Here is a 288,358-nt window from a genome sequence, read left to right as displayed (position 1 = left end):
AACAGGCCCTGATCTCCAGGATCTTATAATGAGGGACAGAAAACATTCCCAAGTAGACACTGAGTTCCTGGAGGACAGGGAACCATCCCCTAATTGTCATTGAGTAAATTAAACCCACAGCTTTCTCTTCCTATAATGATCAGTTAACAAACATTGCCTGAGCTCCTTGCCCTGTGAGCAAGGCTGTGCTGGATACTGGTAATACAGCAATAAATCAGTCACATGCCCATCCCTCAGGTGGACCTTCTGGTAGGGGAAAAATCAATGGAGCAGACACTCACTAGACCTGAGGGCACTGCACTCAGCTGAGAAGCGCTAGAAGCAAAGGATTGCAGAGGAAGTGAGTTCCAAATGGGGTGACATTTAAGACAGAATCACCCTGCTTTGGGAAATATATCACTTCAACAACAACAAAAAGCACTGTTACCAACTATGAAATGAAAGGAGATGCCCTTTTGTTTTGTTTCACTGAAGTGAGATTTTTTATTATACTTTTATATGTAAAAAAATTTCTTCATGGAACCTGTGACAAAACCAGAACAAATAGCCCCAGACTAAATTTAAATTCATTGGGATGGCAGTGGCTCCCAGGGTTTCTATGTTCTGTGTGTTTAATTTTTTTTTGATTGTCATAAAAAATACATAACATAAAATTTGTCATCTTAACCAAAGAGAGTGGTAGGAAACTGATTTTGTGATGCATATCCAAACACACACCTGGAAGATATTAATGTATTGAGACTGAAGGAGCCCGAGAGAGCAATTTTTTTGTAGGAAAAATTGGTGTTCTATGCAACTTCTTATACTACTAAAATGGAGAAAGAGAGAAGGTGCTATCATTCACCTTAGGCCAAGTATGAAAGGGTGCTTTAATAAAACCGCTAAGAGAGCTTGGTATGTGAACCTGGAGTTTGTGGGGGATGCATACATTCTGGTAAGAGAAACTGGTTGTGTTGATCTAGAGTGGAAGATTAGAGAGAGGAAAAGCTACATATGGAGTAAATTCCTTCTCACTGACAAGAGGGCAAGAATGTGTATTGTCTGTGACCAAATTTGAAACACGTGTGAAGGTGACTGCTTGGCGCCATTTTGAATTTTGCCCAAGCATAATTGAACTTACTGGGTTCATGGTAGGTCCCAGTGTAGAGTCTGTGGGCTGGACTAGTCCAATGCCCAGGAACTGAGGGTAGAAACTGTAAGTTGACAGCCAGAGAAAATGCATCATGCAAAAACAAGTTGAAAGGCCTCAGCAGTTATCTCTGAGGAACCTGTGTATTTCCCCATGAGATGAAGAATTCATCACATCCATAATGCACCAAGATCAGCTATCATGTTTTACCAGTTGTGATGGTTAATTTTATGTGTCAATTTGACTGGGCCCATACATTTGGGCATACATTATTCTAGATGTGTCTGTGAGAGTGTTTTGGATGAGATTAATATTGGAATCCCTAGATGGAATAAAACAGATGGCCTTCCCTAATGTGGGTGAGTCCCATCCAATCAGTTGAACACCTGAATAAAATAAAAATACTAACCCTCCTGTGAGTAAGAGGGAATTCGTCCTGCCTGATTGCCTTTAAATGGGGACATTAATTTTTTCCTATCTTCAGACTTGAACTGAAACATCAGCTTTTCCTTGTCTTGGGCCTACTGGCCTTCAGACTGGAAATACATCATCCACTCTCCTGGGTCTTCTGCAGATCTTGAGACTTGTCATCCTCCATGATTAGGTGAGTCAATTCCTTATAACAAGTATATTGGATATATAATATTATATGTACATATTATAATATATATGTAATATATGTACATAATAGAAAAAATATATATCCTACTGGTTTTGTTTCTCCGGAGAACCCTAATACACCAGTCTAGTAAGACTTATCTTGTTCATTCCCTGTTCTTCTTCTCTTGGCTGTAATCTGGGTGAGCCATTGGCAACCTAGTGGAGAGTAAAGCGGGAGGAGGAGAAAAAAATTCCATGTGGGGAAATAGAAAAGAAATGGCTCTGTCTCTCACCATGACTACTAAGAGACATGATCTTATCCACCAGAAGATAGTTCTGGATTAGAAGACAAAATCTCTCAGTTCTGGCTCCAGTTATGTTAGATATTAACTGAGTAATATTTAGCAACGTGACTCAACTTTCCTAGAACCTGTGTTTTCTAATCAGTGAAATAGGGCTTAACAAAACCTGCCTCGCCTGCCTGATGAATTGTTAAAATGATCAAGAGAGCTAAGATACTTGAAAAAAATTAAGGTGCTAAAGCTATACACATATAAGGCATTTATATGATATGATTTCAGAGGAAGAAGAAGGGCCCTTGGCCCTCCTTGAACTTCCCTCATCTATAGGTTAATAACAAAACTTGGATTTTTTTTGAATAGCAGAAAAATGAATATTTAACACCAGCTGTATGAAAGGTTCTGGGCTGGACATTTTAACAGAACAAACTCAGTTAATCTTCACAACATCTCTGTTTTCCTATGAATTATTATCTCCATTTTATAGATGAGTAGCCTGAATCTCCAAGTGATAACTTTCCCAAGATCACACACCTAGCAAGTGATGGAGGTAAGGTAATTCATATCTGTCTGACTCTTAAATTAATCTCCTTAATTGTCAAGTCATTCTTCTCCCTAAAGTTGATACATGCTAAATTATAATTTTCCCTCGGAGGAATACCTGAATCTCAGTCATTCAGTGTCAGACAGCTGAGTATGAATGAGTTTGTCAACTCATTTCAGAGCATGTTTTGACTGGGGTTAAAGAATGGAAGCAGAAGGCACTGGATACCACTCAAGGATGGGATGGCATTAAAAAAGTAAGATATAGTGGAAAGAACAAGGGCATTGTGAATCAGTCAAGACTGGCTTTAGATTCCTGTTCTTTTATACAGCTATGTGATTTTGGGAAAATTATTTAGCTTACTTGAATTAAATGAGAATAAGTTAAAGAATTTTAAGGACTGAGGTGATGTTTGTAAAGTTGAAATCTGATGTTTTGGTATGTCCAGCCCTCTGTGTCCTTTGAGGGACTGTCCCTTCCCTCGTTCCATGTGATCCTAGTGGGGTTGTTAATTATGATGCCCCTCAACCTTGGCTATAGTGATAATCATATAATCTAGAATGGGCCTTTTATAATATCTATCCCTTGGCAACAGTGATTGGTCCAGGGGTTGGCACCAGATCTAAGCATGGCCAATAAGGTGCCTTCTCTGGATTGACTTTTGGATGCTGGGGAGAATATAAGCTGTTTTTCTGTTTGGCTTTCTAAACTGGAAGCATGTAAACCTGAAGGTATGGGCAGTTATCTTCCCTTGCACATGGAAAGAATCTGTCTACAGAATGAACCCAATACACAGAAGGGAGTTGAGGGGAGAGAAGTATGCTCTTGAATCCTCCTGTATCTAAAGCAGGTTACCTGTTGCACTTTCCAATTTATGAGTCCCTAACCCCACTTTTGTTTTTGCGTAAATAGTTTGAGTTGGGTTTCTCTCAAGTGCTTTTGAAATAATTCTGACTTTTACAGTGTTATAGTATATATAAAACTCATATACATAAAAATAAAAATGCTTATAGCATGACTAGTACTGAATAAATGATAATACATGTAATATAAGAAATTATTTGAAAAAACATAAATGTGATTTTCCATTTGCGTTTTGGGGTACATTTTTTTCTTAGCTTAAGACATCCATTTACTTCTAAGGAAATCAGATGGAGAATAAGAAATGAAAGAAAACACTTTGGGAGGCTGAGGTGGGCAGATCACTTGAGGTCAGGAGCTTGAGACCAGCCTTGCCAACACAGCGAAATCCCATTTCTACTAAAAATAGAAAAACAAATAGCCAGGTATGGTGGCACATGCCTGTAATACAAGCTACTCAAGAGGCTGAGGCATGAGAATCTCTTGAACCTGGGAGGTGGAGGTTGCAGTGAGCTGAGATTGTGCCACTGCACTCCAACTTGGGTGACAGAGCCCAAGTCTGTCTCTAAAAAAAACAACAACAGCAAAAGAAAACATTAACTTTTAGCTTTTGACATTTAAAATAGAATTCTATACCAGGAAAATATTTTGAAAGCTACACATTATTAGAGGAAGATTTTTCTAAATTCCCAAATCTTCTTTTTTAGCATATCAGAATCCAGGCTTGGAGAGACAAAAGTGTAAGGGGAAAAGCTCTTCCCTCTGAGGTCTGCACTGTGAGAAAAATTCAGAGAGGTAGAAGAGGCCATAACATGTCCCAGTTTCTCCTCTTTACTGTGTAGTGGGTTCTGAGCCAATATGGAATGACTCAGCATACTTAAGTGGGTGGAAAATGTAGCAAGACAGAGAGATCTACTTCTTTGGTTTCCTGTGGTGTAAACAGTAGGTTTAGAGCTACTACACCTGCAATGGGGCCCTTTGTAATGGGGCTGGGGGAAGCTTGCAACATACTGCATGGACCAAGAGCTGAAAGAAGGACATGAGAGATAATTCAGAAGAGTCCCAGCTCAACAGGAGCTATGGGAAGCATTATTTATGCTACATGTGTCAGAGACTCTTGCTTGTAGAGCATAAAAATTTGATGCTGTGATTTTGGTCACAACCTAGGTTGGCTCTCCAGTGAGCTGATAGAATATGCTAGAGGAAGCAAAGAGTAAAACCACTGACACTGTCAGACAGGCACAAAAAAAGTTAAAATTCTATTTTTGAAGGGATTCGTGAGTGTACAGAATTAAAGTCAAGATGATCACAGTTGATGGGGTAATACATCAAATTGTCCACAAGTGTTTCTTCTGCATCCCTCTTGAGCATCCTCAGTTTACGGGGTCTGAACTATGGACTTAATTGGAGGCTTAGATGATTTGAGGAGTTCCTTTCCTCCAGTGTCCTATGATCCTATGATATGAAGTATTGGGGAAACCCGCCCCCAGTATTTCAGTGTAGGTTCTTTCTATTTTCCATAAGTGTCGACCAGTTTGAGAAATAAAGAGAAAGAGCACAAAGAGAGGAATTTTACAGCTGGGCCACTGGGGGTGACGTCACATATCGGTAGGACTGTGATGCCCACCTGAGCTGCAAAACCAGCAAGTTTTGTTAAGGGTTTCAAAAGGGGAGGGGGTACAAGAACAGGGAGTAGGTCACAAGATCACATGCTTCAAAGGGCAAAAAGGAGAACAAAGATCACATGGCTTCTGAGGAAACGGGACAAAAGGCAAAACAGAACTTCTGATAAGGGTCTATGTTCAGCTGTGCATGTGTTGTCTTGATAAACATCTTAAATGACAGAAAACAGGGTTCGAGAGCAGAGAACCAGTCTGACCTAAAATTTACCAGGGTGGGGTTTTCTCCCCACCCTAATAAGCCTGAGGGTACTGCAGGAGACCAGGGCGTATTTCAGTCCTTATCTCAACCACATAGGACAGACACTCCCAGAGCAGCTGTTTATAGACCTCCCCTGAGGAATGCAATTATTTTCCTAGGGTCTTAATATTAATATTCCTTGCTAGGAAAAGAATTTAGCAAAATCCCTCCTACTTGCACGTCCGTTTATAGGCTCTCTGCAAGAAGAAAAATATGGCTCTTTTTGCCCAACCCCGCAGGCAGTCAGACCTTATGGTTGTCTTCCCTTGTTCCCTAAAATTGCTGTTATTCTGTTCTTTTTCAAGATGCACTGATTTCATATTTTTCAAACACACATGTTTTATAATCAATTTGTACAGTTAACACAATCATCACAGTAGTCCTTAGGTGACGTACATCCTCAGCTTACAAAGAAAACAGGATTAAGAGATTAAAGTAAGACAGGCATAAGAAATTATAAGCGTATTATTAGGAAAGTGATAAAAGTCCATGAAATCTTCACAATTCCTCTGCTGTGACTCCAGCTGGTCCCTCCATTCGGGGTCCCTGACTTCCCGCAACAATGAAGTTTCTAAGAAAAAAAAAAAAGAAGTTTTATTTGTAGGATGCTGACTCTTCTGCTTAGAGATGGGTTGCTCTTCATCTAATGGGTCAAAAAAGTCAGAGGCTTCACAGCCAGATGGTTGAGGGGTCTGGTGTCTAGTGGAAGCATGCTGGTTCAAGGTCCTGACGCCCAGACTCTGGGAGTGTACTGAGTCCTATGGGAGGGGTAACATTGTAAACAGAATCTTCTGCTGAGAAGATTCATCTTGCCCTACTTTGTTCCCACTCCATTTTTAGACAGCTGCACAGATTTGAAAGTTATTTCTTTTACTTTCTTTCTTTCTTTTTTTTTTAGTTCTCAACCATGCCAATTGTTCCATCTTTGTTCTCTGGAACCAAGCAGATTAAGTAATTTATTACAAATAATAACACTCCCACATTATGCTGAGTGAAATAAGCCAGATGCAGAAAGACAACCACTACATGATCTTACTTATTATGTGGAATCTTTTTTTAAAAAGTCAAATTCATAGTAACAGAGAGAAGTGTAGTTACCAGTGGAGTTGGGGAAAAGGGGAGATACCGGTTAAAGAGTACAAACTCACAGTTCTAAGAAGAAGTTCTGGAGACCTAATGTACAGCATAGTGACTATAGATAATAAGGTATTATATACTTGAAATTTGTTAAGGGAGTGGATTTTAAGTGTTCTCATCACACACAAGAAATGGTAACTATGTGAGGTGATAAATATGCTAATTAGTTTGATTGTAGTAATTATTTCATAATGTATATGTATGTCAAAATACGTTGTACATCTTAAATTTATACAAATTTTATTTGCCAATAATACCTCAAAACCTGAAAAAAAGGAAAAATAGCCTTCTGAAGATTTGAAAACAGTACTAATGTTTTCCCACTAAGTCTTCTCCTGGCTAACCATGCTTAGGTTTCTCAACTAGTCCTCAAAGGCCAAAACTCCAAGTCCTCTAATCATATCGGTTGCTCCTTTCTGGACACACTACTATTTTTAAGGTTACTTGTTACATATCGTGCTCACAACTGCATACAGATACTTTGGGTGTGGGCTGTCTGGTGCAATGTGATCATCATCTCCCTTGATCTCAACTAGTCTTCTGCTAAGGTAGTTCACAAGGCAAGTACAAACTATTTCTTCCCAAGCCAGTAACAAGTGGCAATGACTTTTTAGTCAACCTTAGGACATTGCAACCCTAGAAGGTGGGGGATGATGAATGGGGTTGAGAGACACACTTAACTTTATTCCATATTTGGCTTTAATGTTTCAGTACACACCTAGTTTTGAAAATAGTTATATTTTCTCATCCTGTGGCGCAAATGGATTTGCATACAAAATCAGAAACTCACAAGCAGATTTTCTATTTGTTCAACATTTGCTCTTGACTTTCTGGGCCAGATTTAATGAAAACCAACTAGAAAATCTATTTAAATCCAATGAACTTTCTTGCTTGGGGATTATTATCCTTATCTAGATTCCCCACAGATGCAAGAAGGTCTATCTATACTTTGTGTTCTGTTTTAGTACTTTTGATAGTGGTTACATTTCCCTTTCACTTGTTCCTACATTTCAGCTGCTACGCAAACTGAAAAGGACCAAAGGTATTCTTAGACAAAGTAAGGAGTGTTATTTACAGCACTTTTGAATCTGGGAGAAAGTGAAGTACAGACAGATTAGTAAACAAAGAACTGTGAATCCTTAGATGGCTCCACCAACTAATCAATTTGAGTCGATTATTGCCTTTAAACTCCCAGTTCTGAATTAGGATGCTTGCTTGCAGTGTGACTTATTTAGTCAGCATTATTTTATGACTCTACAATTTTCTGTCTTTATCTGCAATGATCCAGCCTAAGACTCCCTGAAAATGCCGGGCATCAAGTATATCACAATGGTAATTCTTTTGACTGAAGCCTTATTTGATTCAGTAGAAAATGACTTTGGTGTATTGGATTTACAGTTCATTTAATGAGTGTTGTAGAGGTCAATACATTAGTGTAAACTTGCTTCAGGTAGTAATCTGGTTTCTAATGAGGTTCCCAAGCAGCATCCTACTATGAAAAGTAGGATAGTGCTCAGTGGGCATAGAATATAACTGTCTAGTCAGACATAAGAAATGCGCCAGTTGTATACTACAATAATGCTATGATTGCTTGACTTCTTTAGGACTCAATTTCCATTTCTGTAAGATGAGCAGGTTAGACAAAGGCCCTTGAAGCTCTGAACTGTTTTGTATTTTCTCGGTCATCTTAAGAAATGTCCCATCTTTAGGACATGTGCTTTGTAATGGAGATGGATTTGCATGAGCCATTTGTGCTGTGATATGCACTCCATACCAAAACCATGGCTCCACAAAACCTTGTCTGACAATTGAGTTGTGTTTCTGAATGTCTTACAAGCAAGACAATGACCGCTCGTTTTTCTGGACTATTTTCTTTAGGATGTTTATATAGGGAAAAGCTTGGCAATATAGAGATGGTGTCTATGGAACAAAGGGAAGGCATACTTATTGCCTATTATAAATGATTCTATAAGCTCAAGTTCTCTAAGTTCAGGGTGCCTTTCCTGTAATGCAATCCACTTCATGTGCAGATGACATTTGATCCTCTTCACATTGCCCTGTTGGAATTTGCACTCCAAAACCAATGCAAAAATGATGATGTTCTGGCCACTGCTATTGCTGTGAGTGATAAATTTTCTTTCATCTCTAATCTAGGAGTCTTGTATTTTCTACTGGTATCCATGAAACTGTAGTAGGCCAACTTGCTAGTTTGAAAGTAGAGTAAAATCTCACACCCTTCAAGGTTCTTAACAACCCTAGTCCACAGTCACTTCCCTCTTTTCTTACCACTATAGCACCTAGCCTCTGAACAATCCAACTCAAAACACATTAGTCTTTTGTTGAATTGTTTTACATGTTAATTTTATCTCCCAACTAGATCATAAGCATGCAAGAGAGGCACCATGCCAATATTTTTTCTTTCTACCCTGTAGCAGCTGGCACAAGCATGGGTACATAGTATGGGCTCAATATATATTTTTGATTTACTTTGGTTATATGCATACCAGCTGAGCTAAAATACTGCATGCTTTTTATCATTAAACTTGCCTTGGATGTCTTCTTATAGATGAAAACAATAGACTTACTCTCCTAGAAATAGGAAAGCTCTAATGAGAGAGGAAGAAACTGTTTTTCAGGCTTCTAGAATGCAAAGCATATACATTCCTTAATCTGTTGGACATCATTAAATAAGGGGCCAATTACAAAGCTATTCTGAGTCCCACATTTCCCAAGATATCAGGGCAGTTTGTTGTGCTGGGCTGCTAATAATTATCATGTTTTGGCGGCTGAAGAACTAGAATATAGTCTCTGTTTTTGTAGAAATCAATAGCCCCAGGAGGTTATCTACACCAGCCTACTGCCTACAGCATCAGTGGGAGCTTATTTGGCATTTGATACCAATTCCAGAAGAGGATATGAATCCCTGAGTGCATTTCCCAATGGCACACGCTTGCTTCTTGTTTTCTTGTAAGTATCCTATTGTTAATGGCCCATTATACCAGAAACAAAAATGTCTATATATGCATTTTCATTTGGTCTATCATTGTTTCCAATGGTCTGGATTATTTGATTAGTCTCAATCCAGTTTTCTTTGAGGGAATGTGGAGACACAAGGGTTGTCTGTTTTTAGTGCTAAAACATTAAAACTTAGGGCTCTTTCTTATGGCTATAGCCTTGAAGATGCACTCCTTAGCTCCATAACATTTTTCGTGTCCTTTTTTTTTTCTTTTCCCTTTCCTTTTCCTTTTTCCTTTTCCCTTTCCTTTTCCTTTTTCCTTTTCCCTTTCCTTTTCCCTTTTCCTTTCCTTTCCTTTCCTTTCTTGTTGTCAGGACTGCAACACACTCTCAATTCAGTCTTCCTGAGTGCAACTGATACTATTTTACAGATGTGGCATGGTTATCATTTTCTAACTTTAGCTTTGCTAATCTGGCATTTTCTAACTTTAGTTTTGTTAATTCAGGCTGTTCCTTCTCACTTAAAAATATTTCCTCTTATTTGAATTTGAGTATGCTGCCACCAAGTGGTTGCCAGTTCTTTGATTAACATGGTCTCATAATTCGAACTGCAGGCTGCACTGTTTCTATTGCTGTTGTTGGTGTATGTGTCAGGATTGGGATAGTGAATGCCTATGAATAGTTGAAGGTATCAGGTATTAGAGGGAGTTAGGGTCAATCTTCATGAAACAGCAGGGAGATATTGAAAAATAAAAATGGCCTGTAACTTGAGGAGGGGAGAGGAAGGACAGTATCTGTCCAAAGAATGAGATCAGGTGACCCAGAGTTAAGAGAACTTGATCACTGAAACAGTTTTCATCTTTTGTTGCTGTAGTTTTCTATGGTTCTTGTACTTACTGGGGACTACAAATAGCAAGATAGATGTATTATCTTGAGCAGGATTCTGTCCTGTATATCTTTGTATCCCTCACAGTGTCTAATGTAGTGCTGGGCACATAGTTGGTTCTTAATAAAGGTCTGAATGAATGACCCAAACCTGCAAGAGTTGAGACAATATATAATGGAGGCAAGGGGTGCTGGCTTGAGGCACAGGAGCAGCCCCTAATGAGCAAGGCTTGACAGTGTCTTGCCTCTATCAAGGTGATGCCTTGCACAACTTTAGCTGGCTCCTATGATCAATCTTCCAAATTAGAACCTTCTCCAAATCTTCTCAGGAAGGTACTTACATGCCTCCTCCTTCCTCCTCCACTACCTTCTCCACTCCTTTCTCTTCTCCCTCCTCCTCTCCTTCCTCTGCTCCCTCCTTTTCTTCCTCCTGTTCCTCTTTCTCCCCTTCCAAGGCTCTTGATGTCTTCATACCTCTGAACAAGTCTGGGTGGTTGGAAAAAGATGACCTCTGGAAGCTTTTGATTGGAGGATGAGAGATCTATGGTTCTTTCAATTCATAAGATGTATAGGGCTTTCAAAAAATGCATATGAAAATTGGGGGTTGTTCTATGTAAGATGTTTGCTGAAATTAATACCCTAGACACAGTCTCCAGAAAGGGGTTTACTCCTGCATTGTAACATGCATGCTATGTTATCTTTGGCCTTGGCTAGTATATGTTCACATAACTAGTTTTTCAAGATACACACTCCTGGATCTCAATCTTTACCCAGATATTATAATTAATGAATATCTGGTGGAAGTGTCCTGTGTGCACTTCCCCTAATGCAGAAATGAAATCCTTGAAGACGATAGTCTTAGTAAGCAAGTATGACCTTAGTCACTTGTTTACTTGCTTTAGTAAGACCTATTTGGCACCATAAACATCCATATATCTAACACAGAATTTCCCAGTCAGGGTTCCACGTGCAGCAGTATAGCACAGTGGATAAGTGTGAGGGCTTGGGACTACTGACTGCTCAAATTTTACGTCTGTTGTTTGATGTTGGGAAAGTCACTCAATCTCTCTCTGTGCTTCGGTTTACTAACTTGTAAAAAAGGGCAATATAAATTACTTTACATTGATGTTATGAAGGTTAGGTTAAATGACAAAACACTTGTAGTGTGCTGAAACACAGTGCTTAGCATATAATAACTATACAATTATTGGTAGTTATTACATAAATTTCTTCCTAGAACATAAACTTTGGCAAGTGATGGCCCTGGATAGTGTCTCTCTTACTATCATGTCCTTGCCCTCAGCTTCTGAGGCTTATGAAGATTCCCTGGGCACAGAGACTCAGGCTGTCTCCTGGCCCACAGAGTGTGGAACACGTGGGAGCTTGTAAGCTAAGTAGGATGTCATTTTGAGTCACCACTGCTCTAATTTCTTTAGACATTTCTGAAGAACAATTGGATTCCCTTCAGTTTTAATTTCCCTACCTTCTCAGATAAATTTTCCAAATGTCCACTTCCCATTTCTTCGATCAAAGCCAGAGTTGAAGGAAGCTGGCCTTCAATCTCCAACCAGGCTGAGAGCACCATTTGAGCTCAAGAGCAAATTGTATTGGAAAAGAAGCAGAACCACTGACTGAAATGAATTGTCATTAAATGAGGCTTTAAATGAAACTACAAGGCAGAGCCTTGTCCTAATTGGCAGTGGAGTTAATCGGGTAAGAGGCCAATTCCAGATGTCCCATTGCAGAACTTTTAAAACTCGCTCCCTGCTTCTCTTACTTCTTGCCCAAAACTTGCTCCCTGCTTCTCTTACTTCCTGCCCCTAATGCCTTTGAAAGATGATGATCATTGGGCAAAGATAGCACTGAGCTATTTAACATCTTTTAAAAATCTATAATCTATAAATTGAGTGCAGGAATAGAAAATGTCAGAACCATGATACAATTCAAAATGTTTCACGTGAGGGGGCGGAGCAAGATGGCCGAATAGGAACAGCTCCAGTCTCCAACTCCCAGCGCGAGTGACACAGAAGACCGGTGATTTCTGCATTTTCAACTGAGGTACTGGGTTCATCTCACTGGGGAGTGCCGGACGATCGGTGCTGGTCAGCTGCTGCAGCCCGACCAGCGAGAGCTGAAGCAGGGAGAGGCATCGCCTCACCTGGGAAGCGCAAGGGGGAAGGGAATCCCTTTTCCTAGCCAGGGGAACTGAGACACACAACACCTGGAAAATCGGGTAACTCCCACCCCAATACTGCGCTTTAAGCAATCAGGCACACCAGGAGATCATATCCCACACCTGGCCGGGAGGGTCCCACGCCCACGGAGCCTCCCTCATTGCTAGCACAGCAGTCTGCAATATCGCGGCAAGGCAGCAACGAGGCTGGGGGAGGGGCGCCCGCCATTGCTGAGGCTTAAGTAGGTAAACAAAGCTGCTGGGAAGCTCGAACTGGGTGGAGCTCACAGCAGCTCAAGGAAACCTGCCTGTCTCTGTAGACTCCACCTCTGGGGACAGGGCACAGTAAAAATAACAAAAACAGCAGAAACCTCTGCAGACGCAAACGACTCTGTCTGACAGCTTTGAAGAGAGCAGTGGATCTCCCAACACGGAGGTTGAGATCTGAGAAGGGACAGACTCCCTGCCCAAGTGGGTCCCTGACCCCTGAGTAGCCTAACTGGGAGACATCCCCCACTAGGGGCAGTCTGACACCCCACACCTCACAGGGTGGAGTACACCCCTGAGAGGAAGCTTCCAAAGCAAGAATCAGACAGGTACACTCGCTGTTCAGAAATATTCTATCTTCTGCAGCCTCTGCTTCTGATACCCAGGCAAACAGGGTCTGGAGTGGACCTCAAGCAATCTCCAACAGACCTACAGCTGAGGGTCCTGACTGTTAGAAGGAAAACTATCAAACAGGAAGGACACCTACACCAAAACCCCATCAGTACATCACCATCATCAAAGACCAGAGGCAGATAAAACCACAAAGATGGGGAAAAAGCAGGGCAGAAAAGCTGGAAATTCCAAAAATAAGAGCGCATCTCCCCCGGCAAAGGAGCGCAGCTCATCGCCAGCAACGGATCAAAGCTGGACGGAGAATGACTTTGACGAGATGAGAGAAGAAGGCTTCAGTCCATCAAACTTCTCAGAGCTAAAGGAGGAATTATGTACCCAGCGCAAAGAAACTAAAAATCTTGAAAAAAAAGTGGAAGAATTGATGGCTAGAGTAATTAATGCAGAGAAGGTCATAAACGAAATGAAAGAGATGAAAACTATGACACGAGAAATACGTGACAAATGCACAAGCTTCAGTAACCGACTCGATCAACTGGAAGAAAGAGTATCAGCGATTGAGGATCAAATGAATGAAATGAAGCGAGAAGAGAAACCAAAAGAAAAAAGAAGAAAAAGAAATGAACAAAGCCTGCAAGAAGTATGGGATTATGTAAAAAGACCAAATCTACGTCTGATTGGGGTGCCTGAAAGTGAGGGGGACGATGGAACCAAGTTGGAAAACACTCTTCAGGATATCATCCAGGAGAACTTCCCCAACCTAGTAGGCCAGGCCAACATTCAAATCCAGGAAATACAGAGAACGCCACAAAGATACTCCTCGAGAAGAGCGACTCCAAGACACATAATTGCCAGATTCACCAAAGTTGAAATGAAGGAAAAAATCTTAAGGGCAGCCAGAGAGAAAGGTCGGGTTACCCACAAAGGGAAGCCCATCAGACTAACAGCAGATCTCTCAGCAGAAACTCTACAAGCCAGAAGAGAGTGGGGGCCAATATTCAACATTCTTAAAGAAAAGAATTTTAAACCCAGAATTTCATATCCAGCCAAACTAAGTTTCGTAAGTGAAGGAGAAATAAAATCCTTTACAGATAAGCAAATGCTTAGAGATTTTGTCACCACTAGGCCTGCCTTACAAGAGACCCTGAAGGAAGCACTAAACATGGAAAGGAACAACCGGTACCAGCCATTGCAAAAACATGCCAAAATGTAAAGACCATCGAGGCTAGGAAGAAACTGCATCAACTAACAAGCAAAATAACCAGTTAATATCATAATGGCAGGATCAAGTTCACACATAACAATATTAACCTTAAATGTAAATGGACGAAATGCTCCAATTAAAAGACATAGACTGGCAAACTGGATAAAGAGTCAAGACCCATCAGTCTGCTGTATTCAGGAGACCCATCTCACACGCAGAGACATACATAGGCTCAAAATAAAGGGATGGAGGAAGATTTACCAAGCAAATGGAGAACAAAAAAAAGCAGGGGTTGCAATACTAGTCTCTGATAAAACAGACTTAAAACCATCAAAGATCAAAAGAGACAAAGAAGGCCTTTACATAATGGTAAAGGGATCAATTCAACAGGAAGAGCTAACTATCCTAAATATATATGCACCCAATACAGGAGCACCCAGATTCATAAAGCAAGTCCTTAGAGACTTACAAAGAGGCTTAGACTCCCATACAATAATAATGGGAGACTTCAACACTCCACTGTTAACATTAGACAGATCAACGACACAGAAAGTTAACAAGGATATCCAGGAATTGAACTCATCTCTGCAGCAAGCAGACCTAATAGACATCTATAGAACTCTCCACCCCAAATCAACAGAATATACATTCTTCTCAGCACCACATCATACTTACTCCAAAATTGACCATGTAATTGGGAGTAAAGCACTCCTCAGCAAATGTACAAGAACAGAAATTATAACAAACTGTCTCTCAGACCACAGTGCAATCAAACTAGAACTCAGGACTAAGAAACTCAATCAAAACCACTCAACTACATGGAAACTGAACAACCTGCTCCTGAATGACTACTGGGTACATCACGAAATGAAGGCAGAAATAAAGATGTTCTTTGAAACCAATGAGAACAAAGATACAACATACCAGAATCTCTGGGACACATTTAAAGCAGTGTGTAGAGGGAAATTTATAGCACTAAATGCCCACAAGAGAAAGCAGGAAAGATCTAAAATTGACGCTCTAACATCGCAATTAAAAGAACTAGAGAAGCAAGAGCAAACACATTCGAAAGCTAGCAGAAGGCAAGAAATAACTAAGATCAGAGCAGAACTGAAGGAGATAGAGACACAAAAAACCCTCCAAAAAATCAATGAATCCAGGAGTTGGTTTTTTGAAAAGATCAACAAAATTGACAGACCACTAGCAAGACTAATAAAGAAGAAAAGAGAGAAGAATCAAATCGACGCAATTAAAAATGATAAAGGGGATATCACCACCGACCCCACAGAAATACAAACTACCATCAGACAATACTATAAACACCTCTACGCAAATAAACTGGAAAATCTAGAAGAAATGGATAATTTCCTGGACACTTACACTCTTCCAAGACTAAACCAGGAAGAAGTTGAATCCCTGAATAGACCAATAGCAGGCTCTGAAATTGAGGCAATAATTAATAGCCTACCAACCAAAAAAAGTCCAGGACCAGATGGATTCACAGCTGAATTCTACCAGAGGTACAAGGAGGAGTTGGTACCATTCCTTCTGAAACTATTCCAATCAATAGAGAAAGAGGGAATCCTCCCTAACTCATTTTATGAGGCCAACATCATCCTGATACCAAAGCCTGGCAGAGACACAACAAAAAAAGAGAATTTTAGACCAATATCCCTGATGAACATCGATGCAAAAATCCTCAATAAAATACTGGCAAACCGGATTCAGCAACACATCAAAAACTTATCCACCATGATCAAGTGGGCTTCATCCCTGGAATGCAAGGCTGGTTCAACATTCGCAAATCAATAAACATAATCCAGCATATAAACAGAACCAAAGACAAGAACCACATGATTATCTCAATAGATGCAGAAAAGGCTTTTGACAAAATTCAACAGCCCTTCATGCTAAAAACGCTCAATAAATTCGGTATTGATGGAACGTACCTCAAAATAATAAGAGCTATTTATGACAAATCCACAGCCAATATGATACTGAATGGGCAAAAACTGGAAAAATTCCCTTTGAAAACTGGCACAAGACAGGGATGCCCTCTCTCACCACTCCTATTCAACATAGTGTTGGAAGTTCTGGCTAGGGCAATCAGGCAAGAGAAAGAAATCAAGGGTATTCAGTTAGGAAAAGAAGAAGTCAAATTGTCCCTGTTTGCAGATGACATGATTGTATATTTAGAAAACCCCATTGTCTCAGCCCAAAATCTCCTTAAGCTGATAAGCAACTTCAGCAAAGTCTCAGGATACAAAATTAATGTGCAAAAATCACAAGCATTCTTATACACCAGTAACAGACAAACAGAGAGCCAAATCAGGAATGAACTTCCATTCACAATTGCTTCAAAGAGAATAAAATACCTAGGAATCCAACTTACAAGGGATGTAAAGGACCTCTTCAAGGAGAACTACAAACCACTGCTCAGTGAAATAAAAGAGGACACAAACAAATGGAAGAACATACCATGCTCATGGATAGGAAGAATCAATATCGTGAAAATGGCCATACTGCCCAAGGTAATTTATAGATTCAATGCCATCCCCATCAAGCTACCAATGAGTTTCTTCACAGAATTGGAAAAAACTGCTTTAAAGTTCATATGGAACCAAAAAAGAGCCCGCATCTCCAAGACAATCCTAAGTCAAAAGAACAAAGCTGGAGGCATCAGGCTACCTGACTTCAAACTATACTACAAGGCTACAGTAACCAAAACAGCATGGTACTGGTACCAAAACAGAGATATAGACCAATGGAACAGAACAGAGTCCTCAGAAATAATACCACACATCTACAGCCATCTGATCTTTGACAAATCTGAGAGAAACAAGAAATGGGGAAAGGATTCCCTATTTAATAAATGGTGCTGGGAAAATTGGCTAGCCATAAGTAGAAAGCTAAAACTGGATCCTTTCCTTACTCCTTATACGAAAATTAATTCAAGATGGATTAGAGACTTAACTGTTAGACCTAATACCATAAAAATCCTAAAGGAAAACCTAGGTAGTACCATTCAGGACATAGGCATGGGCAAAGACTTCATGTCTAAAACACCAAAAGCAACGGCAGCAAAAGCCAAAATTGACAAATGGGATCTCATTAAACTAAAGAGCTTCTGCACAGCAAAAGAAACTACCATCAGAGTGAACAGGCAACCTACAGAATGGGAGAAAATTTTTGCAATCTACTCATCTGACAAAGGGCTAATATCCAGAACCTACAAAGAACTCAAACAAATTGACAAGAAAAAAACAAACAACCCCATCAAAAAGTGGGCAAAGGATATGAACAGACATTTCTCAAAAGAAGACATTCATACAGCCAACAGACACATGAAAAAATGCTCATCATCACTGGCCATCAGAGAAATGCAAATCAAAACCACAATGAGATACCATCTCACACCATTTAGAATGGTGATCATTAAAAAGTCAGGAAACAACAGGTGCTGGAGAGGATGTGGAGAAATAGGAACACTTTTACACTGTTGGTGGGATTGTAAACTAGTTCAACCATTATGGAAAACAGTATGGCGATTCCTCAAGGATCTAGAACTAGAAGTACCATATGACCCAGCCATCCCATTACTGGGTATATACCCAAAGGATTATAAATCATGCTGCTATAAAGACACATGCACACGTATGTTTATTGCGGCACTATTCACAATAGCAAAGACTTGGAATCAACCCAAATGTCCATCAGTGACAGATTGGATTAAGAAAATGTGGCACATATACACCATGGAATACTATGCAGCCATCAAAAAGGATGAGTTTGTGTCCTTTGTAGGGACATGGATGCAGCTGGAAACCATCATTCTTAGCAAACTATCACAAGAACAGAAAACCAAACACCGCATGTTCTCACTCATAGGTGGGAACTGAACAATGAGATCACTTGGACTCGGGAAGGGGAACATCACACACCGGGGCCTATCATGGGGAGGGGGGAGGGGGGAGGGATTGCATTGGGAGTTATACCTGATGTAAATGACGAGTTGATGGGTGCTGACGAGTTGATGGGTGCTGACGAGTTGATGGGTGCAGCACACCAACATGGCACAAGTATACATATGTAACAAACCTGCACGTTATGCACATGTACCCTAGAACTTAAAGTATAATAATAATAATAAATTTAAAAAAAATGTTTCACGTGGTAGGATGGATAATGGTATCCCAAATATGTACATGTTCTAATCCGTGGACTGTGAATATGTTACTTTACATGCAAAATAAACTTTGCCTATGCAAATAAGGTAAGAATCTTGATACAGAAGGATTATCCCAGATTATCCAGGTAGGCTCGATGTAATCACAAGGGTCCTAATGAGAGAGATGAGGAAAGAGTCAGAGGCAGAGGAGCAGATATGATGACAGAAGCAGAGATTAGAGTGATGATGTGGAAGGTGGAGGAAGGGGCCAAAAGCCAAGGAATACAGGCAGCCACTGGAAGCTGAAAGAGACAAGTAAATGGATTTTCCCTTCTGAGCCTCTAGAAGGAACTAGCCCTGCCTGCACCACAACTTTAACCCAGTGAGACCCATTTCAGTCTACTGACCTCCAGAACCATAAGAGAATAAATTTGTGTTGTTTTAAGCCAACTCTCTCCCAAATACTCCCAGATATGCTGTAGAGCCAGAAATGTCCCAAATTAGAAGTATTGCTTTGGATGATATCAATGAAGGACACAATTGTTTTTAACAATTGTGGAAGCTTTTTAAGCTTCCACTGAAATGCAAAGGGAAATGTGTTAGGCAACATTCAGCCTGTTATGCCTTTTTCTGACTGGCTAGCAGAGAGCACGGAAGAGGACCCAAGATGCAGGGATTTCTGGGTCTTGGGGCATGAAATTGATGGGTGGGATCTGTGTGGCTGCATCCAGCAAGTGATGCCTGGGATGAGAGGATGCCACAAGGGAGAGAGCCTGAAAACAAAATCCCATTTATCACACTTCTTGAGTTTTCATCCAGTGAAAAACTCAGTGCTTCGGATGTGAGCATCACCTATGTCACTAATCCAGCTTCAAGCCTGTTCCATAAAGCTCCTGGTGAGCTTAAAGAAAGAACTTTTTGCACTTGTCTAGGCTTACAAACTCTCTGACTTGAGACTGACTTCTCTTTGGTCTACCCTTGTAGTATTTGGTCTCCTTTTGGTATTCCAATATCCACCAACTTCTACTGTCTATTTTGGACTCCTGGTCTCCTCTAACTTCAGCTCTTTGGGCTGCCTGCCAGGCACATTTCTCTTCTTTCTTACAGCCTTGAGTTTCCTCCTTCCAAGAATTCTTTGCCCTAATCTGTAAACCATTGCCACCCAGCCCCTGGCACCAAAGCCACCATTAGACCCTGATTAGGAGACCTCTCAGATTCTTTATGAGATGACCCTGAGAGACAATTATCCTCCACACTGCACACTTTCCAGGGTATTTTGGCCTTCATAATAAGAAAGAGCAGATTTACAGATGAAGGATCTTCAATCCCGAAACCTGCTCTCTGTGTCTGCAATGAATATACTCCATCACTTGCTTTTCCATACCTCTGATCTCACTCCCAGAGCACTGCAACAAAAGTCCAGAAAAGTGAGGGTCTTTGAACCCATTAGCAGCTCCACAAGCCCCATATCCACTTGTAGTTTGATGAAAATGAGAAGCATGGATCTGATCAGTTGGGCCTTTATAGATGCATGTCAGATCTACATGAGTAATATGATCTTCGAGCAACCCAGAAAGGAGAGATTTTCTGTTTCTTAAGTCCCTTGCCTCAGAGTCAATACAGTCAATACAGTCAATACCATCCAAGAAAGGATCTGTAGCCTAGGATATATAACAGATTCACTTATTATGATATCAGGATGCCTGAGGCAAATCCATCCAAATGTGAGTGCTGGCTTCTTAGGAACTGGACAAGTGAGCTCAGGTACTGTAAAGGAGCACCTATGACTTGTTTACCAGGTCTAAGTTGCACAATCACAAGAGCCTAAGAATGTCAAATAATCCACATCAAATTCTCAAATAGCAAGACATGATATGTTCTCAATTCCCAGGCCATGTTTGTTATTAAATGATGTTCTAGCCCTTTGACAATACCTGCTATTAGAACCAGGGCTTGGGTGGTGGTGGAACAGGCCACAGTGGAATAGACAAGACCTGGGAATTCAGGAAGTTTTCCTTGGTCAGGAGAAGCCTGTGGCTGGGACAAGTATGATGTGGTTTGGATGTTTGTCACCTCGAAATCTCATTTTGAAATGTAATTTCCAGTGTTGGAGGTGGGGCCTGATGGGAGGTGATTGAATCATGGGGGAAGCTCCCTCATGAACAGCTTAGCACCATCCACTTGGTGATAAGTGAGTTCTTGCTCAGTTAGTTTGCATGAGATCTGATTGTTTAGAAGAGTCTGGGACTTCCCCCCTCTCTCTCTTTCTCCTGCTCTCACCATGTGACATACCTTGCCTGCTCCTGCTTTACTTTCCACCATGATTGTAAGCTTCCTGAGGCCCTCACCAGAAGCCAAGCAGATGTTGATGCCATGCTTGTACAGCCCACAGAACTGTGAGCCAATTAAACTTCTTTTTTTTTTTATAAATTACCCAGTCTCAGGTATTCCTTTATAGTAACATAAAAATGGACTAACACAAAGATTTAATTCCAAGGTTTAATGATTTGGTTATTACAGGGTTGAGTACATGGTGGTTTGACTCCAAAAGTAGGTTCAGAATCATTCAGACCTAAGAGGGATAAGAGCAGGTAAAATGTGAGAATAAGTATCCCCGGTGACAAACTGAACCAAGAACCTGGCTATTGGCCAAGCAGGAGTGAGGCAGTTGACCAATGGCCATCTAAGTAGTTGGCAATTGCCAGAGTTCATTCAGATTAGCAGCTGGTGAATTATCAAGGAATGATGGAAGTGGGTATTAGGGATTCAGTTCCAGATTCAGGCTAGGAAACAGATTTTTTTTTGTGTAGGAAATCTAGTTCCAGTACTAGGATACCAGGCAAGGAATTAGACACTGGGGACGAAAGACATGGAAGGGCTCCAATTATGAAGGTATATATTTTCTGTGTCAGTAGAAAAATATGACTCAGTGCTGTGTTGCTGAATTATTTTCTTCAAACTTCCTGATTAGTGGCCTCTTCCAGTCTATTATTCACAATATAGCCAGAGTGAGCTTTTCAACACTCTAAGCTGATCGCATTGTTTTAATTGCTCTTAGGATAAAGACCAGATGTGTTATCAATCTCTAGAAGGTTCTGCATGGTTTGGCTCTTGCCTGCCTTTTTAGCCTCATCTCCCACCATTTCTCCTTTCACTCTTGGCACTCTAGCTGCACTGGTTTTCTGTGAAATCCTCAGGTCTCTACTGTGTCTCAGAGCTGTTGCACATTATAATTCCTTCTGCTCAGAGTGTATGTTACCCCTTTTTTCATTCTTCCAGTCTCAATTTAAATGTCACAACATCAGGAAGGTCTTCTCTGATTTGTCTAAAGAAATGACCCCTTATTCTTTATAATGCTTCTACTGACCATCATCATTTACACTTACAAGTCACACCCACTAACCTTGTCTACCGTGACCAGCGAGCTCACCACCTCCTGTGCACCACTTTCATCGGCGTTACCTCTCCAATATCCTGATCATTTCATCACTATTCCCCACCGTCATGCATATCACCACACCCTCTAGCTCCATCCATCACCACCAACCTCATCCACCCCTTCTATAACCCATGCTCCCCTTTGGCCCATCTTTCTACCAGTGCCGATTAGCCACACTCAAAAGCCCCACACATTACCATCAGCCACGCCATCCTTTGCCCATCAAACAGTTCCAATCACTAGCAGCCCTACCTCACCACCCCTCCTAATGAGCACGGGCCCTCCTGCTTATGGTTCAGACATCAGCCAGCTTCAGTAATGTCTTCTTTGACCATTCAGTCTGGATAAGGTCTCCTTGTTTTCACTTCTCATAGCCCCCTCCCTGCCCTTCTTCTTCACAGTTCTGATCACAATGCTAATCATGCAGTACTTTAGGTGGTTGTGCTTAGTGGTTGTCACCCTCACAGGTTTATGTCTATTTGTTCATTGCTATTTTCCTTGTACCTAGACACACAGTATATCTAAAAAAACTTTGCTGAATCTTGTTGTATCAAGTTACAGATTAAAAAGCCCAAAGCTCTAATCAGCTAAATAATGTACTCAGGGTTGCATGTCTAATAAGTGCCAGAGGTGGGATTCAAACCCAGGTCTGGCTGACTATAAATCCTGTGGGTTCTTAACCATTATATCAATGGTTTTTGCCAGTCCAGCAGCATCAGTTCATTTGGGAACTCATTAGAAATGCAAATTCTCAGGTACTGCCTCAGACTTACTGAATCAGAAACCCTGCAGGTGAGGCCCAGCACTTTGTGTTTTAACAGGTCCTCCAGGTGATTCTGAGGCCCAATCAAGTGTGAGAACCACTGCTGTACATGACATTTCCCATTATATGGTTTCCACTTGGTAAAAGATCCATGTTGTTCTCGGTCTATGTAAATAGCCCTAATGCTACCTAGTATGGGGCTCAGTATATGATAGGTCTTTAATAAGTATGTGTTGAATAAGTGAATTGAACTCTTGGGTACATTAGGTTTTGAAAGACATGAGTAGGGTTTCTTTTTTTTTTAATCAAAACCACAGAGGGACAGTGAAAATACCATAGAAAGCCTAATATAAGGGACATGACACTTGCCTGGAGAAAAGTTTTCAAAATGAAATTATTTATTACCTTCTTTCAAACTCCTCCTTTCAGGTCAATCTTTTCTATGAAAAGATTGTCTCTGACCCCTATGGTTCATATTGATAGCCCTCTTATTTGGCTTCTTTGCAGCATTTAGTGTATCACTTAAGCTATGCTTGGATTATATGTGATGATGCATTTTTTTGAGTGTCTCAGATATATAAATCATAGTCTCCATAATGAAACTATATTATCTTTAGCACATGGACTGTGTCTTTTCTTTTGCCTCTTCTAGTTTCTACCATGGCTTTAATATATAGTAAGATGTTGGGATAATATTTTAATAAATTATCCTGTGTGTGTTTGTGTGTCTGTGTGTGTGCTTATACCTAGCCCTTTCAATAGTCAGCAAACACATTCATCACCTAAGAGAAAGGCTGTTATAATAGAAAAGCAGAAGACAAAAAAAAAGTAAATTCGTAGCCTTTGAGTTTTAAAAGCCTATTTCGAATTTCAGGAACTGGAGCTTTCGAGCTTCAAAGGCCCAAGTCCTAAAGAACCCAGAAGATGCACTTCATGATATACACACTAGATTTGAAAGGATACAGGATAAGTTAAAGCCTGTTTTCCTCTTCCCCAAACTAGATGAAGATTCTATCAGATATGAGAAAAGTGAGAATTAGAACAAAAGAGTGAGTCCTTAGTGAGTCCTTTAACAGAGGTGCTGTTACATGATGTTGTGGACCAAGACCCAAATTGAAAAAATATTAATAATACAACCCTCAATGGGGCATGTGAGTAGAGAAATCTGAGAGCAGATAAGACTGTTCCTTGCCTCTCCCCCACATAGAGGTTTCTGAGCAGTTCCCCTGAACCTAGCCTGACACCAGAGCAGTAGTGTCGACTGCACGTATTATATGTCAGAAGACAGGCCTTGAGACCACCTCACAATTCCCTAGACTCTGGGGAGGTATTGGAAAAACCGAGTGTTTTCTAAATACCCACAAGGACATCTTGAGACCTGAGAGAACTTAATCTCAAGGTTAAGAAAGCACAGCAGTGATCTGAGCATCTGTAACTGATGCCTGGGTGGAATTTGAATATCCCTAGAACACATGCAAAGAGAAAACCAAGGCCACACATGACAATCCACCTCTCAGTGGATTCCAGGGTGAACAACAGCAGGCAACTGAAGATCAAACACTTTCCGCTTGTCTTAGCCACAGTCCCAGAGATTGTGGGGAGTGCTTGACTGGAGTTAAGGTTTATACTATTTGGAGGAATGGGGGCTCAAAATAGATTGAGATATTAGAAAAAACATTCTTGTGTATCTGAATTTGTGAGTTGACATTTCTTTCTTCTTCTTCTTCTTTTTTTTTTTTTTTTTAGATGGAGTCTTGCTCTGTTACCCAGGCTGAAGTGCAATGGCGTGATCTCGGCTCACTGCAACCTCTGCTCCTGGTTCAAGCGATTCTCCTGCCTCAGCCCCCTGAGTAGCTGGGATTACAGGTGCATGCCACCATGTCCGGCTAATTTTTATATTTTTAGTAGAGACTGGGTTTTACCATGTTGGTCAGGCTGGTTTCGAACTCCTGACCTCGTGATCCACCTGCCTTGGCCTCCCAAAGTGCTGGGATTACAGGTGTGAGCCACTGTGCCTGGCCGACATTTCTATCAATTCTACCAAGGCACACTATATTTGGTCAATTGGATTGAATTGATGAACAAGATCCTTTTTCCTGAGGACAACATTGAGGAGAAAAGTGAATCAGAAAACAAAGCTGATCAGGTGTGGTGGCTTCCGCCCGTAATCCCACCACTTTGAGAGGCCAAGGCAAGAAGATCACTTGAGCATAAGAGTTTGAGACCAGCCTTGGCAGCACAGTGAGACCTTGTCTCTACAAAAAATAAACAAAATTAGCTGGGTGTGGTGGCACACACTCGTAGTCCCAGCTATTCGGGAGTCTGAGGTGGGAGAGGATCTCTTGAGCCCGGGAGGTTGAGGGGCAATGAGCTGAGATCATACCACTACCACTACCACTGCACTCCAGCCTGGGCAACAGAGCAAGGCCCTGTCTCAAAAACAAACAAACAAAAAGCTCCTGCTGGGGAATTGGGTAAATCATTGAAGTGCTCCTGAGCTGTCTTCGCCTCAGTATGCTTTTAACCCAACACTTCTCAACTTTTCTAGTGCTTGGTAGTGACAGTGGTGTTCCAAATACTGTTATATACCTAGTTAGGCAAAGTAGAGTCTAGCTATAGCCACTCAACTACTTACCAAGGTGGGAGAGTTAACTCAGGCATTTCAGAGTCTTCATACATACTCAGAGATCAAAACAAGAAGAAGTTTTAAAATAACTGTCAGACTCCCAACTGTACACGTATTTACAAATGTATGACTTGATCATTGATTTTTAGCAGATAAACAGAACCAGACAAGTTTATATTTTTAACTAAGTTATAGCGTGAGTATTGCATTTGGAAGGACCATGTTATTTATTAAACTGTGTGAGGCTGCTGTGATTATGCTATAGATAGGCAGAGGTCTCCAGAGTCAATTGGGGTTGTTGAATCACATTCAACGAATGTCCTTGCATCTCAATTGAAGAAGCTTGTTATTGAGGGACTCCCCTGGAGTAATCAATTAAAAGCAGTAGCATTAAGCAGCTAATGGTGCTGGGAAATCAATACTGGTATGGGGAAGAAACAATTCCCTGCAATGATTTCTATGCAAATTCTGATTCTTGTACCTAATGACATTAGGATTCACTAATGACACATAACTCAAGGAATTGCTTCTTTCTCAGTTAAGCATGAAGCACATTTTTGCCCCTACAACCTTGGTGGCCACTTGGGCAGCTTACTTCTGTTTCTGGGAAGCAATAGATTAAGGTAAGACAGCCAAACTTTCTATGGGTCCCTCTTGTGGGAGAGGAGGTCTGATAGAAATACTGACTTTCTGAAGATTGGAATGGGTTCTTGAAAGTGCGAGGACCATTCATTCTTTCATTCAGTGAGCATTTGTCTGCCCTGGCCCTGTACCTTTAACTGCTCCATCCCCACTCATGACAAAGGTAGTCCTATCAAAGATACCTATAGCTCAGCCCAAACTGCTTTGAGACTCTACTTTCTCCCAGAGTAGACTCTACTACTTTCTCCCAATATTAAATCTTGTAGTTGGCATGCATTTTACCCCAAAATATGGAGTGAAATAAATATTTCTTTTATTCTCTAAATATCAATCTGCTCAGAGACCATACCCTCCACCCAGATTTCATAGAACATTTAATCTCAGTCATTGTTGAGGCCTCCATGTCCATGTTAAGTACTAAGCATCTTGGACCATCACAGGGAATCCTCAGGTCCTCAGTTTTCACACTGGTCATCACTGACATACTCATTGTCCAAGCCTGTATGATCTCTTCAAGGCTAGCAGCTCTGCTGCTTCTGGACCAAACTGAGGCACAGGGGATTCTGTCCCGGCTGGGAGTCTTGAACTGGTTTGGGTCTAGTCTTGGATATCACGTTGCCATTTTTCTCCGATGTCCTGTCATCTCCCTGGGCACTGTCAAGGAACAGGGTGTCTATATACTCTACTTGTAGAATCTGTAAAACTCCAGTCTGTTTTGAGAATACTGTCTTGAAGCTCTAGGTACTTCAATATCTCTGTTTTCCAAACCTCAGAGTCACTTCCATTGTAGAACAGTAATATAGCTTTGTTTCCTCTTGCCTTCGCTTTAGAACTCAGCATCCTCTTAACTTTGATCTGGAGCAGTCGAATCTTTGGGTCATATTGTACCAGGTAGGCTGTGTGCATGTATGCATGTATATGTGTGTGTTATGGGGAGGGGTGCTCATTCTTTCTGAATTTTCCCTTTCTCATCCTCCCTTCTCCTCCACACCCTATACCTAGCAAACTTATAACTATACTTCAAGTCTCAGCTTATATGTAGTTCTTTCAGATTAGTTTTGCTTGCTTCTCTACTCTAAATAGTCCCTTTTATACACATGTATAGCACCCTGTAGCTATTCTATGTAGCGCTTGCCATAGTGGTAATGAGTTATTAGGGTGATTGTTAATGTTTGTTTTTTTCCCATGGGTTTGTAAACTCCATGAGAATAAGGACTATTCTTTTCTGTTCATTGTTATGTCCCTATCCCTTCATAAAATATCTGACATTTAGATGTTGTAAACAAATGTTGAATAAATGAAGTGATATCTTTCCATATTTGAGAAGTAACAACAGAGAAATGATTTTCTAATTTTTCATTCTTTAAATTTATATGGTGTTGATAGCTTGTACAATGAAAATAGATAGTGCATGCACTATCATAGCAAAAGAGTTGGCATAAAGTTGTTTATATTATCTTCCTCTTATCTTTTTAACACATAATATCTGTAGTGATGCCTCCTTTTTAATTCCTGATATTTCATTCCTCACGTTGGTAATTTGAGCCCTCTCTTGGTCTTTATTGAAATACAGTAATTATATTAATCTAAAACTTCATTAAGATAAAAGGCAAATTAGAGTGGGAGAAAATATTTATAATATACATAACTTGCAAAGGACTTGTGTCCAGAATATATATAAATAACTCCCATGGATAAATAAAAAATGACAGATAACCTAATTAAAAATTAAGGACTTGATCAGGTATTTCACCAAATAGTATACTGACTTGTTTAGCAAGCATCATTAGTCATTGGGGAAATGCAAATTAAAACCACAATGAGTTACCACTACACGTTTATCAGGATAGTTATCATTAAAAAGACCAACAACAGCAAGTATTGTCAAAGAGTGGAGCTAGTGGAACTCTCATATGCTATTGACTGGAGTGTAAATTGGTACAACGACTTTGGAAAACTGGCAGTATCAATTAAAGTTGAATATATGTGTACCCAATGACCTAATAAATCCATTACTATGCATATACCCAACAGAAATGCACACATTTGCACCAAAAGACATGTGCAAAATGTTCACAGCAGTATTATTTGTAATGGCACAAAACTAAAAATAATCTAAATGTTCATCAACATTAGAATGGATAAATTGTGGTATATTCATACAATGGAATATCACACAGCAATTAATAAGAAAAAAATACTACAACACCAAGCACAATGGGTGAATCTCACACATACAAGATTGAATAAGAAGCCAGAAATAAAAGAGAATACATTTATATCAAGTTCAAGCACAGGGAAAATTAATCTATGGTAATAAAAATTAGAATAATGGTAGAAGACCAAGAGAAACATGAGAGAGACTTTTGGGATGCTGATAATGCTCTGAGTCTTGATCTAGGTGATGGTAATGGGGGTGTGCTTACTTTATAAAAATTACTCTGTATAATTAAGATTTATATTTTTTGTATATTTCAATAAAAGCTTATAACAATAGATAGAATAAATACATTAAAAGAGAGAGTGACACTGGATGAATTTTAATGTTCCTTCTAGCTCTAACATGCTATGAATTTGTGTTTGAAAATGTTTTGAAAATAATAAAATCCTTGACAAGTATAAGGTCTTTTATGATTATCAGTGGTGGTTGACCCTGAATTCCTCATGATTTCCTGATCAAATTGTGAAAAATAATTTTGCTTAAAGTTTTATATATTTGTTTCCCATATGAAAATGTAAGTTACCTACCTTTCTGGCTCTTGTTCACTTCCTAGTTTCTTTGGAATTTTTTGGTGAAGACATTCAATGAACCACCAGAGGCAAATACCATGGAGAGTAATCCTGACTACTTGTATGGTTTGAGTTGGCAAGAATGATGGCAAAGCCTCTGAATGCAAAATGCAAGGTTTAAGGAGAATGCTTCATGGTTCCTTTGAGTCATCTGTGGCTTTGGGTTCCCCAGACTGTGTTTTCTACTTCAATGCATAATGCAGCAGTGGAAATAATAATGATTTTCCTGATCACTTGACCTCCGTTAGGAGTCAATTTTAATGTTAGGGCAAAATAATGCAATAAAAGACAAATAAAATGCATTTAGCATTCATTTCCAAATGTAGTCATTCAAATAGCATCACCTTTATCATTGCCATCACTTTGTTTTTTCCTTAGCCTTACCAGTAAAACTCCATTAATGAATCTATACAGTTGAAAAAGTGGTAGACTTCCTCTGAGAGATGAGGCTTTGGCTTTACTGAAGCCATTGAACTTGCTTAGAACACACTATTCATTTTTTTTCTTGGAAGCTTTTCTCTCTTTCAGATATTCATTAAGAACTCAACTTTCCTAGTGTCTAAATCAAAGTATCGTTTAAAGGTATATCGCCTCCCTAAATTCTTAGCCTGGGAAAAAATGTCAGAAAATTATTTAAATTCATTTAGTGAAGTATTTTAAATGCACATCTTACACTTTTGAGTGAAGTGTAATTTACATTTCATAAAAGTAGAAGCCGAGCAGCAAGCTGTAAGTAATTATCATATAATTAAATGTCTACTATGAAGAGAATGAAAACGTGGGCTCCTTTGTGCCTTTCGTGACTGGGTTATGCAATAGCAAATTAAATTACAGCTCTTTATCTCAGGAAGGCTCCAAGGGACCTACTCAGGGTTTTAAAAAGATACCCCTGAGTTGCCAATATAGTTTCAGCTGAAACCTGAAGCAATCACTTCACTGTCCAAGCAGACCACATGGAAATGGATTCTGTAGCTTTGGTTTTAGAATGGAAACCAAAGTGTCTACTCCTCTCAGTAACTTAGAAAACCCTTTTATCCCTAGGTTAATATTTGTGAATGGGAAACACTAACATGATAATTGGTAATTAATTATTACTGTGGATGAGCTTTATTTATTTAAATTCACAAAGCAGTTGGCTTTAGGGATAATAATCAAATACTAAATGCATTTTTAATTAGTTGAAATACTCATAATCTGATCTTATTTAATAGTCACTTAAAATATGCATTGCGTACTTGCTAAATTCCAGATGCTATGGGGGCATCAAAGGGTCAAAAAAGACATGTTGTCTGCTCTGAAGGTGATTACAGTCAGGAAGGGGATAGAAGCTATGCATACAAAAAATACAATATAAGGCAAAATTAGATAGTTATCAGAGAATCTAAGGTGGAGGAGCTCAGAGGAAGGAGCAATCATTTCTATTTTTGGCTAAGTAGAGCAGGTAAGGTTTCAAGAAAATAGTATTTAATTTGGTGGATAAGGAATAGATTTATTATAGGAGGAGGGATTGAGGAGCCCATGATCAATTATACAGGTAGGAAACCAGCACAGGGTCTTCAGGGAATGAAGTAGAGTAGTTTGTTCCCTTATTCAACAGTCACTGGCAATTTATTTAAATCTGTGCATACAATCGTTAAGTTTTGCAGACTTTCTTCTCAGTCAAAAGCTATAATATGATATTCTTGCTATTTGGAGCATTAGATTCATGTAGGGGTCTAGTGAGAGATATGGATGATGTATTGTTTAATTCCTGCATTGCCATGAAAATACCTGAGATGGGGTAATTTATAAAGAAAAGAGGTTTAATTGGCTCACAGTTCTGCAGGCTGTGCAGGAAGCATGGCAGCATTTGCTCGACTTCTGGAAAGATCAGGAAACTTACAATAATGGCAGAAGGTGAAGGGGGAAGCAGGCACTTTTTATGTAGCAAGAGCAAGAGGAAGAGAGCAAGAAGGGGGAGATGTCACACACTTTTAAACAACCAGATCTCATGAGAACTCCATCATGAGAACAGCACTAGGGAGATAGTGTGAAACGGGTAGCAACTGCTCCCATGATTCAATCACCTCCCACCAGACCCCACCTCCAGCACTGGGGATCACATTTCGACACAAGATTTGGGTGGGGACACAGATGCACACCGTATCAGATGACAGTGGAAGTTGCAGCTGGATTGCAAGGATTGCAAAGACAATTGGGCACCAGTCCAATGAAGATAGACTTTACTTAGAGAATCATTTATTTAAAAATTATTGATGGACTATTGTGTACCCAGCATGTGAAATACAGTCATGAGCATCTTTCCTGCCCATAGGGAAATGAGTTTAGTGCAGGAGATGGTTGAGAGGTGTGAGGGCCCCTCTCTTACAGGATGTGAGGTATTAGGAAAGGCACACCTTCTAGAGATGGAAATGTCTGAGTTGAAACATAAAGGACAGCATAGGCTTTTCTGAGATGAAGATGATAAGAAGGTGTTTCAAGCAGAGAGAACATGTCAAATCACTGAGGTGCAGAGAACCAGAGAGTTCCTGGTCTTGCTGGGCTTGAACCTAGGGTGTGAACTGAGTTGTAGAGAGTCAATGCTATAGGGGTCAAAAAGGGAGAGGCTATTGCAATGATTCAGGTAGAAATGACAAGATCTTGAGTGAAAAATATAGTAGTAGGGAAGAAGGCATACATTTGAGAGATATTTAGGGGGTAGAATTTACACAATTTGGTAATCAGTTGCGTGTAAGTGATGAGGTGGTTAATGGAGAGTGAGTGTGAATCTCAGGATTGAATTTTGGTGTCAGGAAGTGCCATTCATTGAGAGGGGAAACACAGAAGGATAAGACTTGATGGGGAAGTCCTGAGCTCAGTTTTACCTATGTTGAGTGTGAGGTGCCTGTCAGATATCCAAATGAAGATTGGATATATTATTTGGGGTGCAGGAATGTACTTTGTGCTACTGGTATAGTCTTGGAAGTCATCAGTATTAGGAGTTAAAAATCTGAATGTCTACAGGATCCAGACAGGTGACATAAATGAATAATTTTTGGGGGGCTGATACGGGCCTAAGACAAAAGGAAGAGATGAGCACAAGCCCTCCCCACAGACATTCAAGTTAGAAATAAATGTTGGAGGTAGCACCAGGGAAAAGAAAAAAAAATCTTGTAAGCCAGCCAAACAAAACCCAGCTGCAGGCCATATGAATCTTCAAGCAGCCAGTTTTCCATACTTGAGACGTATGTATGCATATAGAGTAGATGTAGCTTTTATGCAGGGGGAATATATAGAGTACAGAAAAAGGGCAAGGACAAAGGTCCCTAGGAGTAACACAAAAAACAAGCAGATACTCCGCTCCGGGTTGGGGAGGGAGAAGAATGAGAGAAGGGAGATAGAGAAGAAAAAGGAGAGGGAGATGGAAAGAAAAACAGAGTATGGTGTCCAGGAAGCAAGAGGAGAAGAAAACTTTCAGGCAGGGAATGGTTAACTGTGTTGAATGCTACAGACTTAGATTAAGATTGTGAACTTTCTATAGGAATTTGTACCATGGAGAGATTGCTAGCTTGAAATGAAACCATTTCAATGGTGTAGTGGGGGGCTAAAGCCAAACTGTAGTGGGCTGAGGATTTAATGGAGGAGAAGAAGTGGAGACTGTGAGTATAGAAAAGTCTTTCAAGAAATTTGGTTGTGAATGTGAGGTGAGCAGTTGGGTGGCAGCTGGCTATTTATCTATGCGTATACACTGAGAGAGACATGAGCATACTTGTATTCTAAAGAGAAAGGATGAAGTTGAAGATGTAAGAATGAGAAGGATCTGTTCAAGAGTTGAGGTCCCTGGAAAGGTGGAAATAGAAGAGATCCAGAGAATAGGTGGAAGGATTAGCCTTGAGATAGAAGAAATGGCACCTTTTCTATGGAAATTGAAGATAATTTCATTTAACAAGGGTTTATGGAGCCTCTGTACCCTGCCAGATACTGTTCTAGGTACTGAAGATGTAGCGGTTTGAGAAACCAGGACAAAAATCCCTGCCTGGATGGAACTTACATTCCAGAAAGAATGAAGTATGTACAAGAGCAAATACATAAAAGCAGGGATGAAACATTGGAAATGTAGTTGAAACATTCTTATTTGATGACCTCAATTTTCTCTGTGACTGAAGGAAGAGATCTTATGGTACTGGACATAAAATATACTGAGTTGGGGTTTGTGTGAAAGAGGGGCCTAGGAACAGAAAAAGAAACTTCTGAGCAGCAACTAGACTCCTACTTGTCTTGCAGTAGAGAAGGGATGCACAAACTTTTTCTGTAAAGGACCGGATAGAATAATATTGTCTATATCTACAAAAGTCTTGCTGGGATGTTGATAGAAATTACATTAAATCTGTTTATCAACTTGGGGAGAATTCGCATCCTTACTGTGCTGAGTTCCCAATCCAGAACATGTTATGTATCTCCATTTATTTAGATTATTTTTTATTTCTTTCATTAGCATTATATAGTTTTCAATGTATAAGTTCCACATGTGTTTTGTTAGATTTGCACTTAAGTATTGGATTTTAAAAGGAATTTAAATGGTACTGTATTTTGAACTTCAGTGCCCACATTTCATTACTGTTACATAGAAATACAATTAATTTTTTTATTATTATCTTCTGTCCTCCAACCTTGCTGAATTCATTTACTAGTTTTGGAGGTTTTTATAGATTCCTTTGGATATTCTATGTAGGCATCTTCAAACCTGGGTAGTTTTATTTATTCTCCATCTGTATGCCTTTTATGTTCTTTACTTTATTGAACTGGCTAGATCTTCTAACATTATGTTGAGTAAGAGTGGTGAAATGGACATCCTTGCTTTGTTCTTAATCTTAGGGGGAAACTATCCAATCTTTCATCATGAAGTATGATGTTAACTTTAGGCTTTATGTAGATGTTCTATATCAAGTTGAGAAAGTTCCTCTCTATATTTTTCTGAGAATGTTTATAGTGAATTGGTATTAATTTTTTCAAACACTTTTCCTGCATTGATCAATATGTTCATACAATATTTCTTCTTTAATCTTTTAATATGGTAAATTACATTAATTGATTTTTGTAATATTGTACCGGCTTTGCATCTGTCTTTATCCATTGTTTGTTGCTATAATAGAATACTATCGGCTAGGTAATTTACAAAGAAAAGAGATTTATTTCACTCATGGTTCTGGAGGCTGGCAAGTCCAAGAGCATGGTGTTGGCATCTGGTGAGGGTAATCTCATGGTGGAAGATATCACATGATGAGGAAGCACACAGGAAAGACAGAGAGAAAAGATGGGGGATAAATTTATTTTTTTAACCAGGAGCCTGTTCCTATGATAACTAACCCACTCCTGTGATAACAGCATTAATCCATGACCTTTTAAAGACCCCACCTCTTAATGTTGTTACAGTGGCAATTAAGTTTCCAATACATGAACTTATGGGGGACACATTGAAACCATAGTATTCTCTCCTGGCCCTCCAAATTCATATTCTTCTCACAAGTAAAGTACATTCATTTTATCCCAATAGTTCCAAAAGTCTTAACTTTTTTTCAGCATCAACTCAAATGTCCTGATATATAATAATGTTTTGTTATCCTAAATGTCTCAGAATAGAGTTGCTTACAAAAAGTGACTCAGCCCACAGTGAAATTGCTAACCCCTCAAAGTGATAAACATATATATATAATGAACTGAAGTGATAAGGCTTACTGTGACCAGGTGCACTCCAGACCTGACAAGAAAGTGAGGCTGAGATAATGACCATGGATACTCCTGTGGAGGGCCATAAAAACAAAGAAACTGACCATGACTAAGATGCCTAAAGAAACTCTGCCCATGAGAACTCCAAGTCCTCTTGGTAATGACTGCTGAAAACTCTGCCTTAGAAGAGCAGAGACTTCCCCCACTGGTCAGCATTTTGAAGGAAATCCAGAGCTGCCCAGTTGGTCTGTCAGTGTGCTGGTCTTCTGAATTACTCGCCATGGTTTGTTCTCTTTCTTAGTACTGCCTTTATGTGTGAAATATATTTGCATGATTATTGGTGTGTGAAAGCCTCACAATAAACCATAAATTTGAAAGCATTTAATTGGCCACTAAGCCTATTTGAAACCTTTCCCCATTTTTGGATTTAGCACAGCTAGGCTGATTCAAACCTGACACAAAAAATCAAAAGTCCAAAGTCTTATCTGAATCAGATATGGGTGAGACTCAAGGTATGATTCATCCTGAGGCAAATTCCTTCCAGCTATGAACCTGTGAAATCAGAACAAGTTGTCTACTTCCAGAAGACAATGTGGGACAGGTATAGGATAGACATTTTGATTCCAAAAGGGAGAAATAGGCAAAAAAAAAAAAAAAAAAAAAAAAAAAAAAAAAAAAAAGAAGAAGTAGTAAGCCCTAAGTAAGTCCAAAACCCAACAGGGAAACATTAAGTCTTAAACCTGGATAATGACCTGCTTTGACTCCATGTATCACTTCCTGGATATACTGAGGTGGGAGTTGGGCCCCAAAGGCCTCAGGCAATATACAGCCCCTATGGCTTTTCAGGACTCAGTCTCTCCAGCAGCTCTCATTGGTAGAAGTTTCATGTCTGCAGTTTTCCCAGGCTGGCATTGCATGTTTGGACCTCTATAGTGCTGAAGTCTTAAGGGAAGCCTTACCCCTGCAGCTCCACTAAGCATTGCCTTAGTGGGGAAGTTCTCTATGGTGGCTCTGCCTTTGTAGTCAGTTTCTGCCTGGGCTTTCAGGCATTTTGTGGCATCCTTTGTAATCTAGGTGGAGGAAGCCATTCTTCCACAGCTCTTGCATTCTGTGTATCTGTAGAATTAACACCATGTGGTTAATTAACACCATGTGGTCATAAGCTGCCAAGGCTTATGACTTAGACCTTTTGGAGCAGCAGGTCAAGCCATACCTGGACCCATTGAATCATGAGTGCAGCAGCTGAGGAGTGCTGCACCAGAATGCAGGGAGCAGAGTCCTGAGGAGGCTCTGGGCAGTGAGCCCATGGAAGACATCCAGGACCTGTCCCCTGAAATCATTCTGTCTTCCTATAGCTCTGGGCCTGTGATGGGAGGGGCAGCCTCAAAAACCTTTAAAATTCCTTTGGGGTCTTTTTCTCCCATTGTTTTCATGAATAGCACCTGGCTCTGTTCTATCACTACTAATCTCTTTAGTAAATGATTGCTTGGTCCCAATCTTAGTATTATATTCTTAGCACTATTTTTTTTTTTTTTTTTTTAAGACAGGGTCTTGCTCTGTCACACAGGCTGGAGTGCAGTGGTGCAATCTTGGCTCACTGCAACCTCTGCCTCTCAGGCTTAAGCAATCCTCCCACCTCAGCCTCCTGAGTAGCTGGGACCACAGGTGCAGGCCACTATGCCTGGCGAATTTTTTGTGGAGACAGGGTTTTACTGTGTTGCCCATGCTGGTCTCATACTCCTGAGCTCAAGAAATCCACCTGCTTTAGCCTCCCAAAGTGCTGGGATAACAGGTGTGGGCCACTGCACCTGGCCTATTCTTCATATTCCAGAGTATGCTTTTTCAGTCTTTACATGGCCAGCCTGTGAGTTTTCCTTATCTTTCTGTTTGGCTTATCTTTTTAAGTATAAATTTCATCTTTAAGTCATTCTTTGGCTTTCGCATCTCACTGTATGTGGCTAAAAGTAGCCATGCAACAGTCTGAATACATTGCTGCTTAGATATTTCTTCCATTAGATATCCTAGTTCATTGCTCTTAAGTTCTGCATTTCATGAAGTCCTAGGACACAGACGCAATTCAGCCACGGTCTTTGCTACTTTATAACAAGGAAGGCCTTTTCTTCAGCTTCCAATATTTTGTTTCTCAAATCAGTCTGTGACCTCATCAGAATGGCCTTTGTTGTCCATATTTCTATCAGCATTCTAGTCATGACCACTTAAATAATGTCTAAGACGATTTAGACTTCCTCTGTAGCTCTCCCCTTAGGAGCCCTCACCAGAAACTTAGTGCTCTGTTCATGCCAATTTAGACTTTTTCTAGCCTGCTGCTCCAAATTCTTCTAGCCTCTAACCATTATTCAGTTCCAAAGCTGCTTCCACATTTTCAGGCATTTTTAATAGCAATAGCTCCATTACTTGGTACCAGTTTTCTGTCTTAATTTATTTTCTGCTGCTATAAAAGAATACTTTAGACTGAGTAATTTATAAAAAAGAAAAAGAAATTTATTTGGCTTACAATTCTGGAGGTTGAGAAGAACATGGTGTGCCATCCGGTGAGGGTCAGTCCATGGTGGAAGAGTGGAAGGCAGAATTGAGCATGCAAGACAGAGAGAAAATAGGAGCTAAACTTGTTCATTTATTATGAGCTTACTTCTATATAACTATCTCATTGTCATAATGACATTAATGCATTCATGAGAGTGAAGCCCTCATGACTTACTCACCTCTTTTGTGCCTCACCTCCCAATACCATCACAGTGGCAATTAAATTTCAACATGAATTTTGATGGGGACATTCAAACTGCATCAGCATCCATGGTATGAACCCTACTTGAGCATGTTGTTTAATTACTTTTATGTGTTGCTGAATTGTTTTTTTCTAGTACTTTGTTAGGGATTTTTGCATCTATATTCATGAGGGATATTGTTTGGTACATTTCTGTACTGTCTTTGTCTGATTTTCTTATCAGGATAATATTAGCTTTAAAAAAGGAATTGAGAAGTGTTCACTCCTATTGTCTGGAAGATATTGCGTGGACTTAGAGTTAATTCTTCTTTAAATATTTGGTATAATTCTCCCGTGAAACAATCTGGACCTGAAGATTTCTTTTTGTGAAGCTTTAGAATTATGAATTTAATTTTGTTATAATGCCATTGAAATGATATATTTTATATTGGGTGAGATTGTGGTAGTATTTTTTTTGAGAAATTGGTTCGTATCATGTATGTTGTCAAATTTATGTATGTAGAGATGTTTGGACTATTCCCTTTTTACCCTTTTGATGTCTGCGGGGTCCATAGCAATAATCTCATTTTATTCCTTATATTGATAATTCGTCTTTTTTTTTTTTTTTTTTTTTTGAGACAAGGTCTCACTTCAACGCCCAGGCTGGAGTGCAGTGATGCAATCGTGGCTCACTGCAGTCTCAACTTCCCAGGCTCAAGCAATCCTCCCACGTCAGCCTCCCATGTTGCTGGGGATACAGGTGTGTGCCACCATACCTGGTTAATTATTTTTTGTACTTACTGTGGAGACAGGGTTTTGCCATGTTCAAGTGGCTGTCAAACTCCTGGGCTCAAGTGATCCACCTGCCCAGGCCTCCCAAAATGCTCAGATTACTGGCATGAGCCACTGTGCCTGTTAGATAATTTGTGTCTTTTTTTTTACCTTGTCAGTTTTTCTAGAGGTGTGTCAACTCTATTGATCTTTTAAAAGAACTAAGTCTTTGTGTCAATGACTTTATTGTTTCTCTGTTTTCAACTTCATTGACTTCTCTTTTTAAAATTTTTTAAAATGTTGTGGGTATGTTTATGTAGTAGGTGTATATATTTATGGGTTACATGAGATATTTGATATAGGCATGCAATGTGTAATAATTACAACAGAATAAATGGGGTATTCATTCCCTCAAGCACTTATCATTTTTGTTACAAACAATTTAATTATACTTTTAGTTATTTAAAATGTGCAGTTAAGTTACTTTGACTATAGTCACCCTGTTCTGCTAGCAAATACTAGGTCTTATTCATTCTATTTTTTTGCACCACTAACCATCTCCACTTCTGCCCCACATCCCCGTTACCCTTCCTAGCCTTTGGTAGCCATCCTTTTACTCTCTATCTTGACGACTTCAATTGTTTTAATTTTCAATCCCACAAATAAGTGAGAACATGTGATATTTGTCTTTCTCTGCCTGGCTTATTTCACTTAACATAATAACTCTAGTTTCATCCATGTTGTTGAAAATGACAGGATCTCATTCTTTTTTATGGCTGAATAGTACTCCATTGTGTATATGTACCATATTTTCCTTATTTCTCTGTTGATGGACACTTAAGTTGCTTCGAAATCTTGGCTATTGAGAATAGTGCTGCAATAAACATGAGAGTACAGATATCTCTTTGATATACTAATTTCCTCTCTTTTGGGTATATACCCAGCAGTGGGATTGCTGGCTCATATGGTAGCTCTATTTTTAGTTTTCTGAGGAACCTCCATACTGTTCTTCATGGTGGTTGTACTAATTTATATTCCCACTAGCAGTGTACGGGTGTTCCCTTTTCTCCGCATTCTCACCAGCATTTGTTATTGCCTGTCTTTTGGATAAAAGCCATTTTAATGTGGGTGAGATGATATCTCCTTGGAGTTTTTTTTTTATTATTATTATACTTCTAAGGTACATGCGCACAACATGCAGGTTTGTTACATATGTATACATTGCCATGTTGGTGTGCTGCACCCATTAACTTGTCATTTACATTAGATATATCTCCTAATGCTATCCCTCGTCCCTCCCTTCACCTCATGACAGGTCCTGGTGTGTGATATTCCCCTTCCTGTGTCCAGGTGTTCTCATTGTTCAATTCCCACCTATGAGTGAGAACATGTGGTGTCTGGTTTTTTGTCCTTGCTGAGAATTTTGTTTGCTGAGAATGATGGTTTCCAGCTTTATCCATGTTCCTACAAAGGACATGAACCCATCCTTTTTTATGACTGCATAGTATTCCATGGTGTATATGTGCCACATTTTTTTAATCCAGTCTATCATTGAGGGACATTTGGGTTGATTCCAAGTCTTTGCTATTGTGGATAGTGCTGCAATAAACATACATGTGCATGTGTCTTTATAGCAGCATGATTTATAATCCTTTGGGTATATACCCAGTAATGGGATGACGGGGTCAAATGGTATTTCTAGTTCTAGATCCTTGAGGAATGACCACACTGTCTTCCACAATGGTTGAACTAGCTTACAGTCCCACCAACAGTGTAAAAGCGTTCCTATTTCTCCACATCCTCTCCAGCACCTGTTGTTTCCTGACTTTTTAATGATCGCCATTCTAACTGGTGTGAGATGGTATCTCATTGTGGTTTTGATTTGCATTTCTCTGATGACCAGTGATGATGAGCATTTTTTCATGTGCCTGTTGGCTGTATGAATGTCTTCTTTTGAAAAGTATCTGTTCATATCCTTTGCCCACTTTTTGATGGGGTTGTTTGATTTTTTCTTGTAAATTTGTTTAAGCTCTTTGTAGATTCTGGATATTAGTCCTTTGTCAGATGGGTAGATTGCAAAAACTTTCTCCCACTGTGTAGGTTGCCTGTTCACTCCGATGGTAGTTTCCTTTGCTGTGCAGAAACTCTTTAGTTTAATTAGATCCCATTTGTCAATTTTCGTTTTTGTTGCCATTGCTTTTGGTGTTTTAGTCATGAAGTCCTTGCCCGTGCCTATGTCCTGAAGGGTATTGCCTACGTTTTTTTTTAGGGATTTTATGGTTTTAGGTCTAACATTTAAGTCTTTAATCCATCTTGAATTAATTTTTGTATAAGGTGTAAGGAAGGGATCCAGTTTCAGCTTTCTACATATGGCTAGCCAGTTTTCCCAACATCATTTATTAAATAGGGAATCCCTTCCCCGTGTCATGTTTCTGTCAGGTTTGTCAAAGATCAGATGATTGTAGATGTGTGGTATTATTTCCGGGGGCTCTATTCTGTTCCATTGGTCTATATCTGTGTTTTGGTACCAGTACCATGCTGTTTTGGTTACTGTAGCCTTGTAGTATAGTTTGAAGTCAGGTAGCGTGATGCCTCCAGCTTTGTTCTTTTGGCTTAGGATTGTCTTGGGAATGCAGGTTCTTTTTTGGTTCCATATGAACTTGAAAGTAGTTTTTTCCAATTCTGTGAAGAAAGTCATTGGTAGCTTGATGGGGATGGCATTGAATCTATAAATTACCTTGGGCAGTATGGCCATTTTCACAATATTGCTTCTCCCTATCCATGAGCATAGAATGTTTTTCTATTTGTTTGTGTCCTTTCTTATTTTCTTGAGCAGTGGTTTGTAGTTCTCCTTGAAGAGGTCCTTTACATCCCTTGTAAGTTGGATTCCTAGTATTTTATTCTCTTTGAAGCAATTGCGAATGGGAGTTCACTCATTACTTGGCTCTCTGTTTGTCTGTTATTGTTGTATAGAAATGCTTGTGATTTTTGCACCTTGATTTTGTATCCTGAGACTTTGCTGAAGTTGCTTATCAGGAGATTTTGGGCTTAGACGATAGAGTTTTCTAAATATACAATCATGTCATCTGCAAACAGGGACAATTTGACTTCCTCTTTTCCTAATTGAATACCCTTGATTTCTTTCTCTTGCCTGATTGCCCTAGCCAGAACTTCCAACACTATGTTGAATAGGAGTGGTGAGAGAGGGCATCCCTGTCTTGTGCCAGTTTTCAAAGGGAATGCTTCCAGTTTTTGCCCATTCAGTATGATATTGGCTGTGGGTTTGTCATAAATAGCTCTTCCTATTTTGAGATACAGCCCATCAATACCTAGTTTATTGAGAGTTTTTAGCATGAAGGGCTGTTGAATTTTGTCAAAGGCCTTTTCTGCATCTATTGAGATAATCATGTGGTTTTTGTCTTTGGTTCTGTTTATATGCTGGATTACATTTATTGATTTGTGTATGTTGAACCAGCCTTGCATTCCAGGGATGAAGCCAACTTGATCGTGGTGGATAAGCTTTTGATGTGCTGCTGGATTCAATTTGCCAGTATTTTACTGAGGATTTTTGCATCGATGTTCATTAGGGATATTAGTCTAAAATTCCCTTTTTTTGTTGTGTGTCTGCCAGGGTTTGGTATCAGGATGATGTTGGCCTCATAAAATGAAATAGGGATGATTTCCTCTTTTTCTAATGATTGGAATAGTTTCAGAAAGAAGGGTACCAGCTCCTCCTTGTACCTCTGGTAGAATTCGGCTGTGAATTCGTCTGGTCCTGGACTTTTTTTGGTTGGTAGACTATTAATTATTGCCTCAATTTCAGAGCCAGTTATCGGTCTATTCAGGGATTCAACTTCTTCCTGGTTTAGTCTTGGGAGGGTGTATATGTCCAGGAATTTATCCATTTCTTCTAGATTTTCTAGTTTATTTGTATAGAGGTGTTTATAGTATTGTCTGATGGTAGTTTGTATTTCTGTGGTATCAGTGGTGATATCCCCTTTATCATTTTTTATTTTGTGTATTTGATTCTTCTGTCTTTTCTTCTTTATTAGTCTTGCTAGCGGTCTGTCAATTTTGTTGATCTTTTCAAAAAACCAGCTCCTGGATTCATTGATTTTTTGGAGAGTTTTTTGAGTCTCTATCTCCTTCAGTTCTGCTGTTATCTTAGTTATTTCTTGCCTTCTGCTAGCTTTCGAATGTGTTTGCTCTTGCTTCTCTAGTTCTTTTAATTGTGGTGTTAGAGTGTCAATTTTAGATCTTTCCTGCTTTCTCTTGTGGGCATTTAGTGCTATAAATTTCCCTCTACACACTGCTTTAAATGTGTCCCAGAGATTCTGGTATGTTGTATCTTTGTTCTCATTGGTTTCAAAGAACATCTTTATTTCTGCCTTCATTTTGTTATGTACCCAGTAGTCATTCAGGAGCAGGTTGTTCAGTTTCCATGTAGTTGAGTGGTTTTGAGTGAGTTTCTTAATCCTGAGTTCTAGTTTGATTGCCCTGTGATCTGAGAGACAGTTTGTTATAATTTCTGTTCTTGTACATTTGCTGAGGAGTGCTTTACTTCCAATTATGTGGTCAATTTTGGAATAAGTGCGATGTGGTGCTGAGAAGAATGTATATTCTGTTGATTTGGGGTGGAGAGTTCTGTAGATGTCCATTTGGTGCAGAGCTGAGTTCAATTCCTGGATATCCTTGTTAACTTTCTGTCTCGTTGATCTGTCTAATGTTGACAGTGGGGTGTTAAAGTCTCCCATTATTATTGTGAGGGAGTCTAAGTCTCTTTGTAGGTCTCTAAGGACTTGCTTTGTGAATCTGGGTGCTCTCATATTGGGTACATATATATTTGGGATAGTTAGCTCTTCTTATTGAATTCATCTCTTTACCATGATGTAGTGGCCTTCTTTGTCTGTTTTGGTCTTTGTTGGTTTAAAGTGTGTTTTATCAGAGACTAGGATTGCAACCCCTGCTTTTTTTTGTTTTCCATTTGCTTGGTAGATCTTCCTCCGTCCCTTTATTTTGAGCGCACGTGTGTGTATGCACAGTTTGTGTAGGATTGATATTAGTTCTTCTTTAAATGTTTGGTAGAATTCAGCAGTGAAGCTATTGAATCCCGAGCTTTTCTTTACTGGGAAAACATTTTTTGACTTCAATTTTGTTACTTGGTATTCATTTTTTCAGGTTTTATATTTCTTCCTGAGTCAATATTGGTAGGTTGTGTCTAGCAATTTGTCCATTTCTTCTAAATTTTTCAATTTGTTGGCTTATAGTTGTTTATACTAGCCACTAATGATCCTTTGAATTTCTGCAGTATCAGTTGTAATTCCTCTTTTTTTCATCTTTAATTTTATTTATTTGGATCTTCTCTCTTTTTTTCTTAATCTGCCTAAACGTTTGTTTGTGTAACTTTTCAGAAAACCAACTTTTTGTTTCATTGATATTTTACTGTTTTCTTCATTCAGTTGCATTTGTTTCTGCTCTTATATTTATTATTTCTTTCCTCCTACCATTTTGAGCTTAGTTTTCTCTCGCTTTTCTATTTCTTTAAGATGCATTGTTAGGTTGCTTATTTAGAGTTTTTTGTCTTTTTCAATGTAGGCACTTATAGCTGCAAACTTCTCTCTTAGTACTGCTTTGTTGTATGTAATAGGTTTTGGCATGTTGTGTTTCCATTATCATTTGTTTCAAGAATTTTTTCAGTTTTCTTCATAATTTCTTCAGTGATCCAGTGGTCATTCAGGAACATATTGTTTATCTTCTATGTATTTATGTTTTCACAATTCCTCCTGTTATTGATTTCTAGTTTTATTCTATTTTGGTCAGAGAAGACACCTGACAATATTTCAGTTTTTTAAATGCTTTAAGACTTGTTCTTTGAAAATGATCCATGTGCTGAGGAAAACAATGTGTCTTCTGCAGCTATTGGATAAGATGTTCTTTACATATCTGTTAGGTCCATTTAATCAATAGTACAGATTAAGCCTGATGTTTCTTTGTGGATTTTCTGTCTGGAAGATCTGGTCAACCTGAAAATGGGATGTTGATGTCTCCAGCTATTATTATATTGGGGTCTCTATCTCTCTCTAGCTCTAATAATATTTCCTTTTCATATCTGGGTGCCCCAGTGTTGGGTGCATATTATTTACAATTGCTATATCTTCTTGCTGAATTGACACTTTTGTCATTGTGTAATGACTTTCTTTGTCTCTTCGTCTAGTTTTTGTCTTGAAACCTGTTTTGTCTGATGTAAGTATTGCTACTCCTGCTATTTTTTTTGATTTCCATTGACATGGAATATCTTTTTCTATCTCTTTATTTTCAGTATATGTGTATCTTTATAAGTGAAGTGTGTTTCTTGTAGGCAAGAGGTCAGTGGGTCCTGGATCTTCATTTATTCAGCTACTCTATGTCTTTTGATTAGAGTGTTTAGTCCATTTACATTCAGTGTTATTATTGATAAGTAAGGACTTACTCCTTCCATTTTATTATTTGTTTCCTGGTTGTTTTTGTTACTTCCTTCTTTCCTATCTTCCTGTCTTTCTTTTGGTGAAGGTGATTTTCTCCAGTGGTATGATTTGATTTCTTGCTCTTTATTTTTTTGTGTTCATTGTATGTGTTTTGATGTTTGGTTATCAGATATTCTAAGTGCTATTTTGTAACTCATTATGGTAAGCTGATAACAACTTAGCACTGTTTGCATAAAAAACAAACAAGCAAAAGAAGACTAATAAAAATTCTAGATCTTTAACTTCTTTCCCTGCTTTTAAACTTTCTGTGGTCTCTCTTTATTTATTATACTGAATATGTCTGAGTATTTATTATACTGAATATACTGAGTATTTATTATACTGAATATGTCTTGAAATTTGAGTTATTATTTTTTATTTGTTCATCTTTTAGTCTTCCTGCTTATTATAAGAATAGCTTATAGCCACATACCTACTGATATAGTTTGAATATATGTCCCCACTCAAATCTCATGTTAAATTTTAATATCCAATGTTGGAGTTGGGGTATGGTAGCAGGTGTATGGGTCATGGGATTTAATTCCTCATGGCTTGGTGCTGCTTTTGCAATACTGAGTGAGTTTTCATGAGCTCTCGTTGTTTGTGTCTAGCGTCTACCCCCTAACCCCTGCCCCCACACTTTTGCTCTCTTGTTCCTGCTTTCACCATGTGAAATACCTGTTCCCACTTTGCCTTCTGCCATGAGTAAAAGCTCCTTGGGGCCTTCCCAGAAGCCAAGCAGATGCCAGTGCCATGCTTCCCATACAGCCTCCAGGACCATGAGCCGATTAAACCTCTTTTTATAAATTGCCCAGTCTCAAGTTGTTGTTGTTGTTTTTTTTTTAAATAACAATGCAACAGTGGCCTAATATACCTACCTAGTTATCTATTGAAATTAAGCAAACGTAGCAGAATGCTAGCAATTGGTGAATCTAGGTGGATGATAGATATATTGATATTCCTTTTGCTAGTCTTTCAACTATTCTGTGAGTTTAAAATTTTCAAAACAAAAAGTTTGGAAGAAAAAAGTCCCATGTCATTTTGATTCTTATTTTCTTTTTAGTGTAATACCCCTCCTCTTCCTTTATGGAAGTTTTTGGAATCTTCCCTCTTTTAAAAAAGATGTTCTGATATTTCAGTGCTGTCCCTTGGTATAGGGCCTTTTATCCTTCATTATGTTGGACCCTTTTTGAGCACTGTTAATCTGTAGATTCATGTTAGACTCATGTCATTCAAATCTGGGTAATTCTCTTATTGTATTTATTTATAATTTTGTCTCCTTCACTTTTTCTTCTATTTCAGAAGCTGTAATTAATTAATTGATTATTAGACCTCCTGGATGGATTCTATTTGACTAATATTCTTTTTTCTGTTTTTTCTCTGCTTATAATTATTATTCTACTTTTTGAGAATTTTCTTTTGCTTTATTTTCTCACTTTCTATTTAATATTTTAAAGTTATATTTATTATTTTAATTTTATATAATAAAATGAGTTATATTACATTGCATTAATTTCTAATTTCCAAGGTTTTTTTTTAACTTTTTCCTGCTTTTAAAAATAACATTTAATGTCTATTTTATGGATGCAGTGCTTTCCTATATTTTGCCACTTTTTTTTTCCCACTCCCTGAATTGTTTTCTTCTTTCTCTTTAGTTTCTTTTTCTTCTATATTAAGAGCTTTCCTTAGTGATCTGGTCATTATTGGTTAGGTGTCCATATGTATATTTGATGCATAAAATGCTGAGATTGGGAGCTTTCTGGGCATGCACATGGTATGCAACCTGGAGAAGTTCACTACTGAGTGTTTAGATGATTCACTGGGGACCCAAAATGTCACTCTTGGAGGCTTTTTTTTTTTTTTCAAGCTATTTTTTTCCAGAAAAGGCTATTTCAGTTTTTTGCCCTGGGATAGTAATCAAATTATAAGGCTTTCTCCCCATGGTGCAGAGGAGAGATGTGCATGGGTTTCTGACTGTTCCACATGCAGAATTTCAATAGATCATCTTATGTTCTGCTTTGCAATTCACCTTCACCTGTCATCTTGCTTGCTGTTGCTGATTTTGAAGACTCCCAGTTTAGCTTCTCCAGCCAATAAATACCCAGTGGCTTCTGGCTTATGAGGTAGTTTCTGGCTGATAATCTTCTGTCAGTATGGGGAGTAGTATCTGTGTATATGGTAATTAAATCTGATTATTTCATGTAAAAATATTTAATAAATCCCCCATTTTTCTTACCCCAAGACTCCATCCCTACTCTCTGCCAAAAAGACTTAACCTGCCTCCTAAACATAACAAGAAGGACAAATGAAAGAAATAAAGACAAAGAATAAGATACTGTAGACTATTGCTAGTCAGTGTGTTTCTTGTCTGGAAGCTTGTTAATAAATGCAGAATCTCAGATCCCACCTAGAACAACTGAATCAGAACCTTCACTTTAACAAGATTTGCTGGTGATCTTTGTGCACATTAAAGTTTGAGAAGTACTATTCTATAAATACATTAGAATAAAAAAATGGGATGCAACCATAAAAGAGAATGAGTTCATGTCCTTTGCAGGGATATGGACAAAGCTGGAAACCATCATTCTCAGCAAACTAATACAAGAACAGAAAACCAAACACCGTATGTTCTCACTCATAAGTGGGAGTTGAATAATGAGAACATGTCCTGGGTTTTGTGGACTGGTTTTGCTTTTCAGGCATCTTTTAATTATAATCTCCCTTTGTTCACACTTTAGGTCTTGAGCTTCTTCACTTTGTTAAATCAGTGACTATTCCTTCATCTACTTTCTGACTTCTAAAAAAATTTCTTGAATTCATTTATCAGCTGATGTCTCTTCTGTTCTAATTACCATTTTTGATTCCTTCAATTCTGATGAGGAAATAAGTATACTTAAAAATTCTCTATTCCCATTTTTTAAACAATTTTACTTTAAATTCTGGGATACATGTGCAGAACGTGGATGTTTGTTACATAGGTATACATGTGCCATGGTGGTTTGCTTCACTCTGTCAACCCATCATGTACGATCTCAGCTCACTGCAACCTCCACCTCCTGGGTTCAAGTGATTCCCCTGCCTCAGCTTCCCTAGTAGCTGGGACTACAGGTACGTGCCACCACACCCAGTTAATTTTTGTATTTTTAGTAGAGATAGGGTATCACCATGTTGGCCAGGATGGTCTCAATCTCTTGACCTCGTGATCCACCCACCTCGGCCTCCCAAAGTTGTGGGATTACAGGCGTGAGCCACTGCGCCCGGCTCCATCATCTAGGTTTTAAGCCCTGCATGCATTATGTATTTGTCCTAATGCTATCCCTCCCCCTGCCCCCCACCTCCCGTCAGGCCCCAGTGTGTGATGTTCCCCTCCCTGTGTCCATGTGTTCTCATTATTCAACTCCCACTTATGAGTGAGAACATACGGTGTTTAGTTTTCTGTTCTTGTATTAGTTTGCTGAGAATGATGGTTTCCAGCTTTGTCCATATCCCTGCAAAGGACATGAACTCATTCTTTTTTATGGCTGCATCTCCTTTTTTTATTCTAATGTATTTATAGAATAGTACTTCTCAAACTTATAATGTGCACAAAGATCACCAGCAAATCTTGTTAAAGTGAAGGTTCTGATTCAGTTGTTCTAGGTGGGATCTGAGATTCTGCATTTATTAACAAGCTTTCAGACAAGAAACACACTGACTAGCAATAGTCTACAGTGTCTTATTTTTTGTCTTTATTTCTTTCATTTGTCCTTCTTGTTATGTTTAGGAGACAGGTTAATTCTGGCTACTGTGGGATGTGCATGTGAGAGACTGAACTTGAAAGACCATAAAAAACAGACTCGTAACCAAAGGTACTTCTATTAGGAACTATGGCTTCCAGGATCTGCAATGTTCTCATATTGACCATTGTTTTTCAAATAAACTATCTATCTATGGAAGGAATTTTAAAATAAAGGTAAAATAGAGGAAGCAGACTGCTTCTGCAGGACCCGGGAGACCCCCCGCCAAAACTGTGAGTGCCCCAACCACAGAAGTGGGAAAGGGAGACCCTCCTCTTCTGAATACACACTCTCACTGGAATAGCTGAAGGTCTGTTTGTGGGAGAAGTTTCTGACTTTACCTGGAACTGAGTCAATTTAGAGAGCTGAGTGAAATACAGGGGTAGAGGGAGCAGCAGAAAGGCCCTGGGAGCTCGCTGGGTTCCCTAGCAGGCCATTCCTCCCTGGCACTACAGGGACCCAACGGGAGAGGAGCAGGGGTTAAAACTACACAAGGAGAAGCAAATCTCTAGCTGAACTTTGTAACAATTTGAACGGGGTGAGAAGGGGGCTGTTGGTGGCAGGGGGAAGGGGGACACAGTGGGAGTGAGACTGGCCTTTTGGTTTGCATGGGAGCTGGGTGAGGTCTGTGACTGCTGGTTTTCCCCCACTTCTGCAACAATCTGCATGACTCAGCAGAGGCAGCCATAATCCTCCTAGGTACACAAATCCAGTCACCTGGGAATCTCACCTCCATCACCAACAGCAGCCCCAGCAAGACACATGCAAGGAGAGTCTGGGCTCAAACCTGCCTAGCCCCGCCCCTACATGATGGTCCTTCTTTACCCACCCTGGTGGTAGAAGATAAAGGGGCGTATAATCTTGGGAGTTCTAGGGCCCCACACACTGCCAGTTCCTTCGCATTCTACCATAGCTAATGCTCTCTGGAATGCACCACCTCCCAGCAGGAGGCCAACCCGCACAAAAATAGAGCATTAAACTACCAAAGCTAAGAGCCCTCAGGGAGTCCATTTCACTCCCCTCCCCCACACCTCCCCCTACCCCCACCGGCCACCTCCACCAGAACAGGCACTGGTATCCACGGCTGAGAGACCCATAGATGGTTTGTGTTAAAGGACTCTGTGCAGACAATCCCCAGTACCAGCCAAGAGCTGGGTAGACTGGCTGAGTGACTAGATGCAGAGAGAGACAACAATCACTGCAGTTCAGGTCAAAGGAAGCCACATCCATAGGAAAAGGGGGAGAGTACAACATCAAGGGAACACCACATGGGACAAAAGAATCTGCAAAAGCAAAAGCAGTAAAGTACACAGTACACAGGCAACAAAGAGTACGATGAATGCAACAGTACCTCACATTTCAATGCTAACATTGAATGTAAATGGCCTAAATGCTCCACTTAAAAGATATAGAACTGCAGAATGGATAAGAACTCACCAGCCAACCATCTGCTGCCTTCAGGATACTCACCTAACACATAAGGATGCACATAAACTTAAAGTAAAGAGGTAGAAAAAGCATATCATGAAAATGGACAGCAAAAGTGAGCCGGGGTAGCTATTCTTACATCAGATAAAACAAACTTTAAAGCAACAGCAGTTAAAAGAGACAAAGAGGGACATTATATAATGGTAAAAGGCCTTGTCCGACAGGAAAATATCACAATTCTAAACATATATGCACCTAACACTGGAGCTCCCAAATTTATAAAACAATTACTAATAGACCTAAGAAACGAGATAGGCAGCAACACAGTAATACTGGGGGACTTCAGTACTCCATTGACAGGACTAGACAGGTCATCAAGACAGAAAGTCAACAAAGAAAAAATGGATTTAAACTATACCTTGGAACAAATGGACTTAACAGATATATACAGAACATTTCATCCAGCAACCACAGAGTACACATTCTATTCAACAGCGCATGGAACTTTCTCCAATTTAGGCCATAAAATGAGCATCAATAAATTTAAGAAAATTGAAATTATATAAAGCACTCTCTCAGACCACAGTGGAATAAACCTGGAAATCAACTCAAAAAGTCACCTTCAAAACCATGCAAATACATGGAAATTAAATAACCCACTCCTGAATGAGCATTGGGGTTAAAAATAGAATCAAGATGCAAATTTAAAAATTGTTTGAACTGAATGACAATAATGACACAATCTATCAAAACCTCTGGGATACAGCAAACGTATCCCAGAGGAAAGTTCATAGCCCTAAGAGGAAAAGTTCATAGCCCTAAGAGGAAAGTTCATAGCCCTGAACACCTACATCAAAAAGACTGAAAGAGTACAAACTGACACTCGAAGGTCACATCTCAACGAACTAGAGAAACAAGAACAAACCAAACCGAAACCCAGCAGAAGAAAGGAAATAACCAAGATCAGAGCAGAACTAAATGAAATTGAAACACACACACACACATTCACAAAATACAAAAGATAAATGATTTTTTTAAAAAGCTGGTTCTTTGAAAAGATAAAATTCATAGATCATTGGCAAGATTAACCAAGAAAAGAAGAGAGAAAATCCAAATAACCTAAGAAATGAAACGGGAGATACTACGACTGACACACTGAAATGCAAACTATCATTCAAGGCTACTATGAACACCTTTACACACATAAACTAGAAAAACCCGGAGAGATGGATAAATTCCTGGAAAAATACAACCCTCATAGCTTACATCAGGAAGAATTTGATACCCTGAACAGACCAATAACAAGCAGCAAGATTGAAGTGGTAATTTAAAAATTACCAACAAAGAAAAAGTTCAGGAGCAAATGGATTCACAGCAGAATTCTACGAGACATTCTAAGAATTGTTACCAATCCTTTTGACACTATTCCACAAGATAGAGAAAGAAGGAACCCTCCCTAATTCATTCTGTGAAGCCACCATCACCTTAATACCAAAACCAGGAAAGGACATAACCAAAAGAGAAAACTATAGACCAATATCTTTGATGAACATAGACACTAAAATCCTTAACAAAATACTTAGCTACCTGAATCCAATAACATATCAAAAAGATAATCCACCATGATCAAGTGGGTTTCATACCAAGGATGCAGGGATGGTTTAACATATGCAAGTCAGTAATGTGATACACCACATAAATAGAATTAAAAACCAAAATCATGTGATCATTTCAATAGATTCAGAAAAAGCATTCGACAAAATCCAGCATCCCTTGATGATTAAAACTCCCAGCAAAATCGGCCTACAAGGAGCATTCCTTAATGTAATAAAAGCCATCTATAACAAACCCACAGCCAACATGATACTGAATGAGGAAAAGTCAAAAGCATTTGCTCTGAGAACTGGAATGACACAAAGATGCCAACTCTCACCACTTCTCTTCAACAGTGTATTGGAAGTCCTAGCCAGAGCAATCAGACAAGAGAAAGAAATAAAGCGCATCCAAATCAATAAAGAGGAAGTCAAACTGTCACTGTTTCCTGACAATATGATAGTTTACCTTGAAAACCCTAAGGACTCCTCCAGAAAGCTCCTAGAAATGATAAAAGAATTCAGCAAAGTCTCCGGATACAAGATTAATGTACACAAATCAGTAGCTCTTCTATATACCAACAGCAACCAAGCAGAGAATCAAATCAAGAACTCAACCCCTTTTACAATAGCTGCAAAAATTAAAATATTTAGGAATATACCTAAACAAAAAGTCAAAAGACCTGTACAAGGAAAACTAAAACACTGCTGAAGGAAATCATAGACAACAGAAACAAATGGAAACACATCCCATGCTCATGGATGAGTAGAATCAATATTGTGAAAATGTTCATACTGCCAAAAGCAGTCTACAAATTCAATGCAATCCCTATCAAAATACCACCATCATTGTTCACAGAATTAGAGAAAACAATTCTAAAATTTATATGTAACAATAAAAGAGCCCACATAGCCAAAGCAAAGCTAAGCAAAAAGAACAAATCTGGAGGCATCACACTACCTGATTTCAAACTATAATATAAGGCCATAGTCACCAAAACAGTATGGTACTGGTACAAAAATAAGCATATAGACCAATGGATCAGCATAGAAAACCCAGAAATAAACCCAAATACTCACAGCCAACTGATCTTCAACAAAGCAAACAGAAACATAAAGTGGAGAAAGGACACCCTTTTCTTTCTTTCTTTTTTTTTTTTTTATTATACTTTAAGTTCTAGGGTACATGTGCACAATGTGCAGGTTTGTTATATATGTATACATGTGCCATGGTGGTGTGCTGCACCCATTAACTCATCATTTACATTAGGTATATCTCCTAATGCTATCCCTCCCCCCTTCCCCCTCCTCACAATAGGCCCTGGTGTGTGATGTTCCCCTTCCTGAAAAGGACACCCTTTTCAACAAATCATGCTAGGATAATTGGCTAGCTGCTTGTAGGAGAATGAAACTGGGTCCTCATCTCTAATCTTATACAAAAATCAACTCAAGATGGATTAAGGACTTAAATCTAAGACCTGAAACTACAAAAATTCTAGAAAATAACATTGGAAAAACCCTTCTAGACATTGGCTTAGGCAACGATTTCATGACCAAGAACCCAAAAGCAAATGCATTAAAAACAAAGATAAATTGCTGGGACCTAATTAAACTAAAGAGTTTTTGCATTTAAGTCTCTACCATAAAAACCCTAGAGGAAAACCTAGGTAGTACCATTCAGGACATAGGCATGGGCAAAGACTTCATGTCTAAAACACCAAAAGCAACAGCAGCAAAAGCCAAAATTGACAAATGGGATCTCATTAAACTAAAGAGCTTCTGCACAGCAAAAGAAACTACCATCAGAGTGAACAGGCAACCTACAGAATGGGAGAAAATTTTTGCAATCTACTCATCTGACAAAGGGCTAATATCCAGAACCTACAAAGAACTCAAACAAATTGACAAGAAAAAAACAAACAACCCCATCAAAAAGTGGGCAAAGGATATGAACAGACATTTCTCAAAAGAAGACATTCATACAGCCAACAGACACATGAAAAAATGCTCATCATCACTGGCCATCAGAGAAATGCAAATCAAAACCACAATGAGATACCATCTCACACCAGTTAGAATGGCGATCATTAAAAAGTCAGGAAACAACAGGTGCTGGAGAGGATGTGGAGAAATAGGAACACTTTTACACTGTTGGTGGGATTGTAAACTAGTTCAACCATTATGGAAAACAGTATGGCGATTCCTCAAGGATCTAGAACTAGAAGTACCATATGACCCAGCCATCCCATTACTGGGTATATACCCAAAGGATTATAAATCATGCTGCTATAAAGACACATGCATGCGTATGTTTATTGTGGCACTATTCACAATAGCAAAGACTTGGAATCAACCCAAATGTCCATCAGTGACAGACTGGATTAAGAAAATGTGGCACATATACACCATGGAATACTATGCAGCCATCAAAAAGGATGAGTTTGTGTCCTTTGTAGGGACATGGATGCAGCTGGAAACCATCATTCTTAGCAAACTATCACAAGAACAGAAAACCAAACACCGCATGTTCTCACTCATAGGTGGGAACTGAACAATGAGATCACTTGGACTTGGGAAGGGGAACATCACACACCAGGGTCTATCATGGGGAGGGGGGAGAGAGGAGGGATTTCATTGGGAGTTATACCTGATGTAAATGACGAGTTGATGGGTGCTGACGAGTTGATGAGTGCAGCACACCAACATGGCACAAGTATACATATGTAACAAACCTGCACGTTATGCACATGTACCCTAGAACTTAAAGTATAATAATAATAATAAGTAAATTAAAACAAAAAAAGAGTTTTTGCATGGCAAAAAGAACAGTCAGCAGAGTAAACGGACAATCCACAGAGTGGGAGAATATCTCCACAATCTATACATCTGACAAAGGACTAATATCCAGAATCTACAATGAACTCAAACAAATCAGTGAGAAAAAAACAATCCCATCAAAAAGTGGGCTAAGGACAAGAATAGACAATTCTCAAAAGAAGATCTACAAATGGCCAGCAAACATATGAAAAAATTCTCAACATCACTAATGATCAGGGAAATGCAGATCAAAACCACAATGAGATACCACCTCACTCCTGCAACAATGGCCATAATAAAAAAATAAAAAATCAGTAAATGTTGATGTGGATGTGATGAACAGGTAGCACTTCTACACTGCTGGTGGAATGTAAACTAGTACGGCCACTTTAGAAAACAGTGTAGAGATTCCTTAAAGAGCTAAAAGTAGAACTACCATTTGATCCAGCAATCCCACTACTGGATATCTACCCAGTGGAAAATAGTCATTATTCGAAAAAGACAGTTGCACATGCATGTTTATAGCAGCACAATTCACAATTGCAAAATCATGGAACCAATCCAAATGCCCATCAATCAAAGAGTGGATAAAGAAACTGTGGTATATATACAAAGGACTACTATGCAGCCATAAAACAATGAATTAATGGTATTTGCAGGACCTGGATGAGATTGGAGACTATTATTCAAAGTGAAGTGACTTGGGAATGGAAAAGCAAACATCTTATGTTCTCACTGATTATTTTTTTCTGATAGTTCTATACTTATTGAGCACTTTTTATATTCCAGAAACTCATATATTATCTCATCAGTTCCTCACAATAGCTCTCTGTGGTAGATACCATTATCACCCTCATTTTATAAATGTAGAAACAAAGCTAAGAGAGATAGATAATGTGTCTTAGGCCATATAACTCATATATTTTAGAGCTGAGATGCAAGCTGAGGTCTGTCTGATACATAGACCTAATTCTTTTTTCTGGACTACATTAGCTCTTCTAATGACTCCACCGTGGTCAAGTCCAGCTTGTCATCTTCCAGGTACTGAAATGTGAGCTTCCTGAATGTTAGACTTACTATTCCAGACAGCTACCCCAATGGCTCCTATCAGTATGACTAAAACTGCTTGCTCAGTCTTACCCTCTGTTCTAATAACTTCAAAACTCTCCAAACTTATTTTAATTTCTGCTGAGATTTATTTTATTTCTCAAATTCTTCCTGTATCTTATTTCCCTATAAAGTAGATGTCAAGAATTTTCACAACTTACAGAATTTTGCTACTAACATATATCCTGTTGGCTTCTGGAATTGTAACTCTTCACTTTGTCTATTCCAGCTTTTCTGGCTTTCTGTGCAAATTGCCAGCATGATTTTATCTGAGAACTGTGTAACTGGCCACATATCAACCATTTCCTCTTCATTTTTACACTCTGCTTCTCCTAAGCATGATATCAGTGTCCATAAGGAGGCATCGCAGACCACATATAAGGGTAGTCTTTCATTGCTCCACTATCACTTCAATTTCTTTCCTTACCCACCCACTGCTATGTGTTATCTTCTTCAATTTCATCAGTATATCTGGCATTTTATTTCTCTGCAAGATTTTGAGAAGAAAATCATATACCAAAGCTTGATCTAGACACATTTCACAGCCTTTGACATTTAAAGAATTTTAGAGAAATCCTAGTACTTGTCAATCAAGTAATGCCTATCCCTTTATTGCTGGTTGTCGCACCTTGTGGAGTATGCAGTTTGCCAGCCTCAGCAGTTTCTGCAGTTAGATTCCATGTGTTACCCTTGATGACCATTTCTCTTTTCTTTCAGGTGCCACTGAAAACAGCAGCCTTCAGAGCTTTGCTGAAGGTGCTGTCATCCAGAGTCTGTTGAACTCAACACTGAGGCTAGCAGGGCTGGGAGCACTTCTCTTCTTCAACAACTGCATCTTGATGCTCACTTCTGGAGCTGTCACGTCAGCTCCTCTATCAGCTGTATCTTTTTCCTTTGATTGGTACCTGAACATAAGACCATGGCCTCTCTTTTTTCTCTGTTCCTAAAACAATTCTAGAAAGAGTACCACAATCCAAATTTCTTCTTTTGCACTGTCAGTCTGTTCAATTTGACTACAAAGGACACCACTAACAAACATTCTCTCTTACCCATTCTCAGATGTTAGTAAGTCCTGACTTAATTTTGCCTTAGCATGCTGTTTTTCACTTATCTCCTTGACTGTCTGTTTATACTTTCCTTTTATTCATTCTTTGATTTTTGCTACTTTGCTTTTTTTCTTTTTCTCTCTGTTCTCCATTAAACATATCTGTTTTTGGGAATTTGTGTTTGGCTTTATGAAGCCGTTGGTTTAGCTCTGTCCCTAAAGAGGTTTCCTTGAAGCCTTTCTTAAAGGCTTTTTTCAGGTCACTCTTGTCACATCCCAAGAGTGGCACAGACCTTCTGAGAATTTATTCTGTGTCAATAGTAACACCCATGCATGAAAAAGTATGTAAGTATGTATGTACAAGGTTTTCAGCACAATACCATTTACATTGTAAAAAAATAGGCACAACAAAAATTTCTATCAATAAGAGATTGAATAAATTTTAGTACAGCCTTATAATGGAACAGTAAAGTGCATTTAAAATGGTAATGTAAAGTTGCATTTACTGACATCAAAAGATTCTAAAATATTTATTGAGTGAAAAAGCAGGTTAAAAAGTATAAATACACTAATACATATATAAAATTATGTGTGTGTGTGTGTGTATGTATATATATATATATATAACTTGTTCAACAGCACTGACTCTAGAGTCAAGCAAATTTGAGTATGACTCTTAGCTCCACTATTTACTAACTGTCTGACTTCAGGCAATTTATTAACTTCTCTGTGTATTGCCATGCACATTTGTATAATGGGGATAATAGTGCCTACCTCATGCAATTTTAATGAGGATTAAATTATGTAATTCATGTTAAGTGTTCAGGAGAATGACTGCCCATTATATCTAATATTTGAAACTTAAATAAAAATGTATGTGTAAGTGCTTCAAAGAGTGAAAAGTGACTGAGAGGTAATTGATAAATACTGAAACGTATTATGGCCTCATACTGATACTATTGAGTATGAGAGAAAGATCTCTTAACTCTGAGATGTTTCATACACAAGACATGTCACATAAAGGGGAGGGTTCCCCCTATAAGGAGAGGGTAGAGCAAAGGGCATTGATGCCAATGGGAACTTACAAGAGTGTCCCCGAAACTCCCAGTGCTATAGCATATCTAGCCTTTGACAAAAAATGTGGTTTAAGTAGTTTCTTCTGGGCTGTTTCCCATAATCTCCCCCCTGCCCTCCTCTTTGGCAGTATCAAATCAGAAACCCAGGGCCTTCAGTATCATCATAGGACAAAGTAAGTAATGGTGGGGATTCCATAAATCCATGAATTTATGGTCAATTGATTCCTGATAAAGATGCCAGGAATACACAATAGGGAAAGGATGGTCTCTTCAATAAGTAGTGCTGGGAAAACTGGATATTCACATGCAGAAGAGTAAAATTATACTCTTATCTCTCACCATATACAAAAATCAACTAAAAATGGATTAAAGATTTCAATGTAAGACGTGAAATTGTTAAACTACTAGAAGAAAACATAAAAAGGTGCATAACATTATCTGGGTGATGATATTTTGGATATGAACCCCAAAATATAGGCAACAAAAGTGAAAAAGACAAATGGGATTACATCAACCCAAAAAGCTTCTGCACAACAAAGGAAATAAGAGTGATAGATACCCAATATTTGCAAATCATAAATCTAATAAGAGACTAATATCCATAATACATAAGGAAGTCAACTCAACAACAATAAAAACACCAAATAACCTCATTTAAAAGTGGGCAAAGGATGGCTAGGTGTGGTGGCTCATGCCTGTAATCCCAGCACTTTGGGAGGCTGAGGTGGACGGATCACAAGGTCAGGAGATCGAGACCAGCCTGACCAATTTGGTGAAACTCCATCTCTACTAAAAATACAAAAATTATCTGGGCATGGTGGCACGCACCTGTATTCCCAGCTACTCAGGAGGCTGAGGCAGGAGAATCGCTTGAACTTGGGAGGCAGAGGTTGCAGTGAGCCAAGATTGCATCATTGCATTCCAGCCTGGGCAACAGAGCGAGACTTGGTCTCAAAGAAAAAAAAAAAAGTGGGCAAAGGACCTGAATAGACATTTCTCAAAAGAAAGGATACAAATAGCAAATGGGTAAATTTAAAAATGCTCAACAATTCTAATAATCTGGGAAATAAATGCAAATTAAAACCACAATGAAGCAATCAGGGGAGAAGATGGAGCAAGATGGCCAACCAGAAGCCTCTAGTGGTCATTTCCCCTGTAGGAACACCAAATTGAACAACTATCCACACAAGAAACACTTTCATAAGAACAAAAACATCAGGTGAGTGAGCACAGTACTTGATTTTAACATCACATCAAGTAAAGAGGCACGGAAGAGGGTAGGAAAAACAGTTTGAATTGCTGACACCACCCTTCCCATATCCTCCAGCAGTGGCTATGTGGCACTGATAGCGAATCTGTGTGCTTGAGAAAGGGAGAGCACAGCGATTGTGGGACTTTATGTTGGACCTCAGTGTTGCTCTATCACAGCAGACAGCAATACGGAGAAGAATTCAGCCAGTACCAATGAAGAGAGCATTTAGTCCAGCCCTAGCCAGAGGGGAATCACCCATCCCAGCAACTGGAATTTGAGTTCTGGCTAGCCCCACCACTGAGGCCTAAAGTACTCTGGGGTCCTAAATAAACTTGAAAGGCAGTCTAGGCTACAAGGACTGCAATTCTTGAGCAAGTTCTTGTGCTGTGCTGGGCTTGGAGTCAGTGGACTTGGGGTGCACATGACACAGTGAGACACCTGCCAGGGTGGCCAAGGGAGTGCTTGCATCACTACTCCCCCAATCCCAGGCAGTGAAGCTCCTAGCTCTAGGAGGGAATCCTTCTTTTGGCTTGAGGAGAGGAGAGGGAAGAGTAAAGAGTATGTTGTCTTATAACTTGGATATCAACTCAGCCATAGTAGAATAGGGTACCAGGCAGAGTTCTTAGGCCCCCATTCCAGGCCCTAGCTCCTGGATGACATTGATAGACACACCCTGGGCCAGAAGGAAACTCATTTCCTTGAAGAGAAGGACCCAGTCCTGACAGGATTAATCATTTACTGACCAAACAGTCTTTATGCCTTGAGTAAACATCAGCGGTACCCAGGAAATACTTGCCATGGACTTCAGGCCTTGGGTGAAACCCAGGGCCTTGCTCACTTCAGATGTGACCCAGTGCATTCCCAGATATGGTGGGCATGGGGAGAAACTCTTTCTACTTGAGAAAATGAGAGGGAAGAGTAAAAGAGACTTTGTCTCACAACTTAGGTACCAGCTTGGCCACAGAGGCTTAGAGCACCAAGCAGGCTGTTGTGGTCCCTGATTCCAGGCCTTGACACTTGGATTCCATTTCTGGAACTTCCCTGGGCCAGAGGAAGGCCTGCTGCCCTGAATGTAGAGACCCAGGTCTGGCAGCATCCACTACAAGCTTACTGAAATTTCAGCCCTTGGGCTTTGGGCAAGACTCAGTGCTGTGCTGGCTTCAAGTCTGACCCAGTGCAGTCCCAGTTGTGGTGGCCACAGGGGTGCTTTAGTCCTCTCTTCCCAGCTACAGGCAGCTCAGCATGGAGTGAGGAGCTCCATTTTTTGAGGGAAAGTAAGGGAAAGGAGCAAGGGTCTCTGCCTGGTAATCCAGGGAATTCTTCTAGGTCTTACTTAAGACCACCAAGGTGGTACCTCTGAGTCTGCAAGAGTAACCACATTAATGGGCTTGGTGTGCTCCCTAATGCAGATATGGCTGCAGTGACCAAAGATTTAGGTCATAACACTCAATTCCTTTTGAATACTTGGAAAGTCTTCCCAAGAAGAATGGGTACAAACAAGCCCAGACTGCAAGGACTACAATAAGTATACATCTCTTTAATGCCCAGACATTGATGAACATCCACAAGTATTGCAATCATCCAGGAGAACATGACCTTGCCAAACAAACTAAATTAGGCACCAGTGACCAATCATGCAGTGACAGAAATATGTGACATTTCAGAAAGATAATTCAGAATAGCTGCATTGCTCAACAAAATGCAGGGTAACACAGAGAAGAAATTCAGAATTCTATCAGATAAATTTAACAAAGTGATTGAAATAATTAGAAAGAATCAAGCAGAAATTCTGAAGATGAAAAATTTAATTGACATACTGAAGATGCATCAGAGTTTTTAAATAGCAGTTGATCAAGCAGAAGAAAAAATTAGCTTGAAGACAGACTAGTTGAAAATACACAGAGGAGACAAAAGAAAGAAGAAAGAAAGAAGTATGTCTACAAGATGTACAGAATGGACTCAAAAAGGCAAATTTAAGAGTTATGGGACTTAAAGAGGGGGTAGAAAAATGGATAAGGTTAGAAAGTTGTTTGAAAGGATAATATCAGAGAACTTCCCAAGTCTAGAAAAATATGTCAGTATGTAAGTACAAGATGGTTATAGAACACCACGCAGATTTAACCCAAAGAAGACTACCTGAAACTCCCACAAATCAAGGATAAAGGATCCTAAAAGCAGTAAGAGAAAAGAAACAAATAACATACAAAGGAGCTCCATTACATCTGACAGCAGACTTCTCAGTGGAAAACTTACAGGCCAGGAAAGAGTGACATGACATATTTAAAGTGCTCAAGGAAAAAAAAATTATCCTAGAATAGTATATTCAGTGATGATATCCTTCAAACATGAAGGAGAAGTAAAGACATTTCCACACAAACAAAAACTGAGGGATTTAATCAACACCAAAACTATCCTACAAGAAATACTAAAGGGAACTTTTCAATCTGAAAGAAGAGGACATTAACAAGCAATAGGAAATCATCTAAAGGTACAAAACTCACCGGTAATAGTAAGCACACATACAAACAAAGACTATTATAATGTTGTAAGTGTGGTGTGTAAACTACTCATGTCTTGAGTAGAAAGAATAAATAGTTAACATATAAAAATAATAAATACAACTTTTCAAGACATAGAGAGTATAATAAGACATAAAGAGAAACAACAAAAGGTTAAGAAGCATTGGGGGGATGGACTGAAAGTACAGAGTTTTTATTACTTTTTGTTTGTTAGTTTGCTTTCACAATACACACTAGGTTTCATCAGTTTAAAACAAAGATGTTATTTGCAAGCCTCATGGTAATCTTGCATCAAAAAATCCAACAGATTTACAAAAAATGAAAAGCAAGAAACGAAATCATATCACCAGAAAAAGTCACCTTCACAAAAAGGAAAATGGGAAGGTAAAAAGGAAAAAAGAGAAGACTACAAAAACAAAAAATAACAAAATGGGAGGAGTAAGTCCTTACTTATCAATAATGTTGAATATAAATGGACTAAACTCTTCAATCAAAAGACATAGTGTGGCTGAATGGATGAAAAAACAAGACCCAGTGGTCTGTTGCCTACAAGAAACACACTTCACCAATAAAGACACATACTGGGCCGGGCGCGGTGGCTCATGCTGTAATCCCAGCACTTTGGGAGGCTGAGGTGGGTGGATCACGAGGTCAGAAGATCAAGACCATCCTGGCTAACACGGTGAAACCCCATCTCTACTAAAAATACAAAAGAAAAAATTAGCCAGGTGTGGTGGTGGGCGCCTGTAGTCCCAGCTACTCGGGAGGCTGAGATAGGAGAATGGCATGAACCCAGGAGGCGGAGCCTGCAGTGAGCCAAGATTGCACCCCTGCACTCCAACCTAGGTGACAGAGCAAGACTCCATCTCAAAAAAAAAAAAAAGACACGTTGACTGAAAATAAAGAGTAGAAAAAGATATTTCATGCAAATGGAAAATTAAAAAGCAATATTTGTATGAGACAAAATAGATTTCAAGACAAAAAACTATGAAAAGAAACAAGGAAAGTCATTATACAGTGATAAAGGGATCGCTTCAGCAGGAGGTATAACAATTGTAAATATATATGCACCCAACACTGGCGCACCCAGATATATAAAGGAAATATTATTAGCGCTAAAGAGGTAGGCCAAATACAATAATAGCTGCAGACTTCAACACCTCACTTTTAGCATTGGACAGACCTTTTAGACAGAAAATCCATAAAGAAACATTGAAGTTAATCTGCACTATAGACCAAATGGACTTAATAGATATTTACAGAATATTTCATCCAGTGGCTGCAGGATACACATTGTTTTCCTCAGCACATGGACCATTCTCAAGGAAAGACCATGTTGGCCCATAAAATGAGTCTCAAAAAATTCAAAAAATTGAAAACATATCAAGTATCTTCTCTAACCACAATTGAATAAAAGTAGAAATGAATAACAACAATAAATTTGGAAATGATAAAAACACAGATAAATTAAACCATATGCTCCTGAATGATCAATGGGTCAATAAATAAATTATGAAGAAAATTGAAAAAATTCTTGAGACAAATGAAAGTGGAAACACAAAATAACAAAACCTGTGTAATATAGCAAAAGCAGTACTAAGTGGGACATTTATAGCTATAAATGCGTACATCAAAACAGTAGAAAAACTTCAAATTCACAATCTAATAATGCATCTTAAAGAAGCAGAGGAAAGCAAGAGCAAACAAAGTTGTAGTTAATAGAAGAAAGGAAATAATTTTAAAAATGGAGTGGAAGTCAGTGAAGTTGGAACAAGGAAAACATTACAAAAGATCCATGAAACAAAATGTTGGTTATTTGCAAAGATAAACAAAATACACAAACCTTTAGTCAGATTAAGAAGAAAAAAGAGAAGACCCAAGTAAAATCAGAGATGAAAACGGAGACATTACAAATGATACTGCAGAAATTCAAAGTATCATTAGTGGCTATTACAAGCAACCATATGCCAATAAATTTGAAAACCTAGAAGAAATGGATAAATTCCCAGACATATGTAACCTACCAAGATTGAACCATGAAGAAATACATGACTGGAATAGGCCAATAACAAGTAATGAGATTGAAGCCATAATAAAAAGCCCCCCAGCAATGAAAAGCCCAGGACCCAGTGGCTTCACTGCTGAATTTTACCAAACAAGGAAGAACTAATACCAAACTATTCCAAAAAATAGAGAAAGAATTAATACTTCCAGGCTCATTATCTGAGGCTAGTATTACTCCACTACCAAAACCAGACAGACACATCACAAAAGAAAACTACAGGCCAATATCCTTGATGAACATCAATGCAAAAATCCTCAGCAAAGTACTAGCAAACCAAATTCAACAATATATTAGAAAGATCATTCATCATGAGCAAGTAGGATTTATCTCATGGATACAAGAATGTTTTAATATATGCAGATCAATCAGTGTGATATAGCATACCAAGAGAATGAAGGACAAAACCATATAATCATTTCAATTGATGCTGAAATACCATTTGATAAAATTCAACATCCCTTCATGATAAATTCCCTCAAAAAACAGTATAGAAGGAACATACCTCAACACAATGAGAGCCATAACACAATGTTAACATACCTTAACACAATGAGTTAAGTTGCAGGATACAAAATCAACATACAAAAATCAGTAGCATTTCTCTATGCCAACAACAACTAATCTAAAAAAAATTTAAAAAGTGGTACCAATGTCCTGGAGAGTTTCATCAAAGTTTTCTTTAGTAGTTTCATAGTTGGGGTCTCAGGTTGATGTATTTAATCCACTTTTATTGGATTTTTTTGTTTGTGGCAAGAGATAGTGATCTAGTTTCATTCTTCTGCATATGGATATTCAGTTTCCCCAGCACCATTTATTGAAGAGACTGTTCTTTCCCCAATGTATGTCCTTGGGACCTTTGTCAAAAATGAGTTCATGTTAGATGTATAGATTTTATTTCTGGGTTCTCTATTCTGTTCCATTGGTCTATCTGTATGTTTTTATGCCAGAATAATGATGTTTTTGTTATATAGCTCTGTAGTATAATTTGAAGTCAGGTAATGTGATTCCTCCATTTTTGTTATTTTGGCTATTCTGGGTCTTTTGTGGCTGCATATACATTTTGATTTTTTTTTTCTATTTCTATAAAGAATGTCATTGGTATGAGATAGAGATTACAGTGAATCTGTAGATTGTTTTGGATAGTATGGACATTTTAGCAAGATTGATTCTTCCAATCCATGAATGTGGAACATCTTTCCATTTTTTTGTGATTTATTATACATTTAAAAAAACTAAAAGAGTATAATTGGAATGTTTACAAAACAAGGAAAGAATAAATGCTTGAGGTGATGGATACCCCATTTTCCCTGATGTGATTATTACTCATGTCTGCTGGTATCAAAATATCTTATGTATCCCATAAATATATCACATCTATATGCCCATAAAAATAAGAAAATTTTAAAAACACAATGAGATACTCCCTCATGCCTGTTAGAATGGCTATTATCAAAAATACAAAAGATTATAAGTGCTGGTAAGGATGTGGGAAAAAGGAGACCTTTGTCCACCATTGGTGAGAATGTAAGTAAGTACAGCCATTATGGAAAATGGTATGGAGGTTCCTAAAACTTTTTTCTCCATGTTTTCCCCCTTTTCTTTTTACTTACCACTGCCCATATAATTACCAAACCACACACACACAAAAATAGAACTACCATATGATCCAGTAATCCCACTGCTGGGTATATATCCAAAGGAAATGAAATCAGTATGTTGAAGAGATATCTATACTCCCATGTTCATTACAGCATTATTCACAATAGTCAAGATTTGGAAGCAATCCAAGTGTTCATGAACAGATGAATGGATAAAGAAAATGTGGTACATATACACAATGGAGTACTATTCAGCCATTAAAAAAAAAAGATATTCTGTCATTTGCAACAACATGGGTGGAACTGGAGGACATTATGTTAAGTGAAATAATCTGGGCACAGAAAGACAACTATCACATGCTCTCATTCTTATGTGGAATCTATAAAAGTTAACCTCATAGAAGCAGAGAGCATAATGGTGTTTACCAGGGACTGGGGGTGGGAGTGTTGGGGAGATATTTGTCAGGGATACAAAGTTTCAGTTAGATAGGAGGGAAAAGTTCAACAGATATATTTCCAACATGGTGACTACAGTTAATAACAATTTATTACATTCTTGAAAATCACTGGGAATAAATTTTAAGGTTCTCACCACAAAAAAATGATAACTGCATGAGGAAATTCATATGCTAATTTACTTTATTTAGCCATTGTTTCCAAACATCATGTTGCACTAGATAAATTATACAATCTTTGTCAATTGAAAAAGAAATCAAATAATGGTAGAGATTTCTGAGAGTCTGTGCAAGACAAACTGGCAGGTGGGACAGAGAACTTTATATAAGGGAACCTTTGGGCTGTGCCCTTCATCTTACTTCCCCTATGTGGGTAGGAAGGGGTAGTCAACCTTACTATTTTGACATTTAAAGATATTATAATAGCTAAAGAGGTTTGTCACATGAGATGTTTACAGAACACCCAGGCCGTCTTCTTGAGCAGGCCCTGATGCCCGTTTTTCATAGGTAGGGGAATGACTTTTCCTTGTTTTCTCAGCATTCTTGATTTGGTCAATCCTCTCATTAAATTTCCTAGATTTTAACTGTTCGTAGACTTTACAGTTATAGTTCTTATATTTTAACTGTTCAGACATATTAATTTTTAAGGAACAAGTCATTTAATTTTAAAATAATTATTTTAAAAATTAAAATCTAGACCATCCTGGCTGACATGTGAAACCCTGTCTCTACTAAAAAAAAAATACAAACAAAAAAAAAACTAGCCGGGCGAGGTGGCGGGCACCTGTAGTCCCAGCTACTCGGGAGGCTGAGGCAGGAGAATGGCGTGAACCCGGGAGGTGGAGCTTGCACTCCAGCCTGGGTGGCAGAGCAAGACTCCGTCTCAAAAATAAAACTTTAGGAATTTCCAAAGGAATAAGGCATGCCCAGTTAGTGCTCAGAGTGGGTATTTGCTGATTTTTAAAATATTTTTTGAGAATATAGTCAAATGTGAATTAGTTGAAGATACATACATTAACACATGGTTAAACTTTTGTGTCACATGTAAGTAAGGATTTATTCAATAAGTATTATAATGTGTTACAATGTAAAACGCACTGTGCTGGACACAGTGAGCTGGACACGTAGCTGAAAAAAAAATACTGTCCCTGTATTACAGCCTGGCAGAAGATATAAGACATGTGTCCATAAGGTAGAATATGATCAGTATCACAAGAGCCAAAGAAAGTTATCATCCTGGGAATGTCAGAAAAGAAAGTAAACTATTCGGATTAAAAGATTAAAGGAGAGGATGACATTTGAGCAATATCTTGAAGGATAGATAGGCAGAGGCATTTCTCATGGCATGAGCAAAGACATAGATGCCAGAAAGAAGAAGGTTTTTTCAGGCAACTGTGCAGAGTGCAGTTGGATAGGAAGGGGCAAATGACCAGAAATATTGAATTATAGAATGTCTGGCCTTGAAGGGGGCATTTAAGATAAATTAATCCACTCGTGTTATAGGTGAAGAAACAGGTGACTCATCCAAAGCAAGCTATCTGGTTTGTAGTAGTTTGGGGCCAGATTATATAGAGCTTTAGATATTAGGTAAAATAATTCTCATAAATAGTAGAGCTGAGATTTGAACCCAATAGTATGGCTCCACAGTCCAAACCCTGAATGACTATACTAAACTACCATCGAAGTGATGCATTACAAAGTGGCAGTTGAGCAGAGGATGAACCAAAATAGGAAGAAGAATAAGTACAGAAAGACCAGTTAGGAGATCATTGTAATGATATAGGCAAGAGGTGATTAGGGCTCAAGTTGTGGATGAGAGTTATTAGAATGGAAGAAAGTGATAGACCCAAGAAATATTTTAAAGGAAGACCTGGTACAGTGGATGCAGTAATGAGGAGGAGGAATAAAAGAGGGTAGGAAGCCCAATGAGTCAAAAGTAGGAGATGATATCCAAAGAAAGGGAATGTAGACTTATAAACCAATAGACTTTTTTTTTCTATTTCTATCAATGGAACTTTTTTCTAGAGAAATGAAAATTAAAGCTTTGCCTTAATCAACTCTGATCAAGCCAAACTTAAAACATTCAGTTCTGCAACTTGAAGAGAGAGATTAATAAAGCAAAACATGTTTAGAAAATGACAAGTAGGATGTTAAAGAGATTTTGTGGCTAACAGTCATAGGAACAGAGCCTGATTAGCTGGGAGAACAGAAAATGCAGGAAAGGGCATAACTGTCCTCAGATATTTGAAAGGCTGTCATATGGAAGAAATAAAAAAGAAAGAAAAAGATACCTTTTTTTTGTAAGGTATCATGAAGCAGACCAGGGCCAATGGGTGGAAGGAACCAGGAGAGAGGTTTGGGGCACAAGATAAGGAAGAAATCTATATAAATGAGAACTGTGCTGTGCATAGTGCACTTCATCCTTGCACTCCACAGATGTTGGTGGAATGAATGCCTTGGGGAATAGTGGTTAGCCTGGCTCTGGAATTGCCCCAAAATTGCTAAATAACAACTTGTTGAGGGTACTGTAAAGGAGATTCAAGCAATATGTGGGTGGCTAGACTAGGCAAATTTTGAGACGGAGTTTTGCTCTGTCGCCCAGGCTGGAGTGCAGTGGCATGATCTCAGCTCACTGCAAGCTCCACCTCCCGGGTTCATGCCATTCTCCTGCCTCAGCCTCCTGAGTAGCTGGGACTACAGGCGCCTACCACCATGCCCAGCTAATTTTTTTTTGTATTTTTAGTAGAGACGGTGTTTCACCGTGCTAGCCAGGATGGTCTTGATCTCCTGACCTCGTGATCTGCCCACCTCAACCTCCCAAAGTTCTGGGATTACAGGCGTGAGCCACCGCACCCGGCCTGGACTAGGCAAATTTTAAGGGTCACTCCAACACTGAGATTCTTTGGAGCTGTGGTTGGAAAAATTTTGAGTGATTAGAACTAGGGTAGCGCCCTGTTCTCAAGTGTGGTGGACTTAAAGCTTTTGGTAGGATTGTGGACCAAGTCTCTAGAAAGCCAGTAAATCTAGTAAGTATGTGTGGTCCTGAAATTGAAAAGAGACAACCCAGGAATATGCTCTCCAGAGAATTAAAGGCATACCTGGAAAAAATGATTCCACTCTAGATAGACTCAATTTCTACTGTAAGTCAGTCATTTCTAGGAAATGGTAAAATAAGTTGATTTTTTTGGACTTTGATTTTGGGGGTGTCTCAGTAGCTGCTCATAGTAAGAAGGAGAGTAAAATTATTCATTCACTCAGGCAGCAAAAGGTAGAAAGAAGTGCAAATATATCTATCTAATTGACATAAAACCTTGTTATTTCAAGCAGTATGTAAAGTTAAGACTAGAGCAAGTGGCCTGACAGTAACACTCCTGTCTTTCCCCATCTCTCCTCAGGCTGCCTGTGCCAACTCTTCACCTTTGAGTCAGGGGAGCGCTTGTAAAATTTTGATTTGCCTTGAGTCCTACCCTTAAGTTGATTGTTCCCTACCTTCCTCTGACCTCAAAAATGGTCAGAATCATAAGTCTTATTTCCAGAAGTAATCTGCTGCTTGGTTCATGCACCTCTGTAGCAAAGATGATAAATACGTTTAATCTTTTGGGCCAATTCTGATTGAATAGTAGTGGCCACATAGGGCAATGTGGTGAGAAGTCATTTGGAGCCTCATCTGAACACAGCAGGAAAGAATGCCATGGCTGATTAACGATGTCTGCTGTATAGGTAGGGGGTAAGAGACTGACAGCATGCATGCCCCCAAAATGTACTATTCTTGGAATACAGTAAAAAGTTAAAAACTTCTGCCAAAAACTTTTATTATCTGAAACTTGCCTAGGTTAAGTGGTTAGAACACAGGGCTTCTAATCCCTAATCCTCCTGTATGTTTTAGCCATCAGAATCGGATATTAAGTTGAACCTTGATTCCGGCCACAAAATCATTTCCTAACTGTAGTCAAGGCTGAGTCCTGGCCCTGGTCACAGATTAAGCCCCAATCTGGCCACAGATGGTACCCTAACTCCAGGCAGCTAATACACAAATGATCATTATCAGATGGATTAAATCAAATGCATTCTCACCTCTGGCGACACAGTTCAAGGCCTGCGCTTTACTAGAGGTGGGTCAGTAGCTGTGCCTTTTGTCTGTGAAGGACAGTGCATTATTGATATAGCAATATGCTTGTCAGTGTTTCTTCTTCAATTGTCTGGCTGCAGAGAGCACAGATACTTTATTGCCATGGTAGACAGTCTTTTCCTGAAGAAGATAAAAATAAAATGGCAAGAAAGAAATGAAACTTGAGTGAAAGAAGTAATTTCCTGTGACTGTGAAAACATGAAGCAAATGCCTGAACATGATTTTAAATGGATCTGTGAATGTGGCTGATGGAAGGAAGCTTTCTTGGAAAGGACGTAACTGTGAGTGCTGCTAGGTATAGAGCACATTAGGGGGCAAGGAAGCCAGGAATCATGGGCTGGAAGTCAGTTTCTGTTAAATGAATAGACTTCAAACAGCTACTAAATCCGGTCTAGATAAATGGGTTTTTAGAATAATAATTTTTAAAAAATCATGAAGTGACTTGATAAGGTAGTAATGAAACTGTCAAAGTCTCCACTTTGACTGAAGCTGAGGTGTAATAGGGGATTTATTTCAATATCTAAATCTTTTCAGAATGTCAGGAGGGGGGAAGCTGAGATATTAGAACTACATTTGAATTCTTGTACTGGGAGTGGGGGCTTTGGAATGTACTGGAACAGTTTGGTCCAATAGAACCTTCTATGATTATGGAAATATTCTATATCTGCTCTGTCCAGTACAACGGCCACTAGCTATATGTGGCTATTGAGCACTTGAAATGTGGCTAGTGTGACGGAGGAACACACTTTTCAATTTTATTTAATTGTAATGGATTTAAAATTAAATAGCCATAAGTGGCTAGTGGCTACCATACTGGACAGCATAGCACTAGAATTTAGGTAAGTCTCCATATCTAAAAGCAACAGAAAAACCCAAGGAGAAAATAAAACAACCAGCAAATCCATATGCCTGTGCTCAATTTTTACCTCTATTGAGAAGAATAGCCTTTTAGCTTTAGATAGACTTGGCACCCTGATTTTAAATGAGAGCATGCCAGCATTGGTGGAGTGTGTGTCCCCGTGGTCAATCTAAGAACATGGAAAGTTCAAGCACATTATTCTTTACTAATGGGCATTAATAACTTTAATGAAAGTAATCCACCTTATTTTAAGCAGAGAAAAGAATATTTTACAAAAGAAATGTAATTAGGATTTTTATTAGAGAATTTGCTACGGTTTTTTTTTTTTTCCTGCTCTGGATATAATAACCAGAGTTCTGTCTTTATATGGGACATATATAATTCAGTCAAAGCCAAGAAACTTAATATCTATTTCAATATCACACTATTGGTGACTTGGACTATAGAATAAAACAAGAAAATAATGATATACGGTTGAGTCTCCATATCCATGGGTTCTGCATTTGTGGATTAAACCAACCACAGATTTAAAATATTTTTTTAAAAAACAATAAAAACCAAAACCAATACAGCAATTTAAAATAATACAGATAAAAAGCCAATGCAGCGTAGCAACGATTTATGTAGCATTTAATTTGTATAAGTAATATAGAGATGATTTAAAGTATAAAGGAGGATTATGCAGGTTGTATGCAAATACCACACTATTTTATATCAGGGACTTGAGAATCCTTGGATTTTGGTATCTGTGGGGGTACTTGGAACCAGTTTCCTGTAGATATGGAGGGATAACTGTGCCGTAAACCAAATGAATTTCTTTGGAAAGAGTTTGGGTGTGATGAAGCAGATCTTATACTTGATTGGCTTTATCCCCTTGTTCTTTTAATGATTGTAATTTTGACGTCTAGCTCTTTAATTTGCAACTGTTTTCTTATGTACTACCTTTATGCTTCTTAACTTTTCCCACTTTATCATCTTTCATTCACTCAAAAAACTTAAAGAAGTCTCATGTATCTAGTGCATTGGGTATAATGAGGTATGGTAAAAGATAATACTGGGGCAAGATCATGAAGGACTTTGAAGCCATGTTGAAGCATTTAGACTATTCCAGGAGCAGTGGGATTTACATGAGATTTTCGGAAAGCTCATTGGCTGCAGCATGGGGTATGAATTGAAAAGCAGGGAAAGTGAGACCTTTTAAATTAGTTAGGAGGTAAGGTGATGGTAGCAGTAGAGACATAAAGAAGTAGATAGAATCAAGAAATATTTAAGTGGTAGCATTGCTAGAACTTGGTGACTGATTAAATCAAGAAGGAACAGAGTGTATCCTCCTTGAAACTCCTTGAATAGCCTCTGCGCCTGCCCTATGCCTTTCCTGAGACAAAATACAGAACTCTGTCATTCGTCCCCCAAATAAATCCACTTCCCAAAGCATTGAAGGGAAATGTGCATTTTACTGAATATTTCATGGGGAAATGGAAGACTGGGTTACATTGTGCGTAACAGAGGGAAATTTAATCTGATTCTCTTATTGGACATATCTCACCCAAAGTCTTTTTCCTATCTGATTTTCCCCTGGTTTTTCTCTTCCTCCTTCCTCTAATATTCCTGTCTCTTCAGCTTCTCTGCCCTCCTGCCCTCTGCTAGATTCGATTCTGCCTCTACCCCCTTTCTTATAGAGAACAATTTTACTTTTCTCTGGGCTTGTACAATTTACATTCTCATGTGGCAACCTAGTTTTACCTTTTGCTTGGGATCCATCATCTTTAGAAGTCAGGAGGCACCATAGATAATAATCAATTTTCCTATTTTTTTCTTTTGCCTCAGACTCTAATATGGCTAGACACTACATTGTTACTATTGTTATTTAAAATTTTTATATTTTGTTCACTATGTATTTTTACATTAATTTTGATTTTTAAAAATATTACTTTAAAATGCTTGTCATCTTAATTCTGAGTCTTTTGCTGCCCCTGATATTTTGTGTCCAAGGGGAGTGCCTTGCTTGTCATACTATTGTGCCAGCCTGGCCTTTGATAACCTGGAGGAATTTTAGAAATACGTTTTATGCACTTTACATGCCTGTAATTCTTCTGAAATACAGGCTTTCTTAGGCCACCTACTCTAACTTTTTGTATATTAATGCTTATTTCTACCCATCTGAGGTGTATTTCATTGGAAAAATTTATTTTTACTCATTCAACATTCTTTAAGCTCCTATTGTATACCAGGCACTGTGTGCTGGTCTAGGCTTATAATTGTAAAGAGGTCTTTTCAGTGCATGAGATAGAGAGGAAATAAATAAATATGCCAAAAATTGCTTAAAACAAATTGTTTTTTGGCAAATCGTTATTGAGTACCTACTATGCTAAGTTCTGCGGATACAAGATTTCTGGCCCTATGGAGCTCATATCCTTACAGGGGAATAAAGTCACAACTTGGATTGGTGGCAAGAAAAAGGGCCTGGGGAATAAAGACAAGGAAAATTGTGTTTAGTAGGTGGTAGAGGAAAAAAAACTAGGAAGTGACTTTTCCCCAGCATACATAAGGCAAATAGTTGGTCATGCAAGCCAGCTTGTGCCCAAAGTCGTGAATATATGAAATGGTGTTAGAAATGTTAGAAGGCAGCAGGATGGGCCAGGCAAGAGAGATCAGGAACTGGAAATTAAGCCAGCATGTTGGGATGATCCCAACTCAGCAACAGACTCAACTCCATGTCCAGCAAGAGCTAGTGCATGAAGCAGTTCGGATAAATGGCCAGCCTCAGGGATATCCGTCAAGGGCACAATTATCCTGGAAGGGTGGAGGAGAATAGCACTGTATAATTTAGAAGGAGGAAATATGCATACATGGACATAAGAAGCTATTTGGTGAGGTGGAAGCCTGGTAACTGACAACTGGGTTGTGTGGTTTTGAAACTTAAAGGAAGAAGGGGAAACAAACGTTACGGATGATTAGAAATTTTTGTCAAACAAGGTTGGAGCCAGCAAGATCATCAGCTGGACCCTTGGAACTAATATTCCTTCAATTCCTTCCTTGATGAGGAACAAGTTGGTCTCAGAGCTTGTGGCTCACTCTGCAGATGGCTTTGGCTGTCAGGAGTAGCACACTGGAAGAAGAGAGGAACCAGTCAAGACCATTTGAGCTAGTAATGGGATAATATAGATAATGCCTTATCTATGCTTTTCATGACTAGAAACAGAAACTTTTAAACACAATTCTTTGTTGTTAATGATGATGATGTTAAGGTGATTTAAATGTGAAATGTGATAAGGTGATTACATTGTGAAAAGTATCTGGAATTCTGCTTTGCTTTTATCACTTGAAAAATGGTTTTCTTCCAAAGCTTAACTCAATTAATGTTTTACCTCCCCCAATATGCCAGAACCACAAATTCTGCAGGGCGTTAGTTATGCATTAAATTCACCTTCTCATATTCGCGACAGCTAAATCATTTTTACTTTTATATTGCCTTCTTACTGATATTTTGCCAAATTCACATATGCACAGGAAGAAAGTTGATATTTTCTCTCTGTTAGCATGAGGTGCTTTATTGCTGAACTCAATGGCAGCACATTAATTCAAAGGGAGAGAGGCCAATGAGACTGGAAATCAAGCCCTTCAATTCTGAATTTCCACATTTATTGCATTTGAGGATGCCAAGGCATAATGATAAAGCATTCCAGCAAGCGGAACTCATGGTTTTAAACCTATTTACTCTGCTGTAGTTGAATGTCGCTGCATATGACAAATGTTGTGAATAAGTATGTTTCAAGGCCAAAGAGTTCTATGAGAAATCCCATCATTCTAAAGATCACAAAGTCATTTCAGAAACTGAACAATATTATAGCGGCTTAATAGCAAATTTGAATCTTATGTCTCCAACATGTCAAGAGTTCTTTAAAGCACCCTGTGGGTGGTTTGTGCACAACAGTCAGTACTCCTCTGTTTTAGACCTGGCAGGGACCAAAACTGAAATTCTCCCCAAAAGGCAATGAACTCACTACTTGGTTACGAACTAAATGTTCAAGGTTCTTATCATGGAAGAACTCAAAAAGTCAGGCTTTGTTAGTGCAAAAGAATCATTTCAATGGATTGACTGATCCATCATACAGTTTGAAATTAGAAAATTCACTTTTGGCTTTTAAAACTTGAACCTTCATGTAAACCTGTTATAATTATTACCTTACAAGCAGCATTTGTCCCTTTCCCAAAAAGGCTTAAAAATATAACCAAAGTCTGATAAAATAAGTGCCAAGAAATCCCTGTTTTTTTGTATGTTTATATCAGCCCTGTGTTCTGAATTTTCTGGGATGAGATCTTTTTAAAAACTGTCTTCTTAGACCCATAAACTATTGATATTTCCAAATCATTTCAACATTTTCTTATACGGATCACGTCTCCCTGAAAACTTTTTACATCTTAGGTAGCACAAAACTCCTTTGTAAGACAGCATGATTCAAAATTGGTATTGGCCTTTTTTAACCATAAATGACATTTTCAGTTTCAGAAAGTATAAGGTAATTCTTGCTTTGGAGCCTCTCTGTGAGAGGGATTCAGCAGAAGGCAATCCAAAATTTACCTGGCCTGCTTAAACTTGGCTGTGACCAAAGGAACTCACATTTGAGTCCAGTTTTAGGAAGGGGGTAAAATAAAAAGGAAAAATAAAGACACTTGGGAAAATATATGGCCTTCTCTGTATGCTTTAATGAAGAAATGTTGTGCATAGTCCTCACATGACTTGTTTAAACCCAATTCCAAATCTACTGGTCTGCAAAGTGCTCTTTGGATTTGCAGTCCTGATTTTTAAATCTAAAGATAACAAAGTCTCCCCTGGGCCTCATCAGATCTTAATTGTTGAAGTATCTCAGTGTGGCTGGTGTGGTTTGTACAACCCTTAACTGAACTGTGAGCATACCCTGAAATCTCAGCAGGATTAATTTTTTCACAGTTTGAATGATTTTTATCAGATTAATTACCACCTCCTGCAGTCCAATCCCTCACTCTCTGCCAACCCACCCCAAGAATGTATATCTATTTCTGGAGCTGTGAGAAATCCAACTGTCACGATGCATTTAGCTAAATTCAATTTTTTTTTTTTTTGACAAAACTAGGTTCCTGGAACAATCCTTGCTGAGCTAGTGGTTGAAAATTGAGATGCTACATGTAAATAGGTACAGTGCTTTCAAGCAAACAACAAAGTGATTTTGTTTGGATTTTGGGTTTGTTACCACAAATAACTGCATTTAATGGGCATTATGTCTGATTTAACACACCGCCAGGATTTTCTATAGGTTTACTAGCTTTTTTTCCCTTTACCTCTGGATACTCATGCTTTCTTTATCTCTTACAAAAGCTAAAGCCTTTTGCATACGTTTGAAACCTCTGAAGGCACCTGTCATAATATTTTAGCTAGTCCCTATTGTGAATGACACAGGCAGGTATAGGAACCATTAAAGTGTACACCAATAATAAATAGATAAACAAACAAATGAGAAGGAGGGGCTCTTTTTATGGTAGAATGCTGACTGATATCTGTGGAAGGAATAGTAGAGCTGAAAATCACCATTTTGCTGCCATCATAGTACAGAGGGTTGAGGCAAGAATCATCAATAAAACCTAACTATAGCAGGGGAGATTTTGATGAGTAAATAGATATATGCGTAGTTTCAGTGTTTCTTCATAGATTGCATTTTAGTTATGAATTGAAAGAGAGTATATAGTGAAAAAACTGGACAATGTCTTGACTGGGTGATCAAAATCAATGTCACAGGTAGATATTGTGTCCTCTAAATATGATGCTCTGAATAGAACATGTCATTTATGTAGTTTTCTGGCTGGGAATGCATAGCCTCAATCCAATCATAAGGAGACATCAGACAAACCAAAATTGAGGAATGATCTATAAAATAACAGGCCTATAGTCTTCAAAGATGTCAGTGTTATAAAAGACAAAGGAATGCCATAGAACCATTTGAGATTAAAGGAAACTAAAGGGGCATGATAATTAAATTTAATGCATGATGGTAGGTTGGTTTTTGTACTGGAGGAACCAAAATGTGACAGCTGAAAAGACACAATATGATCATAGCAGATGGGAGGCAGGACTAGATCTCAGCCCTGACTCAGATGTAGAGAGCAGCGTGAGGAGGCTCACATCATGAATTGTAGCTCCAGATCAACTGCAAGAAAAAACCAGCAATCCTGAGAGGACCCACAGACCCGCTGAAGGAAGGGGACTGCTCTTGTAGGACCTGGGAGATACCCCAAATACTCAGCTGCAGCAAGACCTGCCCAAAGAGAGTTTGAGCTCAGACATACCTAGGCCTGCCCCCCACCTGATGGGCCTTCCCTGTACATCCTGGTAGCTGAAGACAAAGGGCATATAATCTTGGGAGTTCTAGGGCCCTGCCCACTGCCAGTTCCTCTCCATACTACCACAGCTGATGCTCTCTGGAAAGCAGCCCCTCCCGGCAGGATGCCAACCAGCACAAAAATAGAGCATTAAACCACCAAAGCTAAGAATCTTCACAGTCCATTTCACCCCCCCTACCCCGCCACCTCCACTGGAACAGGCATTGGTATCCACGGCTGAGAGACCCATAGAGAGTTCACATCACAGGACTCTGTGCAGACAATCCCCAGTACAAGCCCAGAGCAGGGTGGACTAACTGGGTGGCTAGACCCAGAAGAGAGACAACAATCACTATAGCTTGGCTCACAGGAAGCCACAACCATAGGAAAAGGGGGAGAGTACTGCATCAAGGGAACACCTCATGGGACAAAAGAATCTGAACAACAGCCGTCAGCCCTAGACCTTCCCTCTGACAGAGCCTACCCGGATGAGAAGGAATCAGAAAACCAACTCTGAGAACATGACAAAACAAGGCTCTTTAACACCCCCCAAAAATCACACTAGTTCACCAGCAATGGACCCAAAGCAAGAAGGAATCCCTGATTTACCAGAAAAAGAATTCAGGAGGTTAGTTATTAAGCTAATAAGGGAGGCACCAGAGAAAGGTGAAGCCAAATGTAAAGAAATCCAAAAAATGATACAAGAAGTGAAGGGAGAAATATTCAAGGAAATAGATAGCATAAATAAAAGACAATCAAAACTTCAGGAAACAATGGACACACTCATAGAAATGCAAAATTCTCTGGAAAGTCTCATCAATAGAATTGGACAAGTAGAAGAAAGGGATTCAGAGCTCAAAGACAAGGTATGCCAATTAAGCCAATCCAATAGAGACAAAGAAAAAAGAATAAGAAAATATGAACAAAGCCTCCAAGGAATCTGGAATTATGTTAAGCAACCAAACCTAAGAATAATCAATGTTCCTGAGGAAGAAGAGAAATCTAAAAGTTTGGAAAACATATTTGGGGAAATAATCAAGAAAAACTTCCCCAGCCTTGCTGGAGACCTGGACATTCAAATACAAGAAGCACAAAGAATACTTGGAAAATTCATCTCAAGCAGATCATTGCCTAGGCACATTGTCATCGAGTTATCTAAAGTTAAGACGAAGGAAAGAGGCCGGGCGCGGTGGCTCAAGCCTGTAATCCCAGCACTTTGGGAGGCCGAGACGGGCGGATCACGAGGTCAGGAGATCGAGACCATCCTGGCTAACACGGTGAAACCCCGTCTCTACTAAAATACAAAAAAAAAAAAAAAACTAGCCGGGCGAGGTGGCGGGCGCCTGTAGTCCCAGCTACTCGGGAGGCTGAGCCAGGAGAATGGCATGAACCCGGGAGGCGGAGCTTGCAGTGAGCTGAGATCCGGCCACTGCACTCCAGCCTGGGCGACAGAGCCAGACTCCGTCTCAAAAAAAAAAAAAAAAGACGAAGGAAAGAATCTTAGGAACTGTGAGACAGAAGCATCAGGTAACCTATAAAGGAAAACCTATCAGATTAACAGCAGATTTCTTAGCAGAAACCCTACCAGATAGAATGGATTGGGGCCCTATCTTCAACCTCCTCAAGCAAAACAATCATCAGCCAAGAATTTTGTATCCAATGAAACTAAGCATCATATTTGAAGAAAAGATACAGTCTTTTTCAGACAAACAAATGCAGAGAGAATTCACTGCTACCAAGCCACCACTACAAGAACTGCTAAAAGGAGCTCTAAATCTTGAAACAAATCCTGGAAACACATCAAAACAGAACCTCTTTAAAGCATAAATCACACAGGATATGTAAAACAAAAATACAACTTAAAAAGCAAAAACAAAAAACAAGGTACACAGGCAACAAATAGCATGATGAATGAAATGGTACTTCATATCTCAATACTAACATTGAATGTAAATGGCCTAAATGCTCCACTTAAAAGATTCGGAACTGCAGAATGGATAAAAACTCACTAACTAACTATCTACTGCCTTCAGGAGACTCACTTAACACATAAGGATTCACATAAATTTAAAGTAAAGGGGTGGAAAAAGGCATTAATGCAAATGGACACCAAAAGCGAGTAGGGGTAGCTTTTCTTATATCAGATAAAACTACTTTAAAGCAACAACAGTTAAAAGAGACAAAGAGGGACATTATATAATGGTAAAAGGACTTGTCCAACAGTAAAATATCACAATCCTAAACATATATGCACCTAACACTGGAGCTCCCGATTTACAAAACAAATACTAACAGACCTAAGAAATGAGCTAGACAGCAAGACAATAATAGTGGGGGACTTCAATACTCCACTGACAGCACTAGACAGGTCATCAAGACACAAGAAAATCAAGAAAGAAACAATGGATATAACTCTGCCTGGGAACAAATGGACTTAACAGATATGTACAGAACATTCCACCCAACAACTGCAAAATACACATTCTATACAACAGCACATGAAACTTTCTCCAAGATAGACCATATGATAGACCATGAAATGAGCCTCAATAAATTTAAGAAAATTAAAATTATATCAAGCACTCTCTCAGACTAAAGTGGAATCAAACTGGAAATCAACTCCAAAAAAACCCTTCAAAACCATGCAAATACATGGAAATTAAATAACCTACTCCTGAACGAACATTGGGTCAAAAGTGAAATTAAGATGAAAATTAAAAAATTGTTTGAACTGAACAACAATAATGACACAACCTGTCAAAACCTCGGGGATACAGCTAAGAGGAAAGTTCATAGCCCCAAAGCCTACATCAAAAAGACTGAAAGAGCACAAACTGACATTCTAAGGTGACATCTCAAGGAACCAGAGAAACAAGAACAAACCAGCTGAAACCCAGCAGAAGAAAATAAATTACCAAGATCAGATTAGAACTAAATGAAATTGAAACAAAAAAAATATATACAAAAAATAAATGAAACCAAAAGCTGGTTCTTTGAAATATAAATAAAATTGATAGGTCATTAGCAAGATTAACCAATAAAAGAAGAGAGAAAATCCAAATAACCTCAGTAAGAAATGAAACAGGAGATAGTGCAGCTGACACCACTGAAATGCAAATGAGCCCTAAAGGCTACTATGAACACCTTTATGCACATAAACTAGAAAACCTAGAAGAGATGAATAAATTCCTGGAAAAATACAATCTTCCTAACTTAAATTATGAAGAATTAGATACCCTGAACAGACCAATAACAAGCAGCTAGATTGAATTGGTAATTAAAAAATTACCAGCAAAAAAGTCCAGGACCAGAAGGATTAACAGCAGAATTCTACCAGACATTCAAAGAAGAATTGGTACCACTATTCCACAAGAGAGAGAGAGAAGGGACCCTCCCTAATTCATTCTATACAGCCAGCATCACCCTAATACCAAAACCAGGAAAGGACATAACCAGAAAAGAAAACTACAGATTGGTATCCTTGATGAACTTAGATGCTAAAATCCTTAAGAAAATACTAACTAACTGAATCCAACAACATATCAAAAAGATAATCCACCATGATCAAGTGGGTTTCATACTAGGGATGCAGTGATGATTTAATATACACAAGTCAATAAATGAGATACACAACATAAACAGAATTAAAAACAAAAATCACATGATCATCTCAATAGATGCAGTAAAAGCATTCGACAAAATCCAGCATCCCTTGCTGACTAAAACTCTCAGCAAAATCGGCATACAAGGGACATTCCTTAATGTAATAAAAGCCATCAATGACAAACCTGCAGCCAACATAATACCGAATGGGGAAAGGTTGAAAGCATTCCCTCTGAGAACTGAAACAAGACAAGGATGCCCACTCTCACCACTCCTCTTCAACATAGTACTGAAAGTCCTAGAGCAATCAGACAAGAGAAAGAAATAAATGCATCCAAATCACTAAAGAGGAAGTCAAACTGTCACTGTTTGCTGATGATATGATTGTATACCTAGAAAACCCTAAAAGACTCCTCCAAAAAGCTTCTAGAACTGATGAAAGAATTCAGCAAAATTTCCAGGTACAAAATTAATGTACAGAAATCAGTAGCTCTCCTATACACCAACAGCGACTAAGCTGAGAATCAAATCAAGAACTCAACCCTTTTTACAATAGCTGCAAAAAAATAAAATTCTTAGGAATATACCTAACCAATGAGGCAAAAGACCTCTGCAAGGAAATCTGCAAAACACTCCTGAAAGAAACCATAGACGACACAAGCAAATGGAAGCACATCCCGTGCTCATGGATGGGTAGAATCAATATTGTGAATATGACGATACTGACAAAAGCAATCTACAAATTCAATGCAGTCCCCATCAAATACCACTGTCATTCTTCACAGAATTAGAAAAACAATTCTAAAATTCATATGGAACAAAAAAGAGCCCACATAGCCAAAGCAAGACTAAGCAAAAAGAACAAATCTGGAGGTATCACACTACCTGATTTCAAACTATACTATAAGGCCATAGTCACCGAAACAGCATCGTACCGTTATAAAAATAGGCACATAGACCAGTGGAACAGAATAGAGCACCCAGAAATAAACCCAAATACAGCCAGCTGATCTTTGATAAAGCAAACAAAAGCATAAAGTGGGGAAAGGACACCCTTTACAACAAATGGTGCTGCGATAATTGGCTAGCCACATGTGGGAGAATGAAACTAGATCCTTATCTCTCACCTTATACAAAAATCATCTCAAGATGGATTAAGGACTTAAACCTAAGACCTGAAACTATAAAAATTCTAGAAGATAACATTAGAAAAACCCTTCTAGACATTGGTTTAAGCAAGGATTTCATGACCAAGGACCCAAAAGCAAATGCAATAAAAACAAAGATAAATAGTTGGGACTTAATTAAACTAAAAAGCTTTTGCACAGCAAAAGGAACAGTTGGCAGAATAAACAGACAACCCACAGAATGGGAGAAGATCTTCACAATCTATACATCTGACAAACAACTAATATTCAGAATCTACAATGAACTCAAACACATCAGTAAGAAACAAACATTCCCATCAAAAAGTGGGCTAAGGACATGAATAGACAATTCTCAAAAGAAGATATACAAATAGCCAACAAACATATGAAATAATACTCAACATCACTAGTGATCAGGGAAATGCAAATCAAAACCACAATGTGATATCACTTTACTCCTGCAACAATGGCCATAGTAACAAAAAAAAAAAAAAACAAACAAAAAAACAGTAGATGTTGGTATGGATGCAGTGATCAGGGAACACTTCTACCCTGCAGGTGGAAATGTAAACTAATACATCCACTATAGAAAACAGTGTGGAGATTCATTAAAGAACTAAAAATAGGACTTCTATTTGATCATGCAATCCCACTACTGGGTATCTACCCAGAGGAAAAGAAGTCATTATTCAAAAAAGATATGTGAACATGCATGTTTATAGCAGCACAATTCACAATTGCAAAATTGTGGAACCAACCCAGATGCCCATCAGTCAACGAGTGGATAAAGAAACTGTCATATATATATGATGGAATACTACTCAGCCATAAAAAGGAATTAATTAACAGCATTCACAGTGACCTGGATGAGATTGGAGACTGTTCTTCTAAGTGAAGTAACTCAGGAATGGAAAACCAAACACTGTATGTTCTCACTGATATGTGGCAGCTAAGCTATAAGGTTGCAAAGGCATAAGAATGATACAATGGACTTTGAGGACTTGGGGGGAAGAGTGGGAGAGAGCGAGGGATAAAAGACTATAATTAGGGTGCAGTGTATACTGCTTGGTGTATATTGCAGTGTATACTGCACCAAAATCTCACAAATCACTACTAAAGAACTTACTTATGTAACCAAATACCACCTGTACCCCAATAACTTATGGGAAAAAAAGAATGCTAAAACAATGCGGTAACTGACATTATTGGGAAAAAAATTAGAGTATAGACTGTAGATAAGATAAAATTAACAATGTTAAATTTCCTGAATTTAATAACTGTATTGTGGTTATCTAAAATAATATTTTTGTTCTTAGGAGATACAAACTGAAGTATTAAGGGGTAAAGGGAATTGATGTGTGTGATCTACCTTTAACAGGTTCATAAAAATAAATCATATAAATATATCAAACATGATATATAAATTTCTATGTCATATATGCCAATTAATTATATATAATAAATTCTATATGTGACATATATATGTTTGTGTATATATATTTAAATATATATAGTCAGTACATTTAGCTACCATGCTATTTGTATCCCCAAACAATGCTGATTAACGTGTGTGTGTGTGTGTGTGTGTGTGTGTGTGTGTGTGTGTGTGTGTAACAGAGAAGAGAGACAGGCAGAGAGAAAGCAAATGAGGCAAAATGTTAAAAATTGCTGAACCTGGATAAAGGGTTTACAGTAGTTCTCTGTACTATTCATACAACATTTAAGTTTGAAATTAATTTTTTAAAATATTGTCACTGACTTCTTTCTAACACCTCGTGGATTCCCATATTTACACCTTCACTGACATCACTTTTGCCACAACTCCCCTCAACCTGGCAAGTCAACTTCTTCAAATCCTGCCTGAATCTCTAGGTCCAGCTCAGATTTAGCTTCCTCCTTCTCTGCATTCCTCTAGCACTACTAGTCTCCGTATCATTTGGCACTAAGCCTGATCCCATTGATCAGCTTTGTTTTGGGATGTAAACACTGTAGCGGCTAAATGCACAGACTGTGGAATCAGACTGCCTGGATTCAAATCTCGGTTCTGCCACAAGCTGTGTGACCTTGAGCAAGTTCTTTACCTTCTCTAAGTCTCAGTTCCTTGAATTGGAAGCCTCATTTCATTAGGGGAAAAAGAGCACCCACTGAGAGTCCAGAGGATTAATTCTAGGTCTAGAATTGCCACGCAGTGTATGACCTTGGATAAAGCATTTCTTCTCTGTGGGTCTCAGATCTCTAACCTGTAACATTAGGGAGTTGGATGAGTAAGTGGTTCTCCACTTTGACTGCATATCAGAATTGCCTGGGGAGCTCTAAAAATACATCAATGTCCAGAGACCCCTTCCCCCCCCCAAATTTTAATTTGATTAATCGGAGTTGAATCCCAGGCATAGTAGTTTTTAAAACCTCCCTGGTGATTTCAATGTGTAGTTCAAGCTGAGAAACACGCAGGCAGCTGATTCCCGAGGCTGCTTCTAGTCTGACAATCCTGATTATATGCAAAAGTGCTGCTGTGAATTTTTTGTTATTGGTATTAAGCCCCTTTCTGTTGCCCCTACAATGTGTGGCTTAGGGCTTGATGACATGGTGGGGACACAAACTACTGATATGCTAACTAAATAATAATTAGCTAAGATTTTCTCCCTTTTTTCTGCTAGAAAGACATCTTGGACAATTTTAGCATCTTGACAGAATGATTATTGCCTCCTAGAATCCCCTACTAGCCATAGCAAATTAGCTGTAGCAGTGTATACTCTTAATGGGAATCTGGCATGTCAATGGGTTATTTCTGTCATTGTGGTTTAGTCTGATATTCCAATATGCCCCTGCTGCTTTTCATGATACTTAGCAAGGAAAAAAATAAGGCAATGGTTCCCCCTTGGTTCGTGTTTGACCTATTGCTGTGCTTGAGGCAATCACAAAACACCATAGGTGTTGAAGTGATTAGGGACAATTAAGATAGTACAGCCTCCGAGGAAGAAGCCACTATCAAGCCTTCGGTCTTCCAAATGCACAGGTTGTGTGTTCCTGCAACAGTAATTACCTAAAAATATCTAGTACTTAATTACTTCCAAGGTGTCAGTCTTCATAACTGGGTATTAGAATGTTCTAATTGATAGCCCAGCTGCAGCTTTGCTGCTTGACACTGGCATATGGCTTGCAATATTCTTAAACGTTGATCAGTTTTCTTTCTTCATAAATCTCAGATCACAGATTGTAGGCGTGATCTAGCTGGGCTTGGAATTACTGTACCTTTTTTTTTTTTTTTTTTTTTTTTGCAATTTACCATTTCCAGCCTTGAGTGAGAGGGGAAAACAGAAAAACAGAAAAATATTTTAAATAAAGAAAAGAAAAAGAAAAGGAAAAATACAGTCCAGAGGCCTATGGCAACCAAATTGGATTGGAAAACTTCCTAGCTCCTGTTGCTTTTGCATTTCACTTTAGGAAAGTCCTATACATATGTAATCCAGAAGTCAACTAAGATTACCCTCATCATCCTTAAAACCTAGATAAGATTAGCTGGAACCTCCATCCCAGAGATTATAGGCAGTCCAAAGCTCTTTTCAACCTGTGAGTTTCCTGGGTGCTAATGTTAATGACATTACCTCTAGCTCTGAGCTCTTGACATTGCTGAGTCTGTTTTATTTCAAGATCTCACTGTGGTGTATGTGCTGTTTCTGTTCTATACTATGTTGACTCAAACAAACAGCATGTTTTTACTGAAGCATGGGAGATATGGAGGGATCTTTACTACAGGCATGCAAACAACTTCAAATAAAGTGGTAGCCACCTCTGTCCTTCAAAGTCCCTCAGCCATTTCTGCAACCCAAGCTCTAGTCTCCTATCATGTGGCTTAGTTTCCTTTTTCTCTCTTGGTGGCTTTTTTCCCTTTTCTTTTCCTTTTGCTCCCGTCCTCCCGGGAGACATATAAATGTATTATGCAATTATGAATATTCTTATACAGAGTAATTCAGCTCTCTCTAGCAGCAACTCCAAAACGTAGTCTGTGTGTCGCTTTGTATATCTACAGCTTTACGTTTATTGCTTAAAAGAGCCCTTCGGTTTGGATTTGTTTTCTAGTATGAACAGAGACACATACGTACACACACACACACATACATTTCCAAATTTATAAAACTTATAAGATGTATCAATTACAACTTATTCTTTTATTTGGCATAGAATTTCCTATAATACAGCCTTCTAACTTGTGGGCAGGGCTCTGGGTTCTTTCTAGTTCTAATTGATTTCCACACAGATGTCAAATGAATCTCCCAGAAACTTTTTCATCATGTTATTTTTCTGTATACAATTTTTAATTATTATGATGATCTAATGAATATTTAGATGATAGTGATTGATAATAGATAAATGTATTACCCCCAGATAACTTATAATGTTTTAATTACCCCCAGGGACTTATAATGTCTTAAATTAGAGGAGTTAATAATTTGTGTGACATGCTTGGAATAGATCCTGCAATATAATTAATGCTCAGTAAAGGTTAGTGACTAATATTGTTATTCTTGTTTTTTTGTTATTGGGATTTCAGGGTGTACTAGTGGCTGGGTCCATGCAAAGAGGTTTCAACAAGTCATGAGGCCTTGCTGGTGTGCCTCAAATTCCTATAGCTTAATATTTTATTGTACCTATGGGTAATGACAGAGCTAGGATTGACAAATAGCTCCTTCTTTGTCATATTAACCACTGCCCACCAACTTCTCCTGTCCAAGTTAGAAATGGCTCTTAAATGAATGTCCAAACTTCTCAGCCTTTTGTGAGACATCTTGCATGGTTGGACTCCTCTTTTCCCCTGCACCCACACACAACTTTCTGTTCCAGTTATGCTTATCTTATAAACCTATAACTTAACATGTTATATTAGCTGATGTAACATTAAATGGGAATTCTCATTTGGAACTGAGGGAGTAAAAGGGATCTACCTAAGGGGGTGGTGGCAGTTGAGGAGTGGGAGATCCAGGAGTGAAATAAAGCACTGTTAAAGTCCTCCATCATTATGCGTTTCCTATTTTCTAAATAGAGTCACATGGTGATTATCTGAATTTCCCTTTACTTTTCATCAAGCATGATGTTTCCCAAACTTAAAGACTAAAATTGTTTTCTGAACCCCACTGATGTCTTGCTTTCTCATAGAGCAGGGTTCTTTTCCTTTATTTTTTTAACCCTCTTTGTGGTTAGACCAGATAAGGTCAGGGAGGGTACATCTTCTCCAGGGTGAAGCAGGGTTCTTCAGGGACCAGAGCCAAGCACCAACTCTGTTAGTAGAACCAACAGAGACAAGACCCTCTGGGAAGACCTCCTAGCACTGACAGATGGGAGGTGGAAGACTTGGGCATGCTTCAACAGGTTCAGTCTCTACCTGAAGTTTTATCCAAGGACAGTTATATACTGCAGAAGTCTGGCTCATTTGTTGTTCTACACTTTAATGAATGCTATCAATCAAAAAGCATGCTGCTTGCTCATAACTGAGTTTATTGTTGTCTTCCTGAAATGATTTCTTTGGCCGTTCAGTCCCCAAACAGAAATCCATATTGGAGACCATATTGAAAACATTGTTTTTTTTTTTTTTAATTTTTTGTAAGAGGGCAAAATTGGCCCATCTGTTTTTCTCCCTGCTCACTTGTAGACATGGAAATAGTCAGACATACTACTCACCACAGTTTGGGCTTGTTCCAATGCATTATGCTAGTCAGAGAATCTTACCTCACTTATTTCTGAAGATGGTTTCCTTTTACAAGGAAACTGCTTTGGGAAAAGGTCACATTCCAGTAACAGGGGTTTCTCTGATAGACCCAGCTGAATGAAAAGGTATAGAGTATGGAAGTCCAACCCTATATGAGGAAAAGAAAGAGGGCTGGGGCACAGGGCCTAGAGAGGGCTGGTGCACAAAATCAGTATCAGTGCCCGAATATCTTAAAGAGATTGGAGGGGAAATGCATGAAACCTGAATTTCTTAGCTCATACTGCTTACCTCTCTCTGTGTGCTAAAGGGTGAGTTGGCAAAGGCATTTCTCTCCACTTGTGTGTGCCTTATCCTGACCCAAAGTATAAAGCAGTTTCCTCATCTGTATTAATATCTTGACCTGCGAACTCCACAGAGTTCTTGAAAGGATCAAAAGTGGTAATAATTGTGAAAGTCTTTGCAACTGGAAAAAAGCTGTACAAATATAGGGACTTGGCTAGAAAACCATAGAATCTTAAGATTTGATGAGAGTTTAAAGGTTAGCTAGTCCAATCTTTTCTCTTATGCTTAAAAAATCTTCCATTGTTGTTTTATTTACTTAAAGATTTACAATCATAAATAAGCATTAACTTGGGGGCAATTGAGTCATTCAAGGTATTCAGTCATTTATTGAAAACCTTGCTATTTTTTCAGATGCTGTTCTAGGTACTATAAATACAACAGTGAATGAAACAGACAAGGTGTCTGCCCTCATAGAGCTTAAATTCCAGTAGAAAGAGACCCATATTAGGTAAGCAAAATAATAGAGATAATTTCTTATTGGGATACATGGTATGCAGAGAATTTAAGTAGGGTTATATGACAGAACAACCTTAGATTAGGTGATTAGGGAAGATTTCTCTAAGGAAGTGACACTTCAATTTAGTTTTGAATAACAAGAAGGAGACTTGCTGAAAGACTAAGGAGAAGAACATTCCAGGGAGAGGAGATAGCTTGTGAAAAGGCCCTGAGGGAGGAGCAACTCCAGCCTCGAGCTCCCAGTGTGAGCAACACAGAAGATGGGTGATTTCTGCATTTTCAACTGAGGTACCGGGTTCATCTCACTGGGGCATGTCAGACAGTTGGCGCTGGTCCATGGTTGCAGCCCGACCAGCAAGAGCTGAAGCAGGGCTAGGCATCACCTCACCTGGGAAGCGCAAGGAGGAAGGGAGTTCCTTTTCCTAGCCAAAGGAAATTGAGACACACAACACCTTGAAAATCGGGTAACTCCCACCCTAATACTGCACTTTACCAAGGGTCTTAGCAAACGGCACACCAGGAGATTATCTACCACACCTGGCCCAGAGGGTCCCATGCCCACGGAGCCTCCCTCATTGCTAGCACAGCAGTCTGAGATCTAACTGCAAGGTGGCAGCAAGGCTGAGGGAGGGGCGCCCACCATTGATGAGGCTTAAGTAGGTAAACAAAGCTGCCGGGAAGCTCGAAGGAGGCCAGCTAAAGGAGGCCAGCCTGCCTCTGTAGACTCCTCCTCTGGGGACAGGGCATAGCTAAACAAAAAGCAGCAGAAACCTTGGCAGAGGTAAATGCCCCTGTCTGACAGCTTTGAAGAGAGCAGTGGATCTCCCAGCATGGAGGTTGAGATCTGAGAACGGACAGACTGCCTGCTCAAGTGGGTCCCTGACCCCTGAGTAGCCTAACTGAGAGATATCCCCCACTAGGTGCAGACCGACACCTCACACCTCACACAGCGGGGTACACCCCTGAGCAAGAATCAGACAGCAACACTCGCTGTTCAGCAATATTCTATCTCCTGCAGCCCCGCTGCTGATACCCAGGCAAACAGGGTCTGGAGTGGACCTCAAGCAAACTCCAACAGACCTACAGCTGAGGGTCCTGACTGTTAGAAGGAAAACTAACAAACAGAAAGGACACCCACACCAAAACCCCATCAGTACGTCACCATCATCAAAGACCAAAGGCAGATAAAACCACAAAGATGGGGAAAAAGCAGTGCAGAAAAGCTAGAAATTCAAAAAATCAAAGTGCATCACCCCCTCCAAAGGAACACAGCTCATCGCCAGCAACGGAACAAAGCTGGATGGAGAATGACTTTGATGAGTCGAGAGAAGAAGGCTTCAGTCGATCAAACTTCTCAGAGCTAAAGGAGGAACTATGTAACCAGTGCAAAGAAACTAAAAACCTTGAAAAAAGATTTTACGAATGGCTAACTAGAATAACCAATGTAGAGAAGTCCTTAAAAGAACTGATAGAGGTGAAAACCATGACACGAGAACTACGTGACAAATGCACAAGCTTCGGTAACTGACTCGATCAACTGGAAGAAAGAGTATCAGTGATTGAAGATCAAATGAATGCAATGAAGCGAGAAGAGAAGTGCAAAGAAAAAAGAGTAAAAAGAAATGAACAAAGCCTCCAAGAAATATGGGACTATGTGAAAAGACCAAACCTACATCTGATTGGTGTGCCTAAAAGTGATGGGGAAAATGGAACCAAGTTGGAAAACACTCTTCAGGATATCATCCAGGAGAACTTCCCCAACCTAGTAAGGCAGGCCAACATTCAAATTCAGGAAATACAGAGAACGCCTCAAAGATACTCCTCAACAAGAGCAACTCCAAGACACATAATTATCAGATTCACCAAAGTTGAAATGAAGGAAAAAAATGTTAAGGGCAGCCAGAGAGAAAGGTCAGGTTACACGCAAAGGGAAGCCCATCAGACTAACAGCAGATGTCTCGGCAGAAACTCTCCAAGTCAGAAGAGAGTGGGGGCCAATATTCAACATTCTTAAAGAAAAGAATTTTCAACCCAGAATTTCATATCCAGCCAAACTAAGTTTCATAAGTGAAGGAGAAATAAAATCCTTTACAGACAAGCAAATGCTTAGAGCTTTTGTCACCACCAGGCCTGCCCTACAAGAGATCCTGAAGGAAGCACTAAACATGGCAAGGAATGACAGGTACCAGCCATTGCAAAAACATGTCAAAATGTAAAGTCCATTGATGCTAGGAAGAAACTGCATCAACTAGCGAGCAAAATAACCAGCTAATATCATAATGACAGGATCAAGTTCACACATAACAATATTAACCTTAAATGTAAATGGGCTAAATGGTCCAATTAAAAGACACAGACTGGCAAATGGGATAAAGAGTCAAGACCCATCAATTTGCTGTATTGAGGAGACCCATCTCACATGCAGAGACACACATAGGCTCAAAATAAGGGGATGGAGGAAGATCTACCAAGCAAATGGAAAACAAAAAAAAGCAGGGGTTGCAATACTAGTCTCTGATAAAACAGACTTTAAACCATCAAAGAACAAAAGAGACAAAGAAGGCCATTACATAATGGTAAAGGGATCAATTCATCAGGAAGAGCTAACAATCCTAAATATATATGCATCCAATACAGGAGCACCCAGATTCATAAAGCAAGTCCTTAGAGACTTACAAAGAGACTTAGACTCCCATACAATAATAATGGGAGACTTTAACACGCCACTATCAGCATTAGACAGATTAAGAAGACAGAAAGTTAACAAGGATATCCAGGAATTGAACTCAACTCTGCACCAAGTGGACCTAATAGACATCTACAGAACTCTCCACCCCAAATCAACAGAATAAACATTCTTCGCAGCACCACATTGCACTTATTCCAAAATTGACCACATAGTTGGAAGTAAAGCACTCCTCAGCAAATGTAAAAGAACAGAAATTATGGCAAACTGTCTCTCAGACCACAGTGCAATCAAACTAGAACTCAGGACTAAGAAACTCACTCAAAACCACTCAACTACATGGAAACTGAACAACCTGCTCCTGAATGACTACTGGGTACATAATGAAATGAAGGCAGAAATAAAGATGTAAAAGAACTAGAGAAGCAAGAGCAAACACATTCAAAAGTGAGCAGAAGGCAAGAAATAACTAAGATCAGAGCAGAACTGAAGGAGATAGAGACACAAAAATCCCTGCAAAAAATCAATGAATCCAGGAGCTGGTTTTTTGAGAAGATCGACAAAATTGATAGACCGCTAGCAAGACTAATAAAGAAGAAAAGAGAGAAGAATCAAATAGTCACAATAAAAAATGATAAAGGGGATGTTACCACTAATACCACAGATATACAAACTACCATCAGACAATACTATAAACACCTCTATGCAAATAAACTAGAAAACCTAGAAGAAATGGATAATTTCCTGGACACTTACACTCTCCCAAGACTAAACCAGGAAGAAGTTGAATCCCTGAATAGACCAATAGCAGGCTCTGCAATTGAGGTAATAATTAATAGCCTACCAACCAAAAAAAGTCCAAGACCAGATGGATTCACAGCCAAATTCTACCAGAGGTACAAGGAGGAGTTGGTACCGTTCCTTCTGAAACTATTCCAATCAATAGAAAAAGAGGGAATCCTCCCTAACTCATTTTATGAGGCCAACATCATCCTAATACCAAAGCCTGACAGAGATACAACAAAAAAAGAGAATTTTAGATTAATATCCCTGATGAACATCGATGCAAAAATTCTCAATAAAATACTGGCAAACTGAATCCAGCAGCACATCAAAAAGCTTATCCACCATGATCAAGTGGGCTTCATCCCTGGGATGCAAGGCTGGTTCAACATATGCAAATCAATAAACGTAATCCAGCATATACACAGAACCAAAGACAAAAACTACATGATTATCTCAATAGATGCAGAAAAGTCCTTTGACAAAATTCAACAGCCCTTCATGCTAAAAACTCTCAATAAACTCGATATTGATGGAACATATCTCAAAATAATAAGAGCTATTTATGACACACCCACAGCCAATATCATACTGAATGGGCAAAAACTGGAAGCATTCCTTTTGAAAACTGGCACAAGACAGGGATGCCCTCTCTCACCACTCCTATTCAACATAGTGTTGTAAGTTCTGGCTAGGGCAATCAGGCAAGAGAAAGAAATCAAGGGTATTCAGTTAGGAAAAGAAGAAGTCAAATTGTCCCTGTTTGCAGATGACATGATTGTATATTTAGAAAACCCCATTGTCTCAGCCCAAAATCTCCTTAAGCTGATAATCAACTTCAGCAAAGTCTCAGGATGTAAAATCAAGGTGCAAAAATCACAAGCATTCTTATACACCAGTAACAGACAAACAGAGAGCCAAATCATGAATGAACTCCCATTCACAATAGCTTCAAAGAGAATAAAATACCTAGGAATTCAACTTACAAGGGATGTAAAGGACCTCTTCAAGGAGAGCTACAAACCACTGCTCAGTGAAATCAAAGAGGACACAAACAAATGGAAGAACATACCATGCTCATGGATAGGAAGAATCAATATCATGAAAATGGCCATACTGCCCAAGGTAATTTATAGATTCAATGCCATCCCCATTAAGCTACCAGTGACTTTCTTCACAGAATTGGAAAAAACTACTTTCAAGTTCATATGGAACCAAAAACGACCCCTCATTGCCAAGACAATCCTAAGCCAAAAGAACAAAGCTGGAGGCATCACGCTACCTGACTTCAAACTATACTACAAGGCTACAGTAACCAAAACAGCATGATACTGGTACCAAAACAGAGATATAGACCAATGGAACAGATCAGAGCCCTCAGAAATAATACCACACATCTACAGCCATCTGATCTTTGACAAACCTGACAGAAACAAGAAATGGGGAAAGGATTACCTATTTAATAAATGATGCTGGGAAAACTGGCTAGCCATAAGTAGAAAGCTGAAACTGGATCCTTTCCTTACTCCTTATACGTAAATTAATTCAAGATGGATTAGAGACTTAAATGTTAGACCTAAAACCGTAAAAACCCTAGAAGAAAACCTAGGTAATACCATTCAGTACATAGGCATGGGCAAGGACTTCATGTCTAAGACACCAAAAGCAATGGCAGCAAAAGCCAAAATTGACAAATGGGATCTCATTAAACTAAAGAGCTTCTGCACAGCAAAAGAAACTACCATCAGAGTGAACAGGCAACCTACAGAATGGGAGAAAATTTTTGCAATCTACTCATCTGACACAGGGCTAATATCCAGAACCTATAAAGAACTCAATCAAATTTACAAGAAAAAAACAGCCCCATCAAAAAGTGGGCAAAGGATATGAACACACACTTCTCAAAAGAAGACATTCATACAGCCAACAGACACATGAAAAAATGCTCATCATCACTGGCCATCAGAGAAATGCAAATCAAAACCACAATGAGATACCATCTCACACCAGTTAGAATGGCAATCATTAAAAAATCAGGAAACAACAGGTGCTTGAGAGGATGTGGAGAAATAGGAACACTTTTACACTGTTGGTGGGACTGTAAACTAGTTCAACCATTGTGGAAAACAGTGTGGCGATTCCTCAAGGATCTAGAACTAGAAATACCATTTGACCCAGCCATCCCATTACTGGGGATATACCCAAAGGATTATAAGTCATGCTGCTACAAAGACACATGCACACGTATGTTTATTGCGGCACTATTCACAATAGCAAAGACTTGGAATCAACCCAAATGTCCATCAGTGACAGACTGGATTAAGAAAATGTGGCACATATACACCATGGAATACTATGCAGCCATCAAAAAGGATGAGTTTGTGTCCTTTGTAGGGACATGGATGCAGCTGGAAACCATCATTCTCAGCAAACTATCGCAAGAACAGAAAACCAAATACTGCATGTTCTCACTCATAGGTGGGAATTGAACAATGAGATCACTTGGACACAGGAAGGGGAACATCACACACCAGGTCCTATTGTGGGGTAGGGGGAGGGGGGAGGGATAGCATTAGGAGATATACCTAATGTAAATGATGAGTTAATGGGTGCAGCACAGCAACATGGCACAAGTATACATATGTAACAAACCTGCACGTTGTGCACATGTACCCTAGAACTTAAAGTATAATAAAAAAAGAAAAAAACAAAAGGCCTTGAGGGACAAGGTATGTTTCAGAATGGATGTGAGTAGAATGGATTTTGGGAAAAGGAAACTATAGATGTAGCCAGGGATCAGATCATGAGGGAAATTTTAAACATACAAAAAGTATTTATATTTCATTCCAAATGTGATGGGAGGTTTTAAACAAGGGAGTTACATGATCAGTTATCAATTTTAATAAGAATTCTGATATAGTTTGTATATTTGTTCCCGCCTAAATCTCATGTTGAATTGTAATCCCCAATGCCTGGTGGGAGGTGTTTGGGTCATGGGGGCAGATCCCTCATGGCTTGGGACTGTCTTTTCAATAAGGAATTCTCATGAGATCTGTTTATTGTAAAGTGTGACACCTCCCTCCCCACACCCCCACTCTCTTTCTCTTGCTCCTGCTCTGGCTATGTGATGTGCCTGCCCCGGTTTCACCTCCCACCATGAGTAAAAGCTTCCTAAGGCCTCCCCAGAAGCAGATGCCAGTGCTGTGCTTCCTGTACACCCTATAGAACCATGAGCCAATTAAACTTCTTTTCTTACAAATTACCCAGTCTTAGGTATTTCTTTATAACAATGCAAGAATGGACTAATACAAATCATCTGGCTGCTGTGTTGATAAAAGAATAAAAAGAACAAGGGTAGAAACTGTGATAGTGGTAATTGCATATTTGTTCAAAATTATTTGTTTCTCCCTTGCCAAGATAATCTGTAGGCTGAGTATATTGTCTTTCTCCACTAAGTTTGTGCTTGACCATGTGACTTAATTTGGCCTATAACATGTGAGAAGTTGTAACCTATATCCTTTCTAAGCAGAGCTTCAAATTCACTTGTAGTGGTTTGGCTCTGCCAACCCTGAGTTTCTGCTTTCCACCATAAGAATAGCATAGCTTTCAGCCTAGGTCCTTAGTAGACATGTGGAGCTAAGTTGTCCCAGGATAGTCCAGCAGAGTTCAGTTGAGCTGCAACCTTCATGGAACTTGAGCAAGAAATAAACATTTATTTCTAGGAAACCCAGAGATTCTGTGTTTGTTCGAGCCTACCAATAACTGGTAGCAGTGGAAGTGGTGAGAAGTAGTTAGAGTTTATATATACATATTCAAGACAGAATTAACAAGACACTGATATTTGCAAGCTGTGGGATCAAAGAGAAGTAAAAGAGTCAAGGATGGCTTTGGAGCAACTGGGTGAATGGGGCATCCTTTACTGCAATGGGGAAGACCTGGGGAAGAGGAAGTATAGGTGGAACCAGGAATTCATCTTTGACCATCTTTTTTGTTTTTTGAGATGGAGTTTCATTCTTATTGCCCAGGCTGGAATGCGGTGGTGCAATCTCAGCTCACTGCAACCTCTGCCTTCTGGTTTCAAGCGATTTTCCTGCCTCAGCCTCCCAAGTATCTGAGATTACAGGCATGTGCCACCACGCCTGGCTAATTTTTTTTGGTGGGGGGTTGTTTTTAGTAGAGACAGGGGTTTCACCATGTTGGCCAGGCTGGTCTCGAACTCCTGACCTCGTGATCTGCCCATCTCAGCATTCCAAAGTGCTGGGATTACAGGCATGAGTCACTGCACCTGGCCCATCTTTGGCCATCTTAAGTTTGGGGTGATTATGGGAGATTCATATATAGATCTACTTGTGCTTCCCAATAAATCTTTATTTTATTTGTTGTTTTATTTTACTTTATCTACAAAAAGAATATTTGGTAGCTTACACTGAAAGTATTGGTAAAAACATTAGTATGAGAGGATGCAGAGGGAAAATTGTATTGAGAAATTTTGGCAGAGGAAAACTGCAATTCAGTATAATTAGTTTTGAGCTTCTTAGTAACCAAAATGAAGAAGCAAAAGCAGTGAGTTATAAAACTCTCATTTTCTGGGGCAGTGGTTCTCAATTTTGGCAACAGAGTATAATAGTATAATTTGGCCAAGCACATTGTGAATGGTGACCCCTGGAACTGCAACTCGATGGTCCTGCCCAGTGCCCACTCCTAGAAATTTGAATTTAAATGGTCTGGGATGGAGCTGGGATGCAAATAAATGTATTTACTATTAGGTGATTCTAATATGCAGCCAGAATTGAGAATTACTAGTTTTGCAGAAAAAAGTGTACCCATTGACATGGAAAGATAAACTTGTTCCTGAGCTCTAATTAAATTTGTCTCTGGCATTTTTATGTAAGAGGTATTGAGGTGTGTAATGGATAATGATACAGACAGCAATTTCACAAGAGATACAGAAGACTTCCTTCTTTGCAGTTTATTATATGTACCTTAAGTGAAAACTGTTGTGATGTTAACACTATAGTTGCGTAAAATTAGCCCTCCAGAAGAAGACAGAGCAATGGAATCCAGCTATATAGCTTTCTGGCAATTTGGCTTAGCACAGTATTAAGCTTAGGGAATCATGAAGAAGAAAGGGTTAATGTAATCCTTATGAACATCAATAGTTTCAGCAAGACTTTGTTAAGCTTGGCCAGCAAGTCACTCTGGAAGATTCCTTAAGGGGCTGAGCCTTTTGGCTGACTCTTTCCCCCTTCACTGAGGCCTCCTTGTGGTTGGACAGGGAATGTTTTGTGTTCTCCTTCCCTTTTCGTTTTTTCACTCTTATAATTTCCCATGCCAAGCAGGTTTTTCCTTTGGGGGAATACACTTAGGCAGAGAATGAAATTAAGAAATAATGTAATGATGATGGTGGCAATTCTTTGCACAGCCTAAGAGCAGTTGGCTGCTAATTGTAGAACGGTAATAAGGGGGGCCCTGGGCCATAAGGTTTGCATTTGGAACACCTGTAGTTTTCATTTAACATCATGGATCATTAAACAGATGCTCAGAATGGCCTTATTAAAACAAATACGGTTGCACTGTTTTATGCATGTGTTACATTGCAGTGAGCAGATCAGATGCAAACAGAAGGATTCTGTTAAAAAAAAAAAAGACACCTTAAGCATATTCTAAAGGTACTATCTCACAAAGACAAATGAAGCTGAGTATTTTTCTGCCTTTATGAAACTGAAAGTGATTGAACTTGTTGGATTTTGCTTTAAGACTTCTTGCTGTGGCTGAGGGGCATGGAAAGTGTGCAGTGAGCATCTTCTATGGGGGCTCATTGAAGTCACTGACATGCTGTAAAACTGGCCTATCAGTTGTGTTCCTCTCACCGAAAAAAAGCAAAATGTGCTATCCACTGTAATGTGAATATGACCTTCTGGGATGGCGGAGAGCTTTCCAGGGATTTTTCATCACTGGGGATGTGTTTGTTCTATGTTATCCACACTGACACTAATATCCTCTTATAAGTTTTGTTACACACTTGTAAGATGACTAATTAAAATTAGATACTGAGTTTGTGCCCAGGGTCAGGGTACAAGCAAAAGTTGGGATGTAGAGGTTTTTTTTTTTTTTTTTTTTTTTTTTTAAGAGACAAGGTCTCACTCTGTTGTCTAGGCTGTAGTATAGTGGTGTGATCATAGTTCACTGTAGCCTTGAGCTCCTGGGTTCAAGCGATCCTCCTGCCTCTGCCTCATGAGTAGCTAAGACTACAGGCATACACCACGACTCTTAGCTAATATTTTTAAATTTTATAGAGATTAGGTCTTGCTATGTTGCCCAGGCTTGTCTTGAGCTTCTGGGCTCAAACAATCCTCCCACCTCAGCCTCCCAAAGCTCTGGGATTATAAGCATGAGGCACTGTGCCCAGCCCTAGAGTTTTTCTTGATTTTAAAATAATTGGCCTTTGGTGGAGATAATTTTCTAATTATTTTTCAAAAGATGTTTTGGATGCTTCTAGATGCAAGATGAGGTTTGGATAGGCACATGGTGTTTTTAGGTATATTTAAGAGAATGACAGAGAGAGATGTATGGTGTGTGTGTGCATGTGCACACGTGAGAGAGAGAGCAAGAGAGATATCCATCAACATCACACTCCAAATACGGATTAATCCTAGAGAGAGTATGATCCATCAACATCAAGCTCCAAGTGTGAATTAATCTCTTCTACAATGGCACAAATTTATGACCATAAGTGACACTTTACATCTTATAGTAATTCTATGCAGTAATCTTTTAATAGATATTATTTGTGGCCTTGATTTCATTAAAGGGCAAGCACCATACCCCATGTGCCTTCCTGCAGTCCCAAGTGGTCTTCAGACTAGAAAAGAGATCTTGGCAAGGGCAGTTTCTTGGTGGTCTGAATTACAGTTACTGTAAAGAAAATTAGGGGCAACCACATAAATTTTGAGCAGATGAACTTAGCTTGCAGTATCCTCCATGTGCTTTCCTGTCTTATCTCCTCTGTAGATAACCCTTCCTTGCTCAGGTGCCTTGCTGCCCCAACCTATTTCCTGGCTCTGCACTCTATTGTCAAATCAATCATTGGCAAAATTGTTAAATCTAACAATTTGTTCTTGGTGTTCTTTACTCCTGCTGGCAGGCTTCATTCATTTCTTTCCCTTGGTGGGCCAGCCTTTCCTCCTTTTCCCATTCCCTTACATTCCCAGAGAGGTTCCCAAACCTCTTCAATTTTCTTCCATTCCACCCCTGTCAAATCCTGCTTTTGGAAATGATGGGGAACTGCTGCAACATGAGGGGGAAGTGACTGATGCAGCTAACAGGTGCACTGCAGCAGGAAATCTGACTTTTAGCTAATGAGATGAAGTATTACCATCAGACATTGAGGCATATGCTAGCTGGAGGTGAGGTCAGGGGTAGGGGTGGGATGGAACAGTTTAGTTACTTCCTGTTATATTCTGAGATCAAATCACAATAAGTGGGTGGTTCTTTTGTGTTCTTCTCTTACTGGACTCCACTTTGTACCTCCCAGGCAAGAGTCTAGACCAATGGTAGGCTCTCAATAAATATTTTTGAATAACTGAATGAAGGAATGGGCAGGAGGGTCTTTTGCAGATACCTTCACAGTGGTAGCTCTGTCTACGTTAGAAGCTAGACCCTGAACATAAAGACAAGCACCTCCAAGTAGAGAAATATTATACTGCCCAGAGCATTGTCCAGGCCTCCAGCTTGTGGTCAGAGTTCACTGAAAGACACTTCTTTGCTAAGCATTATGTCCCACAAGAAGCATCTGATTTCTATTCCATCATAGTTGAAGAAGAATGGGTAGAAGCAAGCTTTTCCTTCCTTTTAGAAGAAGCAGCAGCTTCTTAAACCCACTTTCAGATTGCCTTCATCCAGCCTTGTTACCAGTTTCAAAAGACCTGCTGGGATTCCAGAAATAATGGAAGGAAAAAATCATGTTAGTTTTAGTTCTGATTTTTATTTGCATGGAGACTAACTACTTTAAGGTTTTGCCTGTTTCTTTCAGGTCTTGAGTCTTTGGCTTCAAGCTAATTTGCATAATCAAAAATTCAAAGTACACACACACACACACGCACACGCGCACACATACCCCACACCTTTCAGGCAAGCCAGGCCAGGTCCGTGATTCTACTCCAGGTTTCTAATCTGCAAGGCGTGACTTGACTGCAAGGACAAATATACAGACTCAAACCACTGGTGTTCCCTTCCCGGTATGTTTCATCACTTCTGCCTTAAAAGTTCTAGGGCATTTGGGAAATGCAAGATTGACCACTGAGAAAAATCCTGCTTCTGGGAGTTACTGATGAAAATAAGGTGTGTTTGTCCATAAGGAGCTTCTTTGATCCTTAAAGTATTATAGGCAAGATTGTATTTAGACAATGTTCTATAAGGAAAATTAGTTATTAGCTTATTCATTTTTTCACTCTTTTACTCACTCCTACCAGACTCTTGATTGAGCACTTATGTTACAAGGGAGAACCATGTAAACACAAGGTATACCCTCTGCCTCTGGAAGTCCTCTTCATTCTCTTCTGCCTTGGCAGAAAGGTTTGAAAAGCAATGCCATCAGACACATGAATTTCCTCTAAACAAGTGTGGTGGCTTCAAGTTATTCCTTTAAGGAAATAAATGGCTGGGGGAGAAAAATTCAGATGTAATACCCCATTCTTATTTGGGATAATTAAAATAGAAGACAGTTGCCACTGGTGACAAGCCTGATTTAGCGTATAATTTTTAGAGAACTAAGTTTTTTTTTCTTTCAGGTGTATATAATGAATTAACTGTTAAAAGAATATGGGTAGGTAGATGTCTTGGCATATCTGTGATGAATAGGTAATTATTTTATTAAGATATTTTTATAATTATAAAAATAATGTATGCTCTATATAGAAAGTATTGAAAATACGAAACAGTTTAAAGAAATGAAGTGTGGCTGGGCAGTGTCTCATGCCTATAATCCCAGTGCTTTGGGAAGCTGAGGTAGGAAGATCACTTGAGCCTAGGAGTTCAAGATCAGCCTGGGCAACATGGTAAGACCCCATTTCTGTAACAATAACAAAAAAAGAAATGAAGTGTATGATTCCAGCCCTCAAAAAAACTGCTTTTAACATAGGTCCATATCCCTTATCTGGTCCTTGGAGCCAGTTGTGTTTTGGAATTCAGAATTTTTCAGATTTTAGTGAAGTAATCCAATACGTATACTGTAGATCTTATCCTCAGTGGCACGTGGGGCAGTGCTTCATAATAATATTTTTGCAGTAAAATGTATAAATGTTCACTCTAAGCCAGATAAATAAAGACTATAAATAACCTCACAATTTTTCATTATCAAATTTTGATACCAAATGAGTTATAAAAATCTTTCCATTTCAGATCCCTTTGTATTTTGGAATTGCATATAAAGGATTATGGACTTGTATTTTAGCATAACATTTAGACAATTTCTAAGCATTCATGCGGGTTGGGGCATCAGGGCCCTTGAGCAAGGGGTACCCACAGGGCAGAGGAGGCAAAGGCAAAGTACATACAGGATACTGTAAGCCAACTTCATCTGCTCAAAATTTGTGTTGGTTGCTCCTACTTTTCATTATTGTAACTGTGATTCAAACCACCAAGAAACTGTCCTTGCGAGGCATAAGAGGAGTTTAATGTACATAGAGATTTGTGCTTTTCATACTGATAGAAGTATATTTAAGGGATTGGGGTCCTGTGCCTTCAAAAGATGCCTGATAACAAGGAAATGTTGCTCAAAAGGATTTGCCTGTATACACTCTTGTTTTCAGGCCTTTGATAGCTTTGGCCTCAGTTTTGCCCATAGATGTTGACTCTCACATTTGTCCACTTGGATCTGTCATCTCCTGCTGGGGGGTGACCCAACATTTGATCCTACCTCTGCTCCCAATTCTCTTTAGCTCAAAGGCCAGATTGTGACAGCCTGCTCATGCTCTCCAAGGAAACAAATCCCATCCTATCTCTGGTTTTGCTTTTGCAAATCTATTTTGGCACTGACATTTCACAGAGACCCTGCCCTGCTCTAGTTGGTCAAGTTAAGACAAGCATGACCTGAAAAATGATTGAGAAAAAAATAGAGGTGAAGGTTAAGTGCATGCAGCATCCGTTCAAATCGAAGAGATGGCTTGAGAGGCAAGTGTCAGAAATTAAGCAAGTAAATAACAGAACACTGTGAGTCATTGGTTTGTAACATGACAGCTGCCTGTCTGTGCCTCTTACTGTGTCTGTGCTGTAGATTTCAACATTCTACCAGATAATGAACATTTTGCAGAAGCAAATGTCAGAACTCTCCTATGCAAGCAAAGACAGGAAATTTGGTGAAATGATAACTAATGGATGAAAAGGTATTGAAAACCTATAATTACCTGTGATAAACAATATGTTATGCTTTCTTTTCTCTGTTCTAAATCTGCCACTGCAGTTTTTCTTGTCTAATGCAGTATTTCAGGCAGGCATTGCTTTTCAATTATATATCTCAAGCTGAAGTTCCTGCTGACAGGGAGAACGAAAGCACATTTTTGTTATTATGTTTTTCCTTCCCTTCCTCATAGACTCCAAGTGCCTATATGCTAATAGAAACCCAAATGACAGGAAGTCCAAATGGAAATGTTATTAGAAAGCTATGGGCATGTAGTTAATGAAATATGTATGATTACAATAATGCAGGACATGTGTAATATTGATGGGAACTCAACTGATCTCAATATTTAATAAAGGCTTAATTTAAAATATGGATATTTGGGGGAGTGGGTTGTTTTATTCTTTTTGCGAACATGGCATATGTTAATTTCTTGCTGAGAATTTGTCTGGTGGATTCAATTTCCTTCTGTAATTTCTTGTTTTGAATATTCCTTGTTTTTAAAAAAGCACACTTCCATACTAGACTCTGTTATTCCTGAATGTCCTTGGATGAGAGAAGGACTAATAATATGTTTCGAGGCAGTCTGGAGCAGCTAAATGAACCACTAATGATTCCCTATCGTCTACTATAATTGGCATTTGAACCTACTCTTTGAAAATTTGGGCCAAGAACTTAGCCTTAGACACTGTTCTTGAAGAAGCCTAAGGGTTTTGTTGTTGTTGTTGTTGTTGTGGTTTGAGACAGGGTCTGGCTCTGTGGTCCTGGCTGGGGTGCAGCGGTGCCGTCTCGGCTCACTGCAAACCTCCACCTCCCAGGGTCAAGCCATTCTCTCACCTCAGCCTCCCCTGTAGCTGGGACTACAGCTATGCACCACTGTGCCCTGATAATTTTTGTACTTTTGTAGAGATGGGGTTTTGCCATGTTGCCCAGGCTGTCCTCCAACTCCCAAAGTGCTGGGATTACAGGCATGAACCACCTCGGCCAGCCAGAAGCCTGAGTTTCTAGTTTAGGCATTCGTTAAAATAGTGGATCCTAGGAAATGAATTTATACCGGCTGAAATTGCCTGTGTAGTTACTGGATAATGTACTTGCAGATTGGTTGAGCTCTGGTCTTTTTCGAATGCCAAGAAAATTACAGGCTATAGAGATTATTCATATTGAACAGCAAAGGGAACTAGATAGACAATTGGAAACTGTAATCCACCAAAATTACTGTCTTCCTGGATTTATGAAATTATTTTAGTGTCATGTCTTTTTCAACTCTTTGCCCTTCTGAGAATTTACACAATTTAAATCAAAATGTTAATATATTATTTTGCATCTTTTTTGCCCAACATTTTTACATATATGCTAATTTTTTTCTTACTAAATCCCTTGTGAAGAGAGATCTGTGTATCCATTTTAGAGCTGAGAAAACTGAGTCACAGAAAGGTGAAGTAACTTGCCCAAGGTCACCTATGGAGCTAGAAATGGTAGGGCTGGGATTATAAGTTAGTTCTGTCTGTATGAAACAGAAAATGAAAAATGATTAGATACTCAGGTATGCAATATAAAATGATATGAAGCAAGATAAATAGAATTGGTTAAAATTTGTCTTCGAGACTTATTTATCCTTTATGGCCTACTTCTTTGTGAGACCAAGCCTTGGACTAGAGTAGAGAATGTGGATGACTTGGTAACAGCCATCTCTATGCTAAAGAACCAACTTAAAATGAATGTCCTACTAATACTCAGTCATGGGGATCATATCCAGCTGTGGGACATAGCACTTTTTTTAACCTATGAGCCAGACTAAGTACCTTACACTGGTGCTGGAAAAATGATTATGCTGCCCATTCATTTGCTTAGGGTGAAGGAGCATGTATTTCCAATCAAATAATCTACTTATTTGCCCACTGAGAGAGTGGGATGGAAGGAAGAATGATTATGCTTCCCATTTATTTGCTTAGGGTGAAGGCGCATGCATTTCCAATCAAACGATCTACTTATTTCCCCATTGAGACAGTGGGATGGAAAACAAGTTCATGAACAGATGCATTTTGTGTAGCCTATTTTCTGTGTTGTATAAGGATTACCTATCAGGGTGTAGGCTGTGGTGAAATACCACTCTGGGAGACTCTGGGAAGCCAGAGGTGGGATGGCAGCTTTAAGTGTGTATGAAAGCACTCAAAGTTAAGAGCTTTATGATATCAGGTTTCCTGAGTTGGAATACCAGCTTTACGATTCAATACGTAAAATTCCTGAATATAAATTTGTTCAAGTGCAAAATGCAGATAAGAAGTTCTTTCCTAGTAGAGATTTGGGGAGGACTGAATATGTTATTACATGTAAATACTTAGAATGGTATCTGGCTCATAGTAAACCCTTAATACATGTTAAATGTTGGCCATTATTCCTTTTAGCTCCTGTAGGCTGATCTGGACTCTGGTATTCCTGAAGTATGGCTCAAAGTGGAATACAGTTGTCTCTTTATATCCTGGGGGATTGGTTCCATGACCTTCTGTGAAGACCAAAATCTGTGGATGCTTAAGTCTTTGACATAAAATGACATAGTATTTGCATACAACCTATGCACATCCTCCCATATGCTTTAAGTTATCTCTAGATCGCTTATATTACCTAATAGAATATAAATGTTATGCAAATAGTTGTTGTAATGTATTGTCTAGGAAATAATGACAAGAAAGAAAAGTTTGTACATGTTTAGTACAGATGCAATTCTTTTTCTCAAATATTTTCTACCTGTAGTTGTTTGAATCCAGGGATGTGGAACCATAGATGTGGAAAGCTGACTATATATGGCTCTTTAGAAAAAATGGCATTGATCTAATTACATCAAAAGCATTTTGGGGAGTGTTTTCTGTCTCTAAGAACCCAGCCGATGAGTTGACTGACATCTCCTATGACATCTAGTTGGGTTCTGTATTTATCCCATTTTTTGTGTTCCTTTTCCTTGGGTTTGTATGTGGTTTTAGGACCCGTAATTGCAATATGTCATTTCTGTCTTGGAATTGATAATGAACATGTTCACTAAATATGCCCAAGTGGAAGCAAATTTTCTAGAAGTGCAGTAACATGCATTGAGAAGGAAATTGATTAGCCAAAGACTTTAATTGACTTGTCTATGTGAGTTTGTCATTTTAATTATTAGGTTTTTTTTTAATACTAGCAAGTCAGTTAATAGTACCAACAGAGGCCGGGCGCGGTGGCTCAAGCCTGTAATCCCAGCACTTTGGGAGGCCGAGACGGGCGGATCACGAGGTCGGGAGATCAAGACCATCCTGGCTAACACGGTGAAACCCCGTCTCTACTAAAAATACAAAAAAACTAGCCGGGCGAGGTGGCAGGCGCCTGTAGTCCCAGCTACTCGGGAGGCTGAGGCAGGAGAATGGCATAAACCTGGGAGACGGAGCTTGCAGTGAGCTGAGATCCGGCCACTGTACTCCAGCCTGGGTGACAGAACGAGACTCCATCTCAAAAAAAAAAAAAAAAAAAAAAAAATAGTACCAACAGAACAACTGCTATTGTCAGGGAGTAAATAATGGTAGTATAGTCACTCTAGTGTGAAGGTTATTTTTGTATCATGTTTCATTGTGCTAGCCTGTCTGATTTATGACTGTAACTAGCTGACCCTGGCTCTGGCCCTATCTGCTCACACAGTGAATTTAAGCATATCTTTCTCAAAAAGACCCTGCCAAAGTATTTATGGGAGTCCCCAGGGGTTATCTTATATGAGCTATGAATTAGTCCGACCACCATCACTGCTGCTGCTACTATGCCCCAGACTTTCAGTGCTGCTGCCTTACCAGCCTGCTGTGCCCTGCTGATTGTTCTGGATATTGATGCTCTCAATCCTTATGGAGCAGTGAGACCTTGATAGTCAACTGCAAGGTCAGAAGGGGCATCAGTTCCTCCTTCCTGCATTGTGCTTCCTTAAGGAAGTGTCATAGCATGGCCATTTGGGTCCTGGGGTGTTACAAAGTTTAGTCAGCACATTTGCCTTTTACTCACAGTCTTTATATCCCAGAGCATACATTTGCCCAGGCAGAGGAGTTGGGCTGAGATGTCCGAGAGTTTTTTGAAGGACAATTTTGTTGAATACAGAATTCTAGATGGTGTTTTGTTTTTCTTTTAACACTTTAAATATTTCCCTCCATGCTTTTCTTGCTTGCATGGTTTCTGATGAGAAGTCCAATGTGATTCCTATCTTTGGTCCTCTATAACTAGGTAAGTTGAGTTTTCTCCTCTGATTTCTTTCAAAAAATTTACTTTGTCTTTGGTTTTCTTCAGTTGGAATGTGATATGCTAAGTTGTAAATTTTATGTTTATCCTGCTTGACATTTTCTGAATTTCTTGGATCTGTGGTTTGGTGCCTGCCATTAATTTTGGAAAAGTCTCAGCCACTATTATGTCAACTATTTCTTCTGTTCCTTTCTATTATAGTTATCCAGATATTTACAATTACTTTGCTCTTCCTTTATTCCTGAGGTTCCAAGTTTCTTTTTGGTATTATTTACCTTTTTTTCTGAAGAAATTCCTTTAACAATTAAGAACAAGTAAGATGTTTATGAATGTATTCTCCCTTGAGATTCCTTTTTAAACTTTACCTTCATTCCTGAAGGATATTTTCACTGGACACAGAATCTGGGATGACAATTATTTTCTTTCAGCAATTTAAAAGTGCCATGCTACTTGCTTCTAGTCTCCATCGTTTCTAATGAGAAATCTACAGTTCTTCGTAACACTGTTCCCCTATAGGTAATGCATTGTTTTTCTCTGTTTTCGAGATTTTTTTTTCTTCATATTTAGTTTTTAGAAGTTGAATATGTTGTCTCTAGGCATGCATTTCATTGGATTTATCCAAACTGGCTTTTCTTCCTTCTTGAATCTATAGGTTTATGTCTTTTGCCAAACTTGAAAAGTTTTCACACATTATTTCTTCACAATTTTTTTTTTTTTTTGAGACGGAGTCTTGCTGTCTTGCCCAGGCTGGAGTGTAGTGGCCGAATCTCAGCTCACTGCAAGCTCCGCCTCCCGGGTTTACGCCATTCTCCTGCCTCAGCCTCCGGAGTAGCTGGGACTACAGACGCCCGCCACCTCGCCCGGCTAGTTTTTTGTATTTTTTAGTAGAGACGAGATTTCACCTTGTTAGCCAGGATGGTCTCAATCTCCTGACCTCGTGATCTGCCCGTCTCGGCCTCCCAAAGTGCTGGGATTACAGGCTTGACACAAATGTTTTTTATCACTCCACTATTTTTCTTGTTAAATCTTTTGTTGCTGTCCCACAGGTCTCTGGAACTCTATTCATTTTAATAAGCCTTTCTTTAGTCTCTGCATTTCAGAGTAGATATTTCTTTAGAACTATCTTCAAGTTCACAGAATCTTTCCTCCTTTTTCTTCATTCTGTTTTTGAGTTTATCTAGTGAAGTTTTATTTGTTATCGTATTTTTAGTTCTAAAGTTTCCATTTGGTTCTTTTTAAAATATATTTTATTTCTTTGCAGTTATCTTTGTATTTTTTGTTTTTTTTCAAGTATTCATAATGGCTCATTTGATCATTCTTATGATAGCTACTTCAAAATCTGTATCAAATAATTTCAAAATCCGTGTCTTCATCTCATTACTGACCTCTTGATTGTCTTTTCCTATGGGTCAAGATTCATGTGGTCCTTCATATGCCTAGTAATTTTGAATTGTATCATGGGCATTTTGTATATTACCTTATGAGACTATGGGTCTTATTTAAATCATATGAAGCATTCTGATATTTTTGTTTTATCAGGTAATTAATGTGGTTCAGTTCAAACCAAAGTTCAAGTTCCAACACATCTGTATGCTGAGGTTTCTATATCAGTTTAATTTCAAAACTTTTGCAGTGCTACTTGAATCTGTCCTGCATGTGTGCTACCCACTGGCCAGACTGGCATCTGGGTAGTGGTATATCTGTTAGTTTAGTTCTCAAAGTCATTAGTATGCTCATTTGGATCAGAGCCATACATACACAGTTTGGGGGTGAACCTGGGTGTTCATAAGCAACTTTTTAGGGTTGCTTTCCTGAGTTCCTCCTTCTCTTCAGTCTCCTCAGTACTTTAGGGTTTCCTGGGGCTCTCTTTTTTTGTCTTCTGGCCAGAAAACATCTACTTTCATGATTGTACTATTGCCAGAGCCAAGCAGCAAGAAGGCAGAGAGAGAATACAAAGTAATGGGACTTGGCCCTACTCTCTTGGAGCTGCAGCTTAACCAAATGGAGAGAAAAGTTCCCCTCTTTTCGAGTTTGGCCCCAGCAGTTTTTCAATACCTGCTGCTGCCACTGTCATTGTTACAGATGCAGGATTGCCTAGAGGCTGAGATACAATAATAATAAGAAAGAAGGCTAGTTTTCTTCCACCTTACGAGTGTTAGGAGTTTCCTTTCCTGTTCTTGAGCCAGTATTAGAGAGCTGCTTCTGGGGCTTTCTCTATCTGCACCACAATACTCACTTTTGGGTTTCTGGCTGGCTTGATTTCTGACCAGAGGATACAGGAGGGGAAGTGTGGTAAACTCAACACAGAGTTGGTGATATATTAAATTCTAGTGTTCTTCCTTGTGATCCCTGCAGTTATTTACTTTTCAGAGTCCTTAAGTAGATGCTTCATGCATTCTGTCCAGGTTTTATGGTTAATTTCAGTGAGAGAAAAAAGTCTAGCATGTGCTTATTCCAAATTACCTGGGTCCAAAACTAAATTCTGCTCTTTAGAGTAATTTTAGTTGTCATAGGAAATGATTCATTTTTGTTTTGGAAGAAAGAAAAAAGTAAAAACTTAATTAACTGGAACTCTTCAGTGCATAAAAATGTTGTTTCTTCTTGGCTACAGCAAGTTTAAGATTTTTGGGGGGGTGATGCCTTAAGTTCGGCAAACATTCTGCATAATTTGAGTATCTCCTCACACATCATTCCCAAGTTTGGCACATAAAAGATGGTGATTGGGCATATAAAGCCAGTACACTAACTAGAAATACTGGGATTTGAACTCAGATATGACTAATGTCATAGCCTAAGCTTTTTTACCACCATATTGTGCTGCCTTCTTAATGTAAATACATGCTGCCCCAAACACACATTTTTTACTGACTGCTACATTATTATTCATTCCCTTGACCCTTCCCCTCAACCTCTGTGGGAGGAGTATACTTTCCTACCCCATTGATGATGGAGTTGACCATGTGATTTGCTTTGACCTAGTGGTGGCTGGAGTGTGGTCCCCCACTTTGGGTTTAACCATGTGACTAGGTGGAACTGGCAAAAGCAGAGGCTGGGAATATGCTTTTGTGGTTGGCCTTGCCTGCTCTCTTGCCCTTCTTCCATCAACATGAGAAAAACATGCCCAGGGATCCTGCCATTTCAAAGAGGGTAAAATAAATATGTGGCATATCTGGATCCAACCAACAGCTTGCAGCCAAGCCCAGCTGCAGCCAACCTAGATAAGTGACATGTGACTAACAAAGTGATGTTTCAAGCTTCTGAGTTGAGAGGTGGTTTGCTATGCAGAATTATTATGGCAACTGATAGACTAATTATGACCATGTAAGTAATCGAGGACTTCTCATGTTTCCATATTAAATTTAAATGAACACAAAATTTTGATTTAAATATCAATACCTAGGAATAGATACATTTCTAATCTCTTCTCTTTTGACTTCTTATTCTATTTTCACCTAAAAGAGAGTTCTTACTAAGGAATGAGCTCCCCACCACCTTCCCCCTCCCTTTAACTCCATCTCTGGTGGTTCTTCCAAATTCCACCAAGTTTATTTGGGGCTTCAGAACATAAGTAATGACTTAATGAGTGAGAGACCAAAGTTTATACTTCCTTAAACTGGGCTTGTTCCCCTCAGTCCCCTTTATAAATGCAGCATCAGCATCCCCATAGGGCTCTCTGCATGGTTTATGGTGATAAGAAACTGCAGATCACAGGTCTGTGTGCTGGTATACTTCTCATGACTCTGTCTCTTCCCAAGTGGTGTAATGAAATCTAGGATTTAGACTGAATTAGGCTTGAATACTACTTCTATGCTTTAATGTTTGTGGGACTGAGGGTAAGCTACATACCATCTCAAGTCTTAGATTACTCAAATGTGAAATGGGTGATAATCTCTGTCTGGCCTCCCTCATGGCACTGTTGTAAGTTCCAGGAGCTCAATATAGGTTAAGGAGATCTTATGATTTTTGTTATCTACCTTGGGTATGTTCAGCTATTAGCTCACAGCAGTCACCATGAGTATTTTCTTATTTGTCTTCCTTAGGAGAGGGAGTTTTCAGCAAGCTGGAGCTTGGCAGTTCCATCTCACCACCTCTGGCTCTGACAGAGTCTGGGCTAGGCAGTCTCACTCTCCCTCTGCACCCTTCTTCTACTACCTGAGTAGGAGGATCCCAACCACACTCTCCATATGTCTAGCATCCAGAGAATTCTGTTTCCTTGACAACAGGAATGCAGGTGTCAAAGCAAGTCAGCTTTGAAGAGTCACAACAGTAGCAGGGATGCTGCCCTTGTCTCTACATTGCTTTTGGCTTCTTTTGTTTGTTCCCACTAGTTGTTCAAATGCACAGTGCATATCTGACCGATCGACTAAGGAAAAAAAGCAAAAAACAAAAACTATATAGCCTAGTTGCTTTCTTCCAGTGGCAAAGGCCCTAATGTTGTTTTACAAAAATAAAGAAGTTCTTCTACCTCACTCCTGATGGTCTTTTTAGAATCAGCCAACCTTTGGATCCTGGTTATAACTACTATAATTATGATTGCATTTACCCTTTGGTTCACAGACTTAATTGGTAGGTCTTTACAGTGGAAGGGAGCTCTCTTGTTATTGAATATTTACCAAGTGTCAGGTGCTTTACATTCTTTATATCATTTATTCTGATTTAGTCCTCACATCAGTCCTTTTATATCCATTTTACAGATCAGTGATCAACACATTCAGAAGTTACACCTACATTTTTCTGAATCCAACATTTTTACCTTTTATGACATTACACAGTCACTATTTGCATATTGCTTGTTTTTGGTCATTTTAGGAGTATGGTAATATATACTCTATCATCATTTTTATGAACAGTGGTCAGAGCCAGGATGTGGAAGCAGACAGCCCTGGCTTTGAGTTTTGGCTCTATCATTTATTATCTGTGTGACTTAGAAAACTCATTTCATCTCTCCAAGTCTCAGTTTCCTTATGGGAATAGTAGTTTTTTGGGGGGATTAAATGAGATGATACATGTGAAGGAACTTGTGTAGCACCTGACATAGTGTCTGACCCATAGAAAACACTCAATACATATTGACTAAAAAGTCATCTGTCTCAAAGCAGAAGTACCATTGGAGCAAAAAATCTCTTCTGTTTGTTTTTACAGGACATTAGCAGGTTCTTCAGAACTTAGTTACAGGAGTTTAGAACTAGAAGGGATCTAGGGTTGGTTAGTCCATACTTCTCGTTTTTCATGTAGTGAAACTGAGGTTCAGAGTACGAGAGTAACTTGGATTTGTGTTGTTCTCCACTACTTCCAATTGCAACACACAAGGTCTCATGATAAAGTCACTGACTTTGGGTAAAGAATTTCATCTTTCCTGGCCTTGCTTTATCCACATGATAACTGGCAATAATCTCTATCTTTCTACGTATCAGGCCTGGGATTTATAAGGAGAAAATGAGATTTTAGGTATTTGTGATTAGAAAAACATACATTTCCTCTAGTCTGCTCCCTTTTCCCACACTCCACATACCCTCGTGCTTCCCAGGCCAGGCCTGCAATTCAAGGAGAGTCTTCTTTCTCTGGAAATCTCTTTACCCTCTTTGCAATCATTACTGTCAAAACTTCCTTGCCCTTTGTTCCATTCCTGTTGGGACCTGTTGTCTGTCAAACTCACTTGATAAAGTAAAATATAGATTGATGTCTGTAAGGTGTTAATGGTCTAATGTAGTAACTTTTCCCACATATAATATGCATATTAACAGAAACCTTCCCTATAGGAATGATATTCAGAGGGATTTCATGCATAAAGATGTAGGCTTATAGAAAAGAGCAATTTGAGTAGGTGAACTCTCTTCTCACACCACCTGGATGAGTCACTTGGAAAATATCTATCTTTTGGAGCCTCCTTAGAAAAAAATGGAACGTCTTCTTAGGGCTACAGTGAAGTTTGGCCTTGCCTTGGTAGCCTTTTGTAGAAGTGAGTGGCAGAAGTAGAATGTGTCTCAGGTCTTAGTGATGGGGCCTATCCTGCTTGGGTTCTGGGACTGGAGGTTGGTATTTGAAACATTTTAAAGAGTATTTAAAGGGATGGGTATTGAGATGTGTCTCAATCTGGATAAAATCATCAAGAGTAATCCTGTATCAAGGACAAGGGCATCTCTGGCCATTCCTTTGAAGGCAACAGAATCCAGTGGTCACAAAGTAGCTGGTGCTCATTTTCATCATTCCCTCCATTCTTATCAGTAGAGAAACCAGCATACTGCCTGATCACAAAGGATGGGCCAGTCATAGTAATTGGCATGGGAACCAATTCTTTTCAACCAGTATTTACAGTGAGGCATTGAGACAAGAACTCTTCCTGCCTTGCCATTGGTGCTGTGTCTTTTCCTAGTATTAGTCTCAGCATATAAGAGCAAGTGTTTGTAGGCATCTTCTAGTTCACTGCCCGTGGGGGTGACTTGCCCAAGGTTGCAGAGTGAGTTCATGGCTTAATGAGGGCTATAGCCCAGAGCTCCTGATGCCCTACTTTGTGTTCTTTCTAGTGTACCACACTGTCTGCCTTGTATAGGTTAATACAGCATGGGTAGGTGGTATGGTTTCCAGAAGCCCCCTGTTTTATATGTCTGCATATATGTATATGGGTATACATGTACACACATGATGTGTGTGTGTGTGTGTGTGTATGTAGTGCTTAGGACAGTGACTGGCACTCCTACTGTTGAGTTGTCCCGTGAACATTTTAGCTATCATTATTATTACTGATAGTATTTTCTACACATACACAGCAAATATGAAGGCCTTGAGATTCTGTAGCCCACTCTTCTTAGTTCATTGATGAAAGCTTTTGGAAATCTCTCACATATCTTAAATCATCATAACAATCTCATGGAGTTAGCATTTGTATTGCTATTATTGTTGTTGTGGTTACTGTTATTATCTCCATTTGGCTCAGAAAAGTTGAATAGCTGGATTAACAGATACAGAAAATCAGTGATGGAGCTGAGTTGACCAAGGCCAGTGATTATGCTCCTACACCGGAGCCTCCTTTTTAAGAGCTGTAGAGTGAACCTGGATAGCTCAGCTGATAGGCCCTTTGACTTGTAATCTGAGGGCCGAGTTGTAGAATAGGTATCACAGCAGGCTGAAGTCCTGAACACCAAGCAGGTCAGCACTAGATCTGCAAGAGCAGGTCCAGGGATGAAGGGGAGCTGTTGTGTGTAAGGAGCAGATGCCTGAGAGTAGGAGCTGAGGGGCAGTGGCACCTAAGATAGACTTCACTTATCAACCAATTCTGTTAAGACCAACTGTACTCATGAGAGTACCTCTCCTCATCGCAACTCCCCTTTACCTCTCCTCATCTCAACTTCCTTTTCCAAGTATTCTCAAGAAATGTCACCTCATTGGGATTCATCTGACAAAAATAGTGGACTAGGATCAATTTAAAAGGCCCAGCTCCACTATAAGAATATAATATGGCAATATATTTGAGAAACCGAAGGTGGAGGAAAAGAAAGAGAGAGAACGTGAGAGAGGGATAGAGACATGAAAGCATTTCACAGGCAAAGTCTAAACATATAAAATATAGAGGTAAAAAGCAAGCAGCTGTGTGAGAACAAAAGAATATTCTGCTGCTCCTTATGCTGCGTGCTGCCCAGACTCTTCAATTGCAGCTTCTACTAAATAATAATGTAGGCTCTCTCTTTGCTCCAGCTCAAAGAGAATAGTAAAGCAGCAAAACACTCAAAGTTACAGTGGGGCCACAGATAAAAGTTGATGACATGGATTCCCTCCTCCTACTCCCACTTTGGCAACACCTACTAGAGAAGCACAATGATAGAGAATATATTGAACAAAGAAGGAAAAGACGTTTGAGCCCATGTGGGGGAAGAGAGCCTTTCTTTGCTTCCCTAATGGGATATTTTGATGATTGCTAATGGCTATAGTGCTCAATTTTGTGGAAGAAAGTGGGAGTGGAAGGAGAGGCTAGTTATTCCGGTGTCTCAGTTCTCAATAGGACACACCTATCTTACATGTGAAACTAACATGTCAGATACAATCATAAACATTAATCTAGATTCTTCTGCAGATTCAAAAAGTCAAAGAAGTTGGACTCTGAATTTTACCCATTTACAGGAAGACATGAAATGGTAGAATGATATTCCAGGTTTTAGAAAGGAAGTAATGATGGACTGCATGAACCATAGACTGGCAAGCTTGATGTCAATCTTAGGCAATGATTCTAGAAATTGCTATTAAAGGATGGCTCATAATCCAAAGAAGAGTTGCTAGCAATAAGTGGGAGTTTACATGGGTTTACTGAGAAGAAGTCATGTAATACAAACATCATTCACTTATTTAATAGGGTTAGTTGAGTGATAGCCCCGGGGAATGTAGCATACACTATGTATGTCACTACTATTCTGTCGTTTCACCAGATTTTTTATGACATCTTTGTGGAATGTATGAAGATCTGTGGCCTCACACAATTATGTCAAGTAGTAGTTTGTTGAAGTAACACACCCAAAAGGTATGGGGACAAATCTGGACAGTGTTGCTGTGACAGTTTCTACTCATAACTCACAGGGTTCTATCTTCAAGCCTGTCCTGTAAACATTTTTATTAATCACTTGGTTGAAGTTATTTAAAAAACAGGCTCATTAGATTTATAGAGGGATAGTAAACAGAATAGAAACCAGAATTAGAATTCTATAGATTTTGACATGTTCGGTGAATGGGCTGAATCTGCAAGATAAAATTTAATAGATATAGGAATAAAATACTATCAGGGGTAGAAATAATCAAGAAACATTAACAAAATACAGAGTATGGATAAGCAGGGCTTGTGTAAGAAAGGTTTAAGGGTTTCAGTGCACAATGAGCTCAAATGTAAGTTAGCTATGAGATGTGGCTATGCAATTTTAAGATACATTAATATAGTGGTTCACACACTTGGTTACCCAAGCTTTAACCCTGAAACTCTCAGGCTGAGGCCCAGGAATCAGTATTTTTAAAGCTCATCAGGTATCCAATAAGAAACCAAGATTGAGAACCACTGTGATAATAGAATCTGAGGAAATTGATAATCCTATTGTAATGTTTATTGATTGAACTATCCCTGGAATATTTCAATTAATCTTACATAACACCTTCTACAAACTGGAGCCCATTTAGAGCAGAGTGACCAGAATGGTGAGGGGACTTGAAGTCATGCAAACCATGCCATGTGAGAAATGTTAAATGCTTAATCTCAGGGAAGACATAAAAGCTGCCCTCAAATGAGTGTGCCAAAGAGATTACCCTTATCCTTTCCGGCTCCAGAGATGAGAACTGCAACCAAGGAAAGGAAGTGATATGGACATTCATTTTAAATCAATTACAAAAAATCATTCTATTGGGGCTGTTAATGATATAGTGGGCAGCCTCAGAAATAAATGATTACCCTTATAATTTTGGGACTCCAAGCCATTTGACTGGTTGACCAGTTGGTGAGGAGAATGTGGAGAAGGCTTATGTTATTCAAGACTCTTTTGGTGGCACATGAAAGAAACCTAATTGAAATAGCTTAAAAACGGAGTTGATTGTCTCATATAACAGGGAAGTCACTTCAGGAAGGGCTCATTCAGGGGATCAATTTACATCATTAGACTCTGTCTCTCCATTTTTGGGGCCCTGTTTGCCTTTGCTTTATTCTGCATGCAGGCCCTCTCCATGTGGTGTCCTAACAACCCCAACAGAGAGAGAACTTTTGTTCTGACACTTCCCAAAAATGTTCTGGGAGAAACACTGATTAGCATAATTTTAAATGGGTCAATGTGGTCAGAGAGACAGAGTATGTATTTTGGGAGAAGGGCGAGGGAACTAGATGTACAAAGCAATAGAGGCCTCAGGCATTGGATTGGATAGGATTGAGTAAGTGAAAATGTCTGCCATCTCTGGAATTTTAATATTATTTGATAATGTGGCCAGGATACAGCAATAAGTGTTGAGTACAATGCCTTCCTTGGCTCATCAAATGTATTCTTTTCTCTAGAGAGGCCCATCTGTTCTTTGTGTCCTTCCCTATCTTCACACCTTTGCTTGTACTGCTTAATCTTTCCAAAAAGACCTCCAATTACTACACCAAAACCCACAGTTCGAAACTTATCTCAAGCCCTGCCTCTTTCTCTGTTGCAACTGTGCTCGTCTACACTAATCTGCACCTCCTTTGAATTGCTACAGTACTCTGCACAGTTATTAAATATTTCCTTATATCATGTCTTGAATTTTATTCTATTGCTCAGTGATATGGTTTGGCTCTGTGTCCCCACCCAGATCTCATCTTGAATTGTAATCCCCATAATCCCCATGTGTCAAGGGCAGGACCAGGTGGAGGTATCTGGATCGTAAGAGTGATTTCCCCCATGATGTTCTCGTGACAGTGAGTGAGTCACAGGAGATCTGATAATTTTATAAGTGTCTGGCATTTCCCCTGCTTGCCTTTCTCCTTTCTGCTGCCCTGTGAAGAAGGTGTCTTTCTTCCCCTTCGCCTTCTGCCATGATTGTAAGTTTCCTGAAGCCTTTCCAGCCATGCAGAACTGCGAGTCAATTAAACCTCTTTTCTTTATAAATTACCCAGTCTTGGGTATTCTTCATAGCAGCGTGAGAATGAATTAATACACTCACTATAAGTGAGTCTTATAAATTGTAAGTGTATTGTAGCTGTGTGTTCCTTGAGAATAGGGGCAATGCAGCATCCTTTTCTGTTCTCCTCTGTGCCTAGCATAAAGGACATTGCATGAGCTTGTTGATTAAAATGTTTTGATTGATGGTAATTTTTATATATACCTCTCCTTTTATTACTATGTCTGAAGTCTCTGTTATGCAACTAATAATGGATTAAATTGCAAAGATTGGGCCATTGCCATCAAAGGGCCTTTGTGGAAGAAAGTGACTCTATTAAAGAGGACATTGAAACACTTTCCCACTGGTATAAGTTCTGTTCCAGTCATGCTGTATAACTCTTACTGCCATGTTGGTTTCCTTGATTTTGGTCTCTATGAATGGGTAGGTTTCCCTGGTTAGTCTTTCATTCATTCACTCATTGCAGAATAATTTACTAATTACCAATGTTATTCCAAGTTCTGTTCTACGTGTCAGGGATACACAAAATCCCTGTTCTCAAGGAGCTCCCAGTAGAAAATAAAAAAGCAAAATTAGATAATTTTAATATAACATCAACCATGGGGTTCCAGTTATGGATTAGATGGAGTCAGCACATCCTACCCTGTCTCCCTGCTGTATATAGCTATAAAACCTGATCAGAATGAATGGAGCATGGATGATGAAATGAAAAGCAAATGTTAGCATATTGAGAAAGAACCAGAATTCAAAAGTGTCAGTGAACTGGCGGCGAGTATGCCATGTTTGACCCTCTGGTATACCCTGGCCTGAACTCAGTGCACCAGCAACTTGGGAGTGGGCACCAGGGATTAGACAGAGAGAACTATAGGAGAAGCAATGCAATTCTGGCTCAAGGAATGGAAAAGTGAACTCCCAACACTTAGTGTGGGAATCTCTCATTTTTTCTTCCTCCTTTTCTATGACTCCTTGTACTCTATCTCCTGAGAAATCCTATGCAATGGTGGCAGCTGATGAAAGTTGGAGCTTGCAGGAGCTAATACTCTGAGGGTGGGGAATTTTCTTCTCTTTTCGGTGGATCTCTGATTCAAAGAGGGTTGGACCAAATCCCATTGCTTTTTTTCTTGTCTCTGTCTCCCACCACTTGGCACTAAACAAGGACACAGTTGTAAAATTGTGTAGCAAAGCAGGATAATTAAAGCCCACTTTTCAGGCCTGAGGACTAAAAAGAAGATCTCAGGGAACCAGAAGGTACTAAAGAGATCACAGAAATTGATAAGTTTGTAAAAGTGACCTCATATAAATTGTTTATGAACTCCTGAGCTCACTCCTGAGTAAATATTACGGATTAGACTCTATATAGCATACTGAAGACTTTGAGAATTGAACAAACAGAACACTGAGGTCCCAGACCATCTAATGAGTGGTGGGCATGTGGGGCATAGCTGGATAGTGCTGTAAAGGTCTTGAAAATGGAATGGCCTTTGGAACTACAACCCACAGAAGGTGGATTGGAACTTGTGACTGCTAAAACAAAACATCAACATTCTCTATAGGATTTAAACAGTTTTCGAGATCCATACGGTACTAGTCAAAGCATCCAGGATACAATCCAAAATTATTAGGCACTTGAAGAATCAGGAAAATCTCAATTTGCATGAGAAAAGACAGTAAACAGATGCCAATCCGACATAACAGATGTTGGACTTATCTGAACAGATTTTAAATCAGCTATTATAAAAAATATGCCAGCAAGTAAGAACACAACCCTGGAAAGGAAGGGAAAAGTAGAAAGCCTCAGCAAAGAAGTAAAAAAAAATAAAGAAAAACCAAATGGAAGTTTAAGAACTGAAAACTTACAATAACCAAAATTAAAGAACAAAAGTCACTACATGGGCTCAGTAGCAGAACATGGTCAGGATGATTTCATGGACTAGGTTACATTTCAGGGGCTTGTTTAAGAACAAATAGAAGGGAATCTAGTGGGAGAAGAGTTGTATTAGTGACCTATTGCTGCATAACATACGACCTCAAAATGTGTCAGGATAAAACAACAAATGTTTATTATCTCATGCAGGCAGTATCTGAGGGTCAAGAATCAAAAAGTGGCTTAACAGAGTTGATCTGGCTTAGGGTGTCTCATGAGATTGTAGTCAAATCTGTCAGAGGGAGTGTAGTCATTTCAAGGCCCAGCTGGGATTGGAGACTTCTTCCAAGCTCACTCATGGTTGTCTGCAGACCTCAGCTCCTTGACATGTGAGCCTCTCCCTGGGGCACCTTGCAGCGTGGCAGCTGGCTTCCCTCAGAGCGGATGATCCAAGTGAGAGAGAGAGAAAACCAAACTGGAAGCCACAGTCTTTTTCATAACCTAATATTGGAAGTAATAGCTCAGTGAGTTGCTAAGTCCAGGCCAAGGGGAGGGGAATTAGACTCCACCTCTTGATGTGGAGGAATATCCAAGAATTTGTGGTTGTATTTTTAAAACCACCACAGTGGGGAGAGATTGTCCTAGGTGGAGGGAATCAGGTATGCAAAAGTACAAAATCAAGGGAAAGCATTAAAAATGGACATTTGAGGCTGTTTCTGTCTATCCAGTTCTGTTGGGTTACTCTTTAAGCACTGGTTGATGGGAAGTTTCTCTAAGTGTCAAATGGCCATCGGAGCCTCCTCCTTTATTTGTCCTGTCTGAGGAATGCAGCAGGTCCTGGACAGTACTCTCACAGTAGGGGATGAAAATGACCTATAGCCCCCACAGTATTTTGTTTTAGAATCTTGGAACAAAAAGGAAAATATAAAAAAAATAATTTTTATTAGTTGTAGGTGTTTGCCTTCACAGTAGCATGGGAAGGTGGCCTGGAGATTTCATTAGAGGCTGATCATCCTTGATAATCCTCCATTCTGCTGCTGTCTTCCATCTTCTTACTGGCTAAAGCACTGTAAGTCAGTTCTGCTATAATGTCTATTTTGAAAATGTGAATTTGTTCCAATGCGATTGATGTATTAGGGAACAATTTGAGCATGACATGAATTTCGTGTTTGCTTGAGCATGATTCTATCAGCGAGAAACACTAGGTGAATGCAGAAAATTACACCTAGTTCAACCGAGCTGTGTGGTAATACATAAAACACACGCCTCAAACATCTATCAACCACACCCATCCACATTTAGTGTTACAACTTTCAATCTGATTTCAGACAACCCTCTTTCCGTCACTTCACAATAACCCACGAACTGCAACGCCCATGTCCACAAACAAACTTTAGGTCTTTCCAAGGCAAAGTGCCATATTTATTGTATAGTTTATGTATTTCTTAACCATTAACACATGTAAAACTGTCCTGCCATTACTGTCTGGTTTTAAACGTGTCACTGATGTTTTTACTGTTATTCCCCTAACCCAATTTTCCTCATAAGCCATGCACTTTTTAATGTATAATTTTCCAAATTAGAGTAATTTTTAAAGAATATGTCATGTTATAGGAAAACTGACTATTTGTTTTTCTTACCTAGCATAGTAAACTTTGGTGGATTTGGCAACCAATGAAAATAAAGTCATCAAAGATTCTGTATTGCAGAATCAAAAAGAATAAGGAAGAGAAACCTACAAGTACTCAATACTCAGTGGAGATGCTTCTCTTTGGTGGAGGACCATTCAGAGCTTCTATCTAAAGACTAACCTTGGATGGATTTTCTCACTAATAGTTTATTATTCTGGCTTCTGGGTCTCCTGCTCTTCTGAACCTGAGCATCTTCTTCCTCAGCAAGTGGTTTTGTTTCTTTGGCACATAGGGCTGTGAATGGGTAGTGTGATACAGTTAAAGAATTTGGAATTTATTCTTGTGTGTCTCTGACCTTGAACAAGGCTATTAGTTCTTACTGACTTCATATCCCCTCTGGGAACACAACTTTATGACCCACCAGTGGCACTTGACCTTGGGTCTGTGGCACCTGGTGCTGAGGGGTCAGAATCAAGTTCCAAAGTGGTTTGGGACATTTCCAATAGGGAACATCTTTCTCATGCCACTAGGACCACATTAGACTTAACTGGGAGAGGCAGGAGACAAGCTTAATCACTTATTTCCCTTTCTCTTCCTCATAATTCTTTCTCTTCTTTAACTTCATTGAAGCAGTGCTGTGTAGTCGTTGAGGATTTGGGCTCTGGGTCCACCACTAAATGGTGTGTGATCTTGGGCCACTTACTTAACCTCTCCACATCTCAGTTTCCTCATCTTTAAAACTGAGATTGTAACAGCCCCTACCTCAGAGCCTTGTTATAAAGAATGAATAATTCTTGAAAAGCACTTAGAACTGGGATAGTTGCTTTATACACAAAATATTGATCAATACCTAAAGTATGAGGAGCTTGTATCTATTTAGAATCAGATAGAGATGAAAATAAAATGATTCTGAACTATTAAAATCTGTCAGTAGAGAAATGTGCATGCATTTATCCATATTTCCTTAACACGTGGCTATTGCATCAAAAAGCTACAATTGTGATTTCTTTTCTATTTATGAAGCTTATAAACATTGACCCATTTTTTTCTTTACTCTTAGGGCCAATATGATTAAGGTACAGATGCTTCTATATGTTGTTCGGTGAAGATTGAATACTTAAGTTATACAACTCTAACAACAAAAACATATTAAGCTGCCTGACCAGTATATTAAATGAAATGTTAAGTGAGACTGTAATCTCACCAAGGGCAGAGATCTTGTCTTTTTCTCTTGTATTACCTTAACATCTAATATGGTGGCTCTCAACCAGGAGGAATTTTTGTCTTCTCCCTTCACCACCCCACCCCCTGTGGGGGACATTTGGCAATGTCTGAAGTCATTTTTGTTGTCATCATGATGTCATGACTTGGAGGGATGCTATTGGTATGGATATTAACCTCTCCATACCTCAGTCCTCTCATCTTTAAAGCTGAGATTATAACAGCTCCTACTCAGAGGCTTGTTATGATGAGTGAATGGCATATTCCTTGAAAAGCACTTAGAACTGGGCTAGTTGCTTTATACACAGAATATTAATCAATACCTAAAGTATTAAGAGCCTGTATCTATTTAGAATTAGATAGAGATTAAAATAAAATAATTCTGAGCTATTAAATTCCTTCAGTGGGGAAATGTGCATGCATGAAGGACATGAAGGACACAAATAGACACTTCTCAAAAGAAGACATACAAGCAGCCAGCAACCACGTGAAAAAATGCTCATCAGAGTAATGGACTCAGGCTTATGGCAGACAGGAGGCAGAACTAGGTTGCAGCTCCGACTCTGGCAGACAGAGCAGCATGTAGAGGCTTGCATCGTGAATTTTTGCTCCAGAATGACTGCAGGAATAAATCAGGAAACCTGAGAGGACCCACAGACCCTCTGAAGAAAGCAGATTGTTCCTGCAGGACCCAGGAGATATCCCAAATACTGTGAGTGCCCAAATTGTGGAAGTGGGAAAAAGACCATCTGCCCCCGAACACACACCCCCACTGGGAAAACTGAAGGTCTAGATTACCGAAGATTCTGACCTTACCTGGAGCTGAGTCAATTTAGAGAACTGAGTGAAATACAGGGGTAAAGGAAGAAGCGGAAAAAGCCCTGTGAGCTCACTGGACTCCCTAACAAGCCATCTCTGCCTGGCCTCACAGGGTTCCTTCAGGAAGGCTGCCAGAGGCACTGGGAAAAGACCACAGGGAGAAGGATATCTTCAGCTGAATTTTGTAATGATTTGAACTGATCAAGAAATCTGGTCAGAACTTAGGGGAGGGCATGAATCCAGTGAGCGGAGTCCACAGGTGGGGCAAGAAGGAAAGCCATACTTGCTTTCACAGCTGGGAGGCAGGTATGCTGGGGCAAGTTCTCAGCCCTGCTCGCCCACTGCCTAGAAAGACTCGGTGCTGTTGGAGGGGCACAGTGGGAGTGAGACCGGCCCTTTGGATTGTGTGGGAGCTGGATGATGCCTATGACTGCTGACTTTCCCCCACTTCCTTGACAGCCTGCATGACACAGCAGAGACAGCCATAATCCTCCTAGGAATATAACTCCATTGACCTGGGAATCATCCCCATCTTCCACAGCAGCCACAGCAAGACCTGCCCAAGGAAAGTCTGAGCTCAGACATGCCTATCCCCACCCTGACCCAATAGTCCTTTCCTACCCACCCTGGTAACTGAAGAAAAAGGGCATATATTCTGGGGAGTTCTAGGGCCACACTCACCACCTGTTCCCATACTACCACAGCTGATGCTCTCTGGAAAGTCCCACTTCCCAGCAGGAGGCCAACCGGCACAAAAATAGTACATTAAACCATCAAAGCTAAGAACCCTCACAGAATCCATTTCATCCCCCTGACACCTCTACCAGAACAGGTGCTGGTATCCATGGCTGAGAGAACCATAGACGGTGCACGTCACAGGACTCTGTGTAGAAAACCCTCAGTACCAGCCCAGAGCCTGGTAGACTTGCTAGGTGGGTGGATCCAGAAGAAAGATAACAACCACTACAGCTTGGCTCTCAAGAAGTCACATGCATAGAAAGAAGGGGAGAGTGCTATGTCAAGAGAACACCCCATGGGACATAAGAATCTGAACAACAGCCTTCAGCCCTAGACCTTCCCTCTGACAGAGCCTACCCAAATGAGAAGGAACCAGAAAACCAACTCTGGTAATATGACGAAACAAGGTTATTTAACAACCTCCAAAATCACACTAGCTTACCAGCAATGGATCCAAACCAAGAAGGAATCCCTGACTTACCTGAAAAAGAATTCAGAAGGTGAGTTATTAAGCTAATGTGGGAGGCACCAGAGAAAGGTGAAGCCAAATGTAAGGAAATTAAAAAAAAAAAAAAAAAAAAAAAAAGAATACAAGAATTGAAAGGAGAAATATTCAAGGAAATAGATAGCATAAATAAAAAACAATAAAAACTTCAGGAAACAATGGACACACTTACAGAAATGCAAAATGCTTGGGAAAGTGTCAGCAATAGAATCAAACGAGTAGAAGAAAGAGATTCAGAGCTCAATGTCAAGGTCTTTGAGCTAACCCAATCCAATAAAGACAAAGAAAAAAGTATGAGAAAATATGAACAAAACTTCCAAGAAGTCTGGAATTATGTTAAACAACCAAACTTAAGAATAATCGGCATTCCTGAGGAAGAAGAGAAATCTAAAAGTTTGGAAAACATATTTTGGGGAGTAATCGAGAAAAACTTCCCTGGCCTTACTAGAGACCTAGATATCCAAATACAAGAAGCACAAAGAACACTTCGGAAATTCATTGCAAAAAGGTCATCACCTAGGCACGTTGTTATCAGGTTATCTAAAGTTAAGACGAAGGAAAGAACCTTAAGAGCTGTGAGACAAAAGCACCAGGTAACCTATAAAGGAAAACCTATCAGATTAACAGCAGATTTCTCAGCAGAAACCCTACAAGCTGGAAGGGATTGGGGCCCTATCTTCAGCCTCCTCAAAACAATTATCAGCCAAGAATTTTGTATCAACAAAACTAAGCATAATATATGAAAGAAAGATAGTCTTTTTCAGACAAACAAATGCAGAGAGATTTGCCAGTACCAAGCCACCACTACAAGAACTGCTAAAAGGAGCTCCATATCTTGAAACAAATCCTAGAAATACATCAAAACAGAACCTCTTTAAAGCATAAATCACACAGGATATATAAAACAAAAATACAAGTTAAAAAGCAAAAACAAAAACCAACAACAACAAAAAACAAGGTATACAGGCAACAAATAGTGTGATGAATGCAATGGTACCTCACATCTCAATACTAACATTGAAGGTAAATGGCCTAAATGCTCCACTTGCAGAATGGATAAGAATTCACTAACCAAATATCTGCTGCCTTCAAGAGACTCACCTAACACATAAGCACTCACATAAACTTAAGGTGAAGGGGTGGGAAAAGACATTTCATGCAAATGGACATCAAAAGTGAGCAGGAGTAGCTATTCTTATATCAGACAAACCAAAATTTAAAGCAACAGCAATTAAAAAAGACAAAGAGGGACATCATATAATGATAAAAGGTCTTGTCTAACAAGAAAATATCACAATTCTAAACATGTATGCATTTAACACTGGAGCTCTCAAATGTATAAAACAATTACTAATAGACCTAAGAAATGAGATGGATAGCAACACAATAACAGTGGGGCACTTCAATACTCCACTGATAGTACTAGACAGGTCATCAAGTCAAAAAGTCAACAAAGAAACAATGGATTTAAACTATACCCTGGAACAAATGGACTGAACAGATATATTCAGAACATTCCATGAAACGACCACAGAATATATATTCTATTCAATAATGCATGGAACTTTCTCCAAGATAGATATATGGTAGGCCAAAAAATGAGCCTCAACAAATTTTAAAAAATATATCAAGCCCTCTCTCAGAGCACAGTGGAATAAAACTGGAAATCAACTCCAAAAGGAACCTTCAAAACTGTGCAAATACATGGAAACTAAATAACCTGCTCCTTAATGATCATAAGGTCAAAAATGAAATCAAGATAGAAATTTAAATATTCTTTGAACTATATGACCATTGTGACACAACCTATCAAAACCTCCGGGATACAGCAAAGGTGGTACTACGAAAAAAGTTCATAGCCCTAAATACCTACATCATAAAGTCTGAAAGAGCACAAGCAGACAATCTAAGGTCACACCTCAAGGAACTAGAGAAACAAGAACAAACCAAACCCAAAGAAGAAAGGAAATAACCAAGATCAGAGCACAACTAAATGAAATTGAAACAAACAAACAAACAAACAAACAAAAATACAAAAGATGGATGAAAGCTGGTTCTTTGAAAAGACAAATAAAATTCATAGACCATTGGCAAGATTAACCAAGAAAAGGAGAAAATCCAAATAAGCTCAATAAGAAATGAAATGGGGAATATTACAACTGACACCGCAGAAATGCAAAAGATCATTCAAGACTACTATGAAACACCTATGTGCATAAAGTAGAAAACCTAGAAGAGCTGGATAAATTCCTGGAAAGATACAAACCTCCTAGCTTAAATCAGGAAGAATTAGATACCCTGAACAGACCGATAACAAGCAGCAAGATTGAAATGGTAGTTAAAAAATTACCAACAAAAAAAAAGTTCAGGACCCAGACAGATTCACCACAGAATTATAGCGGACATTCAAACAATGGGTACCAATCATATTGACACTATTCCACAAGGTAATGAAAAAGGGAACCCTCTCTAAATCATTCTATGAAGCCAATATCACCCTAATATCCAAACTAGGAAAGGATACAATGAAAAAGAAAACTACGGACCAATATCCTTGACAAACATAGATGTTAAAATCCTTAATAAAATATTAGCTAACCAAATTCAACAACATATTAAAAAGATAATCCACCATGATCAAGTGGGTTTTATACCAGGGATGCAGGGATGGTTTAACATATGCAAGTCAATAAATGAGATACACCACATAAACAGAATTAAAAACAAAAAACACTTGATCATTTAAATAGATGCAAAAAAAGTATTCAACAAAATCCAGCATCCCTTTATGATTAAAACTCTCAGCCCAAAATTGGCATACAAGGGACATATCTCAGTGCAATAAAAGCCATCTATGACAAACTCACTGAATGGGGAAAAGTTGAAAGCATTCCCTCTGAGAACTGGAACAAGACAAGGATGCCCACTCTCACCACTCCTCTTCAACATAGTACTGAAAGTCCTAATCAGAGCAGTCAGACAAGAGAAAGAAATAAAGGGCATCCAACTCGGTAAAGAGGAAGTCAAACTGTTACTGTTTGCTGATGTTATGATTGTATGCCTAGAAAACCCTAGAGGTTCCTCCAGAAAGCTCCTGTAACTGATAAAAGAATTCAGCAATGTTTCTGGATACAAAATTAATGTGCACAAATCAGTAGCTCTCCTGTACACCAACAGCGACTAAGCTGAGAATCAAATCAAGAACTCAATCCCCTTTACAATAGCTGCAATAAAAACAAAACAAAACAAAAAACAAACCTTAGGCATATACCTAACCAAAGAGGTGAAAGACCTCTACAAGGAAAACTACAAAACACTGTTGAAAGAAATCATAGATGACACAAACAAATGGAAGCACATCCCATGCTCATGGATGGGTAAAAACAATATTGTGAAAATGACCATACTGCAAAAAGCAACCTACAAATTCAACGCAATTCCCATCAAAATACCACCATCATTCTTCACAGAATTAGAAAAAACAATTATAAAATTCATATGGAACCAAAAAAGAGCCTGCGTAACCAAAGCAAGACTAAGCAAAAAGAACAAATCTGGAGGCATCATGTTACCTGATTTCAAATCATACTATGTGGACATAGCCGTCAAAACAGCATGATACTGTATAAAAATAGGCACACAGACCAGTGGACCAGAATGGAGAACCTAGAAGTAAACCCAAATACTTACAGCCAACTGATCGTCAGCAAAGCAAACAAAAACATAAAGTGGGGAAACGACACTCTTTTTAACAAGTGGTGCTGGGATAATTGGCTAGGAGAATGAAACTGGATCCTCATCTCTCACCTCATACAAAAATCAACTCAAGATGCATTAAGGACTTAAATCTAAGACCTGAAACTATAACTATAAAAATTCTAGAAGATAACATTGGAAAGACCCTTTTAGACATTGGCTTGGGCAAGGATTTCATGACCAAGAACCTAAAAGCAAATGCATTAAAAACAAAGATAAATTGCTGGGACTTAAATAATCTGAAGAGCTTTTACACAGCAAAAGGAACAGTCATCAGAGTAAACAGACAACTCACAGAGTGGGAGAAAAATCTTCATAATCTATACATCTGACAAAGGACTAATATCTAGGATCTACAATGAATTCAAACAAATCAGCAAGAAAAAAACAATCCCATCAAAAAGTGGGCTAAGGACAGAATAGACAATTTTCAAAAGAAGATATACAAATGGTCAACAAACATATGATTAAAAAAAATCCTCAACATCACTAATGATAAGGGAAATGCAAATCAAAACCACAATGCAATACCACCTTACTCCTGCAAGAATGGCCATAATCAAAAAAATAAAAAAAGTAGTAAATGTTGGTGTGGATGCAGTGAACAGGGAACACTTCTACACTGCTGGTGAGAATGTAAACTACTACAACCACTATGGAAAACATAGTGGTTTTCTTCCTTAAAGAACTAAAAGTAGAACTACCATTTGATCCAGCAATCCCACTACTGGGTATCTACCCAGAGGAAAATAAGTCATTATATGAAAAAGATACTTGCACATGCATGTATATAGCAGCACAATTCGCAATTGCAAAATCATGGAACCAACCCAAATGCCCATCAGTCAACAAGTGGATAAAGAAAGTGTGTGTGTGTGTATATATGTATGTGTGTGTGTGTGTGTGTGTGTGTGTGTGTATGTGTATGTATATGTATATATATATATATATATATATATGATGGAATAGTATTCAGCGATAAAAAGGAATAAATTTATGGCATCTGCAGTGACCTGGATGAGATTGGAGACTATTATTCTAAGTGAAGTAACTCAGGAATGGAAGACCAAACACTGTATGTTCTCACTCATAAGTGGGAACTAAGCTATGAGGATGCAAAGGCATAAGAATGACATAATGGACTTTGGGGACTCAAGGGGAAAGGGTGGGAAGAAAGTGAGGGATAAAAGACTACAAATAGGGTGCATTGTATACTGCTCAGGTGATGGGTGCACAAATCACTCTTAAAGAACTTACTCATGTAACCAAACACCACGTGTTCCCCCAAAACCTATAGAAATAAAAAAATTAAAAAAAAAACCATTGGATTAAAAAATAATAAAAAATTAAAACTTAAAAAAATGCTCATCATGACTAATTATAATGATGCTGATAGAGGCCAGAGTTGCTGCTAAACATCCTACAATGCAAAGGAATGTCCCTCCCTCCAACGAAGAATTATCCTGCTCCAAATTTCAGTGGCGCTGAGGTCAGGAAGCGCTGCTCTAACACAATGTCTTAGTATAAGGAATTTTGGAGCCTCTTGGTAAATGTGTGTTGAATGAATGAATAAAGTTTTGGGGACAAAAAGGTGATTTGATAGCAGAGACAGGGCTTGGCAGACAAAGTCATGGAGAAGCAATTGCAAGAAAGAGTGGTGTTTAGCCAACTGATGTTAGCATGATGCTAAGACCAGTGTTTTCCCTGTTCAGACATCCAGTCATACTGGTCTGTGTCTTGGCCAAATGGTTCTTAAATATTTTGAATAATATCCCTGAGAAGTGGTGTATTTTCTGGAGGCTATGAATGATTGCTTCTTTAAATAAGTTGTGTTAGAAACCACAGGTAAAGGAAATAAACTGACTTTGGCTTTGAGACATAAACAGGAAAGGATACAGAGTAGTTATGGATAAGTCACATTGGTGTGACAGCTGTAGAAAAATGGAGTTCAAAATTCTGATGAAAGAGGGAAAATCAGAACAGTGTATCCCCAAGTCCCTCAGTTCTAGTCAAGGCAACTGTCCCCAAAATGGGAAATTAGTAGGGAAAAATTAGAAAGTAGTGTAAAGCATATTAACCACCCATAGGAAACCCAAAGTCTGTTTAAAAGCATATTATTGAGCAATGGGGAAAGAACTCCCTGTTCAATAAATGGTGTTGGTATATATAGCTGGCTATCCATATGCAGAAGAATGAAATTGGACCTCCACTTTTCACCATCTACAAAAATTAACTGGAGATGGGCTAAAGATTTAAATGTAAGATTTGAAACTATTAAAATTCCTAGAAGAAAATATCAGAAACACCATTCTGGACATGGACTGTGGGAAATAATTTATGACTAAGTCCTCAAAAGCAATTGCCACAAAAACAAAAGTTGACAAGTGGGACCAAGTTTAAGTAAAGAGCTTATGTACAGCAAAAGAAGCTATCAAGGGGGTAAACAGACAACCTATATAATGGGAGAAAATATTCACAAACTATGCATCCAACAAACGTCTAATATCCAGGATCTATATAGAACTTAAACAAATCAACAAGCTAAAACCAAATGACCCCATTGAAAAAATGGGGAAAGGATGTGAACAGATGCTTCTCAAAACAAGACATACAAGCAGCCAATAACTACATGCAAAAATACTTATCATCACTCATCATCATAGAAATGTAAATCGAAAGCACAATGAGATACCATCTCACACCAGTCAGAATGGTGATTATTAAAAAGTCAAAAAACAACAGATGTTGGTGAGGCTGTGGAGAAAAGGGAATGCTTATACACTGTTGGTAAGAGTGTAAATTAGCCCAACCACTGTGGAAAGTAGTTTCGCAGTTTCTCGAAGTACTTAAACAGAACTGTCATTCAACTCAGCAATCCCATTATTAGGTATGTATCTAAAAGAAAGCAAATTGTTCTACCAAAAAGGCACACGAACTCTCATGTTCATCACAGCACTATTCCCAGTAGCAAAGACATGGAATCAATCCCAGTGCCCATCAACAGTGGATTGGATAAAATAAGTTTTAGGATAATAAACCAAAACTGAACCCCTGAGTGGTTAACCTGACAAAGGAAAAGATGTTATTGTGTATATGGGCAGGTGGACAAGTTAAGACTAGACAGTTCAAAGCTCACTAGGTTTTTGAAAATATACTTCAGTAGTAATCATGGAATTGCAAATTGAAGCTGGGCATGGTGGCTCATGCCTGTAATTCCATCAATTTGGGAGGCCAAAGTGGGTGGATCTCTTAAGATCAGGAATGTGAGACCAGCCTGGCCAACAGGGTGAAACCCCATCTCTACAAAAATGCAACAAAATTAGCCGGGCGTGGTGGTGCACACATGTAATCTCAGCTACTCGGGTGGCTGAGGCATGAGAATCACTTGAACCTGGGAGGCAGAGGTTGCAGTCAGCTAAGATCGCGCCACTGCACTCCAGACTGGGTGACAGTGCAAGACTCTGTCTCAAAAAAAGCAAAGAAATGAACAAAAACAAACAAACAAACAAAACCCAGCAAATTGAAAAGGTGAGATTATTTTACTCATCAGATTGGCAAAATGGAAAAAGATGGTTAATATCCAGTGTTAATAAGAGTGAAGAGAAATGGAAACTCTAGTTTACTGTTGGGAAGTATAAATTGGCACAGTCTTTTTGGAAAGTACTTTGGCTATATCTATTAAAATCTAACATGTGTGCTTTCTCTTCATTATATCAATTCTCCTTCTACATATATAGCCTAGGGAAACGTTTGAAAATACAAGTTGAGCATCCCTAGTCCAGAAATTTGAAATCTAAATGCTCCAAAATTGGAAACTTTTTGAGTGCCAATGCGGTGCTCAAAGGAAATCCTTATTGGAGCATTTCAGATTTCAGGTTAGGGATGCTGAACTGGTAATAATGCAAACATTCCAAAAATCTGACAAAAAATCCGAAATCCGAAACACTTCTGGTCTCAGGCATTTCAGCTAAGGGATACTTAACCTATATGCACAACAAGGTATGACAAGAATGCTCTTTGTTGTCTCAAATTGACCTAATTCACCTCCTCTCCCCCAACCAAAGGTAACTGAATAAGAAGGGTTCAGCCTATTAAGGAATATTCCATATCTGTTTAAAAGAATAAAATAACTCTGTATCTACTGACATGAAAAATCTCTAAGACATATTGTTAAGAAGAAAATGCAAGTGGAAAATATGCTATATGTAGCTTGACACTATTTCTATAAAAGAAAAATCCCACCAAACAACTTCGTAAATTTAGATATATACATACACAAGAATGGAAGCAAGAATAAGAAACAAGAATAGGAAAAGGCATTGGGGGATATAGAGCAAACTGATCTCAGTGATTGTCTCTGGGGAGGGGAATAGAATGAGAAGGCAGTGGTCAAGAAAGTCTTTTTACATTATGTGTACCAATTGCGTTATTACAGGGGTATATCTATATAGTACTTACATAGTTAAAAATACACAGGGAGAAAATAGAAAACTGATACAGTGCGGATGTGCAGAATTATAGGGTATTTTTTACTTCAAAGAAGGATTTACTATGAGATTCCTGGAAACAATAAGTTCCATTCAGAAACAACTTAACTGCCTGTCGTCTTAGGCAGGCAGTAGCCAGTTAGGCCCAGTGTTAAATGAGGATGGAGAGGGGAGTAGGGCTTGTTAGTGGTGCGCTAACTGTCCAATTTTTTCTTTAAGCCCCGGAGCCCTCAGGCTGCTTCTGAAGCCTGTATCTCACATTTGCAGGCCCCCAAAACCAAAAGTCTTGAGGAAGTGTCCTCATTTTGCCTTATCATTCTGCTCCTTGGCTAATCATTGCTGCAATGGGGCCTCTGTATAGGAGGGCCGTGAAGTGTCTAGGAGAGGCCATCTGGGGCCTAGGCCAAGAGTGCCTTGGGCTCCTGTTAGACTGGCCCAGGAATCTATGTTCCTGGTCACCTTTTAGAAAAGAAAAAGATGTCTTGAAACTCAGAAGTTAGTTCAGTAATGGGCTGAAAAAGCAATGTGGATTTTTCCCTTTCTGTCTACATTAACAAATAAATTCATTATCCATTTCTCAATAACTCAGTCACATGTTTAAAAATAATCTCCTAAATTATTCCTTCTGCTGTGACTTATTGGCTCATGCTATACTTACTGGTTTATCAAAATATGTCATTTTCTCACAATGTGGAGTGGAAGTCCTTCAATGTATCTTTTGGGGACATGAATGTAATTAATTTTCTGTTCATAGGCCTTGCCCAGGGAAGATGGATCTGGCTGATTTGAAAGACTGGTGCAGCTCTGGACTGAGAGGACATCAAGCTAAGTGATGGGTCCTGAGGTCTAGGGACTCTTTGATAAACCACTTAATTTATGGAAACCTGACACACATATGGGAAACTAGATCTTTCACATGCCTTTTACTCTTCTCTCTTGCCTCTGCCTGGCCCCACATATCAATATGTACTTGTAGTAAACCATCATGGAAGCTACTGGCAACACGGGTCAACAATTTTGACCCCAGTGGGTGAAACTAGGTACCATCCAACCCTCAAAGCTGTAGGCCTTTCTCCATACTCAAACATATTTTGTGTCCTATTTTCTGAGCTCTCCCCTAGGATGAATTTGATCCTTGAATTTGTGCTGAGATCCCAGTGTGTTTCCGTGTGGTTCATGCCAAGCAAAGTGTTTACACTTAGAAAATAAAAAAAATTGGCCAGGTGCAGTGGCTCATGCCTGTAATCCCAGCACTTTGGGAGGCTGAGGCAGGAGGATCACTTGAGGTTGGGAGTTCAAGGCCAGCCTGATCAACGTGGAGAAACCCCATCTCTACCAAAAATACAAAATTAGCCAGGGGTGGTGGCATATGCCTGTAATACCAGCTACTTGGGAGGCTGAGGCAGGAGAATTGCTTGAATCTGGGAGGCAGAGGTTGCAGTGAGCTGAGATCATGCCATTGCTCTCCAGCCTCAGCAACAAGAGCAAAACTCCGTCTCAAAATTAATTAATTAATTTAAAAAAATTTAAAAATCATAAATTTTGGATCCTAAAAGGCATATTGGAACCATTTCATGAACGGTGTCCTGCCTCATAAATTGCAGAAGATTTCTTCTCATTATCAACAAAGCTGTAAGGTCTCACATAACATGTTTTCAAAGTTTTAAAAATTGTGATAAAATTTGCCATTTGAACTATTTTTAACTGTACTGTTCAGTGGCATTAAGTACAGTCACACTGTTGTGCAGCCATCACTACAATCCATCTATCCCCAGAAATTTTTCATCTTCCCAACTAAAACTCTGTACACATTAAACAATAATGCCCCATTACTCCCTCCCCATAGACCCTCCAATCCCCCATTCTTCTTTCTGTCTATATGAATTCGGCTACTCTAAGTACCTGATACAAGTAGAATCATACAGTGTTTATCTTTTTGTGACTGGCTTATTTCACTTAGCCTAATATCCTGAAGGTTCATCCATGTAAGCAGCATGTGTTAGAATTTCCTTCCATTTTAGGGCTGAATAACATTTCATTGCGTGAATATACCACATTTTGTTTATCCATTCATCATTGGCTATTGTGAACAATGTTGCTATAGGCATGGGTGTACAAATACCTGTTCAAGTCCCTACTTTCAATTCTTTCATGTATGTACCTGGAAGTGGAATTGTTAGATCACATGATAATTCTGTTTTTCAATTTTTCAAGGAGCTAGCATACCATTTTACACAGCAGCTGTACCGTTTTACATTTTCTCCAGTAAAGTATAAGGTTTAGGCTTTTCTGTGTGTTGTTTTAAATAATAGCCATGCTAATGGGTGTGTAGCAGTATCTCATTGTGGTTTTGATTTGCATTTCCCTAATGATTAATAAGTTGAACATCTTTTTATGTGCTTATTGACCATTTCTATATCTTTTTTGGAGAAATTTCTATTCAACTCCTTCGCCCATTTTTTGCCTGGGCTGCTTGTCTTTTTGTTGTTTGATTTGCAAACTTTTTAAATCCTTGGACCTGTTATTCAAATGATGTATTTCAGAAAATTCTGATATATAAAACAGATTAAAATTGAAATCCTTCAAGTACAGGTGGGGAGGAAATGGAGCCTACCTGTTCATTCTTTACTTCCATGGCAGCCTCTAACAGGACTCCTTTATATGTCTAATGCTGTTTCTTAGCTCTTTGGAAAAACTACCGTGCCCTTGGCAGTTAGATGGGGATCCATGCTTCAAAATATTTGAAGGGACATAGATATGCACAAAGAAAGATTCACCTCTGTGTTTTGCCACCTTCAAATATTGACCATGGCTAGAGAAATGTGGTGCTTTTCACTGGAGTGTATGTTAGTGTTGTTTTGTCACTTAGTTCCCAAAGACACACTCAGCTATTGATCCTTCCACATATCAAGGGAAGCTCATAAATTATTGGGGAAATGTCAAGAAGAATGAAGAAAATGACAGAAAGTCTTCCAAATCCAGAGAAAGACATTATTTACAAATTCATATCCCCCACTATCAGGTAGATCCCCACAAGCAGTAGGAATTTGTAAGAACAAATAAGCCACTGATCATATTGCTATTTATCACAGTCACTCACTTCTGCTTCAGCCTTCAGACCTTGTTGAATCAGGAGAATTTTTTAAAGTGGGTGTTTGTAGGGTTTAAAGCATTCTTTTTTTAGTTTGAAAGTAAAGTTCTGAGAAGAATCTTATTATTTGGGGGGCTAAAAGCTGACCCTTAGCCCACTGGTTAAGATTCATCTCCCTTTTGGGAGTCTTACTCCTTGTTTTGGGTAACAAACCCTCAAGATTTTCATGTTTTCTTTGGTCTGTGCAGGTCCCTGCACTTCTGCCTCACTGGAATTCTGTACCCACTTGTCATCTTGAGAACCAAATTTCTTTTCATATCCAGACCACTTCTGTTTGTGACAAGTGGGAAGGCAACCAATAGCATAGCACTTTTACTTGCTTGAGTTCTGAACAATTGAGAAATTCGAAGGAATCTGAAGATGGAGTCTTATCACCTTTAGGCCAGGTGTGGTGGCTCACTCCTGTAATCCCAGGACTTTGAGAGGCCAAGGTGAGAAGATCACTTGAGCCCAGGAGTTCAAGAGCAGCCTGAGCAACATAGCGAGACTTTGTCTCTACAAAATTTTTAAAAAATCAACAAATAGCTGGGTGTTGTGGTGTGTATCTGTAAGTTCCAGATACTTGAGAGGCTGAGGCAGGAGGAGGATTGCTTGAACCTGGGAGGTTGAGGCGGTAGTGAGCCATGATTATGCCACTGTACTCCAGACTGGGCGACAGAGCAAGACCCTGTCTCAATAAAGTAAAATATCGCCTTTAATATTGGATAAAGGCTAGAGTGGGGACACAGTTTATATCAATGAGCAAACGGGCTTCCCAGTATGGTGGCCCTGTGTTAGAGAGACTTACCTCCTCTGTCACAAGCTATGCTGTACCACCACAGAACCCTCTTACAGGACCAGGCCCCTCTCACTGTTTGGCAGAAATCAGAACAGAACACAACTCCTCTGTAGTCAGCCATATCCCATGAAGAAGCAGTATGGTCAGAGCTATGCGTGCCCCAGTTCCTTGTTCTAAGCTAATCAACCAGGTAAATCACCCCAACCTGCTCCTCTTCATAAAAATATCACAGCCCCCACATGGAAAGAAACATGTAGAGTTGGGAAGAATAATCTACTGTAGGATTTCCCAGTTTATTTGTCTCTTAACCCACTGACCCATTGAGCCATCTCCATGAAGGGAGAAGATTAGCAGTTTATGAGGACAGTCTGACTCCCACCTTCGTGAAACCACTGGGATTGCTGATGGACAATATAGATGGTGATATTTGCAGAAGACTCTGAAATGTGCTTAAAGACTATTTTAATTAAATTAATATCAAGACTGTACCTTGTGTAAGGATGCAAATTTATCACCTACTCTATTTCCTTTCTCAAATAATGACCAGCTGAATTGTCATAAGTATGCTATCAGAGGATGTGCAGTGAGATCAAAGGATAACATTAAGACACTACGATAATAATGTGCATCAATAAGATACTACTCATTTGAATATAATCTTCTTTTATGACATTTGCAGGAGGACATTTAAATTCAAACTCCCTCATGCTTTTTAGTTAAAGTCCAGAGAAATGAAAGTCCAAATTTTTTACTTCCAAAGATTTTAAAGTTCAAAATAAAGTTTTCTTTCTCTTGGGAGTAAAAGTTCCAAAAAATTAAGGACCAAAATGTATCCTCCCTAGCTTCTTACTATGCTCAACCTTAATGAGAAAAGTTCTCAAGGCCTGTGCAGAGTTGGGGTTCTTCAGCAGCTTTAGTCTGTACTGTCTCTTACTGGAATGGATACAGTTCTTTCAGAGCCTCTGAGTGTGTATTGGTTCAATGCCAAGTCTCTGATGTTTCCTACAGTTCAAGGAATTAATAGAACCTACAAGATAATTGCATCACTGGCCCCACATATTCCCAATTAGAAAACAAACAAATAGGTGGTGGTAGTCCCTTCATGGCCCACATCGATCTCTGCCTCCTAGAATTCACTCCTTGTGAAATCCCTTCCCCTGGGTTTGAGCTGGACCTACTACTATCTTGCTTTTAACAAATAGAATATGATGAAATGGTGGTGTGTCACTTCTAGAATTAGTTTACCAAAGATTGTGACTTCCATGTTTGTAGCATTATCTTCTCTGGCTATTCTCAGTTGTTTGTGCTGATGAAGCCATCTGCTGTGTTGTGAGCTGCCCCATGGAGAGGCCCATGTGACAAGGAACTTGCCAGCAAGGGATGAGACTCAGTCTAACAGTCTTTGAGGAACTAAATTCTCCCAACAGTCATGTGAGTGAACTTGGAAGCAGATCCTCTCCTAATTGAGCCTTGAGATAACCATAGTCATGGCCAACATCTTGACTGCAGCCTGTGAAGGATTCTGAGACAGAGGATCCAACTAAGCTTCACCTAGATCCCTGACCTATAGAAACTGGGAGATAATAAATGTTTTCCATTTTACGCCACTGTGTTTTGGGATAGTTTGTTATGTAGCAACAGACAGATAATATGCAGGCCAATCAATAGTCCCTTGGGACGTTATCCCAGGTAAAATTTCATTATCCGTTTTCAGTACGCAGAATTGCTAAAAACTCAATATTATCTGAAGGAAAAATGACAGACAGAAGGAATCTTGCTTTTAGCTGTGCCAGGGATGCCAGTCTACCCAAATGGCTGAAGTCCATGATCTGTGAACTTCAATTCAATTTGGAGAAATGTCTCACCAGGAATTTAATTTTAGCCTAATAAAAGCCAATTGCATAATTATATAAAACAGACTCTTGACCCAACATAAGCATCTATAGACTGCCAAGTTCAAAATATCCTGTTTATATATTGAAGTCCAAGACCTATAGCCCCTAGCCCCACCCAGAGATATTTCTGTTGTTATTTGACTGTGCTAATTCTAGTTCTTGTCTATTTCCCTGTATTCTTGGACCAATCCATCAGGTGTTTGGATTGAAGGAGGTCCAATAAATAACACCTTGAATTCCAAACCAACAGATATTTAAGAAAAATGAGCAAGACAAAGGGGAGATGAAAATAGCCCCTTTATTCCCAACTAAACTGATAAGAATGTAGTTTGTATCTGTGGATAAGTGAGCTTCCTAATACTGAAACCACCTTTGCAAAGATTTTGACAGTCAGAGAAATCTAGCATGGCTGACTCTATCTTGCTTCTAGTCTCAGAGGCTGGCTATATTTACTCATTCCTGAGCGTTGGCCAAGCTAACCATGGGAGGAATTTAGTTTGTAGTTTAACCTTAAAGCAAGGATGATAATAAGCCTTTCCAAAAACTAAATCACCTTTGTAAAACTAATGAAATGCTACAAGGTTAGGATTATGAGAGAGGCCTGAATTCTTCTAAGTGTGGGCATAGTTAACCAATAATCAGCCATTGTTCCAGAGGTTACAAGATCCCCCATTTACTGCTGTAGATAATATCACTGTTATAGAACCTAAGATTGGCCTTTTGAGATGCCTTTTCAGACTTTTGCATTTCTGAGTGACCCAGAGGCAGTCCTATGGCCCCCTCCCAGAAGCCGATTCAGCACATGAGGACCATTCTCTCCACCCCTATGATGGCATACGCAATCAATCAGCAGTACCTATTTCCCAGTCCCCTGCCCATCAAACTCTCCTTGAAAAACCTTAGTATCCAAGCCATCAGCAAGGTTGATTTGTGTAATAACTGTCTCTCATGTGGCATCACTGGCCTCACATCAATTAAATTCTTTCTTTACTACAATGTCATAGTCTTGGTGAATTGCTTTTGTCTGTGCAGTGGGCAGGAAGAACCCATCAGGCAATTGTAACACTGTATCTCAGACTTGTTCACCCAGTCAGAGGTAGCACTAGACCATCACATTGCCCTTCCCATCCCCATGGATATTTATATATGTCTCTGTAAAAACTCTCTGCATGGAATAGCAGAGCAAGACACACACTCTGAGAACAGCCTTAGTCTCAAGGATGAGAGGAGATAAGGAGCTGTGACAAATGGAACAGGGACAGGTTTTTTGACCAGACTCACCACTCAGATAAATCTCACCTCCCTGGGAAGAAATAAGTAAGGAGATAGAATCATGGAAAGCAATATCAGGAGTGAGGAAAAAGTGTTCTTTCCTGTCCCCATACCTTTCTTACGTTCCATCTCCTCCTGTGTCTCTATCTTTCTCTGCTTTTCATAATTATGAGAAAAGGCTGATCAAAACCCTACCAAGGTAGTAATGCCTAGTTATCATTCAGAGTCCTTCAGGTCGAGTGTAAAATAAGAAGGAATTGCGTGACACTTAGAAATGGGGAAAGCCTGGAGGACTGTCTCTTGGCAAAACTGTTTAGTGATGATGTGATTTTGTTCCCTCTCACAAGTTCTTCCAGGGCCTGCTCCAACCCCCACTCCACCCCAACTCCAGAAGCCATTGCCTTCTTCACACCTACTCTCCATCAGTATGCTAACACCCAAATGCTCTGGCTCTATCAAAGTACATACCCAGCTCTCCTTCCTGCTAAACCAATATATGCATAATCTTCTTTTGGGGGAAATACCTTTTAAACAGTAACTTTTGTGTCTTATTCCAAAGGAATTAATTTTTGTTGTGGGACTTTTCCTTGGTTCAGCTAAAGGGAGGGTCTTTGTCACATGGCCATGAAAATTTAGGCTCGCAGTTGATTTGATGGGTAAGTCACAGTTTTATTGGGTGAAAAGGGGAAAAAAAGGAAAACAGGGGCCCTCCACAAAGCCGGAGGCCCTGCTGTTGTGCTTCGCGCCTCCCAGTATGAATCCCAGGTTCCACCCAGGAAGAGGAGGGGCCAGGCTCCTCCCCACTGCAAACGGTGTGAACTTCTATGACTCCACCCCAGTGCACATTCCTCCCAGTGCACAGGCCAGTTGGAGTTTTGCCAGGGAGCCCTTCCCACCCAGCTGTCTCATTATGATACTATATGGCAAGCTGATGAGAAATTATGCATGTAAACAATGACCTTCTGGTGAGGCTGGCCCTAGTTTATACTTAAAAATTTCTGAATTGTCTTATTGTCTGACTTAGTATCTTTGACTTGTAAAGCAGACCTCAGCCAGGATCCATGGAAAATTCCACTTTTTTTAAGGGAAAATAATTTCTTGTTGGGAAGGCCTGCAGTGTCTCACAGCCAAGAGGATTCAGATTTCGGTTCTCTGGGAAATTAACAAGGATGACAAACACTCCTGGAAGAGAAGATAAATTGAGGAAGAGGGTGGCATTCTGTGTTGTGAATTTCATTTGGATGAACATATGATAATCCCTTTGTGTTATACAAAAAGATTTACTGCTATTTGATTGAAATTTAAAAATCTACAGCAGCTAGGTACCCTAGCTAGGATCTTCTGCTCCTCTAGAAAAGATCAACTCATATCTAAAATATTTTATCACTTCTTACGGGCCATGAGGGTGTTCACAGATAGCCATAGCAAATCTAATATTCTCAGGAAGAGACAGTTCTGACTGGTTTTGCTCTGTGTTCAGCCTTTTAATGTTTTTCAATTCTGAGAAGCACAGAGGTATTTTTGCACATTTCCAATAACACCTGGGCTCTGCTCTTCATGCATTATTTCTTATCAAATGCATTTGACTACAACACAATACAACGTTTACCCTTGGCCCCACTGTGACAGAATATTATGATCTTCGATACAGCTTACCTGGTGCCTGGAGATATTTGTTTTATGTGTGTGTTTGTGTTAAGGGATGGAGAGCTATGGTGCAAGGAGTCAGGGAACTAGCGAGGTTGAAATGACAAAAACTTGTTAGCTGCTGTTTTTTTTTTGTTTGTTTGTTTTGTTTTTTGGTTTTTGGTTTTTTTTTTTTTTAATAATATGTTCAAGTAGCTTGGCCTGACAGTCAATTTCTGAAATACCTGGCAAAACCCATCCTCTCTCTTTTTCTTTTACATTCAGAACCAAATACAACTAGTTAGGCCTGGCTCTATACCAGAAAAATAAAGGTCTGCCTACAGAATGTGGGATCAGCCCCCAAATCTCCTTGTTTTGGAGGTGTAGCTCTTTTGTTTTTATTATTCTTTGAAATATGTAATTTAAGTATCTTGTCAAAATGTGTGTATATTATCTAGTGATGGGGTGAGTAATGCATTAAACTACCATCAGCAGGGTAGGAGATAGTTCAAGAGATTAAGCAAGCAGATAAGACCTTAAAGAGAAATGTGATACATGCTTTGGTGGAAAGTGGCAAGAGAATCGTCTGGAAAGTGTAATTATAATGACTACTACCATTCCCATCACTACTATCCCTATTGCACAATCACTCTCTATTGATGATTAATATGTGTTTGGTGTTCTACAGACATTATTTCATTCCCTACAATAGCCCAGTGGAGTGGATACCACCATTATCTCAATTTTTCAGGTGAGAAAACAGGCTCAGAGAAAGCAAAGTAATTTACACAGTGTTTCTCAAATAGAAGGTATGACTTCTAGCCCAAGTCTCAAGTAGGAGGTAAGTACTCCTGTGGGGAAGCAATCTGATCAGTAGGCACGGAACAAACATTCCCTTCTAGATTATTTTGTTCATTTATGACTCAGCTTCCAGTCTTGGTTGGGAAAAACATGAACAAACTGAAAAACTCAAATGCTACAAGTCTCATCAATTTGGTGAGTGGGTTCAGGATTCACAGAGCCCGGGTTGGGTTGGGCACTTACACCAGAAAACCTTGTAAATCGTGGGAAAAAAACAAATATGATGATGCAAATGTAGAATTTCACTGTAAATATCTTAAATCCAAGCTGTAAGAGCTCCCTACTCTGTACCAGATGAATTAAGATTGTTTGCTAATTGCATGACTGAGGGTAAACCACTTCATCTCTTAAGTCTTAGTTTCTTCATCTGTAAAATGAAGTTAATAATACCTCTTAGAATTGTTGAAAGTATCAGTGTATGTGAAAGTGCTTTGTAAACTGTGCAGAAAGATACATAGATATGCAGATTATAACAGATGGGTCATAACAGAAATCCCATTTCTTTATCAGGTATATACTTTGTTGCTTGAATTCAATGAGTGACATCAAGGACTGAAAAGGAAAAGGATACCAGTAGCTCTCACAGGTCTTCCTGCTCTGTTTGGTTTATGCAAGTCTTTTTTTTTTTTTTTTTTTTTTTTTTTTTAGACAGCTTCTCCCTCTGTCACACGGGCTGGAGTGCAGTGGTGTAATCACAGCTCACTGCAGCCTGGACCTCCCGGCTCAAGCAATCCACCCACACCAGCTGCACAAGTAGCTGGGACCACAGGCATGAACCACCCCACCCGGCTAATTTATTTTTATTTTTTGTAGAGACAGGGTCTCCCTATGTTGCCCAGGCTGGTCTTGAAATCCTGGGTTCAAGCAATCCTCCTGCCTCAGCCTCCCAAAGTGCTGGGATTATAGGCATGAGCCACCGCACCCAGCCTATGCAAGTCTTTATATACTCTTAAGTGCAGACACTCATGTAAACTGGCTTGCGTTTGGTTTCTGATGGAAGCTTTGTTTCTCTGGAACATGCAAACATTATGAGTGGCTAAGGAAACTGCAGCAACACTATAGTTTGAATTGCTGGGGCTCAGAAAATAATGCCCCAGAATATGACACTTTGACATGCTGGACTAAAGAAGCAACCTCAAGGTCTCTCTCTGACCTTTCCCTGCCTCCCTGCCTCTCTGTCCTCTTTCCCAAAGCATTGGGAAGGACTCTGTCTGGACTTTCCTTAGCTGATTAAGAAAACTTCTTTCCAAAATTTGAAATGTAATTGTCTTAAGTCACCCTCCCTAGGAATCTTATCAAATAACCGGGAAAGATTAACCAAGTGAGAACAGAAGAGACTAGAGGCCATTATCCCACCCAGATAGACTTTTCATCTATTCTTTTGAGGGCAACTCTAAGAGATTAATCTGAGATTCCTTATAAAAATATTCCAGCAAAGCCAGCTAAAAAAAAGCCTATATGATCAATCACTATTCTTGCTGTACTTTGAGCAAATTATCAGGCCAAGTTTATGAAACTAATTTTATTTTTACAAACAAATTGGTCTTACTGTGATTATAGTTGTCAGAAATAGGGGAACTGGAGAGAGAAAATTATGTTTCAGAAGAAAACTATAGTGCACCTGTTATTAGATTCTATTCCTGTCCATTATTTTTGAGTTTTTATTATCTGGACTGAAATCTGAATTATTAGTTTGTTCTAATAATCTCACCATAAGTCCCCAAAGTAACATTTTCAATTTTTCTCTCACACTTCTGATTTGAAGTCACTAGAAATTAAAAACTGCCTTTTGTTCCCTGAGGCCCACAAGCCAAAGCTGGTCAATTTGGCTTTAAAGAAAAATCACCACGACAGGTTCTATTTGGACAAACTTTGTGACATGGAAACTATAAACCAGAAAAATCTGTCAAATTGCCACCACCTGATTTTGCTCCAACTATAGATGCTTGAATCCCAAATCTAGCAATCTTCTCCACTGACTGCCCTCGAGATTCTAAATAAACTAGCTTATAGACTGCTGTAGACATTAACTGTTGTTTTTCTTCTGTTTCCATAAAAATGTGTCTTATTTTAAAAAACCTCTTTTCCTGTCAGGCCTCTGAGCCAAAGCCAAGCCATTGCATCCCCTGTGACTTGCACGTATAGGCCCAGATGGCCTGAAGTAACTGAAGAATCACAAAAGAAGTGAAAATGGCCTGCCCCTGCCTTAACTGATGACATTCCACCACAAAAGAAGTGAAAATGACTGGTCCTTGCCTTAAGTGATGACATTACCTTGTGAAATTCCCTTTCCTGGCTCATCCTGGCTCAAAAAGCTCCCCCACTGAGCACCTTGTGGCCTCCACTTCTGCCTGCCAGAGAACAACCCCCCTTTGACTGTAACTTTTCTTTACCTATCCAAATCCTATAAAACAGCCCCACCCTTATCTCCCTTTGCTGACTCTCTTTTCGGACTCAGCCTGCCTGCACCCAGGTGATTAAAAAGCTTTATTGCTCACACAAAGCCTGTTTGGTGGTCTCTTCACATGGACATGCATGACATTGCCTACACTATATAGAGATAAAACTTTTACGGGAGCCTAGAAAACACCACCTCCTGAATTGAGACACAACTGTTTAATTAGATTGACCTATTTCCAGCAATGTGAGATTGGTTTAAGGGGACCCTTTGCCATTTAGCTACTAACTCGATTTTTCTCTCTACAGCCACCAACTCAGCTTTAAATGTATGAAACTTCTAGGGAAGTTTCAGTTAGGGGAATGTTGGTGTTCAGAAAATGATACCCCAAAATATGGCACTTTCACATGCTAAACTAAAGCAGCAGCCTCAAGGTCTCTCTCTGACCTTTCCCTGTCTCCCTGTCTCTTTGATCCTCTTTTCCTGTTCTTCAGAGGGCGGTTCTCAGAGATTACCTGGGGGACTTCATCTGCATAATGAGACAAACTTTGTTTAGAGTGAAGTTTTGCCCCTCAGCTTTCCATTGTTTCAGGCCATTGTTCTTTGGGCTTATTCATTTCCCCTGAAAATCATTTCCTTCTACATCTCCCTCTCCCCTTCCCCTATGAAGAAGGATATATAAGCATGTGGACCTCCTGGGGTTATTGAGTAATCATTCTCATGTGATTCCTCCATGCTATGCACATTAAATAAATTTTGCATGCGTGTCTCTCCTATTAATCTGCTTTTTGTCAGTTCATTTTCAGCAAACCTTCAGTGAGTGAAGAGGAAGCTTTCCCGCCACCCCTACAGAATGCAGATCATTTATATTCCTCTCTGACACTAGTAGATGGAGGATGTCAGGGTTCTGTACATCAGAGATAGGGAGAAACTATGACTGATACTTATAAGCTGAGGGTCCAAGAGAAATATTTCTAACAGCCCAACAACTCTATAGGCACATTCATTTAGTTTCTGCATTGTGGTGAGATGACATACTCTTCCCAGTGCTGCCTCTGAGGTAATTTGGGAAGTGACTGACTACATTTGTCTTTGGTAACTCTAGCCCTCCGTTTTAAAAATAATAAATACCACTTATTGAGCATTTTCCATGTGCCGAGAAGTGTGTTATATGCTTTACCCAGGTATATATAATCACATGTAATGTTTATCACAAGTCTGATGGGCCATTTTCATTGAAAGCCTCCTGTGCTATGTACTTTCTCTATCTTACCTTATTTAATCTTCACAGTAACTTTATGAGATTGGTGTTACTATTGTTTCTATTTTATAGATAAGGTTACTAAGAGTCGGTGGAATTGTTGTAGGAGTTATTAAGAAATTATTTTAGGCAGATAGAGAGGAAAAGGGGTCCTTGGGAAGTTTTCGTTTTTTAAAGCATCCTTCGTGTAAAGCCCCGGCTCTAGAGCCCAGCTGGCAACCTTTGATATGCAAATATAGGCTATTAGAAACTGGGTCCACCTAAACAGGGCAATTCCTGCAGCCTTCTTGCCCTTGCCTATAAGTGCCTGGCAACATGGCTGCCCCCGCATATCCCCACGTGTGTAGAACATCATGGCGCCCTGTATTTGCATATTAATAGGCTGGGGTGGGAGGGCCAGTTTTTTCGTGGGCTATGTGAATGACATGCCTGGTGAAACCAATCCCCTGAGCCCTGTGCAAATCAGATACTGCCTCCTCCGGCCTCTACATATACCTGGCTGCTTTTCTGCCCCACTTGGGGTCTCCTTTCTTGGCTTTGGAGCCCTCCTCCCTCTGTCTCTGTACAGGGGAGCTTCTTCTTTCTTTCTCTTCCCTTCTTTCTTGCCTGTTGAACTCTCTGCTCCTCAAAACCACTCCACATATGTCCATGTCGTTTTATCTAAACCAGCATGAGGACCAAGAAACCTGGTGTTCCTCCACTAATCGGAGCCAAATCAGAATGAAATGATTTGCTTAAGGTCACAAATGTAGAAAGCAGTAGAACTGAAATTCGTAATCTGGTTTTCAAGGAAGAAGTTGAGTCTTATTCATACTAAGATGTAGTGTTGGATTTAGGAGGATGGGGAGAAGAGAGAAATAGCTGGCTCAAGTGGAATGTTTTTTTTTTTTATCCAATCATTCATTCAACTCCTTTCTTCAAGTCATTCAGGCCAAAACTCTTGGAGTAATCATCATCATATCAGATAATCTTTCAAAATAGATCGTATACAAAAGCCAACACTCCTCCACATGTTCACTGCCACCACCTTGGTCTATGCTACTATCATCTCTTATTTGGATGACGGCAACATCTGCCTTCTTTTGCTCTAGTCCTCTATGGCAGACATTGCTAACTGTCTATAAAAACCCATTTGACCCTTCTTCAAATAAATACACCTGAATGAACATCTGTCTGGCTGTACTACATTCCCTAGCCTTGATTGCTGTTAGATATGCCCATGCGACTAAGTTTTCATCAATAGAAGGTGAACAGAAATGACATGTGCCATTTCTGAGTCAGTGACTTGTGATATTTGGGCTTGCTTCCTCTATACCCTGTTATTCTTTCTGCTAGAACCTGGATATCTTGACAATATGGCTTTGACTTTGCAGACCATGACAAGGCCCTAGGTGATGGTCTTGGAAATAACTTGGAAATAATATGTGCCCATGAATCACCATGAGCAAGGGACCTTATCTATAGATTAGAACAGTTTGCATCAGGGCTGTTAAGTAAGAGAGAAAACAAACTCCTTTATTCTTAAGCTACCATAAGGTTGGGTCCTTTTGTGATAGCACCCTAACTTTACCCTAATTAATATACTCCATACAGTCTGTTCTCTACACAGCATTCAGAATAAACCATTTAAAAGCATGTCATGTAATTTTGCTTCTTTACTTAAACCCCTCTAGTGGCTCCCTGTTCCTTATAATGTAAAAACCAAAGTCCATAGAATGGCATGTCCAAGTTCCTACACCTATATTACCTCTCTGACTCTTCCCCAGTCACTTTCCTGCTGGTCCCTTTTCTATCTTTGAACCTGTCAAACACATTCTCACCAAAGGGACTATGCCTGTATTGTTCCTTCTGCTGGGAAAATCTTCCACAGATAGCTGCATGGCTCATTCCCTCACTTCATTCAAGTCTTGCCTCAGTTACTGCCTTTGTAGAGAGGCTTTTCTGGACCATCCTATGTGAGGTAGGACCCCCATCACTAGCCGTTTACCAGCCTTAGTTTTTCTCATAGCACTCATCACTAGTTGACATATGTGTTTGTTTGTTACCTGCCTCCTCCATTTGGACTATATACTCCATAAAAATACAGAATTTGGTTCACTGCTATTTCCCCAGTGCCTAAAAGAATGCCTAGCATGGCTGGGCACAGTGACTCATGCCTGTAATCCCAGCTACTCAGGAGGCTGAGGCAGAAGAATCACTGGAACCCAGGAGGCAGAGGTTGCAGTGAGCCAAGACTGTGCCACTGCCCTCCAGCCTGGGCGACAGAGAGGGACTCCATCTCAAAAAAAAAAAAAAAAAAAAAAAAAGCCTAACGCATAGTAGGGGTTTGATAAATATTTGTTGAATGAATGACTTCATTTATTAATCTTCCATAATCCTTGAAGTCAGTGATTCTCAAACTTCATTGTGCCTAACAGTTACCTGAATGCTGTTTCCTGGGACTATATCTATTCAGATTCTGATTCAACTAATCTTGGGTGGGTCCCAGGAATTTACTTTTTTTAAACATGCACCCATCCATTGTAATCTTGATGCAAATGGTAAGGTGACACCTCTTTGAGAAACACTGCACTAGACTGTAAGCTTCATGAGGGTTTTCTCAATAATGTAGTTGCAATGCCTTGCATAGTGCTTCACCCATAGTAGATACTCATCAACAATTTTTTAAATGAATCAATGAACAAATAGTCATTGCAGTTTCTTAGTTTCCAGGCACTCTGTGAGATGATATCACCCTAGTGGAAGCACCTTAAACTTTACACTTATTTGTCCAACAATAGTCCCTGAGGCCTGGGAGTCTACTCAGTGCTGCTATAATGTGAACTAAGTCATCCTTTAAGACAGCACTTCTCAAATTTTAATAGGTACTGGAATCACCTGGGTATCTTGTTAAAATGCAAATTCTGATTCATTGGCCTGGGATATGCTTGGGATTCTGCATTTCTTACAAAATCGTAGGTGATGCCGTTGCTGCTAGCCCATCAACTGCACTTTGAGCAGCAAAGATTTAAGCTAAAAAAGTATAGTGGGCTTAGCTAGCCAGATGATTACTGCTTTCCTGGGGCTACTTGCTCCTCTGCTGCAGAGAAATATTTTTTTTTGCCTAAGGCTCAATGGAAGCTGCCTAATTTTCAAGCTCTACCAACAACTATACATGTTTTAATTTAAAAGACCCTCAAACAATTAAGATAGAGCATCTAGGGCGACTGTAACATTCATGGATGTAAATTATGTTGTTGTTTTTCTGAGGGAGACGTAATAATGTTTGTGTCTTAGTTTAATTAAAAAATGAAACAAAGGAGGCTTCATAGGTGACAGACAGATGCCTGAAAGTGCTACAGAGACTTTGGATGGAATAATTTTTGTTTACTGAGCAAGACTTAGGCACAGTACAACTCTTAATTTAGGCTACCTGTGTGGGATAACTTGATTGGGAGGATAATGCCTTCTTCACCTTTTCCAACCTTTCAAGAATCCTAAATTTCCCACTGTCTTCTGCTTATTTCGGCAAGACAAAAATAATTTTCACTGTCACTTAATTCTTTCGCCTTAATGCATTTAGATTCCAGAAGTTCGCTCAGACAATGTAAATGGCCCCACATTAGGAAAACATCAATTACTTTACAGTCATGAACACCTTAGGGCAGGGGCTTTTACCTCTAGGGCTTATTGTTCAGGTTTCAGGGAAACTTTGAACTCCCCCAAATTTCGTAAAAATTGTTTGTATATACGTGTGTTGTCTTTTTTTTTTTTTTTTTTTTCCAGGGAGGGAGTCCATAGCTTTTAGAAGATTCTCAGATGGGGTCTGTGATTCCCCATAGGTTAAAAATCTTCTTAGATATGCAGATAACAGAGATTAGGACAGGAGGTTTTGAATGGTGGGGTAGAGAAATATACAACACTTTATTTCAGTTTGTTTTGTTTTGCTTTACATTTCTTTCTGTCCATTAGATTATGTCCTCCTCGAGAGAAAGCCATATTCATCTGTTAATCTCTGATGCCCAGAATGGTGTCTAACACAGAAGAAAAGAAACATTCAATACGTGGTTTCAAAATAAGCAATGAAACTAGGTTAGGAAGGGACCTGGGAAATAGGACGAAAAGGGAACTCAAGAAGGAGGGATCATTGAAACACTGGGCTCTGGATAGCTAAGTGAGGGTGAGACGAACATGGACAGAGAAGACAGGACTGGAAAGGTACCCAGAGAATACTTCAGCGGGTTGATAATTTTTATAGGGCTCAACTGCATATATTCTTTTTTTGGGATCATTCTCAATGGGAGGTAAAATCCAAGTCTAACATCTCAGCTTTTTCCTTCTTGTTTCCTAGTTAAGATGTGCTGTTCAATCAATAAAACTGAATAATTTAAATTCAATATCCCTCTGTCACTATCAATAATATTTTTGTGAGTGATGTAGTACTATGGTAATTCAATTTGTTAGTCACTGCCACACTTTCACATGACAGTCTGCTGAAGCTGTAAACTTAATTTACTCTAGGCACTTGACACAAGTAACATTGATGGGTTTTATCTTTAAAAATATTGATTTCTTCCCGAAAAGATCTCCTCTATATTTGTGCTTATTGAATAAACAAGCACTTGTCTGGTTAAGAAAAACTTTTTTTAAGCTAAGGAAGCTTCCTCCTTGGTTTTAAGCAGCTCTTTGCTGAACAACTTAAAACTCAGAACCTTAGGGCTACGAGAGACCTGGAAATTTGTGTTGCCTTGTCTGTTTGACCATTTCTAGGGGCAGCTTTTTATCATCTAGGGTAGCAGAGTCCACTGCTAGATAGCTCTCATGGTTAGAAAGTTCTCCACAGTGAGAGAAAGCCTACTCTTCTGCAACTTTGACTCATTATTGGTTTTCCTGAGTGACATATTGTAAATCTGTTCACCAACTGCTTGCCGGGATTTTCATATATTTAAACACTGTTTGCATGTATATCCAAGATTTTTCTGGTCCAGGTTAAACATTCCTAGTACTTTCAACTTGTTTTCATTTTACAGGGTTTCTAGATCACCTCACAGTCATGATCATTCTCTGGTTGTACCTCAGTAGTTGACCTGTCTTTTAAAATGTACAATCCAGGCCAAACACAGTACTCCTGGTGAGTTCTAAATGGATTGAACTTCACATAGACTTTTTTTTTTAAATGATGCTGTCAAACCACTGTTCAACTTCCTAAAAGTAAAATTAATGAACTATATATTGTCATTACTTGTCTCTCTTTGTTATTTGACTCCCTTTATTACATTAAATTATACATTTGACTCATTTTTCCATAATGAATATTTGCATGTGAATAAAATGACCAACTTAAAAGAAACAAATAAAAGTATGTATTCACTAACAGTTATAAATAAGTACATTTATAATCTCTCATTATACATGTTCCTCTCTTTCATAGAAAGCACTTATAAGTGTAATTGATTATATCTTTAAGCATCTTGGCATTCTCAGGTTTACAGATTAATTGGGGAAAACTGTCCATTTTAATAAGCTTTGGTTTTTTGTCTCATTCTTTAAAATGTTTTTTATTATGGAAAACTTCAAACATTTACCAAAGTAGAAAACATGAACCCCCATGAACTCATCACCTAGGTTCAACAAATATCAGTTAATGACCAATCTTGTTTCATTTATATAACCTCACTCCCATACCCAGAATTACTTTGAAGCAAGTCCAAGGCATAATTTCATCTTAAATATTTCAGTATATATTTCTAAACGATATAAGCTCATTACAAAAATAATATTCACAATACCATTATCATGCCTAAAAAATTAACAGTTATCATCAAATAATATAGGCAGCATGTAAATTATCTTGACTTTCTCATAAATTTTCTTTTAAGTTTGTTTGAATAAAGATCCAAATAAGGTTCCTACATTGCAATATTGCAGTTAGAGAAGAGAGAGGAACCTAAAAATTAGATGAGACTTAAGAGGCATATAAACTCTCTCTCTCTCTTCTATCTCTCTCTATCTCTATCTCTCTATCTCTAACTTCCTCTATCTCTAGCTAACTCTATTTCTATTTATCTATCTCTCTATCTATCTTTATTTCTATCTCTCTCTCTTAGTCTGGATTTTGCTGATTGCATCCTAGTAGAATCACTTAAAATATTCCTTTACCCTCTATTTGCTAGAAATTGGTAATTAGAGTTAGACACTTGAATTCAGCTTTCATCTTTTCACAAGAATACTTGATAGGTGAGGTTATGTACTTCTATCAGACAGCGTGTAATGTCTATTTGTCGCTCTTTTTGTGATGTCAGCAGCCACTGAGGCTGATTGCCTAGATCCACAGGGATTATGAGATGATGATATCCTAGTACTATCAAAACTTCTTCAGTTATTAGTTGGAATACCTTTATAAAGACAAACTTGCCCTTATCAGCTGTTTGGTTTTAGTGGAGTACACATCATACAAGAACGGCAGGATGAATTCTTCATTCTTTCTCTTTATAGTTTTTTTTTTTTTTTTTTTTTTTTTTTGAGACGTGATCCACCCGTCTCGGCCTCCCAAAGTGCTGGGATTACAGGCTTGATCTTTATAGTTTTTAAAATAACGAGTTGGTTCACTAGCATCTCCAACAGTGACCAGTGAGTTTTTTTTACTGTCATCAGTAACTCATACCTTTAATGAACTTTATGTGTTTCAGTCCATTGCAGTTATTATTTCTACTGATGATAAAATTGTTTCAACTTTGGTCACTTGGAGCCCCTTCATGTTGACTCTGTCTTGATAGCTTCCTTGCTATTGGGATTGTCAGTGTTTCTAGGTTTTTTCAGTGGACAGAACTAGGAATTTTTTTTTTCTTTCTTTTTTTTTTTTTTTTTAACAGGATCCTACTCCCCTCGCCCAGGCTGGAGTATAGTGACTGGATCACAGCTCACTGAAGCCTCAACTTCCCAGGTTCAGGTGAATTCTCCCACCTCAGCCTCCTGAGTAGCTGGCACTACAGGTGTGTGCCACCACGCCCAGCTAATTTTTTGTACTTTTAGTAGAGACAGGGGGCAATTTTTTTGGTTTGTTTTGTTTTTTTTTTTGAGATGGAGTCTTGCTGTGTCACCCAGGCTGAAATGCAGTGGCGCAATCTCGGTTCACTGCAACATCCGCCTCCCGGGTTCAAGCAATTCTCCTGCCTTAGCTTCTGGAGTATCTGGGATTACAGGTGCCCGCCACAATGCCTGGCTAATTTTTGTATTTTTAGTAGAGGTGGGGTTTCACCATGTTGGTGAGGCTGATCTTGAACTCCTGACCTCAAGTGATATGCCCACCTCGGCCTCTCAAGTTTCTGGGATTACAGATGTGAGTCACCATGGCTGGCCAGAAATATTTTTTAAATGTAAAACACATCATGGGTTTTTAGGAGAGTTCTAACTCAAATTTAGGACTTCAGGGTTTTTACTTGATGCCATTGATCCAATGTCTGTGTATCCCTTTTTCTATGCTAAAAATCAATTAGAAGGCTAATGAAAACAGTTTAAGATTTTAAAAATTAATCCTGTCCTTAAGATGTATCCCACTAGAAATGGAGAGTCAAATTGCTGCATTTAAAAATCACTAGAAATAGTTGCTCTCTGGGTTGTTATGGCATCAATTCTGTAAGCAGGTTCATTTCTTTTAATTTAATTTTGCTTTATAGTGATTATTTTTAAAAATTTAATTTACTCTTATACCTATATAAAATGTTACAAAGAACCAGACTCACAATTCTAAAAAGTAAGGTATATTTAGAGAAATCTAACTTCTATCCCTGTCCCCTCTGGTATGTTCCCTCCCTTCCCTATAGATAACCATTTCAAAAGTAATTAAATAATAAATATTTCTTACAGTCTAATATACACATATGAAAGAGAATACATCATAGACATATAGTGCAATGAGTTATCATGAGGTGAAAACATCACAATATCACCACATACTTGCTTAAGAACTAAAACATCACTAGAACACCCAGAAGTTCCTCTCATGTATTCTTGATCACTATTCCTTTCTTCCTCCCCAAAGCAAATACTATCTTTACTTCTACAATTATTGATTCGTTTGCCTTAATATTTGTCCTTCATACCAGTGGAATCATATGGTATATATTCTTTAGGGTCTAGTTTTTTTCATTCAATATTATGCTTGTGAAATTCATCCACAGTGTTTCATGGAACAGTCATTTATTCATTTTTATCATTGCAATGTTCATAATTTATCCTTAATAATGTTGATTGGGTTGTTTGCAGGTTTTGCCTATTAAAATTTATGCTTCTATGAACATTCTTGTAAATTTATTTTGTTTCTGTTAGGTATACACATAGGAGTGGAATTGCTAAGTGATAAGAATATGTATATATTCAAATTTAGCACATACTGTCAGTTTTCCAAATAAATCATGCCAATTTAAAGTCCCACTAGTAGGTATGAGCATTCTTTTGCTTCGCATCTCATTTTGGAACAAAGTATATCACTCAAATTATTTAGGTATCACAATTAAGTTCCTAGTCATTATTTCTTGTGTTTTGTAATTACATGGGCTGATAATTGCAAATAATAATGATTTAAATTTCCTTTTAGGGAGGGTGTGGAGCAAGATGCAATAGAAAGCTCCACTGATCATCTTCCCACAAAGACACCAATTTAACAACTATCTACACACAAAAAGCAACTTCGTAAGAACCAAAAATGAGGTGAACACTCATAGTACCTGGTTTTTACTTCATATTGCTTCATATTGCACTGAAGAGCCACTGAAGAGGTAGAAAAAAACAGCCTTGAATTGCAAATGCTACTGCTCCCACATCCCTCTGGCTGTGACAGTGTGGTGCAGAGAGAGTTTCTGTGCCCTGGAAAGAGGGAGAGCTAGCAATTGTGAGGTATGGAGCTCAGTGTTGCCCCTGTTGTACAAGAAAGCAAAACTGGACCAAACACAGCTGACACCTGCCCACAGAGGATACATTAAACTAGCCCTAGCCAGAGGAGAATCACTGATCCCAGCAGTTGGAAATTGAGTTCTTGCAAGCCTTGCCACCATGGATTAAAGTGCTCTGGGGCCCCAAATAAACTTGAAAGGCAGTCTAGGCCACAAGGACTGCAACACCTAGGCAAGTCCTAGGGCTGTAGTGGGCTCAGAGACAGTGGACTGTGGGGAGGCATACAACCAGCCAGTGTGGCTAAGGGGATTCTGGCATTGTCCATTTCCTCCCTTAACCCCAGGCTGCTCAACTCATAGATCCAAAAGGGAGCCCTTCCTTCTGCTGGAGGAGAGGAGACAGAAAAGTGGGGAAGACTTTGTCTTACATCTTAGATACTGGCCCAGCCACGACAGGATAGGGTACTGGTCAGAGTTGTGAGACCCCTTTCTAGGCCTCAGCTTCCAGATATTTCTAGATACACCCTGGAATGGAAGGGAACCTGCTGCCTTGAAGGAAAGTATCCAATCATGGCAGGATTCATCACCTGCTAACCGAAGAGCCCTTGGACCCTGAATAACCAGCAGTGATACCCAGGTACCATACCAAGGGCCTTGGGTGAGACATTGAGACTTGCTGACTTCAGGCGAGACGCTGCACATTCCCAGCTATGGTGGCTACAAGGCGAGACTCCTTCTGCTTGAGAAAAGCAGAGAAAAAAGTAAGAAAGACTTGTTTTGCATTTTTGGTACAAGCTCAGCCAGAGAGGGATACAGTACCAGGCAGACTCTTGGGTTTGCCGATTCCGATACTTGGCTCTTGAACAGCATTTCTGGACCTGCCCTGGGCCAGAGGGGAGCCAACTCCCTTGAAAGGTGAGATCCAGGCCAGGCTGCATTCACCACAAGCTGACTAAAGAGTTTTTGGGCCTTAAAGGGAGTATCCATGGTAATCTGGCGGTATACCCTGTAGGCCTGAAGTGATGGTGGCCACAGGGTGAAGTGCTGCCTTTGGAAAGGGGAGGGAAGAGTGGGAAGGAATGCATCTTATGGTTTGATTACAAGCTCAGACACAGTTCAATAGAACACCAAGTGAACTTCTAAGGTTTTTGATTCTAGTCCTGAGCTCCCAGACAGCACCTCTGGACCCACCCAGGGCCTGAAGGAACTCACCTCCCTGAGGGGAAAGACATAGGCCTGGCTGTCTTTGCCACCTGCTGATTGTAAAGTCCAAGGGCTTTGAGCAAACATAGGTGGTAGCTAGACAGTGGTTATTGCAGGACTTGGGCAAGACCCAAGTGGTGTGCTGGCTTCAAGTCCGACCCAGTAATGTTCTAGGGGTGGTGGCAACAGGAGTACTTGCTGCATCCCACCCCCAGCTCCAGGTGGCTCAGAGCAGAGAGAGATTCTGTTTGTTTCAAACAAAGTAAGGAAAGAGAACAAGAGTCTCTGCCTTGCAATCCAGAGAATTTTCCATATCTTGTCTAAGTCCATCAAGGCGGTACTTCTTTGAGTCTGCAAGAACCACAGTGCTACTGAACTTGGATTCCCCCCAAAGCAGATATAGATTAGAACACAACACCCAAGTCCTTTCAAATATCTGGAAAGCCGTCTTAAGAAGCCCAGACTGCAATGACTATAATAAATACCTAACTCCTCAATGTCTAACACTGAAGAACATTTACTAGCATCAACACCCTCCAGGAAAACATGACCTCACCAAATGAACTAAATAAGGCACCAAGGACCAATGTGGGAGAAACAGAGAAATGTCACCTTTCAGACAGAATTCACAATACCTGTTTTGAGGAAACTCAGTGAAATCCAAGATAACACAGAGAAACAATTAAGAATTCTATCAGATAAATTGAACAAAGAGATTAAAATTCTTAAAAAGAATCAAACAAAAATTAGAGAGTTGAAAAATGTAAGTGACATACTGAACAATGCATTAGAGTCTTTTAATAGCAGAATTGATCAGGCAGAAGAAAGAATTAGGGAGCCTGAAGATAGGCTATTTGAAAGTGCACAGAGGAGACAAAAGAAAAAAATAATAAAAAACAATGAAGCATGCCACAGGATCTAGAGAATAGCCTTGAATGGGTAAATCTAAGAGTTATTGACCTTAAATATGAGATAGAGAAAAAGATAAGGGTAGAAAGTTTATTTAAAAGGATACTAACAGACAGCTTCCCAAACTTAGAGAAAGATATCAATATCCAAGTATAAGAAAGCTGTAGAACACCAAACATATTTAACCTAAATAAGACTACCTCAATACACTAAATAATCAAACTCCCTAAAATCAAAATCCTAAAAGCAACAAGAGAAAAGAAACAAATAGCATACAATGGAGTTCCAATATGTCTGGCAGCAGAGTTTTCAGTGGAAATCTTACAGGCCAGGAGAGAGTGGCATGTCAAATTTAAAGTGCTGAAGGAAATAAACTTTTACCCTAGAATTGTATATCCAGCAAAATTATCATTCAGAAATGAAGGAGAAATAAAGACTTTCCCAGACAAACAAAAGATGACAAATTTCATTAATACCAGATGTGTCATACAAGAAATGCTAAAGAGAGTACATCAACCAGAAAGAAAAAGAACATTAATGAGCAGTAAGAAATCATCTGAATGTACAAAACCGACTAGTAATAGAAAGTACAGAGAAAACACAGAATATTATAACATTGTAACTGTGGTGTGTAAATTACTCTTATCTTAAATAGAAGACTAAATGATGAAGCAATCAAAGATAATAACTACAACAACTTATCAAGACATAGACAGTACAGTAAGATGTAAGTAGTAACAACAAAAAGTTAAAAAAGCAGGGATTGAAGTTAAGGTGTAGTCTTTATTGGCTTTCTTTTTGCTTGTTTGCTTATGCAAGAAGTATTAAGTTGTTATAAGCTTAAAATAATGGATTGTAAGATAATATTTATAAGACTCATGGTAACCTCAAACCAAAAAAAATACAACAGCTACACAAAAAATAAAAAGGAAGAAACTAAACCACGTCATCAGAGAAAATCACCTTCATTAAAAGGAAGACAGGAAGGAAAGAAAGAAGGAAGATAAGACCACAAAACAACCCGAAAAGAAATAATAAAATGGCAGAGTAAGTTCTTACTTATCAAGAATAACATCAATGTAAAACGGACTAAACTGTCCAACCAAAAGACATAGAGTGGCTGAATAGATTTAAAAAACCCATTGCCTTGTTGCTTACCAGAAACACACTTCACCTATAAAGACACACAGACTGAAAATAAAGAGATGGGAAAAGATATTCCATGCTAATGGAAACAAACAAACAAACAAACAAACAAAAGCAAGAGTAGTTATACCTACATCAGAAAAAAATAGATTTCAAGACAAACTATACGAAGAGACCAAAAGGTCACTTTATAATGATAAAGGGGTCAATTCAGCAAGAGGATAGAACAATTTTAAATTTATATTCACTCATCACTGGAGCACCTAGATATATAAAGCAAATATGATTAGAGCTATAGAGAGAAATAGGCCCCAATACAATAAAAGCTAGACACTTTAACACCCCACTTTCAGAATTGGACAGATCTTCCAGACAGAAAATCGACAAAGAAACATCAGACTAAATCTGTACTATAAACCAAATTGATCCAATAGATATTTACAGAACATTTCATCCAATGGCTACAGAATACACATTCTTTTCCTCAGCACATGGATCATTCTCAAGGACAGACCATATGTTGATCACAAAACAAATCTTAAAATATTCAAAAAAAGTGAAAAAAATATCAAGCATCCTTTCTGACCACAATGGAATAAAATTAAAAATCAATACCAAGAGAATTTTTGGAAACTATAAAAATACATGGAAATTAAGCAATATGCTTCTGAATGACCAGTGGGTCAATGAAGAAATTACTAAGGAAATTGAACCATTTCTTAAAACAAATGATAATGGAAACACAACATACCAAAACCCATTGCATTCAACAAAAGCGGTACTAAAAGGGAAGTTTATAGATATAAGTGTCGTCTTTTTCAAAAAAGACAAAAAACTCCAAGTAAGCAACCTAACAATGCATCTTAAAGAAATAGCAAAGCAAGAGCAAACTAAGCTCATAATAGTAGGAGAAAAGAAATAATAAAGATAAGAGCAGAAATGAATGCAACTGAATGAAGAAAACAATACAAAAGATCAATGAAACAAAAAGTTGTTTTTTAAAAGTTAAACAAAATAGACACATTTTAGCCAGAGTAACTAAGAAAAATAGAAGATCCAAATAAATAAAATCAGAGATTTAAAAAGAGACATTACAGTCTAAAGAAATCCCAAAATTTGTTATACTACTGCTAGAACCATTTACACTATTTGATCTCTAGCTATACGTTTATCTTCAAAACATATCAATAAATTTTTAAATTTGGATTTACTATCCCAAGTAATTCTGAAGGCTTGGTATGTGTGAAGTATAGAGTGGGCTTTGGAAATTTGTTTTAGAATAGGGCTATGTCTCTTTTTCCTGTGCTTTAGGAAGCATTCCGGAAGACGAGTAGGGATTGAAAGGCCAAATGTGTCTGAACATCTAGGCAACCTGGGTCTCCAGCTCAGGAGAAAGATATCAAGACCTGGATCCCAGTAATGGATACATGAGACAAAGATTAGGGGTATTACTAAGCCAGTGGACCTCGAATGTTAGGGTGCATCAGAATCCCCTGGAGGGCTTGTTGAAACACAGATTGCCAGGTTCTAGCCCCAGAATTTCTGGTTGACTAAGGAGTTGTTGGCGGTGGAAGTTTTCTGAGTTACCGGTGGTGAATTCATATGAGTCTGCAGCAACCTCAGTTCTTGCCTCCTAAGAAGAAACTATTCAACTAAAGAGACCCAGGGCAAGCTTTAGAGCCAGAGTGAAAGTTCATTAAAAAGCTTCAGAGCAGGAATGAAAAGAAAGTAAAGTACACTTAGAAGAGGGCCAAGCAGGCATCTTGGAGGACAAGTGCCCTGTTTGACCTTGGACTTAGGGTTTTATATGCAGGCATACTTCCTATGTCTTGTGTCCCTATTCCCTTCATTCTTCCCTTGGGGTGAGCTGTCTGCATGTGCGATGGCCTGCTAGCACTTGGGAGGTGAGTATGCGCACCTACTCTAGTATGTTTACTAGAGTTTTAGGCATGATCACCTGAGGGATTCTTCCCTTTTCCAGTGGAATGCCCCCAGAAGGTCATATACCAGCTAAACTCTGCCAGTTTGCCTCTTAATGTGCATGCTTGAGCCCACTTGCCCAGCTTCTGACATTTTATTGAGAAGCTGCTGATCACCAGTTTCAGGTGTTTCTATCTATTGGGAAACTACCTTTCCCTGGTGCTGGATGCGACCAATTATTATTTTAGAGAGGCAGTGTGACAATTGCCTGACCATCGCCTGATGGTCTCCACGTTCCCCGTGGGGTTGGGGGAGCCCTCTCTTGCTCCACTCATGCCTGGCTAGCTACCTACTGTAACAGAATGGGCTCTAAAATTTTTCATTTCTAACAAGTTCAAGTGATATAGATGCTGCTTGTTGGGAACCACACTTTGAAGGCCTTGTACTAGATTACTATGTCCATCACTGGCTCTAGCCAAAATTGAACAGTAAGAGAATTTTTCTTCGGAACTCTTCCTTTAGGAACTCACTTCAAGGACACTGAATCATATCTATATGTACACATACATATGTACACACACATATGTATACTCCACTAATTTGGCTGTTTGTACCTTAAAGTCAATGATTGAGCCTTATTTGTTTTTGATTTTCAGACCCCTAGATAAACAAAGATTTGATAAATTATGCTGTTAATTTTTTTTTCAAAGTGATTCATCCAAATAATTCTTAGAGTTTAGTGCTAGGACAGTTAGTTTTTCTGATTCTACTTGTTATTAGATAATAAATATTGCATAATTCATTCCATATTTCTTTTGCATTTGGCTGCCAGATGCTCAGAATTGTGCACAGCTACTTTACCTATTACTAGCATGTATTTTCTTCTTCAAATAGCTCTATCTTCTCTCTCTTTGCTACAAAACATCGGTTCCATTACTCTGATTTTCAACAGTTCGTGTTCGTTCTATCTATATATCATTTTAATTATAATAGGTCTCAATATTTTACCAAACATAACAATAAATCAGTAGAAAAAAAATAATTCACTAGTATCTATAATGGGGAAAAGAGCAGTGATGAATATTTTGGCAAAGTGTCCTTCTGTATACCTGTATGCAGGTACCAATTCCACAATTCATATTCCACCTTCACTGGGGAAGAATAAATATCATCTTAGCACTGTCCATCTGCTAGAGTGGGTTTAATGTGTCTGCTTGTACAGTAAATGGTACTTATTATACATGACTTCTTCAGCCCTTTGCTTAGGGAGGAAAAAGAGCATGAAATAGCTTTCCTGATTGTGAAAGCTTAAAAATTCTTAGATCATAACTGGACCTGATTATTCTAGATACATACTATCTTTTTTCTACATATGCACCTTAGGTTTAAGAGTCCAGGCTGAGGGAGGCTAAGAAGAACAAATATTCAGAAAATATGATATCCTGTTTTCCATGGAAGAGCTGTACATAATCAAGGACAATAAAAAAAAAACTGCATTACTCAAAGAGGGCTTTCCATAATACCCTGTAAAGCATTGGATGCTCTTTAAAATTGACTTATTGATGTCAAGAGAGGGAGCATAATGAACACTGCACAGACGTGATCAAGAAATGTGGTGTATGTAAAAATAAAATCTAATTGTTACTTGCTGAACCCATCAAACAAGATACGTTGTCCCACTAGGCAGCCTTATGGAAAGAGCATTGCAATAAGCCACCCTATGCTGCTTATAACAGAAGCTGAAATGAGGCTCTCAGCATCCAGCACATGACATACAGTCTCTATATGTTCACTCAAATTTCCTATACCTTTATCATCATTATCTATGTCTGCACACTGAGAGTTGGTGCTCAGGTAATGACCATTCAAGGTTCTCAATAAACGAAGGTTCATGAAGTTAGTTAGACTTGGCAAAGTATCCTAGTTTATGTGATACTCTTCCAACACAACATTTATTAAGCACCTATTGTGTATAAAGTATCACACTGGCACCTCAAGGTATACAACCTCTGTTGAAAGGAATAGGTCTGATGTAAACATAACTACAGCTGATATCAGAATATGACAAAGGCATTAAGAGGAATAGAAAATGTTACCGGATTTCAGAGGACAACAAGATCAGAACTGATTGAGGTAATCAGAAAAGGCTTTATGAGGGAAGAACAGACATGGCTTTAAATAAGCATAAAACGGGGTTTGATAGAGTAGAGAGGGGTGGTGGTAGTGGACTTATTAATAAAAAAGTAAAAAACTAAGTAGGACTTCAGGTCTTTCACTAAAAGGATGTTTTTGAAATTTTGATTTTATAGATTATGTACTTTCTTCCTCCCTTATTTTCTTATGAAATCCACTTTGTTTAATACATATTATTTAATGTAGTGTTTCAAAAATGTGGTATGTGTAGTGTCACCTCAAGTATGTAGATGATATTTATATGCAGTACGCAGACCAATAGGCCAATATTTTATATTTTTAGGATTCATGTGTTTAGTTTGATACAAAGTTGAAAAGCATTGCAACCCATATGTCAACCCATGATTTAATGGATATTATGGCTTAGGAAGTATAAAAAGTAACCAAGTGGCTTGATTTAAAGAAAATATTGATTAAATAATAATACAGTTCTAGGGAACTCCTTTTCCTAATCACAAGTGTATGTTTAAATATATGAAAATATTGGGGAAACCTATGAAGTCTATGATCACAAAAACTAATGCGAAATTAACCTGTAAATAAAAGATATTATTTCTGCTCATAAAATGCTCATAAGATTTTGTTTTAAAGAATTGCATGGTATGGGAAATGTAGTGATGAAAAAAAATACAATTTTTAGTCACATTGTACCTAAACTCCCCTAGTGCCAGACTCATTATTTGGAAGGAACAATGCTACCTGATAATGAACTATTTTCTATTCAAGGCAGCAAGTCAAATATTCGTTTCTCATTAATAATTCAATGTGACAAATTTATTACCTTGAAGGTGCTGCAAGTCAATTAGACAATGGGAAATTGTGTCTTCCTTTCAACCCACTTAGTTGGCTTCCAAGTGTGACATTTATCAAAACCTTGACTTTTAGTGTAAACTTTATTATATGAGTTGGGGTTTGAGTTGACACTGGACATGCTTAACCAACCCTCAGTGTGTGGGGCTCAAGAGCCTTCAGAGATGTCTAGCTAATCGTTGCTGATATTTTGCCATAGAATATCAGAGTCTGGTTATACAGTGTCATTGTTTCTAATGCTGGGCATGGAGAAACTATCCTTAAGATCTTTTTGAATTGTATACATTTTTTAGTATTTGCATATGTTTTATCTTTGATGAATCTCATGATCTTCAAAATGGTGGGACTGGACTAGTATGTGTTTGCCAAAGTGTGATCTGTGTGCCACTAGTAGCACATTAAATTCTTTTAGGTAACACACAGATGAACATATTTATTTCAATATTTATAGATTTATTTTAATGTATATTATAATAATATAGATAGCACAAATATCCATCATTTTATATATATTATGGCATATAACTAGGCTAAAGTCAATATTTAAATAAAAGTTAAAAGTTAATTTAAATAAAATATTGAATAAATAGTAGTACTGCTAAAATGTAATATAGATTAAAAATCCCTAATCCAAAAACGTAAAATCTGAAATGCTCCAAAATCTGAAACTTGTTGAGTGCTGGCATGATGCCACAAGTGTAAAATTCCACATCTGATCTCATGTACACAAACTATGTTTCATGCATGAAATTTTAAAAAATATTGTATAAAATTACTTTCAGGCTTTGTATATAAGGCATATAGGAAACATAAATAAATTTTGTGTTTAGATTTGGGTTTTATTCCCAAGATATCATCCTTAAATATTCCAAAACCTGAAAAAAATAAAAAATCTGAGGCCCAAGCATTCTGGATAAGGGATACTCAATCTGCACATGGAAACTTACAGTACTGGTAATACTGTAAGTTCCCAAGCATTCTGGATAAGGGATACTCAATCTGCACGTGGAAACTTACAGTACTGGTAATAGGGTTTGGCTGTGTCCTCACCCAAATCTCATCTTGAATTGTAGTTCGCATAATCCCCATGTGTTGTGGGAGAGACTAGGTGGAAATAATTGATTCATGGGGGCAGTTTCCCCCATCCTGCTCTTGTGATAGTGAGTTAGTTCTCACGAGATCTGATGATTGTATAAGGGGCTTCCCCCTTAGCTGCACACTCATTCTTCTCCTTCCTGCCACCAAGTGAAGAAGGATGTGTTTGCTTCTCCTTCCACCACAATTGTGAGTTTCCTGAGGCCTCCCCAGCCATGTTGAACTGTGAGTCAATTAAACCTCTTTCCTTTATAAATTACCCAGTCTTTGTTACGTCTTTACCAGTGTGAGAATGGACTAATACAATTGGCAATTCATGAATATGGAAAAAATTGTGGAGGTGGAGATGGATGCCTAACTTTGGGGAAACACTGCAATCTGTGAGCAGGATTTGCTTTATAAATTAGGTAGAATTCATGTGTAATGTGAAGGGCATCAGAAGTTCTCTTCAATCGGCCGGGCGCGGTGGCTCAAGCCTGTAATTCCAGCACTTTGGGAGGCCGAGACGGGCGGATCACGAGGTCAGGAGATCGAGACCATCCTGGTTAACACGGTGAAACCCCGTCTCTACTAAAAAATACAAAAAACTAGCCGGCCGAGGTGGCGGACGCCTGTAGTCCCAGCTACTCGGGAGGCGGAGGCAGGAGAATGGCGTGAACCCGGGAGGCGGAGCTTGCAGTGAGCTGAGATCCGGCCACTGCACTCCAGCCTGGGTGACAGCGCGAGACTCCGTCTCAAAAAAAAAAAAAAAAAAAAAAAAAAAGAAGTTCTCTTCAATCTAAAGGGTGTTCCCTGATCAGCCTTCCTGAGACTGGCATTATCAGTATATCGCCATAAGGCCCTTCTCAAAGAAATATGCATTTAAACTGCGTGAAAACATTATGGTACATGATAATCTACCAATACATCATTAAGGGTTGGTTTAATCTGATTATCAAATCCATTGTTTCCTATGTACTGCAACAAAGAGTAGAATCCTGAGCAACAGTGACATGGGATCAGCAAGGTCTTAATGTTAGGGCAGGGATGGAAAAGTCTGGTCCATGGATTTCTACCTCTGTGTTCGGTTAGGGTGCCTCAAAAAGAGACTGCTTTCAGGACCCCATGCTATCGCTTTGGTTATTACACTCACTCAGATAGGTACTCCTGTAAGAAATTATACTATACTAATCCAACCAGAGGGGATGCATAAATTAGGGATAGATTATTCCCATGATAAAATGATGATCTGGTTTACCAAAGGATTCAGTGCTGGGCTATTTTAAGTGTAGAGCTTCCTTAACATACTTAAGTGTTTGTTGTAAGACCATAAATACTTGAGAAAATGACCAAAGGAGACACCAAACTTTAGAACAAAAATGTTAGGATTGGCCAGGCATAGTGTCTCACACCTGTAATACCAGCACTTTGGGAGGCAGAGGCAGGCAGACCACCTGAGGTCAGAAGTTCAAGACCAGCCTGGCAAATATGGTGAAACCCTGTCTCTACTAAAAATACAAAAATTAGCCAGGTGTGGTGGGGTGTGCCTGTAATCCCAGCTACTCAGGAGGCTGAGACAGAAGAATTGCTTGAACCCAGGAGGCAGAGGTTACAGTGAGCCGAGATCATGCCACTGCACTCTAGCGTGGGCAACAAAGAGCGAAACTCCATCTAAAAAAAAAAGGATCAAATGTCCACAGAAGTTCCCTCCAAAATGAAGATAAAATGTCTTGAAGAGTTAAGTGAAGAAAGTAGAGTTTGGTTTTCAGTTCAGTTTACTTGCAACATATTAAAAAATTCATTTTGTTAAATGAAACTCATGCTTTTGGTATTTTATTAATATTTTATTATATCACATTTTTTCCCTTAGTTTTCCCAGCGCTTCCTAGGCAACAAAATGACCTTTAAATTATTTCTTCCAGTCCTTTGCATATCAGGAAATGCTTTATTTCTGTGGTTCCATTTGTGCCTTTGCAGAGTGTGTTTGGCCATGGAGATTAATAATACTCTCTATTGTAGTATATACTTGGTTCTATTCTGGATCTGCTGATAGTCTTGATCTTTTCAAAATATTCTTATATATTGATTCTTTAATACTAGAGTTCTTTCTCAAACCTGTGAAAGAAATGAGAATACCATGTCAATATAGGATATATTTAAGTAGTGAGAGTTCCATTAGGGTGGAACCCAATGACCAACAGCAACCCAGAAGGCCCCTTGGCCCTCTGTTGGTGCAATGGTTCACTTTACTGAATAGGTTTTTATTTGTCAGCAAGGCTCAAACCCTTTTTTCCCCCCAATTTGACAGCTGTTAGGCATATGAATGTGAGGTGGGTGTTGGAGTAGAGTATATATTATTTAGGTTGAGAATTGAGAGTGGGAGGTAATCAAGAGATATGAGCAGAAGGGAGATGTGCCTAATAAGGCAAAGAGGAATATTTGGATATCTGGAAACATTTATTGAAAGCCCTGGAGCCAGGAGAAACTATTTTCTCAATGACAATTTCTTTGAAATATGTGAAGATTATTAGCCACTTTTCTCTGTCTCTCCCAGATCTCCCTAGTTGGGTCTATGGTTTTATCATGATTGTTATAGTCCTGAGTAAATTCTGTCAAAGTCAAGGTATTTATTAATGGTGTCCTCCTGCACCTCCTGAACACCCCTAAAAAGTTTTGTGAAGCTTGGAATTAGGTTAGTCGTCATTCACAAAATTCTGGTTATACTGTCTAATACTACTATCTAGTTCTCACTTCCCCTAGAATTAGAATTACAACCTGAATCCTGGCTCAAGAGATGTTTTCATTGAATGTCAAGACCATTATCCTGTGATTGCTTTGTTGTCTGTCATAAAGGTATGCTCTCTGAACCCAGAATTTAAAGTTAGGCTCTATGTTGGGTCAGAATCCTTGAGGATTGTGTCTGCTTGGTATCAGTTTATTCCTGCTTCAAAGGACCTGGTGTAGTTTCTATCTAGTGTTGTCCACCTGAGCTATAACAAAAATAAGTGCAGGCAGGGGCTGTAAAATCATCCTGTTTCAGAGAAAGAAACCTTATTTGGAATCAAGTTCATTTTATCTTTGCTTATTTAATTTTGTGTGTGTGTGTATCTATCTATCTATCTATCTATCTATCTATCTATCTATCTATCTATCTATGTCTCTAGATATTTGGTCCACAGTTTGCTGCATTCAACTCAACTCCCAAAAATGTATATCTCAATCTGTTCTTAAAGCAGGAGACAGGGACAGAAAAAAGTGAGAAGACAGTGTGTATTAACAGAAAGCACATCCTGATTTCTACTTTGTCTTCAATATACTTTCTGCCAAACTAGAAGTAGAAGGGAACTTCCTCAACCTGATAAAGATCATCTTTGAAAAATCCACAACTAACATTTAATATTATGCTTAATGGTGAAAATAGGATGCTTTACCCTTAAGATCAGGAATAAGACAAGGTAGTCCAATGTCAAACTTTCTATTCGACACTGTATTGGTGGCTCTGGCCAGTGTAATTAGGCAAGGCAAAGAAATAAATAGCATACAGATTGGAAGGAAGGAGTAAAACTATCTCGCCTTGCAGATGATGTAATTTTCTGAATAGAAAATTCTGAGGCATCCACAAAGTCTGTTGGAAATATTAAACAAGTTCAGCAAGGTTGCAGGATACAAGGTTAATATAAAAAAATAATTATATTTCTAAGCACCAACAGTAAATAATACAAAAATGAAATTAAGAAAACAGTTCAATTTGCAATAGAATGAAAGAGAATAAAACACTTACAAATAAATCTAACAAAAGAAGTGAAAAATTTGCACACTAAAAACTACAAACCCATCATTAAAAGAAATTAAAGTAGACCTAAATAAATGGATAAACATCCTATGTTCATGGATCAGAAGACTTAATATTGTTAAAATGGCGATACCCTCCAAACTGATTGATAGATACAATGTGATCCCTAAAAAAATCCCAGATGGCTTCTTTGCAGTAGTTGACAAGCTGATCATTAACTTCATATAAAAATTCAAGAGACCCACAATAGCAAACATAACCTTGAAGAAGAACAAAGTTGAAGGATTCACATTTTCTGATATCAAAACTAAGCACAAGGCTATAGTAATTAAGACAGTGTGATATTGGCAAAGGGATAGACATATGGGTTAGTGGAATAGAATTGAGAGTCCAGAAATAAATCCACACATTTATGGTCAATTGATATTCAACAAGGATGCCAAGAGAATTTAATAGGGAAAATAACATTATTTTTAAAATTCAAGAGACCCACAATAGCAAAAATAACCTTGAAAAAGAAGAAAGTTGAAGGACTCACATTTTCTGATATCAAAACTCAGCACAAGGCTATAGTAATCAAGACAGTGTGATATTGGCAAAGGGATAGACATATGGGTTAGTGGAATAGAATTGAGAGTCCAGAAATAAACCCACACATTTATGGTCAATTGATATTCAACAAGGATGCCAAGAGAATTTAATAGGGAAAATAACATTATTTTTAAAAATGGTGCTGACACAACTGGATATCCTCATGCAAAAGAGTGAAGTTGTTTCCCTCCCAAACACCATATGCAAATATTAACTCAAAATGAATTAAATACCTAAACTTAACACTTAAAACTGTAAGTATTTATGAGAAAACATAAGGGCAAATCTTCATGACCTTGGGTTAGGCAGTGGTTTTTTAGATATGACAACAAAAGCAAAGGCAACCGAGAGAGAGAGAGAGAAAGAGAAGGAGAGAGAGAGAAATTGTACTTCATTGAAATTAAAAAAAAAATTTTTGTGCATCAAGAGCACCATCAAGAAAGTGAAAGAACAACCCATGGAATGGAAGAAGATATTTGCAAATCATATATCCGATAAGGGATTTGTATACTGAATACATAAGTACTCTTACTGTTCAACAATAAAAAAATGAATAATCCAGTTTAAAAATTGGCAATGAATTTGAATAAACATTTCCCCAAAGAATATATATAAATGTCTAAGAAGCACGTGAAAAGATGCTCAACATCATTAGCAGTCAAAGTAATGCAATGTAAGACCACAATGAGAAATTGCTTCATGTCCACTAGGTGGCTACAGTAGAAGAGGCAGATACTAACAAGTGTTGGCAAGGATTTGAAGACATTGGAATTCTCAATTATTCCAGGGTAGGAATGTGAAATGGTGCAGCCGTTTTGGAAAACAGCTTGAAAGTTCCTCAAAAAGTTAAACGTAGCATTACCCTATGACCCAGAAATTCCACTCCTAGGTGTATGCCCAAGATAAATGGAAGTCCATGTCCACACAAAAACATGTACATGAATGTTCATAGCAGCATTAGTCATAATAGCCACAAAACTGGAAACAATTCAAATGTCCAACAATGAATGGATAGATAAAATGTGCTATATGTATACAGTGGAATATTCTTTGGCCATAGAAAAACATGATGAATGTTAAAACATGGATGAACCTTGAAAACTTACGCAAAATGAAAGAAGCTAAACACAAAAGGCTACATATTGTATGATTACATGTATATAAAATGTGCGGAGCATAAATTTACAGAAAGAGAGGTTATTGTTTTCTAGGGTCTGGGAGGAGTAAAGAGGTGGGGAGTAACTGCTAGTGAGTATGGAATTCTTTTGTAGGGGGTAATAAAAATGTTCTGGAATTAGACAGCAGTAATGCTTTCACAATCTTGTGCAAAAACACTAACGCATACACTTAAATGGTGAATGTGGCCAAGTGTGGTGGCTCATGCCTGTAATCCCAGCACTTTGGGAGGCTGAGGTGGGCGGATCACTTGAACCCAGGAGTTTGAGATCAGCCCGGCCAACATGGCAAAACCCCGTCTCTACTAAAAATACAAAAAATTAGCCAGGCGTTGTGGTGGGATCCTGTAATCCCAGATACTCAGGATGCTGAGGCAGGGGTATCACTTGAACCCTGGAGATGGAGTTTGCAGTGAGCCGAGATCATGCCACTGCACTCCAACCTGGGAGACAGAGACTCTGTCTCAAAAAAAAAAAAAAAATTAAAAGGTGAATTTTATGGTAGTGAATTATATCTCAATAAAAGTGATTTAAAAGTATATCGCCTTATCTGTGAGATCTTAGGCAAATCACTCAAGCTTTCTTTATCTTGGTTTCTTCTTTTGTTAAATAAAGGAGAAAACAATTTCTGCCCTTTCTACCATGCAAGGGTAGGATGAAGATCAACTGTGATAAAATTTGTAAAGCATAAAAGGCTTTACAAATTCAAAGGCTTGTTTATTGTATGTTTCTAATTTGTCTCCATTGCTTGTGGGTGGGTACGTGTCTGTCACCTGCCACTACTGAATCTGGAAGATCTGTGTGTAGTTAGGTTTGGGATTATGAGGCTTAAAAAGCCAACGATTTCATTTTCTTATTATGCCTTGTTCCCTCACCCCTCTACCCCCAAGTTTTTACACATACACATTTCCAGCTCAGTAATAAGGAAAGTCCTGTTTTCTTCCTTCCCAAAGGGGAAATGCAAGAAATTGCATTAAAATGCATGGCGAGCTTTTAAGAAACTTGATTTTAGGATGGAAAAAATAAATACAGCCCACAGTTGAAAGCACAACAGGGGGGCCAGCAAAGTGGCTACGTGACTAATCTCCCTTTTTGTGTTAGAGCCTCACTTTTTCATACTGTTCAAGTTGTTTTAGATCAAATAATGGGCAATAAACCCTTCCAAATTGTTGTGTTGTTAATTCTGCCTTTCTGATCGAAGCCAGTAGGCTGGGATGTGGGTGGAACCTGGCACTCCTAACAGAAGCACAGTCAAATGTAGTTGAAAGATGTGTCTATACACACATATAGACACATGCAAACTTGTGCACATGTGTCTTCCTTTATTTTATTTGATTGTGCCATTTGTGTATAACTCCTCAGGGTATAAATCAGTTTAACATTAATTAAAATGTATGAAGCCTCATAAAATGGTATTAAAATGCCAGGCTTCAGTTGCCACCCCTTTAGAAAAGGTCTATAAAAACGATAAATCTTGCCCTGCTCATCTTTTTCACCCTGTCTTTTTTATATTCATTCATACATACACAGATCTCACAAACCCCTTTTCTGCTGCACTTTGCTTGAGTCTCTACAATAGCTCCCTGTTGCTCTCTGGGTCACTCTGAGTGCTTCAGACTGGTTTTTATAGCCTGCAATAAATTGATCCTACCTCGGCTTCCCAAGCCTGCCTCTTTTTGCTCCCCAGCAAAGATCCTCCACTTCGGGTCTGCATCCTCACTGCTTCCTGCCCACTCTATGCTTATTCTTCCCTTCCTACTCCTCATGGCTTATCTGTAGCTTTCCAATTTTTTTCTAAATTTTTCTTCCTTTGCCTTTATGAAGGCCCTTGGTAATACTTTAGCTCATAATAATCTCTGTTTTCACTGAGCTCTTATAGCACCTAAAGTCTCTGACAAGTCGTCTTAACCACGGTGTTGCAATACTAGTTATGAAATGTGTTTTAATTTGGTACAGATAATTATATATATTATTTAAGTGGCTATCACATGTATATATATACACACGTGTATATATGTGTGTGTATATATATCGCATATACACACATGTATATATATACACACGTATATACACGCATATATATACACACACATAAAGTGCTGGAATACACACGTGTATGTGTGTATATATATGTGTGATAGCCACTTAAATTATATATATTCAAATTGATTAGTCCTATAATAGTCAAGTCTTTCAATCACCCATATTCAGATAGGTGTGATATCTTGGGTAGGGGAGAAAGGCTGAGATTATTAGAATTCTGGATACTATTGTATGATTATCTTAAGCATGTGAAGATTCATTCATACATTTATTCAATAAATATTTACTGAGCACCTACACTGTTTCAAGTATAGGAAACATTATTCATTATATGTGTTGTAGTGGGGAACAAGGTTGAGAACTGCCGTCTTATACCACACAATTTAGCCCCGACTATATATTGTCGGATATTTCTCCCTAATTTTTCCTTGGGGTTAAGTTTTGTTTCACCAGCCCCAGCTGAGGACTTTTGAAGTCAGTGAAGACTATTTTAACCCTCTGTAGCAACTAGTACAACAATGGCACGTTGTGGATGCTTAATAAGAATCAGTGATTGATTAAAATATTGTTCATGAGAAACAAAGATTTTGGGAAAATTGAAGCACACATGAGAAGTCAGAGAAGCTCATATTCATATCTGTCCACTTAAAATTATATGCTATTAAGTTGTCATCATCTCAGGCTTTATTTCATTTTTTCATCCTCTACCTGAAATTACACTAATTAATGAATGGATTGTAAGTCTGGATGTTCTAGGGTGTTTGATTATTTATTTTTTTATGCATCTAAAATTTGATAGCTTAAGAATTTAAAATATATATTTAGAAAATAGAATGAATGTAGGCAGGAAAGGGATTTTAAAATAACGTGTATAATTTGCTAGTAATTGGAATTGGATTACAAAATAGAATCAGAGAATTTCAGAGCTAGAAGGGACTTTAACAAAAATCTAGTCCAAACCACTTATTTTACAGATGAGGAAATTGAGGTCCAGTCAGGGTAAGGACTTTCTCAAGGTCACACAATCTGAGAAAACAAATGAATGTTCTCAGTTATCTGGATGCACATGTACTGCTCCAGTACCCTGGTTTTATTTGTTAAGAATGGCAAAAGCATAGAAAGGTAAAATGAATGTATGTCTATTACCTGGGAAATAGCCTGCAAAATGACAAAGCTGACACACTCATTGACATAGTAAATTGTAAGTGGCTTAAAGAAATTTGTTAACAATTTTTCCAGCCAAATAGTGCAAAATGAGGAAAGACAATAAATAATCCTGAAATGATCAATGTCGTGATGGTCTCCTGAAAAGGACAAGGACTAACTAATCCCATGCTCCTCACTTAATTACACTTAATCACAATTGTTTCCTAAACTTCCAGCATGATTTCAGAATACACGAACAAGGAAGTGTTTAAAATAAGAAAATATGCCATTCTAGGCCAGGCATGGTGGCTCACACCTGTAATCCCAGCACTTTGGGAGGCCCAGGCGGGCGGATTACTTGGATCCAGGAGTTTTAAGACCAGACTGGCCAACATGGCAAAACCCCATCTCTACTAAAAATAAAAAAATTAGCCAGGCATGGTGGTGGGGGGCTGTAATCCTAGCTACTTGGGAGGCTGAGGCAGGAAGGATTGCTTGAATCCAGGAGGTGGAGGTTACAGTGATTGCAGTGAGTCAAGATTCTGCCACTGCGCTCCGGCCTGGGCGACAGAGCAAGACTCTGTAAGTATGCCATTCTTATGGTTTTCAGCATAGTTCTATTTCAGCTCTTTTTTTTTTTTTTACATCATCCCTTCAAACTTCAGCACAAAAGTATTCTTGTCGTCATTATCTGGTTGATAATTATTTATCTTTTTACTTATAGCCTATCTTCCACATATATATTGTACTGTACAATTTCGCTACAACAATGTTTACTAAAGAGTAGCTTTTAGTGTTAAGTGAACTAGAATTGTTCCTTATTTTAATTTTTTTTTTTTTTTTTTTTTTTTTTTTGAGACAGAGTCTCTCTCTGTCACCCAGGCCGGAGTGTAGTGGCATGATCTCGGCTCACTGCAACCTCTGCCTCCCAGGTTCAAGCAATTCTCCTGCCTCAGTCTCCCAAGTAGCTGGGACTACAGGTGTACATCACCACGGCTGGTTAATTTTTGTATATTTAGTAGAGACGGGGTTTCACCATGTTGGCCATGCTGATCTCAAACTCCTGACATCATGAGCCACCCGCCTCGGCCTCCCAAAGTGCTGGAATTACAGGCGTGAGCCACTGCACCCGGCCTTCTGTATTTTAATATTTTGTGATTACATACATGAATCATATTATTTAGTAGAAAATCTGTTACCAACGGGCTCTCCCTTTGAGGTGCTTATGCTCATCAGAGAAACTTTCAGAGCTGGAATGGACCTTAGAGAACCCCCAGTGCACCATTTCCTTGAGCGTCAGGGTGCGCTCCTTGGAATACTATCTCTGGACTATGACCAGTGAAAAGGAGTTACTTGATCAATTAAGTTTTGGAGACACATAGCATAGTCTGTTTCCTTCAGAGAGGTTTCCAATCTAAGTGAGTACACTTTAGGGCTCTGAGAAGCATTGTAATAAGAAACCTGCTTAATTCCATCCAATGTTAACCCTCATCTTTGCATAACACTAATATTCTAGCAAACAAGATTTTTGATGAATACACTTTGGGAGATAAACTGATTTAGGCAATCTCCCTTTTTACTGATTAGAAAACCAAGGATTTGTGAGGGAAAGTGACTTACCCAGGGTTGCTAGCTCCTTTGTAGCAGGGCTGCGATTATATGTCAATTTTTGTTGCTGGGTGCAATACACTTTGGAGGGTATAATTAGTGAAGTGTATGATATTGAGGCTAACAGGACAAAGTGTTAGTGCATTTCTATTCTACCCCCTTTACTTCCCTTTTTATTTGCCACAGATTGCTTTCTCATGACATTTTTCTCTAAAGCAGTTACAATGAAATCTATCATATAATGCCTTTTGGTTCTTTAACTTTTCTCATCAATGTTATAGGTAATAAACTCTGATATGCCTCATGGTTATGTAATTTCCCTAATTCTTCATGTGGCTAGATACTTCTCACCCTTCAGATCTCAGCCTAAATGCTACCTCTTCAGTGAGACCTCCTCTAACCACTATAAGTTATCCTTTCCCCTCCCATACCAGTATTCTCAATTGCAGCCCTACGTTCCTTTCGTTTATGGCACTGCACAGTTGTATCTCAGCTGTTTTACTCACCATGTGCCCTCAACACAATGCCTGACCCATAGGTGATGCTCAATAAAAGTATTTAGTGAATAAATGAATGAGTAAAACAAGGAAACAAAACTCCCTGTTGACAGTTTCCAATAGATAAAAATGCCTCCCTTTACCTTCCTAGAACCCCTGAATTCTTTATAACTTTTGGTTGGTTGGAAGATTCACTGGGTAATTTGTGGGATTCCTGATCCATCAATGTGACAAAAATTGCCTGCATATTCTACCCCTGGACCCATTTCTCCACAAGTCAAATAACACCATTTATCTCCTCCATTAAATGAAGGATATGATACAATATCCCCAAAAAGAGCGTTTTAGGATTTCCAGAAGTTTAGTGGGGAGATTTAGTGGAAACATTTGCCACAAAGGTAACAGACAAAAGACAGGCCTCCAGCACAGAATTAAGAGATACTTTGATCGATACGGTAGATTAGGTTATTATTCAAAAACATCCTCTTCCTCCTCTCAACCCCAGAGGATAAGTACATCTTCCAGTCCCTTGACTTTGAACACAACCATGTGACTTACCTTGGCCAATGGGATAATAACAGATGTGATGTAAGCAGAGACATGAAATACGCTTGTGTAGTTGAGCTTGGTCTCTTGTGTCTCTGCTATCTCCATAAGAAGAGCTGCATCTTCAGCCTGGGATCCAGAATAAATATATGTAAGCAGATTTCAGCTTGTCCTTTAACAAGGAGCTAAGCCCAGATGGACATGCAGCCTGAAGTAGAACTGCTGGCCAAGCCAAACCCAGCCTAGATCAGCCAACCTCTTGCCAATCTGCAGATTAATGAATGACAATGAAAGATGTTCTTTAAAACACTGAGTTTGAGGTGGTTTTAATTTTTTTTTCTTTACTAGCAATAGCTGACTGATACAATTTACTTCTGTTCAATCACCCTAATTTTACCAGGGTGTTTCAGGTATTTTGGGGTACTTCATTATGATCTCTTTGAGAAAACACTTGCCAATGTCTTTCTAGTCTATGGAGAGACCCACTTTTGCTGTATGTTTTGATAAGACAGCTTATCAATTTAGTTGATGCCCAGGATTAGAGAGGTGGGATGGAACTAAACTGATCTTTTTTTTTTTTTTTTTTTGACAGAGTCTCACTCTGTCGCCCAGGTTGGAATATAGTGGCATGATCTTGGCTCACAGCAACCTCTGCCTCCCGGGTTCAAGCAATTCTCATGCCTCAGCCTCCTGAGTAGCTGGGATTACAGGCGCGTGCCACCATGTCCAGCTAATTTTTGTATTTTTAGTAGAGACAGGGTTTCACCATGTTGGCCAGGCTGGTATTGAACTCCTGAGCTCAAGCGATCCTCCTGCCTTGGCCTCCCAAAGTGCTGGGATTACAGGCATGAGTCACCGTGCCCGGCCTAAATTGATCTTGATAAGAAAGGGGAAGAAAGTTGAATGAAGATGGGAACAAGAAAGGAAGAAACTGGCAAATTGGCAGCTAGTTGTTGAAGAGGAACTTTGGGAGATAAATGCCTTCTGAGGATTTTGATTAGTTGTTTGCTGTTTGATGTTAACTTTTTCCTCCTCCTCACTACACAATCGTTAGTACGATTTACATTGTCCACTGCTGCTTTATAGAGTGTTTATCTTTTAATGTCATGTAGTTTGGATTTGTGGTTGACATGGCAGTTCCATAGGCTATCCAAAGGCCTAGGTTTTTAACACCTAGGTTATAACTGTCAAACTATGAAAGCATTGGGGTGTATCTATACAATCCAGGAAGGGGGACCACTCGAGTATAGAAAATGGTTCTTCACAAACTAACGACAACATCGTAAGTGCTAAGTGCTCACAGGTGTTCATTGTTTTTCTTCCACTGACCACTTTTCCTCTCTCTTTTCTCTCTTCTGCCCAGATTTGGGTTAGTATTTGAGAGATACCATGAAGACTCCTCCTGCTCTTAACTAAATATTAACCACTGGTCTGTCCTTGTGCCTGAAACTCCAATATTAGAGGTTTATTCATTTGGATTCAGGCATAATGTGCTCTAAAATACAATTAATTAGTATATAGTGGGCACTTGATAAACATTTGCTCACTGAATAAACACTTTAGTAAGAATTTTCTTATAAGAGAAGTGCATTAGATGGGCATTTTTTATGGGGATAGAATACAATAGAATTATTTTATTTTGTTTTATTTCGTTTTGGATTATGAAATTAGTTGGGCATGGTAGCTCCTGCCTATAGTCCCAGCACTTTGGGAGACTGAGGCAGGAAGAGCGCTTGAGCTCAGGAGTTTAAGACCAGCCTGGGCAACATAGTGAGACCCTGTCTCTACAAAATTATTTTAAACATTAGCTGGGCATGGTGGTACATGCCTGTAGTTCCAGCTACTGGGGAGGCTAAGGCAAGAGGATCGCCTGAACCCAGGAGGTTAAGGCTGCAGTAAGCCATGATCTCACCACTGTACTCCAGCCTGGGTGACAGAATGAGACCCTGTCTCAAAAAACAAAACAAAACAAAAAAGGGATTATAAACTATTTCAACCAGGTGTGGTGGCTCGAACCTGTAATCCCAGCACTTTGGGAGGCCAAGTTGGGAGGATCACTTGAGCTCAGCAGTTTAAGACCAGCCTGGGTAACATAGTGAGACCATCTCTCTACAAAAAATAAAAAAAAACTGCTGATCTGAGGTGGGAGGAGTGCTCAAGCCAGGGAGGTCAAGGCTACAGTGAGCCGTGATTGTGTCACTGCACTCTAGCCTGGGTGACAGAGTGAGACCTTGTCTCAAAATAAAAAGAAAAAAAGAAAGAAAGAAAATGAAACATTTCAAACAGAAAAGTATAAAGAGTAACTTAATGAGCACCCATGATCCATAACCCAAAGTTAATAAAGCTAATGTCTTGCATTTTTGTAAAAAAATAAACCGCTAGAGAGTTGTAGCCCCCCTTGTACTCTACCCTTCACTGATTACATTGTTCTCCTCTTTCTCCTTAGGGGTAACCTATATCTTGTAGTTGATGTGTGTGCTTCCTATGCATGTTAGTGTATTTAAAACCACATATTAACATATACTATATCATATTACGACATAATATATGTAAATATATATGCAGACAATATATAATATTATTGTTGTTTTTGAAGTTTATATATATTGTTGATTCCCACATATCTAGATCCTTCATTTTACTTGCTGTCTTGTCTTACACTATATGACTATTAAACAATGTACTTAGTTCTCTTTTCATGAATGCTTAGATTGTCTCCTATTACAATACTGTGCAACATCCTTGAATATGCTACTTATTCATGTGTGCAAAAGTTTTCTAATATAAATGACTGCAAGTGGAACTACTGGGCCTTAGGGAAGGTACATCTTCAAATACACTAAATACTGCCAAATTGCACTCCCATGTCATGTCCCTAAGTATATTTCCACAGCTAGTGTATGAAATTCCTCTTTTCTCTGTTTTCTTGACAGTGCTCTGCATTGTCAGTCTTTGCATTTTGCCAGAGGTAGAAATGGTACCTTGCTGTTTTAATGTGTATTATCTTGATAAGTATTGATATTGACCATATTTTCATATTTGTATTGGGAATTGGTATTTCCTCTTTTGTGAAATGCCTGTTGAAGTCTTTTACCCATTTTCCTATTATTTCTCTTGTAGATTTGTAGAAATTCATATATATTCTGGATCTCTATTTTTTGTCAGTCATATACAATGTAAATCCAATCAAAAGTTTGTTTTTTATTGTGTTTATGATGTATTTTGTAGTACAAAAGTTTTAAGTTTTCATGTAGTGAAACCTATCGATTTTTAAATTTATAGCTTATGTGTTTGAGTTTTAAGGAAGCCTAAGCATACTGAATACCTGAGAGAAAAGAGGACTAAATGGGCAAATGATGGAGAATGGAAACAAACTTCCCCTTCATTCTCCTTTTTCTCTCTTTCTTCTCCCATCATCTCTCCCCTTTTCTCCATCCTGAAATTAATGCCTCTATCAAAAAAATGAGGCTGCTTTCTGCTGTGATTTGTTCAATTTTACATCAAGATGTCTTTGGCTCTGGTCTGCTGGGCTGCTTTCTTCAATATCTTCTCATCTATTTCGTATCACTAATAAATGGCAGTGGAGACAAGTGGTTTGTGACTTTAGGGATAAAAATGAATAAATACACCTCAGAATTGAAATAATTGTGCCCAATGAGCTACTTCATATAATAAATAAGTAACAAGCAACAGATCTCATTTGGCGAATCTCTATTGTTTTTTAGTGAAGGAAGACTTTTTAAACAATCATTTTCTAAACCTTTATTACTTTAAATCACTACTGCAGCAACACAGTGCCATCTCCATCAACCTCTTCACAATCTAATCAAAATAATTGTAACTTGGGCAGGGGATCAGTGGAGGACTACGAAAACAGAAGAGCAATGTTGCAGCAAGCTTTTTCAGACTCCCACTAATTCTTCCTCATTGCCTCCACCCTCCACCACACATTGCAGCCTGAATTATTTAGTTACTGAAATCAATCCATTTTTCTCTGTTCAGTGGTTGGACAATAAAAGTAAGATTTACTGCAGCAAGTGAATAATAAAAAACGAATTAGCTGAAAACAAACAAAAAGCTGCTTACGTGGCAATCTTCTGTGTTAATCAAAACCTCGAGGACAGGTCGAGTGGATCAATAGTTGACTACAAGATGAAAAGAAGCAAAGCTTCCATGAGGGTGGGAGAAGAGGGAGATCTGGGGGTAAAAAAAGAAAGGCCTGAGGGCTGGGTTCATCAAAAGTGGCCAATGACAGTTTCATCAGTCCTTTGGTGGGCCCTGGATGTTTGAGAAATGACAGTGTTTTCTATGCACACATCAAAGTTCAGCTTGATTGTCTCATATGGGGAAGAAGGCCATCTGTCAGTATTCTCCAAATAATCTACATAATTGACTTTCAAACAAGCCTGAAAGAAACGAGCATTTATCACCCTAATTGTGGCAGGCGTTGTGCGTGTCACTGCCATTTTATCAAGATAATGGTGAAAGGCGCCCGGGTTTCTTCTCTCCTGTCTTCTTCCAGATTTCTTTCAATTTGTATATTTAGTTACTTTCTCCTTTGAGACCAAATTCAGAAAAATGTGAGATAGGCTGACTGGACCTAGAGCAGGGGGAAATTTTGCTTGCCTTTTGACAAACCCTGGATTCAGCCACCAGCCACCTGCCACCCTCCACCCTGCTCCTAGGGACTCAGCACTGTCTTAGTTAGTAGAAGAGAAGCACCAAAAATTTCTGTACAAGGATGGACTACTGAGAAGCTCAATTCTGTAAACCTGGATCCCTTAAGTAGAAAAAGCAGGGCTTGAACTTCTCTTCAGGTTTTGGTGATGGGACAAGGAAGAGACATCCTCAGAACTAGCTTCTCTTGAGCTTCCAGCCCAAGCAAAATGGGCTAACTGGACCCCAGCACAAAGTGGAATATGTTAAGCGATGATGTCCTCATTCCTGTAGATCCAGGGTGGGACTGAGGGGGGTGCTGAGATTATCATGAAGTCCTCTCCTCCTCCTCCTCCTCCTCCTCCTCCTCCTCCTCCTCCTCCTCCTCCTTCTTCTTCTTCTTCTTTTAACACAATTACGGTCAAAACTAGAAGAGATCCTCTCTTCTACAAATGAATCTAGCAACTCATATCTGTAGGAAATTGCTGCTCTACAAAACATGTGTTTAAAAACGCATGTTAACTCTAGGATCTTCCCACAAATTCAAGATCCGGGACAATTCTGCCTTGAACAGACTTTTGTAATTTTCAAGGCAAAGGCCACTTTTTTCCTTTACCTTTCCAAATTCTGTGAACTGTGCTTCTTCATCAGGCTAGCTTTAGACATCCCCATCTTTCCTGTGTGTACATTGGGACAATAAAGACCTAGCATTGCCCAATATATGGCAGGTAGGAGCAGAGAGCAAATTGCTAAACTGGGGTTAAGTCGAAACTATATCTTTTAGAGGATTGTAGCCACAGAAGAAACGGAAGTATGTTTAGGTTTCCCAAGAATGTTTGAAAATGTGTGTTTGTCTGTCAGTAGCCAGATTTCTCTATAGATAGGTAAGTTAATCAGTAATCCATTAAAGGGGTGGTAGAAAGTGAGGCAAGGCTCTTGTTAACGAATAAGCCATTGAGAACAAAAATATGAATGAAAACAGTAGTCACATATCTGAGAATCATTCTCCTTCCTTGTAATCTTGAACCAGTTTTTGGTCGTAGGTATGGTGTACATATTTGAGCATATACACATAATAGCTCTCTATAAACATGACAATTTTCCAGTGTTGAAAGAGGGAAATATATAAGGCTTGAGTCATGGATATAAGACATTCTTTTTTACTTGTCCAGTTAAACTCCACTACTGAACTGTCTTTTCTGCTCTGTTTTCTCTCTGGTGCACACAGCATGTGGCGTTCTGTATTCTGATTAAAAAGTGGGATACAACAGCAGCATCTGGGCTGAATGGGGCAGGGAAAGTCCAACTGGTGCAACCAGTTATGATAGGCAGTGGAATTCAGCGATCTAGTAAGGAAATGAAGGTAAAACAAAAGCTGGGATAGAGAGGCAGATACATTTGTTTCCCTTGGCATGGCTGTCTCTATGCTGTAGTTCTTACTCAGTATGTTATGGTACAGTGGTATCCTTGAAGCCTTCCCAGTTCCATGATGAAATTTTAATCATTATGTAGATTGTATTTATGCCACAATTGAGAGATCCTACTTTGAGAGTGATGTGTGCTGCATGAAAGCAGAGCCACGTACAGCCTGCTTGAGGAAGACATAATAGGCATAACATGTCAGCCTGGCATCAAGGAAAAATTGTGTGTGTGTGTTTTGAAACATAGGAAATTTTTTCTTGTGGAAAAAACAGTTTGACTCGAATCACTTAGGGTTGAAGGGCAGTCAAAGGAATATGTAACTATATGTATTTTTATAAACACAGTGTGATACTGAAATACTGTAGTGGGGATTGTATTGTATTTATTGATCACTTGTTTAATGGTGTTGTGAGTCTTTTAATCTCTTCAAGTGTGCTGCCCCGAATGAATGCTAGTTTGTCAGCCCAGATGCAAAAGAGTAAATACTATATGATTCCTTACATATGATGTTCAAGAATGGGCAAAAACCAATCCATAGTGATAGAGGAATTCACAACAGTGATTGTATGTGTACCTGGAAAGGACTGAAAGGAGACAATAGGAAATTTCTGGAGTGGTAGGAGTAGACTACAACTTGTTCCGAGCGGTAGTTACAGGGGTGTGTACATTTGTCATAACTCACCTAACTGAAAACCTAAAATCTGTGCATGCTATAGTATGTTAATGATCTCTCAATAAAAACTGGCAAATGCATTAAAAAAAAAAAATTCCCAGGTCACAGAAATGCTAAGAGGCACTCATACTCTGGTTAATTCAAAGTTTGGCTACTTCAGTTTGACGCTATTTGTCATGGGTTTGTTAGGAGTTCCACGAATAACTTTCTTTTTTTTTTTTTTTTTTTAAATTTATTTATTATTATTATACTTTAAGTTGTAGGGTACATGTGCATAACGTGCAGGTTTGTTACATATGTATACTTGTGCCATGTTGGTGTGCTGCACCCATCATCTCGTCATTTACATCAGGTATAACTCCCAATGCAATCCCTCCCCCCGGCCCCCTCCCCATGATAGGCCCTGGTGTGTGATGTTCCCCTTCCTGAGTCCAAGTGATCTCATTGTTCAGTTCCCACCTATGAGTGAGAACATGCGGTGTTTGGTTTTCTGTTCTTGTGATAGTTTGCTAAGAATGATGGTTTCCAGCTGCATCCATGTCCCTACAAAGGACACAAACTCATCCTTTTTGATGGATGCATAGTATTCCATGGTGTATATGTGCCACATTTTCTTAATCCAATCTGTCACTGATGGACATTTGGGTTGATTCCAAGTCTTCGCTATTGTGAATAGTGCTGCAATAAACATACGTGTGCATGTGTCTTTATAGCAGCATAATTTATAATCCTTTGGGTATATACCCAGTAATGGGATGGCTGGGTCATATGGTACATCTAGTTCTAGATCCTTGAGGAATCGCCATACTGTTTTCCATAATGGTTGAACTAGTTTACAATCCCACCAACAGTGTAAAAGTGTTCCTATTTCTCCACATCCTCTCCAGCACCTGTTGTTTCCTGACTTTTGAATGATCGCCATTCTAACTGGTGTGAGATGGTATCTCATTGTGGTTTTGATTTGCATTTCTCTGATGACCAGTGATGATGAGCATTTTTTCATGTGTCTGTTGGCTGTATGAATGTCTTCTTTTGAGAAATGTCTGTTCATATCCTTTGCCCACTTTTTGATGGGGTTGTTTGTTTTTTTCTTGTCAATTTGTTTGAGTTCTTTGTAGGTTCTGGATATTAGCCCTTTGTCAGATGAGTAGATTGCAAAAATTTTCTCCCATTCTGTAGGTTGCCTGTTCACTCTGATGGTAGTTTCTTTTGCTGTGCAGAAGCTCTTTAGTTTAATGAGATCCCATTTGTCAATTTTGGCTTTTGCTGCCGTTGCTTTTGGTGTTTTAGACATGAAGTCTTTGCCCATGCCTATGTCCTGAATGGTACTACCTAGGTTTTCCTCTAGGATTTTTATGGTATTAGGTCTAACAGTTAAGTCTCTAATCCATCTTGAATTAATTTTCGTATAAGGAGTAAGGAAAGGATCCAGTTTTAGCTTTCTACTTATGGCTAGCCAATTTTCCCAGCACCATTTATTAAATAGGGAATCCTTTCCCCATTTCTTGTTTCTCTCAGGTTTGTCAAAGATCAGATGGCTGTATATGTGTGGTATTATTTCTGAGGACTCTGTTCTGTTCCATTGGTCTATATCTCTGTTTTGGTACCAGTACCATGCTGTTTTGGTTACTGTAGCCTTGTAGTATAGTTTGAAGTCAGGTAGCGTGATGCCTCCAGCTTTGTTCTTTTGACTTAGGATTGTCTTGGAGATGCGGGCTCTTTTTTGGTTCCATATGAACTTTAAAGCAGTTTTTTCCAATTCTGTGAAGAAACTCATTGGTAGCTTGATGGGGATGGCATTGAATCTATAAATTACCTTGGGCAGTATGGCCATTTTCACGATATCGATTCTTCCTATCCATGAGCATGGTATGTTCTTCCATTTGTTTATGTCCTCTTTTATTTCACTGAGCAGTGGTTTGTAGTTCTCCTTGAAGAGGTCCTTTACATCCCTTGTGAGTTGGATTCCTAGGTATTTGATTCTCTTTGAAGCAATTGTGAATGGAAGTTCATTCCTGATTTGGCTCTCTGTTTGTCTGTTACTGGTGTATAAGAATGCTTGTGATTTTTGCACATTAATTTTGTATCCTGAGACTTTGCTGAAGTTGCTTATCAGCTTAAGGAGATTTTGGGCTGAGACAATGGGGTTTTCTAAATATACAATCATGTCATCTGCAAACAGGGACAATTTGACTTCTTCTTTTCCTAACTGAATACCCTTGATTTCTTTCTCTTGCCTGATTGCCCTAGCCAGAACTTCCAACACTATGTTGAATAGGAGTGGTGAGAGAGGGCATCCCTGTCTTGTGCCAGTTTTCAAAGGGAATTTTTCCAGTTTTTGCCCATTCAGTATGATATTGGCTGTGGGTGTGTCATAAATAGCTCTTATTATTTTGAGGTACGTTCCATCAATACCGAATTTATTGAGTGTTTTTAGCATGAAGGGCTGTTGAATTTTGTCAAAAGCCTTTTCTGCATCTATTGAGATAATCATGTGGTTCTTGTCTTTGGTTCTGTTTATATGCTGGATTATGTTTATTGATCTGCGAATGTTGAACCAGCCTTGCATCCCAGGGATGAAGCCCACTTGATCATGGTGGATAAGCTTTTTGATGTGTTGCTGAATCCGGTTTGCCAGTATTTTATTGAGGATTTTTGCATTGATGTTCATCAGGGATATTGGTCTAAAATTCTCTTTTTTTGTTGTGTCTCTGCCAGGCTTTGGTATCAGGATGATGTTGGCCTCATAAAATGAGTTAGGGAGGATTCCCTCTTTTTCTATTGATTGGAATAGTTTCAGAAGGAATGGTACCAACTCCTCCTTGTACCTCTGGTAGAATTCAGCTGTGAATCCATCTGGTCCTGGACTTTTTTTGGTTGGTAGGCTATTAATTATTGCCTCAATTTCAGAGCCTGCTATTGGTCTATTCAGGGATTCAACTTCTTCCTGGTTTAGTCTTGGAAAAGTGTAAGTGTCCAGGAAATTATCCATTTCTTCTAGATTTTCCAGTTTATTTGCATAGAAGTGTTTATAGTATTCTCTGATGGTAGTTTGCATTTCTGTGGGGTCGGTGGTGATATCCCCTTTATCATTTTTAATTGCGTCGATTTGATTCCTCTCTCTTTTCTTCTTTATTAGTCTTGCTAGTGGTCTGTCAATTTTGTTGATCTTTTCAAAAAACCAACTCCTGGATTCATTGATTTTTTGGAGAGTTTTTTGTGTCTCTATCTCCTTCAGTTCTGCTCTGATCTTAGTTATTTCTTGCCTTCTGCTAGCTTTCGAATGTGTTTGCTCTTGCTTCTCTAGTTCTTTTAATTGCGATGTTAGAGCGTCAATTTTAGATCTTTCCTGCTTTCTCTTGTGGGCATTTAGTGCTATAAATTTCCCTCTACACACTGCTTTAAATGTGTCCCAGAGATTCTGGTATGTTGTATCTTTGTTCTCATTGGTTTCAAAGAACATCTTTATTTCTGCCTTCATTTCGTTATGTACCCAGTAGTCATTCAGGAGCAGGTTGTTCAGTTTCCATGTAGTTGAGCGGTTTTGATTGAGTTTCTTAGTCCTGAGTTCTAGTTTGATTGCACTGTGGTCTGAGAGACAGTTTGTTATAATTTCTGTTCTTGTACATTTGCTGAGGAGTGCTTTACTTCCAATTACGTGGTCGATTTTGGAGTAAGTACGATGTGGTGCTGAGAAGAATGTATATTCTGTTGATTTGGGGTGGAGAGTTCTATAGATGTCTATTAGGTCTGCTTGCTGCAGAGATGAGTTCAATTCCTGGATATCCTTGTTAACTTTCTGTCTCGTTGATCTGTCTAATGTTGACAGTGGAGTGTTGAAGTCTCCCATTATTATTGTATGGGAGTCTAAGTCTCTTTGTAAGTCTCTAAGGACTTGCTTTATGAATCTGGGTGCTCCTGTATTGGGTGCATATATATTTAGGATAGTTAGCTCTTCCTGTTGAATTGATCCCTTTACCATTATGTAATGGCCTTCTTTGTCTCTTTTGATCTTTGATGGTTTAAAGTCTGTTTTATCAGAGACTAGTATTGCAACCCCTGCTTTTTTTTGTTCTCCATTTGCTTGGTAAATCTTCCTCCATCCCTTTATTTTGAGCCTATGTATGTCTCTGCGTGTGAGATGGGTCTCCTGAATACAGCAGACTGATGGGTCTTGACTCTTTATCCAGTTTGCCAGTCTGTGTCTTTTAATTGGAGCATTTAGTCCATTTACATTTAAGGTTAAGATTGTTATGTGTGAACTTGATCCTGCCATTATGATATTAACTGGTTATTTTGCTCGTTAGTTGATGCAGTTTCTTCCTAGCCTCGATGGTCTTTACATTTTGGCATGTTTTTGCAATGGCTGGTACCGGTTGTTCCTTTCCATGTTTAGTGCTTCCTTCAGGGTCTCTTGTAAGGCAGGCCTAGTGGTGACAAAATCTCTAAGCATTTGCTTATCTGTAAAGGATTTTATTTCTCCTTCACTTATGAAACTTAGTTTGGCTGGATATGAAATTCTGGGTTGAAAATTCTTTTCTTTAAGAATGTTGAATATTGGCCCCCACTCTCTTCTGGCTTGGAGAGTTTCTGCTGAGAGATCTGCTGTTAGTCTGATGGGCTTCCCTTTGTGGGTAACCCGACCTTTCTCTCTGGCTGCCCTTAAGATTTTTTCCTTCATTTCAACTTTGGTGAATCTGGCAATTATGTGTCTTGGAGTTGCTCTTCTCGAGGAGTATCTTTGTGGCGTTCTCTGTATTTCCTGGATTTGAATGTTGGCCTGCCTTACTAGGTTGGGGAAGTTCTCCTGGATGATATCCTGAAGAGTGTTTTCCAACTTGGTTCCATTTTCCCCCTCACTTTCAGGCACCCCAATCAGACGTAGATTTGGTCTTTTTACATAATCCCATACTTCTTGCAGGCTTTGTTCATTTCTTTTTCTTCTTTTTTCTTTTGGTTTCTCTTCTCGCTTCATTTCATTCATTTGATCCTCAATCGCAGATACTCTTTCTTCCAGTTGATCGAGTCGGTTACTGAAGCTTGTGCATTTGTCACGTATTTCTCGTGTCATGGTTTTCATCTCTTTCATTTCGTTTAGGACCTTCTCTGCATTAATTACTCTAGCCATCAATTCTTCCACTTTTTTTTCAAGATTTTTAGTTTCTTTGCGCTGGGTATGTAATTCCTCCTTTAGCTCTGAGAAATTTGATGGACTGAAGCCTTCTTCTCTCATCTCGTCAAAGTCATTCTCCGTCCAGCTTTGATCTGTTGCTGGCGATGAGCTGCGCTCCTTTGCCGGGGGAGATGCGCTCTTAGTTTTTGAATTTCCAGCTTTTCTGCCCTGCTTTTTCCCCATCTTTGTGGTTTTATCTGCCTCTGGTCTTTGATGATGGTGATGTACTGATGGGGTTTTGGTGTAGGTGTCCTTCCTGTTTGATAGTTTTCCTTCTAACAGTCAGGACCCTCAGCTGTAGGTCTGTTGGAGATTGCTCGAGGTCCACTCTAGACCCTGTTTGCCTGGGTATCAGCAGCAGAGGCTGCAGAAGATAGAATATTTCTGAACAGCAAGTGTACCTGTCTGATTCTTGCTTTGGAAGCTTCCTCTCAGGGGTGTACTCCACCCTGTGAGGTGTGGGGTGTCAGACTGCCCCTAGTGGGGGATGTCTCCCAGTTAGGCTACTCAGGGGTCAGGGACCCACTTGAGCAGGGAGTCTGTCCCTTCTCAGATCTCAACCTCCATGTTGGGAGATCCACTGCTCTCTTCAAAGCTGTCAGACAGAGTCGTTTGCGTCTGCAGAGGTTTCGGCTGTGTTTGTTATTGCCCTGTCCCCAGAGGTGGAGTCTACAGAGACAGGCAGGTTTCCTTGAGCTGCTGTGAGCTCCACCCAGTTCGAGCTTCCCAGCAGCTTTGTTTACCTACTTAAGCCTCAGCAATGGCGGGCGCCCCTCCCCCAGCCTCGCTGCTGCCTTGCCGGTAGATCACAGACTGCTGTGCTAGCAATGAAGGAGGCTCCGTGGGTGTGGGACCCTCCCGGCCAGGTGTGGGATATGATCTCCTGGTGTGCCTGTTTGCTTAAAGTGCAGTATTGGGGTGGGAGTTATCCGATTTTCCAGGTGTTGTGTGTCTCAGTTCCCCGGCTAGGAAAAGGGATTCCCTTCCCCCTTGCGCTTCCCAGGTGAGGCGATGCCTCTCCCTGCTTCAGCTCTCGCTGGTCGGGCTGCAGCAGCTGACCAGCACCGATCGTCCGGCACTCCCCAGTGAGATGAACCCAGTACCTCAGTTGAAAATGCAGAAATCACCGGTCTTCTGTGTCGCTGGCGCTGGGAGTTGGAGACTGGAGCTGTTCCTATTCGGCCATCTTGCTCCGCCTCCAACTTTCTTTACATACAAAATTCACTTCAAACAGAAGGACATCTCCTTTCATTTCACAGTTGGCAGTATAACTTTTTGTTGTTGCTTTAAGTGATATATTTCCCAAAGTCAGGGTGATTCTGTCTTAAATGTTACCCCATGTGGAGCTCACTTCCTCTACAAACCTTTGCTTCTAGTGCTTCTCAGCTGAATGCAGTGCCCTCAGGTCTAGTGAGTGTCGGCTTCATTAATTGTTTCGCCCGCCAGAAGGTCCACCTGTTTCTAATTTATTGCTGTAAATCATCCAGCACCCAATACAGCCTGGTCCACAGGGCAAGGAGGTCAGCCAATGTTTGTTAAATAAAGTGATCATTATATGAATAAAAAGCTATATGTTCAAATAACTAATTAATTAGGATTAGGTCACAGGTTGGTCTCTGCTTTCTAGGAGCTCACAAAAAGGACGTGGACTAGGTGGCTACTTACATGGTGTAATTTGACGTAGCTTGTAAGAGGCTACATCTTATCCCGTGTATTACTCTTATTACCCTATTGCCTGTCTCTCTAACCTGTCTTGAGCTTCTCTAGCATAAGTAAACTAGGCAACAAAAGTGGGGACACTTATTCCAGAAGGTCCCAGAAGAAGTACATCTATGCTAGTTTCCCATAGTCTCTTTCATTCCTCTTCCATTACTGTTCCAGTATGGGTTGACAGTATGAACTACAGGAAATGAAAGAAGTTCTGGACTTCACATATATCCATTCAGTGTCTTAGCATGATGTGGTGTTAAGGTGCTGAGCTAGAGACAGCAGGCCAAGGGAATAATTGGTCCCTTTGGGGTGGTGGAGTAGAGAACGTGCTTCAATGACAGGGACCCCATTTTGAACATTTGCAAGAGGCAAATTTAGAACAAAGAGAATACCTCAAAAGGTGTGGTGTGGATTTCTGAACATAGTTTTTTGGAAAAGTTCAAAGCCATGGCTAAGAAACGACACTGAGTTAATGAGGAGCATTTTCATGCTTAAAGAGCCTCAAATATCTCTAACCTGGGAGATTGACAAGTTACAAGTTGAAGGAAACCAGGTTCTTCTTCATACTCCTCCAGTACACAAAGCTCTGAATACAATAAATACTTGGTTTTGAGCTGGGTTGGTGAATGTTGAAGTGTTTTCTAATGTTGTTGTTGTTGTTTTTAAAGTATGGCTACAGATTGTTGGAGCAGCCGCTCTGTGGAAACCTAGGACCTTGAAGAATAGTTTATTCTTTAAGGCTATTATGAACTTATCCTCCTCATGAGTATCCGGGCTTTCAGCTCCATAAAACCTGCAATAACTGCCATTTTAAGACTTACACCTGGTCATAACACAAAAGATTGATTGGGGCTTCCATCCTATAGGGAGGGAAGACAGCACTTTAAGATGTATGGCCTCCCAATAGATTTTTCATGAGAAAAGCCAAAAATGCTTCTTCAAGATTCATGCAGGCATATGTGGTCAGTGCCCAAGTCTGTAAATAACATACACATTATTTAAAGCTTATATTCTGACCCTTTGAGTCTGCAGTATCCTTATTACAGCCAATACTGTGTTAGAAGGATGAACTATGCTTTTAAAAAATTAGATTGAAATCTTTTAGGGAAAAAAGCACTGCCCCCTTCCCTATATTATTCCATTTGCTTATCTCTGCCCCACTCTCCACCCAGTTCAGGAAAGTTTCTCTTAAATCAGCCTGATACTTTCAAGACTAGCATGGCTGTTGACAGTTTTATGCAACTAATAAAGAAGATTAAAAAATAAACAAACTCTGCAACTTTCCGTATTCTGAAGTCCAATGCAGAGGAAAAAAAAAAACCCTCTTGTGTGGGAAATGTAAAATGCCGCCTTGTTGGAGGGTGCTGGAAATATGATAGGAAAAAAATGACTTCCATATATCTAAATGACATTTGAAAGAACAAAAATCAAGGGCTGTTAATGTAGCTAGATGTTGGGATTCAGGTAATATGTCCTGTAATTCATTCTGACTGACAGTTGTGAGGAGAAATCAGAGTACGGCTGACCAAAATACCATCCCTTGAAAAAAAAAAAATCAGCAATGGGACTTCAAAACTGATTCCTCACATATCAACCTGATCTCCCCGAAGGGACTCCTTTCCAGCTAAATGCTGAATTGAATTCCGTACATCACATTTCTTGGTAGAGATTTAGTGCTTTAATTATATTTTTTATGTGTCACAGAACTGTAAATATAAATTATCCTTTTGTTTTCTCTATCTTTAAGGAAGAGCTTAGAAAAATAATAATAATTAAAGGGGTATGTGATTCTTCTTTAAGTCTTCTCATTACTCATGTGGAGGGTACAATGCAAACTGTATTTGTGGCTGCAGAACATTCTGGCCATACCTCCAGGACATCTTAGCAATGACTGGCAAGTCTAAAAGTCATTTGATCAGCTATTTGTTTTGCTTACAGAGATGATGATTGTTTTGATATTTTTCTGTTTCTTCCTGAAATGCTTTGAATTGAGCATTCATTTCTGTATCACACAGATAAATGTTGCTCAGCTACAGCATGGTTGAAGGAAAATCACTGGGAATATTTTTTTTTAATTTCTAAAATATTTCAGTTGGAACATTGTGGCTCAGACTCCAAAAATCTTTTTGACCCAAATGTTGAAATCAATAATATAGGATAATATAGGCAGAGTTAATAATCTAACAGAACTATCTGGACATGTCTTTGCATATTAATACCTCATGGAGTGGAGTGAGATATTTTTAAATCCATTGGCCATTTTAAAGAATCCTCCAATTATATCATGTCAACAGTTGTTTCTCCTACCTATATACAGAACTACTGGTAATGATGAAGCTTGCCAGAAAGCTGTGCTACCAAAAGACCAACATCCCAGCTTGCATCTGGCTTTGTAGAACATGCCAACAATGCTTAATGTAATGGGTCACATCTGTCAAGTAGGATTACAAATTGTACCTGTAATGCCCTGTAATTAGTAATCCTCAAATGGCTCCAGCTGCTATTTCCCTGAACATTTGCCTTGGTAACATCTCATAGGAAATATGACTTAGAATGAAGACTATTTAGGTCCAAAGGACACTGTAGTGAAATAGGAACATTTTCTTCTAGAAAAAAATCCCTTTTTTTTCTGTCACTCTCACCAAGTTTACTAGAAGGTCTTTCATCCAGAGACCAGTATGGGATATGCTTCAGCTTGCTGAGGAGAGATTTGGCTGTTGACTTTGTTTCAGAGCAAAATTCTCCCACGAATCATGAGAAAAGTAAATATGTCTGTTTTCTGTGTGTTAGGGTGATTTGAGAATGAATGCGAGTCTGTAACTGGAGACTTCCCACTGAGAAGTTGACCTTTTGCTTGTAAAGGAGACTTGCTATTTGGTTGGCTCATGGGTACATCTGCAAATGCTGGCATGCTGGGTTGTGTTTGCAGATCAGAATCCATTACTTGCTGAGACCTAAGATGCAATATGGAAAATGTAGGTTTAAAAAATTATTTCACTAGTTTGACTTTCAGTACACTCTTTTCTGAATTTATTCGAGCGAGTTTCCAGTGAAAATTCACCATCTCATAAATGACTATCTAATAAAAATGAACTAAAACCAGACCCTTAACTTATACCATTCAATAAAAATTTGCTAGGAGGATTAAAATTAAAATATGAAAATGAAACTATAAAATGATGAAAAGAAAATATAGATATTTATTTTATTTATATGCTCTTATAGTAGCAACATATTTGTAAGCATAACTGCAAAGGTATAAATCAGGGAGGAAAAGATTGAGTTGATGCTGCAGAAAGAAACAAACATATTAAACACTTTTTGTATGTTAAAAATCCATGATAAATAAAAATTAAAGGAAAATAGCAAATGAGAAAATGTTTGCAGCAGATATTAAGTATAATTGGTCTACTTAAACAGTTCTTACAAGTTGATTTTAAAAAGATGGAAACTCGAATAGGAAAATGGACAAAGAACATAAATATGTAATTCACAAAGGAAGAAACAAAAATGGCCAATAAATAAATGAAGAAATATTTATTTTCATTAGCAATCAAACAAATGCAAACTAAATCCATCCATCACATTGGCAAATTTACAAAAGATTGATAATAAACTGTGTTAACAAAGGTTTGAGGAAACAGAACTTTCATATACTGGAGTCAGAATGCAAATAGGAAATCTCTTTATGGAGTAACATGAAAATATGTATCTACACCTACCAAAATATGCAATTCTACGTGTAGGAAGTTACCTTCAGGAAATAATTAGAAATGTGTGGAAAGCAGTGGTCATAAAAATGTTCATTGTACCACTGTTTTTAATGGTTTAGAAAATTATAAGAAAAAGACAGTAATAGATTGGTTAAATAAAGTATCTACACTTGTACATTGAAAGATTATGGAGTCTTGTAAAATCATGTTGTAATAGATTATTTTTGACCTGAAAAAGCAACCACAATCTGCGCTGTGTTTAAAAAAATGGTAACACCATGCACAGTGGTTCACACCTGTAATCCCAGCACTTTGGGAGGCCAAGGTAGGAGAACTGCTTGAGCTCAGGCATTCCAGGGCAGCTTGGGCAACAAAATGAGGCCCTGTCTCTACAAAGAATAAAAAATTAGCCAGTTGTGCTGGTGCATGCCTGTTGTCCCAGCTACTTGGGAGGCTGAGGTGGGAGGATCACTGGAGCCAGTAAGGTTGAGGCTGCAGTGAGCTGTCATCATGCTACTGCACTCCAGCCTGGGCAACAGAGCAAGACTCTTTCTAAAAAATAAATAAATAAATAAAACTAAAAACAGCAATTTACAAAATGGTAAATAGAATAAGATACTGTGTTTTATACACATACACACACACTAAGAAAGAGAGAGTGATTGAGACACAGACATGGACAATTATAGACAAAGATGTAGAGAAGACTAGAAGTAAATATTTCAAAATAGTGTCTTGGGGTGAGAGATAACAGGTATGTGACTTTTTTTTTCTTTTCCCTTGAGATGTATTACTTTGGAGATTGGGAAATAGAAACAATAACAATTACCTATTAAAAAGACACATCAGGCTGGGCACGGTGGCTCACGCCTATAATCCCAGCACTTTGGGAGGCTGAGGCAGGTGGATCACTTGAGGTCAAGAGTTCGAGACCAGCTTGACCAACATGGTGAAACCCCCTCTCTACTAAAAATACAAAAATTAGCTGGGCATGGTGGCACGTGCCTGTAATCCCAGCTACTCAGGAGGCTGAGGTGGGAGGATCACTTGAACCCAGGAGGTGGAGGTTTCAGTGAGCCAAAATCGTGCCATTGCATTCCAACCTGGGTGACAGAGTGGGGCTCCATCTCAAAAAAAGAAGACACATCAGCCCAGTTAGGGATAAGTATTGGCACTGATGGCCTTGCCTTTGGAGCCTCACTGCCAACTTTTTTCGTCCTTCTTTCCTTTTCTTTCTTTATTTAGATAGAGCCTTGCTCTGTTGCCAGGCTGGAGTGCAGTGGCACGATCTTAGCTCACTGCAACCTCCGCCTCTGGGTTCAAGCGATTCTCATGCCTCAGGCTCCCGAGTAGCTGGGATTACAGGCATGCGCCGCCACGCCCAGCTATTTTTTTTGTATTTTTAGTAGAGACGGGGTTTCACCATGTTGGCCAGGATGGTCTCCATCTCCTGACCTCATGATCCGCCTGCCTCGGCCTCCCAAAGTGCTGGGATTACAGGCATGAGCCACCGTGCCCAGCCTCCTTTCTTTAAATCATCATGTCCTACAGACTTCCAGAGTCCTTAGTGTTTTCATTCACTCATCCATTCATTCCTCCATTCAGCAAACATTTCTTGCTTTATACCATGTGCCAGGCTGAGTATTTGTCCCCGGCCAATGCTCCATTCTGTAAACATTTCCTAGTTGTTTCTTGTCTATACTTATTTATCAGTCTGGGGGTCTTTCCCTCAGACCCTGTTAGGTGAATGACTAGTACATTTTTCTAACAAGTTCTCTCTGTGTTAAGTAGATGATCTAGTATGTTACTTGAACTTTAAGGGGGGCCTTAACTGTCTTAACTTAAAATAGTAAGTGTGTGAAAATTGTAGGCAACTTTATGTAGATATATGCCTGCCAGATAATATCACTCTTTCCTTCTCACACATATTCTAACTGGGCAGCATGCCTCCAACTGTGTTCCACCCTGCAAGGCCTGGGCTCCCCATGTTAAGATTAGTTCTCTAATTTGGCAGCTTAAAACAACACAAATATATTATCTTACAGTTCTGGAGGTTAGAGTTCCAGAATGAATTTCACTGGGCTAAAATCAAGGTGCGGGTAGGGCTGGGGTTTTTTTTTTGTTGTTGTTGTTGTTGTTGTTTTTTTTTTTTTTTTTTTTTTTTTTTTTTTTTTTTTGAGGCTTTAGAAGATAATCCACTTATTTGCCTCTTTCAGCTTCTGGAGGACCCTTCATCGCTTGGCTTATGGCCCTCTTCATCCATCTTCAAAGCCAGGAACATTGCATTTACCTGAACATTCATCTATAGTCTCATCTCCCTCTAGCCATAGCCGAGACATGTTCTTCACTTTGAAGAAACCATATGGGTTGAATTGTGGCCCCTCAAAAGGTATGTCCACATCCTAATCCCCAGACCTTATGAATGTTACATTGCTTGGAGAAAGGTTCTTTGCAGACGTAATTATACATATTGAGGTGAGAAGATTATCTCAGATTATCGGGCTGGACTCTATATCCAATGAAAAGTGTCTTTATAAAAGAAAAGCCGGTAGAGTTTTGAGATGGGAGAGGAAAAGACGCAGAGAAGAGGAGGCAATGTGATCATAGAGGCAGAGATTGGAGTAATGCAGCTACAAATCAAGGGACACCCACAGCCACCGGAAGCTGGAAAAGGCTCCCCGGGAGCCTCCAGAGGAAGTGCAGCCCTGCTGACACCTTGATTACAGACTTGTAGCCACCACAAACACAGCCTCAGGCTGTCTTTAATATTTTGCTTGCATCCTTACTTACTTATCTTGGATCTGTATCCTGGATGTCGATGTGGAATAATAGAAAGCACACACACGTGGAGTCAGGCCGACTTCTGCTTAATCTCTCGCTCTTTATTTATTCCCTGTGTATTCCTGGGCAGTTAATTTAACCTCTATGAGCTTATTTTCTCATCTTTAAGACGTGGGTAATCATATGCGCTCCATAGAGTCATTGTGAGGATTAAACTAGATAACATATATAACATGCCTGGTACATAGGAGGCATTTGATGAATGTTGCCTTCCTTTTCCTATCACCCTATAATCTGTGAACCAGTAGTACTCTATAGTCTTGAAGTAGATGGTCTGGTAGAGCAGATATTTTTGTATAGGGACTTTCTAATTTTCCTTCAAATCTCACTGTGTAGGTAGCTTTCTTTTGTTTTTTAAATTTCCCTTTATCTATATGAAGGCATGGGTGACACATAAAAATTGTATATAACCACTGTGTAGATAACTTTCTAACCTGATTATACATAAGATTTCCCCTGATGACATTGCATTTTATTTTGAACTATGATTATACCTACACAACATTAAAGTTTCTGGTTGAAAAGGGGAAAGTCCTACCAAAATGGCTGTTTAGGAAAACACACTATAATAACAAATAAACAAATATTTGTACATACTATGTGTTAAGTGTTGTAGACATTAGGGAATGAGATTAACATAGTACTTATGCTTATGGAGTGAGGAAGACTGACCAGTAACTAAACAACTCTAGCACAGTTGTCTCTTGGTATCTATGGGGTATTGACTCCAGGACCCTTGTGGATACCAAAATCCAAGGATGCTCAAGCTCCTGATACAAAATGATGCAGCATTTGCATATAACCTATGTACATCCTCCAGTATACTTTAAATCATTTTTAGATTACTTATACCAAATGCAATGTAAGTCATCTCTAGATTACTTATAATATACCTAATGCAACTTAATTTGAAGGCTCATTTCCATCAGGCTTCAAATGTACTGTAATCATTTGTATTATTTTAAAAAGTCAATTTTCCTGTCTCCTGTTACAGCAAAAACTTGTTAAAAGAATTGTCTCTACTTACTGTCACTATTGTCTCTTCTCTTATTGTTTCTTGAATCCACTCCAGTCACACTTACACCCCTACCACTTCACTGAAATGAAGCAAGGTAAAAACTATATAAATAGTCATTATACTCATTGTTTAAGGAATAATGACAAGAAAAAAAAAGTCTGTACATGTGCAGTACAGATGCGACTATCATAGACCTAACTACATTTTCAATTTGTGGTTGGTTGAATCCATGGATACAGAGGGTATAGTGTGATTGGTGCCATGGTGTGCACAAACACAAGGGGTGCTTAACAGGAAATAAGGACTCCCTGGAGTAAGTAAAGTCTAAGTCGAGATTTAAATGGTGAATGGAAGTTAGCTATGTAGAGTCCCTCTTACCTTCCACAAATAAAGAAAGGGAGAAAAATATAAAGGAAAAATTGTTTTAACAAACTTAATTAGTGTAAACATTAAGTTTAAAATTCTGGGTATCTAAACAGAGCCGTTCTTGTTTTTGTTTCCATTGAAAAAATGTTTGGATATAGTTGCACTACTGAGATGGGAATGAATGGCCCATTGATAAAATTCTTTCAAGTCACTTGGAGGAAAAGAGGGCTTTTATTACATTTTGCACAGATGTCCCCAGCCAGCAGGTAGGGCCATTAGTCAAGATTTAAATACTATATCACAAATGTTCCTGAATACAAACCCCTGATTGAGGAAAGAGGGTAGATTTGGACCAAGTTGTGTTCATGGTAGGATGTTGGGTAGGGAATGGTGTCAAATAGAAGATGTAGTTGCTGGTTTATAGGAATAATAATAATCCCAAAAATATGTTGTGCATTAATTTATGTGCCAAATACTGTTCTAAGCACTTTTTGTGTATTAACTAATTTAATTCTTCCAATGGTTCTGTGAGGTAGGTAATACTACTATTCTTACTTTACAGATAGTAAAGACAGACTTACAGACAGACTTTACTACAGTCAGCAAGTGATAGAGCTGGGATCCAAGTCAAAACAAGTTGACTTGAAAACCTGTGCTGTTAACTCCTACAGTCAGTACTTTTCCCCTTGGGGAAATAAGGGCTTTGTGGAATTGTAGACACAGAAATGACATATGAGAAGAGAAAACAGAAGCAAATATCAGCATGACTATATGGCCATATATCCATTAAGTGCCAAGAGACAGGCTGAGTGATTAGAGTTACTGAACCTGGGGTTGGGATGGGGTGGGGATTACTTTGTCAGGAAGGTCTACAGAAAAATAAATCTTAGGCTGGGTGCGGTGGCTCACGCCTGTAAGCCCAGCACTTTGGGAGGCCGAGGAGGGCAGATTACCTGAAGTTGGGAGTTCGAGACCAGCCTGACCAACATGGAGAAACCCCGCCTCTACTGAAAATACAAAATTAGCCAGGCATGGTGGTGTATGCCTGTAATCCCAGCTACTCTGGAGGCTGAGGCAGGAGAATCGCTTGCACCCAGGAGGTGAAGGTTGTGGTAAGCCGAGATTGTGCCATTGCACTCCAGCCTGGCCAACAAGAGTGATACTCCATCTCAAAAAATAAATAAATAAAATAAATAAATCTTAATCCGTGTTTTGTTAAGAGAGGAATGTAATTATAACTACTACTAGTTAACATTTTTTGAGCCCCTACTATGTGCCAATAAATGTTTTAGATAATATCTAACTCAATAGTCAAAACAACCTGAGGCAGGTACTATTATATTTCTATTTTTAGATGCGGAAACTAAGACACAGAGAAGATAATTTTCCCAAAGTGTCTGAGCTCAAAAGGGGTGGAGCCAGGTTTTGAACCAAGGCAGCCTGACTCTTCCTTAAATATATTGACTTGCTCCGGTAATTCTTCCCTCTCTCTCGTGTCAACAATTTTTCTGTCTTCATGGAATCATTCCTATCCGCCTTCAAATGTGCTGTAATCATTTGTATTATTTTAAAAAGTCAATTTTCCTGTCTCCCTTTATAGCAAAAACTCATTAAAAGAATTATCTCTACTTATTATCTTTCTTCCCATTGTTTCTTGAATCCACTCCAGTCAGACTCACACTCCTACCACTTTGCTGAAACTGCTCTTGTCAAGGTCACCAGTGACCTCACCATAGCTAAATGTCACGGTCAATTCTCAGCTCTCATCTTACTTGACCTTTTAGCACTATTTCCTATAACAGATCCTTCCTTTGTCTTCCAGGACATTATCCCTGCTTTCTTTGTTTTTTTGTTTTTCCTATTTCCCTAGCTGCTCCAGTTTCCTTTTGTGGGTTCTTCATATTTCCAACTTCTTAATGTCAGAGTCCTAGACTGCTTCTCACTTCTATTCATAATCACTCCCTCAGTGATATCATTCTGTCTTGTGACGTTAAATACCACCTACGTGCTGTTGAATTCCCAAATTTATATCTGCAGTCCAGATCTCTCTTCCAAACTCCAGATTTGTATATCCAACTGACTACTTGTCATTCCATTTGGATGTCTAATTGGAATCTGAAATTTAATATGTCCAAAACCAAACTGCTGATATTTTCCCCACAATCTGATCTTTTCATTGTCTGGCTCATTTCAATTAATGGCCATACAATATTCCAGCTGCTTAGGTCAAAAACTTTGGCATCACCTTTGACTCTTCCCTTTTTCTTATTCCCTCACCTCAGTCTAAATTCAATCTTAATGATTTCATCTTCAAAATATATTTGGACTCTAACCACTTTTTACCAACTTTACTGCAATCATTGTGGCATGGTTGGATTATTGCAACAGCCTCTTAATGGGTCTCCCTGATTTCACCCTTAACCTTCTAACCCACAGCAGCCTGAGTGATCTTGTTAAAGCCTAAGTCAGAGCATGACACCTTTCTTATCATAATTCTGCAATGACTCCTCATCTCATTTGAAGCAAAAGCTAACGTCTATATGATGGCCTATGGCCCTACCCCAGTGGTTTTTAATCATTACTATATATTAGAATCACCTGGAGAACTTTTTAAAAAAATTCTGGTCCTCACTCCCAAATAAAATGAAGCCATATCTCCAGGAGTGATAATATGTGGTATGGCCCAGGTATCTGCAATTTTTCATAGTTCCTCAGGTAATTCTGAGAATCAGAAAGGGTTGAGAGTTCCTGACTTCATTATGCCTTAATCTTCTACTACTCACTATCCCTGGCTTATTTCTATTCCAATCACATTGGCCTGCTTGCTGGAGGATGCCAGGCATGCTTTTCCCTCAGAGTCTTGGCACTAGCTGCTCCCTCTGCCTAGTATGTCCATCCCCAGTTCCCATGATGGCTCACTCCCTCACCTTCTTCAAGTCTTTGCACAAAAGTGGCTTCTCTATGAAGCCTTTCCCGGTTCCCATTTCAAAGTGCATTAATCTTTTCTGCTTTATGTTCATCTATAGCCTTATCATCCTTATCATCTTAAATATTATGGTTTTACTTCTTTTAGTGCATATCTCCCCTAGCTAGAATGTAAGCGAGCTCTCTGTGGGCAGGGATTGATCTGTTTTATTTACTGCCATATCTCCAGTGCCTGGTGCATAGTATCCATTCAGTAAATAAATGTTGAGTAAATGAATTATATGACAAAATAACACATAATAAAGCAAGATTAGGGTAACAAGGCATCCAAGTAAAATGAAGAGCAGAGGAAAATCCAGGTAAGTAGTTAAGTCTATTTGCCTTTAGTTCAAGGGCAAAGAGGTGTCCACAAACTAAGTCTATATGCTCACTAATAAAATTTGAGATTGATTCTCAAGCTAGTCAAGAGGTCCTTGAATTTTTTAAGTCCATGAACCTCTTTGTTAGTCTGGTGAGGCTTATGGAAGTCTTTTCAGAATAATGTTTTTAAATAAATAAAATGAAATCCATAGAATTAAAAGGAGACCAATTATTTTGAAATATAGTTAGAATAATTTTTAAAGGTTGTAACATAATGATATATGTGCCTCTATATTAGTATGTCAAAATCAGAGGTCAACAAACTTTTTCTCTAAAGGGTTAGATAATAAATGTTTTTAGCTTTGTGGGCAATATAGTCTCTTGGAACTACTCAACTCTGCCATTGTAGCATGAAAGCAGCCGAAGATAAAATATATACGTGAATTAGCATGACTGTCTTCCGATAAAACTTGAGCTACAAAAGCAGGCAGCAGGCAGTTTTCCAAATAATAAGGTCTACTGATTAGTCTAATAACTATGATGGTTTTGAAGTGGCAGTGATCCTAAATGATATTTTGAGATACCTATTAATACAACACCTGTAATGTGATATAAAAAATTTTGTGATTTTTGTTGGTGACAAAGTCACAGGTGCTGCTAATATTAACTATAATTTATACACTCATAGTTGAAGGAAACACTAAGTTATAGTTAAAAGTCAGTAAAATAAAGATGTAATTTTTCCCATCCAAATTCACAGACCCCCTAAATTCTGTTCATGGACCCCAGTGTAAGAACCCCTGAGCTAGGAGTCTTGATTAACAGTTCAAAATACACATATTAACAACAGAATAAGATTTAACTCAGAGTGAATGAAAATCCCTTCTTAGTTGAGTAAGTTTAGAATAGACCCAGATCCTGGTCACATATAGCTTTGTGGTGGTTGTATCGGCTGATGGCAAGAATTGATCTCCACAATATCTCACAGCCCCTAGTAAAGGGTGTCAGGAGCAGCTACTAAATAGAAACAAGCCTGGAAGGAAGTGAAGAGGACTGAATTTGATTGTTTGAAGTGCAGAGAAGGAATGAGCAGGCAGGGATCTTCCATCAGTTTTAAAATTCTGAGGAAGTTGCACAAACTTATCGAATTGTCAAGATTTGCAGGCATTGATGAGCCTGGTTCTGTACATACATACATACAATGAAAAGGAGTATTATTAAGGGAAGCAGTGGAAGGCCCATGACCTTTTCTGGAAAATGGCAGATCCCTTCTCTATAATTCCAACATTACCCAGAAGCCTCCAACTTCTTAGAATTCCTAGTTTAAAACTGCAAATATGCCAGCAATAACTTTCAAACACCACAATTTCCGCTAATATTGCCTCATACCCAATTCGGCTTTATAGCGCAGTTCCAATGTAATTGTAGCTACTGCATTGATTGGGTCAGAGAATCTATGTAGATTTCTAACCAGATCCAAGCAAGAACTTTTTCAGGACCCAGAAACTTATTGCCCTTTAGAGTGGTAGTTAAGCGAAAAAGAAAAAACCTGGTATTTTGAATTTATGGCAATAATAGAAAAATTGCTAGCTGCTTTTGATGAAGGAGTTTACAGTGAATACAACACTGCATATATTGACTTCATATTTCAGTGCACATTCAGATTTATTGATTAGAGAAGGACTGACTCAAATCAAGATTGATTTGATAGAAATCACAGTCTGCTTATTTATCATGTGGAGAAAATTTACACATCTACCTAAGCATAGGGGTATTAGTTATTGACTCTGAATTAAGACTTGGCTGAGTGTCAAGTTTCCACTGGCAGTCTATAGACCTCTTTCGAGAAAATTCTTGTTTGCATTTGAGCAAGAAACCATGAAAGGAACATTTTGGTTGTTTAAACATCCAAAAGCACTTTGAAAAATCAAAATATAGTACAATGTTGTTAACTGGTATTTGTGGTGATACTAAGATTGTTGGCTGAATGAAATTTTCTTTTATTCTATTTATAAAGAAAGCAAATGAAGAATAATGCTAACAAGAGGACAAGATTTCAAGCACTTTAGTTATACTCATTTATAAGTAAATATTAGTATACCAATTAGAAATCATTCTCTAATAAGGCAGGATGTTAAATAGTCTTGGAACAGCCATTCAAAAGCAGTCTCTTAAGTTAACTGTACTTAGAAGTACTTGGTTAAATTAGCAGTAATTTAGCTAATATTTGTGAAGTACTTAGATTATGCCAGAATGTGCTATATATTTTTCGCAGATAGTCTTTTAAACCCTTTAAAAAATCCCTAATAAGTAGGTATTGGTATTGTTCTCATTTTACATTTGAGAAAACTGAGTTTCAGAGAGGCTAAGTGACTTGCCAGCGGTCTCACAGACAATACATAGAGATGGAATAAAAACTGGTTCCACTGGGTTCTTCAATTTGTGAGTTCTTGAGTCAATTATTCCCCCCTCACAGTGAGGAGGGAGTAGGGAAATCGGGAAGAGAAAGAGCAGATTAATAATATTTAATTGAAAATCCTAAATTTCACATCTTTCAGGAATTAATCACTCAGGGCACTGGTTCCTAACTACAAACCAAGTGGCATTAGATTTTGGAAGAAAGGGCTTAACCCAGTTTGCTACTGGTTATTTTCCTTCAGTACAATTGCATTGCAAGGGAAATACCTGCTCACAAGTGTTAAGGGCCTTATTACTGTTCAAATGCCCTTTTAATACTCTTTATGCTGGCAAGGGTACATTACAAATGAAATACAGGAGAGGAATAATTCAAACTCCTTGGATGGTGGCATTTTGTAAACCTCAAAGCCATAGTACAAATCTCTCTCAAACCTCTGGAAATCCATCTTCATAGCATAGAGTAGGTGGGAAGGGGCTTGCAAATCCTTTTCAACCTGACAGCTCAAAAACCTAACTTGTTTTCTGATTCCTCAGCTGTGACAGGTCGGTGGCGGTGTATTTTTCACTTCAGAAGCCAAGAACTTTTGCTAGAATATGAAGGCCAGAGCAGCTGGGCTTTAATGCTAGATTCTGCACAGGGAAGACAAAGGAAAAAACAGGATGAAGTATATGTCAGGTCTGTTCTGGTGTTTTTGCATAAAATGCATTTGATAATAAACATTAGATTTTGAAAGTTCCTGTGCCTTTAGACACAATGTCTTGGCAAATTCTCAGCATCTTGCCTACCATCTGTATACACCCATTTGCTCCACTTAGTTAACCTATTCCTAACTCTTACTCCTCAAGGAAGTGTATCTCCACACAATTTGAGGTGGCAAATAATCTGTCTGCCCCCAAATATTACTCTACCACCTGGCTACTGAGCCTGAAATTTCCACTATGGTTCATTTATTCTAATTTTGTCTACTTACTACATCTGTTTATCCTTCCAGCTACCCACCAATCTATCAAAAAAAATATTGTCTGCTCTGTGCCAATCACTCTGTTGCATTCTGGAAATTCATTGATAATTAAAGCAGACGTGGCTTTTGCCTTTGAGTGTACGGCCTATTGGGTGAGACACAATAGACATGTAAAGGGACACAGAAGTGATTCACTTTAAATTGTGCTATGTGCTATGATGAATATGAATGCAATGGGTGTCATGACAGAAGATAACAGGAAGGAATCTACATAGCGTGCTCAGGTGTCAGTTTAGTTGAAACTTTTTTTTTTTTTTTTTGAGACAGGGTCTTTTTCTGTTGCCCATACTGCAGTGCAGTGGTGTGATCATAACTCACTGGAGCTTCAACCTCCTGAGTTCAAGCGATCCTCCTGCCTCAGCCTCCCAAGTAACTGGGACTACATGCATATGCTACCACACTTGGCTAATTTTTAAATGTTTGCACAGATGGGGTCTCACCATTTTGCCTAGGCTATTCTTGAACTCCTGGCCTCAAGTGATCCTCCTGCCTTGGCCTCCCAAAGTTTTGGAATTATAGGCATGAGCCACCATGCCTGGCCTCAGTTGAAACTTACATTCTACTAGAGGGAACTCCATTTAAAGTACATATACAGCTGGGTGTGGTGGCTCATGCCTGTAACCCCAGCACTTTGAGAGGCCAAGGCAGGAGGGTCCCTTGAGCCCAGGAGTTTGTGATCAGCCTGGGCAACATACCTAGATCCCATCTCAAAAAAATTAAAAATATAAATATAAATAAAATACACATATACCATGTAGCAGGGGTATGCACTAACTTACGAGAGTGGTCACATTCACAGAGGATAGGACTCTGAGGGCATGGGTCTCAGAATAGATCGGTTTTTTTGGTAGACTGTGGGTCAGAGAGAAGAGAAGTAGACCAACTGAATACTAAGTGTTGTTTAAAAGGTTATCTTTCCTCATTCCAACCTTAGCACCAAGAGGTAGGTAGGTGTCAACTCTATTCTAGGGATAGAAAAAGCAGTTTCTGAGAGGTTAAGCAATTTGACCAAGGTCACAAGGTTAGTTGGTGGCAAACCCTAGGAATAGGAAAGCTAGAGTGTTATGTGTGGGGAGGAGTAGGGGGTTGGATAAAATCTAAGGCCTACCAAAAGGAAAACAGAGGCAAAAAAAAAAAAAAAAAAAGGATATAATGTCATTAACCAAACATGAATTAAAAGACCTGGTCCCGTCTTTAAATTGGTTACAATTCACCTGCAGAAAGATGAGGAACTCACAATAAAGGGCAGAATAGTATAAGCAATACTAATAGTCAAGTCAAAACTGTGCGTTATGACTGAGGAAGATAAACAAGAAACATGCAAGGGAGGAGTCAGGAAACTTTGAAAAGGCTACTGGGAGGAGGTTGTCAAAGCCATTGAAAATGGAGACTTCCTTTAAATACAGTGCTTGCTTCCTCTTGTTTGGATGAAGTAGTTTTAGATTTCAAGCAAGTTAGGTACAAAACAATGATTACTGAACTGTCTGGAAGGTCAACAGACACATTATGATCATTGAGTTATGAATCACTGAAGGCTGTATGGGTCCAGGCAACATCCCATCTGCGGGTGCTATTTCAGGTCGAAATGCATAATATCAGTTGTTGTCCCCAGCTCCACTTCCCGTCACTAAAATGTGACAGTGATTAAATGCAAAATGCAAATATTACAGTATGTAAGTACAAATTTAAAACAATAATGGCCTCTTGTCAGACAATACGGAAAGGCAAAGTTGCATGGAATTTGTTATTATACTTGCAAATGCAGCAATATTTACAATGGGTTGACACAGAGCTACATAACCCAATACAAGGCGAGGGAAGAATTATGGAAAGCAGGAAAGCAAAATTGTGAACACAGAACACTGCCTTTAAGGAATCACAAAGGAAGGCATGAAGAGGGAGGAAAACAGTTTCAAGGTCAGTGTTCCTAAGACATTTTGGAATAGCCCCCATGCTCCTAATTTCTTTTATGAATCAAAGCAGAAGCCAAAGGATGAGTTTTTTGAAGTTTGCTTATGGCCTAACGTCCTCAGTGTCAACTCTAATTTCTTAATTGTCTTATACTTCTTAAATCTCTCATTTTTCTATGAACCATGAGATCCACGAGGCCAGAAACCATGTCTGTCTTGTTCACCATTCTATTTCTAGCATCTAACAGTGCCTGGCATGTAGTGCCTGCTCAATAAATATTTGGTATTTGAACAAATAATTGTTCTCCTGGCTGCCTTGAAAGCTCTCGTGGCTTTTCTCTCCTACTAAGAAATTGCCTTCAGGCTCTGTATCTCTCCTTATCCAATTATTTTCACTAAAACCTGCTTATTTTATATCTTATTCTCTCAGAGACTCTCTAAAGAGAGAAGATTTTAACAATAAGATTAATAGTTTCAGACACTGCATTAATCTGGGTCCAACCAGAAAAATAGAAAACCACTGTAAGTGTTTAAAATAGAGGAAATTTAATGCCAGGAACCAGTTACACAGATGGTGGGGATACACATAAGGGCAGTCTTGCCTCCCAGATCAAGAGTATGTTGAAAGCAGTTCTCTTGATGCTTAATTCTGTTATGAGCTCATGCAATCTAAGGGTTGGAAAGAATCTTAAACTTCGTTAAGCTCCAACTCATCAGATGGCTGTTGTGCCACAGATGGCTATTGCCTACTCCAACATCTCCTCTTCTCTTTCTCCTCAGGCACAGAATGCCTATTTTTAGATGAACACATTTCTACCCAGAATCAAAGAGATTCTGTTTTTCTGACCTTCCTTGCAGCTAGCCAAGGCCATGAGACTAACTTTTAGGCAGTAATATGTAAGCAAAGGTGTCATGTGGGACTTCCAGGGAGGTTTCTGAAAAGGAGTGGACACATTTAAGAGGCACTTCTTTTGGTTTTTCTTCCCTCCTTTTTGAGGCCTATAGTGAAGACATGTTGTGGGAACTCCATGGGCCCATGAAGTATCCTTGCGGGTAGAAGACATGGGATAGGATTATACAACAGGAAGACAGGACCCTAGGTCCGTGATGACACTAGAGAATTATCCTGTAGCTTTGGACTGCCCACTTCCAAACCACTTTCACATGAAAGAAAAATAAACTTCTATATTATTTAGCCATTGTTGTTGAGTTTTCTGATCTTTTGCTTTCTTTCTATTATATACAACTGAATCTAATCCTAACTAATCCGGTTATATCGTTTTTATTGCATCTGAGACAAACGGCCATTTAACTTTGGCTTGGATACTTCCTGTGGTGGGAAACTTACTAATTCTTTGGGTGGACTTTGTATCTTTGAACAGCCATTACTAATGAAAAATTTTCTTAACTGATTGCAAATTTATATTTATTAAGATTTTACTTAAGGGTGTTTAAATGGTTTGGGGTCACAAAGAGCCTTCAAATTATTTTTTCACGTCACGTATTTGAAGATATGTCATGTTCCTCGGAGTCAGCTCATCTCCAGTTTAAATATCTCCAATTCTTTCAACTACTCCCTACAAGACATCGTTTCTTCATTTCAATAAGTTTGACCTAGCTTCATGTATTAGTTCACACAGCAAGCCCTATGGAAAAGAGCTCCAGGCTATGAGATTCAGCTATGTTGCCTGCAGCCCAGTTTATTTAATTTATTCAATTGAATTAAGGAAAAGGTACTTTCTACTTGCTCTTGTGTAAATTAGCAGCCTGAAGTTTACATAATGGACCTCACTATTTTGGGTGGTCTAAAATTGAGGTTAAAACAGACACGATTATTTAATCCTATACTATATTATTATCAGTGTGTTCAGCAAGAGACTTAAAGTTTTAATTCATTATTAACCACATTGTACACAAACCAGCTTCTCCTTTTACACAGTAATGAGGCAACATTCCCAGAGTCATTAGCTATTGCTTAATCTTTTCAAACAAAGCTCCCTTCTTAAATGTTTCTGTGGATGTAGCCAATTCAGACTGTTGGGCTCTCATCTCCAGGGCTGTCTGCTTAGCACCTGTCGATCACTTCTAATGGCAACATATTCTTGGAGTCTACTGAGAAACGGCTTTCCATATGTGTTAGAAGAAATTTATAGTCTTTCAAAATGTGCGTCTAAGAGTTATGCTTCTCCCCCACCACCCAACTAGAAGAGTGGCAAATGCCATTGGCTCCTACCTGTCAAATTCAATAAACTAATTTTTTTGTCATCTCAGCTGACACTTCTATGGCATTTCACACTGTTGACTACCTCATTTTCAAAATTATCTACCCCTTTGTTTACCAACATGGCATCCCTACTGGTTCTTCTTCTGTATGTGGCCATTTCTCAATTTCCCGTGCTGGGTCCTCTTCCTCTAATCACCACTTAATTGTTGCTGTTCTTCAGAGCCCTGACCATGGCCATCTGTGCTTCTCATTTTGCGCCTTTACCCCATACAATCCCATCTACTTCTGTATAATCAGCATAGGCTGATGACCTTTTAGTCTGTATCTCCAGCTCTGACCTCTCTCTTCTGAGCTCCAAATCAGCATTTTCAACTGACACAGGGGCGGAGCTCTTGATGACACACAGGCACCACAAACCATGAATCTTCAAAACTCATTATCTTCCCACCCACAACTCAGATATTCAAGCTAAAATCAGAGAATCAGGCACTTTCTTACCTTTCTGTAGTTATTCCTGTCAATAAACATGTCATTTAGAGATGTGAAAACTGAGGCTGAGTGCTCAAGTAGCTTGTCTATAAATCTTGCAGCTACTACAAGATGATTTTTTTAAATTTATTTTTAAATTTTCTTTTTTTTTTTTCCTTTTTTCTAAGCCCATACCTTACAAGGACACTACAAGACAAATTCTAACACATTTCAGTCTAACTCTGGAGCTGGAACTCTTAACTCTTATGCTAAATTCCCCTTACTAGGTAGTTCTATTATAGAATATTTTGTCTTCATCTTGAAAATCAGAGAGCAAGACCCTGAGGGAAGAGAACACTTAAGAGGAAAGGGTTGTTGAAACATTAGGTTAGGAGGGAGGTGAGGTACCTGAACAACTGGGAGAAGTAAAAGCTCAAAAAGTGCAGGGAACAAAAGGCAGTTGAAGGAAAAAGTGCCACGAGCCAGGGCAGAGCAGGAAGGGCCTCAGGCCAAAATAGTCTCTCTTAGGGTCTTATTGAGAAACAAGTGACCTCACTAGGATTCAATCAAGATTGTAGGTAAGCGGTTTCCAGGTGGGAAAGGAAAAAACCTTTTGGTAATCCCAAACTTTGATTTCCACATAACTTGTATTGAAATCAAAAGGGCCTGTTGACTGATACATGTGAATGGTAAACATGATGAATAGCTGCAAAACATAATAATTGGCATTACTTTGGAACAGAAGCAAAGGTACAATTATCATAGCCCATTCAGCCATGAAAATTAGAAGCAAATTGACAGTAAAATAATTATTCTCAAAACATTTTTTCAACAGTTTTATTAAGCATCTTTCTACTGTAGTCATTTTTATTTCTTCTGCTCCAAATTCTGTCAGCCACTTTTTTTTTTTTTTTTTTTTTTTCTGGCTTTACACTTAGCAACCCATTAGGAATGGAACTCATTTTCAGTACACAAAAGGCTTTGGGACAGCAAATTTCTTTAATTTTAACACTCTCTCAGTATCCGCTGCTTGACCAAATAGATATATTCCAACAATATTGGCTATAAGATAAATTCTATTTTGCTCTTGCTTACATTAGAATGCTGAGGATGTGTTCCCATGAGTTTCTCCCTCCTTGTACCCCACCGAATGGAATGTTAAAAATACGGAGAAAGGTCAGTATCAAGAAGACATTTCTTAGATAGCATTGATGCCGTGATTATTAGGGGGTGGGGGAAAGGTGTTTTGTTTGGGTTCTTTCTTCTGCCATAGGTCCACTGTTCCTCTTACCCTTTTTCAGGAAAATAATTTATTCTAAACCTGTTATTCTAAACCTGTTTGTCTTCACTCTTATTATGGATCTAAATAGTATCTAGAAAGTATAGGTGTGATGCTGTATCTCACCACTAAGTGCTACGTTTTAATACAAGTTACTCCAGCATGAAAATTCCTTACATTATATTCTTAGCTACTTTAAAAAGTAAGGTAAATGAACTTCTTTATCAATATCTAAATTAGAACTCAGGTAAAGTGAATTTGCTTAAAGCAAGGAGCAAGGTAAATTTATTTAAAACATGGGAACATTTTAGTTAAAATTCACATTTCTATCACCTCCTTCTAAATGACATTGTCAAAATGCTTTCACATGGCTTATGGTTTCATTTATAAAGTAGCTAGAAAAAAGCCCAATACTTAACCCTAAATAGCTACTGATTTGTTTTTGAGGTAACTGAGGCCGTACAGCCTTTATAAATTGATTAAAAGGCAGGAATGATAATTTCTTTCATGTGTCTCAGTTTCTAAATGCCAAGTTTGTTATCCTTAGACTAGGCATATAACCTCTGGGTTGTTATATTTAAAATAATAACTTATCACTGTCCTGTTTTCTTATAGTATTATATGAATTTATGGATTAATAATCAGAAAATTCCTTCTGGATGAATCTGGCTTTTGTTTCAAGGTGTCTAGCAGGCACACAATGATATAACTAGCTTATGAATTCTGAATTTTTAATTCAGTATTCAGATTATATTCAGAATTCAGAAAGTAATTCCTTTCTCTGAATTACTTTGTCCTTTTCTCATGTTTTTATAAGAATTTAAGGCCTGCCAGATTGGATCATGCCAGTATTTCCTATAGTGTAAGATTCTACCTTCAACTGTGGCATTAAGAGAAATTTTGTGGCAAGATGGATATATTTGCTTTTCATGACAGCAACCTTAAAAGCTTAGGAACAATCCCTAATAATCTTTTTTGCCCATATTTTAAAATTATTCTTATTATTTTTAAATTGACAAATTAAAATTATATACATATATGGTATACAGCACAATTCAAATATGTATACATTGTGGGATGGCTAGATCAAGCTAATTAACATATGCATTACCTCATAGACTTATCATTTTTTTGTGATGAGAACACTTAGAATCTACTTTCTTAGTAATTTTCAAGTATACAATACATCGTTATTAACCACAGTCACCATGTTCTACAATAAATCTCTTGAAATTATTCTTCCTGTCTAAATAAAATTTTGTGTCCTTTGATTCCTAATAACCTTAACTACTCTCCACTCATTAAGGATCTGTCATACATAATTTTTTCTTAACATCATTGTAACCTTCTTATATTTTTCATTTGGATTACTATGTTTTTCTACATACTGATAAACAACTGATTTGACTAAAATTTATCCACTGAATTGCCTGATTTATTGACAGAGTAAGCTGAATGTTTTGGCATTTTATAGATGTAGCCAAAGGCACACACCAAACAAGCAAACTGAATGGGAAAATGCTTGTGACAGTTTGGCCTGAGGGTACTGTCAAGCTCCCCTGGCATTCTAGAAGATCCCTTTCCAGGGAAAGCAAAGCACATGGCAAGACAAATTATCAGATCAGGTCAGCATCAAATTTCAATAACCATGGAAAAAAATGTAGGAACGGGTGGCAGACCCGAATCAAGAGCTAAGCACCAGGTGGTATCAAACATATATGAGGGTGTGACTTATCTGACCTTTTTATGACATTTGACCTTGATGGTCACTTGATTTCAAGATAAGAGTTGGGAAACTCCTGTGGCTTGGGCCATATGGTTCCAGATGATTCAGTTACTGACAAAATCACTAATGGGGGAAGATATTTATAGAAGTGTAGAATCCCAAACTAACAAGGATTGGGCCTGCTCTAATAGATACTGACCACATTTCACTTGCACTGTTAGATTCCTTTTTGAAAACTGTCTCTTAAAGGGATGGTTTCAGACTGTAGTCTGAAATATGAGTCTTTTCAGAAGAGGATTACTAGTGAGATGAAGGGACTCCAAGTCATGACATAAGGAACCCAGGATGTTTAATTAGGAGTAAAAAATACTTAGGGAGGGTTATTTTTTAGAGGAGGGATCAAATTTGTCCCGTGTGGCTACATATAACAAATCTAGGAACAGATTTCAGCTTGATATAAGGAAGAATTTTCTGTGACTTGGATCAGCGCTAACAAAAATGGGCAGCCTTAACAGCATTGCCTGTTATCATAGGTCTTTGGATACACTGAGGTAGGGTACACAATGGGCAGGAAGAGGGTAGAGGGGAGTTCTGAAGTGTATGAATGCTTGGGCCAAGTCAGTCATTAGTAGACTACTGGATCTGTATGACCAGTTAGTGAAGATTCAAGAAAAAACAAAAATACTGATATAGATTTCCAACTTTTAATTTTTTTAACCAAGTGAAGTCTGATAAGGTTTTAGAGGGGCAATGGATATCATTTCCCTTGTCTTCCTGAGTCTGAAATTCATCAGAATTTGGAGCCAGAATGCCTGGGTTTGAATATAGACTGTGACTTACTAGCTGAGTGACCTCAGGAAAATTATTTAAACCTTCTGTGCCTCAGTTTCTTCATTTGTAAAATGGGGATAATAATACCTACCTCAAGTATAAAGCATGTGAATGGCATGTTGTTCATAATAAATGCCTTCAAAGTGTTAGCTATTAGCTCTTAATTGGCATACAGATACAGAAGTTAGCTGAAAGATCAAATGTCACCTTTAGCACAGATACAACTGAAGTGGAGATTGTGGATTTAGATCTTCAGTCAAATGGGTGTACTAATACGTCACCCCTGATCAGTTTACCCATCCAGTCATTGACCCATCTGTACAACTATAGGTCTTCTCCATAGAAGTTGGTTTCTTTCCTGTTTGGCATAGAATGTGGGCATTTTGTGGATAAGATGGCTCCAGAAAGTGAGAAACTCAGAAGGGGCCAAGTCAAAGACACTCACTTTTTTCTTTGAAACTTACTAAATAAAATAATTCACTTTTCCTACTATGGTGAGGAGTAAATGAAGAGTAGGGAAGGTAGGAGTATTTTTCTAGTGGAGCTCTCTTTCCATGTATATATGAGGCAAAAAATGAAAGTTCACCCTCTAAGGAGAACACTAGGGAAAGAAGAAAAAACAAACTATCATTTAAAACACCATCATTTCATACCCCAAAAGTAGAAGGGACATAATCTCAGAGTGAAGCAAAGTCCTTTAATACATTTAGCTTCCTACCACATTGCCCTTATTGTTTTACAGACCTGAAAGATTTCATTAGGATTTTGCACAAGTCCCTGAAACTGGCCTTTGGGAGCCACTGAAATAGATGACTTTTCAGATCCTTCTAACCATGAGATGTTTTAATTCTATGATAGAATTTCATTTGTACCTGGACCACAGAAGAGAACCAAGGGACTGGACCTAGGTCAAGGGACAGGCAGATCCTGAAAATGTGTTTGTAAAAGGGTTGGCAGTCAGACCCAGAGCAGAGTACTTTGTCTCCTTGGAATTCTTAATCATATTTCCCAACTGCCAGTATGGAGAAAAATTTATCTAAAAAGACCAGAGGGTTATCGTGAGGAGAACTCGATGTTGAACCTCTGTGCTCAATCTTGAGCTTTGGGCTCTCCATTGCCAGCCTGTGCACCATAATAGTTGGAAGAAAAGACAGAAATGCCAGTTTTGGCATCTCCCTCAGTAATAACATTTCAAATGTCTTCGCTTTTTTTGTCTTAACATTTTATTACCAGCTTGTAGTTCTTCTCATCCCACGTGTGGTCCCACATTCCCCCTTGTGAACTGATGAAGCTACGTTGCAGCAAATTGAAATAGAAAACCACATATCCAGGGTGATTTATCATTAATGTGAAATTCTATCCAAACCTGAAAGTCAAGGAACAGGAATCCCAAGCTGTTTCAAAATTCATATTACAAGACAGACAATCAGATGCCCCAAACCACAACATCTTGTACTCTATTAATCGTATACTGACAGAGCCCTTTGGTTGCATTTGTATTTCCAAATAAATACAAACATATGTCACCATTTTTTATTGATTTTGGAATTTCCTAGGAAGGAAACGCTGTTAAATTATAACAAACGGTGTCAACTAAAACAAATAGTGCAAAACCCATTAAGAAGGCATTTGTTGCAGAACTTGGTTTGATTTGTTGGCGTCAGTTGAAATCATGTCAAAATCATGTCTCTGGAAACCAAATAAAAATTTGTTTGCAAATTTGTCTTCAGCAAGCATTTCTAGCACATAAAAATCCTTAAGAATCAATATGGTTTTATTCAGTATGCAAATGTATTGAAAAGCATTACGGCAAAAATTCCATTGCTGAATTATATGATAGCGTTAGTGAATTAATAAATAATAATAGATGATAAATAATATAGGGACTGAACTAGATAATACATTTATGAAGAAGTAGAGGGAGAAAAAGATTAAAGGGATAGTCTTGGGAGAAGATCAATTTTCAGATAAGCTAAAATAACATTTTATATTCAGAAAATTAATGGAGTTAAGTCCTGTAACGCACAAAGTCCAGTTGAAGTAAATTTCACTGCAGACTGTAAAAAGGAAAGGAGATGGAAATTGCCTAGTTCTGAAGTGATAACCATTGGAGTTCTAATATGAATCAGTCTGCATCTATGATTTGCATGACTGTGTTTGCCTTCCAGGTAATTGGGAATTTAATTGCTATCAGGATAAAATTTGAGTATTATTTGCAAATTATATCAATGCAATGCATCCCAATGTGCGTTTTTGAGAGTGATTGTAATTAGGCAAATGGAAGGGCTGCAGTTGGTGCTGGACTTCAGTATAGAACTTAAAAAGAGCTTATCTTCAGCATACTCCAGATTCTCTACTGCTACTACCCTCTTGTTCCTCACCTTACAGTGGTGTTCGAACTGCATCTGACCTTTTTGTCCCTCTCTCTGTTTCCTCCTCACACTGAAACAGACCCCTTCTAATCTCATTCCTGATATGTTTAAAGGAGCTCGTTAATGTCTTTATCCCTTATCTCTCCCAGATACTTTCTTTCTCTTTTTGCAAAGTAAAAAAATACAAAACCCAAGCTGAATCTCAACCACCATCTACTATCACCATAGTTTTATAAAAAGAAGGGGGCTTTAATGCCTCCCAGCCCCCAGGACATCATCTCAGGAAGGACATCATCTCAGAAAAATAGACAGCTTTTAACTGAATACATTTAGCTTTTTGACAAACTCTCATTACATTGACCTTATTTTCTAATTTTTTTTTAAAAGCCAAATTTTATCACAGCCCAGCACTATTTTGTAAACTGATGTCTGAAAACTGCTGTGATGTTGCAAAGGGAAGGGGTACTGATTTTTTGTGGTGGGGTAAAGTATAGTTATGGAACAAAGCAGGATGAAGCTAGGAGGTTCATCTTAGGGATCAGACAGTAGCAACAGGCTCTGGGGTAAAGTAGAAAGAATACATGGAATATAGGGACGACAAGTAAGGCTATATCGGTGGGGAAGCATGTTGGAGAGGGTTACAAGGACTTTACAAACATGGCTACTCAAGGGGAAATGACTATAGGTTCTTCCCATGGCTCTTACAACCTCCTTGACATGAATGGTTAGAATTGTAGGACTTTGTACGGTGTGGCTGGCCTTTTGCTGGCCATGTCACACTGTGCAGCCAGCTTCCTTGCTGCAGTGATTGGATATTGCAATTCCCCTTCCTCTGTGAGCACCACTGATATAAGCCCATTTTGGGTTGGCAAGACAGCATTTTTTATTGATTTGAATTCTGCAAAGTGTTCTGTAAGCAAAGTCTTCTAGAATCAGGGAGAGCAAAGTTGCTGAATTATGCATATGTTATATGTACATAGTATATTTGTACGCGTGTGTGTATTCCAACTTCTAAAACAGATTATACCAGTTTCTTTTTTTTTTCCTTTGCGAAAAAAAAAAAAGACCAAAAGAGCTCAATCAAAGCTTCAACTAAGTGATGTCAGGGTTCCAGCTTTGGGGGTTGTTAGAAGCATCCTGAGGAAAAATTCAACAGAACAATGCCCTGTTGTTACTTGTGAGTGAAATCTACAGACCATCAGAGGGAGTACTTTAGCTGCTGTGAAAGGGCTCAGAGGGAGCCAGATAATAAATGTACAACAATCCAATGTCAGAAATGATCACTATTGCAAAATGAGACTGAAAGTCTATTTTTTTTTTTTTTTTTTAGCAATTTATACAGATGAAGTCCCAACTCTGGCCATGGCCAATATTAGTTGGATAATTCTTTGAATCTGGCTAATGTGGAATCTTGCAAGGACAAAGAGGATTTGCTCATGAACTGGTAAGAGAGGTACTGGTCATGCATGCTTAAATGTGCTAATAGTTCTGGTCTTTAATGGTACCGACTTAATGAAGATGATGTTATGCATTTTTAATTGTTCGCCTATGATTCGACATTAGCCATGCCTTTCTAATATGAAGATTTGTTGGCCGGAACTGACATTAGCTGAAAGTGGATCCTTAACTTGTCAGTTCCTCCCACATCTTCCTTGCCTTTGTTTTCCCTAGTGCCTTTCAACTGAATTGATGAGCCCTATTTGCAGACCCAGATCACCCCCTAACCCTTTCCTAAATCAATGTTTAAAATGGCAGAAAATATATCAACAACCTCAGACTAATTTAACAGGGCTTGAAACACTGAGCCGGGAGTGAGCTTTGTGCATTCATTACACCCCTGAATTGCAGTGCTCCTCGCCCCCTTTCTAGGTTACTTTCGCTCTGTTCTCCCACTGTGCAGTTTGGTAATTTGGCCTTGTTTCCCTCTAGGACTAACTCCCCATGCAGAACCTTGCCTAACTCCTGCCAAACTTTTCTTCCTAGACTCTGCCCTAGCCCATTTCTTTGATACCTTATCAGTTGGCAAGATATGGACATATGATGATGATGCACACTGTGCTTCACTTCTGGGTTGAAACCTTTCTAGAAGTTCTTGTTACTGAGTTGGCTCTCCTCCCTCTGACTATTATTTGAGGCTATAAACACTGCTCTAGGTATTCCCAACTGTCCTGGCTGAGATCCTGCTCTGCAAACTGTGGTCAGATTCCCTCAAAACCTATTCTAGTTAATGGGTCTTTGCTTGGTCCAACTTCCTCTCCCCTCATGCATTGTGGCTGAATCCATCTATGATTTGTCTTTGTAGTTGATGTGAGGGTTTCTGCAAAAAGCTCTATCTCCAAAGTCTCCATCTATGATACCTGAAATTTCTTGCTATTAGAGATTCAGTACTTTGACATAGGATATTTTCTATAGGTAATGTCTGTAAGAATGCATATATTCCAGGTGTCTCAGGGTGTTCTAGGTTAAGCTGTGGTAATGAGTAAACCCAAATATGTAATAGCTCAATATAATAGTTTATTTCTTGCTCACATAGCAATCCTGTGTGGGTTCTCAAGTCAGTAGGGTGGTTCTCCTCCCCACAGTCATTTTGAGATTCAGGTTTTCCCCATTTTGTGGCCCCTCAATTCCCTAGGGCCTCATTGGCATCTATACACAGCTGGTGGAAGAAAAGAGCCAGACTGGAGTAAGACCCTTTTCTTAAAAGCTTTGACCTGAAGGTGGCGCCCTGTACGTATTCTCACATGCCATTGGTCAAAATTCAATCACATGTTCACATCTAATTGCAAGGGAGGCTGGGGAATGTAGTCTAGTCATTTTGCCAGGAAAAATATGGGAGAATAGATTTAGGAGGACAGCTAACAGTTGCTGCCATACCAAATAAGGATAACATGCTAACTCGTTTTCAGTCTTTAATGCCCTAACACAGTTTGGCTAATTAAATTGCTAATATCTTGGAAAACAGATGACGAAATAACAGGATATGAGCTAGGTCAGGAGAACAAAGTAGAGGAGTGTAGAGAATACATAGCCAAACATAGTTCATTGAATGGAAAGGTCAGATTTCCTTGAGGTGAAAAATTTGCAGAGATAGTGAGAGATGACAACGTGCTAGCAGCCCTAGCTTGCTCTTGGCGCCTCCTCGGCCTCGTGTCTGCTCCGGCCGCACTTGAGGAGCCCTTCAGCCTGCCGCTGCGCTGTGGGGGCCCCTCTCTGGGGCTGGCCAAGGCTGGAACTGGCTACCTCTGCTCACGGGGAGGTGTGGAGGGGGAAGCGCGGGAGGGAGCCGGGGCTGTGCACGGCACTTGCAGGCCAGCGCGGGTTCTGGGTGAGCACGGGCTCCACGGTCTCGCAGCTGGTCCCGCAGCCGGCGCCTGCTGGGCTTGATCAGGGAAGAGCTCCCTCTGGGCTGCCAGACTGCCCGGGCTAGGAGCCGCAAAGTCCTGCAGCGAGTGCCAGTGAGAAGTAAAGCTGGCTGGGCTTCTGGGACGGGTGGTTACTTGAAGAACTTTTCTATCTAGCTAAAGGATTGTAAATGCACCAATCAGTGCTCTGTGTCTAACTAATCTGGTGGGGACTTGGAGAACTTTTGTGTCTAGCTAAAGGATTGTAAACACACCAATCAGCACTCTGTGTCTAGCAAAGGATTGTAAACACACCAATCAGCACTCTGTCAAAACGGACCAATCAGCTCTCTGTAAAATGGACCAATCAGCAGGATGTGGGTGGGGCCAGATAAGGGAATAAAAGCAGGCCACCTAAGCCAGTAGGGGCAACCTGTTCTGGTCCTTTTCCATGTTGTGGTGGCTTTGTTTTTTTCCTCTTCCCAATAAATCTTGCTGTTGCTCACTCTTCCAGTCTGCACTGTTTTTATGAGCTGTAACACCGCGAAGGTCTGCAGCTTCACTCCTGAAGCCAGCAAGACAACGAACCCACCAGGAGGGACAAACAACTCCAGATGGGAAGAATGAACAACTCCGGATGTGCCACCTTTATGAACTGTAACACTCACTGTGAAGGTCTGCAGCTTCACTCCTGAGGCCAGCAAGACCACGAACCTACTGGAAGGAATGAACAACTCCAGATGTGCCACCTTTAAGAGCTGTAACACTCACCGCGAAGGTCTGCAGCTTCACTCCTGAAGTCAGCGAGACCATGAACCCACCAGAAGGAAGAAACTCTGGACACATCTGAACATCTGAAGGAACAAACTCTGGACACACCATCTTTAAGAACTGTGTAACACTCACCACGAGGGTCCGTGGTTTATTCTCAAAGTCAGTGAGACCAAGAACCCACCAATTCTGGACACAATAGGACTCTTAGAAAGTCAGGGGTTAGCCTGAGCACGGTGGCTCATGCCTGTAATCCCAGCATTTTCGGAGGCCGAGGCTGGTGGATCACTTGAGCCCGAGAGTTTGGGACCAACCTTGGTGACATGGTGAAACCTCATCTCTACTAAAAATACAAAAATCAGTCGGGCATGGTGGCGCCTGCTTGTAGTCCCAGCTACTATAGAGGCTAAGGTGGGAGGATTGCTTGAGCCTGGGAGGTGGAGGCTGCAGTGAGCCATGATTTTACCACTGCACTCCAGCCTGGATGACAGAGCGAGACTCTGTTGGAAGGAAGAAAGAGAGAGAGAGAGAGAGACAGAGAGAAAGAGAGAGAAAGAGAGAAAAAGAAAAGAAAAGAAAGAAAGAAAGATCGGTCAATATGAGGGTACTGGGAACAGGAGAGACAAGGGGATGGAAACAAAGTAAAGATGAAAAGGATGTCTCAGTTTGTTTCAGGTTAGCCCTGCTTCTACACCCAAAATGCTTCCCTGGTGAGGGTCTTCAAAATGTGAATAATCCAGCGTTATATTTAGTTCTGTGTCATCTGTCTTTGTGAAAGAGAGGGAGCCAAATACTCCCAGAGCCTAGGTTCTTAGTGTATCCCACCAGGTTCCTGATCTTATAAGATTTTTCAACTTAGTACAAAACCAGAAGAATTAAAATCCCATCAATTTCACCATTCTTTGGTCTTTGCTCAGATCACAGTGAAAGGATAGTTTTCTTCCAGCTATTCGTTTGGTGTCAGGCTACCCACTGGGAGCCTTATTATATATGAGGCAAAATCTCTTCATATAGGAATGGGTTCTGTTTCCTGTTAGACATGCCACGTTACACAAACAAGGACTGACCCCTAGTTCATTTATGTCCTCTTTTCCTCCACAGCCCGACAGACTGTGAGAGATTGACTCATGCTGGTGACCGACCAACACATCCTTAGCTAGCTGGGTCAGAGCATGAGTTTGTTCAGAAGGGGACAGGGAGGTGAGTGGGAAGCTGGAGGTTGCCAAGCAATGAACCTCAGATGTTATCTGCAGAGCTGTTAACGGGGCTGAATCTGATTTGTGTTTAGCCTGTAAGCACTTTGCAAAGGTAGATGGGAGGCAAAGGTCTGGAGATGCAGAGGCATAGAAACCATGGATTTTGCTTTTTAGCTTGTGTCCTGGATATGTTCACTGGGCAGCAAAAAGAATCATTGAAGGTGGAGAGTCACGGGCAGTCAATCCATTCTGGATGAATAGATTTCTAAGGGTCTAAGGGCCTCATTAGTATAGACAGTTATCCATGTAATGTGATGTGAGGCGTGCTCCAAAATATCATTTTCTTGCAGTGCCTGAAATCCCATCATTAAAGATCACCCTTTGAAAATCTTTCAAAGCAATTATAATAACTAAGTTTATTTAATAAGAAATTATGTAGCACTTACTATACACTAGACACTATTCTAGAGGCTTTATAGATATTAACACACTTATTCCTTGTAACAACCCTATGATGAAGGTACTATGTTTAGTATCCTCATTTTACAGATGAGGAAACAGAGAGAGCGAGAGAGAGAGAGAGAGAGAGACCCAAGAACACACAGCTAGTGAATGGCATAGCCAATATTACAAACCCAGGCAGACTGGCTCCAGAGTCTGTACTTTTAACCATTATTCTACACTGCCTTTTATATCATAGTATCTTACATTGATTTGGGGGAAGTGTAACCCATTCTAGCAGAAATTTATTAACCTAACCTTACTATTACCCCTTCCACCTAGTAAAGAGCAGCAAGACTCTGAATGATTTGCAGGGAAGAGGCATAAGGGGTCCTGATGAGACTACTAGGGGAAGGAGGGTATCAGGATGAGGGTATTGTTAAAGGGTTAGATCCCCCAGCACTTAGTCTCCCTAAACATGCATCACTCAAGGAAAAGTGCTTTTATCTCTATCTTCTACTTTGTATGAATTGGAGACAGGGTCTCACTCTGTTGCCCAGGCTGGAGTGCAGTAGCATGATCATAGACCACTGCAGCCTCAACCTCCCGGGCCCAAGCGATCCTCCTACCTCAGCTGCTCAAGTAGCTGGGACCACAGGGACATGCCATCATGCTCAAATAATTTTTTTTTTTTTTTTGTAGAGACAGGGTCTCCCTATGTTCCCCAGGCTGGTCTTGAACTCCTGGGTTCAAGTGATCCTCCTGCCTCGGTCTCCCAAAGTGCTAGGATTACAGGCACGAGCCACTATGCCTCGCCTCATTTCTTTTCTAAAAGACTGTATTTAGTATGCTCAGAGGTGGTATAAGCTGAACATGACACTAGGTAGACTCCCATCTACTCAGAGAAGAAAGAATGGTTTGGGCTGATTGGGAATCCATGGGCAACCATCTGAAAACCATTTTCTGTTCTGTAGTTGAAGTTAGTGCATCTTGCTGTCCCAGGATAGCTCCATGGAGGCTGCTCTGACAGGATTACTTCCTCTTGCCTGACTTTTCCATGGATAATTTGGTACTGGACACTGCTCTCTGATCACTCAGAGCTCCTGTTAGCTTTTTCCCATCTAACTTCTTCCTTACACCATTGAAAAAGGGCCACTGTTGTCTCTGCAGAATATTTTCACCTGATATCATATAGCCCATGGCTTTCAGTCTATAGCTGGCTCTTTTACACTCCCTATCTGTGCCTCTTCAAATCTTCAATTCTTGTATTAGACCAAGCTTGTCCAACCTGTGGTTCAACACAAATTCGTAAACTTTCTTAAAACATTATGAGATTTTATTGTGATTATTTTTAGCTCATCAGCTATGGTTAGTGTTAGTGTATTTTATGTGTGGCCCAAGACAATGCTTATTCTTCCAATGTGGCCCAGGGAAGCCAGATGTTTGGACACCCCTGTATTAGAATATATGTCTCACTAGGTGTTCCAGAGGAATATCTGGTGGAAAAGGAGAGGGGCATGATGATTTTGGTGGGTATTACCTCACCAGTCTTTGTCCCTGGAGCAACTTTCATGGCTAGATACTATAACTAAGTTAGTCAGTTAGCAGAAATCTAAGCACCTACAACGTGCAGGATGCTGGTTAAACCACTGCATGCCCTAGGCAATCTGAGCTGACCTACCGTGGTCATTAAGTTCTCTTCTAGAAAAAGAACAAATAGCGTTATCTTGACTGACAGACTTTTCATTCCCTGTGCATAACTGAGGATCCAGCTTCTACACTTTGGCGCTGAGCTCGTTGTCTTCATAATTAATGCTAAAAAGAGCAGATTTGGAAAGGACACAGGAACAAGAGGCTTTGTCTCCAGAGGGAGCCTTAGAAGTGGACTTGGTGCTTTTCCCCCCACACCATTAATCCCCTATGGTCACGTGCAGGGAATACAAATGCCCTCCTCAGGCCCTCAGGTTCATTTTCACCATAAGACAATTGACCTATCGCCACAGTGAGGAGCAAAGCCTCAAACAAAGCAGCTGCCGAAAGGACTTTGTCAAGCTGGAAATGAATTATTAATATGGCTCTGAAAAGGAACAGCATTGGAAACCAGGCTCTTTATTATTTACATTAATGAGCTGGAAGACGATGCAGTGAGCAAAATCCCAAGTTTGGAGAATGCTACATTCTGAAGGGCAACAATGAGTGAAGAAACAATGAAATCCAACAAATGTAAATTCAGACTACTGTCTCTGAACAAAAAGCGCAAAGAGGGAGTGTTTTCAGAGCAGGAAAGGGCTAACGCAGGGCGGCAAGTCATTACTGAAATTCCCTACCGTCAGTTTGTTTGAGAATGAAGCTCAGACTTAGGAAGGCAAGAAAAAAAAAAAAAGCCTCAGATTGCCTGCTGGACAGACACAATGCTATACACCTATCAAAGGAGGCGGCATTATCTCTATTAGAGATGTGTGCCCCAGTACAATATGCCATTCGTTTCTTATCTAGGTTGAACGGGAAAGTCAATTATTCTAATACAATATCATATTCTGCTCCTCAGAGAGATTCCGAGTCTTCACAGCTTGATTGGCAGAGGAGTGTGTGTGTGTGAAGGCTTTCTGTATACTCTCTAACGCTAATTGCTTTCTTTTTGCTACATACAGAGCCCTGTTTCCCACCAATACCCCGCCCCACTCCGCATCATCATAAATGATCTTTTGATTAACCTTCTCTTTTTTTCACTCCAGCCATATCGTCTAAATATTTCTCCCTGTCAGCCCCAGCCTGGCAATGCCAGAATTGATGTCTGCCTTCACAGGAAGCATAACAATCTCCTAAGATGAGAGATGCAACAACATTTTGTGCCATTAAATTAGATCCTTCCCCAGATGGGTATTTCTGTTTTATCTGAATTGTACTTTGTCCTATTATATCTCTTGGTTGCTGGAAATTTGGTCACTTACCTTCCTCTGCAGTTCTGCCTTTTAGAGAGCTCCCAACTTCCGCCTCTTTTTGTCTTCAAGCATTTGTGGCCTTTTGGTTACTGGTTGTTTATCAGGCCTTGGACCCACTAGTTGCCTTCATTTTTCCTGCCCTCCTTTGCTCTGACTCTAGCTTGCCTACTTGGCCTAGTCCCATTACCAGCTCTGATTTCTAGAACCTGCATAATCTCTATCAAATTTCCTTACTTATCTGGGCTGCCTTCTCTCCTAGGTACTACTTTGACCTGCTACAATCAATACTTTGGAATGATGCTATTATGGGGACTTTTCCTTGTACAACTCCGTACCATTTCTTGCTAGTAAGGCTTTGGGTCAATTTGGGGAGAGAGAGGAGGATGGCTGAGGGGTGTGTGTGTGTGTAGCCATTTTGGAAGTTACTTTGAATACTTTTTGTTAAACTATTGCAGCAAGACAGGACATTTTAAAATAATCTTAAACCGTGTCAATAATATTGGTTTACAGTAATAGACTTGGGCTGCAGCTATCCTAATCCTGAATTTTGCATCAGAAAGGCCTTTGGCAATATTGAAGAAAGATTTGATTTGATTTAGCCGCTCCTATTAGTGAAGCATAATATAGTGCATATGCATATGTTTTTCTTGAAGTAGCAACAGTTATGGATGATTGTAAATGATCTTTGGCATTTTAGACTTTAAAAATTGCTTTCAAATATATTATCCTGTTTAATCCTTTTATTAGGTTGAACCATGTGAAGCTGCTGATATTTGAGCATTTTGACCTACAAAAATGAAATGGCAATTTCATACAGCTCACTCTAATAGTTTACAGATGAGCAAATTGAGGCTTAGCAAGATGAAGTGGCTTCTCCAAGGTCATTCATTTCCACACTAAGTAGTAGAGCTGGGGCTCAAATTCTCCTGTCTCACTCTCATTTTCTCCCTTGCTCTGTACCTTTGTTGCAAGTTCAAGATTCTCTAAAAAGCACTGGCCACAAATTCCAGAGTTGAAGTACAAGTTTTTACGTATAGTGACCCATTGGAATAAATGATTTTGAAATGCTGCTGGATATTTTAAGAATAGTCTTAAAAACCTCAAATTGGCAAAGAAAAAAATAATAAATCATCACACAAATAGTAATATCCTAGCTGTGTGTTCTCTGGTTTGGAATATGACAGTATCTGCATATCTGTCTCACTCTTATTTATCTCTTGATCCCTATCTTTTAAAACAATTTATTTGCTATGTCTTTTTTTCTCATCTTCTCTCCTTACTGCCTCCCCCCGTCCTGGCCCCTGCCATTTATTTGTTTTGAGCTTAAGCTCTTGAGCTTCCTTCTTTCTTTAGTGGTTTCTTTCTTGGCCAAGACCTGATTGTACCACTGACCGCAATTCAATTCAATTCATTTCACCAAATAACATTGTAGAACAGGAAAACTGGAGTGTGGAATTAGACATCCCAGTGGCAGCCACAGCCACTTGTTCTCTGAGAGCTTCCTGTTTTCTCACCTGTCTGGAAGGTTCAGGAAGAGGCTGACAGGTGCCCAGTCTTGCACTGCAGCTAATGCTGTCCCAAGAGAACACCCTTCAGACTTGAACAGCCTCCTCTCTTTGCTGGGCCAGAATACTATTGTGAAGTGGTGCTTTACTTAAGTCAAACCGGAGAGTACCGTGCATATTAACAAGCACCCTAATGAGCATTAATTTTTGATGTTCTTCATTAACAAGCATTATAAACTATGACAAATTTTGGTTTGACTTTGTGCCAAAATGAGGGCGAGTTGTTTAAAGCTGGAAATCCGAAAGCTTCCCCTGGGACTTGGAAGGCTGCTCATTAATACTTCTGGAGCTCCCAAAGTCAGATGAGACAAATATATGGCTGGATCTGGTTTCCACTGCCTCTTCTCCTGCCTGCCTTCATTACATCTTTCTTTTCTAAGCGGACTGTCTCCCTAACTGCACCCCCCGCCGCCCCCCCCCACACACACTCAAAATCACTTTTCACTTTAGACTGTTGGAAAAAATGCTCACATCTTGGGAGTTACTAGACCTAGTAATTGCCTGCAAATTTCAGATAATGAAACTTCCAGCTTCAAAACACAAATGCTTGGCAGGGATAAATAGATGGATGGAAAGATGTTTCTTTTAATTGAGAATTGGAAACTTCATTAGAATTTTTTTTTAAAGAAGCCACATTCTGTTCTACTGCTTGTTGTTAAATAAGAAAAGTGCAAGCAATGATGTGTTTTAGTCATACATCAAACCCAAAGGAAGAAGAGGCATGCTAGGAGGGGCATGAAAAGGGTTTTTTTGGCTCCAAACTTGCTTTCTGTTGGGCCTGGCAAAGTGCCCAAATTCTTGTTGTTAGATTGCCTCTTTAGGGTGTTCTGTTTTAATAGAGCTAATGCTTTGTATTACCTGGGAGGGGTAATCCGTTAGTTACCTGGTAACAGAATTTAATTATTTAATTACACTAATTGCCACCCTGCAGGCTTTGGAATTAAGGGCTTAAAATACAAAATGTGCAGCCGGGCAAGGTGGCTCATGCCTGTAATCCCAGCACTTTGGGAAGCTGAGGTGGGCAGATCACTTGAGGTCAGGTGATTGAGACCATCCTGTCCTACATGGTGAAACCTTGTCTCTACTAAAAATACAAAAATTAGCTGGGTATGGTGGCATGTGCCTGTAATCTCAGCTACTCGGGAGGCTGAGGCACAAGAATCGCTTGAACCCAGGAGGCGGAGGTTGCAGTGGGCCTAGATCGCGCCACTGCACTGCACTCCAGCCTGGTGACAGAGTGAGACTCCGTCTCAAAAAAAAAAAAAAAAAAAAAATATATATATATATATATATACACACACACACACACACACACATATAAATATACACACACATATACACACACACACACATATATATGTATATAGAATGAGCATACCTCCTTGGAAGCATAATGCTAGGGTTCCTTCCCCACGTGATGAGATGCTCTGGATAGCCTAGGGCAGTCAAAGGGCAGGAGGTTATGAGGTTTCTAGGTGTGGATAGGAACTGAAGAGTAACTTTCTTCTGCTTTCTAAATTTCCATGAATCTGTCATAGATATTTCCATGCATTATCTACCAAAATGAGGATGAGGGCTAGACCTAGAATATAGAGATTGAGAATAAGGGCTTTAGCTTCAGATAGTACTGGGTTCAAGTCCCAGCTCAACCAATTTCTAGCTGTTTGATCATGGAGAAGTCACTTAACCTTTCTGAGCCTCAGCTTCCTTATCAGGGAAATGGAACTACCCTTAGCATCTAACTCACAGAATTGTGGTATGGATTAACATGAGTTGATTTGTGAAAAGTGAATAGTACAACGTCTGACAGATAGTAAACATTCAAAATATAGTGCATGTTGTTCTTTTGTAAAATGGTCTTTATGGTCTGATGTGTGGAATATGCAAGGCCTCAGGATCATGTCTGTCTTGGTCTGTCTTCACCTCTGTGTTACTTGTTTTGTTCATTACCTTCAATGTGTGTTATCTGTCGTTGGGTATTTATCTTTCTCAGATGGTCTTCCTTCATCAGCCACTGTGTTCTCAGGTCTATCTCCCTTGGCTGCCTTCTCAATGTGTTCTTGTGGATGACTCACACTGCTTAGGGAAACCCTAATGAGTTCACAGCACATCTGCCTTCCTGATCAAAGAAGGGATTTCGGATCCAAAATGAAATGGCTTTTGGATTAGCTGTGACATTATTTCCCCTTCTATTGCTGCCCATAATAAAAGCTGTCCTCTCAATATGTTACCTTGTTACTTGCCAGTGATGTGGAAAGAATAAATAAGACAGTAACTTGGTATGGAGGAAGGTGGCAGGGAAGAGGGGAGTGGATTTTTTTCAGGGATTCTCTCTGTTGTTGTAAAACCTGGGAGTAAATTTTGGCAGTGCTGGTAGGCATGCGACCACATTGAATGTGACAGGCAGATTCAGCCAATTGACACTTACTTACTTTGTATGTGTCCAACCCTGTGCTGGGTGCCCCAGAGCTATTAAGACTTATGAGATATATTCCTGACCTAAAATTGCTTAAAGTTAAGCTTGGAAGTTGAGATTGTGATTCATAAAACTGTTAGGTAAAAATAAAGGGGGGGAGATTTTATGGGGGAAATAAGACCTGAGCTAGGCCTTGGAGGTTGAGTTTGGATAGCAGAGGAGGGTGCAAGACATGTTAGTTATATGTATACTGGTGATGGTAGGAAATAAGTGGACACAGTGATAATAGAAAGCCCAGGAAAAGGAATAAATGTGATGTGTGCAGAAGGTTGAGAGGAGATCAGGTTGACAGGAGCAGAAAGTGCCTGGTGGAGAGCAGTAAGAAATATTACTAAAAGCATAAATATGGCCAGCTGCCAAAGGATTTTGACAGACAGGGTGAGGACTTTGACTTTATACAATAGGTGACAGGGAATCATTGTAGGTTGTGAAATAGGAACGTAATAGGATTGGAGCAGAGAGATACTTGGGGTAGGGATTGGGTGGGAGGCTGCTGTAATGGTATAGGGCTTGCTACTCAAGCAAGGTCCAGCAGCATTAACATCAGTATCCTCTGGGAGCTTATTAGGAATGCAGAATTTTTTCAGGCTCCATCCAGATATACTGTCTGGGCCACAGACCAGTACTGATCTGTGGCCTGTTAGGAATTTGGCCACACAGCAGAAAGTGAGCAGCAGGCAACTGAGCATCACCACCTGAGCTCCACCTCCTGTCACATCAGCAGTGGCATTAGATTCTCATAGGAGCACGAACCCTATTGCGAGGGAACTGCACATGCGAGGGATCTAGGTTGCACACTCTTTATGAGAATCTAATGTCTGATGTTCTGTCATTGTATATATTACATGTAATAAAATATACATGTATATTATTACATGTAATATATACATGTATATATGTTATATATTACAGTGTAATGATGATAGAAATAAAGTGCACAATAAAGGTAATGTACTTGAATCATCCTGAAACCAGCCCTCCTTCCCCCCAGTCCATGGAAAAATTGTCTTCCATGAAACCGGTCCCTGGTATCAAAAAGGTTGGGGACCACTGGTCTAAGTTATCTGCGGCTGCATAACAAAACCACCTTAAAACTTGATAGTTTAAAACCACAGACATGTATATCTCATAGTTTCTGTGGTCAGGAATCAGGGGTAATTTAGCTGTGTGGTTCTGGCTCAGAGATGGTTCTCTCATGAGGTTGTACTCAAGAGTTTGGTTAGAGCTGTAGTCATCTGAAGGCTTGATTGGGGGCTGAAGGACCTACTTCCAAACTTGCTCATGTGGCCATTGGCAAGAGGCTTCAGTTTTCATTAGTTGTTGACTGGAGGCTTCAGGTCGTTACTATGTTGGCCTCTCCATAGCCTGTCTGTGTGAATTCTCAACATGGTAACTGTCTTCACTCAGAGTGAGTAATCAGAGAGAGAGAAAGAGACAGAGGGAAACCAAGACAAAAGCAACATTGTCTTCTATAATCTAATCTCACAAATAGTCTACTATCACTTTCTAACCTTATGTTCTCGATCACGCAGGCCAACCCTGATACGATGTGCAAGAGGACTACACAGGAAGAGATAACAGGACATGAGGTCATTGGAGGCTATTTTGTAGGCTGGCTACCATAACTACTGATTCAGAATCTGTATTTAACAAGCTCTTCAGCTGATACATATGCACATTATGCCCATTAAAGTTTGAGAAGTGCTGGTATAAGCCAATATACCTGTTAATAGCAAATAGTCAAGAAGAGACATGTGAAAGGATACATTGATGGATTTGGTGGGTGTAGGGGATGAAGTAGACAGAAAAGTCAAAGTTAACTGTCAAGTTTCTAGCTTGGGAGATAAAAATAGAGAGGTTGAAACGAGAAGGGGTGACATGCTCACTTTGATGTGCTGAGTTTGAGGCAATGGGATATCTACATTTGAAACTTTGAGAATGTGGTGTTGGCATCAGTGAAAGGTGGATTAGGGCGTGAGCAGCAGAAAGAAGGCTGTGAAGGCTGTGAAGTCATGAAACAGCGTAGAAAGTTAGAGACAAGTAAAGGGACTGGGGTAAAGAAAGGAACGGGATAGTAAACTTAATAAGAAGCAACAGCAGAAGGCATGGAAAGTGGAAATGATGGGCCAAAAAAGAGAATGGGTAGAGAGGGGATGAGTCCAGGTAAGTTGAGGGTGCTAGGGAATAGAACTCACTTACACTTTAAATATCATGTAAGTAAAAAAAAAAAAAAAAAAAATAGGTATTATATAAGCATTTGGTAGAATATTCAATAGGTATAAATTTCCTTTCATTTTTGCCCTTTAGCTAGATGCAACTTTTTATATGTAACCTCCCAGGCATATTCTCTGCTATTTATTTATTTAACAAATGCTTAAGTAGTCCTTACTATGTGTCTGAGGTACTATTCTAAGACTTTGAGAATATTAACTCATTTAATCCTCAAAACAGCTCAAAGAGGTAGGTACTGTTATTAATTCCACTTTACAGATGAGGAGACTGAGACACAAAGAAGTCCAGTTATTACATGGTAGAGCCAAGATTCAAATCCAGGCTGGTTGCTTCAGAATCCATGCTCTTAACCATTATGCTCTGCTGCCTTTCGCATGCAGATATACATTATTTTGTCCCAGCTTTTAGACAAATGGTAGCATACTATAAACTATAAACATGGTTATATTCCTTGCTTTTTCACTTAAGTATATATTTTGGAAAGGATTTTCTACCAGTAACATACAGATGTCCATTTGGATCTACCATTATTTATAAAAATGTGTCCTATTGATAAACATTTCAGTTTTTTTTCCAGTAAATACTCCAATTAATACCGTTATATATTTGTCATTTATTATGCATGAACACATCTATAGAATAAATTCCTAAAGGTGGAATTGTTAGGTCCAAAGGTAAGTGCATTTCAAATATTGGTAGGTATGGCAAACATGCTGTCCATACAGGTTGTGCCAATTTACACTCCCCTCAACAACTCGTAAGAGTGACCGTTACCCCACAGCCCTACCAGCGCAAGTTGTTAGAAAACTTGCTTTTAATAATCACCAGTCTGACAGGTGGAAAATCATCTCAATGAGGTTTTAAATTTACATTTCCCTTATTATGGATGAAGTTGAGCAACTGTACTATTTTTAATTTAGTATTTCATTTCCTACAAATAATCTGTTTATTATCCTTGACCATTTGCAATTTGCCTGTTGATCTTTTAAAATTGATTTACAGGAGATCTTTTTATATTAAGAAAGTTAATTCATTTTCTGTAATATAAATTGCCAATGTTTCTGTCTGTGAATTTTTTTAACATCATGGAATTTTTGCCCTGAAAAAAATATTTATTTTCTTTTTTGGCTTATGGATTTTGTGTCATACTTAGAAAGCACTTCTCTCCATTCCAAGATTATTTTTAAATGACCTTTCTTCTACTCTTTTTCATAGTTTTATTTTTTATGCTAAAACACTGACCCATCTGGAATTTGTTTTGGGTCAGATGTGAGTTGTGGATTCAACTTTACTCTTCTTCTAGATTTCTGCCCAATTGTCTCAATACTATTTAATCAACTATATCTTCCCCATAAATGTAAATACCACCTTTAGCATATACTAAGCTCCTGTGTGTGTTTGGGTTTAGTTCTGGACTTTCTAGGCTGTTCCACTGAGGAATCACTCATATTTTGAAAGGACTCTTTAGCTTATAAAATGATTCCTAAAGGAATCCTATATATATATCAGAATTGTTGTTTGTATTTTTAAGTATTTGTTTATACATCATTTAGTACTTTGGCAAGGAAGATTGGGGGAAGGGGGAGGAGGCAGTGAAGCTTAAGACTAATTTGTTAGGAACAAGTATATATTGACAGTCCGTCTGAAATTTTCATGTAAATCACTGAGAAAATAGGAGTTAACTTACAGGAAAAGCACGGAACACCCTGTTTATCTAAAATGTGAGAGATCTCTACAAAGCCACTCACAAAGTGCTATTTCAGCATATGCACAGTGGGTGAGAACATTGACTTTGGAGTTGGTCTGCCAGGGTTCAAATCCTAGCTATAAATAATGTCAATAGTAATACCTTGAAGAAATGCTGTGGCTATTCTCCAAGGGCCCCAATGTACTTCCTTGCCTATACATTCTGCCACAGCTCTTTTGGAACATAGCTTAATAGATTTACTTGGTCTGAGTCTATTGGACTTTGACTATTTGACCTGGTAGATTTGAGCCCACACTACCACTGTTACTTGCTTGCTTAATTTGGTGCAGGAGTAGCCAAACTACTGACAGCAGGTCGAATCCACCCTATAGCCTGTTTTTGTACTCATGATTTTTTTTTTTTTTTTTTTTTTTGCTTTGAAATGGGGTCTCCCTCTGTGGCACAGGCTGGAGTGCAATGACATGATTTTGGTTCACTACAGCATCAACCTCCTGGGCTCAAGTGATCCTCCCACCTCAGCCTTCTGAGTAGCTGGGACGTAGGTGTGTGCCAGCATGCCTGGCTAATTTTTTAATTTTTTGTAGAGACAGTGTCTCCCTATGTTGCTCAGGCTGGTCTTGAACTCCTGGGCTCAAGCAATCCTTCCGCCTCAGACTCCCAAGGTGCTGGGATTGCAGGAATGAGCCACCGTGCCCAGCCTGTACTCACAATTTTAAAGGATTGTAAAAAAAATGAAAACAAAAATAAACAAACAAAAGAAGAATATATGACAGAGGCAGTATGTGACCTGCAAAACCTAAAATCTTTACTATCTGGCTTTTTGTGCAAAATGTTTGCCAGCCACTGTTCTGAGTCTGGGTTTGTTGTTTATCTTGTAAAAATAATACTCAGCTTGCTAATAACAAAGCAAGCTGTCTGTTGCACTCCAAGAACAGTTACAAGGCATTTGTATGGCATAAAAGTAGGGTCATGCTGGTTTATTCCCCACCGTGTAGCTGGTCCTACCCTCATTTTCATGTATCAGCTGATGGAGATTTAAAGACTCACAAGAGAATTTCCTTTGCAGGACTTTGAGACAGGATTTGTGGTTAAAAATCTGAGGGAGCTTTCCAAACAGACTTTTCAGGCTGCAACCCATCCCTGTTGCAGGCTTGTTTAGAGTAAGTCAAAATAACTAGACATCAATTTATTTTTAAACCATCTATTTTCTTCTTGTTGGTTTTATTGTGCACTCATAATGAATCATTTCCCTCTGTCTTTCTCCTCCTCTCTTCTGTGCATGCACACGCATGTACATACTCTCCGTAGCTAAATCTCTGGGGGCTACAATTTTTTCGTGGGTAGATGAAATCATTGAATTATAGACTATTAAAGCTTTTGTGATACTATATAATTTTAAAATAATATTTAGGAACTTCAGAGATAATTTTACATAAGTGCATTGTATACAAAATTACACAATTAAATCCAGGCTCACACTGTATACACCAATTAACTGGAGGCATGAGAGGTTTAATGACATGCCTAAGGTCACACAACCAGGAAAGGACCGAGCTGGACTAGAGGTTATAGCTCTCCTGACTTTCAGTGCAAAACTTTACCTATTAGATTATGCTGTTTCATTATTAAAAAACTAAAGCATTTTCCCTGCTGTGTATGTCTCCTCTGTTTTCTAAGGCACTAAAAGCAGGTGGGGTTGGAAAATAAATGCAAAGTCAGAGACTGTCCTTTTAGCTTGTTCTCTCTTCCTCTGAGTTCCGATTGGGCCTGTCAATGTTACCAGTTTCTCTCCCCATACTTCAGGGTAAGGAGAAATATAGTCTACTAATTTTTATTCTTTGCTAATTATACCAGTATTGCTGGGACTGCTTATCTTATAGTTTGTTTTGCTAGCCAAAGCTATTGTTGGTTCTTTAGAGATGGACTCTGTTCTGTTTTTCTTCCCAAATATTTCATTATTTCCAATCTTATCTGAAATCTAATGAGTTGGATTACCTTTATTAAACTAGAGACCCTCCCCACCGTGTGATTCTGCTAATCTCAGCCTAGGTATACTTTAGCAAGTAGGAGCTGCAATTTCCAGTTTTCATATGTGGGTTTTCACTCCCAGATCTTCTTTGAGCTCAAACTCAATCTGCCTCTCTTGTTCTTCTCCCCTAGAAATATGTTTTAAATACTTTTGAGCAAGCTCTTAGGAAAGGCTTCTTTGTCTGTAAATGGGAAGATAAACAGTATAGAGTGTAAACACTTCACTTTAAAAGATACTTGGTTCATTCTTTCACATCTCTAGAGACTTAAAAGAATTTTTTTTCCCCAAGGTAGAGCATACTCTAGTGGTATTTTACAAGTGGAAACTGTCCGCAGAATGATAGAATGTAATTGAAGTGGACAAAAATTCTCCCTTTTTCGAATTCATAAGAATATCCTTGACTGAATTCAGAGAACCCTCCACATTTTGAGCAGCCCTCTTAGGGCTTTCAGTGTCTCAGTTCAAACCTCAAGCTTTTCAGGGAACATTTAACATTAGCTATACCTTCACAGTCAAATCATTTTCCATATTTCTTAAACTGTGGTATAACATTGATGACTTGGAATAACCGATTGAGATGGTGAGCAGAGATCAGTCTGAATTAATGAAGCATTTTAATGTTGTATTGCCTCGGATATAGGTCTCTAGAGGGGTCACTTAAAAATATTAATAAGAATTATTCCTGTGTTTGACATAAGTGGTTACTTGAATATTTCCTTGAATAGGTGAAGCATCTCCCTTATTATCTTGTTTACAACACCCACTGGTTAAGTCATCACCAATTCCGTGTGTGTAGAGTTCAAATTAGTGGGTCTTTCATGTGAACCAGGCTCATTCCGTGGATTACAATTATGCTACAGTCATTTACATGTACACCCACACACCCAGATCCCATGCAAAGGGATGCATCTTGTATCTATAAAGGCACAAAAGAGAGACGGCTTTCTGCATTTTAGAAGAAAAAAATGGATGCCACGATATGTAGAGGGAGGCAGGATTTTTTTCTTAAAAAAAGCAAATATCTACCTCTGGGCACTGGGCACCTCTACCTGGCCTCATGCTACTTTTCTGACTTTTTCATTCAACATTCATTGATCCAGTACCCACTCTACCCAGGCACTGCCTTTTGTCCTATGCCTCACAAGGCCCTTTTCTTTACCAACCCTTTAGTTAAAGTGAGAGGTGTGAAGGTTGGTTGAAGCCTTCTTTGTAGCTCCTGCTGCTGATGATCATTGGCTTCACTTTGCTTCACTTCCCCGGTTCATTACTTTGACACTTGGTGAGTTGAGATCCACCTTCTCCTACCCTACTTACTGCTTTGAAAAGCAGCAGTGTCTTTAACCAAGGAGCGGGAATTCACTGAGTAAAGTGACATATAGGCAGCAGATGCTAAATGGGGGCCCACTGTGGTGACTCAGTCAGTACTGTATTTTGAGAGAGAGTGGAGGGCCCTGAAAGAGGACATCTTTGAGATTGTATGCAGAGGATGGTGAGGTGTCCCAGGCTGGGAACCTCCGTTGTGATACTGACATTTTTAAGTTCCAGAGCTTTGGTTTATTGCAGATACAATTTAATAAAGCCAGTGATTCTTATCCTTTTGAACTTTCCACAGTCCAGCAATTTGATGACAGGAAAATCTTTGAAGCAGGTATCCTGCTGCTATTGCCTTTTGGTGGCTCATTCTCCCATTCATTCACACCCTTAAACAACTGACTTAGGCTCATACTTGCCCATCAGTTGGAACTCGGCCTAGGCCTATTTTCTGTTGCAGATCTTCTTAATATCCCCACCACCCATCCTCAGTTAACTATAGATCTTCTTACTATCTCTATCACCCATCCTCAGTTAACTATGTCATGAGACCTCTTCTGTTGAGGTTCCCATTCTACTCAATGAATGAAGGGTAATTGAGGCATGAGACACATGAATCCATGTGAATCTCTTGTTTCTCTCAAGCAAGAATTCTCAATTAATTTCAATGCACATGATTCCAGAAGGGCCTAAATATTGAATCTTTGACTCTGAACTCTCCCATCGAATGGTGAAACTTTCAGGCATTTGACAAGCCAGTAGAAGAAGTTTAGATGGTGGTGGTGGTAGTATTGCTCCTTGGTATTTTCTTTTCTTTTGTTTTTTTTTTCTTGGAAAGAACCACCTTTTCAGCCATGTGTAAAGATTCTGGTGAGCATTTTTCATACCCTTGGATGCCATGGCCCAAGTTGTTGGGATTCCTCTGATACTGTATAGAAACACAGAGGTTCGAATAGGCGCAACCACTCTGGACTGGAGGGTGGAGGGTGGAGGACTATGCTCTAGCAAAGGCAATGGAAAATGTCCCAATTCTTCAAAAGGAAGGCCTGATTCTGTATGGGTACTGCTGCCAATATTCATTTTGTTGTTGTTGTTGTTGCTACTGGAAGATGTATATATGCTATTCCAAGCAGAAAAGAGATTAGCACCCTTCCCACAGCCACCTTAAGTCACCAAGGCTCTTAATTCTATCTCCTCAATAAATTTTCTATCTTTCAATTACTTTCCACAGTCTTAGTTAAGATATTTATTAATGGCAGCAGATAACTCATTGTTTTTCCTACTTCTCAGCACAGTCTTTAGTTTCTCCCTCCTACAATCCTTTCTGTGAACCACATAGTAGACACTGCAAAATATTTATTCAACCAAATGAAATGCCACAAATTCAGTTTTTTTTATAGGTCCATTACTGGGTTCATCTTGCTGAAACCCTGTCGGTAGCTCTTTGTTGCCTGATGAAATAGTTACAAGTTCCATAAACTGCTCTCCCTAGTCTTTTCAGCTTTGCTTCCCAGTGTGCTCCAAGACAGACCTGAGGTTCCTACCACACTCAGTCCTTGTTCTTTCACACTGATCAATGTTATCTTTGTGTCCACCCATACCCTATTTGAAGTTCTTCTACTTATTTGCTTTAGGTTGAACCTTAGTCATTCTTCAAGATCTATCTTAAATAAATGCTTTGCCTACTTTATATAAAATAGTCACCTCCTTTCAGCCTTCCCTATTCCCCATCTTCCCTGTATTATTTTACCCAATGGCACTTATCACCATCTGAGAGGCATTTTACTAGTTTGTTTATTGTGTCCCCTCACCCCATTAGAATTTATGTTTCATGACCAGCCTGGGTTATATGGCAATACCCTGTCTCTAGAAATAACATTTTAAAAATTAGCCAAGTGTGGTGGTGTACACCTGTAGTCCTAGCTACTTGGGAGGCTGAGGCAGGAGGATCACTTGGGCCTGGGAGGTCGAGGCTGCAGTGTGAGCTATGATTGTGCCACTACACTACAGCCTGGGCAACAGAGCGAGACCCAGTGTCAACAACAACAGCAGCAAAAGAATTAATGTTCTATGATGGCAGAGACCTTTGTAGTTTTGTTTACTGTTATATCCCCACTACCTAATAGGTTCTTCATAAATATTTTTGAATGAATGAAAAAAATGAATATATGACATCATATTGTATATCTCAGCTGGAAGTTCTATCTCTCTATGATGTTTTGGCACTTTATTTATATTGCGCTTCTCATGTGCCTCGTACTATGAGTTTCTAGTTATTTTTATATACCTACATACATTTGTAATGTGATCAGGATGAAAAAGCCATTAATTCTGAAACTCAAAAAGTCTGAGTTAGACAATGAGATGCTATCACATACCCATCACTGTGACTAAAATGTAAAAGATCAACAAAAACAGGTGTTGATGAGAATGTGGAGGAATTGGAACTATTGAACTTTGCTGATGGGAGTGTTAAAATGGTACAACCACTTTTGGAAACATGTATAGCAATTTCTTATAAAACTAAGCATACATACCATATGACCTAGCAATTCCATTCTCAGATATGTACTCAAGAGACATGAAAGTATGTGTCCACACAAAGACTTGTACAGAAATTTTCATAGCAGCAGTGCTCATAATAACCAGAAAGTAGAAATATTATCCATCAATAGGAGAATAAGTAAACAAACTGGGGTATCTCCATATAATGGAGCACAATTCAATAATGGAATAGAACACAATACTGATTTATAAAACCACATTGGTAAATGCTTACACAAAAGAGTACATACCTTGTGATGCCATTTTTATACACTCTAGAGCAGAATAAACTAAACTATGATGGAAGAATTCCAGAACAGTGGTTGCCTCTGGATATGGTGGTGGCATTAACTGAAAAGGACATAAGATAACTTTTTAGGGGAATTATAATGTTCTAAATCTTTATAGGGGTTTGGGTAGCTGAGGTATATGCATTTATCAAAGTCCAGCAAATGTACATGTAAGATTTGCGCATTTCATCGTAGGTTTTACATCAAAAGAAAGCACCCTGCAAACAAATATTAAATCCTAGTTGATGATATGCATGCTATAATCATATAGCATATAGTTGAAGTATATTGATGTCTGCAATTACTTTGAAATGCATCAAAATTAAGATAAATTGATCAATGAGTAGAGAGACAAGTAGATGGTGAATAAGTGATAAAACAAACAAGAATAAAATATTAGTGGCAGAATTTACATGGTAGTTATATGATTTTCAACCCCTTTAAACTTTTCTGTATTTTAAACATTTTCAAAATACAATTTTGGAAAAAAACAAAAAATAAAAAACAAAAAACAGATCTGGCTTTGAATGTTGGCTCCGGCGCTTAGAGTAAGTAACTAGGAAAATCACATAAACTGTCAAACCTTCAGTTTATCTCTCCATAAAATGGTCATAGAATAGTAGCCACCTCACTGGGTATTCCTCACTCCTTAGCCTTTCTCCAACTAATATTTGGGAGCAGAGGGGTTAATTTTGGAATCAAAACTATGTTTCTGATTGGGTTGGCTAGTGGCAGTGTTTTATATTTAACTATTCATCCAGGACTGTGAGCACAATGAATTAGAACTGCATATCCCAAACTTCCTTGGTCATAACAATTACTCTACCCCAGACCTAATTTTGTCATTGTCAGCAAACTCACAGTCTATCAGAGAAGGTAAATAGGTAAAGGGAAAATTACAATAAAACATAAAAAGTTCCAATAAAAGAAGAAATCATGGTCTCTATGGAAGTATATAGCATAGTCACAGAATCCACCTTGGGGATGGTGGTCAGTGAAGACATCCTAGAGGGAGTGACATCTGAGTTGAACATTAAACAACTAATAAAGTAATCCTGACAAGCATGGACAGTCATGAGTAGAGGGTAGTATGTTTTAGGCCTCAGAGACACAGGGAGGCTAGGTGAGAGAGTATGGCTCACTTATTACTGAAATCAGAACTCAAAGTGCTCATCTTTCTTCCCTAGTGCATTTGATGAGTATGGCCTTTGGATGAAGCACCATCTTTACCTTCTAGGAACCTCCAATCCAAAGGAGCGACTCTCCGTTGTAAATTCAGATGATGATTTTATTTTTTATTCAAAAGGGCTTTGCTTGCATATGCAACTGAATAAGCCAGGGTTAGGTTACTGATTAACAAACTTTAGGTGCTTATATTACCCCGGCAGACTGATTTGTTACTATCCACATCTGTCTCTTGGCTCATAGGTAATATTTTTGCAAAGGCATTTTTCTGTTAAAATTTTTGGAGTGAATTATATGCATTTATTCCAGAAATTTTTGCAGATTTTTATGGTGGAATTGCTGACCCACTGAGTTGTTGTCAAACCATGTTTGGGAATGCTAGAGATAGGCCCTTTACATTCCTTCATTCAGTCACCTAAGGTTTACAGAGCTCTTGCTATGTGTCTATACTGTGTGAGTTGCCAAGGTTACAGAATTAAGTAAGATACAATACTTATGTTAAGCCAATATAAGTTCTCAAAGAGCTCACAGTTTGGTGGGAGAAAACAAATAGGCAAGCAGACAAAGACAATAGAGAGTAATAAGATATGTCAGAGTGGGAAGCACAGATGGCAGGAGGACTCCAGGAGACCATTAAACAGTACTTGATACCCTGAGGAGTTCCTGTGCTGCCCCTCACACATCAAGGTGACACTTGGAAACATGCTCTGTTAAATTTTCACTGAGACAACCACACACTCTCTTGCTGACCCCAGTGACCAATGGCATAGATCTGTGACGTGAGTGGCCAGAGTTCAGGGGTTAGTTGATGGCGGCAAAAGAAAGCAGAGCTAATTGGCCCACATGGGCTTCAAATTGGCAAGCACGGCCTCATTAGCACTGTGATCCTCCCTTCTGTGTGCTCTGGTTACCAACTTGGCTTCCCAAAGGGACCTTTAGAATCCAGGTGTCTTTGGTCAACGTTTTGATCTCTGGGATCTTATAAGCATGTCCAAGAGTATTCTTCACCCTTGACTTTCAGAAGAGGAAATCAAGGCACTAAGAAAATCAGATTGAAATGAAATTGCTGACAATTTCATGAGGAGTTTTCCAGCTTCTTTGATGACTTTACATCTTCATATGGTCTGTGCACCCCTAGGGTGGGTAACAGATTTGCTTTTCCTACCAATACTTGACCTGCTAAGCTGTGGAGGGCTGCTCATCACAAATTATAAGGTTAGCTCTGAAAATGAGTCTTTCAAACACAGGGGAAAAGCCTCCCCTTTATCCCTTTCTCTGTTTCATCTTCATGCCTCCTCCAAGTTCAAAACACTCAGTTCCTCCAAAATTGTAAATTTTCTCCCCTGCACTCCCCAGTCCTTAACAAGCTGTTGATGTTCCAGGAAATGTCTTTTCCTATGAAAGACATATCACGGCAGCTAAACAGCTGGAGTCCTCTGACAGCCAATCAGCCAGGCCTTAGGGTATCAGTGTGATGCGCAACTCAGCTAGAAAGTGTCTATTCTCTAGCTGAGCAAATGTCATCTCCACCAGGAAGCTGCAAAAGGATGGTGAGAGACTGCACTGAAGTGTCTGTGAGGCTGAGTTCCAAGGGAAAAAAAATCTATAAATACAAATATGCTGCAATATGGGAGTGCCTGATTCAAGGGTAAATATATGAATGTATCTCTCTATAGACTGTTCAGGAGCACTATTTACACACTCTATACGTTATGTGGAATGATTATAAATGGTGTTGCTTAATAGACTTCTTACCTTAATAAATACATAGATTTTCCTTAGGTAGACTCTTGGAAGAAATTCATACCATTGTGTAACTGAACTAAATAAAATATACTGGCTTTTATACTTGAAGAAAATGGCAGCCCACCAGCAGCAGAATAAGACCATTAATTGGAATTGGTTTGCTCTAATCCTTGCATGCACTCATTAAGGTTATCAGCATCCTTCTGAGCAGAGGTTCCCAGGTCAGTTAAAAAACAAGAGAAGAAAGTGTTTGTGTGTGTTTAAATAGATAAATGTAGATAAATACCTGGAAAACTAATATTAGATTGCCAGTGCTTTATTTTGACACATAAGAACACATATACACACACACACACAACTACCAACAACTAATTATCACTGTTATACCATAAAAGTGAATTTAAAAACAAGCAGAAAGGCCAGAGTGTTAATATAAAAACAACTTTTTCAGTTGAATACATTGAATTATAAGATTAACTTAGTCTCTGTAAAAAAAGATAAATATAAATTAAGAGAAATAGACAAACAGAAAACATTACAAAAATATAATTAAATTTCATCCCCAGCGGGAGTAAACTCCATCACAGACTGACACTGATTCATGAGCTGGCATATGGAAGCCATACTGATTGAGAATTTGGGCTGAACCCAGCTACAGGAAATGGGGTAGGAACCATGTGGCATAAGAACATGCCACGAGGAAAAACACAAGGTTATAAAGAGGACAGCATATAGCTGGTAATATTCCTATCACAGGGTCAAGAGAACAGTGGGAATCCAGCATGACAGTTAACATAATAAAATAATTTAGATTGGTGGTAAATGGCAGAACATAAGGTCAAGAAGATTCAACTAATAGCAAGAGAAGAGTCAGATCCATACAGAAAGCTTAACTATCTAATGCTGTATAATAAATGGTCAGCTGGATTAGTGTCAAATTATTTTAGCAGAAATTTGGGAGAAGTATATAATTTTGGAAGACTGAACATTATTGACTCTGTCTTCCAAGATAGGAGAGTTTCATTTTGTAAAACACTAACAGTTTTTCTGATCAAATAGATTTTCACATGGTTCCTAGCTTCCACACTCTTCCTAGCTTCCCTTGCCATGCAGACTTTGGGTACTTGTACATATTTCCTTCTGGCTGATTTCTTAAGCTCTTTACAATTCTAACCTTTCTTCTTCTTTGCATTTTTTTCACCATCTCTCGCTGTTCTTTGTTTCATGGCAACGTGTACACAGAGTTCTCAACTGAAAATTCAGTAAACATATATTCCACATCCACTATTTGCAAGGCACTATGTTAGGCCCTGCAGATGATCCAAAGAGGAGTATGTCTTAATTTCTGCCCCTAGGGAACTTATGAGTAGAAGGTGAGGATAAAATAATTACCCTAATATATACTAAAAGCTAGACCATAACAGTTTCCCAACAGAGAAATATGAGGGATAAGAGATTGTATCTAGCTAGATGACTAGGAATGTTTCAGAAAGAAGAGAGTATTTGAGATGGACCTTGAAGGCATGTAGGATTTTGATAGGTACAGATGGGGTTGAAAGAAGAGCAGGAGCAGAGACTTGGAATGATTCTTGGCCACTGGCCATGCCTAGGGAGCAGAGCCAACTGTAAGTGCTATGATGAAGATAAAAACAAATGATAGTGATTACAAGGCTCTTGATTTAAAAATCAACAAATTATAATAATTTGTTTAACATAAGTATTTTTAATTGTGTGAAAGGGAGTGAGTTAATGAATAAATTAATTTGAAAAACCATAGAGTTAATTGAGTTCACATCTGTTAGCTGTGCAATCTTGCACAGGTTACTTAGCATATATGTGCCACAGTTCCCTTACCTGTGAAAAACAGGATAATGGTTTTAAAACAGTGCCTGGCATATAGTGAGCAAAAAATAAATTGTTGCCATTATTACTTGAAAATCAGAGTCTGGCAATGAGTTGAGTTTCAGTTTCTCTCTAGAGGTCTCTCTGCACTTAGAGACGTCCTATGTGCTAATTTTCAGCCTGACCATTGTAATCTGTTCCTTGGATCTCAGCATAAAGCCATGATCTGAAAGTCCCGTACCAGGCAGAGCTTAGAGTTGAAAGATTACCAGGAAGAAGGAACAATATGTGCATTCCAAATCATATGTGTAGCTGGAAAAGAGGTTAGAAGCTTACCCGAAACACTGAAAGTCACTTTGCTTGAAGTAGACAATTTTCCAGATTAGTCACAAGATGCTCAGTGCTTCTGCCACTTTTGCAAGCACAGGTGTGAGGCAGTTAGGCGTGGATGTGCGATTTCCTCGTTTTTCAGCTAATACAAAGAAAGCCTGATTGCTTGAGCTGGTGCATAACAATAGGCAGCAGCTGTGGGTTCACTCAACAATTGCTGGGAGGGAACATTTTTTCCTCTGGGGTTATATTTAAATCAGGGAGCTTGCTTGATGGGAGAGGGGCTGAGAGAAATTGCTGCTGCAGGTAGGTGGTCCTGCTTAAGAAGCCCAGGCATCTCAAACTCACCTAAAACATCAACTACATTATTGGGGTGGTTATATTTAGAGTACAAAGGGGTTCCTTAAATCTGAAGGTGCTTCCCTAGTTCTTTTATGCTTTGTTAACATATCATAGAGCATTGATTGAGAGGACTAAAAACTAAAGTGTTTGCAGCTAGCGACCATTGAAGATCCATTAGGAAAATACATCAGTCTCTGGAGTCGGTGAAAAAATAGAATTTACTTTATTCATAATTCTTCTTTTTTGCCTCCTGTATTGAGTTTCTACAATGCTCCAGACATTGTAATAGGCACTGGAGAGATAAGGATGCTCCTCTTTTGATTTGAGAGGAAGTGGTGGGTCAAATAATAGAGATATGTATAAGGTAGGGAATAGGCACCAAAGTGGGGTTATGGGGGATTGTGTTTTCTTCACCTCTGTGGTCTCATGTCTCTCTCAGTGTCTGCTTGGCAAATAGTAAAAGGTCATAAAAGGTTTTTGAATTTACAACAGTAAGAGGGAACTTTTACATAACTCTACTGGAGTCCAGAGAGTGTTTAAGATCCAGCCACTTAGGTAAGTCATAATAGCCATAGAGTTTTTTCTGTATCACTGCGTAAGGTCTCTGCTCTCTCTTTGATGAATGAGATGAGTGTTTTGATGTTGCTCCCTTCCCTCTCATCCTCTTTCTAGCGTGTGCACACACACTTCTTTTCTGGTTATTTCTCTACCCTGTGGGGGTTGTGCTTAGCTGAGGTTTAAGAAACGTCTCTTATGCTTTAAGAGTCTGGATGCACTGAACAGGTGAGGCAGCTCTAGGGCCCTTATATCCCTCTTTTACTTAGGCCCAGAAGTAATCACTATCTTTCTAAAGAAAGGCACAACATCAGGAAACAAGCTACATACAGTTGCCCCTAGTCTGTTCAGAAGTTGCTGAAGATGGGATATATGAGCCAGGAGTGAGGTCTAGGAGAAGAAATGTCAAAAGAGAAGCTGCAAATGCCATAAGCGGGGACAATACTATTTAGATATCCATCTTCTTGGCCAGTTGAGCCAAAACATTTATTATTTATCTTGGTAATATCCAAGGTCCTCCTTTTAGCTATTTGAAACTATATATTTTTAACTATAGTAATTCCACAGTGCAGTAGTACACTAAAACTTATTCCCCTTATCTAGCTGTAATTTTGTCTTTTAACAAATCTCTCTTCTCCACCCTTCCCAGACTCTAATATCCTCTGTTTTACTTCTTCTGTGAGACCAACCTTTTTTTAGCTTCCACTTATGAGTGAGAGCACATGGTGATTAACTTTCTGTTCCTGGCTTATTTCACTTAACATAATGTCCTCCAGTTCTGTCGGTGGTGCTGTGAATGACAGGATTTCATTCTTTTTATGGCTGAATGGTATTCAATTGTGTATATATACCACATTTTCTCTATCCATTTATCTATTGTTCAACACCTAGGTTGATTCTGTATCTTGGCTATTGTGGACAGTGCTGCAATAAACATTTTTGTAGCTATGGTAAATTGGCTTGCCTTCTTGATTTCTTTTTCAGCCAGTTTGTTATTTGTGTATATAAATGCTACTGATTTTCGTATGTTGATTTTGTATTCTGCAGCTTTTCTGAATTCATTTATCAGTTCTAAGAGATTTTTGTTAGAGTCTTTTGGTTTTTCTATGTGTAAGATAATGTCATCCACAAACAGGGACAATTTGACTTCTTTCTTTCCAATTTAGATGCCTTAGATGCCCTTTATTTATTTCTCTTGCCTAATTTATCTGGCTAGGACTTCTGGTACTATGTTGAATAGGAGTGGAGCAAGTGGGCATCCTTGTCTTTTTTCAGTTCTTAGAGGAAAAGCTTTTAGCTGTTCTCCATTCAGTAGGATGTTAGCTGTGGGTTTGTCATATATGGCCTTTATTGTGTTGAAGTGCTTTTCCTTTGATACCTAATTTATTGTGAGTTTTTATCATGAAGGGATGCTGAACTTTATCAAATGCTTTTTCTGCTTCTTTTGAGATGTTCATATGGTTTTTGTTCTTTATTCTGTTGATGCAATGTATCATGTTTTTTGCTTTGCATATGCTGAAACATCCTTGCATTTCTGGGATAAATCCCACTTTATCATGCTGTATTATCTTTCTGATGTATTGTTGGATTCAGTATGCTAGTATGTTGTTGAGGATTTTTGCATCTATGATCAGGAATACTGGCCTGTAGTTATTTTTTATGTTTTGTCCTTGTCTGGTTTTGGTATCGGCATTAAGCTGGCTTTGCAAAATGACTTAGGAAGAGTTTTCTCCACTTTAGTTTTTTGGAATAATTTGAGAAGAATTGGTATTAATTTTTCTTTAAAGATTTGGTAGAATTCAGCAGTGAAGACATCCAGTCCTGAACTTTTCTTTGTTGGGAGATTTTTTACTAATGATTCAATCTTGTTACTTGTTATAGGTCTGTTCATATGTCCTACATCTTCTTTGTTCCATTTTGTTAGGTTGTATGTGTCCAGAAATTTGTCCATTTCCTCGAGGTTTTCAAATCTAGTGATGTATAGTTGATTATAATAGTTTCTAATGATCCTTTGTATTTCTGTGGGATCCATTGTGACATCTCCATGTTTCTGATTTTGTTTGGGCCTTCTGTGACTTTTACTTAGTCTAATGGTTTGTTAATTTTATATTTGAAGAAAAACAACTTTTTGTTTCATTGATCTTTTAAAACTTTTTTTAGTTTCAATTCCATTTATTTCTGCTCTATGATTTATTATTTCTTTCTTTCTACTAATTTGGAGTTGGTTTGGTTTGTCCCTCCTTTTCTAATTACTTGAGATATATCATTAAGTTATTGATTTGAAATCTTTCTAGTTTTCTTTTTTTATGTAAGGATCTGTCAAGTATTCATTTTTTTATTAGTTCCTTAAAACTCATTCATCCTGTAAGTTTGCCTCTCAATACTGCTCTTGCTGTGCCCTATAGATTTTGGTATGTTTTGTTTCTATTTTCATTTGTTTCAAGGAATTTTTAAATTTCATTTTTAATTCCTTCCTTCACCCATTGGTCACTCTGGAGCATGTTGTTTAATATCCATGCATTTGTATAGTTTAAAATGTTCCTCTTGTTATTGATTTCTAGGTTCATTCCATTGTGACCAGGTAAGATACTTGATAGGATTTCCATTTTTATTTTAATTTTTTTTCTTTGAGACTTGTTTTGTGTCCTAACACATGATCAATCCTGGAGAATATTCCATGTATAATCCATGCTATTGACATTTTGAGTGTCTCAGGGCCTAGACAGAGAAGAGTTTGTGGTTGTGGTGCTGTGGCTTTGCTGGGGGTAGACTTGAAAGGCATTTCTCAGGCTGAGGGAAAGTGTGTGCCATGGCGAGTCAACCAACTTGGGGCTGGGGTCGGGTCTATGAAGGCTGTTACACTCTGGCTGGGAGCACGCTCACACAGTTTCTTGGCTGGCCTGGAGGTGTGCCTGCCAGGAAACAGGAGCTATTTCTCAGGCCTGGGATGTGGTTGTATGACTTCTTGCCTGGCCTGGGTATGTGTCTGCTGGGGTGGCTCATGGGGCTGTTTCTCAGGCCTGGGATGCAGGTGCACAGCTGCTCAGCTGACCCGGAGTGTGTCTGCCAGGGACAGCCCACAGGGCTATTTCTCAGACCCAGGACACAGTCCCATGGCTTCTCAGCCAGCTGGCATGGGTAAATGTCTGCTAGGGGTCGCCACTGGGCTGCTTCTTAGGCCCAGGATGGGAGTACAAGGCTGCTCGGCTGGCCTGGAGGCTTGTCCACCAGGGTGGCCTGCAGGGCTGTTTCTCAGTCCCAAGGCATGGGCACACTGCTGATTGGATGGGGGTATATCTGCCAGTGGTGGCCCTGAAGCTTTTCTCAGGCCCTGATTAGGGGCTGCAGGGCTATTGGGCAGGCCAGGGGCTTGTCTGTAAGGGGTGGGGCTGTTTCTCAGGCCTTGGGAGTGGGTGTGTAGCTGCTCTACCTGCTGGGAGTGTGTCAGCTGTTCAGAGGTTTGAGGGCCTTTCCTGCTTGAGGGAGGGAGTGCAGCAGTTTGGCTGGCTCAAGGGTGGGTTTGCACTGGGTGGAAATGCCAGACTGTTCCTCTGGCTGGAAGTGTCTGTGGTAAGAGTTGGTTTCCCTGTTGTGCAGGAGCAAGGTCATAGCTGATCCTGGGTCCAAGCTCTGCACAGCTGGGGTTGTAGTGTTCAGCTACCAGTGTGGGCTTAGTGGAATGAAGATGGAGCCCTAGTGCTGGGGAGGTATAGTAGACTTCAGCAGTGGGTCTGGTCTCAAGTTCACAGGGGGTGGGTATGAAAAATATGTGGAATTTTCCTGTAGTAAGGACTTTAGGTGTTTGTGGGGCAATGGAGGCTGGTGGGGTTGAGCTTGCCTTTGCCTCATGATGGGAAGTCCCTTCTGACTCCAGACAGATCTGATCCAGGTGGGGAAGAAGAGCTGTGGAGGCTGGGTGCTTCCATGCTGCTCTTCTGGATTTCTAGTCAACATAGGTGCATCTGCACTCCAGCACTCTTCTTTTGACACTCCAGTTAAATATTATTTGTTTTTTCATTGCCTTGGTCCTTTCTTGTGGGGAGTGGGGAACAAGCACCTAGTGTCTCTACTGGATCATCTTGCTGATATCTCTCTCCAGCACACAAACTTATTCACATGGGGAAGAACCACAGAGTGATAACCCCAACACCCCAATGGGGCACAGAAGGTTATATATCATCTTGAGGTTAAAGAAAGAATGGGGACTTGGATTGTGGCAAAATCGGTTATGGGAGTGGGAGAAGAGGAGTCCTGGCTAGCAAGGTGGTCTTGTTATGTAGATGAAACCTCACAGGTAGCAGGCCTCAGAAAGAATAGATGGTAAATATTTCTTTCAGACCTTTAAGGGTATCAGACTTTCAGTTAATCATTCCTAGATCTGGACAAGGGAAGGCTTCAGAGAAAACCTGGCTTCATCAATGCAGATTCTCTACAGGTACAAATCTTCCACACAAAAGACAGCTTTGCAGGGCTACTTCTGTTTCCAGGTCCTCTGAACAACCATGTCAAAATATGGCAAAGAAATATTTTGATTTTTTTCAACATAGAGTGATAATTTAACTATTTAGTATTACAAACACAGCACAACCTTATTTGTCACTCCTTTGCTCAGAAAACTTCTATGATTCCCTGTTGTCCTAGAGAATCAAGTTCCAAAGCCTTATCTTGGCATTTACAACTCTATAAGATTGAACCTTAAATTAAAATACTCTAAGAATACTTCTAACATTCTCATTTCATTCATTTTTCAAACTATAGAGTCAGGTTCAATTAAGGAAAGGAGAGGGCCTCTTCTGGAGAGCAGTGAACTGTGTATAAACACAAGTAGAGTCAGTCCTGTTTTGTAGAAAAACCTACAGAATTCCAAAATAAGTCCTCTTCACTTTGGGGTAGGCAGGGATAGATTGTGGAGGCATGCAGGGGAGTACTGGTAATCCACAAATGGATTACCATTTGTGGTAATGAATTCTGATTACAATTAAGAAAGTGACACCCAAAGAGAATAAACCCCACAGCCCATCTGTAGAAACCTTGAACTAGGATTCTGTTGTCCTCTCTTTCAGTCTGGTAGATTTTTAGGCCAGCTTTGATTTGCTGTACCTGCTGCCTTCTATTACCTAGAGTGGGATAGGTGTGCGGCTAAATAACAAAATTTATTTTCAGCCATTAACAAATTAGTACTAATTAATTTCTCAGAGCCACTTGCAATCCCACATGATATCTGAAGGAAAGGGGTCACGCAGATTACTTGAATAGATAAGTGTAGGTGAGAGACATGAGATACTGCAGTAAGGGCATCACCAGATGGTACACAGCAATGGGAGGCAGCATGAGGTCACTGGGTGTCTGGAGAGCAGAGAGCCAGGAAGAGAATGAAAGCATGCCACAAGCAAGAGTCTCTTATTTCTCAGCCTTATATGTGTACTTCATTTGCCTTTGAGAGAAAGTGGGGGTGGCGATGGGAAATGCACTGATGGCTGAGTTTCAGGGTTGACTTGAAATCTGCTGAAGAGAAGTCACCTAATCTTGACCTTCATTCATTGACTGATACTGAATTCTGCATTCAAACAAATTACTCTTTGCAGTTAAAAGCTCCACAGATGAGTCCTTTTGTAAGCTGTGCTTAGTATACTAATGAATCATACTTGTCAATAGATTTACCATTGAAGGGCTTATGAAGTACGGTTTATCAAAAATGGCTTAGATCTTCAACCTGTTTCTAGGATTGTCAGTTAGCAAATGCATTTGGATGCTTAGAGCCCCCATTCTGGCACTTCACTAGAACTTGACCTAGGCTCTAATCTTTAGCTATGGTTGTCTTGTGCTCTTACACCTCAGGAGCCATGCTATTCCTAAATTCCATGGATCTTTATCAGAATAATGTATATATATATAAACATATGTATATAAACACATATATAAACACACACACATATATATATACACATACACACACACACACACACACACTGAGATGAAGAAGTCTTGAAGCTCTCTCTGACCTTCCCTCTTCCCCGACTGTCTCTCCCAAAGAAGCTGAAATTCCTTTATCTGCCTAAGATCCAGACCCACCAAGGAGAACAATTGTTTTTTTTCTTCCATTTCCTGTTATCTCTTTATCTATTGCAGAAAAGAAGACCAACATGTAAATACACCTGAACAAACACTTACAAGTATAATGTCTATCTCCAAAGATCATTTAAATTCCAAAGAGAAGTATTTACAAGTTCCCATATTCATTCATTCTCCTTGGTAATCCCCTCAACAGAATTCCTCTTCTCCCCCATCCCATAACCTGTTTTACCAGGATTCAAATCCCCATTCTTTCCATAACCTTGAGGTATATTGCAACCACCTTTGCAAAGATTATTGACAGTGAGGGAAATCTAGCATGGCTGACTGTGTCTTGCTTCTAGCCTCACAGGCCAGCTATGCTCACTCATTCCTGGGTGTAGGCCAAGCTAACCATGGGAGGAGCTTGTAGTTTAACTTCAAAGCAAGGATGATAATAGTCCATTCTTAAAACTGCCTTCTTGTTCAGGGGCTTAAATTGCCTTTGACTAATGAAAGGCCACAAGGTTAGGATTATAGGAGGGGCCTGAATTATGCTAAAATGTAGGTATAGTTTTCATAATGTCTTACTGCTCAAGGGTCATGTTGCCAGATGTCACAAGATTTGTGATGTCCCCAGTTGCTCCTATAGATAACATAACTATTGTAGAGCTAAGATTGGTCTTTTGAGATGTGTTTCAAATTTTTGCATTCTGGTAACTGACTGACTCCACTGGGAGTTGTGACTCATAACTCAGCTTGTCCTGTGCTCAGCCCCCTCAACCCAGAGGCTGACTCAGTGCTTTCATTTCTGTAAAAGAATGTGAAGACCATTCTCTACACCCCTATGATTGCATCTGCAACCAGTCAGCAGTACCCCTTCCCTAGTCTCCTCTCTACCAAAGTATCCTTGAAGAACCCTAACCTCTGAGTCTTCGAAGAGACTGATTTGAGTAATAACTACATCTTCCACATGGCTAGCCTGTATTAATTAACTCTTTCTTTACTGCAGTACCATAATCTCAGTGAATTGGTTTTGTCTCTGCACTGAGCAGGAAGAACCTGTTGGGTATTTATAGTATATAAGCTTCTGTCCCTTACTGGGAAGTTGGGTCTTCATTCTGAAAGTTCTTGTGTGTACACATTAAATAAATTTGTGTGCCTTTTCTCCTATTAATAAAAAAAAAATCTGTGTGTGTGTGTATATATATATATTTGTATATATACACACAGAAACATATATTTTCCCCAGAGAATAGAATTCTTATGCCAGCTAACCAAGAGAACATTTTCTGATCCCCATGTACTTAGGAAAACAGTACAAACAGGTAAAGCAGCTTTTGCATATTGGGAATAACACTTAACACTAGCTGTTCAGCCTTGGTTAAGTAATTCCCTCTGAATCTGGTTTCCTCTCCATGCAATTGGAGATAATTTCCCTACCTCACAGAATTGGGGTATTGATTGAATGAGTAGGTATATGAAAGTACACTGTAACCTGTAAATTGCAGATATTAACATGTCAGATATTAATGTCAGGAGTCAGTAGAGTGCAGTGGTATAGAATGTGGGCTCTGAAATCAAACTGCTTGGCCTCATATTGTAGCTTTGCCATTTACTAGCTCTGTGACCATGGGCATGTTAAACTCTGTGAGACTCAGTTTACTTACCTGTACAATGGGATAATAATAGAACCCATTTCCATAGAGTAGTTGTGAAGAGTAAATAATTAATGAAGATAAAATGCTTAGCACTGTGCCTGGAACATAGTAAGCTGTCACTATGAACAAGGAAGTAAAACAGTAAAAATTCATTATATTCTGCAGGCCTGATCACCTTTGACATATGCAGTCATATTTGATTATAAACAACTTTGTGAGGTTGGCAGAACAAAGCATTATCATCAACATTTTACAGAATAAAGTATTGTCATCAACGTTTTACAGAAAGGTTGATGATTCCCTCAAGAAACCTCAGCAAATAGGTGGTAGGCCTTTGATTAGAACTCTGAATTCATTTCTTAAGGCCTAAAATAAATTCTGAGACTGTTTGTACAACAGCAGCCCAGCAGGGGAGAGCTTTCTGGCTAGGGATCTCCTGACAGGCAGCTGCCTTCTTCCTCTCCTATGTTTAGGCCCTATCTTATTACATGTCATATTATTACTATGGTCTGAATGTTTGTGTTCCAACCTTAGAATTCATAAGTTGAAACACTAACTTCCAATGTAGTGGTATTAGAAAGTGGGGGCTTTGGGAGGTGTCTAGGTCATGAAGGCAGAGCCCTCATGAGTTAAGTTTCATGCCTAAACAAAAGAGACCCGAGAGCTGCCTTGCGTCTTCTACTATGTGAGGATACAATAAGAGGCACCATCTATGAGCCAGAAAGTGGGCCCTCACCAGATACATAATCTGCCTTGATCTTGTACTCCTCAGCCTCTGGAATTGTGAGAAATAAATTTCTGTTATTTATAAGCCACTCGGTCTGTGGTATTTTGTTATAGCAGCTTGAATGGACAAAGACAATTACCAAGTTATCAAATAGGCCATGGGCAGGAGCAAAAAAAATCTTCATTTTCTCTCTGTGTTTGGTAGCACACTTGAATTGAATTCCTTCATTCTACTTCTATTACTAATAAATACATTTCATCATGAATTAGATTGCTACTTCTTTCTAATATAAGTATGTTACTGTCCATTGTGCACTGGAAGCCTTTCCCATGTCTATTTCTTTTATGAGGCTGTCTTTTTTTTTTAAAACCTCTTTGTTAATCACAGCAGCTATCTCTGTCATTTGGGGACCCACTCTGTATTAATGAATATGGATTGGAGTCTTCCTAATTGTTCTCTGAACACCTCCCAATTTTCAGAAGGGTAATTGATTTCAATCAACTTCATTAGTACACTCTCTACACTCTCGAAAGCCTGTAATTTTCAAGTTCAATATTTGTGTGCTCACACCCTCAGGAGTGCTTCATTTGTATCCCGTTATAATCCTGGAATTCTAACCAGTCACCAGCTTTATCATGAAGCTTATTTATTTTCTAGTATGGCTGAGTCATGCTTTAGGGCATCCCCCATACGCAAATATATATATTTTTGTAAAAGCAAAATTACACACGTATTTTTAAATTTAAAATGTTAACAACTCTAACTCTGGCTCTAATGAAGACTGTATTGAAATGATTCCCATGCCTCTAGGGGTATGATAGAGTGTGAAGTAAAGAAACTAAGGTTAGATGTTAGGTGTTTACTGTAGACAATTAGTCAAAGAGAAAACTTTAGCTTGGAAGTGAGAGGAGCTCGTTGGGAAGATAATATTTCATAAAAAAGTCACTTTTAGTTTAACTTCTAGAAAAATAAATGAAGAGAAATATATTTAGATACATTGTCACATAATAATTAGTTTTTTATTGTTATGAAACTTTCCCCATATTCATGTATATTTTTTTCTTTTGTTGCCTAAGTCTACGTTCAAAGATCTGTGGTGGTTTACTGTATTTCTGTGGAACTGGAGTAACTAATTATAGTCTACAATAGATACCCAGTTGTTGGTTCTGCCTCTGAAAGCTCAAAGCTCCTTATTAGATTTTATTGGAGAAGTACCTAAATTGAAAATATGAACACTTTTATCACTGTATTTCTACCGGAATTACCCTCATTGAGGTTCTTCTTGCCATTCTTCAGCTGGACTATTGCAAAAGCTTAACTGGACTTTCTACATCTCTTCTCTCCCCACTTCAACACATTACACACACTATTGCCAGAATGTTTTCCCCCAAACATTGTGTCATTCCCTTGTTAGATCTTCAGTAGCTCCTTGTCACAAGTGGCCTGGAGTGCAACATCACCCATAATCTAATTTTTCAACTTACCTTTCTAATTCTATTTGCTGTTACAACTTCATATACCATATGTTTCAGTCAAATGATTGTGATTCCTCAAAGGCTCCATAAGCATTGGCACATACCTGTGTCTACATATGCTGCTCCCTTAATGAGCAACACCTTTCTCACCATCTCTTTGTATGGACATTTTATATGTCTGCATTTGTTAGGGTAGCCATAGGCCCTTATAAAAAAGAGACCGTAGAGTAGAGTGGCTAAAAATTCAGAACTTCATTTTTTTTCTCTCGTGTAACAGCTCTGTTGTGTTTCAGAATGCAATGACTCTGCTTCGTGTGGTCATTCAGGATCGTAGGCTCCTTATAAGTTGTCAGGTCAAAAAGTTATTGCTCTACCATACCCTAGAGTGTCATCCTAATCTGAATGATGAAGGGTGGCCCACTTCATTCACGTTCCAGCTAGAGGAAAAGGAAAGGGTGAATAAGACATGTACACTCTCTTAGGGTCTGGGTCTGGAAGTAGGCACATTCACACATAACTGTGAGGGGAGGCTAGGAAATGTAGTCTAGCTGTATGTATGGAAGAAGCAGAGAAAAAATTTTGGTGGTCAACCAAGTTTATGACATGTTGAAATCTAGCTTACATGCCAGCTTCCTTCTTTAGGCTATGCTGAGCCCCTCAGCTGGAAGCAATTTCTCCTTCCTCTGATCTACTCTAGTTGAGGGCTTCTGAAACTAATGTGTACAAGAATCACCTGTGAATCTTGTTAAACTACAGAGGCTGAATTAGTCAATCAGGGTTGGGAATTGAGATTCTCCATTTCTAATGAGCTCTGAAGTGATACTTATGCACTAGTCTGAAGAATACACTTTGAGTGTTCTAGCCCATTGTCTGTTTCTCTCTTGTGGAATATAACTTTTACTACTTCATATTAGCTATTTGTGTGCATAACTTAGCCTCCTTACTAGACAGTTAATTCCCATAGCAGAACCTGGATCTCATTGGCATCTGTCACTCTCACCCTGCCTCCCTACAGCACTAAGAATAGAGCATGCACACTTAGATGTAGTTAATAAATATTTGAATAATTGATGAGTGGCTTCAACTAATTTAGAATGTTGAACATAAACTTTTGAAGGGCAACAATACTTATATTAGCTTCTGGACTATGCTTAGTGCAATTACTTATTTGAAAATTGTCTGTTGAAAACTCCCCTCTTACATAGCCCAGCCAAACTAAGGGAACACTGGCCCAGAGAGCTGAGCTAAGTGGAATTCAGCAAATGGAAACCACATTTTATTGAGGACTTTCCCCCTCTGTGTGCTGTAACTATTTCAAAGGAAATGCTAATCCCTATGTTTGGAATTCATTTCCAGAGAGCTTCTCTGCTTAACAAGCGTGACTTTGTGCCCACAGAGCTTCATAAGCCAATTTTATCAGTTTTGTTGAAGAGGTGGCTTTTTTTTTTCCCCACCTGGAAACACTCAGTGATCTTCTATCTGGAAAGTCTCAAGTTGAGTACCAATTAAAGCTGGATAAGAATGACTCCTCTCAAGTTGGCACCATTTTAGCCCGTTCTTTTCTCAGTCCTAACATATTTAGTCATGTGTTGGCCTTGGAGATTAGGGTGGAAGAAGGAAGAGAAGATAAAGTGGGTTAGGGTTTAAAACAGAGGCTACTTTGTAATCTATCCTAAGTCTTATGAAGCAAAGTAAGAAGACCTGAGGTCTCCTGCCTCACACCTGTCTGCATGATGGAACTCCTAACTAGAACTATTTTGTACTTCGACTTTGTCATAAATGAGACAGAGCTGAGGTTTCCCTTTTGGACTCTGTATGTAAAAGGTTTCACAAGCAAATTAATCATGTTATTAAGATTTTACAGATTCTTAGCCTAGTTGAAGAAATGAGTTTTAGTTTCTATTAGCCCCACTGGTACAATCAACTAATGTACCAATCACAAACTACATAACTTCACAGTGGGATCCTTTACTTTTTACCTGTAGGCTCTTTACTTGGCAGTATCTTTTTAGCCCTTAGTTCCATTACTAGGCTTTGGAATTGAGAAATGGATATTCAGACATGCCATTAATGTATACTGACCCCTCTCTTTCCTTACTGTCGACTAGATATAAGGGTTTATGGTATTATCTGCACAATGTGTCCGGATAAGTTGTTATTGCACATGGCTGCATTTGATTTTGTAGGTATTCCACATTTTTCGGCTTCCTATTCCCTCAGTGAGACCTTTAGCATGGCAATTCAAGAATGAAAATATTCTCAACAGAGCTAGGACTAGGGTGAGGCAACCCAGGCCCCTAGGGAGCAAAATTTAAGGAGGCACTAACTTGCATATGCATGCCCTGGAAATGAGCACCTTCTTAAATGTTGCGCCCTAGGCACCTAGCTTGCCATATTCTAGTCCGGGTCCTGAGTTCCAAATCAGAGAGCTCAAAGTACTAGTTGCTGAGATCATTTGGATGATTGAGTCAACCCCAGTCCTTTACCCCAACTTGTAGGCATGTGTATGCGTGACTGCAGAGATCCTACAAATGTACATATGAGACAATAAAAATGGAATTCTGCAATCATGATTTTATTAATCACATGAAGGTAAGACTGACATTCAATGTTTATTTGCCCTCTGTGCTGCAGTAAAACAGTCTTGACATAGATTTTTTAATGAGCATGCATTAATTATTGTCTTTGAGAATCTCCTTCAATTTAACTCTTGCTGTTGCTCCATGGTCTCAAAGTCCCCTGATTTTTCAGACCACCAATGGCACATCTAAATGTAGACAAATGCATCACTCTTATCCAAGTGCCTAACTATACCCACTTGCAAGGCATATGTGAATGCCACCTAATTAGTTGTGAAGTGCATTTTGGCATATGTCGGAAGTTAAAGCCACTTCCTTAGAGGAACTCAAACTCCGAATTTATCTTTATTAAGGCCTTGTCCAAATGATAAATATACACTGCCTCCTTGCTATCTACTGCTTGGAAATAAATCACTTTAGGATTGATTTGCTAACGGCTTTCTTCACTCTAAGGGTCCTCCTGCCCGAGAGGTCATACTGTCCTTCTTCACAAACAAACATTGATAACCAAACAGAAGACACCACACTGACCATACAGTGAATGAAGAAGGAAGTCTGGAGCGAGGGGAAGCATGATCCTTTGCACAGCCTAGAAAAAACGAACCTTACCAAAGTGCAATATTATATTCTGGACAAAAGCCCCCAAACCACTTTTTAAGAATATGAGTGAACAAATGGGATATATTCATCTTCTTTTTCAGCAAAGTGCCATGAACGTTGGTACTTTAGTCAGGAATTACAAACCCCTCCAGGAGTCTGCCAAGTAATAGAAATCAGTGAAACTGGCTGGGTATGAGACAATCAGGAGTGGTAGGGTCTCCAGGGAAACAGAGAATGCACTTATCATCCACTGCAGCTGCTTTTTGTGACATGGGAATATGGGCCAAATCTTGTTAGATCTTCTGATTCTTCAAGAGAAACAGGTAACTTGATTTTTTTAATAACATGATGGCTCCCATTTTTTAACTGTTGGAAAGTTAGCTTAAGAACATTTTAAGGTCACTGCGTGGGATAAATAAAATATCCCTAAAGGACAGAGTTGCCTCACTAAGTCTTGAAACCTGACTCCTTTCCAGCTGTGATTCCTTGCTCAGGACCATAACTCTGGATTCACATGGTGACTTTCAATGGCTCAGCCAATCATGCTAAAGTTGTATATTCTTAAGATGCCAAGATATTAAATTGTATTTTAGACAGTTAAGTTTACAATTATCTTTGTCTCACTGCACATGGGTGGCACCACCTGCCTGCAGGCTTAGCTCACTCTCTACATTATCGGCATAACACAACAGTGGACGCTTGATTTTCATTAGCCAGATGTAACTGATTGTCCTACCTTCACCTTTAGAGCGAGGCCACAGGGGCCCCATGGAACCACCTGCTTCTTGAGGAAGAAGTACGTACATGGAAATAGTGCTGTCTTAACCTGCTTGGCTTTCTTACATTTTTAATATCTTGTTTGTCTCAACTGCTTATTCCATGGTCATTGTCACTTCTGTTTGCCTGTTTCTGAATCTGTCAGTTGTTGACTAATAGAGGTAGAACTTGAATCCAGGTGTCCATTTCTTGAGGGAATTTGTTCTGCAAATTTATTCTCTGCAGGTTGAACTGAGATGTCTTTGATTTGCCCTGTGTCATATATATTTTAAATTAGCTTGACGTTTTCCTGCTCTTGTGATCTATGATGTGAAATTACTTCATGGCCTGTGGAAGTTCAAACACATTCCAAAAACTTCTGTTAACTTCCAGAGGAGCCTCATACTTCCTGGGCACTCATGCTGTCCGTGTCCCACACTATATTTGTGTGAAACATAGCCTTTGTCTCTCTGTCTGATTCTCTCTCTCGTTCATTCTTTCTTTTTCTCTCTCTCTCACTCCTACTTCTGCTCTCACTCGAAATCCATCCATAAGCTCAGTAGACTTTCCCCAGTCACATTACCCCTCCCCTTGCCACCAGGCTTCATGCATCTCACTCTGACTGTACCCTTCCCATCACAGCTCTTCACCCCCTGCCTCTCAGCTTGCCCTGAGAATGCTAACTTCTTTTCCTTCTACAGTGATAGAGCAGCCTCCTTACTTTTATGTGGCCTCGCTGCCACTTAACACTAAGGTCATTGGAGTTGGGGGATGACCTTTTTGAACCTGTAAAAATAAACTCGGATTCTTTTTGTTAATTAACAAATGAACATAGAGCCAAAAAGCCTTGCTCTCTAGTATCTTAGGCTGGGTCTACTTCTGAGCCAAGGCCTGATGCTGATGCCTTTATGAATATCCCTGCTCTACCTTGAGACTATCAAAATGCTGCTTCATTTAAATTTTACCTCCCCTCTTCTGTTCTTCCCAATCTCAAATAACCTTATCACTTCATTTGTTTTGTGAGTTGCCCCACGTTTCCTTTGATGTGCGGTCTCCCTTGCTTTAGGAAGTTAATAAACTTAACTTTGTGAGACTATAGGGGTGTCCCTGTTGGTTATCATCAGAGGGGCTTTACTACCTTCTGCTGCAAGCATTTATTAAAGTATTTGTCCCAATATATGCAGTTTTCCCCTTAAAAGGATTTATCTTTCATTACAATGTAACTTCCGTGAAGACAGGGGATTTAATCTGTTTTCTTCACTATTCTAAAACAATGCTTGGGTCATGTTGAAAGAATGAACGAATAAATTCTGTTAATAGCCCTTAAATTAATACAATGATCTCCACATCCTTATAAGAGTATGGTACCTCATTTCAGCTTCTGCTGAACTGTGCCTTTGGTTCTGAAATAAGAAAGACTCGGATAGACCCTGTCTTAGTCCCTTCAGGTTAATATAACAAGATATCACACACTGGGTAACTTATAAAGAACAGACATTTATTTCTCACGGTTTGGGACATTGAAAAGTCCAAGGCCAAGATGCTGACAGGTTCGGTGTCTAATGAGGGCCTGTTTTCTGGTTTTTGATGGTGCCTTTTTCAGTGTCCTCATATGGTAGGAAAAGGGCAAACAAGCTCCCGTGGGCCTCTATTATAAAGGCGCCAATCCTAATCATGAGAAATCCATTCATACAACTTTATCACCTCCCAAAGGTCCCATCTGTTAATATCAACACCTTAGGGATTAGAGTTCAACATATGAATTTTGGGGGAATATAAATATTCAACCATAGTAGACCCCCATTCCAACATTTAGCTGTATAATTTGGGATAAATTATTTAATCTCTTTATACCTCTATCTTTTTAGCTGTGAAGTGGGGATGATGCTACGTATTGTATTTGGTTGGGAAGATTAAATGAAGTGATTTATATGAAAAGTTTATTGTGGAGTATGACACATGGTAAATGTTCAGTAAACATCAGCTAGTATTTTTCATTATAACTCTCCCTGGCCTTAATTTTTCCAGATTCCAGGCACTTGCACATCACTGTGCCCCTGCTTCTATTCAGCACTGCATTTCATTTTGCCTCATGATATGGTAAGGTATGTATGTCTTCTTTGTTTAGTTGTAAACTCTTTGAGGGCAAGGTCCATGTCTTACTTACCCGTGTATCACTGTAGATAAATACATCTATGTATCACTGGCACATAGTAGTCACTCTAAATATCTGTGGTTGAAAAGTCTGCCTGGAAAAGAAGATGACAGTAAGAGTGCAGAGCTGAGCCTGATTGGTAAATGTAGTGACTGCAGTGACTGTTAGCTGATTATGATAGAGCATTAATAGCTTCTTTTCTGAGTGGTTTTATTTTTTATTTTTATTTATTATTATTTTTGAGATGGAGTCTTTCTCTGTTGCCCAGGCTGGAGTACAGTGGCATGATCTCTGCTCACTGCAACCTCCACCTCCCGGGTTCAAGCAATTTTTTTGCCTCAGCCTCCCGAGTAGCTGGGACTACAGGCATGCGCCACCACATCTGGCCAATTTTATATATATATATATATATTTTTTTTTATTAGAGACAGGGTTTTGCCATATTGGCCAGGCTGGTCTCAAACTCCTGACCTCAGGTGATCTGCCCACCTCAGCCTCCCAAAGTGCTGGGATTTCAGGCTTGAGCCACTGCGTCCGATCTTGAGTGGTTTTAGAATATAACAACTAAATAGGAGGAGCAGGCGCAATGAAGGAGCTTTTTTGAGTGTCGTCTGCTCCTGCTGAGTGGTATTTGAATGACCCAGGGAAAATGAGAAGGGCCAAGGAAGTGGGTATGGACCAACCTGGTCATTTAATTCCTCTAATTCTCAAGAATTGCCACTCCAGTCTAGCCTAGCAATTTGGAGCAGTGGGTAAATTATTTGTAGCTAATCTGTAAGCAGAGATCATTGTGCTGACGTGTACTGGGGTTTTGCTCTCCTGGCTACCAGGTGGGGACCTGTGACTGCTTTGTCTTTTAGTTGCTCTAGAGACTGGAAATAAAGGCATAAAATGCCCTATGTTCACTTAGGGGGGCTTAACTCTGTGAGTGGCTCTCTACTTGTGAAAGTATTTATGACAATTGCTCTCCTGCTGCACGTGCGCGTGCGCGCGCGCGCGCACACACACACACACCCACACACACCCACACACACCCACACACACACACACACACACACACACACACACACACACACACACACACACACTGCATGGCCCAGAATAAAGAACAAGTCTTAAAACCTAGGAGAAGGTAAGAGGGCAAGGTTTTCTCAACATCCCTTTCCTGCACATCCTGCACAAATTCACACCTTTTGGCTTTTCGCTCATTTCCCAGTGTCCCAACCCCACTTGCCCTCTTTAGTATTCTCCAAGGGGTTACATTTGATGATCACTAAGATCCTCGAGCCTGTGGTGTGCTGGTAAATTGGCTCTCTAGGGGAAAAAAGCCCTGATTTGTACCTTTGTAGTGTTTCCTGATTCCCTTCCTCCTTCTTTTCCCCCTCCCTGCCTCCATTTCTCCCCACCCTTTTCTCTTTTTCCTGCATTCCAGGCATAATTAGTCCCACCCCTCCAGTTCATTCTGCCTAGTTTTTCTTGTTTTCATCTTAGTACACATAACTTGAATTTCTCAGCTGTGCGTGGCAAAAGTATATACCATGTTATTTTAAAAAAATTTTTTCTTGATCTGTATAGGTAATTGAAATGATTAGTGGTAGCAGTTTTTATCCAATCATTGCTTTAAACCACACTCATGACATCCACAACGTAAGTAGGATGTTTTTGTCATTTTCTTGGAAATCATAGCCAGATAAATCAGGCAAGAGAAAGAAATAAAGGGCATTCAAATTGGAAAGGAAGAATTCAAATTATCTTTTTCACAGATGACATGATCTTATATTTAGAAAACCCTAAAGATTCCATCAAAAACACTGTTAAAATTGATAAATGAATTCAGTAAAGTTGGAGAATACCAAATCAATGTAGAAAAATCAGTAGTATTTATATATGCCAACAGTGAACAATTTGAAAAAGAAATCAAGAAATCAATACCATTTACAATAGCTACAAAAAATATAAAGTACCTAGGAAAATTTAACAAAAGAAGTGAAAGATCCCTGCAAGGTAAACTATAAAACACTGAAGAAAGAAATTGAAGAGGATATAAAAAATGGAAAGATATTCTGTGGTCAAGTATTGGAAGAATTAATATTATGAAAATGACAATACTACCCAAAGTGATCTACAGATTCAATGCCATCCCTATCAAAATACCAATGACATTCTTCACAGAAATAGAAAAAGCAATTTTAAAATGTATATGGAACCACAAAAGATCCTGAATAGCCAAAGCAATTCTGTCCAAAAATCTGGAGGTATCATACTACCTGACTTTAATAGACCTTATTTTTTACGGTAGTTTTAGGTTCACAACAAAAGTGAGAGAAAGGTACAGAGATATTCCATATACTCCCTGCCCCCACATGTGTTGAGCCTCTCCATTATCAACATCTTCCATCAGAGTGGTACATTTGTTCAACTGATGAACCTACATTGACACATCATTATCACCAAAAACTCATAGTTTACATTAGGGTTCATTCTTGGTATTGTATATTTTATGGGTTTTGATAGATGCTTAATCATGTATATCCACTACTATAGTATCATAGAGAGTAGTTTTATTTCCCTTAAAAATCCTCTGTGCCCCACCTATTCATCCCTTCCCCCACTCCCTGGCAACCACTGATCTTTTTACTGTCTCCATAGTTTTGCCTTTTCTAGAATGTTATATAATTGGTATCATATAATATGTGGCCTTTTCAGATTGGCTTATTTCACTTAGTAATGTGCATTTAAGTTTACTCCATATCTTTTAATTGCTTGATAGCTCATTTCTTTTTAGCACTGAATAATATTCAATTGTTTAGATGTACCACAGTTTATCCATTCACCTACTGAAGGACATCTTGATTGCTTCCAAGTTTTGGCAATTATAAATAAAGCTGCTATAAACATTCATGCTCAGCTGTCTGTGTGGATATAAGTTTTCAACTTCATTGGGTAAATACCAAGGAGTGCAATTGCTGTATCTTATGGCAAGAGTATGTTTAGTTTTGTAAGAAACTGCCACACTGTCTTCCAAAGTGTCTGTACCATTTCGCTTTTCCATCAGCAATGAATGAGAGTTCCTATTGCTCCACATCCTTGCCAGCATTTGGTGTTGGGTTTTGGATTTTGGACATTCTAATAGATGTGTAGTATCTCATTTTTGTTTTAATTTGCATTTCCCTGGTGACATATGACATGGAACATTTTTTTCATATGCCTATTTGCTATCTGTATATCTTCTTTGGTGACATGTCTATTCAGGTATTTGGACCATATTTTAATTGGGTGGTTTCCTTACTGTTGAATTTTAAGAGTATTTTTTACATTTTGGATAATAATCCTTTATCAGATACGTTCTTTGCAAATTTTTTTTATGTCTTTTTAAAAAATATATATAAAGTAGGTTTTCAGGTTTCTTTTTTTTTTTTTTTCATTTTTCGGTGGAAGAAAGGTCTATATTTCAATGATACGGGGCTTACATTGTACTTCACATTTTCCTTTTATCCTCTCTCCCTTCCCCCATCTTGTTAAGCAGCACAATTCTTTTCTGAGCTAATGCATCTCTTGGCTTATTCTGACAATAGCAGCAAAGAACAGATGAGTCCAGCTACTGTTAGTCTATTTCCCTTCCTTCAAGGCATAAAGGAGTATGCCCTATTTTCTGCCTTTCAAGTTTTGTCGGCTGACACACTTTGTATAATAGTTGCATAAGATGAGTTGCTATCTGTCCAGGATTCAACGCAGTTTGGCATTATCCATGACTTGATGCCAAAGAAGAATTCACCTATGTAATTTTTTTCTATCATCTCATTGCCCTAAAATAAATGATTTGATGGTGAAATAAAATGTGTTTTAGGAGAAGCTGAGGAAAATATGCAAAGTGCATAAGAGAAAAAAGGTTCTCTGTGTTTTCAATAAATGACCATTCATGATAATGAGGATACAAGAGCACTTGAACATAACAGAGACCAAAATGTTTTAATATATAAAAACTAAGAAGCCCAGAATCAGTGTCATATTTTGAAAAGTATTATGTTATGGTAGATGCAAAACTACCTGGTAATATCTATACTTCCACTTAAAATTCAACTTCTGCTTGGTTCATCTGATTCTTTCAAGGTCTTAAATGTTAAATGAAGGGGTAAAATAGGAAGGTATTTAAGTAATTAGTAGGCTTCCTGGGTCTTGATAACTTCAGTGCTTCTAGGAGCTGCCCAGCTGGCCACCAGTCTCTGTGGAATCCAGGGGCCTCTTCCCAATATGGATTTGACCAGCACTTTAATTGGTGAGTTTCCATTAGCATCTTAGCACTACTCTTTAATACAAATGCCTTATTTTCCATGGTTTATGAAAGTTTAAGTGATAACCATGATTGCAGGAACAGATTGTTGAGGAGCTATTTTTCAGTGAAAAGTCGGGTCAGGAGATTGATGGAGGCTTTGAAATTAGATCCTTGGATTGAAAAATAAAGTTGGCGGTCATGAGTCCCATCAGTGGCTTCTCTATTAAAAGTCTCTTTTTAATTGCAATAAAAATATTTTACTTGAGATCTACCATCTTAACAAATTTTAGGTTCACAATACAGTATTGTTAAGTATAGCAATATTGTACAATTATAGTAATTAGTTAAGTAATACAATATTGTACAGCATAGTTTTAGAACTTATTCATCTTACGTAACTGAAACTTTATACCAAATGAACATCAACCTCCCATTTCCCCCTTCCCCTAGCCTCTGGCAACCACCGTTTTATTCTGTTTTTCCATGAGTTTGACTGTTTTGGATACCTCAGGTAAGTGGAATCATGCAGTATTTGTCTTTATGACTGGCTTATCTCACTTAGTGTAATGTCCTTCAGGTTCATCTGTGTTGTCTCAAATGGCAGGATTTCCTTCTTTTTTAAGGCTGAATAATACTCCATTTTATTTATATACTACATTTTACTTATCCATGTAGCCATACATGGACACTTATATTGTTTCCAGATCTTGCCTATTGTGAATAATGCTTCAATGAACATGGGAGTGCAGGCTATTTCTTTGAGATCCTGATTTTAGTTCCTTTGAATGTATACCCAGAAGTGGAATTGCTGAATCATGTAGTAGTCCAATTTTTAGTTTTTTGAGGTACTGCCATACTGTTCTCTGCAGTGGTTACATCAATTTACATTCCCATCAACAGGGTATAAGGGTTCCAATTTCTCTTCATCATTACTGACACTCTTTTTGTCTTTCTGATAATAGCCATCTTAACAGTTGTGACGTAGCCTTATTGCGGTTTTGATTTGTGTTTCCTTGATGATTGGTGATGTTCAGCATCTTTTCATATACCTGTTGGTCATTTTAATGTCTTCTTTGTAGAAATGTCTATTCAATTCCTTTGCCCATTTTTTTTTTTTTTTTGACAGAGTCTTGCTCTGTCACCCAGGCTGGAGTGCAGTGGCACGATCTCAGCTCATTGCAACCTCTCCCTCCTGGGTTCAAGCAATTCTCCTGCGTCAGCCTCCTGAGTAGCTGGGATTACAGGCATCTGCCACCACGCCTGGCTAATTTTTGTATTTTTAGTAGAGAGGGGGGTTTCTCCATGTTGGCCAGGCTGATCTTGAACTCCTGACCTCAAATGATTCACCTGCCTCGGCCTCCCAAAGTGCTGGGATTACAAGCGTGAGCCACCACGCCCGGCCCCTTTGCCCATTCTTAAGTTGGGTTATTTGGTTTCTTTTGCTATTGAATTCTAAGGGTTCTTTGTATATTTTGGTTATTACTTCTGTGATGTAAATACTCCCATCAAGGCCAATTTCAAGCTACCAGCTTGAGGCCACTGAATTCTGTGTTCAGAAGAGATGTGCACAATTGGCTCTTGTAAAACAATTTGTCAGTTTGTGCTAGCTCCAGCATCCTATTGCTTTAAGCTCTGACTTTTTTTTTTTTTTTTACTTTTGTTCCCGATCCTTTTTCTTTCCATTTCCCATTATAACACACAATAATAGTTAACATACCCAAATTAAACTACAAAGCTTCTTCTTAATAACCAAACATGGCAAAAAAGGTTAAAGTGTTTCTTGCACACTTAACATATACACTATGAAATCAAGGTTGTGTCAAGGATGTGTGCTAGCTGCTAATTTTTAGTACAGTAAGTCCTCAATGTCATCGACAGGTTCTTGGATATTGCAACTTTAAGTTACATGACGTATAAAAACAACAATTTTTTTTCTCATCAAGGATGTTAAATGAAAACTTAATGTAGTAATTAGGGAAGGAACAGCAAGAAAGACTATGTTTTGTGGTTCTGTAATACTCTCTGAATTGACAAGAGCCTCTCTGAAAGTCAAGCTTCAGTTCTGATGATAGTAGGTCCCCTGAGACACCTTTTATAACAGACAGTCCTCTCTTCATCAGCTATGGCAAAGTCAACAGGGAGCAGTAGTATCAAAATGTAAACAAGTACTCCATTATACTCATTTTATTTATTGATTTACTTTTTAAAAAATGGAGTCTGTCTGTTGCCTAGGCTGTAGTGCAGTGGTGCAATCAGAGTCCCACTGCAGCCTCAACCTCCTGGCCTCAAGCGATCTTCCTGTCTCAGCCTTCTGAGTAGCTAGGACTACAGGTGCATGCCCCCATGCCCAGCTAATTTTTATACATACATACATACATACATATATATATATATATATATTTTTTTTTTTTTTTTTGAGACAGAGATTTGCTCTTATTGCCCAGGCTGGAGTGCAATGACATGATTCCGGCTCACTGCACCTCTGCCTCTAATATTCAAGGAATTATCCTGACTCAGCCTCCTGAGCAGCTGGGATTACAGGTGTGTGCCACCACGCCTGGCTAAATTTTGTATTTTTTTTTTTAGTTAGTAGAGATGAGGTTTCACTGTGTTGGCCAGGCTGCTCTAGAATTCCTGACCTCAGGTGATCCTGCAGAGACAGGGTCTCTCTAGGTTGCCCAGGCTGGTTTCAAACTCCTGGCCTCAAGCTATCCTCCCTCCTAGGCCTCCCAACATGCTGGAATTACAGGCATGAGCCACCATGTCCAGCTCATTATTTACTTTTGTATTTCAGCTTTTTTTCATGTCCTCAGATGTGCTAAACAATGCTTTTTCCTAATTTAATACATCAATTTTTGCTGCCATTGGAAGCTTCTGCAAATTGAATGTGTTTACTCTAGCTTGGAAGACATGGATGAGTGAAAAGAGTTATGCTTTCTTGCAAATAGTCTAGGAGTGGGAAACAGAGAGACAGCTAGAGCTAAGTTTGGCCCAAACTGCTTAACATGTGTGAGATTTGGTCTTAATTCCTTCAGTTTCCCTAGGTATTACATGCTCATTCCTCAGCCTCTGCCCAGCTGCCTCACATAGTCCATCCTTTCTTGACTTTGTTTCTCAGGCTAGATCCCAACAAATCTCACCTGGAGAAACTTGGAAAAATCTAAGCAATAAACTAGGAGTCTAGTGACTGCTGATATATATTTATATATATTATATAGTCTCCCTCAGAACAAAGGGACAAGGAACCTGTGGTGTGCTGGTAAACCGTGAACAACCAACTTTCCAGAACAAAAAAATCTGTGTGTGTGCATGTGTGTGTGTGCATGCAGATTTTTACATTGTATTGATATAAAGGATGAGTAGTACACAATTAAAAAATAGTATACATTACTCCTTATTTTAAATTCCACAAACCAGTTTATTCTTACAGAATGCTTTTGTTAATTTTTACAAGTTCTTTTATCCATAGTCAATCTGTGGTTGTGATTGATGAATGAATGTAGTCCCTACATAAACGTGGCTGATATACTCATTTATGTTAATGAGTAATGAAAGTGAAACAACAAAGATGCATGTCAGAACTTCACTTATTCATCAGTGATGTGGGGAATTCCTTTGTTGAATCAAATAATAGGTTTTGAAGATTGGAAGAACATGTTCTTTTTTTGGTTAGTCAAAATGTGATGCCTATAGATATAACAGTTTTAAGTTTAATCTGCAGTATTAATGCTTTCTCCATCACTTTTTAAAGTTTGGACTATCAGCAAAACAATAAATCAAGCCTTGATCTTAAGCATTTCACAATTTTCGTACTGTAAATAATCCCTACCATGGCTGATGTCAAGCTACAATTGTGATGTCAGTGGGTAAAGAGTGGGAGGAGATGCACAGAAGCACGCCATTATAGGGTGTTTCCACCATACAGATACTATAGATATAAATAACCGCATGGGCATAGATAAACAAAATGTAATTCAAGAATTAGAAGGTGATGTGTTTTGACTATTACTTTTGGTTTTAATATAATTTCATTGTAGGTAGACATAATTGAATTTTTAATAATGGCTGTGTTTAAAAACCAGCTTACAGAATTTTTGAAGATATAACAACTGGCTCTTGTGAGCTAGAATATATCAACTCCCAGCACACTGGCAAGCAACCAAACTTGTGAAGGACCTATTACGGGCTAGACATTGCATGTGTAACCTGTAAGATTCCTTAGCTCTCAACAGTCTTAATAATAATAGTATATAATCCAATGTTATTGGCTCTTGCTCCATCTGCTTCTTGCAGCATCCCAGTACTGTGTTGTGTCTCTCAAACTCTTGACAGTCTCTAGTGGGTATCCCCTATGTGATCATGAACATATTTGCTTGCCATGTGCTGTTGCTGCTTTGTTAGACATTAACCACACATTCATCTGGAACTACTGTCTCCCATTGAGGCACTGTTGTTTCTTGGGTGCTGCTGCTACTCTGCTGGAATCTGATTTCTCCTTCTCACCCTGTTGCCTTTCTGCTGAGAGCTGACAACAAAGCACAGGTGTGTTCATGGCCCCAGAACACCTGGATAATTTTTCTCAAAGTAGGAAAAGCATACATCTTTTTCATTTGAATTACATTTTATTGGAAAGTGTCTGAAAGCAGGACTGCTGATAACCTTACAATATTTTTGAATAATCGTTTTACTTTAGAGTAGTTATCTTTTTAGATTTACAGAAAAGTTAAGATTTACTTCAGGGAATTGCCACATGCCTCATACTCAGTATGAGGCATGTGGCAACTCATGTTTAAAGATTGGGTAGTATCTTGAGGGTAGAATATCTATATAAATTTTTTGGAATCTTCTGCGTGGGAGATTTGTCTGTTTCCTCCCATTTATTTATTCAATAATTTATATCAGTATAGATTCATGGATATTTACTTTGAACTTCAAGTTATACTCTAATGTAGTCGATCCTTATTATTCATGGGTTTCCTATTTGTGAATTTGCCTTCTTACTAAAATTTATTTGTAAACTGCAAATCAATACTTATGGTGACTTCATGTTCATTTGCAGACATGTGCAGAGTGACAAAACTTTGAATAGTCTGATGTACACCTTCTCAGTTGAGGTGGAACAAGGTGATGTTCTACCTTCTTGTTTGCAGTTCTCATCCTGTAAACAAGTATTCTTTTTTCGTGTATTGATTTTCATGTTTTTCCAATTTTTGTACTTTTTGTTGGTAAATCTATGTTAAGGTAAACATGAATTTAAACTGATGTTTCCAGCTCTATTCTAGCCTCTCCACTTGCTCATCTGTGACCGTCCATTTCAACAGCAAGAAACTTGGCTCTTACCATCTGCTATTCATTTACTTAATTGTTCAATTCTAGTATACTGTACATGTACAGCAGTATCAGAATTGTTAACCCATACCCCATGGGAAACAACTAATAGAGTATGGTGCTTCTGTGCAGTTCCTTTTGCCTTAACTCTTACAGTCCCCACTCACCTCCAAAGTTACTTATCTCAGCACCCTTTTCCCCTTCACAGCTTTCACTAATACTCTTGAACATCCTTGACTGTTCCATTACTCCCTATTCTGTCATAGGCCATGTGGGATTGGGCTAGGAAATAGAGCCAAATGGCAGATACTTCACAGTGCTTAGGATCCCTGATGACTTAAGCTGTTTTAACACTCCCATTCCATCCCTTGATCAAGGTCAATATACCTTATTCCTTCCCTTACCATGATTCTCCTCCAGGAGACATCCCAGACCACACAAAAATAGGCTCTTTAGGAATTTTTAAAGTTCGTACCAGATTTACCCAAATATGTCTGAGTCCTAATTAGAAATAAGCTTGGCCACTGCTCTATACATTCCATCTCATTTAATTTTATTTAATTATCTTAGAAATAATTCCTAAAATGTATTAAGTGCTTACTATTGTCAGGCATGTTTCCTAAGTATAAGTGTTAAATTGACTAGGTCTCAAAATCTAATGAGGTAGGGTCTACTGGTATTCTGCTTTTTTTTTTTTTTTTTTTTTTTTTTTAATTTTTCATTTTTGAAACAGAGTCTCACTTAGTCACCCAGGCTGGAGTGCAATGGCACGATCTTGGCTTACTGCAACCTCCACCTCCTGGGCTCAAGTAATTCTCCTGCCTCAGTCTTCTAATTAGCTAGGATTACAGGCGCATGCCACCATACCCAGCTAATTTGTATATGTTTTTAGTAGAGACAGGATTTCGTTTTTTGGCCAGGCTGGTCTTGAACTCCTGACCTCAAGTGATCCGCCCACCTCAGCCTCCCAAAGTGCTGGGATTACAAACGTGAACCACTGTGCCCAGCCTATTCTGCCATTTTACAAATGGAAAATAGAGACCCAGAGAGGCACTTCTCCCATCCTTATCCATTTTTGACATACAAACATATTTCAATTCAATAAACCTGTACTGGGGCCAGGTGCAGTGGTTCATGCCTGCACTCCTAGCACTTTGGGAGGCCAAGGTAAGAGGACTGCTTGAGGCCAGGGGTTCCAGACCAGCCTAGGCAATATAGCAAGACCTTGTCTCTAAAAAACAAACAAAAAGAAAACAACAACAACAAAAGCCTGTATCGAACACTTACTTTCTGCAGGCATTGTGCTAGACACTGGTGAAAAAAAGGGAAATGAATAAGAAATGGTTCCACAACTCAAGGAGATTTCAATATGTATCAAAATATAATTTTAAATAATATGGAAAGGGAATAAATTGCTTTGTACCTGCCTGGTGTATTAGCCCATTTTGCATTTCTATAAAGGAATACTTGAGGCTGGGTAATTTATAAAGAAAAGAGGTTTATTTGGCTCATGGTTCTACAGGCTGTACAAGCATGGCACCAACATCTGCTTGGCTTCTGGTGAGGTCTCAGGAAGCTTTTACTCATTACAGAAGGGAAGGGGAGCCATCATGTCATGTGGTAAGAGAGGGAGCAAGGGAGACGCCAGGCTCTTTTAAACAATCAGCTCTCCCATGAACTCATTACCATGGAGAGGGCACTAAGCTCTTCATGAGAGATCCTCTCCCATGACCCAAACACCTCCCCCACTACCAACACTGGAGATCACATTTCAAAATGAGATCTGGAGGGGACAAATATCCAAACTATAACACCTGGTTCCTGCTTAACACTCACTGAGGAATACCCTGAGCTTTACCTTATTTCCTTTTGGTTCCCAGACCTCCCAGCCATTTTCAGGTTGGCATTTCCTGGCTTCCTCATCATCTGTTCTTTGTCTCCCCAGTCTAATTAGTAGATTGGTGGGAGGTAGCATGAGAAAGGCAAGGCTTTTCCCTGTGTACCCATTATTTGCAGCAATCCAGCCATTTGGGCTTTAATTGGCTTCATAGGGCCCCTCAGTGCTTTGTCCTTTGTGCATCAGGAAGTTAATTACTTAATAAACCAAATGGAGTCTTTCAAAAGTGTAGTGTTAGCTCTTCTTTTTCTTAGAGTAAAACTTGGACCAAACTGAAGTACTCCAGTCACTGTGAGAACCAGCCAAAGATAAACCTGTGAAGTTGGAGAAATTTGTTTTAAGTGCTCCAAATTTAGGAGTCTTCATTCATAGTATGTCTTTTCACAGACCTCTCGGGCCCCTCTGTATGGCTCCTCCCTTGAACTTGCCCTTTCCATGCTTCTGTCTGTGTTTTGCCCTTTTCTTAGTGATTCCTTCCATCAGAATACTGTACATGTTTTGTGTCCTATTTCTAGGAGGCCCTGTTTAGTTAATATGATAAAGCAATTTAAAATAATATTACCAGCCAACACTTACAATGTAAACCAACACTTATAGTCATTCTGTTAAATAATGTATACATATGTATTAAATCCTCTCAATAACCTATGAGGTTGATAGTTCTTCTTACACCCATTATACAGATGAATAAGCCAAGGCCCAGAGTGGTTAAGTGACTTTCTAAGTTCACACAGCTAGCAAGTAGTGGAACTGGGATTTGAATCCAGGTTGTCTGACTAAAATCCATGGTCTACAAACCACCAAATTGTAAGACAATGGTGTTTTGTTTGTAATTACTGGTAATGGCCTAGTTATTGAAGCACATTTGCACAATTTCCTAATCTTTTTCCAAAGTACCAACTTTGTAATTTAACTTGTCAAGCGTTTATTGAGCACCTACAATAAACTAAATAATTTTCATCTTAACAATAACATTAATGTCTTAATTCCTGGGAGTGATTATTGTAGGCATCAGGAAAGGATTAGAGAACAATTAAATGTTAAATTGCATAGTATTGATTGTAAGTACACTGGTATCTGGGTAGGTGGAATTGTGCTAGGATTGGATGGTTAGAGATGAAGGAGGGAGAAGACATTTCCAGTACTGGGAAATAACACCGAAAGGGATGGAATTGAGAAGATGAAGAGGGAATAATGTGGAGATGTACCTGACTAACAGTAATTTTCAAGTCTCTGCGTAATTAAGATTAGAACCTCACTCCGCCACTAGGAGTTGCACCTTCTGACAAGGTAGACAGATTGGGTTCTTAGAGGCCATTTTAACTTTCAGCCTTAACAGGAGTTTCTGTGTCCTAGACTTAAAAGATTGGAGAGAAAACCTTGAGCTGTCCTTTGAGGTCATAGGTCAAAGTCACTACTGCACCACAATTTATTGCTCTGTTTACCCAAGAGGGTTAGTAATCCAGCCTGTGGTCACCTAGTAGCCTTGTTCTTTCCTTTAATGGAAGAACCCAGTGAAGAGTCCAAAAAATCTTACCTCTGCATCTGTGCGAGGCTGCTTTTCCAATTCTTGCTGCCTGGTCCCAGTAGGATGGAAGTTTTGGCCCTTGAATCTTTTGGGATTGTCTTTTTCATGTGTGCCCCCTTTCTTAAGCTTCTGAAATTGTTTTGTACAGAGAGTTACTTTGATTAAAGTGACCAAACTGGGACAGAAAGCTGCCCTGTAATTTTTATTTCTCATTTTTATGATACATAGCCATATTAGAGTACCTTCTCCAGAGATAACAATGTATGCATTGCCCCAAATTGGCTGTCACCTAGTAAAAGTCAACACTTAAACATTCTTCCCATTAGCGCATGTATCTCTGTTCTCAAAAAGAATTTAAAGTTCTAAGAAACAGCAATTACCCTAACCCCCAAAAAAGCCCCAAACCCCCGAAGCGATCTCTCTTCCCTTGTTTGTACAGAAATAGGCTTTAGTTAGCAGGCAGCAGGTGGGATGATAAGTTTTTATGCAGGGGAACAGCATGATAAAAGTGGTATTACAGTAGGACTGATCTGGCAATACCGTACCTAGTATTTCTCACACTGTGCTACAATTGCCTGTTTATTTGCCTTTGCCTTTCTCCCTCAAAAGAATGTAAATTCCTTGTAGGACAATTACTTACTCATCTATACCTCCAGTGCCTACTACAGAGCTAGTTGATTGAGGAAAGGCTACAGGCAGAAAGATCAATTAAGGATGTAGGAGTAGGGGTGGGAAGAGGCTACTGAGGTAGTCCAGGTACATGTGGTGATAAAAGCTGGGATGAGAACAAGATCTGAGGGATATTTTGTAGGGACACATGCCAGGATAACATGGATGAAAGGGCGAAGAATATAAGAGGACGTCACGATTTTGAACTTGAAAAATCAGAAAATAGGCAGTATTGTTGGGTTTTAGGGAGAAATAAGTAATACCTCTTTGTTCCTCTCCTGAGTTCTGAAACAAGTGAGAATTGAGACAGTAAGTAAATGAAGTTCAAGATGTGATTATTAGTGTCCTGTGAATTATGCAGATTTCCCCATATAGTAATTGGCACACCAGGACAACTGTAGCCTCCCCTTCCAGGAGCACAGGTCATCCTGTAAGATTCCCATATGGCTGAGAGCAACCTAAAACACTCTTTCAGGGCAGGCAGAGGTGAAAGAGAAAGCCGCAGAACAGGGATCAGCCAACTTTTAGTGCAAAAAGCCAGATAGTAAATATTTTAGGCTTTGCAAGCTATATGGTTGATCTCTGTCACAACTACTTGCCCCCGATGCTGCGGTGTGAAAGCAACCATAGACAGTTGGTAATGGAACAAGCATGGCTGTGTTCTAGTAAAACTTTATTTACAAAAACAGGTGATGAGCTAGAATTGGTTCACAGGCTGAGGTTTTCTGACCTCTGGACAGATGGAACAGAGTTGTATAGTTTCTTCATCAGCCTCACTAGTAAGCTAAGTCACACCTTGAGGAAAAGGGAATGAGGTGCTCCAGAAAAGCCAGGCATGATATCCTAGTGGTGACTCCATCAGGAAAACAGGAGGCCTGGGGAATGCAATGGCCTTCTAACAGATACCATGGACAGAGAGAAAGTAATTTGGAAGAGAAGGTTTGTGGAGAGATGCTAATCTTGGAAGGTGTGGAGTTTGAGGTGACAGCAGGACATCCAAGTGGAGGTTACCTATAGCCACAGTGATGTGGGGATCTGGCTTGTTCTGGCTTGTGAGAGCCAATTGTGCACATTGTGCAATTTTCAACTCTGTGTTCAGTGACCTCATATTGGTAGCTTGAAATTGGCCATGGTTGGAATATTGATAGCATGGAAATTGGCAAAAGCTAGAAATCAGAGTCTGCCTTGCACCCACTGTCATGAGCCAATTGTTAAACACTTACTAGCACATTATTGCATGTAGAAGGTGTGAATGCAGATCTGAAACAGCGCAGGTAGGACCCAATAGGAGAGTCATCTGCATGATGGAGAGAGCTAAAACTTTGGGAGTGGCTAAGCTTACTGAGCACAAGGCAGAAAATAGCCAAGTAAATGAAACCAAATACTTGAGAAATATTCACAGTTTGGGGTCAGTAGAATAAGTGGATGGCAAAGGCTGGGAAGAGAGATGGGAGAGGTAGAAGAACAAGGAAGAAGCAGTGCTAGAGTAACTGGCCATCACTCACTACCTATGATAGTAGGGCTCTTGGAGAACATATCAAAAAAAGACCATTTATCTTTGTTAATTACAAAACAAGAAGCCCTCATCCTCCTGAATAGGCAATTTGAATGGAGGGTGGAAAAAGAGACTCCTGGGATTCTGTGGACCTTCCAAACAGATCCAAAATTTGTCCCTCTAAGGCTTCCCTGGTACTACATGCTGTTTCAGTCAAGATCAAGGAGGATAGAATTTGGCACGTGATATAAAGCCACCCAACACTAACTATTTAAAGCCCCCAAATTTTACATTATTTCTCTTTAACTCATAAGAAATCTAGCTGCTATTGTGGTTTAAAGCCTTAGACTATATTCCTAGCTGAGAAATATAACAAGGGGTTTTCCCCCTAACAAGAAAAAAAGAAGAATCTGTTGCCTAATCTCGTATACTAGAGATCAGCTAATGCTTACACTAGCTTCAGTGGTCTTCTGGTTTCCAGGTAAGCCATACCTAACTCTAGGAAAGACTTTGCCGGCCGGCGCGGTGGCTCAAGCCTATAATCCCAGCACTTTGGGAGGCCGAGACGGGTGGATCACGAGGTCAGGAGATCGAGACCATCCTGGCTAACACGGTGAAACCCCGCCTCTACTAAAAAAAACCCACAAAACTAGCTGGGCGAGGTGGTGGGCGCCTGTAGTCCCAGCTACTCAGGAGGCTGAGGCAGGAGAATGGCGTGATCCCGGGAGGCGGAGCTTGCAATGAGCTGAGATCCAGCCACTGCACTCCAGCCTGGGCCACAGAGTGAGACTCCATCTCAAAAAAAAAAAAAAAAAAAAAAAAAAAAAAAAAAAAAAAAAGACTTTGCCCTCTTCCCATGGGATTCTTAAACCCGTAAAAATTCTACTTCTTTTGTAGTCTAAATACCCCACAGTGCTTCTCCTGACTGTGGAGCTCACTTTTATCTCTGTTCAAAGCTAAATCCCTGTAAGGCCCCAGACACCCCAAAGAAAGGTCTTTTCTTGCATATCATGGACCCATACCCAAGCCTGAGAAACCAGATGAAGCCATATTTAAAGCTCCAAACCCCAGTGCTAGTGAGGCTCACCACAAACTTTGGTCTCTTAACATAATGCTTTGATCCACAAATAACACTCTTTGTGTTTATTTACTAAGTTTTCTGGGCCATATTGAAGATTTTTGAGGCTAGTCTGTCTACCTGTCTACCCTGCTTGGCTCTAACCAATTGAGAACAAACACAAGTAATTAGATGTAGATCAATGTCTCCTCTTTACTATTTTTTTTTATTAGTAACAATAACTAAAATTTATTAATGGTTTTCCAGATATTTATTTGTATCATATTACCTAATCTTTATACCTATGAGGTAAATATGATTAATATTTTCAATATAGAGAAGAGGAAATTAAGGGACAGAAATCTTGAACAACTTATCGACAGTCACACAGTAGGTGTGAAAGCCAGAATGAAAACCCTAGTGGTCTAAGTCCACACACTCCACCATCACTCTGCTTATATCTAAAAGACAAAATTCTCTGTTAAAGATTGACCAGAGGGTAAGGTTTAGGCATGAGATAAAGTGAGACTTCTGACTACCCCAAGTTAAAATTAGCTGTAGTCTTAGAAGTTGGAGAATGGAAGACCTCTTTTGCAATTTAGAGTCCTCACTCAGATAGTCTTACAAAATGGAGACCAGGAGCTGAAAAATGCTAGAAAGAAAAGAGACAGACCCACATTATTCTTTCAATGAAGTGACTCTACTTTCTGGTTAAGTTTGCCCATTCTGTGGTAGAGAGGAGCAAATGCAGAATTCTAGCTCAGTTCCCTCCTAGGTATTGGAGCAGTTGTCCCTCTCCTCCATGGACATAAGGAAACAGGGAATTAGTATTCCTTGGAACCATCAGCATGGTGTTCAATCTTTTGCAAACCTGTGATTATAATATATGAAAAGTGGCTGTTATATAGTAGGTATTTGATGCAGGTTACATCCCGTTGACCCCAGTCCATTTAAATTGATCCGGTCTGCTTATACACATGCACAAGAGAAGACATTTCTTCCCTGGCTTTCAGCATTTGTCTCTCCTTACAGTCTATTAAAAGCTCTGACTTACAGTTCCTTAATCTCACCTATTGTGGTTCCTTGTTCTATCTCTCATTGAAGGAGATCAGATAATAAACAAAAAAAAGTGCTATAATGTCAGGTGAGTGACATTAAGAAAAGAAAACATGGCAATGGGACAGAGAGTGGCTGATGGAATGGGCAACATTAGTAGAAAGGTCATCAAAGAAAGTCTCTCTGAGGAGGTGACATTTGAGCTGAAACCTGAGTGATGGGAAGGACTCATTCAGGCAAGAATATGGGAGAAGAGAACCCCAGATGGAAGTAATGGCAGGTACAAAGTCTCTAAGCCTGGAATGAGTGGGCAGGTCTATGGAACAGAAAGAAAGCCAGTGTGAATGGAGCAGGCGTTGAGTACATAATTTGAAGATGAAGAAGCAGGCAGAGTTCGGATCACTCAGGGTCTCATGGACCATGATCGGAAGCTTAAATTTGATTCCAAGGAAAGTGGGAAGTCCCTGTTGGGTTTATCACTCTGACTTCTGATATTTGCCTCAGGGTCTTCTTGTTTCCTGGCGTCCTGCTTCTTCCTGTAGCAAATCCTGTCCAGGTTTCACTGGCCCAGAGAAGTGATTAGCTCCCCAGTGATCTAGAACCATCCTTTCTGTATGGTCACTGCCACTCCCCAATTTCACCTCTCCCTCTTCTGGCTCTGAGGGAGAATTCCTTGTTGCTCTCAACAGAGGGACACATACAGAATTTGTGGATCTGGTAAGAAAAAGAATTCCCCTTAAATGAAAGGCCACATGAATCTTCCCAGTGTAGGTAAGTGCAATTTTTGCAGCAGCACCCCTTAGATGCATGAAGGTGTAAGCTGCCAAGGTTGGGAAAAGTCCCCAGGAAGGCCTCCATCTCAGAGGAAATTTATGGGAGATATCTGAAATATCACTGATTTCCACATACGCTTATGAGATATCAGAATGATGGAAGCTGTTGGTGTCTAATAAGAAATTTTGAAAAAGACAAGCTAGATACAAATCTGAGATTTCTCAACATCTCCAGCTGGGTCCAAAGGACAAAGACTACGTGTGGTGACTGAGTCCTTGGAAAGGTGATCTCTGTAGTGCAGTATGGAATTTTTGAGGATCTAGTGGAGTGGTATAAAATTCCCCATAGAACTCTCTAGTTCCCCCTTCTCAGATTCTATGTGCACAAAACTGCCTTCTTATTGCCAAAAACAATCACTTCCATTTGTACTATACTCTTCAGCTCATGAAAGTGATTTCAAATATCATGCAAAACAATGCTAAGTAGTAAATATTCTCTTTTATACAGGTAAGAAAACCAAGGTCCAAAGAATTAAGTTACATGAATCCTTGAACCTAGGTTGATATGGATGCAGTTCATCTTCATTTTCACTTCTATAGAGTTGTTTTATGAGTTCAGTTTATTTCCTGAAGAACTAAATAGTGGGCCCAAGTATTCTGGTTGTTGGATAGGTTCATCCCACCATCATGTATGAATAACTTGGAGGTCCAGTCTGTATCTGTTTATTGTGAGTTTTGCTATTGCATCAGTGCCCTGAGGCTACGGAAATTGACAGAACCAAGATCTTGTAAGGTAGAGTGCCAGAACTTGAATTGTGGTGACTCTACCTAACTGCAGATACCCTCAAAAGGCCTGGCTGGAAAATAATCTGCTGACCTTTTCCAAGCTGTCTTAACTGCAAGATCACTCAACTGTTTCCACTTTGTTTTGAAGCTGCTTAAAAAAGAGCAAACAACTCTAATCTCTCTTAGCCGGTTTTCCAGCTGGAGACGCAGAATAGCATGGGGAGCTGATTAAAATGAGGTGGTACTTTAAAAACCAGGAGCCAATTGACCTTAACTATGTTTCTTTCTGCTTTTATATGTTGTTGTTGAAACTGCAGGTAAGTGATTTGCTGGCCCCGGCTCTAGAGAGGTTTTATATATTGTTCGTGTGGTCATAATTCTCACCCATTTTCCTTTCATACTTCTTAGGTAGGGAAATAATTACTGCTTTGGGCTCCTGCTTTTGGGGTATTATTATGTGAGTCACTAAAAAGCCTAGCCTGTCTGTCCTTTTTTCTTCCTTCCTTCCTTTCTCCTTTTAATGTCTCTTTGTTCAGAAGAAAGAAATCAATTTTTGAATTGATTTCAAATTGCATTTGAATTTGGAAAATTAAAACAGATGAACAGCAAAATACCATTATTTTTAGAGCTCATAAGACAAAGCCTGACTGGCTTGGGGTTTTGACTGTTGGTTCTTATAACAAATGGCTCCTTTAAGATGGCACCAAAGTCAATACTAATGGTTATTATGATTAAGTACAGCTCCCTTGGTGTCCGTTTCCTGCTCTTTGGCTTTTCTCCCCTCTCTCCAATGCACATACATGGTTTCTGTAAAGTTAAGTGTATCTGATATACACACACGCCAAGTAGAGAAAGTTTGTAGCTGACCCCTCCACCTCCCTTTCTATGTCTTCCCTCTGCCTAACAACTCTGACTTCCCCTAGGCCTCACCAGGCGCCCACCCGTCCCCACCATGTAGTTGCCCCTCTTCTGGCCTGCATTTACTCTCTCAAAGTCTTGTAAGCTTAAGGCATCTCAAGATTCTCTTTCCATCACCCCTTTCCTGAAATCGCCTAGCCTGGGCCCTGCTCTCAGCTAAGTCAATGCTAAGACAGCTGATATGGTTTGGCTCTGTGCCCCCACCCAAATCTAATCTTGAATTATAATCCCCATGTGTTGAGGGAGGGACCTGTAATCCCCACATGTCAAGGGAGGGAAGTGATTGGATTATGGGGGTAGTTTCCCCCATGCTGTTCTTGTGACAGTGAGTGAATTCTCACGAGCTCTGATGGTTTTAAAAGAGGCAGTTTTTTCCTGCACTCTCCCATCTCTCTCCTGCTATTTTGTGAAGAAGGTGCCTGCTTCTCCTTTGACTTCTGCCATGATTGTAAGTTTCCTGAGATCTCCCCAGCCATGCAGAACTGAGTCAATTAAACCTCTTTCCTTTATAAATTACCCAGACTTGGATATTTCTTTATAGCAGTGTGAGACTGGACTAATACAACAGGTGAATGATAAGGTCAAATGCCCATATTAAAGGTACACAATAGTTTTCAATGTAATGTGTGTCTTCCATAGCATTAATCCAAAGATGTGACTGATGGTACAGTTTTCAGGTGCTTCTAGGACATCCTAGAGACAAAGCAGGGGTACTATTTCAGGCATCTTTCATAATACCAAAATAATTCATGTCTGTTCAGGACTCTACCAAATACTTTCTCATTAATTATTTTATTCCCCCTCCAGAAGCATTATGAGGTAGGTGATATTAATTCAGATAAGAATGAGAAAAATGAGGCTCAGAGAGGTTAAGTGATTTGTCTGACATCACACAGCTAGGAAATGACCACACTGCAACTGGAACCCAGCTCAGCTGACTTGAAATTCTTTGTGTTTTCCGTTCTGTCACATGGTCTTGTAATACTTTATTCCAAGAATTTTTGGAGTACTAACTGTGCCAAGTCCTGTGCAGGATACAGTAGGTGGGTGAAACAGGCATGGATGGCCTTGTCTTCACTGGAGTTTATTAAACTCTAAGTATGGTGATACAGACAAAATGAGTTAATAAATATATCTTTAAAATCACAAATTATGGGAAATGCTGTGAAAGCAAGTAGAAATGAGGAATAATGGTAAGGGAGCTTTCCTTATAGATCTCTTGGAGATGGTGACATTTAGGCTGAGGCCTGAAGACTGCGAAGGACCTAGTAATGAGGGGTGGGAGGAAGAGACCAGACTAGGTAGAGGATGTACAAAAGTCCTCGAGGCATGTTCGCAGTACACAGATCGTTGCCTATCCCACCTACTTCATGTCCTTGGGAGCCATGTTCTGTACACACATGCTCATAATGCTTGAGAAAGTCTTACCAGGACTTGTCACACCATCATGCCAGTCATATACAAAAACTCTCTTACACAATGTGTTCATTTCCTTCTTGCTATAGGAAGGCCGTTAGAAACCAGGCGATTCTTCAAGAGAACTTTGCAAGGTTTCTTGTGAAGGTGGGCATTTCTCTCCAAGCTATGCTTCTAGCCTCATCTGTAATATTCACAAATATTGTGTCCCAAGTATAGGATTGTGGATGGCTCAGCCAAACCCATCCCCACTGCTGGAGACACAGCTCACAGGGGCCACACTGACAAGGGACCACCAGGATGTGCCCAGATGGAACTTTGTGTGTGAAAAACAGCATAGTGAGCAACAGGTTGTGTGTCTTGGGTTTGCAAGAAGAGAGGATTTGGGCATCTTTTGCCAAGGGGGTTCCATCACACGATGATGATGCATGCTTTGCAATTAGTGTTTCAAAAAACTCTTAATAATGCAAGGATCTTAGGTTAAGCTGTCTACCTGACTTACTGCTAGTCTTCAGTTCTAGATGTTTCTAAACCAAACGTTTATTTAATTAAGCCCTGGCTGTGTGCCCCTTTTTATACCAGGCCTTGAAGTAAATGCAGAAGTATAACCATCACAGTCCCTGCCTTTAATGAGACTGCAGTCTACAGGAGGAGACAAAACATACATATGTTTAACAATTACAAAGGGGCCCCGCCCCCGATGACGCGAGGCGCCAAGTGCGTGGGGATTCCCACAGCCCTGGCCATTACCTGGCCTTCCCCACAGCAAGATGGCGGCCTGAACGCAGCTGGCAACGTAGAAAGAGCTGTTGGCTAAAGGAAGTGGAGGGGCCGTGGGATGTGGAGAGCTGGGGGCTAACTCCCGGACAGTGGAACAGAAAGAGCTACCGACAAACAGATGCAGGTGGAGGAGGTGTCACCTCCCAAAATGACCAGTGCAGCCCCTGCTAAGAAACCCTACCGTAAGACACCACCAGAGCATCGGGAGCTGCGACTGGAAATTCCTGGATCCGGGTTTGAGCAGGAGGAATCCCTGACTGACTTGGAAAGGATGAAGCTCTCGCAACAGGATAATGAAGAGCTTCGTCGGCGCCTGGCCTCGGCCACGAGATACACTGAGGTGCTGGAATGTGAGCTGGAAATTGGGCAGGACTGCCTGGAGCTGGAGCTGGGCCAGAGCCACGAGGAGCTGGACAAGTTTAAGGATAAGTTCTGCAGGCTGTGGAACAGCTACATGGCTTCCCAGCAGACCAACCAGGAGTTGGAGGACAAGCTGCACACACTGATCAAGAAGGATAGGCAGACGCTGAACTGGGACATCGTGGAACTGACCAACAAGCTGCTTGGATGCCAAGAACACTATCAACAAGCTGGAGGAGCTCAACGAGCGGAACTAGGGGGACTGCAACCTGGCTGTGCAGCTCCTCAAGTGCAACAAGTCCCACTTCCAAAACTACGAGTTGTCCCATCTGCCCTGTGAGCTACAGCATGTGGTGAGCTACTATGCAGTGGTCAAGAGGCCACCAGCCCGGGTCCTGCTTCCAGCCTAGCCCCAGCGGCTGTGGTGCCTACTTTGGTCATTGCCCGAGTGTTACAGAATCCGGAGTCTCTACTGCTGAATTCAGCCCAGTCAAGCAGCGCTGGGCGCCCCGTGGCTGAAGATGTCTTTGTGCATGTGGACATCAGTGAGGGTGCCCCAGGTAATCCAGCCAGTCCCCCAGCTCCTGGCAGTCCCACCACCCAACCCAATGGGGAGTGCCACTCTCTGGGTACTGCTGGGGGCTCCCCGGAGGAAGAGCTGCCCCTGCCAGCCTTTGAGAAGCTGAGCCCCTACCCCACCCCATCTCCACCACACCCACTGTATCCTGGCTGCAGGGTCATAGAGTTCTCCAAGGATAAGGTTTGGATCCCCTGCAACAGCCCCCTGCCCAACTGCACTTACGCTACCCGCCAGGCCATTTCGCTGAGCCTGGTGGAGGAGGGGAGTGAGCGGGCCTACCCCAGCCCAGTGCCCAGCACCCCTGCCTCAGCCTAGGCCTCACCCAACCACCAGCCCAGCTCAGTGCCCCCAACACTCTGTGCCCCAGCCAGGTCTGTCACCTCTGAAGAGGACCTGCTGGCCAGCTGGCAGTGGACATTTGTGGACCATACTCCGCCACCTGCCGCTGTGGCTCAGGGTACAGCCTTTGAATGTGATGCCCTCCCTGAGCTGCAGCGCCATTTTGCCCATAGCCCTGTTGACAGAGATGAGGTGGTCCAGGCACCTTCTCCCGGAACCAAAGAGAGTAGGCTTTTGCTTCCCAGGGAACCTGACTGGCTTTTCCAGGGAGGAGGAAGAAGAGCTGAACCTGCCCATCAGCCCTGAGGAAGAGCGCCAGAGCCTGCTGCTCATTAACAATGTCGCAGAGGAGGGTCCTGGCACTTCCCACACTGAGGGCAGGACCTGGCCACTCCCCAGCTCCAGCTACCCCCAGCGCAGCCCCAAAAGAATGGGGGTTCACTGCCTGCAATGCAAGGACAGCCTGATCCAGGCTCAGGAGCAGGGCAACCAGCTCTACTAGGGCCTCTGCTGGCCTTCCTGCCATTGCTGCATGGGAACTGCAAGGAGGCCCCACACCTTGGCAGCTCAGGGTCCCCAGTCCAAGCCCTTGACCTCTTCTCTATCCAGACCTGCACAGCTGTTCCCTGTGTGAGTGGGGTCAGGAGGTGGGCCGCACCAGGCCTGTCAGCTGCGTTGACTTTGACCACAGAGGCTTGCCTCATGGTTTTCCCCTTTTCTTAGAATATTTATTCTCCAGAGGTAACATGCAGTTGGGTCTCAAGATTTTCCTCCAATCAGCTCAACCCAGCCCAGACTGGGCTGTTCTGGGGAGCTGAAGAGTTTATCAGTATTCATCTTCCATCGTCCTTTCATAGTCAAGTTTGTTATTTTGTTTTTTTGGGGGTGGATGTTGTTGGAGTTATTAACCTCTAATTTCTGTTTCCTACCTGTTTCCCTTCTCCCCAATCCTCTGCTTGAGTTGTTAGCCGCAAGGGGCCCAGCACAGCTGGCCTCAGGGATGAGGGAGAGGACCGACTCAGGGCTCTCCTCAGCTGTTTCCTCCCTCCCTCTGGAAGGGAGGGTGGGGTTCAGGGGTCTCAAGCTGGGCTCTGAGTGAGGCCTGGCCCCTCCTCCCAACACTGGCTCTAGACTGTTACTCCCAGATTTGGGAAATTTTACTTTTTTTTTTTTTTCTTGAGATGGAGTCTTGCTCTTTGGCCCAGGTTGGAGTGCAGTGGCGCGGTCTTGGCTCACCGCAAGCTCTGCCGCCTCCCAGGTTCATGCCATTCTCCTGCCTCAGCCTCCTGAGTAGCTGGGACTACAGGCGCCCGCCACCACTCCTGGCTGATTTTTTTTTTTTTTTTTAGTAGAGACGGAGTTTCACCGTGTTAGGCAGGATGGTCTCCATCTCCTGACCTAGTGATCCGCCCACCTCGGCCTCTCAAAGTGCTGGGATTACAGGCCTGAGCCACCACGCCCAGCCGAAATTTTCACTTTGATGACTATTTTAAAATCAAACTATTTTATTGGTTAAAAAAATTAGCTGGGCGTGGTGGTGCATGCCTGTCATCCCAGCTACTCAGGAGTCTGAGGCAGTAGAATCGCTTGAACCCAGGAGGCGGAGGTTGCCTCCCATGGGTGGGATCCACGGTTCTGCACTTTCTACCTGACTCACAGATACAAATGGCTCCGGGAGAGAGATGCTTGGCTGCGGTTGTGCTGGTAATACCTTAAGGCAAGAAGTCTAATATGCTCTCACTTCCTCTTTTTCAGTCACCCTCCTCGGACTCTATATTGTATTTTATATTTGTTTCCCCCTTCAAGGATGCCCTTAAAGTTCATTTGTGTTTGCATTCACGTAGGTACAAAGACTGATGGTGTGTGTGTGTGCACACATGCACATGTATGTTGGAAGAATCATGTGGAGTTCAAGCAGATTGTTTTCATTACTGTGGGCATTTCTCAAGGATGCCCATGAACTTTACCCCTGGATGATAGTGCCCTGGTATGAGCTGAAGGGTGAAGTTAGAATCAATATAATTCAGGCTTGACAGGGTGGGGTTGGGAAGAAACAGTGATTACAAGTGAAGAGACTGAGCACAACTAAGAACACTACCCAGTAATTTTAGAGCTGGTCACCAGCACTATAGTGATGCATAAGAAGCAGGAGACATGGTCCATGCCCTCACAAACCATCTAGTATAATTGCTAAGACACAGTACACAATGGAAACAACATCAGGTAGCAGGATCAGCAGACATATTCCATGTAGCTCCACAGGAAACATTGGGAGGCAGATGGAGACTGGGTAAAAGGATGGGCTTTTAATTATTAGATCTGTTCAATAGTGGAAGAGGCTGCCTCGTGGGGTGCTGAGCTTCCTCCCAGTAGAGGTGTTCCTGAAAGGACACAAAGATAGATGTGTACCCGCCCCCCACCCGCTACACCCTTGTTCTGCTCTCTAATCTTTGCACATACCAGAGATTTCGTAAGTTCTGTGAGTACCTGGTTTTCTGCATGTACCAGAGATTTTGTTTTGCACATACCAGAGATTTTGTAAGTTCTGAGGCAAGGTCACAAGACGTGTTTAAGTAAGATAAACTCTTGCTGCCATAAACCTGCTCTCCCGCCTCAAAGTTTGAACCAAAATATCAGAAATGGCGGGAACCAATCATAGTTAGCCAAATCGCCTTGTTCAAACACTAGCCAATCATATATCTGATTTGTATAATAACTCTATGCCCACTTTTCTTAGATTATATAACACTGCTCGGAGCTCAGTGGGGGAGCTCTCCTGCCCGTCTCATTTCACGAGCGAGGGAGAGTTCCAGGTTCGAACCTGTAATAAAGATCCTTGCTGCTTAGCTTTGACTCTGGACTCTGGTGGTCTTCTTCGGGGAATAAACGGTCTGGGCATAACATTCCAAGGTGGGATGCCTCTTTATCTGGGATGCTGCAGTCCAAACGGAGTTTAGACTGCATGGCCTGCTCCCTCTTAGAGTCTGGGACTTTGCAGCTTTATGCCTTTTAACTGACCTCACATTTTGAGAGGTATGTAAGCCACACGTGGTGACAGCAAAGGCTTGACCAGCAGGTTGGAAGTGCTTACTAGACTAAGAATTCATCCTCGGGCTGTGCATCGGGATCTGTGTCTGACTAGGAAGAAAGCCTGCTAAAGACTTCACTGACTTGACTGCTTCAGGGCTGCTCTGGGAAAGTGGTTTCAGACGTCTCTCTTCATAGGCAGGTGTCAGCCAAATGTGTGGCAAGTCACCTCACCCTGGGAGGCGCTTTTATGCCTAAAGCCTGGGGAAGCACTAGAACTAAAACATCGCCTGAGGGAATCTGCTGCAGGTTTGGCTCTGCAAACTTTCCCATCCAGCTAATGAGGAAGTCCTGATTGAAAATGGCAGAGGGAAATTAAAAAACAGAGGAAGCAGCTTTAAACATAGCAACCTCTCACCTGCTTCACTAAGGCTAAGCTGGGTCCTAATATACCTGTGAGGAAAATGAGGCTCAGAGATATTTGAAGACACCTGCTTTAATGTCTTCTGAATTGCACTGTGGGCTCCTCCCTCAATACCAGAGTTATGTTTCCCAGGCTTGGAAAGAGTCTTCTTAATGGTCTCAGGGGACCACGTCTCCATTGAAAGCGAAAATCACCTCCCAGCCCTTCACAAATCCGGAGTGAAATGCGTGGAACTAGACTGAACATCATTATATGATAAACTAGTACTTAAATTTCATGTAAGTCTCAGGGGGTATGACAGAGGCAGAGAAGAGTTCTGCTTCTTGTTGATGCAGTTATTGGCCAAGATGTTGTTCTCCGCCACATATAAAGGAATTATTACAATGATTCGTGTTCACTGCTGATCCAATTTAGTTTTCCATTGCCAAGTTGCCAACAGGACTCCTTTGGGGGTGAAATGGGGAACTGGACCCTGAAATCAAGCTCAAAGCAAGCTATCTAACATTTATTGAGAACCTAAAAGTTAGGTGTAACTTGGATTATCTTAGCAATTTATACAATTATGGCTCTGCCATGAGTCATACATTTGGTTTCCTTCATGTCCCACCTTTTGGGGAAAATGTTTAGTATGTGAGTGTCTATATAGGACAGCTATTTATTTGCCTTCAATAGTGAATTGCCTCAGAACTTTACTTCCCTCTACCATGGGCTATGTGGTCCTCCACTCTGGCTTAAACTGGTAGTGGAGTCCGCTTTGCCTCAGCTTTTCTGGCAGGGGATCTTGTAGATTGGCAAGGTGTCCAAGATAACCCTGGGATTGTTCTCAATGAATAAGGTTTTGCTGTGCTCCAATTGGGATTAAACCTTTCGTTTACTCCAATATAAAGAGACTCCACATAGTAACTGCTCGGGACCAGGTGTGGCTTGAATAGCTCTTGCAGCAGGTTACTTAAAAGTTTCCTATGCCCGGGAGATACACCAGAGCAAAGCTGCAATTTTGTTAAACTTTGTAGGATTTCAAAATCCAAGGTTCCCAAGGCTCTGATACATATCCCTCCTCCTCCTCCGCCCCCACCCCCACCCCCACCCCCACCCAGCATCTTCATCATTCTGGGCTCTCCATTCTCTCTCCTCTTTTCTCCTTGTTGAAATATGTTTCCAATCTTCCAGGCCTCTCAAACGCATCGGTGTTTCCTGCTTCAGTGGTCCCAGTGGAGTCACTCATTCTGTATTTAATGTATTCCGCACTTTAAATGGGCCTGTTAATTACTCCCTCCTCACTCTGAATTTACTAATTTATTGATCAAATTTCTTTTTGTGCATGTGAGTTTTATTTTGTATGTGCAAGGAATTTATTTGGATCAATTTTATTGACCCCCTCCCACCCCCACCTCCTGGGATACTTTCCCAAACTTTAATTAAGTCTCTGGGAAGTCTCCTTGCTTAAAAGGGAGCTTCTTGCTTTCTCCTTTGTGAGCGTTGATAGCATCAACGCTCCAGGCTAAGGTCGGTGTAACCACATTCTCAAGCAGGGGGATAATTTAAAGGGCAACTGGGGGGAAGAACTAGGGCAGGGGTTCTCAAAAATATGCTCCTCAGAACATCAGCCTCAGTGTCACCTGGGAACTTGTTAGAAATGCAGATTCTGACTCCACACCTATCTACTGAATTGGAAAGTGGAGTGGGATCCAGCACTTTTTTTTTTTTTTTGATGGAGTCTCACTCTGTCGCCCAGGCTGGAGTGCAGTGGCACGATCTTGGCTCACTGCAACCTCCACATCCTGTGTTCAAGTGATTCTCCTGCCCTCCACATCCTGTGTTCAAGTGATTCTCCTGCGTCAGCCTCCTGAGTAGCTGGGATTACAGGCGTGCACCACCACGCCCGGCTAATTTTTCATGTTTTTAGCAGAGACAAGGTTTCACCATGTTGATCAGGCTGGTCTCGAACTCCTGACCTGGTGATCCGCCCACCTCAACCTCCCAAAGTGCTGGGATTACAGGCGTGAGCCACCGTGCCCAGCCCCAGCACTGTTTTTAAGAAATCCTGTAGGTGATTCTCATGCCCACTGAAGTGTGAGAACCATTGCTCTAGTTCAGGGTTTGTCAGCTTCAACACTATTGACATTTTGCGCCAAATAATTCCTTGTGGTGGGGGCTGTCCTGTGCATTGTAGAGTGCTAAGGCTAGTGGCCCCTCTTCACTGGGTGCCAGTGGCAGCCCCCAGTTGTGACAACCAACAACATCTCTAGACATTGCCAAATGTCCCAAAGGGGATAAGATCATTCCTGGTCGAGAACACTGAATTAGAAGATTCAAATCACCCTCCCTTCCCTCTTTAGAATCATCTCTTCTTTATTTGTCTTGGGGACCACATACATAAGACAAAAGTATCCATGAGGGAGTTTCTAACAACTTCTAGCATATGACCTTGTTTCATTTTTCACATATATTTATTTCCTATCCCCAAGTACTAAGTACTGTGTCTTGGTCTAGGCCAATAATAAGCCCAAAAACCCAATTTGTTTTAACAGTTCATTTAACCACTTAGGATTAATGCCCCATTCCCTGGCCTTTATACAAAACTCCTGAACTTTTCCAGAGAGTGATCTGATTTTCATTTCCCTTAGAGACTTGAGATTATTTCCACACTGTGAAAGAATTGGGTGGAGGGATTCAGACAATATCATCACTAAGGAGCTGGGTGGGAATAGGAACTAGGCAGCAGCTTCTGCTCATGCCCCTCTCCTTGCTGAGAATGCCAAAGTATCACTGAAAAAATGACAGAGGACAGGTGAAAGTTACAATTAGTGCCTAGATTAAATGGATCAGGTGGAATGAATTTGCTTTTGGAGCTAAGTCCTCCTATCTACTGTAACCCGCTTCCTCTATGCACACCCACTGCATTCTATCCCTCCTCTCTTCTGTGGCAAGCCTGCCCTTCACTCCCATGCCTGAGTGACTCCATCTCCTCCTCTCACGAAGTACCACTACATGTATAGGGGCAAGAATGCAGATTTAGGGAGTTGCTGAGCATATGGTAATGCCACTGTCAACTCCAGTATGTGGTCCACTGAGACAAGCACGAGTTACAGGAGCAGTCATGGACAGTTGCCTCCCACTGCAGAAATATGCCGGAAAAATTAGTGTTTTTGTTTTTTTTTTCTTAAGGCCAATCTGGGAGATGTGGCCACTCCTCAGCAATACCCTTAACCTCATGGAGCATTCTTCCCCCACCTGGGCCAGTCATCCAGTGAGCCAATTAAGAGGCAGCCAGCTGGAAGGCTTTCCACAGTGCCAATCTAGATGGGCCCTAAAACATTACTGGAATAAACTAGCAATATCGTGCCAGTTTATTCAGGTTTCCATACATGACTTCACGGAACTAGTGACGTGTAAATTGGTTCTGCTCTTTC

At 39.5% G+C, this 288,358-nt stretch overlaps 1 long non-coding RNA gene and 1 pseudogene across 1 annotated transcript; both read left to right on the top strand.

Moving 5' to 3' along the window:
- The first annotated feature begins 54,064 nt into the window (after positions 1–54,064).
- Positions 54,065–57,116, top strand: LOC144338833 (uncharacterized). The gene is made up of 2 exons (XR_013413216.1): positions 54,065–55,112; positions 55,896–57,116. It is a non-coding gene; the product is annotated as an uncharacterized LOC144338833 (long non-coding RNA).
- Positions 57,117–280,212: 223,096 nt separating this feature from the next.
- LOC720055 (tight junction-associated protein 1-like) lies at positions 280,213–281,961 on the top strand (annotated as a pseudogene).
- The last annotated feature ends 6,397 nt before the right edge of the window (positions 281,962–288,358 follow it).

This window comes from Macaca mulatta, chromosome X (assembly GCF_049350105.2).
Source record: "Macaca mulatta isolate MMU2019108-1 chromosome X, T2T-MMU8v2.0, whole genome shotgun sequence".
Lineage (NCBI taxonomy): Eukaryota > Metazoa > Chordata > Mammalia > Primates > Cercopithecidae > Macaca > Macaca mulatta.
The sequence above is the reverse complement of the archived record's forward strand: the minus strand, read 5'-3'. Positions and strand labels throughout refer to the sequence as shown.